Here is a 243,793-nt window from a genome sequence, read left to right on the forward strand (position 1 = left end):
TATTAGGCCTTGTTCACACTAGGGATGTTGCAGTACGTTTTTCACAATGCATTGTGCTGTGCGCTTTGCTAGGTACAGCTTTTTCCATTGATTCTAATGTACTATGTTCACATCTCTGCGCTTTGTTACTGTCCGTTTGAGAAACTTGGGGCTTGATTCACAAAGCAGTGCTAAGTGTTAGCACGCTTGTGAAAAGCCCCTACACGGCTTGGGCGTGATAATTAACACTCGCGCGCGCAAAACTTTGTGCACGCACGCGTGGTGTGCGCGAAACATCGCAACGCGGTGCAACTTTAACGACGCACCCGATGCCCTTCTAAGCGGTACGAGAATACTGGCCGCAGTTACATACCTCCCAACATTTGAAGATGTGAAAGAGGGACACTTAAGCCACGCCCCCTGTGTGGCCTTAAGCCACACCCCTGCTTTTGCAGGAGGGTGACAATGGGAGGAATGAGTTTGCGGTTGCGGAGGAGGGTGCCAGTGGGTGGGAGAGGGTGACACTGGGTGGAAAGAGGGGTGCCAGTGGGCGGGGGAGGAAGGTGCCAGTGGGTAGGAGGAGGGTGTTAGTGGAAAGTGGAGGGTGTCAGTGGGCAGGGAGGAGTGTGCCAGTGAGCAGGGAGGAGGGTGACACTGGGTGGGGAGGAGGGTACCAGTGGGTAGGAGGAGGGTGCCAGTGGGTAGGGAGGAGGGTACCTGTGGGTGGAAAGGAGGGTGCTACTGGGTGGGGGAAAAGGTGCCAGTAAGTAGGAGGAGGGTGTCAGTGGGTAGGAGGAGGTTGACACTGGGTGGGGAGGCAGTACCTGTGGGTGGAAAGGAGGGTGACACTGGGTGGGGGAGAAGGGTGTCAGTGGCTAGGAGGAGGGTGCCAGTCAGCAAAGAGGGTGCCAGTGGGTGGGGAGGAGGGTGCCAGTGGGTGGGGAGGAGAGGAGGGTGCTAGTGGGTAGGGGGAGTCGTCAGTGGAGGGGGGGGGAGAATGCCCGTGGGTGGGGAGGAAGGTGCCCCTGTGTGGGGAGGAGATTGCCCTGGGGGGAGAAGACAGAAAAAATAATCGAGGCGCCAGCCGTGCCAATAAGGGATGTGGGAGCCGGCTTTATTCCTCCCTCCCTTCCTCTGAATGCCCCCACCTGCTGTGAATGTGACCCCCCCCCCTGTAGGCAGTGTAAGCGGAGCAGTAGGTCCTCGTACCGCAATCCATGCGTACCGGCAACTAGTCTCTACTTCCTGAAACAGGAAGTAGAGACTAGTTGCCGGTGCGCATGGATCTGCGGTAAGAGGACCTACCGCTCTGCTCTGCTGCGCACACACTGCCTACAGGGAGGGACACATTCACAGCAGGTGGGGCATTCAGAGGAAGGGAGGGAGGAATAAAGCCGGCTCCCACATCCCTTATTGGCGCGGCTGGCGCCTCGATCATTTTTTTTTCTGTCTTCTCTACCCAGCTGGCCGGGACTTAAGGGGGGCTTCCCGGGATAGCGGGAGAGCCCCCCCAACTCGGGAGAATCCCGACCAATCCGGGACGGTTGGGGGGCATGCAGTTATAAATGGACGCGTGTGTTGCCGCAAAGCTCATGTCTAAGGGCAACGTTCAATGGTTGATAGCCGTATACTAAATGTTGATAGCCGGTATAATAGCCGTATACTAAATGTCTTTCATATTTTGTTACGCGTACCTACAAAGCACCGGGCCCCCCTGCAAAAAAAAAATAAATCTCCCCCCCCCCCCCCCTCCTTAAGGCCCGCTCGGGGACTTTTTAGGGGCAGGAGGGGTCGCAGCATAAGAGGAGAGCTGTGGCCGCAGATCGGTGGGGAGGGCGGAAATCCCCCCCCCCCCCCTTACTTCGGGCTCTCCTCTTAACACTCCCCTCCTGCAATCATTGGTGGTGCTCGTGGCAGCCGCGGCGGTGGCGGCAGGCAAGCTGAGCACATACTTCCTTCTGGCCGAAGGTCTCCTATCACTAAGTGCTTAATGGAACTTCCTGTGTAAACAGGAAGTTCTATGAAGCTCTTAGTGATCGGAGGCCAGAGGGAGGTATGTGCTCAGCTTGCCTGCTGCTGCCACGAGCACCACCAATGATTGCAGGAGGGGAGCGCTGAGAGGAGAGCCCGAGGTGAGGGAGGGGGGGGGAATTTCCCCTCTCCCCACCGATCTGCGGCCACAGCTCTCCTCTTATGCTGCGACACCTCCCGATACAACTTGAGCAGGTACATCAACGGCTAAAACATTCATTTCATCTTTCGGCTTGGAAATTTACAAAACTGACTTTGCCGAATCATAGCCGTTATAAAAAACGATAAATTCAGGCACGGCGCCGATTTGGAAGGTTAATCATAACGGTAACCAAGCTACAATGGGATGAACCTGCGCGTCCATTTCATCTTGCGGCTAAATAGCTGTTTTCGCCTTTATAAGGTCGCATGGGGTGTAGAGTTGGGCCGAACGGTTCGCCTGCGAACGGTTCCATGCGAACTTCCGTGGTTCGCGTTTGCGTCCCGCAGGCGAACCTTTGCGGAAGTTCGGTTCGCCCCATAATGCACCATGGAGGGTCAACTTTGACCCTCTACATCACAGTGAGCAGGCACAGTGTAGCCAATTAGGCTACACTAGCCCCTGGAGCCACTCCCCCCTACTAAAAGGCAGGCAGCGGCGACCATTACGGTCACTCGTGTGCCTGCATTAGTGAGAGTAGGGTGAGCTGCTGCACACTCTCTCTCATAGGGAAAGATTAGTTAGGCTTAGCTTGTCCCTGGCTGCATACCTGTTCTGTGAACCCACCACTGCATACCTGTACTGTGAACCCACCACTGCATACCTGTACTGTGAACCCACCACTGCATACCTGTACTGTGAACCCACCACTGCATACCTGTACTGTGAACCCACCACTGCATACCTGTACTGTGAACCCACCACTGCATACCTGTTCTGTGAACCCACCACTGCATACCTGTTCTGTGAACCCACCACTGCATACCTGTTCTGTGAACCCACCACTGCATACCTGTACTGTGAACCCACCACTGCATACCTGTACTGTGAACCCACCACTGCATACCTGTTCTGTGAACCCACCACTGCATACCTGTACTGTGAACCCACCACTGCATACCTGTTCTGTGAACCCACCACTGCATACCTGTTCTGTGAACCCACCACTGCATACCTGTACTGTGAACCCACCACTGCATACCTGTTCTGTGAACCCACCACTGCATACCTGTTCTGTGAACCCACCACTGCATACCTGTTCTGTGAACCCATCACTGCATACCTGTACTGTGAACCCACCACTGCATACCTGTTCTGTGAACCCGCCACTGCATACCTGTACTGTGAACCCGCCACTGCATACCTGTTCTGTGAACCCGCCACTGCATACCTGTACTGTGAACCCGCCACTGCATACCTGTACTGTGAACCCACCACTGCATACCTGTTCTGTGAACCCACCACTGCATACCTGTTCTGTGAACCCACCACTGCATACCTGTTCTGTGAACCCACCACTGCATACCTGTACTGTGAACCCACCACTGCATACCTGTTCTGTGAACCCACCACTGCATACCTGTTCTGTGAACCCACCACTGCATACCTGTTCTGTGAACCCACCACTGCATACCTGTTCTGTGAACCCGCCACTGCATACCTGTTCTGTGAACCCGCCACTGCATACCTGTTCTGTGAACCCGCCACTGCATACCTGTACTGTGAACCCGCCACTGCATACCTGTTCTGTGAACCCGCCACTGCATACCTGTACTGTGAACCCGCCACTGCATACCTGTACTGTGAACCCGCCACTGCATACCTGTTCTGTTCAGTGAACCCGCCACTGCATACCTGTTCTGTTCAGTGAACCCGCCACTGCATACCTGTTCTGTTCAGTGAACCCGCCACTGCATACCTGTTCTGTTCAGTGAACCCGCCACTGCATACCTGTTCTGTTCAGTGAACCCGCCACTGCATACCTGTTCTGTTCAGTGAACAGTTTGGTGTGTCAGTGTGAAGCAGTACCTTAATTACACTACCTGATTGATGTATACACATGCAAGATGTTTTAAAGCACTTTAGGCCTGTCATTTAGCATTCAATATGATTTCTGCCCTTAAAACGCTGCTTTGCGTCAAATCCAGATTTTTCCCGGGGACTTTTGGCATGTATCCCACTCCGCCATGCCCCCCTCCAGGTGTTAGACCCCTTGAAACATCTTTTCCATCACTTTTGTGGCCAGCATAATTTTTTTTTTTTTCAAAGTTCGCATCCCCATTGAAGTCTATTGCGGTTCGCGAACCTAAAATCGGAGGTTCGGCCCAACTCTAATGGGGTAAACCTTTAACGTCGCATCATGCACCATTAAAGTCGCACCCCATGCAACCTCATAAGGGCATCGGGTGTGTCGTTAAAGTCGCACCGCGATGCAATGTTTCGCACAAAACTTTGTGCAACGGACTTTGCGCGCGATCAGGTGTACACAGCGGTGCTAACCCAGTTAGTGCTATAGTTCTCACGCCTAAAAGTTTTTAGGCGTGCTAACTGGGTTTGCACCGCTTTGTGAATCAAGCCCATTGTGCTATGAAGCGCACAGCAATGCAAGTGAATGGGTGCGCTTTTTAGCGCATAGAAGTGCATAGCAATTTGCTTTGGACCCCTAATTTACAAAAAAAAAAACCTTGCAAATGAAAACAAATCTTTGACAACTGCTACATCAAATAATCAAAACATGCTGAGCAAAAACGCGTTCAAGTGCGTTTAAGCGCATGTAAAACCTATATGTATACTTAAAAAAAAGCACACCGCAATGCACTTAAACACATTATGAAACGCATATCAAAGCATGCATTTTTTATTATGCACCTAAATATTTTTCTGACTGCACCCAGTGTGAACGAGGCCTAGAGGATCAGCAGGACAGCCAGGTATTTGCCAGTAAGTTTAGGATTAATCCACCTGTTAAAAATGAGTGACAAGGGCTTCTGCTCTGTGTAGCTATTTATATGTGCAGGAAGATGGGAATTTCTAGGCAGTTCCGCCTCCAGAACACGTGCAGCTTCCAGACCTGCAGAGAAACGCAATTTAAACTGTCAGGAAGTGTTTGAAATGAAGCAGAGAACATGAAATCCTGAGCGGGGTGGTTCGGCCCGGATTCTGGTTTATAGCCTTGGAGCGGAGTATTGCTTTAATCTGTATTGTAAATCAGATCTCCTGACAAGACCCGATTATCTCGGCTGAAGAACGCACACGATCTCGTGGCCGGCCGCCAGCCATGCTTTATTATGTTTCCCGACACCCCCAGAAATAACACAACCACTCGCGTCACAACTCAGCATAGCTCAACTTCTAAATAAACTCAGCGAATTCCTCAGCGTTACCCGAGCGCACGGAGCACGGCATGGAGGCCTCCGCTCTTACAGGAGAAACAGCCAAGCCAGACACCAAGACATGCCATGGAGGCCTGCACTGCTCTTACAGGAGAAACAGCCAAGCCAGACACCAAGACACGCCATGGAGGCCTGCACTGCTCTTACAGGAGAAACAGCCAAGCCAGACACCAAGACATGCCACGGAGGCCTGCGCTCTTACAGGAGAAACAGCCAAGCCAGACACCAAGACATGCCACGGAGGCCTGCACTGCTCTTACAGGAGAAACAGCCAAGCCAGACACCAAGACACGCCACAGAGGCCTGCACTGCTCTTACAGGAGAAACAGCCAAGCCAGACACCAAGACATGCCACGGAGGCCTGCACTGCTCTTACAGGAGAAACAGCCAAGCCAGACACCAAGACATGCCACGGAGGCCTGCACTGCTCTTACAGGAGAAACAGCCAAGCCAGACACCAAGACATGCCGCGGAGGCCTGCACTGCTCTTACAGGAGAAACAGCCAAGCCAGACACCAAGACATGCCGCGGAGGCCTGCACTGCTCTTACAGGAGAAACAGCCAAGCCAGACACCAAGACATGCCGCGGAGGCCTGCACTGCTCTTACAGGAGAAACAGCCAAGCCAGACACCAAGACATGCCACGGAGGCCTGCACTGCTCTTACAGGAGAAACAGCCAAGCCAGACACCAAGACACGCCATGGAGGCCTGCACTGCTCTTACAGGAGAAACAGCCAAGCCAGACACCTGCACTGCTCTTACAGGAGAAACAGCCAAGCCAGACACCAAGACATGCCACGGAGGCCTGCACTGCTCTTACAGGAGAAACAGCCAAGCCAGACACCAAGACATGCCACGGAGGCCTGCACTGCTCTTACAGGAGAAACAGCCAAGCCAGACACCAAGACACGCCACGGAGGCCTGCACTGCTCTTACAGGAGAAACAGCCAAGCCAGACACCAAGACACGCCACGGAGGCCTGCGCTCTTACAGGAGAAACAGCCAAGCCAGACACCAAGACATGCCACGGAGGCCTGCACTGCTCTTACAGGAGAAACAGCCAAGCCAGACACCAAGACATGCCACGGAGGCCTGCACTGCTCTTACAGGAGAAACAGCCAAGCCAGACACCAAGACATGCCACGGAGGCCTGCACTGCTCTTACAGGAGAAACAGCCAAGCCAGACACCAAGACATGCCACGGAGGCCTGCACTGCTCTTACAGGAGAAACAGCCAAGCCAGACACCAAGACATGCCACGGAGGCCTGCACTGCTCTTACAGGAGAAACAGCCAAGCCAGACACCAAGACATGCCACGGAGGCCTGCACTGCTCTTACAGGAGAAACAGCCAAGCCAGACACCAAGACATGCCACGGAGGCCTGCACTGCTCTTACAGGAGAAACAGCCAAGCCAGACACCAAGACATGCCACGGAGGCCTGCACTGCTCTTACAGGAGAAACAGCCAAGCCAGACACCAAGACATGCCACGGAGGCCTGCACTGCTCTTACAGGAGAAACAGCCAAGCCAGACACCAAGACATGCCACGGAGGCCTGCACTGCTCTTACAGGAGAAACAGCCAAGCCAGACACCAAGACATGCCGCGGAGGCCTGCACTGCTCTTACAGGAGAAACAACCAAGCCAGACACCAAGACGTGCCGCGGAGGCCTGCACTGCTCTTACAGGAGAAACAGCCAAGCCAGACACCAAGACATGCCGCGGAGGCCTGCACTGCTCTTACAGGAGAAACAGCCAAGCCAGACACCAAGACATGCCACGGAGGCCTGCACTGCTCTTACAGGAGAAACAGCCAAGCCAGACACCAAGACATGCCACGGAGGCCTGCACTGCTCTTACAGGAGAAACAGCCAAGCCAGACACCAAGACATGCCACGGAGGCCTGCACTGCTCTTACAGGAGAAACAGCCAAGCCAGACACCAAGACATGCCACGGAGGCCTGCACTGCTCTTACAGGAGAAACAGCCAAGCCAGACACCAAGACCTGCCGCGGAGGCCTGCACTGCTCTTACAGGAGAAACAGCCAAGCCAGACACCAAGACATGCCACCGAGGCCTGCACTGCTCTTACAGGAGAAACAGCCAAGCCAGACACCAAGACATGCCGCGGAGGCCTGCACTGCTCTTACAGGAGAAACAGCCAAGCCAGACACCAAGACATGCCGCGGAGGCCTGCACTGCTCTTACAGGAGAAACAGCCAAGCCAGACACCAAGACATGCCACGGAGGCCTGCACTGCTCTTACAGGAGAAACAGCCAAGCCAGACACCAAGACATGCCACGGAGGCCTGCACTGCTCTTACAGGAGAAACTACTTCTCTATAGATGCTGAAGTGTGACTGCGGACAAGGCTGGGTGGGGGTAGAACCTCCTCTGGGGTATACAGTCACATGGTCCATTAATTCCAACCTATTCAACCAGGAGCATCATGAGACAACACCAGGCCCCATAGCAAATTTTTAGTCGACACATAAAAGTATTAGGCAGCCTTTGTGACGGCCCCCCCCCCACCCCCACTCTACATGCGTGCGCTCGCTCGCGCACACACATGTTTTGTTTGTTAGTCAGATGTCACCCTCAAGTATTAGGTAGCAAGAGGGGCCCTCTGTTACAAGTAGCCAAGGGTGTTCCCTAGTATTGGGTATCCAAAGGTGCCCCAGTATTGGGTATCAGAGGTTTTCCCAGTACTAGGTAGTCAGAGGTTCCCCCATTATTAGGTAGCTAGAGGTTCCCCCAGTGTTGGGTAGCCAGAGGCTCCCCCATTATTAGGTAGCCTGAGGTTCCCCCAGTGTTGGGTAGCCAGAGGCTCCCCCATTATTAGGTAGCCTGAGGTTCCCCCAGTATAAGTTAGCCAGAGGTGCCCCCCAGTATTAGGTAGCCAGAGGTTCCCCCATTATTGGGTAGCCAGAGGTGCCCCCAGTGTTGGGTAGCCAGAGGTTCCCCCATTATTGTGTAGCCAGAGGTGCCCCCAGTGTTGGGTAGCCAGAGGTGCCCCCAGTGTTGGGTAGCCAGAGGTTCCCCCATTATTAGGTAGCCAGAGGTGCCCCCAGTGTTGGGTAGCCAGAGGTTCCCCCATTATTAGGTAGCCAGAGGTGCCCCCAGTGTTGGGTAGCCAGAGGTGCCCCCAGTGTTGGGTAGCCAGAGGTGCCCCCAGTGTTGGGTAGCCAGAGGTGCCCCCAGTGTTGGGTAGCCAGAGGTGCCCCCAGTGTTGGGTAGCCAGAGGTTCCCCCATTATTAGGTAGCCAGAGGTGCCCCCAGTGTTGGGTAGCCAGAGGTGCCCCCAGTGTTGGGTAGCCAGAGGTGCCCCCAGTGTTGGGTAGCCAGAGGTGCCCCCAGTGTTGGGTAGCCAGAGGTGCCCCCAGTGTTGGGTAGCCAGAGGTTCCCCCATTATTAGGTAGCCAGAGGTGCCCCCAGTGTTGGGTAGCCAGAGGTGCCCCCAGTGTTGGGTAGCCAGAGGTGCCCCCAGTGTTGGGTAGCCAGAGGTTCTACCATTATTAGGAAGCCAGAGGTGCCCCCAGTATTGGATATTCAGAGGTTGGCCTCAGTATTAAGTAGCCAGAGGTCAGTATTAGGTAACACCTCCCCCCCCCCTAATGTTTGTAGCCAAAGGTCATCCCCTGCAGATTGGTGAGCAGGGTGGATAAGTAAAACCCACCTTTCTCTCTCTCTACAAGCATCGTCTCCATGGCACCAGCGGCATCTCTCCTCATGTTACCTGCCGCTACGTGCTGGAGGGTCACATGAGGAGAAATGCTGCTGGAGCCTGAGAGGAAGGTAGGTCGGCCTTGTCAGAGGGGTGCTGAGTGGGCATCTCTTCTATCTGTGGCAGTTTGGAGCTGTGATTATTCCAGGGGCTTCACATCCTAATGGAATACTCAGGACAAAGTGACCAGCAGGGCCATTTCTTGGGCAGTGCGGGCAGCTCTGGGCGCAGACCGGCAAGTAGAAGAGGGGGGCGCAGGCAAAAGGACATAACCGCTAGGGAGCTGGTGTGGTGACGTGCAGTGCAGCCAAATCTCCTGGGCTGCCTACGTCAGATGTCAAGTCATCATCACGTCACCACCGCATGAAGACACCTGATGTTCTTTAGCGGTACTGCAGGCTGTCAGTGCGCGGCGCCCATGGAGGAGTCGGCTTTCTGGGCTCTCTTCGCCTGTGTGGTTTCCTGGTCCCTGCTTTCTCCTGGATGAACGGCTGGTCACTAGTAAGTAGGAAGATCTACTTGTGACCTGTGGCTGTGTGACTGTCCCTAAAGAGTAAGGGTTCGCGAGTCCACGGGGTGGGGGAAGGGGGCACAATTTTTACACCCTCGCCTTGGTGAAATTTAGCCTAGAAACTGCCCTGGTGACCAGTGAGGGGTCTGATTTGGTGACAGATGTCTCTCTGTGTGTACACTGCTGTTGTCATGCACAGCTGATCATTCCCCTTAGTACAGCTGATCGCCGTGCATGTGAGGAGGATTTCAGGGTGACTTGTTGGCGGTGGCGAGCGTCTCCAAGCGTCTGTCCCTTTATGGCGGCCGAGCAGTCACATGTCACACCCTGACACAGATAGCGATTAGATATAATATACAGCCGCTCCTGCGTCACCCTCCATATGAACTGTACAAATTCCACAGATTCCCCTGTCATTGTCACCCGCGGAAGGGGGAGGGGACGACGGGACATGAGGGTGAGGTCACCCGGCATTCTAGAAGGATTATTGTCACTTTCACATACTTTGTATCCTTTGTATGATGATATGGTAACACAGACATATGACACCAGTCATCATTTATTGGCTGCTGAGTGTACAGTCAGTATCCGGGCTGAACAACCTGCGAGCTGAAAGTCAGTTACAGGACAGGCTACAGCGCCATGGAATAGGAGGCTGCTATATACATCTATAATAATAAAGAACAGGAAGAGAATAGAATTGCCCCAATTCCAAGCTTCAGTCTTGCATGTAAATATAATGCAAATTTTATCAACTATTAGCATCTGACTGTCCCTCTCTATCAGAAATCTGTGTTGTTGTTACTAATTAAAATATCTAACAAACATATTTCACATATTAAAAACCACCAACGTGGCTGCGACATGACAAAACGTTTAGTGGCAACTTTGGCATTATAATATCACCGTGGCGGGTTTGTTTAAGTGTCAGAAAATGTGAGCTATTGTAACGATCTTTGTCAGCACACAGAGAGAATCTGATTATTGATGATCTGCAGAATCATCAACAAAATACAGATGTATACCTGATTATGGATGATCTGCAGAATCACCAATAATACAAGTATGACTAATCTCTGGACACCTAATGATGTGTAAGTGTTTGGTGTAACTGTAGGCTATCTCCCATGAGGCGGGAGACACAGGCAGCTCGGCCAGGAACCACCTGAGGGGCAGGTGGCCCTCGGCTGTGCAGGAACTATCTACTTGAGAGAGGGAACTGAGAGAACCTGGCAACCAGTGAATCACCGTGATACTTGGTGATCAGATAGTAGACTGTACTGCAGAGGAGTAGAGGCCACTGGCTGCTAGCAGGCTGGACTCTCTGAGGAGCAGGAGTCCTAACAGCTTACTGACACTTGGTGGAATAGTGTCACAACTAGTACAGATAGACTGAGCACTCAAGGGATGAGTGACAGCCTGGAGAGTCGGGCAGGCCAGGTCGGCAACACACGAGCAGATAAGGTACAGAGACAGAAGGCTGATTCGGTAACCAGGGACAGGCAAGGTTGGCAACAGGTAATCAGATATGCGTAGGTACCGAATCGGAAAGCAAGAGCGAGGTCGACAGAGCAAATAGTCATAACAGATATAAAGCACAGTCCTAGATGTGTGAGGTCCTTAGTCTCGACACCCAGGAACTAGTGTAGAGAATAACTCAGCAATGACACAGTGATCCTAAGCTTGGGTGTGAGGTCCTTGGTCTCAACACCCCGGAACTGGTTTCAAGTATAACACAGCAGTAATCTGGCTAAGTGTGAATTCCCAGGTCCACCTGGTTCTAACACACTGTGGGATCTGACAGGTCTGAGTGCTCACACGTAAGTATTCGCAACGGCAGACAACCAGAGACTGACCAGCAAGATCTATATATATACTGCAGCGCTCCTCCACGCCGCCCTGCGCCACTCAGCTAATCAGTAAGCGCGCTGGGATCAGCTGATCGACCTGATCAGCTGATCGCTCTCCTACTGGCATAAAGGGCTTGCCTTCTAGCGCGCGCGTAGCTCTCCATCTGTGTGCACTAGAAGGCCCAGGCAAACCAGACGCATGCTGCTGTGCATAAACCGCCGGTCTGAATGCGGAGACAGCCACCCCGCTGCCAGACCGCGCGGTAGCATCTCTGCAATCCATTACAGCTATACATACATACATACATACATACATACATACATACATACATGTGAGATATACACACATGGGATGTTATACATACATGTGAGATATACACTACATCCATGGGATGATATAAATACATATGAGATACACGCATATGGGATGATTTACATACATGGAATGCTATACATACCTGAGATATACATACATGAGAGATATACATACATGGGGTGATATACGTTTGAGATATCCTTCTAAAAAAATTAGCATATTGTGATAAAGTTCATTATTTTCTGTAATGTACTGATAAACATTAGACTTTCATATATTTTAGATTAATTACACTACAACTAAAGTAGTTCAAGCCTTTTATTGTTTTAATATTGATGATTTTGGCATACAGCTCATGAAAATTCAAAATTCCTATCTCAAAAAAATAGCATATTTCATCTGACCAATAAAAGAAAAATGTTTTTAAAACAAAAAGTCAACCTTCAAATAATTATGTTCAGTTATGCACTCAATACTTGGTCGGGAATCCTTTTGCAGAAATGACTGCTTCAATGCGGCGTGGCATGGAGGCAATCAGCCTGTGGCACTGATCAGGTGTTATGGAGACCCAGGATGCTTCGATAGCGGCCTTAAGCTCATCCAGAGTGTTGGGTCTTGCGTCTCTCAACTTTCTCTTCGCAATACACAGATTCTCTATGGGGTTCAGGTCAGGAGAGTTGGCAGGCCAACTGAGCACAGTAATACCATGGCCAGTAAACCATTTACCAGTGGTTTTGGCACTGTGAACAGGTACCAGGTCGTGCTGAAAAATGAAATCTTCATCTCCATAAAGCTTTTCAGCAGATGGAAGCATGAAGTGCTCCAAAATCTCCTGATGGCTAGCTGCATTGACCCTGCCCTTGATGAAACACAGTGGACCAACACCAGCAGCTTACATGGCACCCCAGACCATCACTGACTGTGGGTACTTGACACTGGACTTCAGGCATTTTGGCATTTCCCTCTCCCCAGTCTTCCTCCAGACTCTGGCACCTTGATTTCCGAATGACATTCAAAAGTTGCTTTCATCCTTCTCTGTAGCCCAGGTCAGGCGCTTCTGCCTTTCTGGTTCAAAAGTGGCTTGACCTGGGGAATGTGGCACCTGTAGTCCATTTCCTGCACACGCCTGTACACGGTGGCTCTGGATGTTTCTACTCCAGACTCAGTCCACTGCTTACGCATGTCCCCCAAGGTCTGGAATCGGTCCTTCTCCACAATCTTCCTCAGGGTCCGGTCACCTCTTCTCGTTGTGCAGCGTTTTCTGACACACTTTTTCCTTCCCACAGACTTCCCACTGAGGTGCCTTGATACATCACTCTGGGAACAGCCTATTCGTTCAGAAATGTCTTTCTGTGTCTTACCCTCTTGCTTGAGGGTGTCAATGATGGCCTTCTGGACAGCAGTCAGGTCGGCAGTATTACCCATGAATGCGGTTTTGAGTAATGATTCAGGCTGGGAGTTTTTAAAAGCCTCAGGAATCTTTTGCAGGTGTTTAGAGTTAATTAGTTGATTCAGATGATTAGGTTAATAGCTCGTTTAGAGAACCTTTTCATGATATGCACATTTTTTGAGATAGGAATTTGGGGTTTTCATGAGCTGTATGCCAAAACCATCAATATTAAAACAATAAAAGTCTTGAACTACTTCAGTTGTGTGTAATGAATCTAAAATATATGAAAGTATGTTTATCAGTACATTACAGAAAATAATGAACTTTATCACAATATGCACATTTTTTGAGAAGGACCTGTACATACATGGGGCGATATACGTATGAGATATACATACAGTGGCTTTCAAAAGTATTCGGCCCTGTGATGAAACGCGGAAAAGCCGCTGCCTCTCAAGGTGAGGCGGCTGTTTCCGCGTCCAGCAGGGCGTCACAACGCGGAAAAAACGCCGCATGCCGCATAGGCAGAGCTGCGGAATCCGCATTGGTAGCGGCGGAATCCACATTAGAGGCGGCTCCCGCACTCAGTTCACTGGATACATTGCAAAACAGTACTGGTGTGGCTGGGACTGATAGTCCACCTAGATTCAGAGTGACACGCGCGCGTGCACAGAGGCAGAGCTTAAATAACAGCCAGAAGGGAGTCAGCTGACCAGGCGGGTCAGCTGACATTTTCCACTTCTCTCATTGGTCCAGCAATTAGGGAGGTCCTGGAGAGGTCCTTGTGTATGTATACTGCTGGCTGTTCACTTGTTCCTTGTCTGGCGTTGCGAGCGCGTACGTGGGAGCACCCAGATCCGTAGGCAGATCCGCAAGTGTGTGTGTAGTACCGTACTACTGCTGAACCGCCCGCTGCCCGGCCTCCCTCAACGCGTCACTCTCCGGACTCCTCCTCCTCAGTCACTCACTTCACAGTGCCGCCCACTGCCAGCCACCCACTACCACCGGACCGGTACTTCCTGAAACTTTTGTATGGGGAAGCGGGCAGAGGGGGGGAGCGCTAGCGGAGGGGGTGGGGGAAATTCCCCCCCCCCCGCGATCGGGGCATGCTCCCCCCTTATGCCTGCGACCCCATAGGGCCCCCAAAAGCGGGATGTTCGGGGAGTTCGGGGTTCGGCCCGAACATGCCGAACATTGCGGCCATGTTCGGCGAACTTTCCCGAACCCGAACATCCAGGTGTTCGCCCAACACTAGTCCAGAGTCACCATGGGCCTCTTGACTGCATTTCTGATCAGCGCTCTCCTTGTTCGGCCTGTGAGTTTAGGTGGACGGCCTTGTCTTGGTAGGTTTACAGTTGTGCCATACTCCTTCCATTTCTGAATGATTGCTTTAACAGTGCTCCGTGGGATGTTCAAGGCTTTGGAAATCTTTTTGTAGCCTAAGCCTGCTTTAAATTTCTCAAAAACTTGATCCCTGACCTGTCTTGTGTGTTCTTTGGACTTCACGGTGTTGTTGCTCCCAATATTCTCTTAGACAACCTCTGAGGCCCTCACAGAGCAGCTGTATGTGTACTGACATTAGATTACACACAGGTGCACTCTATTTAGTCATTAGCACTCATCAGGCAATGTCTATAGGCAACTGAATGCACTCAGATCAAAGGGGGCCGAATAATTCTGCACACACCACTTTGCAGTTATTTATTTGTAAAAAATGTTTGGGACCATGTATAATTTTCGTTCCACTTCTCATGTGTACACCACTTTGTATTGGTCTTTCATGTGGAATTCCAATGAAATTGATTCATGTTTGTGGGAGTAATGTGACAAAATGTGGAAAACTTCAAGGGGGCCGAATACTTTTGCAAGCCACTGTACATGGGGTGATATACGTATGAGATATACATACATGGGGTGATAGACGTATGAGATATACATACATGGGATGATGTACATACATGGGGTGATATACATGTGAGATACACATACATGGGGTGATATGCATGTGAGGTATACATACATGGGATAATGTACATACATGGGGTGATATACATGTAAGATATACATACATGGGATAATGTACATACATGGGGTGATATACATGTAAGATATACATACATGTGGTGATGTACATACATGGGGTGATATACATGTGAGATACACATACATGGGATGATGTACATACATGGGGTGATATGCATGTGAGGTATACATACATGGGATAATGTACATACATGGGGTGATATACATGTAAGATATACATACATGGGATAATGTACATACATGGGGTGATATACATGTAAGATATACATACATGGGGTGATGTACATACATGGGGTGATATACATACATGGGGTGATGTACATACATGGGGTGATATACATGTAAGATATACATACATACATGGGATGATGTACATACATGGGGTGATATACATGTAAGATATACATACATACATGGGATGATGTACATACATGGGGTGATATACATGTAAGATATACATACATGGGGTGATGTACATACATGGGGTGATATACATGTAAGATATACATACATACATACATGGGATGATGTACATACATGGGGTGATATGCATGTGAGGTATACATACATGGGATAATGTACATACATGGGGTGATATACATGTAAGATATACATACATGGGGTGATATACATGTAAGATATACATACATACATGGGATGATGTACATACATGGGGTGGTATACATGTGAGATATACATACATGGGATGATGTACATACATGGGGTGATATGCATGTGAGGTATACATACATGGGATAATGTACATACATGGGGTGATATATGTGTGAGATTTAGGAGGCTTAGGAGGCACCGTCCCTCAACCATTGCAGAGTAGTCACAAATGGAGCATGATAGAGAGTTTACTACTCACCTCTCAGCTCTGGGCTTTCTCTATAGCCACACTGCAGCGCCCCCTCTCTATGACTCCTCCTGCGGCATCTCACATTACATGACACCGCTGGAGGAAGTCATTAGGGATGAACTGCAGAATTCTGATTTCCCATCGGAAATCGCCTTTTTGCGGCGTAAATCAGTATGCAGATATCAGAGTGGGGAAGTTGGAATTCTGCGGAATATCGCATTACTGGAACGCGGACATTTTAGGCCAACCTCAAGACTCGGAGGACTTGGCCAATCACAAGACTGGGCCATTCAAAGAATTTTCACGGAAATCGGAAAGAGACTCATTGGAATGCAGAATTCCATCGGAAGTGAAATCAGCATTTCCGACTCCCTAGAAGCCACGTGCCCTGGAAGAAGTGATCATCTCTCTGCTCCTTCCAACCCCAGATCCACAGGTCCTAACGAGCCCAGATAAAGCACATCACAGCCAAGAGCAAAGAGGACTATGTGAAGGAGTGACTTAAAGCAATCACAGAAGCTAAAACCAGTCCGTACAGAGAGAATATAAACTGGCCTCATACCTGGAAAAGCTCCAAAACTCTCGGGAGGAAAATCCTCAGTGCCTACAGTGTGAGTGGTGCTCACAACCTGGAAATCGAGTCTGGGAGACACCGACAGATGTACAAACCCAGAGAAGAGAGACTATGCAATCACTGTAAGCAGAAGACCCTCGAGGACGAGAATCACTTCCTGCTGCCCTGCCCCAAATATACTGCAACCAGGGAAACCTTCAAGAAATTGATGGAAGTATTTCCAGACTTTTACACATTAGAGGATGAGAAAAAAACTCTACATTCTACTAGGAGAAGAGGAATACACAGTGACAATCGCTGCACTCTGTCACAGCATGCCACAGACTGAGAGGAGGAATCCATAGTGACAATTGCTGCACACTGTCACAGCATGCCACAGATTGAGAAGAGGAATCCACAGTGACAATTGCTGCACACTATGGGCTTGATTCACTAAGACAAATAGCATGCCTTATCAAAGTTAGCACGCCTTATCAAACTTAACACGCCTCATCAGAGTAGCATAGCGAACTTATGCCTGCTAATTGGCAATGATGAGAGCTCCACTAGTCCTCCCCTGAGCCCCTGCGAGTTCGAAGTGCTCACTATGCTACTCTGATAAGGCATGCTAACTTTGATAAGGCGTGCTAACTTTGATAAGGCGTGCTAACTTTGATAAGGCATGCTATTTGTCTTAAGTGAATCATGCCCAATGTCACAGTATACCACAGACTGAGAGGAGAAATCCAATCACTGCACACTGTCACAGCATGCCACAGGCTGAGAGGAGAAATCCAATCGCTGCACACTATGTCACAGCATGCCACAGACAGAGAGGAGTAACTGCTAATCTACTGTACCCCTACCCCACCCCCTTCCATGCCCTCCATTTCCCGCTGCTTTGGCAATGCCTGTATGAATCTTGGTCATGCCAATAAAGCTATCTTTGATTTGAGAGGGATTACCGCAACACAGCAGAAAAGAGGTCCCGGGCCCAGCACACTATACGCACAACTCTGCATATTGGGGGGAGCTACCTAATAATGGGGGCACATCAGCAGGTTCGGGGGGGGGGGGGGGGGTATAGGGGTATTGGTTTTCACTTTCTCCCCACAAGTTTGGGGTTTGCTCGGAGTGCCCCTTTCACTCCTGGAACATGGTAGCTTTACTCTGGATCATGTCTCCGCTGTTGCCCCAGCTTCCTGTCTGTGGGTTTTTATTGGCCTCGGGGCATTCAGTTACTCCCCTCATTGTGACGTTCCTTTCCTGCTATAGAGAGAAGTGAATGTATTAATTGTCTTCTGGCCGCCTCTTCCTTCCGATGGGCTTTGATGCCATTGTGTGTGGTATGAGTGGGCATGGCTGGCATCCCGCGTGCCGGGGCCTGGTAGTGATATCCTCACACACACACCTGTTTGCGTTAGTCGTGTCACACGCCCATTGTGAGCGAGTCACTGGCCGATTATCACATCCACATTCCTGCAGTTTCCTCATTCCTCCCTGATGTCTGTCTCACTGCTCATTGTCTTCCCGGCAACCGGTTACCTGGCAACCATCACCAAGGCTGCACAGCGCTGTGGGAAATAAGGAGTTATACTAGAGGGAATATTCACAAAGCATTGCCCAGGGCAGCTGTCACATGATGCCATTGTCTGATATTCATTCCTGTGTCAAACTTTGCAGTCATTCTTTAGTTGAAGTAACATAAAAGCCAAACTCTAATATGAGTCGACTTCTTTGAGTCTCCCTTTAAAACTGGAAAATTAGTTCTGTTAAGTATAAATATAATTATTTCCCCCAACCTGGCCATGTGCCCCCCAGAACTATTTCCCCCAGCCTAGCCATGCATTGTACCCCAATATTTCTTCCCCAGCCTGGCCATGTCCCCCCACAAATATTTCTTCCAGCCTGGCCATGTCCAACCACAATTATTTCCCCCAGCCTGGCCATGTGCAACCACAATTATTTCTTCCAGCCTGGCCATGTCCAACCACAATTATTTCCCCCAGCCTGGCCATGTCCAACCACAATTATTTCCCCCAGCCTGGCCATGTCCAACCACAATTTGTAATGATCGCTGCTGCAGCAGCTATTCCTGGAAGTAGTAGTGCTGCAGCTCAGGCAGTTCTGATCTCTTTCCATGCAAGCTGCATAGCTTTGTCTGCCTTTCCCTGCTGTCAGCTTGTGACTGATTATCATTCACCTGTGTGGAAATCTGCATGTCTGCTCCCATTGGATGATCTCAGTATAAAGATCTGCTTCCTGCAGGGTTTCCTTGGGTTTTCATAGCTTCAGTTTAAGCCTGTCTTGCTGTCGCTTCAGCCCCCGATCGTGTTTCTTGTTCTAAAGATACTTTGCTGGTTTTGCATCATATATTGGTTCATTGCCAATATATATGCATACCAGCACGTTTATTATTTTCCTTGTATTCGTGTTACGTTGATACATCAGTGTCGCTGATATATACGTACACGAACTGTTTATTTCCTGTGTTCAGTTAGTCAGTTTTCCAGCACGTTTTGGTAGTTTGCGCGTACCGTGAACACCCGTGCTGAGCTAGTTATCCTGTTCCTGGTCCTGTTTGTGGATTGCGTTCATCTCTGCGAAGAGATAACGAATCCTTCTGAATCCTGTTCTGTTACTGTTTGTGGATTGCGTTCATCTCTGCGAAGAGATAGCGAATCCTTCTGAGTCCTGTTCCCTGTATTACTCCAGTCCTAGTCAGCGTTCCTGCTTATGTCATATATCGGTTCATTGCCGATATATACATATGTTAGTCAGACCTTACAAATAGTTTCATTGATAGCTGTAATTGTAATACGCTAGGAAAACATACTTATTGTATATTTATCTGTGTTACGTTCATCTATCTTGATCCTGCTATTTCCTGACTATCCTGTCCTGTCTTTGTGAGGCACGCCATCGCCGCAACGCATTGGCTGCCTCATTCCAGTCTGTCTGGTTTTGGACGCTTGCTGTCGCTAAGTAGCCGCTAGCTAGCAAGCGTTCATTCTGTCTACCTGTCCTGATCTCCTCAGTTCTGGTTTATGCGCTCAGCGCTACTTTGCGCTGAGACGTTATAACGAAAGCATTGTTTGTGGCTGTCAGATCTGCACCGGCTCTGTGCGCCACAATCTCCTATTGGAGTCAGTCCTCCCCTCCACTATACTAGGGATAGCCTGTTTCTTTGTGCTAGTGTGTGTACCTCCTCCACGTCAGCTCATGCGTTGCATGCTGACTGTGGAGAATACACCACCAAGCCTTACACAATTATTTCCCCCAGCCTGGCCATGTCCAACCACAATTATTTCCTCCAGCCTGGCCATGTCCCCCCACAATTATTTCTTCCAGCCTGGCCATGTCCAACCACAATTATTTCCCCCAGCCTGGCCATGTCCAACCACAATTATTTCCCCCAGCCTGGCCATGTCCAACCACAATTATTTCTTCCAGCCTGGCCATGTCCAACCACAATTATTTCCCCCAGCCTGGCCATGTCCAACCACAATTATTTCCCCCAGCCTGGCCATGTCCAACCACAATTATTTCCTCCAGCCTGGCCATGTCCCCCCACAATTATTTCTTCCAGCCTGGCCATGTCCAACCACAATTATTTCCCCCAGCCTGGCCATGTCCAACCACAATTATTTCCCCCAGCCTGGCCATGTCCAACCACAATTATTTCCCCCAGCCTGGCCATGTCCAACCACAATTATTTCCTCCAGCCTGGCCATGTCCCCCCACAATTATTTCTTCCAGCCTGGCCATGTCCAACCACAATTATTTCCCCCAGCCTGGCCATGTCCAACCACAATTATTTCCCCCAGCCTGGCCATGTCCAACCACAATTATTTCCCCCAGCCTGGCCATGTCCCCCCACAATTATTTCTTCCAGCCTGGCCATGTCCAACCACAATTATTTCCCCCAGCCTGGCCATGTCCAACCACAATTATTTCTTCCAGCCTGGCCATGTCCAACCACAATTATTTCCCCCAGCCTGGCCATGTCCAACCACAATTATTTCCCCAGCCTGGCCATGTCCAACCACAATTATTTCCCCCAGCCTGGCCATGTCCAAACACAATTATTTCCCCCAGCCTGGCCATGTCCAACCACAATTATTTCCCCCAGCCTGGCCATGTCCAACCACAATTATTTCCCCCAGCCTGGCCATGTCCAACCACAATTATTTCCTCCAGCCTGGCCATGTCCCTCCACAATTATTTCTTCCAGCCTGGCCATGTCCAACCACAATTATTTCCCCCAGCCTGGCCATGTCCAACCACAATTATTTCCCCCAGCCTGGCCATGTGCAAACACAATTATTTCCCCCAGCCTGGCCATGTCCAACCACAATTATTTCCCCCAGCCTGGCCATGTCCAACCACAATTATTTCCCCCAGCCTGGCCATGTCCTCCCACAATTTCCCCCAGCCTGGCCATGTCCCCCCACAATTATTTCCCCCAACCTTACCATGTCCCCCCACAAGTATCCCCCCCGCCTTACCATGTCCCCCCACAAGTATCACCCCCCCCCCGCCCCACCATGTTCCGCCAGCACTGACGGTGCCCGATAAATAGGTATTCTGAATTGGCCAACAATGATTTTTGGCAGATATTTTGAGGGGGGAGGTGAGCTGGTTTAGGTATCGATAGAGGTCTGGTTCAAGTGCACATGGGGTTGGGTTTGACAATAGTAAATTATCGGTAGGTATTATCTATATTCTCCAATTGTATTACCTGTTGCCCAGTGTAGAATATTGGTAAATCTATTGGCATGGTGCCCGTTTTAGATATACGCAGAATGGGACCCGTACTCATATGTGTGCATTACATTAAATACTCTGTTATAGGGATCCAGAAGCAGCCCTCGGCGCAGCAGTAAAGAATGACAGGTCCTCTTTAATCGGGGAAAGTTCAGCACATTCCACAGAACAATAGGTGAAAAATCAGCTGACTGCGGTTACATTCCTGCTCACTACAAAGCATGTCAGTGTTACCAGCAGGAAGTGATGCCATTGGACTGTATACTCCACCCCTTCCCCCCCCCCCCACCTGCCCCTGTCTGCCCTTACACTGACCGCTGCTCACACTGACCCTACACTGCTGCTCGCGCTGACTGCTGCTCAGACTGACCGCTGCTCACACTGACCCTACACTGCTGCTCACACTGACCCCTACCACTGACTGCTGCTCACACTGACCCCTCACACTGACCGCTGCTCACACTGACTGCTGCTCACACTGACCCTACACTGACTGCTGCTCACACTGACCCTACACCGACTGCTGCTCACACTGACTGCTGCTCACACTGACCCCTCACACTGACCTCTGCTCACACTGACCCCTCACACTGACCGCTGCTCACGCTGACTGCTGCTCACACTGACCCCTCACACTGACCGCTGCTCACGCTGACTGCTGCTCACACTGACCCCTCACACTGACTGCTGCTCACACTGACCCCTCACACTGACTACTGCTCACGCTGACCCGTCACACTGACTGCTGCTCACACTGACCCCTCACACTGACTGCTGCTCACACTGACCCCTCACACTGACTGCTGCTCACACTGACCCCTACCACTGACTGCTGCTCACACTGACCCCTCACACTGACCCTACACTGACTGCTGCTCACACTGACTGCTGCTCACACTGACCCCTCACACTGACTGCTGCTCACACTGACCCCTCACACTGACTGCTGCTCACACTGACCCCTCACACTGACTGCTGCTCACACTGACCCCTCACACTGACTGCTGCTCACACTGACTGCTGCTCACACTGACTGCTGCTCACATTGACTGCTGCTCACACTGACTGCTGCTCACGCTGACCCCTCACACTGACTGCTGCTCACGCTGACCCCTCACACTGACTGCTGCTCACGCTGACCCCTCACACTGACTGCTGCTCACACTGACCCCTCACACTGCTGCTCACACTGACCCCTCACACTGACTGCTGCTCACACTGACCCCTCACACTGACTGCTGCTCACACTGACCTCTCACACTGACTGCTGCTCACACTGACTGCTGCTAACACTGACCCCTCACACTGACTGCTGCTCACACTGACCCCTCACACTGACTGCTGCTCACACTGACCCCTCACACTGACTGCTGCTCACACTGACCCCTCACACTGACTGCTGCTCACACTGACCCCTCACACTGACTGCTGCTCACACTGACCCCTCACACTGACTGCTGCTCACACTGACCCCTCACACTGACTGCTGCTCACACTGACTGCTGCTCACGCTGACCCCTCACACTGACTGCTGCTCATACTGACCCCTCACACTGACTGCTCACACTGACTGCTGCTCACACTGACCCCTCACACTGACTGCTGCTCACACTGACCCCTCACACTGGCTGCTGCTCACACTGACCCCTCACACTGGCTGCTGCTCACACTGACCCCTCACACTGACTGCTGCTCACACTGACCCCTCACACTGACTGCTGCTCACACTGACCCCTCACACTGACTGCTGCTCACACTGACTGCTGCTCACACTGAACCCTCACACTGACTGCTGCTCACACTGACTGCTGCTTTACACTGATTGCTGCTCACACTGACCCCTCACACTGACTGCTGCTCACACTGACCCCTCACACTGACTGCTGCTCACACTGACTGCTGCTCACACTGACCCCTCACACTGACTGCTGCTCACACTGACCCCTCACACTGACTGCTGCTCACACTGACTGCTGCTCACACTGACCCCTGCTCACTGACTGCTGCTCACACTGACTGCTGCTCACACTGACTGCTGCTCATACTGACTGCTGCTCACACTGACTGCTGCTCACACTGACCCCTCACACTGACTGCTGCTCACACTGACCCCTCACAATGACTGCTGCTCACACTGACCCCTCACACTGACTGCTGCTCACACTGACTGCTGCTCACACTGACCCCTCACACTGACTGCTGCTCACGCTGACTGCTGCTCACACTGACCCCTCACACTGACTGCTGCTCACACTGACTGCTGCTCACGCTGACCTCTCACCCTTACCACTGCTTACACTGACCCTACACTGACTGCTGCTCACACTGACCCCTCACACTGACTGCTGCTCACACTGACCCCTCACACTGACTGCTGCTCACACTGACTCCTCACACTGACCTCTCACCCTTACCACTGCTTACACTGACCCTACACTGACTGCTGCTCACACTGACCCCTCACACTGACTGCTGCTCACGCTGACCCCTCAAACTGACTGCCGCTCACGCTGACCACTCACACTGACTGCCGCTCACGCTGACTGCTGCTCACACTGACCCCTCACACTGACCTCTCACCCTTACCACTGCTTACACTGACCCTACACTGACTGCTGCTCACACTGACCCCTCACACTGACTGCTGCTCACACTGACCCCTCACACTGACTGCTGCTCACACTGACCCCTCACACTGACTGCTGCTCACACTGACTGCTGCTCACACTGAACCCTCACACTGACTGCTGCTCACACTGACTGCTGCTCACACTGACTGCTGCTCACACTGACCCCTCACACTGACTGCTGCTCACACTGACTGCTGCTCACACTGACTGCTGCTCACACTGACTGCTGCGCACACTGACCCCTCACACTGACTGCTGCTCACACTGACCCCTCACACTAACTGCTGCTCACACTGACCCCTCACACTGACTGCTGCTCACACTGACCCCTCACACTGACTGCTGCTCACGCTGACCCCTCACACTGACTGCTGCTCACGCTGACCCCTCACACTGACTGCTGCTCACGCTGACTGCTGCTCACGCTGACCCCTCACACGGACTGCTGTTCACGCTGACTGCTGCTCACACGGACTGCTGCTCATGCTGACCGCTGCTCACACTGACTGCCGCTCACGCTGACCCCTCACTCTGACCTCTCACCCTTACCACTGCTTACACTGACCCTACACTGACTGCTGCTCACACTGACTGCTGCTCACGCTGACTGCTGCTCACACTGACCCCTCATGCTGACTGCTGCTCACACTGACCCCTCACACTGACTGCTGCTCACACTGACCCCTCACACTGACTGCTGCTCACACTGACCCCTCACACTGACTGCTGCTCACACTGACCCCTTACACTGACTGCTGCTCACACTGACCCCTTACACTGACTGCTGCTCACACTGACCCCTTACACTGACTGCTGCTCATACTGACCCCTCACACTGACTGCTGCTCACACTGACCGCTGCTCATGCTGACCGCTGCTCACACTGACGGCCGCTCACGCTGACCCCTCACACTGACCTCTCACCCTTACCACTGCTTACACTGACCCTACACTGACTGCTGCTCACACTGACCCCTCACACTGACTGCTGCTCACACTGACCCCTCACACTGACTGCTGCTCATGCTGACTGCTGCTCACACTGACTGCTGCTCCCGCTGACCCCTCACACTGACTGCTGCTCCCGCTGACCCCTCACACTGACTGCTGCTCCCGCTGACCCCTCACACTGACTGCTGCTCACGCTGACCCCTCACACTGACTGCTGCTCACGCTGACCCCTCACACTGACTGCTGCTCACGCTGACCCCTCACACTGACTGCTGCTCACGCTGACCCCTCACACTGACTGCTGCTCACGCTGACCCCTCACACTGACTGCTGCTCACGCTGACCCCTCACACTGACTGCTGCTCACGCTGACCCCTCACACTGACTGCTGCTCACGCTGACCCCTCACACTGACTGCTGCTCACGCTGACCCCTCACACTGACTGCTGCTCACGCTGACCCCTCACACTGACTGCTGCTCACGCTGACCCCTCACACTGACTGCTGCTCGCGCCGACTGCTGCTCGCGCCGACTGCTGCTCGCGCCGACTGCTGCTCACGCCGACTGCTGCTCACGCCGACTGCTGCTCACGCCGACCGCCGCTCACGCTGACCCCTCACCCTTACCACTGCTTACACTGACCCTACACTGACTGCTGCTCACACTGACCCCTCACACTGACTGCTGCTCACGCTGACTGCTGCTCACACTGACCCCTGACACTGACTGCTGCTCACACTGCTTTAGCATGATTAAACATTCGATTATACAAAATGTCTAATGGACTCTAAATTAAAGTGGATTTAAACATTTGTGACTGATATTGCGATTGGTATTAAGTGTTAAAAACATATCGAAAAAGATTGATCCTCAGCTTTGATCTTTGAGATGTACCAGAGATAAAAAAAAAATTATACATACTTGGGGGTTCCTCCAGCCCCATCCGCTCCGATCGCTCCCATGCCGCCATCCTCCGCTGCCTGCAGCTACAAGAACCGGGTCCTATCACTGCCGTCAGCTGGATCTAGCCAGCGTAAGAGAAGTGCGCTGTTTGCGTATCTCTCCAGCAGCCGCTAGAGAGATACGTAGAGGGCGCACTTCTCCTGCGTAGGATGGCTCTGATGACGTCAGTGACGTATGGAGCTGGAGGAAGCCCCAGGTATGTATATATTTTTTTATTTATTTGATCTGAGTCCCTTTAAGGTGCCCATACATTACACGGATTGGCGGCCAATCAACCATCCGATTTGGGAAATATTATCGAATTGGATGAAAATCGGTGCTGCCAAGAGCATGCTCGTTCGACAATGCAGCTAATTTCAGGCCGAAATAGATCGCATATATCGATCCAACATACTGCAAGATGTCGGCGATATCGGGACAAGCGACAAACATGATGAAACTCCTGACTCCTGTTCCCCAGCGTATAAATTTACCCCCGTGTGTATTTATACATTACTGTGTCACCCACCGCACAACGCCCATCCGTCAGGACATGTATCGTATAAATCACTTCAGCCTTCAGTGTTGTTTTACCTTATGCATCCAAGCAACTTTCACAACAAAATGATCTAGATCTTGTTTTTTTCCGTCATCAATAAGGCATTCTTAGGGTAGTACATTATACTAAGGATTATTTTATTCTAAATGCATTTTAACAGAAAAATTAAGAAAAAAAATGGAAAAAATTCACAATTTCTCAGTTTCGGCCACTATAGTTTTAAAATCCTACATGCTACCATTATTAAAGCCCACGTGTTTTATTAGTCCATTTTTCCAGGATATTACACCGTTTAAATTACGTCCCAATCACAATATATGTCCGTCACTATTTACAAGCCCATAATTTAAAAAGTAACAGTAATATACCTTCTTGACATACATATTAAAAAGTTCAGTCCCTAAGGTAACTATTTATGTATTTTTTTCAATTGTGTATTTTTTTTTTTATTTTTTTTTTTTTTGCAAAAAAAAAAAATTGGGTAACAATTGGGGAGTGTAGGAGGTAAGAGGCTCATTTTAAATGTAAAAAAAAAGTTTGTACATGTAATTCTACTATTTGGCCACAAGATGTCCTCACACATATCTTCCGTATATCGTGATATTACTGCACAAAATGGAAGTAGTGCGTGGATGTGGAAGCATGGGCTTTGTGAAAGACGGAGCCGCCTCGTAGACATCGTCCGTATTTCATACGGGAACTTAGATCAATGAATGGGAACTGTGTTCCCATTCATTGATCTCCGGGCTAACGGGCGGCGGCGGGAGAGCGCCTGGGGACACACGCTATCGGCCGCAGCGATGAGCGGCAGCAGGGGAGCAGGGGCAGCATTTTAGAAGTTGCAGCTTTGTCCAAAATGCTAAAGTAGTTAATGAACACACAGGGGCACATTTATACATTAGGGGGGACAGCGGCAAGGGGGCAGATGCGGTTGATTCCCAAGAGATTTTTTTATCCAGAAATCGGTCAGGAATCGGCCTGGGGTGTGTGGGCAGCCGACAGGTCTCTCTGTAATCAGATTCAATCATAGAGAGATTTGTCTTGTTTAGTTGGTTGCAAAATAATTAATCATATGGAACATAATAAAAAATGGAGTGATAATTATATAGTGTGTGGCCGGCTTTACATCAGGACATACAGTGGGACTGGGATGCGAAAGTTTGGGCAACCTTGTTAATCTTCATGATTTTCCTGTATAAATGGTTGGTTGTTACAATAAAAAATATCAGTTAAATATATCATTTAGGAGACACACACAGTGATATTTGAGAAGTGAAATGAAGTTTATTGGATTTACAGAAAGTGTGTAATAATTGTTTAAATAAAATTAAGCAGGTGCATACATTTGGGCACTGTTGTCATTTTATTGATTCCAAAACCTTTAGAACTAATTATTGGAACTCAAAATGGCTTCGTAACCTAGGTGACCCCTGACCTACATACACAGGGGAATCCAATTATGAGAAAAAGTATTTAAGGGGGTCAATTGTAAGTTTCCTTTTAATTTTCTCTGAAGAGTAGCAACATGGGGGTCTCAAAACAACTCTCAAATGACCTGAAGACAAACCTTGTTCACCATCATGGTTTAGGGCAGAACTCAATAGACGGAGGGCCGAAACTCAAATAGACGGAGGGTCGAAATGTAAAACTTAGACCAAGTCGAGGGCCAACAGTCATATTTACCCCCCCCCCCCCCTTCCCCATTTGGAATGATCGCACAGACCTGACAGTGTACCGCATGTTATAGCTATGGTGTGACAAAAAAAACACCCCCAGTATAGGTAGGTAGCCAGGTACAGCTGACCCTGTGTAGGAAGCCAGGTATAGGTGCCCCCAGTGTAGGTTATTCTGGCATAGGTGCCCCATGTATAGGTTAGCCAGGTAGGTACTCCTAATATAGGTAGACAGACATAGGTGCATGCAGTATAGGTTAGCTAGGTAAGGGCCCTAGTATAGGTTTGCTAGGTAGGTGCCCCCAGTATCAGTTAGCAAGGTAGGTGCAACCAGTATAGGTTAGTCAGGCATAGGTGCCCCCAGTATAGGTTAGCTAAGTTAGAGTGACCAGACGTCCCGGATTGCCCGGGACACGTCCCGGATTCGGGGTCCGCTGTCCCAGGCTTAATGAGGTCCCGGGAAACGTCCCGCTTTCAGCAGCGGGACGTCCCGGCCTCGGGACTCTGGCCACTCTCTCCTCAATGAACTGGCAGCGGCGTCTATAGACGCCGTGCCAGTTCATTGCCTGCAGCCCCGCTCCAGCCTCCTCTTCGGGTGTCTGTTTCCGACACCGGCAGGCGAGCAGGGCTACGGCAAGATGGCTGCCGAAGCCCTGTACTGGAGACCTATTTGTGTCACTAGTACAGGGCTTCGGGCGCCATCTTGCCGTAGCCCTGTCAGCGCGGGAGAGAAGAGCAGGAGGAGGAAGACGGTCCCGGGACGGAGCAGCGCGCCAGAGGCCGGACACTTCTGCCAGGTGAGTAAATGCTTTCTTTTCCAGGTGAAATGTTTGCCCGCATTGTTTCTTTTCCAGGTGAAATGTTTGCCCGCATTGTTTCTTTTCCAGGTGAAATGTTTGCCCGCATTGTTTCTTTTCCAGGTGAAATGTTTGCCCGCATTGTTTCTTTTCCAGGTGAAATGTTTGCCCGCATTGTTTCTTTTCCAGGTGAAATGTTTGCCCGCATTGTTTCTTTTCCAGGTGAAATGTTTGCCCGCATTGTTTCTTTTCCAGGTGAAATGTTTGCCCGCATTGTTTCTTTTCTGGTGAAATGTTTGCCCGCATTGTTTCTTTTCCAGGTGAAATGTTTGCCCGCATTGTTTCTTTTCTGGTGAAATGTTTGCCCGCATTGTTTCTTTTCCAGGTGAAATGTTTGCCCGCATTGTTTCTTTTCTGGTGAAATGTTTGGCCGCAGTGCGTTTCTTTTCTGGTGAAATGTTTGCCCGCAGTGCGTTTCTTTTCTGGTGAAATGTTTGGCCGCAGTGCGTTTCTTTTCTGGTGAAATGTTTGCCCGCAGTGCGTTTATTTTGTACTGACATGTTGCCCGCATTGCGTTTATTTTGTACTGACATGTTTGCCCGCATTGCATTTATTTTATACTGACATGTTGCCTATTGCGTTTATTTTCTGGTGTCCGGGGTAACTGTTACTGCATTTATTATTTAATGGTCATAGATGGCTATGTTTGCTGCTTTGTGGTTACGGTATACTATTAGCATCACACAGTTTCTGCACACCCATGATACAAAGTCTCATTTGTCCACATCATGGCGTAAACACTGCTTTCTTATGCCTCGCTGTTACATCATTACGTTAGCTCCGCCCATACAATGTCATGGCCACGCCCATTTTTTCGGCGCGGCCCCCCTCCCCCAGTCTTCGCCGCTGCGTGCTCCTCACTCCTTCCCACTTTTCGCCGCGGCGCGCTTTATCACCAATACAAGGAGGGAGGGCAGCACAAACTTACTGTGGGAAGGGGCGGAGCCTGGAGCATGGCCGCGGGCCAAAATCAATGTTAATCAGGAAAGCACTTGCGGGCCAAGTTTTCTGGTGCTGCAGGCCAAATTTGGCCCGCGGGCCAGAGTTTGACACATGTGGTTTAGGGGAATAATACAAAAAGCTGTCTCAGAGATTTCAGCTGTCTGTTTCCACAGTTAGGAACATATTGAGGAGATGGAAGACCACAGGCTCAGTTCAAGTTAAGGCTCGAAGTGGCAGACCAAGAAAAATCTCAGATAAACAGAAGCAACGAATGGTGAGAACAGTCAGTCAACCCACAGACCAGCACCAAAGACCTACACCATCATCTTGCTGCAGATGAAGTCACTGTGTATCGTCAGTAGTGCTCATTCGGATTCCGGATATCCACAGAAATCCCGATAGATATCTGCGGATAGTTGGCTGGCAATGTGGATATCTGCGGAAATCCCAATTGAGATACTGTATGATGTCCAGGACGTCATTGAGCCAATCAGAGGGCTCGTAGCAGATGCCCTAGCAACCAATCACAGAGGGGAACACTGGCCAGCCCCACCTGACCTCATTGAGCCAATCGGAGGGCTCAGAGCCTAAGCCCTAGCACACAATCACAGAAAGGAACCAGGGCCAGCCCCCCAGTATAATGAGGGCTGCCATGATGAGAAATATTGTCCTAGCTTGTAAATGCTAACTGAGAGACATGCTCCAGTGCTGCTGGCCTAGCAAGTGCTGTATACAGTGATAATCATAAAGCTGTTCAGTGATTAAGCCCTTCACTATCACTACACTATTGTTGTATTGTTAATTAGCTTGATTTAATTGTGTGACAGTCAGAGTGTGTGCTGCAGGGCTGCTGCAGCTGCTATGTGTCTGTGTGTGTGCTGTGCACAGACCAGGCCAGCTGCTGCCTGCTGGCCAGCTATTAGCCTTAGCTAGCTACAGTATAGGTTAGGTTAGGGATTAGGGAATAGGATTACTGTGTTATTGTGTAGTTAGTACTGTAGTACTGCAGTCAGTGCTTGTAGATGTTAGAGTAAATAGTACTACTGTGTTAGCTTACTACAGAACTGCTGTGCTGCTGAGCAGTGACAGTTAGTGTCTTCTCCTCTGCTGTCTGACTGGCACTTGGCAGGTGGCACTTGGCACGTGCCAAGTGCCACTGCCAAGTGCCACGTCCGGCATGCTCCTGGCAGACGTTACACCTGCTGCTGCTGCATTGCCCTGCTCCTGCTGCCTGTGCAGCTCCCACCGCCAGGGTGCCACAGGCCACTGATACCACCTATATATATAACCCAAAACACAATTGCTGTGTAATTTTTTGGAGGTGTCTTGGCTGAAAACTGCCATGTCCCAGTTGTGCGGTTGGACTTTGGACACAATGTGGGCTGCACGACCGCTGTCTGGAACCTAGGCCTGATGGTAATTGACAGCCATAATTTTTTTTTTTGGGGGGGGGGGGGGGGGAATTTTAAGTCCCCACATCTTCAATGAGTGTTTTCCCTAAAAACGTTTTTACAGCAATTTAAAGGCCACTTCCGGTTTTTCTATCCAGATATCCAAATTTGCCAAGATACCCCAGATACTGTGTTCGGATATCCGATTCGTACTGGAAAATTTTGAACTCTGATATCCGACCCGGACGGATATCTGGGGATCCGGATGCGGATCCAATCCGGATTTTGAAAAGTGGTATCCGAGCACCCATGTGCATCCTTCAACCATTCTGCATGCTTTACACAAGGAGATGATGTATGCGAGAGTGATGCAGAGGAAGCCTTTTCTCCGCCCACAGCACAAACAGAGCCGCTTGAGGTATGCTAAAGCACATTTGGACAAGCCAGCATAATTTTGGAATAAGGTGCTGTGGACTGCTGAAAATAAATTGAGTTATTTGGGCATAACATGGGGCGTTATGCATGGAGGAAAAACACAGCATTCCACGAAAAACACCTGCTTCCTACAGTAAAATATGGTGGTGGTTCCATCATGCTGTGGGGCTGCGTGGCCAGTGCAGGGACTGGGAATCTTGTCAGGAGTTGAGGGACGCATGGATTCCGCTCAGTATCAGCAGATTCTGGAGACCAATGTCCAGGAATCTGTGACAAAGCTGAGGCTGCACCTGGGCTGCATCTTTCAACAAGACAACTACCCTAAACACTGCTCAAAATCCACTAAGGTATTCATGCAGAGGAACAAGTACAGTGTTCTGGAATGGCCTTCTCAGTCCCCAGACCTGAATATAATTGAAAATCTGTGGTGTGGGTTAAAGAGGAATGGTCCAAAATACCTTTAACCAGAATCCAGACTCTCATTGGAACCTACAGGAAGCGTTTAGAAGCTGTAATTTCTGCAAAAGGCAGATCTACTAAATACTGATTTCATTTCTTTATGCACATGGCTAATTTTATTTAAACAATTATTGCACACTTTCTGTAAATCCAATAAACTTCATTTCACTTCTCAAATATCACTATGTGTGTCTCCTATATGATATATTTAACTGACATTTTTTATCGTAACAACCAACGATTTATACAGGAAAATCATGACGATTAACAAGGTTGCCCAAACTTTCGCCATCCCACGTATATACTGTACAGAGCTGAGATGTGACCATATGGCAGACGTAGAATAAACACGCAGGACTCAGGATCCCGCCCCCTGGCCGTTGCCTCATCCCCTGTTTGGGTTTACACTCTGAGACGTAACAGATTACATTTGTAAATTCATTTGTTTAGATAAATCCCCCAATCTTGCGAGGAAACGTCTGTAGGATAAACAGAGGTAAACATCCGCTGGTCGCTCTGTGTTGGGACGGGGTGATGTCACTGGTTAGTCAGATCCGGGAACATGTCGTATGGATTGTATATCCCAGGACCAAGTCACATCTGTGGCCTCAGACGCAGGGCCAGAGATTGCTTGCGGGAATTGAGTCTGTCGAGTCATGAAATATAACGTCACAGACCGGACACATAACATTTCATCAGATGCCTCCAGGCAACCCGATCTGTCCAACTGCATCAGCTGCATCTGTGGGGGGAGGGGTGAAATATACCATCAATTTATGGGGCATTCCAGGAGGTGATAGGCCTGAGACACACTGTGAGCACTTACTGAGCGCTTTTCTGACCATCAGCGCTGTCTGAGCATTTTTTTAACCACTGGAGGACCGCAGTGTTAAACCATTCCCCCCCCCCCCCCCCCCCCCAAGGACCAGTCCATTTTTAGCAAAATAGGCAACTGCAGCTTTAAGGCCTTGCTGCAGGGCTGCACAACTCAGCACACAAGTGCCCCCCCTTCCCTTTTCTCCCCACCGACAGAGCTTTCTGTTGTTGGGCTCTGATCGCTCCCCCAATGGTTTTTTTTTTTTTTGGTTACAAATATTTTTATAATAATAATGCCTATTTATTTCCCCCCCCTTCCCCCCCCCCCCCCCCCCCGCTCGGCCTATGACAACCGACCACTTCTGAGCCTCTGGAGGGGACAGCCGTTTCACACGGCTGTCACGTGTGGAAGGCTGATGATGGAGCGGAAGCTCATGACGGAGCGGGGCTACGCCATTCTACGCGCATCGGCGCGTGCGATCCCCCGCAAACTCTGCCCCAAGGACTGGCGCTGCGTGCACGCCCATCGGGGTGACGCAGTTGCCAAAAGTTAAAAACCTCTCCTATTGACATTAAAATCGTGGTAAAATCGCTGCAATCACCATCGTCAATGTATAACGTCACATTTCTAACTGAAGGTCCCGTTCACAGTGAGGCGTTGCGATGCAACATAACGGACACAATGTAACGCACAACCTCACACTCCAATATAGAACCTACGCAACGATCACAGTGCAGCGGGTGCCGTAGAATGGCGTGCAGCATCCAAATGCATGGCATGCACTGTGCTATCGCAAAATGTGCACGTTAACAGTGACAGTAAAGCACACTTTTCATTAACTGTATGTGACGCAAGGCGCATATAACGGGCAGTGACACTTTTCCATTCCATCGCGTTTATTCTTTTACAGGGACCGCAATGCCCACTGTGAACATAGCCTAAACCTATTCAACAATTTGTGTCCTTAAAGGACAAATGAAGTGAAAGTGATATGGAGGCGGCCATATTTATTTCCTTTTAAACAATATTAGTTGCCTGGCATCTCTGTCTTGCCAGATCTGACAATCATGCCAAAAATACCTGATCTGCTGCATGCTTGTTCAGGGTCTATGGCTAAAAGTATTAGAGGCAGAGGTTCAGCAGTGCTGCCAGGCAACTGGTATTGCTTAACTGCTTGCCGATCACGTCGCGCCGGTGGGCGTGACCGCAGCAGCAGCCCCAGGACCGACTAACGCCGATCAGCGTAAGGTCCTTGGGGCTCGCAGTGCAGGAGATTGCGCGCACATCTCCTGTTGGTAAGCGGAGTGGAGCTCCGCTTTCAGTCTCCAATCGGCGATCTGGAGACTGTTAGACGGCGAAACCGCCATCCAATTGCCTTGAACAACACTGCGATCTGCAGCAGCGATGTACTGGGGACAGCCCAGGGGCGTAGCAATAGGGGTTGCAGAGGTAGCAACTGTATTGGGGCCCTTGGGCCAGTGGGGCCCCGAAGGGCCCTCCCTCAACTACAGTATTAGCTCTCTATTTGTCCTGTGTTCATAATAATCACTTCTATAGATACTTTGATTAGTGGTAATCATTAACAAACCGCCTGTTCGCCTTTTCTCCCCTGATGACGCAAGACTGCGAAACCGGTCGGGAAGGTAACAGGCGGCACCATTGTCTATTGATCTACTATTGACCATTACATGCGCGCTAATCTTCCAGGGTTCCCTGTTTATGGGCCCCGTATGTGAGTTATTATTTTTATATCTACTGCCTTTTAAAGAGATTTTATCTAGATAAACGGGTTACGCTTAGATATTGCCGTTTTTGTTTTCCTATATAAATTCCTGAAAATTTACCTCCATACGGATGTCGACTGGATCCTCACGACGTCTGATGTTTCCTGGACGTTATCTGTGACCTGAGCCATTTTACAACCTTATAATGTGGGTTGTTGGGAGCTGGTAAGCCTTTTATAGTTTTGATGTTTGGCGGATACCTACCTCTGAGCATTTGATATATTGTGGTGAAGAATTTACCATTCCCTACATATGGCTTTCTAAACCTGCGCTGACCTTTGATGTATGCCTAATCATTAACAAACTGTTCCCCATCCCCTTCTTTCACCTCTGACACTGTAGTCGCCATTGGCAGGTTTTGGCTGGCTGCGGGGAGGGGGAAAAAAATTATCGACAGCTTCAACAGCATAGCTAAATTTGTGGCGTAATAGCTAGTGGTGGCGCATGGCAGCAGCGTATAATTCTGTGGACCCTGGCGGTGGGAACACAGACAGCAGGAGGTTAAATACAGCAGCAGGAGGAGGAGTGACGTGTGGCAGCAGGCGATGTATGGGCCATGGCACCTAGTGTTGGTACCACGGCTATAATAAACACCATACAGCAGGAGGTTCCAGACAGCAGTCGTGAAGCCCACATTGTGTCCAATACACAACTGGGACAGCACAGTTTTCAACCCAGACACCTCAGAATATTTGTTTTCCACAAAAAAATGTAGCTATTGTAGTGGCGTAATAGCTAGAGGCACATGGCAGCAGCACATAATTCTGTGGACCCTGGTGGTGGGAACACAGAGCAGGAGGTTAAATACAACAGGAGGAGGAGTAGTGACGTGTGGCAGCAGGAAATGTAACAGGGCATGGCACCTAGTGGTGGTACCACAGCACCTACAAAAAAACCAGGCCACATTAGCAGGGGACTGAAGGTTGATGTTGTGAAAAAATAATTCCCAGGCACCTCATGTCCTCCTCTCGCCAACAGGTGCCTGGAACGTGCCTTCAATCCAGGCCTGTTTGATCTTCAATAATCGTGGAATAGTCTGTCCACGCGACCGGCCGCACTGAAGCACCTCTCGGTAGAGTTGGGCCGAACCTCCGATTTTAGGTTCGCGAAGCGGGTTCGCGAACTTTCGCGGAACGTTCGGTTCGCGTTAAAGTTCGCGAACCGCAATAGACTTCAATGGGGATGCGAACTTTGAAAAAAAAAATTATGCTGGCCACAAAAGTGATGGAAAAGATGTTTCAAGGGGTCTAACACCTGGAGGGGGCATGGCGGAGTGGGATACATGCCAAAAGTCCCCGGGAAAAATCTGGATTTGACGCAAAGCAGCGTTTTAAGGGCAGAAATCACATTGAATGCTAAATGACAGGCCTAAAGTGCTTTAAAACATCTTGCATGTGTATACATCAATCAGGTAGTGTATTTAAGGTACTGCTTCACACTGACACACCAAACTCACCGTGTAACGCACCGCAAACAGCTGTTTGTGTAGTGCCGGCCGTGCTGGACTGGTGCGCACCATGGCGAGAGTGCAGGTTTTGGTGGCTTTACAGCCCATATGGTCGCCTGGCTGATGTAGCTGAATGACAGAACAGTGACTGTCCAGCTGATCAAATTTGGTCTGACCACAATGAAGCAACGACTTTATTATCTTTTGTGTGCCCCCCGAGACACTCATCTAGGCGCCGGTCATTGCTTCATTGCGTGCACTCACGTAGGTAGGTGGGTTAACTTAACTGCACAGGTATGCGCACTGATGCGGTGGGTTCACTGAACAGAACAGGTATACAGTGGCGGGTTCACAGAACAGGTATGCAGTGGCGGGTTCACTGAACAGAACAGGTATGCAGTAGCGGGTCCACTGAACAGAACAGGTATACAGTGGCGGGTTCACTGAACAGAACAGGTATACAGTGGCAGGTTCACTGAACACAACCGGTATGCAGTGGCGGGTTCACTGAATAGTACAGGTATACAGTGGCGGGTTCACAGAACAGGTATGCAGTGGCAGGTTCACTGAACAGAACAGGTATACAGTGGCGGGTTCACTGAACACAACAGGTATGCAGTGGTGGGTTCACTGAACACAACAGGTATGCAGTGGCGGGTTCACTGAACAGGTATACAGTGGCGGGTTCACTGAACAGAACAGGTATACAGTGGCAGGTTCACTGAACAGAACAGGTATGCAGTGGTGGGTTCACAGAACACGTATGCAGTGGCGGGTTCACTGAACAGGTATGCAGTGGCAGGTTCACTGAACACAACAGGTATGCAGTGGCGGGTTCACTGAACAGGTATACAGTGGCGGGTTCACTGAACAGAACAGGTATACAGTGGCAGGTTCTCTGAACACAACAGGTATGCAGTGGCGTGTTCACTGAACAGGTATACAGTGGCGGGTTCACTGAACAGAACAGGTATACAGTGGCAGGTTCACTGAACAGAACAGGTATGCAGTGGTGGGTTCACAGAACACGTATGCAGTGGCGGGTTCACTGAACAGGTATGCAGTGGCAGGTTCACTGAACAGGTATACAGTGGCGGGTTCACTGAACAGAACAGGTATACAGTGGCAGGTTCTCTGAACACAACAGGTATGCAGTGGCGGGTTCACTGAACAGTACAGGTATACAGTGGCGGGTTCACAGAACAGGTATGCAGTGGCAGGTTCACTGAACAGAACAGGTATGCAGTGGCGGGTTCACTGAACACAACAGGTATACAGTGGCGGGTTCACTGAACAGAACAGGTATGCAGTGGCGGGTTCACTGAACAGAACAGGTATACAGTGGCGGGTTCACTGAACACAACAGGTATGCAGTGGCGGGTTCACTGAACAGGTATACAGTGGCGGGTTCACTGAACAGAACAGGTATACAGTAGCGGGTCCACTGAACAGAACAAGTATGCAGTGGCGGGTTCACTGAACAGTACAGTTATACAGTGGCGGGTTCACAGAACAGGTATGCAGTGGCAGGTTCACTGAACAGAACAGGTATGCAGTGGCGGGTTCACTGAACAGAACAGGTATACAGTAGCGGGTCCACTGAACAGAACCGGTATGCAGTGGCGGGTTCACTGAACAGTACAGGTATGCAGTGGCGGGTTCACTGAACAGTACAGGTATACAGTGGCGGGTTCACAGAACAGGTATACAGTGGCGGGTTCACTGAATAGAACAGGTATACAGTGGCGGGTCCACTGAACAGAACAGGTATGCAGTGGCGGGTTCACAGAACAGGTATGCAGTGGCAGGTTCACTGAACACAACAGGTATGCAGTGGCAGGTTCACTGAACACAACAGGTATACAGTGGCGGGTCCACTGAACAGAACAGGTATGCAGTGGCAGGTTCACTGAACACAACAGGTATGCAGTGGTGGGTGTGCAGGTTTTGGTGGCTTTACAGCCCATATGGTCGCCTGGCTGATGTAGCTGAATGACAGAACAGTGACTGTCCAGCTGATCAAATTTGGTCTGACCACAATGAAGCAACGACCTTATTATCTTTTGTGTGCCCCCCGAGACACTCATCTAGGCGCCGGTCATTGCTTCATTGCGTGCACTCACGTAGGTAGGTGGGTTAACTTAACTGCACAGGTATGCGCACTGATGCGGTGGGTTCACTGAACAGAACAGGTATACAGTGGCGGGTTCACAGAACAGGTATGCAGTGGCGGGTTCACTGAACAGAACAGGTATGCAGTAGCGGGTCCACTGAACAGAACAGGTATACAGTGGTGGGTTCACTGAACACAACAGGTATGCAGTGGCGGGTTCACTGAACAGGTATACAGTGGCGGGTTCACTGAACAGAACAGGTATACAGTGGCAGGTTCACTGAACAGAACAGGTATGCAGTGGTGGGTTCACAGAACACGTATGCAGTGGCGGGTTCACTGAACAGGTATGCAGTGGCAGGTTCACTGAACACAACAGGTATGCAGTGGCGGGTTCACTGAACAGGTATACAGTGGCGGGTTCACTGAACAGAACAGGTATACAGTGGAAGGTTCTCTGAACACAACAGGTATGCAGTGGCGGGTTCACTGAACAGGTATACAGTGGCGGGTTCACTGAACAGAACAGGTATACAGTGGCAGGTTCACTGAACAGAACAGGTATGCAGTGCTGGGTTCACAGAACACGTATGCAGTGGCGGGTTCACTGAACAGGTATGCAGTGGCAGGTTCACTGAACACAACAGGTATGCAGTGGCAGGTTCACTGAACAGGTATACAGTGGCGGGTTCACTGAACAGAACAGGTATACAGTGGCAGGTTCTCTGAACACAACAGGTATGCAGTGGCGGGTTCACTGAACAGTACAGGTATACAGTGGCGGGTTCACAGAACAGGTATGCAGTGGCAGGTTCACTGAACAGAACAGGTATGCAGTGGCGGGTTCACTGAACACAACAGGTATACAGTGGCGGGTTCACTGAACAGAACAGGTATACAGTGGCGGGTTCACTGAACACAACAGGTATGCAGTGGCGGGTTCACTGAACAGGTATACAGTGGCGGGTTCACTGAACAGAACCGGTATACAGTAGCGGGTCCACTGAACAGAACAAGTATGCAGTGGCGGGTTCACTGAACAGTACAGTTATACAGTGGCGGGTTCACTGAACAGAACACGTATGCAGTGGCGGGTTCACTGAACAGAACAGGTATACAGTAGCGGGTCCACTGAACAGAACAAGTATGCAGTGGCGGGTTCACTGAACAGTACAGGTATGCAGTGGCGGGTTCACTGAACAGTACAGGTATACAGTGGCGGGTTCACAGAACAGGTATACAGTGGCGGGTTCACTGAATAGAACAGGTATACAGTGGCGGGTCCACTGAACAGAACAGGTATGCAGTGGCGGGTTCACAGAACAGGTATGCAGTGGCAGGTTCACTGAACACAACAGGTATGCAGTGGCAGGTTCACTGAACACAACAGGTATACAGTGGCGGGTCCACTGAACAGAACAGGTATGCAGTGGCAGGTTCACTGAACACAACAGGTATGCAGTGGTGGGTTCACTGAACAGGTATGCAGTGGTGGGTTCACTGAACAGGTATGCAGTGGCGGGTTCACTGAACAGGTATGCAGTGGCGGGTTCACTGAACAGGTATGCAGTGGCGGGTTAACTGAACAGGTATGCAGTGGCGGGTTCACTGAACAGGTATGCAGTGGCGGGTTCACTGAACAGGTATGCAGTGGCGGGTTCACTGAACAGGTATGCAGTGGCGGGTTCACTGAACAGGTATGCAGTGGTGGGTTCACTGAACAGGTATGCAGTGGTGGGTTCACTGAACAGGTATGCAGTGGTGGGTTCACTGAACAGGTATGCAGTGGTGGGTTCACTGAACAGGTATGCAGTGGTGGGTTCACTGAACAGGTATGCAGTGGTGGGTTCACTGAACAGGTATGCAGTGGTGGGTTCACAGTACAGGTATGCAGTGGTGGGTTCACAGGACAGGTATGCAGCCAGGAACAAGCTAAGCCTAACTAATCTTTCCCTATGAGAGACAGTCTGCAGCAGCTCGCCCTACTCTCACTAATGCAGGCACACGAGTGACCGTAATGGCCGCCGCTGCCTGCCTTATATAAGGGGGGTGGGGCTCCAGGGGCTAGTGTAGCCTAATTGGCTACACTGGGTCTGCTGACTGTGATGTAGAGGGTCAAAGTTGACCCTCCATGTGCATTATGGGGCGAACTGAACGCGAACCACGGAAGTTCACATGGAACCGTTCGCAGGCGAACCGTTCGGCCCAACTCTACCTCTCGGACAGCACACTGGAAGAGGGGGGCAAGACAGGACTTCCAGGGTGTACTGCACCAGCTCACTCCAGATCTGCAAGCGCTCGACCCAGTACTCCAAGGGGTCCACAGGCTCCTCGCCGGTATCAAGCCCGCTGAAGGACCCCATGTAGTCGGCCACCATCCGGGTCAGGCGCTGGCTGTGACTTTGAGAGGAGGATGCTGCTGCACGCACCTCCTCTCTCGGCTGCTCTACCGTCATGTAGAGTGCCTTAGTCAATGACAGCAGGTCTCCTGATGGCGCCTGATGCTGCTGGCTGCAGGCACTGGCTGCTGTGCTGGCTGGACAGGGACAGAGTGGGTGGAAGGCTGGGGGAAGGCTTCCTCCAATCGCTGAACAAGGGTCTGCTGCAACTCCCTTGTTCACTGCTCAGTGTCTCCAGTAGGCAGGAACTGAGCCACCCTTCCCCTTCAGCTGTGGGTCCAGGATCATGCTGATGCATGTGTCCTCCCGAGCTCTCATCTGCTTAACCCTGGGGTGTGTGCGCACGCACCGCAGCATGTGCGCTGCCATGGGGAACAGGGTGGTCCGTCCAGCAGAGACATCAGGGTCAGTGGCCACAACGCTGTCCTCCCCTGGCCCCTGAGCCTCTTCCTCCTCTCTCCACCCTCGCACTACTGCAGCTGCGCTCCGCTGTTCCCCCTCAACATCAACGTTCAAGACCTCCAACTCCTCCTTCTCCAACAACTCAAAATCCTGCGCAGGCAAGTGGACTGCGTAGGCGGCTGCTGTTCCAGCTGGATCATGGCCTCCTCTCCCACATCCAGCAGATCACACAGTGCCCTGTCCAGCAGACAAACAAAGGGGACCCACTGGCAGAGGGATGCCCGTTCCTGGCTCACCAGGTTGGTTCCCTGCAGGAAGGGAGCCAACACCAAGCAGACCTGCTGCATTTGTCCCCACTGTGCGTTTGAGAGGAGCTGGAGTTTGGTGGTGCCGGCAAGAGTGGCCTCAATGATGTGGCGGTTGACAGCCCTCCTATGCTCAAACAGCTGCTCCAACATCGTCAGAATCAGAATCAGATTTATTTCGCCAAATACAGCAAGCGCCATATTCGGAATTTTTTGTGGTACACATGGCATCGACATAGTACAGATTGACAAGAAGCACAACACAGACAATTTACAATTGACAGGAACTGGGTCATAGGTTAGTGTTAAACCTGCCGTACAGGAGCAGCCCAAGAATAGTAATAGGAGCAGTCCAATAATAGTAATAATAATAGTAGTAGTAATAATGATGGTGGTGATGGTGGCCCCAGTGCAGACCCTAGGCAGTTGAGAGCTGACTGAGAGACACCACTAGGGCATGCCAGTAGGCGAGCCCGGTGGGGGGAGGTTGGAGTTAAGCAGCTGAACCGCTTGGGGGAAGAAGGTGTTCATCCGTCTGGTGGTTTTGCATGGTATAGACCTGTAGTGGCGACTCAATGGGAGGAGCTTGAAGTAGCGACTTCCTGGGTGGGAGGGGTCACGGGAGATCACAGTGGCCCTCTTCCTCATCCTAGCGGAGTGGAGGAGATCAAGAGGTGGAAGAGGGGACCCGATGATTCTCTCTGCATCAGCTATGACTCTCTGCAACTTGTGTTTGTCGCTGGCCGTTGCGGCCGCGTACCAGACAATGACTGAGGAGCAGAGGATGGATTCTATAGTGGCAGTATAGAAGCTGGTCAGCAGTTCCCTGGGCATGCCAAATCTCTTCAGTTGGCACAGGAAGAACAACCTCTGCTGCGATTTCTTCTTCTGCCAGGGTGGAGTTCCAGCGAGTTGGCACATCAATGACAAGCCGGTGTTGTGGCAGGCCCTTGCGCTGCTGCATGCCGGCCAGATTTGCTGCGGCAGCGGCGGAAAGTGCGCACAATTTTCTGAGCCGCTTCCAACAGATTGTCCATCCCCTGGTACGTGCACCACCAGGTTCAGGACATGGGCCAAGCAGGGGACGTGGGTCAAGTGTCCCCTGGTGATAGCAGCCAGTAGGTTGGCCGCATTGTCGGACACCACCAATCCGACTCTGAGACCTCTGGGGGTCAGACACATCTTGTCCTGCTCCCTCAGGTAGCGGAGCATGTTGGCTGTGAGACTGTTCTTCCCCAGGCTGACCATCTCCAGCAGCGCTTGGCAGTGACTTTCTGTGCTGCTGATGCTGGATAAGCAGGAGGGTGGGATGCTGATGCTGCCGCTGAAGGCTGTGCAGTGGCTGTCTGGCTCTGACCACTGCCTGTGCCACTGTCCTTCAGCTTCAGAAACTCACAGTAGTCCTCAAAATGCTTGGTCTCCAAGTGGGTCTGCAAGCACGAGTTACCCAACTTGTTCAGATCGTGACCTCTGCTCAGGCTGGCACCGCAACTGTGGCAAATGGCACGGGTCTTATCGTCAATGCACACAGTGAAGTACCGCCAGACTGGGGATTTCAACTTGCCCTTCAAGCTTGAGGGCTGAGTAGTTTGCCTTTGAAAGAGTTGTTTTATTTTTTCTCCCTTTGCTTGGAGGAGCTTTGGTGTTGGTGGTGGTAGCGGCTGAAGCAGCAGGCTGTGGCTCCTGCCTTCCACGCCCTGTGCCGGCCACCATGCTGCTGCCGCGCCTCTGTGCCTGAGACGCCTCCCCCTCCGATGACGAGCTGCCTTCACCCAACTGTGGAGGTGACACATAGGGGCGGTCGTGCACCTCCTCATCATTATCCCCAAGTATCTCCTCTGAGCCCCCAACCAACTCTTCTGCCCCAACATCCCCTGCATCAGGCCCCTCCTCCTCCTCAGAAAATTGTGGTTGTTCTGCGCTAAAAACAAACTCCTCCACCTCAAACTCCTCCTCCTTGCATGTCCCCATCATCTCCTCCTCAAACTCTGCAACAACCTCCATCAAAGCGGGCTCCCTGGCGTGAAGAGCGAGCTCAGTGAGGGCAGAGTGGTCGCTTGGGTCGACGTGACCTCAATCGGTGGTGGAGGGCGGCTGCTGCTGCGGACCAGAGTGCACGTGGTGGCACTGGTCTCGCTTGCGCTGGAGGTCTGGCTGGAAACTGTTGCTTGCTGCTCCGCCATCATCTCCACGACAGCCTGTGCCTGACTCTACACAATGGGCTGGGGGTGACAACCCGTCTCAAAGAGGGACGCAACACGCTGCTGTTGCGCCTCTGCTCCCTCCTCCACAACTCTGTGGTCAGTGGCTGGCGGTGGACCAGTCACAGACCTGCTGGTGCTGGCAGTGGCTGCAGCAATGGCGCTGCCTCTCCTGGTGCAGTAATATAGAAATACAATAAGGAAAAAAAAAAAAAAAAATATATATATATATATATATATATATATATATATATATATATATATATATATATATATATATATATATATATATATATATATATATATATATATATATATATTTATTATTATTATTAATTTTTTTTTTTTTTTTTTTAAATAGTAGTAGTACTACTAGTAGTAGTGTAGTCTACAGTAGTCGATAACTAGCAAGTGTGACAGTCTGCGTCCGTGTGTGACAGACTTTTATGGTCACTGTCTAATCAATAGGGTCAGGCAGATGACAGTCACAGATCACAACGGATGCTGGCCTGTAAAGTAACTAACACAGTAGTGAAGCTGCGGCCTGCGGCAATAAATAAACTGATAGACTAGCAGTACAAATTAAGTAAACTAGTATGTAGCACAACTACTACTAACTATAATCCCTAACCTACCTACAGCTAGTACGCTAAGGCTTCCTAGGCTAGCAAGCCCTAGCCTGCACACAGACCTAACACTAGCCTAGCACAGTATACAGTATATACACTACACTACACTAGCTGACTGAACTATAACACGCAAATCACTATCTATAAATCAATATAATATATGTGTAGAGAATGTGTTTATGAAGCAAAATGCTGGGTAAACAGTGAGAAATGCACTTGCTCTAAGACGCAGCAGCACTGGAGATGCTCTTAGTACCACAAGTCACAAGCAAGGACGGGCTACTTAAGGTGGCCGCCGCCTTATATAGAGGAGGGGAGGGCCAGGCTCCCCTCCTCTGATTGGTTGCTAGGGCCTTGGCTGGGGGCCTTCTGATTGGCCCGATGACGTCATCCCCTAGATACCGCAATCCGAATTCGTGATCACGGCTTAACACCCATGATCACGGCCGAATTCGAGCGTGACTATCCGGATACATTCTAATTTGGAATCGGTATCGATATCCGAATTCGAGTCTGGATTCATTAAAAACTACCCGTAATCACCGGTAAATTGGAATTCAAGAGCACTGGCGAGCAACCCTGGTGGTGTGTAATATTCTTTATTTTGTTCTCACTACCCACCTCCACCATTGGCCAAGTCATCTCCTCACTGGGCCTCAAATATCCCCTACAGTGGCTTGCAAAAGTATTCGGCCCCCTTGAACTTTTCCACATTTTGTCACATTACTGCCACAAACATGATTCAATTTAATCTGAATTCCACGTGAAAGACCAACACAAAGTGGTGTACACGTGAGAAGTGAAAAGAAAATCATACATTATTCCAAACATTTTTTACAAATCAATAACTGCAAAGTGGGGTGTGCGTAATTATTCGGCCCCCTGAGTCAGTACTTTGCAGAACCACCTTTTGCTGCAATTACAGCTGCCAGTCTTTTAGGGTATGTCTCTACCAGCTTTGCACATCTAGAGACTGAAATCCTTGCCCATTCTTCTTTGCAAAACAGCTCCAGCTCAGTCAGATTAGATGGATAGCGTTTGTGAACAGCAGTTTTCAGATCTTGCCACAGATTCTCGATTGGATTTAGATCTGGACTTTGACTGGGCCATTCTAACACATGGATAGGTTTTGTTTAACCACTTCAGGACCACAGTCTTTCTACCCCTTAAAGGGATACTGTAGGGGGGTCGGGGGAAAATGAGCTGAACTTACCCGGGGCTTCTAATGGTCCCCCGCAGACATCCTGTGTTGGCGCAGCCACTCCCCAATGCTCCGGCCCCGCCTCCGGTTCACTTCTGGAATTTCTGACTTTAAAGTCAGAAAACCAACGAGCCTGCGTTGCCGTGTCCTCGCTCCCGCTGATGTCACCAGGAGTGTACTGCGCAGACACAGACCATACTGGGCCTGCGCTGTGCGCTCTTGATGACATCAGCGGGATCGAGGACACGGCAACGCAGGCGCAGTGGTTTTCTGACTTTAAAGTCAGAAATTCCAGAAGTGAACCGGAGGCGGGGCCAGAGCATCGGTGAGCGGCTGCGAGGGCACAGGATGTCTGCGGGGGACCATTAGAAGCCCCGGGTAAGTTCAGCTCATTTTTCCCCGACCCCCCTACAGTATCCCTTTAAGGACCAGGCACTTTTTTTCCATTCAGACCACTGCAGCTTTCACGGTTTATTGCTCGGTCATACAACCTACCACCTAAATGAATTTTACCTCCTTTTCTTGTCACTAATACAGCTTTCTTTTGCTGCTATTTGATTGCTGCTGCGAGTTTTAGTTTTTATTATATTCATCAAAAAAGACATGAATTTTGGCAAAAAAAATGACTTTTTTAACTTGCTGTGCTGACATTTTTCAAATAAAGTAAAATTTCCTATACATTTGAGCGCGAAAGTTATTCTGCTACATGTCTTTGATAAAAAAAAAACCATTCAGTGTATATTTATTGGATTGGGTAAAAGTTATAGCATTTACAAACTATGGTGCCAAAAGTGAATTTTCCCATTTTCAAGCACCTCTGACTTTTCTGCGTACCTGTCAGGTTTCATGAGGGGCTAAAATTCCAGGATAGTACAAATACCGCCCAAATGACCCCATTTTGGAAAGAAGACATCCCAAAGTATTCAGTGAGAGGCATGGTGAGTTCATAGAAGATTTTATTTTTTGTCACAAGTTAGCGGAAAATGACACTTTCTGACAAAAAAAAAGAAAAAAAAAAAGTTTCCATTTCTTCTAACTTGCGACAAAAAAAAATGAAACCTGCCACGGACTCACTATGCTCCTCTCTGAATACCTTGAAGTGTCTACTTTCCAAAATGGGGTCATTTGTGGGGTGTGTTCACTGTCCTGGCATTTTGGAGGGTGCCTAATTGTAAGCACCCCTGTAAAGCCTAAAGATGCTCATTGGACTTTTGGCCCCTTAGCGCAGTTAGACTGCAAAAAAGTGCCACACATGTGGTATTGCCTTACTCAGGAGAAGTAGTACAATGTGTTTTGGGGTGTATTTTTACACATACCCATGCTGGGTGGGAGAAATATCTCCGTAAATGACAATTGTTTTATTTTTTTTACACACAATTGTCTATTTATAGAGATATTTCTCCCACTCAGCATGGGTATGTGGAAAAATACACCCCAAAACACATTATACTACTTCTCCTGAGTACGGCGATACCACATGTGTGGCACTTTTTTGCACCCTAACTGCGCTAAGGGGCCCAAAGTTCAATGAGTACCTTTAGGATTTCACAGGTCATTTTGAGAAATTTCGTTTCAAGACTACTCCTCACGCTTTAGGGCCCCTAAAATGCCAGGACAGTATAGGAACCCCACAAATTACCCCATTTTAGAAAGAAGACACCCCAAGGTATTCCGTTAGGAGGATGGTGAGTTCATAGATTTTTTTTTTTTGTCACAAGTTAGCGGAAATTGATTTTAATTGTTTTTTTTCACAAAGTGTCATTTTCCGCTAACTTGTGACAAAAAATAAAATCTTCTATGAACTCACCATACTCCTAACGGAATACCTTGGGGTGTCTTCTTCCTAAAATGGGGTCATTTGTGGGGTACTATACTGCCCTGGCATTTTAGGGGCCCTAAACCGTGAGTAGTCTTGAAACCAAATGTCGCAAAATGACCTGTGAAATCCTAAAGGTACTCATTGGACTTTGGGCCTCTTAGCGCACTTAGGGTGCAAAAAAGTGCCACACATGTGGTACCGCCGTACTCAGGAGAAGTAGTATAATGTGTTTTGGGGTGTATTTTTACACATACCCATGCTGGGTGGGAGAAATATCTGTGTAAATGACACATTTTTGATTTTTTTTACACACAATTGTCCATTTACAGAGAGATTTCTCCCACCCAGCATGGGTATGTGTAAAAATACACCACAAAACACACTATACTACTTCTCCTGAGTATGGCGATACCACATGTGTGACACTTTTTTGCAGCCTAGGTGCGCTAAGGGGCCCAACGTCCTATTCACAGGTCATTTTGAGGCATTTGTTTTCTAGACTACTCCTCACGGTTTAGGGCCCCTAAAATGCAAGGGCAGTATAGGAACCCCACAAGTGACCCCATTTTAGAAAGAAGACACCCCAAGGTATTCCGTTAGGGGTATGGTGAGTTCATAGAAGATTTTATTTTTTGTCACAAGTTAGTGAAAAATGACACTTTGTGAAAAAAACAATAAAAATCCAATTTCCGCTAACTTTTGACAAAAAATAAAATCTTCTATGAACTCATCATACACCTAACAGAATACCTTGGGGTGTCTTCTTTCTAAAATGGGGTCACTTGTGGGGTTCCTATACTGCCCTGGCATTTTACGGGCCCAAAACTGTGAGTAGTCTGGAAACCAAATTTCTCAAAATGACTGATCAGGGGTATAAGCATCTGCAAATTTTGATGACAGGTGGTCTATGAGGGGGCAAATTTTGTGGAACCGGTCATAAGCAGGGTGGCCTCTTAGATGACAGGATGTTTTGGGCCTGATCTGATGGATAGGAGTGCTAGGGGGGGTGACAGGAGGTGATTGATGGGTGTCTCAAGGTGTGATTAGAGGGGGGAAATAGATGCAAGCAATGCACTAGCGAGGTGATCAGGGCTGGGGTCTGAGGACGTTCTGAGGTGTGGGCGGGTGATTGTGTGCCCGCAAGGGGCAGATTAGGGTCTAATCTAATGGGTAACCGTGACAGGTGGTGATAGGGGGTGATTGATGGGTAATTAGTGGGTGTTTAGAGGAGAGAAGAGATGTAAACACTGCACTTGGGAGGTGATCTGATGTCGGATCTGCGGGCGATCTATTGGTGTGGGTGGGTGATCAGATTGCCCGCAAGGGGCAGGTTAGGGGCTGATTGATGGGTGGCAGTGACAGGGGGTGATTGATGGGTGGCAGTGACAGGGGGTGATTGATAGGTGATTGACAGGTGATCAGTGGGTTATTACAGGGAATAACAGATGTAAATATTGCACTGGCGAATTTGATAAAAGGGGGTCTGAGGGCAATCTGAGCGTGTGGGCGGGTGATTGGGTGCCCGCAAGGGGCAGATTAGGGTCTAATCTGATGGGTAACAGTGACAGGTGGTGATAGGGGGTGATTGATGGGTGATTGATGGGTAATTAGTGGGTGTTTAGAGGAGAGAACAGATGTAAACACTGCACTTGGGAGGTGATCTGATGTCGGATCTGCGGGCGATCTATTGGTGTGGGTGAGTGATCAGATTGCCCGCAAGGGGCAGGTTAGGGGCTGATTGATGGGTAGCAGTGACAGGGGGTGATTGACGGGTGATTGACGGGTGATTGACGGGTGATTGACGGGTGATTGACGGGTGATTGACGGGTGATTGACGGGTGATTGACGGGTGATTGACAGGTGATTGACAGGTGATCAGGGGGGATAGATGCATACAGTACACGGGGGGGGGGGGGGGGTCTGGGGAGAATCTGAGGGGTGGGGGGTGATCAGGAGGGGGCAGTGGGCAGGGGGGGGGATAAAAAAAAAATAGCGTTGACAGATAGTGACAGGGAGTGATTGATGGGTGATTAGGGGGGTGACTGGGTGCAAACAGTGGTCTGGGGGGTGGGCAGGGGGGGGTCTGAGGGGTGCTGTGGGCGATCAGGGGGCAGGGGGGGGAAATCAGTGTGCTTTGGTGCAGACTAGGGTGGCTGCAGCCTGCCCTGGTGGTCCCTCGGACACTGGGACCACCAGGGCAGGAGGCAGCCAGTATAATAGGCTTTGTATACATTACAAAGCCTATTATACTATGTACATGCGGCGATCCGGGTGCTAGTAACCCGCCGGCGCTTCCGAACGGCCGGCGGGTTACTACGAGCGGTGGGCGGAGCCAGTCCCCGGCGGCTGATCGCGTCACGAATGACGCGATCGCCGCATAGCCACTCCCGCAGCCGCCCCCGCCGATGGGCGTATTGCGGTCGTTTGGGCCCAGTCTTTGCCGCCGCCCATCGGCTGGGGGCGGTCCTCAAGTGGTTAAGCGAATCTAGAAGAAAATGAAGCGCTCCATCGTGCATTACCAAAGTATAATTTAATCGCAAATTAAAAGTTCTACTTACAAGATGTAGAATAACAGTTCGCTTATCAGCGGTACAGTCCACCGCTACACTCGCATGCAGATTGGCACCAACACGCTGTGGCCAGCAGAGCGTCCTCCGATACCCGGGGAAGCTGTCTCGCAGTGGGTGCGGGCGTGGCTGTTGGTTAGCGTGCGTATGGCATCATTACGCGTTTCGACGCTCCGCACCCAGGCTATGCATATACATAGGTTAGGACTTAGTTAGTGTTAGGCCCCTCCCATGGAGGATTGACTTCTTTGCAGTGGGAGGGACGAGTACTTAATAGGTTGCATGCAAGCTGTTAATGGAAACCAACATCCTCCTCCAGTGGTAGACAGGTCATGTGTATGCTCGGTGTGTATTATATCCCACAGGTGGGGCTTGCACTCTTTTGCAGGTAGGCACTAGTCTGTTTTTAAGTAGCGCTGTTAATTTCCTTGCCATGTACTAATTTAATTCATTTTTGGTCAGCTGCTCCCACTTAACAGCTTTGCTTTTGGTGTATATGCAGAGCTTCCGTTTGGGTTCAAGGTGCGTTTGCAGTTTCTGGGGGGGGGCTCAGCGCACCTCTGATTCGAGGCCATTCGGAGGCGGCCTGGTGATGCACTGATCCACCTTTTGCGCAGGGCCCATTCACACTGGGGATCCCAAAACGCTAGCGTTTAGTGACAGTGACTTATTTGCGTTTTTTGCATATTTTTTACGTTGGGATTTTTGAGCGATCATCATTCACATATTTTTAACATTTCGATCGCTCTAAAATCACTATACTTTAAAAGAATCATCAGGCTAAAAATAAAAAATCAGCTTTACTCACCTGGGGCCCCTTGCAGCCGACTGTCTCACGCTGTCACCTCCGCTCTCTGCCGCAGTCCCGGCTCCCCGCACCCTGTTCAGGCCGACCTCGAGGTCGTCCTTACTGCACCTGCGTGAAGTGCCGCTGTCACTCAATGAGGAGTGGTCAGCCTGGGACAGTCGGCCCAAGTGAGTAAAGCTGATTTTTTTATTTTTAGCCTGATGATTCCTTAAGGCTGGTTTCACAGTGGGACGTTACAGGCGCACGTTAGAGCAGCCAGTAACGCACCCCAACGCGAATCAATGAAAAATCAATGGGCTGTTCACAGTGCCCACGTTGCGTTACATTGTAACGCAGCACGTCTACATAACGTACTGCATGCGTTAGACGGTTTGCACATGCTCAGTAGGGGTTGTCTTTTTCATTTTATAGGTGGAGAGGAGGCGGGGAGAGGCCGCTACGTAGCCAGGCACATGGCTACTTATTTTTCACTGCACTTGCAGTGGTTACATCCTGGAGCGGCCGCGGATTGGCTGGCAGGACCACGTGGTGCGGAGAGCTCCGCTCACGTGGTCTCCGCAGTGCCTCCGACAGAGCAGGCGCACTAAGAGCTGCTTGAAACGCGGCTCTTGGTAGCGTCCTGCTCCAACACCACCAGGCGTTGCGTTAGGGGCACGTTATGCGACCATAACGTCCCCTAAAACGCAACTTCCCACTGTGAAACCAGCCTTAAGGGTCCACTCACAGTGGGGCGATTTGCAGACGTTTGCCGCCAATCGCTGAAACGCTGGCGATTGCTAGATCTTCAAAAAGTGTAATTAAAAGTATGTGGCTGCGATCTCACTGCAGCGATCTCCGGCAATTACCAGTAAACAAAAACGCGGCTCATGCAGGGATTTTAGAGCGATCATGATTTAAATGTTTTTTTAAAAAAAAAGCGAATCGCGATCATTCAAAAATCGTGAAATTGTCCAGTAAAAAATAAGCAAAAAAAAGTGAAAAAAACCCAATCGCAAAACACTAGCGATTTTTAGCGTTTTGCCTCCCCCAGTGTGAATAGAACTGAACGCTTTTCAAACACGAACGATCGCCGATCGCACACCAATCGCCCTAAGGCCCCTTTTCCACTAGCAATCGCTAGTATTCGCGCTGAACGCTAGCGATTGCGATTCAGCAAAAGTACAAAATCTCGCATAGACTTCACGACATTTGCAATTGTGATTTTGCTATGCACTGCATAGCAAAATCGCGGCAATAATCGCTTCACCGCGCGTTCGCGATTAAGTAAAAAACGAATCGCGGTAGTGGAAATGACCTGCCGCGATTCCTATGTTAAAAAGCAAACCGTAGCGATTTGAAAATCACTAGCGGTTTGCGATTCAGCAATCGCAAACGCTATAGTGGAAAAGGGCCCTTAGGGGCTATAGTAGTTGAGCTTGTGTTTGGCGCTTTGTAGCTGATGAGCTGACATCGCATGAGGACGAGTCAGAGGAGGTGAGCGGGGAACCTTCGCTGCCCAGAGCTGTGACTTCTAGAAATAGGTTTTGTCTGGATTTGGGCTGATGTGATTGGATGATGGGATATTTGGGAGACTGATACCCCTGCAGGCTATCTGGTGAATCACACACACACACAGGGGGGCCGTATCCCGAGCTCCCTCCTGCGTTCCCCCTGCGGCGGGGCGGCTGTGTGTGTTCAGTGGGGTGAGTCACACGCGTCTCCATAGTTGTATTTTCCCGTGTTTTGGAGTTATGAGTCACCCGGCAAGCAGCTGCCGTCCGCCCTGCCTCATTATTTACAGCAAAATCAAAGCTGCGAGCAAGAGAAGCACCCACCGCCAAACACAGCTTTATGGCCTGTAAATGCTTTATTACCCGTGACTTCTCCCACCTGAACTCAATCTAGTGACCAACCGGGCAAACCTTGGCATTTAGGGCTGTTTGCAGCCTTTTTTCCACTCCAGGCAAGAGGTCCTGTGTCACCAACCCCCCCCCCCCCCCCCCCCCCAAAAAAAAAACCTTGTGCACACTAAAGAATATGAACCATGTGCTGTATAGGGTGGATGCTTAAAGGATACCCGAGGTGACATGATGAGATAGACATGGGCATGTACAGTGCCTAGCACACAAATACTGTAACTATGTTGTGTTCCTTTTTTTTTCTTTCTCTGCCTGAAAGAGTTAAACATCAGGTACAGCGTCGGATTTACCAAAAGGCACTGTAGGCACGTGCCTACAGGCGCCTGATGTTGGAAAGGCGGCTCACTCCCCTCCCAAAGCACCTCCCTCCTTCCCTATGCAGAGTCCTGATCAGTGTTGATTAGAGGTTACTCACCCAGCTGATGAGATCTCCCTTCAGTCAGGGGCATCTCTAGCTACCTAATACTTGGGAGCACCTCTAGCTTTTTAATATTGAGGGTAGTTCTGGCTACCTAACACTAAGGGGCACCTGTAGCTACCTATGACAGGCAAGGGACGTAAGGGAGAAGTGACAGCTCACTGGTGCAGTTTGGTGGGGGGTTTGTAGGTTCATGGAGGGCGGAGTCTAGGGTGCCAGGACATCTGTGCCTATAGGCTCCTGTGATGTAAATCCAGGCCTGATCAGGACTGGGTCAGACTACACTGTGACCCTCACTGTTAGCAATAAAATATACATATCTGGGGCTCCTTCCAGCCACCTCCGGCCTGATCGCTCCCTCTCTGTCCTCTTCCCTCTCAGCGCTCACCTGCAATTGGCCCCGGAAAGACCTCTGGTCCAGGGCCAACTGCGCATGCGCGGCCTGGCTGTGCGTACGCTCTTGCCACATTAGCGCAGCCTGGAGCGTTCTGGGCCTGTGTAGTATTACTGCACAGGAGTAGAATGCTCCCAGCGATTGGAGTGAGACAGGGGAGTGCGCCTTAGTGGACCGCACATGCGCCAACTGGTTCCAACTGACGGATTTTTTGGGGCCAGTTGCAGGCGAACGGAGAGGAAGAAGAGGACGGCATGGGAGTGGTCAGGCTGGAGGAAGCCCCAGGTATGTATATTTTATTGCAGGGGCCCCATCTCAGGTACACTTTAAGGCAGGTATGTCAAACCGGTCCTACGAGGGACGAAATCCTCACACATTTTTGATACAGCTCAAATGAATTGATGGGCCTGAATCAGGAAAGGTTGTGGTCCATCAGGTAGAACACATTCCTTTCTTTCTCAGTCCATCCTAAACACTGGCATGGATCTGGCCCTCAAGGCCTGGAGTTTGACACAAGGTGAGTATTCAGCTCACAAGATGTGCAGTAAAATCAGCTGGTTTCTGCTTTGCGAAATGCGGTAACGCTTAGCGATTTCAAGCCCTAGCTGTGAATACGGTGGTCGCTGAGAAAGAATGCGTCGGTCACCATTCAGCAGCCTCTCCTCCGTCTCTCCTGCGCACGGCGAGGAAAATGAGCCTTTAATTGTTTCCCGTAGGTGTTGAGGCTGACAAATGTTTATCCAGGATGTGGTTTGGCCTCTTCCTGGAGTTCGGGGAATGTTCAGCTTACCGGCAGAGGCTGAATCACAAAGCCGGATCTGTCTGCCAAGCCGGCCGTGGAGCGGCACGGAATGTGCCCGACCACAAGTGGCATATTTGTGGCATTGTGACATTCCAGAGCCCCGCCTCCCCGCTGTACACACGGCTGCCATGGTAGGAATGCAGGAGACCCCACTGCCTGTGCTGGGGGGGGGGGTGTAACATAACCCTCATCATCTCCATAAGCTGAGAGGAATATGGTGAAGGTCTTCCCTATACAGTGTATCTGCAGCCATAAAAGTGAGACTGTACAGCCTTCAGTGTGGTCAATAACTCGTTATTTCTGCTTCAGTGTACTGAGGTGGCTGGTACACTACTGATTAAGGCCCCGTTCACACTTGCGGTTTTGTAAAAACCGGAACGGATGTCCGGACCGCACCGGATCCGGACCGGACCTGATCTGTACGGTTCCTATCCGGATCCGTTCCGGATCCGGTCCGTTTGCATCCGTTTTCCGTGCGGTATGAACACTGTTGCGGTCCGGATCCGTTTGAGATAACAAGCTGTATAATAATACCTGGGGTCTGGGAGGTCGGCAGAAGCTCTGGGGTTGTTGTAGGGCCTCACCTCCTCGTTATCAAACGTATCGGACATGTTGCTGCCAAGGAGCTCCAGCGTGAGGTCGCTGCTGCTCCACTCTGTGGGCGCTGGGCCCATGTGTCCCCGTCCAGGATGGCTGCTGTAGCATGGAGGAAGCATGGGAGGTGGGGTGGAGCGTCCGTTTTTTACGGCCAGTGTGTTGTGCGCTCTCCGGTTCTCATTGGTTTGTATTGGCCGGATGCAACAGTCCGGAGTCGGACCAAAAAATAGCGCATGTTGGATCTTACGCCGGAGTCCGGATCCGGTCCGGCTCCGGTCCGGGCCGGAACGGACGCATAGACTTTCATTGCTGTGCCGTACGTCCGTTCCGTCCGTTCCGCATGCGGTCCGGCTCCTGCACGGCGATTCCGGACGGCGACCGCCAATGTGAACCAGGCCTAAGGGGTAGCATCAGCCGCTTGAGTTATACTGGATTTCACACAAGAGAACAATCCCCCCTTTCCCTGCCCCTCACACCACGCTGTCACTCTTCCCAGGGGCAGTTGTAGCTACTACGGGGCTCTGGGGCAAAAATAACTTGTGGGGGCCCCCTGATGCCCCCCTTCCAACCAAATTGCTCTCAGGGCACCTGAGCCGGCTGCCAGACCCGTTCCAATACCCCCCCCCCCCCCCCCCCCCCATCAAGCAATAGCATTAGGTGTCCATCATGGTAAATCCGGCCCTGGGAATCCCATTATTCACCTCCTCCTTTTCCTATACAGAGCAGACACACAACATTCTCCGCTCTCATGCGTCACCGTGGCTGGAGGAGAGTAGGGGCACTTTGGGGGGGGGGGCCCACAGGATCTGGGGCCCTGGGGAAATTGCCCCCTTTGACTTTATGGAAGCACCAGCCTTGACTCTTCCTCCAGAGGCAAAAGACAAAAATTTATGAAAATATCAATTGACAAAAAAAATGATGTACAGTATATAGTTTTACAAATCAATATAGCAAAGACTCTGAAACCAATGATAGGCAGATAGCAGTAAAGACGGGCACATAATGCCAACAGGCAGATATTAATGACCTCCCCTCACAAAACTACACTGAGGACACAGCATAATAATGCACAGAATGTTAGGCTAGCCATACATCTAACAATGATAGGCAGATTTGACCAGGAGACATTATACATTACCTGTCCTGTGTCGCATACTGCACAGTGCCCATCCGTCTTCAGAATCCCCCGCTCTTCTGTTAGAGGTCTACCAGCTGCTGGCATATAGCACCTGTGTGTGTGACACGCGCGCCAGGTTGGAGTCATGTAGACCGCTAATGGAAGAGTAGGGGATTCCGAAGACGGATGGACACCGCGTGGTGGGTGACACAGGACATCATATAATCACAAAATGCACAAACACACACTGTAGTCACTTCCTGTCTGAGTCAGGACTGAGTCAGCCACTTACATACCTGATATTTAACTCTTTCAGGCAGAGAAAGAAAAAAAGGAACATGGCATAGTTATTTGTGTGCTAGGCACTGTACATTCCCATGTCTATCTCATTATGCCACATTTCAGTTGTGGTATCCTTTAAGCGTATCTGAGATAAAAAACTAACTATAACAAGTAACTAAGTTGTTTATATATCTTATCTAAAGTTTAGAAAGTTTACACAGCAAATCTAGCTGAAAACAGCTTTAACAGAATATGATTATTTCTTCCTGTGATACAATGACAGCAGCCATGTTGTTTGTAAACATTACACAGAGGCAGGCTTATCTGCACCATGAGCAAAAAAAACCTAATCCTCCCTCCTCCCCTCTGCCTCTGTAATCTCTGGCTAGTAATAACTCCCCCTCCTCCTGCCTAGACAGAGCTCCCATGAGCCCTTGCTACTGTCTGAAAGTGCCTTGGCTCTCTGAAAACCTGTGGGCGTGGCTTGTTTAGTTGATAGGGAATTAGAGTATTAAAACAAAAACAAAAAAGTATTTGGCTTGAGGAATGCCCTATAAACAATAGGAAAGGAACACAATTATGCAATGAGTAAAAGTTCATTTCAGATCCACTTTAATCTCATCACCTGAGTTAGGCCAAAAATAACTAAAGCTTGCCATCCAAACATAGATTTTGATCACCCAAATGGGCCTAACCAGCCGGCCATCATACCCCCTTTGTGCTCCCCCCCCCCAACATACAGGCGATGTGCAGGGGTGACTATGAGCTCGATTTACGCATAGTAGTAATTTTACAGCGGAACTCTGAATTATGATGTGAAAATCATATTGTGAAATGTCAGACCATTGTGAAAATAATTTTGTGTGTAATTATGATGCATAATTTTACCAAAATATAACGTTCTTATCACCACGGTCTTTACTGCATTTATGCAAAAATGTGGTTTCTCATATGTGAAAGTTTGTTTTCGGATGCCCAAAGGCGTATCTACAGGGGTGCAGGTATGGCTTGTGCCATGGGCGCCTCTTACTAGGGGCGGTGCTCTGTAGCATCCCTTGTATTATCTCAATACAGATTCTAGTTATTATCTGGACAACATTCTGCTGCCTGGTTAAATCTTTTGGGTGACAAGTTGCCTAACTGGTATTTTGGGGGATATGCATAGACTGACCTATTGCGATACTCTATTATAGGTCATGCTTCACTTCAACTTGGACACAACCAATTCAACCCAGTCAACCAGGCCCGGTCTGCCCATGATACCAAGTGAGGCGACTTTCTCAGGTGGCAGAAGTCTGGGGACAGCACCAGGCAGAAACAGGAAGTGAAGAGAGTGCCTGGCCAACCTATACTGGGGGCGACTGTACCTGGCTAACCTATACTGGGGGCAAGTGTACCTAGCTACCAACACTGGGGGCACCTATACCTGGCCTGGGTGTTCTTTGGGGGGCTCAGTGCAGCTTTAACATGCAGCGCAAATTGTCAGTCAGCTGCTGTGCAATCATTCCAGTTGGGGGGGGGGGGGGGGTGTACCTAAATTACGTGAAATCTACATTTCCCATGAAATCACAATTTGGATCAGAATCCTAATTGCGAAAATTATGTGAAAATACTGAAAATGTATTGTAACAAACCCTGGTGATGTATAAGTGACGCAGCCCACAGCAACGCATCCTTGGATACAGATACAAACACTGGTGACATGAGGGCGCAGAGCCTTCACCGTGAACTTATCCAGCATGGCCGCACCTCTATTATACCTGATGAAAGTCTGCCGGCCGCTCAGGCTGGGATTGGTCGGTTGAATCACCCCCTTATCACTCGGTGACCAAACACTGATCACAGGACATCCAGGCTCAGCTGGTCAATCATTGACCAAACCGTTTAAAGTCTATTCCTGGCACAGGAATGCCGGATGTGATCTTATCAATGGGGGGAAAGTTCAAGCAGGTGGTAATTCAGGCTTGTTAAACTGCCGCCCGCTTTCATCTCATTCTTGACATTCTACCTGCTCAGCTGTTGTGTGAGCAATGCTGCTGTCAGGACAGGTCACGCCTCGTCACCCTCCTCAACCAAACCTCCCCCATCCAACGGCATCTTCTAATGTAAAACACCATCTGAACATTTCCTCTCCCACCTGAGCATGGACCCTACAACAACCCTCAAACCCCCTGCCTACTTCTTTACAAGTGTCCCCAACTCTGAGGGGTCACATAATCCCCCTACCCTCCAAGTGGTACTGATGCTTTTGCACCCTCAGACTCTGGCACCGGGCAAAGGCCATGCCTCTCTGTTATGAGTAACAATGAGATGGATGGGATGGCTGGCCAGTCGTACCCCTCCCAAAGCTTCCGAACCCCCATGCCGCAACCCAGTGCCATCAACCATGCTACATTATAGTATATCTCGTCATATTTGCCAACCCTAACACAACAAAACCATATTGCCTCCCATCCACCAACCCCATCACATTGTAGTCTTAACTCCTCCCATCCCCCCACATCATAGCCATATTTCCTCCCATCCACGTTATAGCCTTAACTTCTCCCATCCAGCAACTCTGCCATGTCACAGCCATATCTCCTCCCCTCCACCAACCCTGCCACAATATAGCCGTAACTCCTCCTATCCACCAATCCCACCACATCATAGCCATATTTCCTCCCATCTAGGGGGGTTAGTGGATCTCCTCCTCTCCACCAACACCATGTCATAGCCATATCTCTTCCTATCCACCAAATCTGCCACGTCATAGCCATATCTCTTCCTATCCACCAATCCTGTCACATCATAGTCATATTTTCTCCCATTCACCCAAGTGGGAGAGGTGGTGAGTGGTTGTAACATGTCTATTCAGTGAGGCACCTTGTGGTAACTTCTCCTCTACATGGACAATGCTGCCTCCCACAAGCCAGATGTTGCCATGGTCAGGAGCGTAGCAATAGGGGGTGCCGAGGCAGCAACCGCATCGGGGGCCTTGGGCCAGAGGGGCCCCGAAGAGCCCTCCCTCAACCGCAGTATTAGCTCTCTATTGGACCTGTGCTCATAATAATCACTTCTATAGATACTTTGAATAGTATTAATCATCAACAAACTGCTCCCCATCCCCTTCTTGCACCTCTGACACTGTAGTTGCCATTGGCAGGTTTTGGTGCACCGTATCAATTGTTATGTATAGAGTGCTTGGGGGGGACCCCATTGTAAAACTTGCATCGGGGCCCACATCTCCTTAGCTAAGCCACTGTCAGGAGCATAGAGAGCTGAATGGGTAAGCTGGAGAAGCATTGTCCTCCAGCCTGTCCATCTAGCTCTCTATGGTACGAGGGGTTAGTGATGTCACCGTGGTGCTGGAAGAGAGGGTAGATGGGTTGGCGGAAGCTCCAGGAGTCCAGGATGAAAAGAAGAGAGAGGGGTTAAGAGGTGATCAGGTCCAACATTATGGTTTGGTGGGAAAACTCATGTTTAAGTCAGGATTTATGGGTTGTACGAGCCCCTGAACCTGCAAATGCTAGCAGTTCACCCTATCAGGTTCACCAGGTGACCCGCACTGCGCCAAATTCACCCAATACAAGCGACCAACCAGGGGGAAACACAATCCTCTACAGAGAGTCATCGGACGTGACGGTCCATCTGTCACCAGCCAGTGGGAACCACAATCAGCTGCAACCAGGCAAGAGATTCACATTTCAGAGACAAATATACAAACTATTCAAATTCCTCCAAGACCAACTAGAAATGTTAGCAGGTGATTTGCACACGACATGAAATGCTTGAAGCTCACAGCGGTTATGTGCGGAGTCTAAACCCCCTGGGGGGGTTATTATCATTCTCATGGTATGAAGCTGTGTCGGCTAATGTCTCCTCATCTTGTTCTATTGTGTCTCGTGAAAGTAATTATACCGACGATGATATTGAGACAGATGTAGGTCAGAGTGTAACACAGGATTAGATATCAGTAATTGGTGGTTACCTTAGATCAAATCTATATATACATATCTGTGCGGGATCTCCCTTAGCCATGGTTATAAATATTACAGGTCTGAGTGTTGTGCGAGTGAGTGAGCTGTGTGTGTGTGCGCGCGTTTGTGCGTGTGTGTAGTGTGTGTGTGTATATATAGTGTGTGTGTGTGTGTGTGTGTGTGTGTGTGTATATATATAGTGTGTGTGTGTGTGTGTGCATAGTGTGTGTGTGTGTGTGTGTGTGTGTGTGTGTGTGTGTGTGTGTGTGTGTGTGTGTGCGCGAGTGAGCAGAGTGTGTGTGGGGTGATTCCTGCTGTTCCTGAGACCCTCATGGTTTTTAATATGGATTTTCATTTTCTGATTATTTGGTACTTGCCAATGGAGTTACACACCTCTCAACTTTTTGAGATGAGGGACACTTAAAGAGGAACTCCAGTGAAAATAATGTAATAAAGTGCTTCATTTTTACAATAATTATGTATAAATGATTTAGTCAGTGTTGACTCCTTGTAAAATCTTTTATATCCCTGATTTACATTCTGACATTTATCACATAGGGACATTGTTACTGCTGGCAGGTGATGTCAGTGGAAGGAGATGCTTCTTGCTTTTTTGGCAGTTGGAAACAGCTGTAAATAGCTATTTGCCACAATGCAACAAGGTTCACAGACAGGAAACTGCCAGGAGTACCACGGTCCTCATTTACTTGTGGGAGGGGTTTCACCACAATATCAGCCATACAGACCCCCTGATGGTCTGTTTGTGAAAAGGAATAGATTTCTCATGTAAAAAAGGGTATCAGCTACTGATTGGGATGAAGTTCAATTCTTGGTCATGGTTTCTCTTTAGGCCACACCCCTGGCACACCCCTATTCATGCATACCATTAAGATTTCATAAGAAAAATATGTTTTAGAATTCAAATCTTACTGGTCCTTTCTATGCTGGGTTATTTTCCTTCATACTAACATTTAAAAATAATAAATATATCAATTTAAAGGATGGGGATAAAGTTTGAAGTCAAGTAAACATTTCTCAGTAGATAAAATACATATATGTACACAGATCTGTACATGAGTCCTGAAAGAGGGACAAATGAGGAAGAAAGAGGGACAGAGGGATTGAATTCTCAAAGAGGGACTGTCCCTCCAAAACAGGGACAGTTGGGAGCTATGGAGTTAATTTACAATCAAGTTTGTATTGCTTCCTTTTGGATTTGTGAGGCCTGTAATCAGGGCCGGTTGTAGACTTCTAGCTGCCTGAGGCAAACTTGTGAGGATTCCCCCCCCCCCCCCCCCCCCCCAATTTGGAATAATCGCACATCACCCGACAATTTACTCTGCTTCAATTAATGTTCTCACATGACATGCTGCGGCTCAACACAAGGGCTTCAATTCACTAAGCTTATCTCCTGTCTTTAATAACGTTTCTAGAGTGATCACCATGGTGATGAGGCGTGTCGTATTCAGGAAACATTTTACCTCAGGCAAACCTAAAGTTAAAGGGAAGGTTCAGGGTGGCTGTTAAAAAAATAAAAATGCCCATCCACTTACCTGGGGCTTCCTCCAGCCCGTGGCAGCCAGGACGTGCCCTCGGCGCCGCTCCGAAGGCTCCCGGTCCCCTCCGGTGGCCGACCCGACCTGGCCAGGCCGGCTGCCAGGTCGGGCTCTTCTGCGTTTCAAAATGCGCCTCACGGGGGCGCGCTGACGTCATCGGACGTCCTCCGGGCTATACTGCGCAGGCGCAGTAGTTCTGCGCCTGCGCAATACAGCCCGGAGGACGTCCGATGACGTCAGCGCTCCCCCGTGAGGCGCATTTTGAAACGCAGAAGAGCCCGACCTGGCAGCCGGCCTGGCCAGGTCGGGTCGGCCACCGGAGGGGACCGGGAGCCTGCGGAGCGGTGCCGAGGGCACGTCCTGGCTGCCACGGGCTGGAGGAAGCCCCAGGTAAGTGGATGGGCATTTTTATTTTTTTAACAGCCACCCTGAACCTTCCCTTTAACTCTTCTATCTTTAAGTTAACTCTTCAATCCTTAAAATAACTCCAGAGTTAAAGACAGGCTGTTTATTAACTGCGTGTGAAAATAACTACAGAGGGGGTAACTTAACTACAGAGGAGGTAAATGAACTACAGAGGAGGTAACTTAAGGAATGAAGAGATAAGATAACTCTCTTACTGTGTGGTGGTACGTTTTCTCTTGCCTTATTATCTCCAGCATGATATTAGTGAATTGAGGCCATGCTGGAGATAAGGCAAGAGATATCTTACCTCCACACAGTGAGAGAGTTATCGTATCTCTTCATTCCTTAAGTGAACTCCTCTGTAGTTAATTTGCGTACATCAAAAAGGGCGTTGGGGGAAAAAAGGGTGCATGGTGTAAACGATAAGCAGTATTATCGTTTTATAAAAATATTGTGTAGAATTTTGTTTACAAATAGTGTTTTAAGAATTTATAAATCGTTAAATAATGTGTATGAAATCAGCAATTCTTAAAACGTTAATCTTCCCTGTTTCTAAAGTGAAACTTATAATTACGTTTGTTAAAAACCGTCCCTGTACCTATCCCTAACCCCTAGACCCCCTGGTGGTGCCTAAACCTAAGACCCCCCTGTTGGTACCTAAACCTAAGACCCCCCTGGTGGTGCCTAAACCTAAGACCCCCCTGGTGGTGCCTAAACCTAAGACCCCCTATGGATAATAATGTTTTACAAACATTAATAAATAAAAAATTTAAATAAAAAAATGTAAATCATTTTTTTGGGTGGATAATAATGTTTTAGAAATGTTTTACAAATAGTGATTTAGTATCTTTATAAACGTTATTCGTCACAGGCTCATTTTGTAAAGTTAAATCATCACAAGCACAGTTATAAAACCTTAATCTCCGGGCGCCGTTTGTAAAACGTTAATAATCTCCGGCGCCTTTTTTTCCCCTGTTAGGCGCCCATTAAACGATATTTCTAATGGGAGTGAATGGGGCGCCCTTTTTGTCCACTTGTCTCATGCACCCAAATCTCCTGCTTCCAGTTAATTTACCTCCTCTGTAGTTATTTTCACACGCAGTTAATGAACAGCCTGTCTTTAACTCTGGAGTTATTTTAAGGATTGAAGCGTTAACTTAAAGACAGAAGAGTTAACTTTAGGTTTGCCTGAGGTAAAATGTTTCCTGAATACTACATGCCTTATCACCATGATAACAACTATAGTAACGTTATTAAAGACAGGAGATAAGCTTAGTGAACTGAGGCCAATCACACTGGCTGCCTGTAAGTCTCGTTCTTTGTACTCTGACTACATGCTGTTGGTGTAAACACAGTACAAAAATGCTGCCCCTGTAATCTCTGCCGCCTGATGCAAATGTTTCACCTTGCCTCATGAGAGAACCGGCCCTGGCTGCAATAGCTTTTTTTTCTTGCTTGGTTTTATGGTTAGAAAAGGGGGCAGTTTCCCGGGACATCGTTCTACTCTGTAAGCCAATTAGGTGGGGTGAAGGAGATACCTGGACTCATACGTAGAGGCTATGTACTTACTGCAGGCAATAGTCTCTCTATACTAACCTCACTATGCAGTGCCAGGCCGAGGGCTCTATAAACATCCTGGTAATTATGAAAAAGCAGCATTGTATGCTGAGGATACATGGTGTTAAAGGCCCTCTCCCCTCTTAAAGGACAACTGAAGCGAGAGGGATATGGAGTCTGCCATATTTATTTCCTTTTAAGCAATACAAGTTGCCTGGCTGTCCTTTTAGCCATAGCCCCTGAACAAGCATTCAGGTGTCTCTGACATTATTGTCAGCTCTGACAAGATTAGCTGCATGCTTGTTTCTGGTGTGATCCAGACACTACTGCAGCCAAACAGACCAGCAGGGCTGCCAGGCAACTGGTATTGTTTAAAAGGAAGTAAATATGGCCTCTATATTCTTCTCACTTCAGTTGTCCGTTAAGGGATGATTATTCCAGTCTGACACAAATCACCTCTTCCACTGCACTTTACAACCAGTATTATTCCAAAAGGAGAATGTCATGAACTATGGCCCAATTGCTCACAACTGAGTGGAGTAGAATTATTATTATTATTATTTATATAGTACCACCATCTTCTGCAGCACTGTGCAGAGTATATTGTCTTGTCACTAACTGTCCCCCAGAGGGGCTCACAATCTAATCCCTACCATAGTCATGTGTGTATTGTGTAGTGTATGTATTGTAGTCTAGGGCCAATTTAGGGGGAAGCCAATTAGCTTATCTCTATGTTTTTGGTACATGGGAGGAAGCCGGAGTGCCCAGAGGAAACCCACACAGACCCGGGGAGACCATACAAACTCCATGCAGATAGTGCCCTGGCTGGGATTCGAACTATGGACCCAGCGCTGCAAGGCAATAGTGCTGCCCATTATACTGCTGGGCTCATTGAGTCATTACTGAAATGTGGAAATCAAGGAAAGTCTTCGTTAGAATCCCTACTTGAGTTATCTCATCGAATTTACTCCCAGTCCTACAATATCTCTTCATATTCTTAATCTGTACAGATGGCCAATCAGAAATTGGTGTAAACTCCCAGCATTCCCCGGGCCGTGGGTTCCCGACCCGCAGACTCTCGGAGGACCTCCACATCACAAATTCTAGCAGGACGCCATGTTGGTGTCAGACTGACATTTACCTCCAGACAGTCACTAATGAAAACTGAATTGGCTGGAAAAGGAAGAGAAACTGAGGGGAATGCCGGCCGGGTGAAGCATGTGCAGAAATGGAAACAGAAAGTCTTGTCAGGTAAGTAAATAAAATACATTTGCGTTTTCATGCAGAGCTTTGCAGAGCAGCTATTAGACAATGGTGGCTGTGTGTTGCGTTATATGTTTACACTGTTATACAAGCTGTACACTGACTGCTTTACATTGTATCACAGTGTCACATTTGCAGTGCTGTCCCATGAGAATATGTCATACAATATTACACTGTTATACAAGCTGTACACTGACTGCTTTACATTGTATCACAGTGTCACATTTGCAGTGTTGTCCCATGAGAATATGTCATACAATATTACACTGTTATACAAGCTGTACACTGACTGCTTTACATTGTATCACAGTTTCACATTTTCAGTGCTGTCCCATGAGAATATGTCATACAATATTACACTGTTATACAAGCTGTACACTGACTGCTTTACATTGTATCACAGTGTCACATCTGCAGTGCTGTCCCATGAGAAGGCATCATACAATATTACACTGTTATACAAGCTGTACACTGACTGCTTTACATTGCATCACAGTGTCACATTTGCAGTGTTGTCCCATGAGAAGATATCATACAATATTACACTGTTATACAAGCTGTACACTGACTGCTTTACATTGCATCACAGTGTCACATTTGCAGTGTTGTCCCATGAGAAGATATCATACAATATTACACTGTTATACAAGCTGTACACTGACTGCTTTACATTGTATCACAGCGTCACATTTGCAGTGCTGTCCCATGAGAATATGTCATACAATATTACACTGTTATACAAGCTGTACACTGACTGCTTTACATTGTATCACAGTGTCACATTTGCAGTGTTGTCCCATGAGAATATGTCATACAATATTACACTGTTATACAAGCTGTACACTGACTGCTTTACATTGTATCACAGTTTCACATTTTCAGTGCTGTCCCATGAGAATATGTCATACAATATTACACTGTTATACAAGCTGTACACTGACTGCTTTACATTGTATCACAGTGTCACATCTGCAGTGCTGTCCCATGAGAAGGCATCATACAATATTACACTGTTATACAAGCTGTACACTGACTGCTTTACATTGCATCACAGTGTCACATTTGCAGTGTTGTCCCATGAGAAGATATCATACAATATTACACTGTTATACAAGCTGTACACTGACTGCTTTACATTGCATCACAGTGTCACATTTGCAGTGTTGTCCCATGAGAAGATATCATACAATATTACACTGTTATACAAGCTGTACACTGACTGCTTTACATTGTATCACAGCGTCACATCTGCAGTGTTGTCCCATGAGAAGATATCATACAATATTTACACTGTTATACAAGCTGTACACGGACTGCTTTACATTGTATCACAGCGTCACATCTGCAGTGCTGTCCCATGAGAAGATATCATACAATATTACACTGTTATACAAGCTGTACACTGACTGCTTTACATTACTGTTATACAAGCTGTACACTGACTGCTTTACATTGTATCACAGTGTCACATTTGCAGTGTTGTCCCATGAGAATATGTCATACAATATTACACTGTTATACAAGCTGTACACTGACTGCTTTACATTGTATCACAGTGTCACATTTTCAGTGCTGTCCCATGAGAATATGTCATACAATATTACACTGTTATACAAGCTGTACACTGACTGCTTTACATTGTATCACAGTGTCACATCTGCAGTGCTGTCCCATGAGAATATGTCATACAATATTACACTGTTATACAAGCTGTACACTGACTGCTTTACATTGTATCACAGTGTAACATCTGCAGTGCTGTCCCATGAGAATATGTCATACAATATTACACTGTTATACAAGCTGTACACTGACTGCTTTACATTGTATCACAGTGTCACATCTGCAGTGCTGTCCCATGAGAAGGCATCATACAATATTACACTTTTATACAAGCTGTACACTGACTGATTTACAATGTATCACAGTGTCACATTTGCAGTGTTGTCCCATGAGAAGATATCATACAATATTACACTGTTATACAAGCTGTACACTGACTGCTTTACATTGCATCACAGTGTCACATTTGCAGTGTTGTCCCATGAGAAGATATCATACAATATTACACTGTTATACAAGCTGTACACTGACTGCTTTACATTGTATCACAGTGTCACATTTGCAGTGTTGTCCCATGAGAAGATATCATACAATATTACACTGTTATACAAGCTGTACACTGACTGCTTTACATTGTATCACAGCGTCACATCTGCAGTGCTGTCCCATGAGAAAATATCATACAATATTACACTGTTATACAAGCTGTACACTGACTGCTTTACATTGTATCACAGTGTCACATTTGCAGTGTTGTACCATGAGAAGGTATAATAAAATACTTACACAAATATCACAGATGTTCTGACTTTTGCAAGATGATGTATAAATACACCAGAGAGCAATATATGAAAGCTTGGCAGATGAGATTTTAGTCCGTAGGCTTGTGCAAAGGCCCATTATCCAAACCTGGGGACAAAAAGCTCATCTGCCATCTCGCCTTCCTTTGAATCAACTGGGATATGTTACGGTGCAGGACAGTGTTGTACCATATGGGGAATATAGGAGTGGAAGACAATGGTAGAAGATAATGGTGGAAATTAATAGTTGAAGATAATGATTGGAATTAATGGGGGAAATTAATGATGGAAGATAATGATGGAAATTAATAGTTGAAGATAATGATGGAAATTAATGGGGGAAATTAATGATGGAAGATAATGATGGAAATTAATAGTTGAAGATAATGATGGAAATTAATGGGGGAAATTAGATAACGGTGGAAGATTTGGCCCCTTTTTTTGTGAGCAGCTGAAGGCAGTGAATTCGCCGCCTGTCCGCTGTTCCCGTCCACTGGCCTGGCGCTTGCTAGCGACTGGCACAGGTGGTGGACAGGCAGCCCCCATTTAGCTGCATGGGAGCAAATCTCAGACACCGCATGAGACGATTTTTCACCGCTGGGTAACACTGCAGCATGTCAGATTTCACATGTTACTAAACCCTGCCATTCGGCTGTATACAATTGCAGCTGAATGGCACTTGTGGTCGGCAGCAGGGAGGCTGAGGTGCTTGAGCAAAGAGGCCTAATGGTGGGAGATCATGGAGGAAGATAATGGTGGGAGATCATGGTGGAAGATAATGGTGGGAGATCATGGAGGAAGATAATGGTGGGAGATCATGGTGGAAGATAATGGTGGGAGATCATGGTGGAAGATAATGGTGGGAGATCATGGTGGAAGATAATGGTGGGAGATCATGGAGGAAGATAATGGTGGGAGATCATGGTGGAAGATAATGGTGGGTGATCATGGTGGAAGATAATGGTGGGAGATCATGTTGAAAGATCATAGTGGAAGATAATGATGGGAGATCATGGTGGGAGATAATGGTGGGAGATAATGGTGGGAGATAATGGTGGGAGATAATGGTGGGAGATAATGGTGGGAGATAATGGTGGGAGATCATGGTGGGAGATCATGGTGGGAGATCATGGTGGGAGATCATGGTGGGAGATCATGGTGGAAGATAATGGTGGGAGATCATGTTGAAAGATCATAGTGGAAGATGATGATGGGAGATAATGGTGGGAGATAATGGTGGGAGATCATGGTGGAATATCATGATGGAGGATCATAGTGTAAGATAATGGTGGAAGAGATCATGGTGGAAGATCATAGGGCTTTATAAACCAGTAATAACAGGAAAGTTTGGGGTAAAAATGCCATATCCTGTTGTATTTTATGAAGGTCCCTGGAAACTTTCTGTATTTTGGTCTCCTCAGAATTGAATCCTTGGTTGCTATTTAACAGAATACAGTATTGGTCATTCTAGTCAGTGTTCCTTTATGTTGACACACGATTGTTTATGGCTGGGAAGTTCAGATGACTTGAGGAGGATTTTATGGTGGTTTCTGAGCTGGTTGAAGTCATTTCTTGTGTTTACTTTGTGGTGTCACCTCCGGGACACACCTCACCCAGAAATGAGATACCAGCCCGTCCTGCAGTCCTGTGTGACAAACTCTACTGGGTGCAAACCTAACATTAAAGGAGAACTCTACCTATCACCATATGGAGGTAGATAGAGTTGTGAGATGTTCTCTTCCCCACAGGCCTTCTCCATGGATTCTTCTCTGAATATTCCACCATATGGAGTCAGGCATGTCCAGGTCTCTCCTGTTTGGGTGAGACTCCTTGGTGTTTTCTAAATCCATAATAAAAACACTAACATATTCTGATACGCTGTACAAAGTAAGAAACAAACATGGGGTACAAAATAACACAGACAATGATATACACCAATATACAAAATACAGAATTGCTACAAAATGCAGAATCGGTAATAACAGTGACAGAATTAATATGAATAAATGTGTAACAAAATCCCAAAAAGTGTTAGCGTTAAGCTGAGTACTCACCTAGCGACAGAGCAAGATGGATCCCAGCACGTCCCACGACAGGGAGCACCCCGTTATCGATTTTCCTGGTGGCAGGTGTACACGACGGGCGCCAGCGAGAGTTCAAGCGATCGATCCACTGCAATGGTCGTTGTCCCTGGGCGACACTAAGCGTCGTTTGCGTAATTTCACGCCTGTACCCATGTCGCGAGATCATGGAAACGAGCACTCGTAGCTCAAAAGAAAACCAATGGTTGTCGAAAAAATTGCGTAGTGGGTACATTTGTAAGGCTGGGTACACACCCATACAATTCCCTGACTGAAATTGTCAGAAATATCCCATTGTTCGATAATTTCCAGCATGTCCAATCTGCTTCTGATTAATTTTAAGAGCAGTACTGCACAAAATCGATCGCTTTCTCGTTCGTTAGCAGATCGGACATGTTGGTTGTATGGTAATTATTGAAATTTCCCATTGATTTGATGGAAAAACTGCATTGTGTGTACCATGCATAACACAAAATATATTGAGGTGTTTATTCTGCCACTCTTGCGTAAATGACACAGCGGTAGCTGAATGTAAAAGCTGTCGTACAGCAGTACTATGGGGGACACTACACTGAGTGTAGCATTGCAATGGTGGACACTGTAGTGGGGGATCCGGGAACACATTGTACGAGCGTATGCACAGAGGGGAGGGGAGGGAGGTTCAGGGGCAAGACAGCTGCACAAGTATCTGAAAAGAGAGTCAGCTGCCACTGAAGTGGCAAGTGAGGTGGTGCCCAGGATAGCTAATTGCGCTCCAGGTGAGTGCCTGGAATGCCTTTCCTAAAAACAGCCCTGATGAGCAGAACACTGTTGGGGAGTTACTGGAATGGTGGAACAAGCGTTTGGGGTCACCAAGAAGCCATGACATCCTGGTGAAAGGGGGTTGTGACTTACTGACTTCAGCCACGCCCACATCTGACCACACCCAGGGGTGCCTAGACAACATTTTCAGAAGACACGAAGAGCGCCATGGACTGGAAGAATTGGGAATCACGGGCTTCATGTATTTTCATTGCTGTCATTAAAAGTCATCGTTCAATCACACTTCAGGTTCAGTTACCGTTCCAATCTCCATAATGGAGTAACTGTTATCTGAGCCAATAAAGCGAGTTTTACTGCTCCTGCCATCCACATTACAGGCCGGAAATTAGCTACTCCAAATAGGAGAGCAAACAGCAGCGATGAATGGATGACTGATAACTGCATTGGTTACACGCTGTACTCGCTGTTCTCTATAAACACCTCCTGAAAAGCACCTTGAGATAGCCAGGAATTAAGTTTAATTAACGCAAACTACACAATGTTATCAGTATCCCCTCTGTGTTATTTCCGCTGATATGCTGCATATCTCCCCTTCAATCGAGTGTTCCAAATCCCAGCCATGACATTCATCAGGTGACAGGTAGGATGTTGGCATTCTGGCGGCCATTTTGTTCTGTTTCCTGTTTATCTTTTCCCTCATCTTATAATGAGATTATAGAAGAGAGGCTAGCCCAATCTCTCTCCTAGACAGCCAGAACTCCACTAAAGAGGCATAGTCCTTGCATGTGAACTTCTGTAGTGGTATTTGGTGGTCTTTGCCCCCTCCCATGGAAATGTGCCGTGAAGAAGGAGGAGAATGCACCGGCCGGAGATATATGATTCTCCAGCTACTTCTGATTCACGCTGCCCCCCCCCCTCATGAGGCAGGGTAAATAAGGGGGATATTTGTGAGTCACAACAGGATCTGGGGCCCTGGTTAATTGTCCAGTTTGCCCTCAAGTGTGGACCTTGAGTACTGGGGATGTCAGCTTTCTGATTGGTGAAGGTGATGCTCATTCAGTCTTGTGCAGGAAGAGGAGAGTTACAGGGGCACCACTGGGTTTTGGTTTTGCTGAGCACGGCGCTCAGTGCCGATGTTGCAATACACTGCGCTGGACACATAAGGGTAATTTGGGATCCTAGCGATTGCCGAATTACACCTCCCTCTGAGTTGCGACAACTCGGAGGGGGAATAGTATTTTACGCCGCCGGCCTGGGAATTTGAGCGGCAGCAAGGTGAGCTGTCATTCGGCTCACCCTGTGCCCAGCCGGTGACGTACGCATACATACACATGCTCAGTGGCAACTTTAAAAGAATTGCGGTACCTCAAATATGTCCGCAACCACACCTCCTACACTCCCTAAATTTTAGGGCAGCACGATCAGACACAGCAGCGGCCGATCAGAAGCTGGACTGTGCGACAAGCGCCCACTTCACCTGTCCGTGGAAGACAACACTTTATACATCAATAATAATAATCAGGGCCAGATTTGTACTCTTTACCGCCCAAGGCCACTGTCACCAGCCGCACCCCTTGAGTGTAGGTAGCGAGATGACCCCTCCCCTTTTCCCTCTAATATGGGTAGCCTGATGCCCCTTCCCTCCAGTATAGGAAGGCAGATGACCCTTCTCCCCTTTCCCTCCAGTTTAGGTAGCCTGATGACCTCTCCCCCTCAAGTATAGATAGCTAGATGACTCCCTTAATCCCTCCCTTGCCCACTCCCACCTTTCAGCTCGCCTCCACACCGCAGTAGCCATCAGTGTCACCTCTCTGTCTCCAGGACAGAAGCTTCCTTTTCCCCTCTTCTCCATCAACCACTGCTTTACATCTGTCCCTCCAACCAGCATCTCTCACTTGTGGCTTGCCGGCATGTTACCAGCGAGTCAGAGGGGAAGAGGAAGCTTCTACGCTGGAGATGAGCGGTGATGTGAGCGACTGGCGGCTGCTATTCCACATCCTTCACTTGTAACTCTGCAATGCTGCCCAAGTCCATAGTCGCCGGCCACAACACCAACGTGCAGAGAGAGCAGGGTGGTCGCTGCACAGGCGGCTGGCAGCAGAGTACCGCGGTCAGGCGCTCACCTGATCTCCCTGCACTGCAGCATTTACAAATGCTGCACCAGTTTAGCCTGCTGCTTTGGTGCCCTTGCTCCTGTGGTGCCCTAGGCCATGGCCTAGGTGGCCTTATCCTGAATACGGCCCTGATCACATCAGGCATTCTCCGGTGACCTCAAGGCGATATAAAGTGAATCAGCCCCTTATATGTCCCGCTGTGCTCCGCAGGAGAGACATGGAGGCACGCAGGAGTTTTACAAGATGAGATCTGATGAGTCACTCTCTGAAGATTCACAACAAACATCCCCAAAAAGGCCACGGCTGCAGCGCAGACTGTGACACACTGCTGTTTATGTCTTACAGCGGCGGGGGGCTATAAACCCCCTGATGTAATACAAACCGTCATCCCAGACCGAATTGGGAAACTCTGTCTCCAGCTGTGTGTGACGTAAGTTGTGCAATCAGGTGAGATTTCCTCTGTAACTCCAATCTTTCATCCCACCTTACAAGGATCAGAGGTTGCAGCAAATGACAGTTTTCCTACCAATACCTGGAATGGGGTCACATGATCAGCGGCCACGCCTGCAACCGGGTGTTAAGTAAGGTGTGTGTGTGTGTGTCCTTCCGACCCCCCACACGCCTCCTCCTGCCCCGCCCTGCTCTCACTGGCCGCGGTGCTCATTGGATGGCACCCATCCGGTGAATAGGCATGTGTAAAGACATACAGAGAGCATCCATTCACCCTGGACATTCCACCTTGGGTAACTCCACCGCTAATATAGGGAGGTCCTTCCCAGTATTAGTATAGTGTTCCTAATAAAGGGAGACTCTACCCAGTATTAGGATAGTGTTCCTAATAAAGAGAGACCCTGTCCAGTATTAGTATAGTGTTGCTTATAAAGGGAGGCCCTACCCAGTATCAGTATAGTGTTTCTAATAAAGAGAGACCCTGTCCAGTATCAGTATAGTGTTTCTAATAAAGAGAGACCCTACCCAGTATCAGTATAGTGTTCCTAATAAAGGGAGACCCTGCCCAGTATTAGTACAGTGTTCCTAATAAAGGGAGGCCCTGCCCAGTATTGGTATAGTGTTCCTAATAAAGGGAGGTCCTACCCAGTATTAGTATAGTGTTCCTAATAAAGGGAGGCCCTACCCAGTATTAGTAAGGTGTTCCTAATAAAGGGAGGCCCTACCCAGTATTAGTATAGTGTTCCTAATAATGGGAGGCCCTGCCAAAGTATTAGTATAGTGTTCCTAATAAAGGGAGGCCCTGCCCAGTATTAGTATAGTGTTCCTAATAAAGGGAGATCCTGTCCAGTATTAGTATAGTGTTCCTAATAAAGGGAAACCCTACCCAGTATTAGTATAGTGTTCCTAATAAAGGGAGGCCCTACCCAGTATTAGTATAGTGTTCCTAATAAAGGGAGGCCCTACCCAGTATTAGTGTAGTGTTCCTAATAAAGGGAGGCCCTACCCAGTATTAGTATAGTGTTCCTAATAAAGAGAGACCCTGTCCAGTATTAGTATAAAGTTCCTAATAAAGGGAGACCCTACCCAGTATTACTATAGTGTTCCTAATTAAGGGATACCCTACCCAGTATTAGTATAGTGTTCCCAATAAAGGGAGGCCCTACCCAGTATTAGTATAGTGTTCCTAATAAAGGGAGACCCTACCCAGTATAAGTATAGCATTCCTAATAAAGGGAGACCCTGCCCAGTATTAGTATAGTGTTCCTAATAAAGGGAGACCCTACCCAGTATTAGTATAGTGTTCCTAATAAAGGGAGGCCCTACCCAGTATTAGTATAGTGTTCCTAATAAAGGGAGACCCTACCCAGTATTAGTATATAGTGTTCCTAATAAAGGGAGGCCCTACCCAGTATTAGTATAGTGTTCCTAATAAAGGGAGGCCCTACCCAGTATTAGTATAGTGTTCCTAATAAAGGGGGGGTCCTGCCTAGTATTAGTATAGTGGTCCTAATAAAGGGAGACCCAGTGTCGGCGCCCCCCCTAAAATTTACAAGCACCCCTAAAGCGCCCCCCGCCCCAGTGTGAACTGACTTTCGGTGTCTAATAGACCCTGTGTCAGTTCACCGGCAGCAGCAGCCCGAAGTGGGGTATTAGAATAGTGTTTCTTATAAAGGGAGGCCCTACCCAGTATTAGTATAGTGTTCCTAATAAAGGGAGTCTCTACCCAATATTAGTATAGTGTTCCTAATAAAGGGAGACCCTACCCAGTATTAGTATAGTGTTCCTAATAAAGGGAGACCCTACCCAGTATTAGTATAGTGTTCCTAATAAAGGGAGACCCTACCCAGTATTAGTATAGTGTTCCCAATAAAGGGAGGCCCTACCCAGTATTAGTATAGTGTTCCTAATAAAGGGAGACCCTGCCCAGTATTAGTATAGTATTCCTAATAAAGGGAGACCCTACCCAGTATTAGTATAGTGTTCCCAATAAAGGGAGGCCCTACCCAGTATTAGTATAATATCCCTAATAAAGGGAGGCCCTACTCAGTATTAGTATAGTGTTCCTAATAAAGAGAGACCCTACCCAGTATTAGTATAGAGTTCCTAATAAAGGGAGACCCTACCCAGTATTAGTATAGTGTTCCTAATAAAGGGAGACCCTACCCAGTATTGGTATAGTATCCCTAATAAAGGGAGACCCTACCCAGTATTAGTATAGTGTTCCTAATAAAGGGAGACCCTACCCAGTATTAGTATAGCATTCCTAATAAAGGGAGACCCTACCCAGTATTAGTATAGTGTTCCTAATAAAGGGAGACCCTACCCAGTATTGGTATAGTATCCCTAATAAAGGGAGACCCAGTGGCTGCGCCAGGGGGGTGCTTTGGGTACTGACGCACACCCTAAAATTCTCCAAGCACCCCTCAGCGTGAACTGACTTTCGGCGTCTAATAGACCCTGTGTCAGTTCACCGGCAGCAGCAGCCCGCAGCTCCGGCAGCGGCAAAGCAGGGCTACTGTAAAATGGCGTCTGAAGCCCTGCTCTGGAGACTTCGAGTCTCTGGTCAAGTCTGCCACATGATTGAAGTGTTTTCTGGTCAAATCTGCCACATGATTTTGTTTTCTGGTCAAGTCTGCAACATGATTGCACATATTTTCTGGTCAAATCTGCCACATGATTGCACGTATTTTCTGGTCAAATCTGCCGACATGATTGAATTATTTTCTGGTCAAATCTGCCGACATGATTGAACGTGTTTTCTGATCAAATCTGCTGACATGATTGAACGTGTTTTCTGTCAAATCTGCCACATGATTGAACGTGTTTTCTGGTTAAATATGCCACATGATTGAACGTGTTTCCTGGTCAAATCTGCCACATGATTGCACGTATTTTCTGGTCAAATCTGGCACATGATTGCACATATTTTCTGGTCAAATCTGCCACATGATTGCATGTATTTTCTGGTCAAATCTGCCACATGATTGCACGTATTTTCTGGTCAAATCTGCCACATGATTGAACGTATTTTCTGATCAAATCTGCTGACATGATTGAACGTGTTTTCTGTCAAATCTGCCACATGGTTGAACGTGTTTTCTGGTCAAATATGCCACTTGATTGAACGTATTTTCTGGTCAAATCTGGCACATGATTGCACATATTTTCTGGTCAAATCTGGCACATGATTGCATGTATTTTCTGGTCAAATCTGCCACATGATTGCACGTATTTTCTGGTCAAATCTGCCACATGATTGCACGTATTTTCTGATCAAATCTGCTGACATGATTGAACGTGTTTTCTGGTCAAATCTGCCACATGATTGTAGTGTTTTCTAGTCAAATCTGCCACATGATTGACTGTGTTTTCTGGTCAAATCTGCCACATGATTGACTGTGTTTTCTGGTCAAATCTGCCACATGATTGAATGTATTTTCCGGTCAAATCTGCCGACTAGATTGAACGTATTTTATGGTCAAATCTGCCACATGGTTGAATGTATTTTATGGTCAAATCTGCCACATGGTTAAATGTATTTTTTGGGCAAATCTGCCACATGGTTGAACGTATTTTCTGGGCAAATCTGCTCACACTGAACAAGCATGCAGCAGGTCAGGGGTTTCTGACAATATTTTCAGAACTAACAAGATTAGCTGCATGCTTGTTTCTGGTGTAATTCAGTTCACTACTGCAGCCAAATAGATCAGAAGGGCTACCAGGCAACTAGTATTGTTTAAAAGGAAATAAATATGGCAGCCTCCATATCACTCTCACCTCGGGTTCACTTTAAATTACAGTTAGCTCCGCCCACATATTGTCATGGCCATTTTTTTGCCCCCAGTATTTCTAATAAAGGGAGACCCTACCCAGTGTTAGTATAGTGTTCCTAATAAAGGGAGATCCTACCCTGTATTAGTATAGTGTTCCTAATAAAGGGAGACCCTACCCAGTATTAGTATAGTGTTCCTAATATAAAGGGAGGCCCTGCCCAGTATTTGTGTAGTGTTTATGCCCCCTCCCCCTTATTACAAGCATCAGTGTATATTGCTCAGTCTGGTGGTTGGACTTGCAGGAATGTTAATGGCAGATCAGTGAGAGGTGACTTTAATTAGGCTTGATTACAGAGGAGTAGCAGCAGAACACAGCCTGCTCACACTCTTTCTAGTTTAATGACATGATTAATGAGGGGCGGGGCTCAGGTGTTCTGCGGTGACGGCTGTGGGAACCTCGCTGAGATGGGTCCTGGGAATCAGCCACATAAAACGACTGACCTCTTTATTATGGAGGAGATTCACCTCCGCTGTTAAACCTAATAGATTGCCTTAATTATAACTTGTCTGCTGAACCGCCGCTGGTTTTACTGAAGGTCAGACATGGATGTAAAGAGATTCCCGGCACTGAGTAATAATAAATGTGGGTATGTGTGGCTGTCTGGCCGACCCCTCTGGTGTTCCGGAGTGACTGAGCAGCAGAGGTGAGGGGGATTCTGGGTAATGCAGCTAAGTGTAATACAGTCATAGTAATAATAAATGTGGGTATGTCTGGCCGACCCCTTTGTTCGGAAGCGACATAGCAGCAGCGATGTGGGGGGTTCTGGGTAATGCAGCTGAGTGTAATACAGTCATAGTAATAGTAATAATTCTTATTATTGATGTAAAAAGCACCAACATACAGTGGAGGAAATAATTATTTGACCCCTCACTGATTTTGTAAGTTTGTCCAATGACAAAGAAATGAAAAGTCTCAGAACAGTATCATTTCAATGGTAGGTTTATTTTAACAGTGGCAGATAGCACATCAAAAGGAAAATCGAAAAAATAACCTTAAATAAAAGATAGCAACTGATTTGCATTTCATTGAGTGACATAAGTTTTTGAACCCTCTAACAATAAAAGACTTAATACTTAGTGGAAAAACCCTTGTTTGCAAGCACAAAGTCTTTTATTGTTAGAGGGTTCAAAAACTTATTTCACTCAATGAAATGCAAATCAGTTGCTATCTTTTATTTAAGGTTATTTTTTCGATTTTCCTTTAGATGTGCTATCTGCCACTGTTAAAATAAACCTACCATTGAAATGATACTGTTCTGAGACTTTTCATTTCTTTGTCATTGGACAAACTTACAAAATCAGTGAGGGGTCAAATAATTATTTCCTCCACTGTATTCCGTGGCGCTGTACAAAGTAAGAAACAAACATGGGGTACATAATAATATAGACAACTGTTTACACCAATGTACAAAATACAGAACTGGGACAAAATACAGAATTGATAATTACAGTGATAAAAGTAACACGGTGAATAAAATGTATAACAAATTCCGAGACACCAAAGGGTGGGAGAGCCCTGCCCTTGCAAGCTTACAATCTAAGGAATGGGGGGAACAAGAGGTGGGGTTGTATACAATAATCATACCTAGAGGCAGTATGTTTTAGGAGTGACCTACCTTAGGGAAAATGGCTTAAAGGGAACCTTAAGTCTGAGAAAAAAATGACTTTTACTCACCTGGGGCTCCCCTCAGCCTCCTGCAGCAGAACGGTGCCCTCGCCGTGTCCCTCCGGTACACCTGGACTTGCCGGCGGCCACTTCCGGTTTGGCCATCACCGGCCGACAGGCTGGGAACGCGGCTGATTATCCGTGTCCCCGGCCGCAATAGCGCCCTCTATAATGCTATTCCGGCCGGGGACGCGGCTAATCAGCCGCGTTCCCAGCCTGTCGGCCGGTGACGGCCAAACTGGAAGTGGCCGCCGGCGAGTCCAGGTGTATCGGAGGGACACGGCGAGGGCAACGTTCTGCTGCAAGAGGCTGAGGGGAGCCTCGGGTGAGTAAAAGTCATTTTTTTTCTCAGACTTAAGTATCCCTTTAGGCCTGGAACTGAAATCAGCAAACGCGAAACGCAACTGCTAGCGGTTTGTAAGTGGATTCATTCGCGTTTTCGGTCGCGTTTTGCAACATTGTATTTTTTTGCTCAGCGGTTGCGTAGCGTGTTGCGTTTTTATCCTGATTGGTCCTGTGAATTATTTTTCATTTTGTTACAGTGTGCTGAACCGTAAAACGCTAGCAAAACCGCTCAGTTTAGGTTTTGCTGAGCGTTTTCGCTAGCGTTTCAATACTTTACATTGAAGCGCTAACGCTCCCAAAATGCTGCACGTCCTGCGTTTGCGTTCCTGGGAAACGCAAACGCTCCTGTGGAAGTTGCCCCATCCATTAACATTAGCCCAGCGTTTTGGCAAAGTGCTAGCGTATCGCAGCTCTGCCAAAACCCTGCCAAAAGCGCTCCTGTGGGTTCCAGCCCTTAAGGTAGATCGTATGCTTGTTGGAAAAGGTGAGTCTTGAAGGAGTGTTTAAAGATATGAAAGGTTGGAAAGTGATGGATGTGTTGTGGAAGGGCATTCCAGAGGAGGGGTGAAGCATGTGGAAAATTTTGTGTACGTGAATGCGAGGAGGCAATTGTAGAGGAGGACAAAAGAAAGTCATGGGTAATGAATGTGGGTATGTGTGACTGACCCCTCTGGGCTGGGGGGGGGGGGGGTTCTAGGAGACTTTGCTGGGTATTAACCACTTCCGGATTCTCGGTACGTATATACACGCCCCTGAATCCAGAAGTGTATACCATGGAAACGGCCGCTCGTATGAGCGGCCGTTCCATGTCAGTTCCCGGAGGGTGTCTCCGTGAACACCCTGCGAGCCGATCGGCGGCTCGCAGGGTAAATGTAAACACACGGGGAAGATCTTCCCCGGTGTTTACATGTATACGGCGCTGCTGCGCAGCAGCGCCGTAGAGGAGATCGGCGATCCCCGGCCTCTGATTGGCTGGGGACCGCCGGCACCTGATAGGCTAAAGCCTATCCCATCAGGCGCAGGACGGATTTCCGTCCTGCGCCGCTCACAGGGGGAGGGAGAGGGAGGGAAGGGGAAGGAGGCCAGGAAGCGCTGCGGAGGGGGGCTTTGAAGAGCCCCCCCCCGCAAGCGCAAGCAGCCGGCGGCGATCAGACCCCCCCAGCAGGACATCCCCCTAGTGGGGAAAAAAGGGGGGAAGTCTGATCGCCCTGGCTGCTAGCTGATCTGTGCTGTGGGCTGGAGAGCCCACGCTGCACAGATCAGCATAAAATGTCATGGTGTGGAAGTGGTTAAACAGTTATAGTGATACAGTACTTTTGAAATATTGTGAGTATAATCTCCCTATTTGGGAGAGCTGTCTTCACTGCTCCTGCCCCCCCCCCCCCCCACCCCCCACCTTGTGGTGTGGCTTGCAGGGCATGGTCCCGGGCGGTGAGAGCGCCTGGGTCTCCGCCTGTTTTTCACACCTCTGTGTTGTATTTTTGAAACCCCGAAGGTAAGTTGGCTTCCAAGTCACATATCACTGGTAGGGCCCCTTTCGACTCTGGAGGGACCTCATCACTGGTGAAAGGGTCTAGTACTGAATGCCTTTGCATGCAAACTATTTTGGAACTCATTCTCCATCAGTGTAACTAAATGCAAATGTTGTGCAAATAAGTGTAACTAAATGTTAGTTATTTTTATCATTACTAGAGTTCCACAAGTTATAGGAAGTTGAGGGTCTCCCTTTAGTTTAGAGGAGATGGTGGGGTCAGTTCAGCCCATGCATATTAATTTGGTACTGCAGCATGAATGCAGGTACTGTGCCTTAAATTTGCTTTCCAGCTCCTGCAGACTATTTATATATAATATGAGACTTCAATCTCATTCAGCATTTAGTTTGTCTAAGGTCTGCCTGAAGGATCATGGGACATGTAGTTCAGTTTCTGATCCCGAATTAGATTATTCATGTATAGAACCTTTTCCTAGTGCGTCCCAGGCCTTTCTGCGTGTTAGAACTGCAGCTAGTGGCTTTCATTTGCTAGTACAGCTTCCACTTCTTGAGTTAGCATGTTTCTGTGCATTTGGAGAATTGCAACTAGTGGCTTATATTTGCTAGCTCAGCATCCACTTCCTCATGTCAGCGGGGTTTTATGTGTTAGGAGAATTAGAGCGAAGTGACTTTGATTTTCTAACACAATTTCCACTTCCTGAGTTAGCGGGGTTTTGCGCATTAGGAGAATTGGAGCTAGTGGCTTTTATTTGCTAGCACAGCTTCCACTGTTGAATTTTCTGCTCATCTATCAATCACATCTTGGAATGACCTGATTGATGTCTCTGTTGGAAGCATTTCTTCAGCCTTAACAAAAACACAGCTCACATTATCGTTACAACTAGATCTTGTTTTTACTTTAAAGGGGAACTTCAGATAAATATATAATAATCTCAAACAGATTATATTATGTGCCCTCAGTACCTTCCTGCAGGGGACGTAAAATACAGATTGCCATTTCTGCTCGTTAGACTGGGGGACTTGCCACATCCTTATTCGGTAGGGTCATTGGGTTGCTTACAGAACTTGCCCTGGTCTACGGAGCAGACTGCAAGCCCCTTTGAAGGCAATTCATGTGAAGAACATGGATTACATGGATTAGGCACACAGCTTCCCCCTGCCATATGGTGGACACTGAGGAGGATCTGACGGACGGGTATGTGGTCTGGGTGTCGGTGGTGGAACAGATATGGCAGCGTTGAAGACAAAGATGGTGGATCAGCAGTGAGTGGGAGATGTTGACCGTGAGAGCTCAGTATTGGCATTGATAGGGAGGCTGAGGAAATGGGTGGGGATGATCAGAGGGAGGTTAGGGTTAGGCATCTGTCCGGAATGGGGTACATGTATACGGACTGGGATTAGGGAGGGTTTCGGCATTTGAAAATAGGGAGGCTTTGGTCAGGGGACAAGAACGGGGTTGTCATTATGGAAGGTTTATGGTGTTACGGTTGACGGAGTGCTGGAAACAGCAATATGAGCTGAAACCAGTGCCAACACCAAATCTAAAGTCTGGTTCATACCTTAAATTTTGATTGGCTAACGATCGGCCAGTTTTACCACCTCCTCCATGTAGAATGAGATTTTACCCTCACTATTTGTTCATTGAATTCAACATCTGTTGGCTCTCATTCTACATGGAGGTGGTACAACTGGCCAATCAAATAATATGTGTGCACCAGGTTTAACGTTCCCCTCTGAGGGAACAATCCATCAATTGAGCCTGTAAGGCTTGGTTCCCACTTGAGTGGGATCACGTGTGGCCAGCGGGAGGGGGCAGTGTGGTGTCCGCTTTGTTGCTCCGCTGTGGGGCGGCTGCAGCCAGGGCAGATGTGCTCCCCATAGGCTAACTATATGGTGAAGTCATCTGCCTGCCCGGGATTATTGCGGACTGCACAGAAGTGTATGGATCGAACATGCTGCAAGATGTCGAACTGCCGTCGTGGTTGATCGGATGTGCGGTGGTAACGGCGAGCGATATTGAGTCAAATACTGAACGCGACAAAAGCTCTGTCCCCCCAATGTAAAATGTGCCCCCCTTGTTGCCCAGCGCAAAATACTTGACCTGTCCGTGTCCGCCACTGGCTCTGGGCTCCATCCGCAATCTGCATACACGCGCCCTATGTGGTTGCAGGGGTGATGCGGACACGTGTGACGTCACACATGCGCCCACGTATATGCCGGCACGTGGGGCACATGAATTGCAGCTGGAGACTGGGTGGGGGGTGGGGGGGCACTCAGGGAAACGTTTTACATTAGGGAGGATAACATGCGGTGGGGACTTGTGGTGGGTGGTGCTGGTTGATGCAACGTCACATGCTGAAATCGATCGTGAATCTGCCTTGGGTGTATGGGCAACCATGGCTGCATTTGTAGTATTTACCACCCAAGGCCACTGTCAGCAGCTGCGCCCCTTCAGTATAGGTAGCCAGATGACACTTCCTCCTCCCTCCAGTATAAGTAGCCCGTTGTCCCTTCCCTCCAGTATAGGTAGCCAGATGACCCTTCCAGTTTAGATAGACTGATGACCCCCCCTTTCCTCCAGTATAGGTATCCTGATAATCCCTTCCCCACCTTCCCTCTACTATAAGAAGCCATATGTCCCTCACCCCCTTTTGTATAGATAGCCTGATGACCCCCCCCCTCCATTATAGGCAGCCAGGTGACCCTTCCCGCCCACCTAGTATAGACTGCTGCCCAGCCGTCCTTGATCCTGTGGTGCCCTAGGCCATGGCCTAGGTGGCCTTGGCTTAAATCCGGGCCCTGTGGACAACCAACAGATCTCTTTCTAATCAGATTCAATTAGAGAGAGATCTGTCTCTTGGCCAATCTGCCCATCATTGCTAGATGTATGTCCACCTTAAGTGGCTGCAGAAAACGTCTGTGATAATTTACATTCAGGCTTGGCCCTTGCTGGGAATGGCAGAGGACCTAATTGGCCAATAGAAGCCTATGAATGAAGGAGTGATAAGCTGTGTCAGAGGCTTTCATCAGACAAGGTCGTCTATTGTGCGAGCAGGCTTCCTTATCGCAGCCGTGAGTCACCGTCCTGCGCCGCAGTGAAGGTTATTCACCTGTTTGCCAGATGGGAACGGCCACAGGTACACTTATTACACGTCTATATACTGTCATACCTCAGCAGTGACCTCACAACCACAAAAAGGGAAATGGCATTTCTTGTTTGAGGCATCATTCAAGTCTAAATCACAGGGGTGACTTTTATGGACATTTTTTCAGTGAATTGCACTAATAAATTCCTGTGTACTTAAAGGGAACCGGAGGTGAGAGGCATATGGAGGCTGCCATATTTATTTCCTTTTAAAGTGTACCTGAGATGGGGCAGGAGAAAAAATGTATACATAAATTATATATGCTTAGCGCAGAGTCCAAAAACAAAAGAGGAGTCTTCAACTAAGGATAAAAGCAGGCAAATCTCCACCACAATAAATATTGGGTTCACGGCACAGCTCTGCAATCATGGATACCCAAAAAAGGAAAGAGGCTTACCAGCTGGTGACAACCCACATTATAAGGTTGTATCAACGCTTTGGTAGGACATCAGGAAGCAACAGTCTGTCCAGGATCCACCAATTCAGCAATGATTCCTCTCACGAATGGATATCAGTAAACATCATAAAAAACAAACAAACGGCAACTCTAAGTGTAAACCGTTTAATATAGAGTTTTCATAGTAAAAACAGCTTAAAAATAGCATAAAAATAGCATAAAAACAAAACTTACATACGGGGCCCATGCAATGGGAACCCCGAGAAAGTTGCACGCGTGTATGGGTCAGCAGTAAAGGACAGTATGAAGGTGCCGCCTGTCTCCTTCCCTTCATACTGTCCTTTTACTGCTGACCCATACACGCGTGCAACTTTCTCGGGGTTCCCATTGCATGGGCCCCGTATGTAAGTTTTGTTTTTATGCTATTTTTAAGCTGTTTTTACTATGAAAACTCTATATTAAACGGTTTACACTTAGAGTTGCCGTTTGTTTGTTTTTTATGATGTTTACTGATATCCATTCGTGAGAGGAATCATTGCTGAATTGGTGGATCCTGGACAGACTGTTGCTTCCTGATGTCCTACCAAAGCCTTGATACAACCTTATAATGCGGGTTGTCACCAGCTGGTAAGCCTCTTTCCTTTTTTGGGTATCCATGATTGCAGAGCTGTGCCGTGAACCCAATATTTATTGTGGTGGAGATTTGAATGCTTTTATCCTTTGTTGAAGACTCGTCTTTTGTTTTTGGACTCTGCGCTGAGCATATATAATTTATCTGTTTGTGAACTCTGGACATCGTTCTTCTCTCAGCAGCGGCCACTTTGTTTCCTTGGCGCTGATATACATATGCAAAAAAATGTATACATACCTGGGGCTTCCTCCAGCCCCCTCTGGCCTGATTGTTCCCTTGCCGTCCTCCGCCGCATGCTGGATCTTCCTCAGATCAGCCCCGGTAAGTCATACATTCGGGGCTAGTCAGTATAGGCGCGGTCTGACTGAGAGCGTTTTGCTCCTGTGCAGTAGTACTGCCCAGGCACAAAATGCTCCCGGTGAGAGGAGCACCATGGGGGTGTGGCCCAGCCACACATGCGCAGTACGTAGGACTGGAGGACTTACCAGGGCCGATGTCGGAAGATCCAGGAGGCAGCAGAGGACAGCAAGGGAGCGGTCAGCCTGAATGGGGCTGAAGGAAGCCCCAGGTATGTATACATTTTTCTCCTGCCCCATCCCAGGTTTCCTTTAAAAAATACCAGTTGCTTGGCATTTCTCCTAATCCTCTGTCTATAATAGTTGTAGCCATAGACCCTGAACAAGCATGCAGTAGATCAGGTACTCTGACTGATCTACTGACTGAAAACCAGGGTTTTGACTCAGACACTATTTATGCCAAAAGATTACCAGGGCTGCCAGGCAACTGGTATTACAAGGAAATAAATATGGCAGCCTCCATATCCCTCTCCCCTTGGGTTCCCTTTAATCATGGATGATTGCTGGAGAGGTGTGAGCTTGCCATGGTTTCGGTACGGCACACTGCTGCATGTATTAAGACATTATGGAAGACGGGATGGTGGGATGGTGACCGCCTGCAATGAATGCGGTTACGCGCCTCCGTTATTTCATAAATCCCACTACAAATATGTAATTCTGGATCTGCAAATCCAAGAAGATGTGACCAGAGATGGTTAACGAGATGCTGATAATTTTGGGTTGCATGAAAAAATGTATGCAAATTGTACCCAACTTGGAACCGGGCCAATGCAATGTGCTGACTGATTATTTCAATTGGCTCCATAAACTATGCGTGAAGGTCAGAATTATTTGCTTCCTATTGACCTTCTCTGGGGAGTAATTTGGGCAAAAAGCAGGTAATTGCTAAAAAAAAGTTGGCCTATTGGCCCCCAGGACGGCATCACATGGGCAATGTTCCCTCACTAGCGATGTGTTGGGTGAATTCAGTGACTGGTTGTCAACTGTGCCTCAGCTTGCAGTGGCTCAACTTCCTTCCTGTTCTTCCCCGTGGTCCAAGACAGGGGTGGAGTCAGGGGCCTACAGCAAGGCTCTACAGGTCTGGTCTACAGTCGAGTTTCTGCAGATCTGGTCTACAGTGGGGCCCTACAAGTTTGGTCTACTGGGAAGTTCTAAAGGCCTGGTCTACATCAGGGTCCCACATGTATGGTCTACAGGTCTGGTCTACAGTCGGGTTTCTACAGGTCTTGTCTACAGTCGAGTTTCTACAGGTCTGGTCTACAGCAGTCTCCTAAATGTTTGATCTACAGCGGGTTTCTATAGGTCTGGTCTACAGTCGGCTTTCTACTGGTCTGGTCTACAGTCAGGTTTCTACAGGTCTGGTTTAAAGTCATGTTTCTAGGGGTCTGGTCTACAGTTGGAATTCTGCAGGTCTTGTCTTCAGCAGGGTTTCTACAGGTCTGGTCTACAGTCAGGTCTCTACATGTTTGGTCTAAAGTCGGTTTCCTACATGTCTGATCTACAGCCAGATTTCTAGACCTTGGTCTACTAGGAAGAGTCTTGATCACATGCACTCCCTTGCATTGGTATTACACTATGAAGGAATAAAACCTCAAACACACTTAAAAGGACTGTTGCCTGGCAGTGATCAGTGCTTGATCCGTTTGGTGACAGTTTGGGGCTGAGGCTGGGTGGGAAAAGTAGAAGAACAATGCCCTTGGCCTGTGCTCGGTTGAGACCATCTGCCACTGCCAGGCTGATCACTGTGTGAAGCACCACGGGTGTTCATGGGCTGCTGTACACACACTAGATTCTTGGCAGAAAAGGCTATGCTTGCCACAGGGGTGATGGAGCAGTACCACACTGGACACGCTTTCTATGGGGGGAGGGAGGAGTTAGAGATTGTTATACTCGCCCCACTTTTCTATGGGGGGGGGGGGGAATGCTTGCTGTAAGGGAAGAGTGCATCAAGCCTAGTTTGTATAGGTCTATATTTACATAACCTTAATCCACTCTCCCTCAGGTTGGAGCTTGGTGTCGCCCCCTCTGCTGGTGACACCTGGTGCTGTCCGCACCTACTGTGACGCCACTGGGCTACAGGTTAGCCTGGATTCCCAATCCCCAGAGTAGTTTGCAAATAAATCAGTATTATGATGTGTACAGATAAACTGAAAGCTAATGAATGGCAAAGGTTCGGACACACTAGCCCTAAAAGTGGTTTATTTCGAATAAAGTTTCTATAGAGGTAATAGAAGTTCTGCCTCTGAGGGCCGCACAGGACTAGGAGGACATCGGAGTCTGGAATGAGACAACACAAGGAGGACCACCGACCGAGGTTTATATAGGACAGGCGGCCATCATTTGTGTGACCTGCCAGCTCCTCCCCTTAAACATCTACACTGGGAACACGGTTCCTAACCGCCATGTTTGAAGGTTCCCTGCGCTTTTCTCTGCGCGTCCGTCTCTCATTCAGCTGGTGCACAGAAGACTAGGGCGTGGGACCAGACCTGGCCCTGAGTCAATGGATTTTTCTCTGTTCAGTGAACGCCCAGAATATTGAGATCTTCAGGGCGGTTTTGAAGTTTCCAGTATAGATCAGATTTCATCTGGGAGCTGAGCGAGGCGTGGGTGGAACGTTTATTTACAGAAGTGAAAGAAATTCCTCAGCCAGGACATGTCCTTACATGTGCAGAGCCCGTGTCCCCTATACGCCCGCGTCACACAGGGCCCCATTGTTAGGCCTAGACTCCTATTGGGGGAGGGGGGCTGCTAAATGGCGCAGATATTACTAATAAAGCAAAGAGTCATCTGATCTCTTCCATACCTTATTTATCCAGACGTAACGCTGCTCACCTTCACAACGCCGGGTGCGGGGGCGGAATGTATATCTGTGCATTAACTGCCTGCGGCCCCGGCGGTGATTACGGCTCCCATCTGAAAAGACTCAATTGTGGAAATAAAAGGGCAACTGACATCAATAAAAGAGCTATGAGGGCGACGCTGCAAATGCTGAAACTCGGGGTGCAGAATGCAAATCTCTGGCTCCGCTATACGGATCAGGCTGGAAACACACTAGGCGTTGCATGAGGTTGCAATTTGCTGCATATGCGTTTGTGCGCTTTAATTAAGTAAGTTTGCATTTCGCACATGTGTTTTGCTTGCGTTTTGATGCGTTTGCATTTTGCACATATGAATTGCAAGTACGTTTTTGTGCGTTTTTATATGCATTTTTCATATGCGTTTTATGCTCATCCCTCGGAAGTCAACAGGAAGTGGAAACTTGGGTTTAAAAAAAAAAAAAAAAAAACAACACATAAAAGCAGCAAAAATGCAATAAAACGATATACATCTGCGTCACCATTGACATACATTATGTGGATTTTGGAAAAACATGCAGCAAGTTCAGCATTTTCAAAACCGCACACTGCAGAGCACAAACCAATGCGTTTTTTTCATGCTGCCCTTTGACTTAGATTATGTGCGTTAACGCTAGCATTTTACACAACGCTAGCATTTCTGCCTAGTGTGTTCCTACCCTCATACATAGTCCCCCGCCCATTACTGGCCTGAAAATTAAAGTGAACCCGAGGTGAGAGTTATATGGAGGCTGCCATATTTATTTCCTTTTAAGCAATACCAGTTGCCTGGCTGTCCTGCTGATCCTCTGCCTCTAATACCTTCAGCCATAGACCCTGAACAAGCATGCAGCAGATCAGGTGTTTCTGACATTATTGTCAGATCTGGCAAGATTAGCTGCATGCTTGTTTCTGGTGTTATTCAGATACTACTGCACAGAAATAGACCAGCAGGGCTGCCAGGTAACTGGTATTGTTTAAAAGGAAACAAATATGGCAGCCATATCCCTCTCACCCTTAAAGAATCACCTCAAAGCTGTCACAATTTCAAACTCAAGTCCTAGAAAAGAATATTTTAGTTTTGGAAAATGCAGAAAAAGCCTAGAAGCCCTTTTAGGTTTTATTGCTGTCTGTGTGCCCGCTGGATAAGCGTTCCCTCCCTCACTTCCTGTTGCTGAGCCCATGGCGCTGGCATAAACCCTAATGGTCCGAGAGGCCAGGATTAAGTTGCTGTGCTGGGCGATGAGCGCCATCTGGTTACTATGTGGTGCGACCGAACGGCAATGTTTGTTACCGCCTGTGTCAGTGGTTGCTAGGACAACTGACACATGCCATGTATAGCCCACACAGATGTAAATGAAAGGGCAGATGCCCCCCCCCCCCCCAGTGTCCATCCTGAGGGTCTCCATCTCCCTGTAAGTGTCCAGCACATCCTGGGGGGAGCACATAACATGAGACACGCCTCTGTGATCTGCTCGGGTGAAAGAGGCGGGGACTCCTATGCAATCGATGCTAGCGGACTCGATTGCAAGATCTGATTTTTTTATTCAGTCTGTGAACTCAGGACAAAAAAAAAGAAAAATATTAAAAACAAAAGCTTAGAGACAGCGGGGAATGTTGTGTCATGTGACAGGCGGTGTGCGGCGGAGGTGTCACTGCAACCAGCAGGTCTCCAGCAGCCGCTCTGCGCCGGTTTAGATCTGTTTGGCTTTGGCATGTGTCTGGGTGTGTCCTGGGAACAATAGAGGAAGCATGTCGGGATTCCTCACTGCCTGACAACGCCGCTGCCTCTGTGCCCGATACACAGGCTACACAGAGCAGCATCATCCACCTGGCAACCTAGGCAGGTACCTGGGGCCTAGTGGGTGTCAAGGGGCCTACCAGCCACCTTGTGTGACCTCACGCTACTTCAGCTTACCAAAGAGTCCACAGATGGGGGGGAGAGCAAATCTTCTACCTTGCCTATTACATCTTAATGCATCTCTGAGGCTACATACACTGCCAATATAACCCCACATGCCCAGACGCTGTTCATACACTGCTACAGGCCCAGCCATGGGGGTAATCATGAAATACTTGTTTCTGACACCCCCAGACCTCAGCAGGAAGCACCTCATCTTCACCAGCAGCACCCTACATAATCCAGCCTCATCTGGGTCATATCACATCCTAGTCAGGGAACTGTGTGAATTAGCATTAACCCCTTCCTGACCCCTAACTTTTCATTGCTCCCAGTATTAATCCCTTCCTGACTACTAACCGTTGCCACATCCCTCAGCATTAACCCCTTGCTGACCCTTAACTCTATTAACCCCTTCCTGACTTAACCATTAGGCTCCTTACACACTCTGCTGGATGTGTTGCACTGCACATTATTCTTCAGCCGCACCGCAGTATTGCTGAAAGGTCCCATCTCACTGTGTGGCCCTACAGTAAAGCATACAGTGAAGCATACAGTGTGGCCGTACAGTGAAGCATACAGTGCAACCATACAGTGAAGCATACAGTGCGGCCATACAGTGAAGCATACAGTGTGGCCATACAGTGAAGCATACAGTGTGGCCGTACAGTGAAGCATACAGTGCCGCCATACAGTGAAGCATACAGTGTGGCCGTACAGTGAAGCATACAGTGTGGCCGTACAGTGAAGCATACAGTGCGGCCGTACAGTGAAGCATACAGTGCGGCCGTACAGTGAAGCATACAGTGCGGCCGTACAGTGAAGCATACAGTGCGGCCCTACAGTGAAGCATACAGTGCAGCCCTACAGTGAGGCATACAGTGCGGTCCTACGGTGAAGCATACAGTGCAGCCGTACAGTGAGGCATACAGTACAGCCGTACAGTGAGGCATACAGTGCGGCCGTACAGTGAAGCATACAGTGCAGCCGTACAGTGAGGCATACAGTGCAGCCGTACAGTGAGGCATACACTGCAGCCGTACAGTGAGGCATACAGTGCGGCCGTACAGTGAAGCATACAGTGCAGCCGTACAGTGAGGCATACAGTGCGGCCGTACAGTGAAGCATACAGTGCAGCCGTACAGTGAGGCATACAGTGCAGCCGTACAGTGAGGCATACACTGCGGCCGTACAGTGAAGCATACAGTGCAGCCCTACAGTGAGGCATACACTGCGGCCGTACAGTGAAGCATACAGTGCAGCCCTACAGTGAGGCATACAGTGCGGCCGTACAGTGAAGCATACAGTGCAGCCCTACAGTGAGGCATACAGTGCGGCCGTACAGTGAGGCATACAGTGTGGCCCTACAGTGAGGCATACAGTGCGGCCGTACAGTGAAGCATACAGTGCAGCCGTACAGTGAGGCATACAGTGCAGCCGTACAGTGAGGCATACAGTGCGGCCGTACAGTGAAGCATACAGTGCAGCTGTACAGTGAGGCATACAGTGCGGCCGTACAGTGAGGCATACAGTGCAGCCGTACAGTGAGGCATACAGTGCAGCCCTACAGTGAAGCATACACTGCGGCCGTACAGCAAAGCATACAGTGCAGCCGTACAGTGAGGCATACAGTGCGGCCGTACAGTGAGGCATACAGTGCAGCCGTACAGTGAGGCATACAGTGCAGCCGTACAGTGAGGCATACAGTGCGGCCGTACAGTGAGGCATACAGTGCAGCCGTACAGTGAGGCATACAGTGCAGCCCTACAGTGAAGCATACACTGCGGCCGTACAGCAAAGCATACAGTACCATTGAAGCATGCTGCACTGCCCATGTAAGTGCACACGTCGTACTGTAAGTCGGCCGGTACCCGCCGTGCTGCGATCAGTGTGAGAGCCCCATGGGACTATCATCGCTTCTCTGAGGAGGGGGGGGGGGGGGTGTGCGACAGTTTTATGCGACACAACGGCAAAGCGTGAAAAAACCCTTATCTCCAATATTAACCCCTTCCTGACTACTAATCCTCTAACCCCTTCCTCCAACATTAACCCTTTCCTGACTACGAGTCCTAACCCCTTCCTCCAGCATTAACCCTTTCCAGACTACTAATCCTCTAACCCCTTCCTCCAGCATTAACCCTTTCCTGATTACTAATCCTAACTCCTTCCTCCAGCATTAACCCTTTCCTGACTACTAATCTTAACTCCTTCCTCCAGCATTAACCCTTTCCTGACTACTAATCCTAACTCCTTCCTCCAGAATTAACGCTTTCCTGACTAGTAATCCTAACTCATTCCTCCAGATTTAACCCTTTCCTGATTTTGAATCCTAACCCCTTCCTCCAGCATTAACCCTTTCCTGACTAGTAATTATATCCCCTTCCTCCAGCATTAACCCTTTCCTGACTACTAATCCTAACCCCTTCCTCCAGCATTAACCCTTTCCTGACTACTATTCCTAACCCCTTCCTCCAGCATTAACCCTTTCCTGACTACTAATCCTAACCCCTTCCTCCAGCATTAACCTTTTCCTGACTACTAATCCTAACCCCTTCCTCCAGCATTAACCCTTTCCTGACTACTAATCCTAACTCCTTCCTCCAGCATTAACCCTTTCCTGACTACTAATCCTAACTCCTTCCTACAGCATTAACCCTTTCCTGACTACTAATCATAACCCCTTCCCCCAGCATTAACCCTTTCCTGACTACTAATCCTAACCCCTTCCTCCAGCATTAACCCTTTCCTGACTACTAATCCTAACCCCTTCCCTCAGCATTAACCCTTTTCTGACTACTAATCCTAACCCCTTCCCCAGCATTAACCCTTTCCTGACTAGTAATCATAACCCCCTCCTCCAGCATTAACCCTTTCCTGACTAGAAATCCTAACCCCTTCCTCCAGCATTAACCCTTTACTCTATTACTCCAGTGTTATCCCCTCCCTGATCCCAACTTTAACCAATTCCTCCTCAGAGGTAACCCCTTTCTTACCCCTAACTCTATCACTCTCAGAATTAACCCCTTCCCGAATCCAAACTTAACCACCTTTCCTTTAGAATTAACCCCTTCCTGTCCCCTAATCCTACCCCCCCCGACCCCCCACCCAAACCTCGACTCTTGTTACTATCCCCTCCTATGTTGCGCACTACATGTCCCAGGATGGGTCCTATATAAATTCTGCACCCAGGAGGTAAAATAAACAGTTCTGTAAATGCTGTTTATTACTCATTTTGGCATTTTTATTGCTTGTTCAGGCTGATTCATTTCCAAAAAGACACAGAATATTTCCCCGTCTTGCATCAGAATGTGAGTTTGAATATTAATTGCATTCACTTCAGCTGTCTGTAATGCCGGGATTAACGGCAAACATCACTTCAGCTTGCTTATCTTATTCTTATGCTTAGAAAACACAGCCGGGCCACAGCAGGCAGCTGGAGGTCGCTGAGGAGGAGCGGAGGAGTCAGGATCCACTGCAGCACATTAGCAAACTTTGCATGCATAATTAATTGAGAATAATATTCCAAATGAAATGGACGAGTATATAGAATAAAGCTATGCCAGGATTGTGACGGTGACACACATTCCTCGCTGGTCGCTGTTTCCCTTTTCAGACCGGTTTATACGTGTAAAATATTATTGTTATTTTTATCCACTCTGGTAAAGCGGCAGTCAGACAGTGAAGTGACTTTTCCCCGATCTGCAGAAAACCTGCTGGAACCGTACAGAACTAGTCCTATACCGGGAGACAGCTGGAGCACAAGTGACACAGCACACGTGTGACAACCTTACATGCTGAGAGAGCGGCAGTATCTCACAGAAGTGAGTGCACCCCTAAGTGAAGAATGTCAAAACTCTTCCCAAACTGTCAGCATTGTGTGTGCCCACTGCCCACAGTTATGTTTCAGCCCTGCCTGAACTCTCTCGGGTATGGAGGTCACTAGAGCTTTACAGGCTGCCACTGGAATCTCCACTCCTCTATGACGATGAAGCTGGTGGATGTTAGAGACCTTGTGCTCAGGGCCGGGCAAAGGCGAGAGAGGTTCCAGCCACAGGGTGCAGTGTAGGAAGGGGCACAGGGCCAGGCCGAGGCAGAGGTGAGAGAGGCTCCAGCCTCAGGGTGCAGTGTAGGAGGGGGCACAGGGCCAGGCCGAGGCAGAGGTGAGAGAGGCTCCAGCCTCAGGGCACAGTGTAGGAGGGGGCACAGGGCAGGGCCGAGGCAGTGGTGAGAGAGGCTCCAGCCTCAGGGCGCAGTGTAGGAGGGGGCACAGGACCGGGCCGAGGCAGAGGTGAGAGAGGCTCCAGCCTCAGGGTGCAGTGTAGGAGGGGCACAGACAGGGCCAGGCCGAGGTGAGAGAGGATCCAGCCTCAGGGCACAGTGTAGGAGGGGGCACAGGGCCGGGCCGAGGCAGAGAGAGGCTCCAGCCTCAGGGTGCAATGTAGGATGGGGCACAGGGCCAGGCTGAGTCAGTGGTGAGAGAGGCTCCAGCCTCAGGATGCAGTCTAGGAGGGGGCACAGGACTGGGCCGAGGCAGAGGTGAGAGAGGCTCCAGCCGCAGGGCACAGTGTAGGAAGGGACACAGGGCCGGGCCGAGGCAGAGGTGAGAGAGGCTCCAGCCTCAGGGTGCAGTGTAGGAGGGGGCACAGGGCCGGGCCGAGGCAGAGGTGAGAGAGGCTCCAGCCGCAGGGCACAGTGTAGGAGGGGGACACAGGGCCGGGCCGAGGCAGAGGTGAGAGAGGCTCCAGCCTCAGGGTGCAGTGTAGGAAGGGGCACAGGGCCGAGGCAGAGGTGAGAGAGGCTCCAGCCTCAGGGTGCAGTGTAGGAGGGGACACAGGGCCAGGCCGAGGCAGAGGGGAGAGAGGCTCCAGCCTCAGGGTGCAGTGTAGGATGGGGCACAGGGCTGGGCCGAGGCAGTGGCGAGAGAGGCTCCAGCCTCAGGGCACAGTGTAGGAAAGGGCACAGGGCCGGGCTGAGGCAGAGGTGAGAGAGGCTCCAGCCGCAGGGCACAGTGTAGGAGGGGGCACAGGGCCGGGCCGAGGCAGAGGTGAGAGAGGCTCCAGCCTCGGGGCGCAGTGTAGGAGGGGGCACAGGGCCGGGCCAAGGCAGTGATGAGAAAGGCTTCAGCCTCAGGGCATAGTGTAGGAGGGTGCACAGGACCAGGCCGAGGCAGTGGTGAGAGAGGCTCCACCCTCAGGGTGCAGTGTAGGAGGGGGCACAGGGTGGGGCTGAGGCAGTGGTGATAAAGGCTCCAGCCTCAGGGCGCAGTGTAGGAGGGGGCACAGGGGGGGGGGCTGAGGCAGTGGTGAGAAAGGCTCCAGCCTCAGGGCGCAGTGTAGGAGGGGGCACAGGACCAGGCCGAGGCAGTGGTGAGAGAGGCTCCACCCTCAGGGTGCAGTGTAGGAGGGGGCACAGGGTGGGGCTGAGGCAGTGGTGAGAAAGGCTCCAGCCTCAGGGAGCAGTGTAGGAGGGGGCACAGGGTGGGGCTGAGGCAGTGGTGAGAAAGGCTCCAGCCTCAGGGTGCAGTGTAGGAGGGGGCACAGGACCAGGCCGAGGCAGTGGTGAGAGAGGCTCCAGCCTCAGGGCGCAGTGTAGGAGTGGGCACAGGGTGGGGCTGAGGCAGTGGTGAGAAAGGCTCCAGCCTCAGGGCGCAGTGTAGGAGGGGGCACAAGGTGGGGCTGAGGCAGTGGTGAGAAAGGCTCCAGCCTCAGGGCGCAGTGTAGGAGGGGGCACAGGACCAGGCCGAGGCAGTGGTGAGAGAGGCTCCACCCTCAGGGTGCAGTGTAGGAGGGGGCACAGGGTGGAGCTGAGGCAGTGGTGAGAAAGGCTCCAGCCTCAGGGCGCAGTGTAGGAGGGGGCACAGGGCAGGGCCGAGGCAGTGGTGAGAGAGGCTCCAGCCTCAGGGCGCAGTGTAGGAGGGGGCACAGGACCAGGCCGAGGCAGTGGTGAGAGAGGCTCCAGCCTCAGGGCGCAGTGTAGGAGGGGGCACAGGGCAGGGCCGAGGCAGTGGTGAGAGAGACTCCAGCCTCAGGGCGCAGTGTAGGAGGGGGCACAGGACCAGGCCGAGGCAGTGGTGAGAGAGGCTCCACCCTCAGGGTGCAGTGTAGGAGGGGGCACAGGGTGGGGCTGAGGCAGTGGTGATAAAGGCTCCAGCCTCAGGGCGCAGTGTAGGAGGGGGCACGGGGGGGGGCTGAGGCAGTGGTGAGAAAGGCTCCAGCCTCAGGGCGCAGTGTAGGAGGGGGCACAGGACCAGGCCGAGGCAGTGGTGAGAGAGGCTCCACCCTCAGGGTGCAGTGTAGGAGGGGGCACAGGGTGGGGCTGAGGCAGTGGTGAGAAAGGCTCCAGCCTCAGGGAGCAGTGTAGGAGGGGGCACAGGGTGGGGCTGAGGCAGTGGTGAGAAAGGCTCCAGCCTCAGGGTGCAGTGTAGGAGGGGGCACAGGACCAGGCCGAGGCAGTGGTGAGAGAGGCTCCAGCCTCAGGGCGCAGTGTAGGAGTGGGCACAGGGTGGGGCTGAGGCAGTGGTGAGAAAGGCTCCAGCCTCAGGGCGCAGTGTAGGAGGGGGCACAGGACCAGGCCGAGGCAGTGGTGAGAGGCTCCACCCTCAGGGTGCAGTGTAGGAGGGGGCACAGGGTGGGGCTGAGGCAGTGGTGAGAAAGGCTCCAGCCTCAGGGCGCAGTGTAGGAGGGGGCACAAGGTGGGGCTGAGGCAGTGGTGAGAAAGGCTCCAGCCTCAGGGCGCAGTGTAGGAGGGGGCACAGGACCAGGCCGAGGCAGTGGTGAGAGAGGCTCCACCCTCAGGGTGCAGTGTAGGAGGGGGCACAGGGTGGAGCTGAGGCAGTGGTGAGAAAGGCTCCAGCCTCAGGGTGCAGTGTTGGAGGGGGCACAGGGCAGGGCCGAGGCAGTGGTGAGAGAGGCTCCAGCCTCAGGGCGCAGTGTAGGAGGGGGCACAGGACCAGGCCGAGGCAGTGGTGAGAGAGGCTCCAGCCTCAGGGCGCAGTGTAGGAGGGGGCACAGGGCAGGGCCGAGGCAGTGGTGAGAGAGGCTCCAGCCTCAGGGCGCAGTGTAGGAGGGGGCACAGGGCAGGGCCGAGGCAGTGGTGAGAGAGGCTCCACCCTCAGGGTGCAGTGTAGGAGGGGGCACAGGGTGGGGCTGAGGCAGTGGTGAGAAAGGCTCCAGCCTCAGGGCACAGTGTAGGAGGGGGCACAGGGCAGGGCCGAGGCAGTGGTGAGAGAGGCTCCAGCCTCAGGGCACAGTGTAGGAGGGGGCGCACAACTCACTCAGCTATCATTCCCCTATTATGTTTGAAACGGAGAGAAATAAGAAAAGGATATACATGGCAGTGACTGCAAGCCAGACAACTAGAGATCAAGGGGTTTGGATCCCCTGGGGCGCCTCTTAGTCTAAGAGCAATCAGTGTGTGACGGCTGGGGTGAGAAGGATGGAGATCCGCATTTTGGTGTCTCAGCCTTGGGTGCTGGAGGACCTTGTCCCGGCTCTGCTGTTGCTCATCCACCTTATGTTTTAGGATGTCCCATAGATGCTCAGTAGGGTTTAGCATGGCTAATTCAAGCCCCAATGGGGCCCGGGGCCAAGATAACCTGGAGCCCCCTACCCCCATCAAATTTTGCTCCCCAGCATTGCCAGGCCCTCCCCATGCTGCCAAGTGTCTCTCCGACTGCTCCCCAGGTGGCAAGCAAAGATAGAGCAGCGCTCCAGGACACGAGTTATAATCTTTACACAAATCATGCAGGGGTCCTAGGGGGGACCAGGTAGCCCTGGGGGGTCCTGGGGCACTTGCCCCCTTTGCCTGACTGACCCTGGAGTTTAGGTCTGGAGATATGCTTGGCCGTCCAGTACCTTTGCCCTCAGCTTCTTTAGCAAGGCAGTGGTCATCTTGGAGGTGTGTTTGGGGTCGTCATGTTGGAATTCTGCCCTGTGGCCCAGTTTCTGAAGGGTGGTGATCATGCTCTGCTTCAGTATGTCACAGTACATTGGCATTCACTCACAAAACTGGATAAAACCTTTAAAATTTGCTTGGAGGAAGTGGTGGACTTACCTCCATAAAGCAGACACGAAAGACTGTCTGAAAAGTAGCAATCACATTTATTATATGGTACCCCAAAAGTGCAACGCGTTTCGCAGGCCGAGCCCGCTTCATCAGGCAATAAAGTGGGGACAAAACAGAATTCCAGCAGTAGCAGGTGTAGCGCCTCACCTGCTACTGCTGGAATTCTGTTTTGTCCCCACTTTATTGCCTGATGAAGCGGGCTCGGCCTGCGAAACGCGTTGCACTTTTGGGGTACCATATAATAAATGTGATTGCTACTTCTCAGACAGTCTTTCGTGTCTGCTTTATGGAGGTAAGTCCACCACTTCCTCCAAGCAAATTTTAAAGGTTTTATCCACTTTTATTCTGCTGGCGCCTCTGTTCTCCTACTGCAAAATCGTGTCCACCCCTGGTGGAGGGGTGATCTACCCCTTTTTCTCATCTACAGAGAGCGACTTCTTAGCCCTGAGTGAGGACAGGTCTAATCTCCTCACCTGCTTATACAGTGGTTGCCTGTGTGGTAACCCACGTTTGTGAGTATATTCTTCTCACTGATTTGCCTTACTTCGTTTATGTTTTAACATACTACACTATATTGGGCTCTCGGTTTCTCTATATTTTATCTCCCTACAAGACTCACAAAACTGTAGCTCCCCAGTGCCAGCAGCACTCATGCAGCCCCAAACCATGACACTCCCACCACCATGCTTCACTGTAGGCAAGACACACTGGGTTTTGTACTCCTAACCTGGTTGCCGCCACACACGTTTGACAGCATCTGAACCAAATAAGTGTATCTTGGTCTTATCAGACCACAGGACACCTCCACAGTTGCAATAATACACGTCCTTAGTCTGCTTGTCTTCAGCAAACTGTAGGCTTTTTGTGCATCATCTTTACAAGAGTCTGCCTTCAGGGATGACAGCCTTGCAGGCCAGTTTGATGCACTTTGTGGCATATGGTCTGAGCACAGGCTGACCTCTCACTCTTTCAACCTCTGTAGCAATGTATTTGCAAACGACAACCTCTGGATATGACACTGAGCATGTGCACTCATCTTCTTTGGTCGACCATGGTGGGGCCTGTTCTAAGTGGAACCTGTCCTGTTAAATCACTATATGGTCTTGGCCACCATGCTGAAGCTCAGTTTCAGGATTGAGCTTCCAGTGACCAGTATGAGAGAGTGTGAGAGGGATAACATCAAATATACCTACTCCCCATTCACACCTGACCTGAGACTTTGTAACAATAATGAAAAGGGCCGCAATGAATAATAATAGGCCCTACATGGGACTGTGGTAACCTGAGTTAAAGTATAGTGGGGCTATTTGATTTTCCCTCTGTGAGGTGGCTAAGATCCTGATTGGCTAATGAGTTACTGCATAAAGGTGGTGTGTTGATCTACGTGCTGGTCGCTACAGGTGTGTGAAGAAATCTGCCAGGTGTTGCTGGGGTCAAACATTGTTGCAACAACCAATGGCAGCTAGGTAAGGTGTATATAAGTAGGGTCTGTCAGCAGGTTAGCTGCCTTTGTTCCAGAAGTGGTCTGGGCGAGCTCCCCTCCCGCCACTCCCGGATGATCAAGAAGACTTCGTCGTGGTCAAATCTTTATTGGTCAAATGTCACGCTAAAGGTGGCCACACACGATACAATAAAATGATCCGATTTTACGGCAATTCAATAAAAACGATTGGATCTCCCGGAAAAATCGAAAAAGCTTTTTTTTCATTCGACTGAAAAATCCGATCGGATTTCCTGTTTTCTTCGATTTTTATCGATCCGGAATGCCAGATATTTTTCTTCAATCTTTTTAAAGATTGTATGGTGTGTGTTAGATTGTCAACTTATTAATATACGCACCCATTTTGTCAGAGTTTCCAATCATTTTTATCATAATTGGGGAAAAAATTGAACATAGGTGTGTGTAACATTTCAAAAATTTGAGCAATGTACCAATCAGTCAGAAAAATTGATTGCAATTCTTAAATTGAACAGATATTTAAAAAATTGTATGGTGTGTGGCCACCTTTAGAAGGTGTGGATGAGTTTTTCATGTTGGGGTCCTTCTGGAGTTGTTTCAGTTTGAGGTGGTCCGAACCGTAGTGGTGGATCATATGATGGGTTGTTTTTTTTGTATGTTTAAATTTAATAAAGTTATCTTGTATTGAGTTTTATGGACCTCAACTAATTTAACAAAGTTTATCCGATAAAGATGGCCACGGCCTTAAAAACGCCAGCCTGGGGTATCAATGTGTCCTTTATTTATTATTTTATTTAGTTCTTAAGTTCATTATCTAAGCATGTGCTGCCTGCAGTTCCATGAGTCACATGACCCCAGGGAGGAAAAACATCTAATTGGGAAGAATGTTCACATTGTTCACTGAGGGGTGTCCTCACTTTTGTTGCCAGCGGTTTAGACATTTATGGTTGTATGTTGAGTTCGATGGGAGAGCAAAATTTAACCTGCTATACAAGCTGTACACTGGCTACTTTACATTGTCTGTGGATGGGAATCTGGATGGATCCCCTGGTAGTGCGATCAGGCAACCTGATTAGTCAGCTCTTGGAATCCACTGTATAAAAATAGAGAAAAAGAAGAGCGCTCTTCGTTTTCTTTACTTTACATTGTATAACAGTGTCATATCTTCAGTGCCGTCCCATGAGAAGAGATGTGAGAGGTGTACTGACTCTTGTGAGATACTGTATGTGACACATGACAAGCCACACAACCATCGGAGTGGACACCACACTGTCCCCTCCCGCTGGCCGCACGTGATCTGGCGTAGGTGGGAACCGAGCCTAACACAGTGCTGTGCAGTATATAAAAGATGGCGTGTACTGTATAGAGACTCTGGACCATACATGTCAAACTCTTTCCCGTGGGCCAAATCCTGCCCTCCGAGCCACCAGATTTGTCCCCCAGGTGGTTTCCCCACTTTGCCTTATGTTTGGCCCACTCTAGACCACCAGAGAAGCCATATTAGATGGTAAGCCCTAGACCACCAGGGAATCCAAAAGGGGAGGGGGAAATCACTAGTTACCAGGGAACTGTATAGAAGAGGGGGGGGGGGGGGGCACTAAACACCAGGGAACTGTATAGGGGAAGGAGAGGGCCACTAGCCACCAAGAAACTTTATAGGGTAGGGATGGAGTACCATTAAAAACCAGGGAACTGTATAGATGAGGAAGGGAGGACCAGTAAACACCAGGGAACTGTATAGGGGAAGGAGAGGACCACTAGCCACCAGGAAACTTTATAGGGTAGGGATGGAGTACCATTAAACACCAGGGAACTGTATAGACGAGGAAGGAAGGACCAGTAAACACCAGGTAACTCTATAGGGGAGGGAGGAGGGCTACTAGACACCAGGGAAAGGTATAGGGGAAGGAGAGATGCACTAGATACCAAGGAACTCTATACGGAATAGAGGAGGTTACTAGACACCATGAAACTTAGGGAGAGAGGTGGCCATTAGACATTGAGGTCGGCCCACGACTTGGTCCTAGAGCTCAATTTTGGCCCACTTTGTATTTCAGTTTGACACCCCTGCACTAGACGAAGAGGTCGGTGAAACACCTCGAAATGTGAAGACTATTCGGTCTCAATAGGTTTGGGATCTAAAGCTGTCGAACATATACACAGGTGAAGCTCGTAAAATTAGAATATCGTGGAAAAGTCAATTTATTTCAGTAATTCAACTTAAAAGGTGAAACTAATACAGCAGAGTCCCCAGCATCCTGCACCAGCGGGCATTGCCTGATGACAGATACATGTGCTTGCTGGCTGCTTGAGCAACCGGACTAAAAAAGCACAAACCTCCCCCAAATACTCACCGAGCCTCCAGCGATATCTGGCAGCCTTCCTCTTGCTCCTAACAGCTTACCCCGTGCATGGAAGCCGATGTGTCACCTGACACCCCCCATCAAATGACATAATAACACGCTGAGAGCCATGCATGGACCTCGGTAGCCACTAGGAGCCCGTTGGGAGCAAGAGGGAGGCTGCAAGATGTTACTGGAGACTCGGTAAGCATTTAAAAGGCTGCAAACACCCCAAAAACAAAGTCCCTGTTGTCCCCTCAGGCATGCTGGTTAGTTGAGTTCTGGATAATGAGGACTTTGCTGTATATGAAATAGACTCACTACATGCAAAGCGAGATATTTCAAGCCTTTATTTGTTATAATGCTGATGATTATGGCTTACAGCTTATGAACCCCCCCCCCCCCCCCAAAAAAAAAAATCTCAGCCCATTAGAATAGTGTGAAAATGTTCAATATTTTAGACTCTAACCAGCTAATTCATCCAAAACACCTACAAAAAGTTCCTAGTTCATACATTAGCTTCACCTTTTAGGCCCTGTTCACATCTAAAATCGAAATCGCTGACGCCTGTGATTTTCGATTTCGTGGGCGATTTTTTTTTTTCTCCTCCCAGCGCTCGGGTGGGTGCTGCGTTTTTTGTAAAGCGCTTTTTATAAGCGCTTTTTCAGAGCGATTGCATTTTTTCCACTCCCTGACGCAAGTCAGGAAGTAAACTCTTTGACCTGGAAAAGAATAAACACAATCGCTGCACAAAGCAATTTTGTGAGCATTTTGCAGTTTTCCTATACCTTCCATTGAGGCAAAATCGCCTGAAAAATGGTACAGGCACCGCTTTGCTGAGCGGATCGGAAACGAACCGCTCAGATGTGAACTCTCTCATAGGGAATCATTGCACAAGCGTTTTGAGGACGATTTTGAAAATCGCCTGTGCTTGAAAAAAAGAGCAAAAAACGCCCTTAGTTCGAAAGAGCCCTTAAAGAGACACTGAAGCGAAAAAAAATATATGATGTAATGAATTGGTTGTGTAGTACGGATAATTACTAGAACATTAGTAGCAAAGAAAATTTTCTCATATTTTTATTTTCAGTCATATAGTTGTTTTTTTATTACATAACATTGCATCATTCTCTGATATTTACACACTACTCAGTATTCTAAATGAGTTTACAGAGCAGCAGTGAACTTTTGAACCCTTCTCTGCAGAAAAAAAAGAAAATACAATGACTGACAGTTGAGATAACAAGCTTCAGAAGACAGAGCTCTCTGCGACTTTAAAAGTTGTGGAGCTAAATGGCTCTTTGGCATAGATGACAACTGGAGTTTCTAAAAGAGAGTCTGAAGCGAGAATAAATCTCGCTTCAGACCTCATAAATAGCAGGGGCACGTGTGCCCCTGCTAAACCGCCGCTATCCCGTGGCTTAACGGGGGTCCCTTCACCCCCAAATCCCCCTCGATACACCCGGGGAGCGCTTCCTGGTTGGGGCAGGGCTAGCCGCCGCAGCCCTGCCCCACGCGTGTCTGTCAGCGCGTATCTCCGCCTCTCCCCCGCCCCTCTCAGTCTTCCTTCACTGAGAGGGGCGGGGGAGAGGCGGCGATGCGCCGCTGACAGACGCGACTGGAGGCAGGGCTGCAGCCGTTAGCCCTGCCTCCAGGAAGCAATAAATCACGACCAAATCTGCGACCAAGTGTCGCAGTGGTCGTTTTGGGGGTGAAGGGACCCCCGTTAAGCCGCGCTATAGCGGCGGTTTAGCAGGGACACGCATGCCCCTGCTATTTATGAGCTCTGAAGCGAGATTTATTCTCGCTTCAGAGTCTCTTTAACTCTTCCTGTACTGGAAACAATATTCGACTTATGTCTCTGCATCTAAAGTTTTATTTATTAGCTGTACTACACATACAAATAATTATATCTTTTTTTTCACTTCAGTTGTCTTGAATTGCTGAAATAAATGGACTTTTGCACAATATTCTAATTTTTTGAGTTTCGCCTGCATAAACCTCCATAAAAAAAAACCAACTAAACACTCCACACCGCTGTCTGATCATCTCATCATAGCACACAGGCGTGTGTAGCAGAACCTGCCAGCGGTAAAGTGTTTGGTTCAGCTTGGTTGGGGGAGCTTGTGGTGGTCTATTTGTCAGCAAGTTGTCATGAGGCTTCAGAAGTTACTCAGTGGACTTCCTCTTCCTTGCCTGGTTCTAGTTATGAATGAAAGCTCAAGGCAGAGGGTGTGACTCTCCAGGACACTGGAGGAGATCAGTGACTAAGCGCTGGGAGGATCTGCATTCTTCACCCCGTCACTGAGGGTTGGCCAGCTCTGGCGTGAGAAGTGACATAAATTCTAACATAGCTGCTCATTCTTCTCATTCACACACCTAGCCACAGAGTCAGGCACAGCCTCAGGGTTCCTGCAGATCAAGCTCCTGCTGCCACCACCGCTGTGGACCTTACACCCAGTGATTGCACTCAACAGGTAGCCCACCAGAGAATGATCATGCAAACCTCAGATGTGATCATGGAAGGAGAACTGGAGAAGAGGAGCGACAATTTCCTACAGTTCTGGAGGAAAAAGCTTTGTGTCTTGACCAGAGACAGCCTCAGCATGTTCACTGATGGCCAGAAGAAAAGCAAGTGCAAAGAGCTCAAGTTCCAGTCCATCAAAAAGCTGGACTGCGTGGAGAGGACAGGCAAATACATCTACTTCACCATTGTCACCACGGACAACAAGGAGATAGATTTCCGCTGCCCGAACGAAAGCAGCTGGAACGCCGTTATCACCATGGCTCTGATCGACTTCCAGAACAAGAAGGCCATCCAGTCCTTCAGGTCGCGACAGAACAGCGAGAGGCGGGTGACACCATGTGTGCCTTCGGCTTAATGGATTCTGAAGAATTGCCCCAACCAAACAGGTGAGAACAAATGAAACTAGCCAAACTACACAACCCATATCTCTCAAATGTACCATCTTCCCTAAATAGACAACCCATATCTCTCAATTGTACCATCTTCCCAAACTACACAACCCATATCTCTCAAATGTACCATCTTCCCAATATAGACAACCCATATCTCTCAATTGTACCATCTTCCCAAACTACACAACCCATATCTCTCAAATGTACCATCTTCCCAATATAGACAACCCATATCTCTCAATTGTACCATCTTTTTAAACTAGACAACCCATATCTCTTAATTTTATCATCTTTTGAATCTACACATCCCATATCTCTCTGTCTTGTTTAACAGCAGAGAACCCTTATCTAACCTATAACAAATGGTTCTGTAAGGTCAGAGAACTTTAGAAATGCACTCTACATCTGCTACCTGTTCGATACCAGCACAGGTAAAGATCGTCTCCCCCCCACCCCCCCACACTTTACCCCTTCCGCCCCACTTTACCTCTCCCGCTTCTTCATATCTGCTGTGGGATTACATGTCCTGACATGCCTCACCGGGATATATGCTAGATCTTCCGAGAAAAAGTCTCACCAACACTATGATTGGGGCTTACTCCCTAAGGAGACAATTTAACCATTGACTACTCTTTACACCCAAAGAGGGCTTAAAATATTGTTTTTTTTCCCAATATTCCTGGAAGTAGAATGAACACGTGATATATTTAAATGTGAATCTGACCTGGAGTATTTTATATTACTTACACGACTTGTCCCATTGATTCTTAAGAATATAGAAATGGCCACAATTTTTCATCAAGTCTAGCTTCAGCTGGTGGAGAAACTTCATCATCTAAAATCCCTACAGCTTTTCTCTTACCGGGTTTTTGTAATTCTTGTGAGGAATTTAGTTGGACATGGTGGGTAGAAATCAGCGTTGTGCAATTTATTACCTCCATAACTGGCTTTCTATGATATCTAAATGTCTCGTGACTCATTCTAACAGAAAGTCATTGAAAATAATTGTAATTCTGCCCTGATTCTGCTGATAAGAGTGAGGTTCCTCTTCGGAGCATGTGATTTTCTGTTGAGTCAGAGCTATGAGGAAGTGAGGACCTTAGAGAGCGCACATGTCTCAGGAACAAAGACTTTAGTCTTACCTGTCCCCTCGCCCTCAGGGAGGCCATGTGCGTCTAATGTCAATGGAGACGTCTATGCCTTATTTGTATATGTTACTTTGTTATATAGGATGGTGACGTGTTCCATACAATAGACAATTCTCATCACATGCTAACCCTCAGAGGGGCTCTAATGTCCCCTGATAGTCTGGGGCGAATCTGGGAGAAAACTAATTAAGGTGGCCACTGGCCATACATATAGCGATGATGGGCAGATTCGACCATGAGACAAATCTCTGATCGAATCTTATTAGAGAGACATCTGTTGGCTGCCCATACACCGCAAGCCGATTTCCTGATCGATTTCTGTATGAAATCTCGGGAATCGGGATAGTCTGCCACCTCACCGCTGTCCCACCAGTGTATAAATCTGCCCCCGTGTGTGCATTTATACATTACCTGTCCTGTGTCGCCCACTGTGGCGTTCCCATCTGTCTTCAGAATCCTTTGCTCTTCTATTAGCAGTATACACACCGCCGGCGTATAGTTGTGTGACGTTATACATTCGCCATGCCGGCGGCGTGTATACTGCTAATGGAAGACCAGAGGATTTCAAAGGCAGCGTCGGGGGTTTTGTCACGTTTGTCGCTCGTCCCGATATCGCTCACTGTTACCACCACACACCCGATCAACCATGACGGCCCGGCATCTTGCAGCATGTCCGAAACTGGTTGCATCGTCGATCGGTGGTGCCGATTTTCATTTGATTCGATAATAATTATGTAACTAAAAGTTATATCAAGTAAAATAAATGAATTTTATTTGGGCTTGTTGACTGGTCACCATATAGGAAGCTTAGATCCAGGGTTAAGCCTAATACAATCCAATTTTGATTGGCCAGTAACTTTCCAATCTTACCACTTCGATGTAGTATGAGAGCTTACCTTCACAATCTGTCCAAGGTATTCAAAATCTGTTGGCCATCATACTGCATGGAGGTGGTAAAATCGGTTGCTGATTGGCCAATCAAAATTGAAGGTCTGTACTGGGCTTTAGGCTTTCGGATATGACTTTTTGACCACGCCACTGTCAATTTTAGAAAAAGCGTAAATGGTTTTTTAACATAAATAATAAATGATTTTGTCTTTTCTTTTCGAAGGGCCCAGTTTTTATGGACCAAACGCCGACGTGTGCGGCCAGAGAGAGGCTCCGAAAAGGGAATTGACTGCCTAAAAAAGGACATAGAAAGTTGAAAGAGAACTGTTTGAGCTCCACGCGCAGGAGAGTGACCCGCGGAGCTGATGCTTGATCGACGAAGGAAGATTGATGGTTTCCGCCTAGTGTTATTTATCAGTGGAAAAAGGCAATACGCGATACCGACCGGACTGATCGGGGATAATTTATTGTACACTTCGCTGCATATTTGTATTTATTATGATGGCTTTACTTCCTTAATATATATTTTTATTCCATCAACCAGTACGTTCCGATAAAATATAATTTTAAGTGTTAACTTATTCTATTAAAATTTTTATAGAAAATTTCCCATTTTTTTTACATTCATTCATTTCATGTTAGGAATCGATGTCAGTTTGGTAAAAGGTTACTGAGGCGAATTGTGGTACAAACTGCCAGTTGCCTGCAGCAACCAGAAGCATTCTCTGTTCCCGGAGCCAGTATGGCACTGGTTGCCATGGGTAACAGAATTTACACTAAAAACAACAAACCTGGAAGTTTGTAAAACTCCCCCGAGAACTTTCTTGTCTGTTTTTTTCAGCCTCAGAAATATCCATGCAGTTTAGCTAAGTACACACATAAGATAGAAGTCTTTGGAAAATGAAAGCTCAAAGACCAATTTTATCACCTTCCATGTAGCATTAGGGCTCTTTCACATCTGAGCTAGTTTTGGACGTTTTGACGCAATGTCGATAGTTTGCGTTTTCTAAGGTAAAATTAAAGTCTATGGACTTTAATTTTACCTTGGAAAACTCAAACTATCGACATTGCGTCAAAACGTCCAAAACTAGCTCAGATGTGAAAGAGCCCTAATTTTGTGTGTTGCGTTTTGACGCTCCCCGGAACTTTAAATCGTCCGACGCTTGCGTTACAATATAAATCAATGTAAAACGCAAGCTCCGAGAACAGCATGCGTTTTTAAAAAGTTTCAACGCACGCAGTTACAGTTGATAGTGAAGGAATAATAACTTCACCTGCGTTTTCCAATGTGCTGTAACGGATTGAAAATGCATGAAAAACGCAAACAGCAAAATGCATGCTTTTAGCTTTTCCAAACGCAACCCCAAGAGCAGACCTACAATCTATTCTCAAGATGAGTACACCTATCAGATAAAAATCTTTGCAAACTGAGGAATTTATCCATCACATAGGTTTGTCAGGGAGGTTTGAAAGTCTGATCTTTCTAAAGATGCTGTACACATGCAAAGGATCAGTTCCTGCAAAATGCTTTCATAGTCTATATCTGCAAAAGATCAGTTCCTGCAAAAAATCAGTTCCTGCTAAATGCTTTCATAGTCTATGATATCTGCAGATCTTATACACACCTTAAGGCCTCTTTCACAGTAGGACGTTGCGTTTTGATGCAACGTTACAGTCGCGACGCAAATTACAACGCATTGCCCTCAAAAAGTTGCAACGCAACTTAATGCCCCATTATGGTCGCATACAGTAGGGCATACAAGCAACGAAAAGTCAGTTTCCAAGTCATTACTAAGCATGTGCAAACAGTCCAACGCAGCTAATAACGTGTATAACGCACAGCATGCAGCACTTTCACTTAACGTGCAGCGTCAGTCACCAACGCAACGTGTGCACTGTGAATGGTTCATTGATTTTTCATTGCAGTGAGTTATTCTGCGTTAAATGTTGTTTTAACATGCGACTTTAACGTCGCACTGTGAAAGAGGCCTAATGGACATTCATCTGCAGATCAGATCCATGAATGCGTTTTGCTGGTGATGTTTTGCATGTGTGCAGCATCTTAAAGGTGCGTACACATGCACTATCGTGTGTGTGTGTGTACGCCGGGGGGATCAGTCAAAAACAGTCTTATTAATCTGCCGACAGGCTGTACTCACGTCCTACTGTCGGCAGAACGACCGCGCCGTGGGAGGGTCTGACGGACCCATCGTTACAATAATGCGTGTGTACGCACCTTTGGAAAGATCAGCCGTTCAAACCTCCCTGCCAAACCTGTGCGACAGATAAATTCCTCAGTTTGCAAAGATTTTTATTTGATGGGTGTACTCAGCTTGAGAATAGACTGTGTAGAGTATGGCTCTCATACTAAATCGAAGGTGGTAAAATTGGTCTGTGACCTTTCATTTTCCAAAGACTTTTATCTCATGTGTGTACTTAGCTTTTTATTGAGAAACTTTTTTTGTTGTTGTATTTAATTCAGTAAAGCCTACTACACACTTTCAAATAGGATTGGCCAAACACTGACCAATTCTACCACCTTCATGTAGTAGGAGGTTCAACATATAATTGAATGCTAAGAGCACTGCAGATTGTGTAGGTAGGCCTCATGCTATATGGAGGTGGTAAACTTGGTCAGCGATTGGCCAATCATTATTGAAAGTGTGTACTAGGCTTAACACTTCTTCAGGTCTGATAAGGGATGGACATCTGTGGGTATTTTATAATTATAAATGAATATACGAGTCTAGAAAACTGAGACTTTTAGGCAGATGTTAATTGGTTAAGTGTCCAGGCGAAGATGCGTGCTGATAACTAAATATCTGGCTAAAATAACTAAAGCAGCATTATGTGTTGATGAACAGTGGTGCACAAGACCCCCTCCCTGTTTAGGATTGGTTGTTACAGTTTGGCATAGGTGATCTCTTCCATTCTTGTGTGCAGCCTCTTTCTTGCTGTCAGGAGTACCGCAAGGGAGGGGTCTCCGGATTTCTTGTCCTCGGGGGAGGGGTTAATGAAAACAGGAAGAGAGGGGAGTTTCCTCCTGAAGGGATATAGACTGCAATACTAATACTGCAGAATAGAAACTGTCTGAATGTTTAGCAGGTTTTCATTGATGTCAGAACAGAAATCCAGGGGAATTCTTTGAAGTAAGGGCCATAGAGAACAGTAAGAACTAGATACTTCTAACACTTCCCTTCTGGTGATTGTGTAACCAGTGTGTGATTGGTGGATGTTCATCACAGCCAATCAGCTCTCTGGCTGACGTGCCACTGAATTCTAAGTATGATTTGGCAGCAGCAGGAAAATGTATTGATGATGTTATTCCATTATTAAATAAACCAATGAATGTATAGCAAATATCAGCCACTAATGAGGACCCCCAACTCCCAGGAAATCCCCCAAAGGCCTAAAACCCACTCGCAAAAATGAGCGATGTTGCTCCTTAAAGCAGACCTGAACTCTTGCACAGGACAACAGAGAAATGCACCCTGTATGTATTTAGAGAGTTTAGCCTGTCTAATTCTTCCTCATTTGTGACTAATCACAAGTTGTATTTTGATCTCTCAGCTGTGTCAGCTGGCTGCCTTGGCAGAGCAGCTAATTGTCAACACAGGATGTTAACCCTATGTCTGCTTCCATGAAAGTAGGAAGTAGACACACTGCAGATTTATTGCTGGATTTGTATCAACTGTAAAAAAAAGTTTTTATTTAAAGGTTATTATGCTGTTGCTTATCTTGTAGGGTTTTAGAGAAGAAGTATTGAGTTCAGGTCCGCTTTAAAAACTGAGCAATCTCAGGGAAAGGGATTTTGGGCCCTGCTTTAGTGAGGCCCTAACACAATTCGCTAATTAGATTCATTTTGCAGTTTGCAAATACCTTCTGTTAATATGCTGTCACTAGCGGTGCTAGTGGGAGGAGCTGATACTCCTAGCAAATGTCAGATAGATAAAAGACCCACTTCCCATGATCCTTAGCAGCTTTGGAGTTTACAGAGACCTGAAGAATGGCCTCAGGTCCATCCGTAAGGCCTGTTTCAGTTGGTCAGCTGGGGGAGGGGAATTCACTGCCTGTCAGCTGCTCTAATGCACTGGCCAGGCGCTTGGCTTGCTAGCACTCGGTACCAGCGGTGGACACCTCCCCCCCCCCCCCCCCCCCATGGAGTTACATCTGCCGCCTGGAAACACCATTGTGTGTCAAGCGCTGACACGTGTGGAGGAACAAACGCTGCCATCTGTCTGCTACAACTTGCACCAGAGTGGGGTTCTTGGCAGACGAGGACGAGACCCCGAACTACCCCACAATAGCGCAGCTCAGCCTCCCGTCTAAAAGGGGCCTTCATCTACCGATTTCCAATCTGACAACAGAAATAGTAAATCGAATTGGCTGCCCGGCGTTGTCACAGCAACACAGGAAGTTCAGCCTGTCAGAGGCAGACCAGAGTCCAGAACATTACTGCCGCTGCTTCCGAAATCATCCGGAGGTGATAAGCCTGCACAGTACATGCTGTAATGCATTCCTGAGGGAATTCCCATTTCAGCCCCGCGCTTCTCTTAAAGAGAACCTGTAACAAAAAAAAACCCTCTGGGGGATACTTACCTCGGGAGGGGGAAGAATAAACCTCCCGCAACAAGCTTGACAACCGGTGATGTATTTACCTCTCCGGCGATCCTGTGCAGGCGCACTAGCGGCTCTTCGTTTGGGCTAGGTGGAAATAGTCAAGCCCGATTGTATCTGCTCTACTGCACAGGCGCAAAACACTCGCGTCTGCGCAGTAGAGCGGATACGATCGGGTTCGGCTATTTCCCCCTTAACCTGAACGGAGAGATGCTTGTGCACCTGCGCAGGATCGCGGTAGGTAAATATTTACCTCGCCGCACTTCAGGGGGTCCCGGCACTTGAACAGAGGGATGGAGGACAGGGAAGCCTTGTTAGTACCCAGAGGCTTCACCCTCCCGAAGGTAAGTATGCCCCAGGGGGGTTTTAACATTACAGATTCTCTTCAAAGGCCCCTACCCACCACATGATTTTCCCGATGATTTTTCCGACGGCCAACAAAACGTGACGGGTGGTCATTTGCACGATCTCGTGATGTGGGTACAGGCTCGCAATCACGTGAACGATGTTTAGAGACAGATGCTGATAACGACCGCCCCGTCACGGCGGATTGGATCTTTACGATCACCGAGGACTTCACTTCGTGCAAAGTACTGAGATCGCTTGACTTTCCCTTCGCTTTGTGCCGTCTGTACTGTCACATGACGTCGCAAGCAGGAAGAGGAAACGAGCGTCGTGTGGCGAGTGTTCAGCATTTTACATTCTCTGTTTATACAGATAAGATGAGATTGTAAAGTTTTGGGGGGAGAGTAATGAGGATTCTATACTAGTAGTGCTGACAGAAGTCCCATTTGGCAGATTTTATGCTCAGTTATGTTGCCCCCTGCTGGGGAGGTCAGTCCAGGGATCTGACGCCTCCTATGAGGGATGATGGGAGTGTCACTGACTGTGTCACTTGTTCCCTTTCTGAAACTTAGTGTAGCTGCTTTAAAGGGCAATAGAGGTGAGAAGAATATGGAGGCTGCCATATTTATTTCCTGTTAAACAATACCAGTTGCCTGGCAGCCCTGCTGGGTCTATTTGGCTGCAGTAGTGTCTGAATCACACCAGAAACAAGCATGCAGCTAATCTTGTCAGATCTGACAATAATTTCAGAATCACCTGATCTGCTGCATGCTTGTTCAGGGTCTATGGCTACAAGTATTAGAGACAGAGGCTCAGCAGAGCTGCCAGGCAACTGATATTGTTTAACCACTTCAGGACTCAGCCTTTACCCCCCCTTAAGGACCAGCGCTGATTTCGCTGATCTGTGCTGGGTGGGCTTTACAGCCCCCAGCACAGATCAAATACCAGGCAGAGCGACCAGATCGCTCCCCTTTTTTCCCCACTAGGGGGATGATGTGCTGGGGGGTTTGATCACTCCTGCCTGCGTGTGGCTGGCAGGGGGGGCACCTCAAAGCCCCCACCACAACAGGATTCCCCCTCTCCCTCTCCTCCCTCCCTGCCCCGGAGATCGGAGGCTGCACAGGAACGGATCTGTCCTGTGCAGCCTCTAACAGGCTCCTGCCTGTCATGTGACAGCGATCCCCGGCCGCTGATTGGCCGGGGATCGCTGATCTAGTACAACGCTGCTACTGTTAGCAGCGGTGTACAAATGTAAACAAAGCAGATTATTTCCGCTTGTGTTTACATTTAGCCTGCGAGCTGCGATCGGCAGCCCGCAGGCTATTCACGGAGCCCCTCGCCGTGAATTGACAGGAAGCAGCCGCTCGCGCGAGCAGCTGTTTCCTGATTAATTAGCCTGCAGACGGCGACGCAGATGTGCGTCGCTGGTCCTGCAGCTGCCACTTTGCCGACGCGCGTTATGAGTGTGCAGTCGGCAAGTGGTTAAGGAAATAAATATGGCAGCCTCCATATTCTTCTCACTTCAGTTGTCCTTTCAGCTTTCACGGCTGCATACAGTGCAGTGCTATCGGCCATTGGTCTATTGCTGCTCCTGTTCTGCCCACCATTGAAAAGATTTCACATTCGGTCTATTCAAGCATTTTGATTGATCTTTGCAAAAATGGATTAACATTATGAACAGGGGTGATTGGATACCACTTTTTAAAATCTGGGTAGGATCCGGATACCCAGATACCCGATCCTGGTAGGATATCCGAGTTTAAAATTTTCCAATCCGGATCCGAATCGGATATCCGACCTTAGTACCTGGGGTATCCGGCCGGATTCGGATATCTGGATAGAAGAACCGGAAGTGCCCTTTAAATTGCTTTAAAAAGGGTTTTTAGGGTAAATGAGGCATGTACCATCATTATTTTGTAAAGGGGAACACTAATTGATGATGTGGGGTTTTCAAATCCCCCCCCACCCAAAAAAAATGGCTGTCAATTAACATCAGGCTTAGGTTCCAGACAGAGGTCGTGCAGCCTACATTGTGTCCAAAGTTCAACGTGCCAAGTGCGAAGTGCCACGTGCAAACAAACAAGTGTGAAGTGCCACCCCACGTGCAAACATGTGCAAAGTGCCACGTGCAAACAAACAAGTGCTATGTGCAAAGTGCCATGTGCGAAGTGCCACATGCAAAGTGCCATGTGCAAAGTGCCAAGTGAGAAGTGCCACATGCAAACATGTGCAAAGTGCCACGTGCAAATACGTGCAAAGTGCCACATGCACACACGTGCAAAGTGCCACGTACAAAGTGTGAAGTGCCACATGCAAACACGTGCAAAGTGCCACGTACAAAGTGCGAAGTGCCATGTGCAAAGACATGCAAAGTGCCACATGCAAACACGTGCAAAGTGCCACGTACAAAGTGTGAAGCGCCACGTGCAAAGTGCCACGTGCAAAGTGGCACGTGGCACTTTGCCTGTGGCACTTTGCATGTGGCTCTTTGCATGTGGCACTTTTCACTTTGCACGTGTTTGCACGTGGCACTTTGCACGTTGCACTTTGTACTTTGCACGTGGCACTTTGCACGTGTTTGCACGTGGCACTTTGCACTTTGCATGTGGCACTTTGTACGTGTTTGCACGTGGCACTTTGCACGTGGCACTTTGCACATGGCCCTTTGCACGTGGCACTTTGCACGTGTTTGCATGTGGCACTTTGCACTTTGCATGTGGCACTTTGCACGTATTTGCACGTGGCACTTGGCACTTTGCACGTATTTGCACGTGGCACTTGGCACGTGTTTGCACGTGGCACTTTGCACGTGTTTGCACGTGACACTTTGCACGTGTTTGCACGTGACACTTGGCACTTTGCACGTGTTTGCACGTGACACTTGGCACTTTGCACGTGTTTGCACGTGGCACTTTGCACTTGGCACTTTGCACGTGGCACTTTGTACGTGTTTGCACGTGGCACTTGACACTTTGCACGTGGCACTTTGCACGTGTTTGCACTTGGCACTTTGCACATGTTTGCACTTTGCACTTTGCATGTGGCACTTTGCACTTTGCACGTGGCATTTTGCACGTGTTTGCACTTGGCACTTTGCATGTGGCACTTTGCACGTGTTTGCACGTGGCACTTTGCACGTGTTCCTATTCCCTAATCCCTAACCTAAACTAAACTGTAGCTAGCTAATGCTAATAGCTGGCCAGCAGGCAGCAGCTGGCCTGGTCTGTGCACAGCACACACACAGACACATAGCAGCTGCAGCAGCCCTGCAGCACACACTCTGACTGTCTGTCACATAATGAAATCAAGCTAATTAATGATTTAACAATACTGTAGTGATAGTGAAGGGGTTAATCACTGAACAGCTTAGGTTTATCACTGTGTACAGCCCTTTGTAGGCCAGCAGCACTGGAGCATGTGCCACGTGCAAAGTGCCACGTGCAAAGTGCCAAATGTAAAGTGCAAAGTGTGAAGTGCCACGTGCAAACACGTGCAAAGTGCCACGTTCAAACACTTGCGAAGTGCCACGTGCAAAGTGCCACGTGCAAACACATGCACAGTGCCACGTTCAAAGTGGCATGTGGCATTTGCACGTGGCACTTTTCACTTTGCATGTGGTTGCACTTTGCACATGGCACTTTGCACGTTTCACTTTGCACGTGGCACTTTGCTCTTCGCACGTGTTTGCACATGGCACGTGGAACTTTGCACGTATTTGCATGTGGCACTTCGCACTGTGCATTAGGCACTTTGCACGGCTTTGCACATGGCACTTTGCACTTGGCACGTGTTTGCACGTGGCACTTTGCATGTGGCACTTTGCACTTGGCATTTTGCACGTGTTTGCACATGGCACTTCGCACTGTGCATTAGGCACTTTGCACGTGTTTGCACATGGCACTTTGCACTTGGCACGTGTTTGCATGTGGTACTTTGCACTTTGCATGTGGCACTTTGCACGTGTTTGCACGTGGCACTTACACTTGGCCCGTGTTTGCACGTGGCACTTCGCACTTTGCATTAGGCACTTTGCACGTGTTTGCACGTGGCACTTTGCACATGGCACTTTGCACGTGTTCCTATTCCCTAATCCCTAACCTAAACTAAACTGTAGCTAGCTAAGGCTAATAGCTGGCCAGCAGACAGCAGCTGGCCTGGTCTGTGCACAGCACACACACAGACACATAGCAGCTGCAGCAGCACAGCAGCACACACTCTGACTGTCTGTCACATAATGAAATCAAGTTAATTAACGATTTAACAATACTGTAGTGATAGTGAAGGGTTTAATCACTGAACAGCTTATCACTGTGTACAGCCCTTCCTAGACTAGCAGCACTGCAGCACACACTCTAACTGCCACACTATGACATCAATCAAGCTAATTAACGATTTAACAATACTGTAGTGATAGTGGAAGGGTTAATCACTGAACAGCTTAGGTTTATCACTGTGTACAGCCCTTTGTAGGCCAGCAGCACTGGAGCATGTCTCTCGGTGAGCATTCAGCAAGCTAGGACGAACTGTCTCATCATGGCAGCCCTCCTTATTATACAGGGGCTGGCCAGTGTTCCTTTCTGTGATTGGGTGCCAGGGTGTAGGCTGGGAGCCCTCTGATTCGCTCAATGAGGTCAGGTGGGGCTGGCCAGGGTTCTCCTCTGTGATTGGTTGCTGGGGCTTCTGCTGGGAGCCCTCTGATTGGCTCCCAGGACGTCCTGGAGCTCTGACAGTATTTCAACGGTCAGATATCCACGGTATCCACGGATATCCGCAGATAGCTATCCGGATTTGCCCAGGTATCCGGAATCTGGATCAGAGGTCGGATAGCTGAAAAAAGATCGGCTATCCGGGTTACCCGGATACCCGGAATCCGGATGAGCACCCATGATTATGAATAATATGTCATGTCAGAGCATGAATCTCTAAGAATCGACCAGGATAATCTATAAACAGTGTTTGATACTGTTAACCAGGACCTTACACATACCTACTGTATTCTTTCATCTATAAGTATAAAGGGCCTCGCTCTCTCCTGGATAGATATCTTCCTATTTCTCTGGAAGGTCTTTCACATCCCCCCATCCTTTATCTGTGGGAGTACCTCAAGGCTCTGTCCATGTACATGCACGGTCTTGGCAACTTAATCCACTCATTTAAGTTTCAATACCACTTGCATGCGGACGACGTGTTCCTCACTGTTTGTCTGCTATATCCTCTCGCTTCTTAAAACTTAATATGAATAAAACAGAACTAAAACATTGTGTTATTTTGTTCTCCATGTTTATTTCTTACCTTGTACAGCGCCACAGATTATGTTGGTGCTTTATAAATCAATAATAATAATAAATGTATGGCTACCTTTATACTGACATTGGTTATTGGCAGGAGAGGCGTGAAAACTGATATCTTTATAGATTGCTGAACTTTCACCTCCAATTGATAATAATTGGTCCTGCAGCATGTATGAAAAGCAGTGATTGGAGGAATAATAATCAGAGTATACACCATAAATCCCAACACAATAATCTCTTAAATCTAGACAGTATTACGCACGAAATATCATAAGATGTAATAAATGTGGTGTGCGCACTTTGTGAATGGTAAGGAAGAGTATAGAGCATAAAGCATAGCGTGTTAGGAGATCAGGCGGGCGTGTACACGACGGGATTACATGAGGAGATAAGAATCTGCAATGATGTCATTGTTACAAAGGTTAAACAAGAAGGGAATTTCCTGCAGTACAGCGATTGGGGACAGCGAATTTATTATCTGAAAAGTAGCGAGATGTAAGGGAAGCGCAGCATTTCAAGGAAAACGCAAGTCATGGAGGCAGAGCGCTGGTACTGAGGCACAACATAAGTCATGCTGGTTCCGGGAACTACAGGAGAAGCATCTAAAACTCTAAAATAGTGATGGTAAACCTTATAGAGACCCAAAACCCCACTTATTTCTCACAACATGGCAATTTAACCTGAATACTGATGTGTAGGTAGCCAGAAGTACTCCCTTCCAGTATAGGTAGAATCCCCAGTAAAGATAGCACGAGGGGCACAGTAGAGGAAGAGCACAGTATAGGAAGCTAGAAGGAGCCCACAGTATAAGTAGCAAAAGGGGCCCCCAGTATAAGTACCCCCCCCAGTATAAGTAACGAGAGGCCTCCAGTATAGGTACCCCCGGTATAGGTAGCAAGAGGGGCACCCAGTATAAGTAACTCCCCCTCCCCAGTATAAGTAGAAAGAGGGGGCAATCAGTATAGGTCAGTATAGGTAGCTTCCCCCCAGTAAAGGTAGAAAGAGGGAGCCCCAGTACAGGCAGCCAGATTTGATGCCCACGTATGCAGATTAGTGAGTGGAGCTTAGAAGTGACATATACCTCTTTGGGCTCCATTAAACATCTATCTTCTCCATGTGTCCTCTCTCTTCTGGTACATGTCTCACCTATACCTGGTTTCCTATACTAGGAGCACATATACCTGGCTACCTATCCTGTAGGCATCTATACTTGTCTACCTATACTGGGGGCACCTATACCTGGTTACCTATATTGGGGGCACCTGTACCTGGAAAACCTATACTGGGGGCACCTATACCTGGCTACCTATATTGGGGGCACCTGTACCTGGCTACCAATACTGGGGACACCTATACCTGGCTAACCTATACTGGGGGCAACTATACCTGGCTATCTATACTGGGGGCACCTATACCTGGATAACCTATACTGGGGGCACCTATACCTGGCTACCTATATTGGGGGCACCTGTACCTGGATAACCTATACTGGGGGCACCTATACCTGGCTACCTATATTGGGGGCACCTGTACCTTGCTACCAATACTGGGGACACCTATACCTGGCTAACCTATACTGGGGGCAACTATACCTGGCTATCTATACTGGGGGCACCTATACCTGGATAACCTATACTGGGGACACTATACCTGAATACCTATACTGGAGGCATCTATACCTGGCAACCTTTACTGAGGGCACCTATACCTGGCTACCTAAATTGGGGGCACCTACACCTGGCTAACCTATACTTGGAGCAACTATACCTGGATAACCTATACTGGGGGTACCTATACCTGGATACCTATACTGGAGGCATCTATACCTGGATTCCTACATTGAGGGCACCTATACTTGGCTACCTATACTAGGGGCACCTATACCTGGCTAGCTATGCTGGGGGGCAACCATACCTGGCTAACTATACAGGGGAACCTATACCTGCTTCCTATATGGGGGGCACGTATACCTGGCTTCCTACCTATACTGAGGGTGTTGTTGTTTTTTCCGGTCGCACCACAACAATAACGCGTGGTGCTAATTGTCGGGTCCTGTGCGATCATTCCAAATCGGTGTGATGAATATCCTCAAAAGTTTGCATCTAGCAGCAAAAAGCATGGAGCCGGCCCTGTTCCAGGGGGCCCGCTGGAAAACCCCTTGTCGCTGGATCCCTACACCACTGGCTGGGGCAACAGTGCACATGCCCACTGGGAGGGTTCTGAGTGCCCACTCTGCCCCACATGCCCTAGGCACGCCGCACTGCTCTGTATCTTCCCTGATTTATCTGCAAGCAGCAGCAGTGTGTGGCAGAGGCTCTGCATAGCTTGTACTGTCACCGGCAACACAAAGCTCATCGCTCAGCAGTGACATCATCAGTATTACACAATACTGCTGAAATCTGCTGCAATACTGCAATGCAGACTGGTAAGATAAGTAAATGATTGATATTTTATCTAATCTGCCACTACTCTTTAACCAGTTGAGAACCACAGATTTAAGGTGGCCATACACTGGTCGATTTGCCATCAGATTAGACCAACAGACAGATCCCTATCTGATCGAATCTGATCAGAGAGGGATCGTATGGCTACCTTTACTGCAAACAGATTGTGAACCGATTTCAGCCTGAAACCGATCACAATCTGTTGTGGTGGTGGTGGTGCTGCTGCTGCCGCCGCTTCCCCCCCCCCCCCCCCCCCGCATACATTACCTGCTCCGCCAGCGCGACTCCCGGGTCTCTCTCCGCTCTTCTTCTCCGCTCTGGTCTCCGGCTCCAGCATGCTTCACTTCTTCCTGCCCGGCAGGAAGTTTAAACAGTAGAGCGCCCTCTACTGTTTAAACTTCCTGCCGGTCAGGAATAAGTGAAGGCATGCCGGAGACCAGAGCGGAGACGAGCGGGGGCAGTCGCGCCGGCGGACCAGGTAATGTATGCGGGCTCTATTGCGTCGGTCGTCGGGCACTCGAACGCCGCTAGCGACGCGCTCTTTACCTGCGGGCGATCGACGGTAATTTTCCGCACGGCGCGGTCGAACGAAATAAATCGAAATTCGGCGAGTAGCGCGAACGATTGGCAGCAGATTCGATCCCAGTGATCGAATCTGCTGTCGAAACGGCGGTAAATCGGGCCAGTGTATGGCCAGCTTTACACCCTCCCTAGTGACCAGGCGATTTTTCACAATTCAGCACTCTGTAGCTTCAACAGTATATTGCTCAGTCATACAACTTAGCACCCAATTGACTCTTACCTCCTTTTCTTGTCACTAGGAGGACTTTCTTTTGGTGGTCTCTGACCACTGCTGCGATCGTTAGTTTTTTTTATTTTTTATTTAAAGAGCCCTTTTTTTTAATAAAAAAATTGCTGTAGTTCCCCCTCCCACCCCCTAAATTGGCCCTGGACGGCGGTCCACCCACTTCCTCTTCTCTCATAGGCACTCTCCTCTCAAAGGCTTCACCCTATGAGAGGGATTTAATTGTGATCCGCTCGAAGGGACAGCTAAGTGTCCCCTGTACAGTGCTGTATTCGATCACTGCTCTGTACAGATGTAAAGAAAGAGGTTTTTTTTTCCATTGATAGCCTGCCAGCCGCGATCACAGGCTGGCAGGCTGACTGATCACAGAGCACCGATCAGTGTCTCTGCAGGGAACGATTGCACACGCGCGCGTTCCCTGCTAAACCTTGCCTCCAGGACCTGCCGCCAATCGGCGTTAGGCAGTCCTGGGGCTGCCAATCCGGGGGTTAAGTGTATGGGCTGCTTTCGTGCCAAATAAACACCTGTTCTGGCTCTGATTTAAGGTGCCCATACATCAGACAATGTATTGGCAGATCAACCAAAGAGACAGATGTCTCTCTGATAGAATCTGATTGGAGAGAAATCTGTTTGCCTGCCCATAAACCAGCAGATCGATTCCCAAGAGAGTTCAGCATGAAAGCTAGGCCTGTGTTCTTGTTCCTCACTTGCTGTGAAAGCACCCCAAACAGCCCTTTTGAGGGCTAGCACATCGGGCTCCTGTGGTTTCTCTGTGTGTGACACTCCACAGACCATTGACACCCAGAGCTGTGTGCACACTACTGCAGTTGCCTCATTAAGTTTAGACACAGAACCACTCCAGCACATTATTATTTCATGCAGGGGCGTAACTAGACATCACTGGGCCCCCCTGCAAAACTTTGGATGGGACCAATCCCCCCCCCCTGCGAAACTTTGGATGGGGCCCCCACCCCCCTCGCTTTCTGCACAGGAAAACTGAGGACCAATGTGTTTTCCCCATGCAGATAAAAACACTTAGGGCCCGTTTCCACTATAGCGTTGCGGAATCGCCGGCGAATCACCGCAGGCAAATCGCATGCGGGTGCGATTCCGCATGCGTTTTTTGCCACGATTTCGCATGCGATTTCGCATAGGTAAGGCTGTATGCGAATTTAACCATGTCACTGCCTGTGTAAATTAACATTAATACCTATGCGAAATCGCATGCGAAATCGCGGCAAAAAACGCATGGGGAAAACGCATGCGATTTCCCTATTAAACACATTGCGTGCGATTCGCCTGCATTCCACACGCAGGCGAATTCTGAGGGCCCTACCCTGCAGATTTTTTCTGCACAGAAAATGTGCGGGGAAACGCACAAGTGGAAACAGTCCCATCCACTTGTACTGACTGTGCGAATCCGCATGCGGGCAACGCATGCGGATTCGCGATAGTGGAAACGGGCCCTTAGACTTAAAGGGATACTGTAGGGGGGGTCGGGGGAAAATGAGTTGAACTTACCCGGGGCTTCTAACGGTCCCCCGCAGACATCCTGTGTTGGCGCAGCCACTCCCCAATGCTCCGGCCCCGCCTCCGGCTTACTTCTGGAACTTCAGACTTTAAAGTCTGAAAACCACTGCGCCTGCGTTGCCGTGTCCTCGATCCCGCTGATGTCACCAAGAGCGCACAGCGCAGGCCCAGTATGGTCTGTGTCTGCGCAGTACACTCCTGGTGACATCAGCGGGAGCGAGGACACGGCAACGCAGGCGCAGTGGTTTTCTGACTTTAAAGTCTGAAATTCCAGAATTGAATTGGAGGCGGGGCCGGAGCATCGGTGAGTGGCTGCGCCAACACAGGATGTCAACGGGGGACCGTTAGAAGTCCCGGGTAAGTTCAACTCATTTTCCCCCGACCCCCCTACAGTATCCCTTTAAAGGAAATGTCAGGCAATCTATGCTACCCCCAGATCTACTTACCCGGGGCTTCCTCCAGCCCCTTGCAGCCGACAAGTCCCTCGTTGCAGCTCTGCTCCCAGTACATACACACACGTCTGTATTATTTTACTACATGAGAGCACATGCTATATGGAGGAACAACAATGACATGCTGAACTTAAGATATAATATTCATTGAAACTTTGGCAAAACATTCAGAATGTCACTGATTGATACTCTTATTAGGGGATCTGGGACTCAGTGAGACAACAAGCTCTCAATGAAGCAGCAGTAATGGCCCATACTCACGTGCTACAATTGTCGCCGCAACACGCGCGCGTCGTGAATATGCGGCGTTGCACGGGCGCGCACCCCGAACTGTCGCTCGTCGCTGATGTCGCCAGGCGATTGAACCGTTCCGCCGCATCTGTCGCTAGTCCGCGTAAGTATGCGGACTAGCGACAGCAACCTCTATCCACAACACGGAGCTTCCGGCGGCGGGGGAAGAGCGTCGGCGACAGCTTCCGTCGCTCAGCTGATCCCTCTTCCGCGTGTGTATGCGGAGGGAGCTGGCGACGAGCTGTTGCTGGCCTGTCGCGCACACGCTCACGTGTGCTGGCGACAGGCCACTTTTGTCCCTCGTGAGTATGGGCCATAAGGCATCAATCTCCACTCTGCTGTGTTGTAAAAGTAATTAGAGGCCATAAGGTCATTAGCCCTGTGTGTGATAATAATCTAGGAATCCTTTCAGAGTGAAAAGGAAAAAGTCTACAACTTTTTTTCAAAATGTGACTCCGTTCTTTGTTAGGTTGTACATGCAGTCATCAGTTCTTTGCAGCAGTGAGAGACAAATGTTTTTTTACGAACCCTAGGGAGCAGGAACAGTGTACAAATTCCTTCCTGCGTGAGTCCTTATCTGTGTGGTTGACACATGCAGTCAATATAACAATGGTGCGAGAGCAGAATACGTTTTTTTCTCTCGGTGCCCTTATCTGTCAGTCTCTCAAACTTTTCCCCCCACGGGCCCCCTGTGGCTTCTGGGCCCCCCTGCTAAGGCATCCCTTGCAGGGTCTATTGTTACGCCCCTGATTTCACGGTATTCTGATAGTACTATTGCATTTCTCTGTGTGAGACACTCCACAGCCCACTGACACCCAGAGCTGTACATAATGTGATTTCTGCCCTGTAGGGATTAAAACCCGACTTTGCGTCACCTACGTAATGTTTGGTGAGACTTTTGCCATGGATCCCCCTCCGGCATGCCCTTGTCCAGGTGTTAGACCCCTTGAAACAACTTTCCCATCACTTTTGTGGCCAGAAACAGAATTGTAGGTTAAAAACTAAGCCTGCACATTGAAGTCTATGGCGGTTCGCCAGCTTCGCCTGTACGCGAACATTTGCAGAAGTTCGCGTTTGCTGTTCGCGAACGGAAAATTATATGTTTGCGACATCTCTGACGGTCACCAAGAAGAGGCAAAGGAAGGGTAGTGAATATTAAAGGGACCGAGCACTTGTTAAAAATGAAATAGTGACTTACCTGGGGCTTCCTCCAGCCCACCGTAGGCCGCAATGTCCCCCGGCGTCCTCCTGGAGCCTCTCCCGGACCCGGCTGGCGACTCCGTTATGGGACGATTTCAGTTTAAAGTCATCAGGCCTGCTTCCTGCTTTGCAGATATTTGTAATCACGCTGGCCGGCTACGTGTCAGGCGTGAGAGTCCTGTGCATGCACGGTTCAATATTAGAGAACCTTGCATGCGCAGGACTCTCACGTCGGTGTGATGACTCGCAGCCGGCCGGCGTGATTATGCATATCGGTACAGTGGGAAGCAGGCCTGACGACATTAGGCCGAAATCGTCTCATAATGGAGCCGTCAACCGGGACCGGGAGAGGAGCCAGGAGAACGCTGGGGAACCTTGCGGCCTACGGTGGGCTGGAGGAAGCCCCAGGTAAGTCACTATTTCATTTTTAACAAGTGCTCAGGGTCCCTTTAAGGGGCCCCATCAAATTTTTTCTGGGGGGCCCCCATGACTTGTAGTTATGCCCCGCCCACACAGCTCACATGAATAGGGTGCCGATCTGCGAATATGGGTTACAGTGCCCCGCCCACTGCGATCTTCTCACAGCCTCCGGGCCGCCAGTAATTCCAGTAATGAGCTGGGAAAATTCTTCATCCAAAAGTTACAGATGGAATCCAAATATTCATTTGTTTATTAAAATAATCAACATTTGTTACTTTATTTCTTAAAAATGTTTTTTTTTAAATAAGTGTGATTTTTTTTTTTTTTTTTACAAAAATTCAAAAAATTATTAATTACAAATTTTTTTTACCGTGAATTTAAATCCTGAGAACATGATAGATCATGAATTTCACTACTATTGTCTTTGTGTTCGCGCATTTTACTATGGAACCGCGAGAATGTCAAGAAACCGATCATCTGACATCGGAACTTGTATAGGAATAAACAGAGCACTGTGCACATTTAATGGTAGCAGCGTCAGTAATGTGGAGCCCCGCCCATCTGCAATTCATATCAGTGGGAAGGAGCCAATACGGAGATCTCAAAGTTGGGTGGAGCTGTCCCGTTTTCTGGCACTCGCAGTTTCTCCCTATGTCATGTCCGCTTCTCCACCTTCCGACTGTTGTGCCGGTTTATAAGGTACATTAGTAAGCCCAGACTAACGGTGACATTGAAGAGGCCAAACGCAGGCACGCCGTAGTGTTTGTACAGATATCCCCCAATAGTCGGGCCCAGTGTGCGCGTGAAGGGCTGGACAGATGCGCAGATCCCCAACATGGTACCTGGAAGACAGAAACAGGGAATACGTTTTAGCAAATAAGCCAAGTAACGTAGCGCACATTGCGTACATAGCACAACTTTCATTATGTACACAACACGCGTTACGCTATGTTTTCATCTATCAGTGTCTATCCAAATTTAAAATGAATGCTGTGTTACTTTCCTCCAGTTCTGCATGGGTGGAGTCAGTGTCTGTAGGCGGGGCTGTGGTGGGCTGGGGTGGGATTTACATTCTGTCAAGATGGATACTTCCCCAACAAGATTGATACAATGAGTAACCGTTTCAGCGTGCCACCCTATTCAGCAGTCCAACCCCCACATCCAAACCTTAAAGGCCTGAGCCCACTAATGCATTTGTATCCTCCTCTGTCCTCTTTTCAGCAGCATCTGTAACATCAATCTGTTGCTATAAGGGTGGACACAACTGTGTTAGGGGGCTCAGGCCCTTACAGTCTCACTCACTCTCACTGATGCGCCCCAAGCTTCCCTGCTTACCGGTAATTTAAGGGACCCCTATGGTTGCGGGCAAAAATTATTGTGTTTGCGTTATTTTTGTTTTGTTTTGGTTTTTTTGCTGCGGGAGTGAACCTCCGGACTAAAAATTGACTCAGCAGCACTGAAAAGGCTTGGTGTTTCTTTAACAGTTTCACAGCATCAGAACTGTTTCTCTTTTACAAGCCTCATTTTTAGCTGCACAGAAGAAAACTGCCTTTTTTCCCCTGATGCTGTGCAAAGCATGATGGGATTTCTGATTTTGTTGTTCTCGTTCTGCTGTTTTGGTGCAATTTTTTTTTTTACATTTTGAATTTGACATTTGAAGCCTAGCACATGCAGCTGGGAGGGGTTATCAGGACACAGGACAGTTGGAACTGTGTCTCCTGCTCCCTGTCACCTCCTTTCAACCAAAAAGATAGCAAAGATGGCAGCCCCCATGACAAAGATGGCAGCCCCCATGAATCACAAACATTTGCCTGTTCTTTTAAAACAGGGTGGGTAAGAGATTATATTACCTATCTATTCTAATTAACATACCTAATATAAATTGATGACAGTATGTTTGTTTAGGCTGAAGTTCCCCTTTAAGGTTATCTGTGGGGGTAGGAAGATTAAGGTTTGGCGTCGTGGGTGGGAGGATTAAGGTTGGGAGGTTGGTTAAAGTGGAATATAACCCTGCATTTCAACTTTGCTCTAAAACATTATTTACAGCATATTATATGCAACCAGCATTTTTTTTTACTAGACCAGCATTGGAAGGGTTACACACAGAGTTTTAAAGTTCCTGGAGATTTCTGCAGACGCATCCGAAGCTGAAATAGATACATTTTGTTTACATAAATGTATCTGAGTGTTGAATGTTGCACACTTTGGCTGTCCTCCAGCTCAGTCAGAGAGAGTGAGTCACATTCAACACTTAGATACATTTATGTAAACAAAATGTATCTATTTCAGCTTCAGATGCGTCTGCAGAAATTTCCAGGAACTTTAAAACTCTGTGTAACCCTTCCAATGCTGGTCTAGTAAAAAAAAAAAATGCTGGTTGCATATAATATGCTGTAAATAATGTTTTAGAGCAAAGTTGAAATGCAGGGTTATATTCCGCTTTGTTTAGGCATTAGTAGTGGGATGGTTCAGCGTTATTTTATATTTTACTATTGTTTTTTTTTTTCCCACTTTATTAGTGTAATATCAGAAAAATTTACAGATATTCCACTATTGGCTGTTCTGGGTGCTCAAATTTCGGGGTGCCCTTTTTTTTTTACATATGTGGCTCCTCCCCCTATTGTCTTCACTCCCCTACTCTCTAGATTGTAAGCTCACAAGGATAGTCCTCCCTCTACTGTCTCCACCCCACTACCCTCTAGAGCATACATGGGCAAACTTGGCCCTCCAGCTGTTACGGAACTACAAGTCCCACAATGCATTTGCCTTTATGAGTCATGACTGTGGCTGTCAGACTCCTGCAATGCATTGTGGGACTTGTAGTTCCTTAAAGCGGATCCGAGATGAAAAACTAACTATAACAAGTAACTTGTCTATATATCTTATCTAAAGTTTAGATAGTTTACACAGCAAATCTAGCTGCAAACAGCTTTAATAGAATAAGAATATTTCTTCCTGTGATACAATGACAGCAGACATGTTGTTTGAAAACATTACACAGAGGCAGGCTTATCTGTATCTTGAGCAAAGAAAACTAATCCCCCCTCCTCCTCCTCTCTGCCTCTGAAATCTCTGGCTAGTAATACCTCCCCCTTCTCCTGCCCAGACTGAGCTCCCATGAGCCCTTGCTACTGTCTGAAAGTGCCTTGGCTCTCTGAAAACCTGTGGGAGTGGTTTATTTAGTTTATAGGAAATTAGAGCATTAAAACAAAAACAAAAAAGTATTTGGCTTGAGGAATGCCCTATAAACAATAGGAAAGGAACACAATTATGCAATGAGTAAAAGTTCATCTCGGATCCACTTTAACAGCTGGAGGGCCAAGTTTGCCCATGCCTGCTCTAGACCATACATGTCAAACTCCGGCCCGTGGGCCAAATCTGGCCCTCGGAGCCATCAGATTTGGCCTTCAGGTGGTTTCCCCACTTTGTTATGTTTGGCCCACGCTAGACCACCAGAGAAGCTATATTGGATGGTAAGCCCTAGATCGCCAGTGAAGCCATAAGGGGAGGGGGACGGAATCAGATACCAGGGAACTGTATAGGAGAGGGAGGAGGATACTAGACACCAGGGAACTCTATAGAGAATGGAGGGGGCAGACACCAGGGAACTCTATAAGGGAAAGAGGTGACCACTAGACATTGAGGTCGGCCCGCGACTTAGTCTCAGAGCTCAATTTCGGCCCACTTTGTATCTGAGTTTCATACCCCTGCTCTAGACTGTAAGTGGTAGGCTTCTCCCCACAAGGCCAGCCTCCTCCTCAGTGTCTCCACCCCGCCCCTACCCATAGACTGTAAGCTCACAAGGTCAGGTTCCTAGCCCTACTGGTTATTGTCTGTAGTATTCATTCTATGACATGACTGTGAGCCTTTATTTCTGCATGTTATCATGTATTTTTGTGTACTTGAGGTGATTGTACTGTATATGAACTAGGTATGGATTTATGGACCCCCATCATCCCCTATTTGGTACACCACACGGAAGACGGTGGTGATATATAAATAAATATAGCAACACAGTATATCCTATTACTGAATCATAAAACGTAACTTTTAATAAACTATTAAAAAGAAAAGAGTGAGAGGCGCTGAGTGTCGTTTGTTTTGCTAGATGCTGTAACTCCTTTTTCTATTGCCTGAGGAAGCGGGCGCTGACCCGTGAAACGCGTTGCTTTGTTTTATCTGGAGTTCGTTAATAAATAGACTGAATGTACAGTCGTGTTGTGTCTGCTTGGAGGAGGTAAGTCCACCACTGCCTCCTCTAATTACCAAATTTTGGCTTTTAAGCTCCTTTAAAACCCCTTTTATCCTTTTGGAGCCTCTGTTCTCTCTTATATAAAAAGAAAAGTCTTTTGGCTGATTTTTTTTATCATATAAACGTGCAAGTGATGCAGGGCCTGCTATTTCAGTACTGGATAAAGACCATTATCCCAGGTACCACATAACAAGTTACATATAAAATTACACAACCCCCAAACAACCCGACATGTTTCACTTCTAAATGAAGCTTTTTCAAGGGAAAAAGTGCTAAGACAGTTTAGACGGTACACGATTACACAGTAGAAAACGCACCGTGTATGCCCAGCATTAGGGACCTGGGATAATGGTCTTTATGCAGACCAGTACGTACTGAAATGGCAGGCCCTGCATCACTTGCAAGTTTATATGATAAAAAATCAGCCGAAACACTTTTCTTTTCTTTTTAATAGTTTATTAAAAGTTAAGTTTTACGATTCAGTAATAGGATATATTGAGTTGCTATATTTATGACTCAGGTTCTGTGATTTATATAAATAAATATGTCAGAAACACTTTCCTACAATATTTCATTTTTTAAAGGTAAGAGTGTGCAGAGATGCCAGTTCCTGCTTTATTGTAGTGGCATTAACCACCCTGGCGTTCTGATTAAATCGCCAGGGTGGCTGCGGGAGGGTTTTTTTTGAAAAAAAAAAAAACTATTTCATGCAGCCAACTGAAAGTTGGCTGCATGAAAGCCCACTAGAGGGCGCTCCGGAGGCGTTCTTCCGATCGCCTCCGGCGCCCAGAATAAACAAGGAAGGCCGCAATGAGCGGCCTTCCTTGTTTTGCTTACATCGTCGCCATAGCGACGAGCGGAGTGACGTCATGGACGTCAGCCGACGTCCTGACGTCTGCCGCCTCCGATCCAGCCCTTAGCGCTGGCCGGAACTTTTTGTTCCGGCTATGCTGGGCTCAGGCAGGTGGGGGGACCCTCTTTCGCCGCTGCTCGCGGCGGATCGCCGCAGAGCGGCGGCGATCAGGCAGCACACGCGGCTGGCAAAGTGCCGGCTGCGTGTGCTGCTCTTTATTTGATGCAAATCGGCCCAGCAGGGCCTGAGCGGCAGCCTCCGGCGGTGATGGACGAGCTGAGCTCGTCCATACCGCCCGGCTGGTTAAAGGAAACCCAATATGAGACGGATATGGAGGCTGACATGTTTACTTCCTTTTAAAGGGGAACTGAAGAGAGAGGTATATGGAGGCTGTCATGTTTATTTCCTTTTAATCAATACCAGTTACCTGGCGGCCCTGCTGGTCTATTTCTCTGCAGTAGTATCTGATTAAAACCAGAAACAAGCATGCAGCTAGTCTTGTCAGATCAGACTTATAAGTCTGAACCACTGAAACACCTGATTTGCTGCATGCTTGTTTAGGGGCTATGGCTAATAGTATTAGAGGCAGAGGATCAGCAGGGCTGCCAGGCAACTGGTATTGTCTAAAAGGAAATAAACATGACAGCCTCCATATACCTCTCTCTTCAGTCCGCCTTTAAAGCGGTATCGTCACCATACAAATCAAATTTCAACAGCAACTGGTCTGAGTGTATTAAGTGATAAAGATGCTAATCCTGCATTCAAAACTTTTTCTACTGTTATGAATTGGAGTTATCACATACTTAAGGAGCACTGGCCCTTTAGTAGTCGTGCCAAAGAATTGCATGCTGGGGGTTCTTTTTATCTATAATCTATTCCTCCTCTTCCCTTTATTTCCCTGCCAGCTTCTTATTTGAAACCTAATCCCCTACTCACTTGTGTTTACAAGCAAGGCTGAGTAAAAGTAAAGGGCAGAAATGACATCACGAGTTAGGCTTAACTGTGGGCAAAAGACATGGCCCCCACCAGGAACAGAATTCTCGTCATTTACTATATAACATTCACTGAAATCAAAATGTGGACAGTATAATACATGTGTTATGTAAGTAGATCAAGTATTTATCTACTTATATATGTGTTTTTTTCCCTGGCATAGTATGGCTGATCCTACTGCTTTAAAGAGAATCTGTAACAAAAAACAATCCCCTGGGGGTACTCACCTCAGTAGGTGGAAGCCTCCAGATCCTATCGAGGCTTCCCCCATCCTCCTGTGTCCCACAGCGGTCTCGCTCTAGCCCTCCGAACAGCGGGGATGTAAATATTTACCTTCCTGGCTCCAGCACAGGCGTTGTAGTGGCTCTCCAAACTGAAATAGGTGGAAATAGCCGATCGCTGTCGGTCCGCTCTACTGCACCGGCACAAGTCTCCTGCACCTGCGCAGTAGAGCGGACCCGACACAGATTGGCTATTTCCGCCTATCTCCGTGCTGAGAGACGCAACAGCGCCCCCGCTGGAGCCAGGGAAAGTAAATATAGCAAGCCTTGTCAGGCTTGTCAAGCGAGGAATGCTGGGGACTTCGGTGCAGCCAGCACTGGACTGCCTGCAGCTACAGGGATGGGGGAAGCCTCATTGGGACCCTGAGGCTTCCCCCTCCTAAGGCGAGTACCCCCCAGGGGACTTTTTTTTAGTACACAGACTCTTTAAAGAGACTCCGTAACAAAAATTGCATCCTGTTTTTTATCATCCTACAAGTTCCAAAAGCTATTCTAATGTGTTCTGGCTTACTGCAGCACTTTCTGCTATCACAGTCTCTGTAATAAATCAATGTATCTTTCCCCTGTCAGACTTGTCGGCCTGTGTCTGGAAGGCTGCCAAGTTCTTCAGTGTTGTGGTTCTGCTATGAACTCCCCCTTCCAGGCCCCTCTATGCACACTGCCTGTGTATTATTTAGATTAGAGCAGCTTCTCTCTTCTCTCTTATCTTTTACAAGCTGGATAAATCGTCCTCTGAGCTGGCTGGGCTTTCACATACTGAAGAATTACAGACAAGGGCAAAGCTGTTTGCAGGAAGAAACAAGCGGCCTGAAACTTCAGTGCATGAGAACAGGGGGAAAGAAACACACAAATGATCTCTTGAGATTCAAAAGGAAGGGTGTATACAGCCTGCTTGTGTATGGATGTATTTTCTATGTGTGGACATACTGTACATCAACCTACTTCCTGTTTTGGTGGCCATTTTGTTTGTTTATACACAAACTTTTTAAAACTGTTTTTAACCACTTTTAATGCTGCGAGGAGCGACGAAATTGTGACAGAGGGTAATAGGAGATGTCCCCTAACGCACTGGTATGTTTACTTTTGTGCGATTTTAACAATACAGATTCTCTTTAAGCAATACCAGTTGCCTGGCTGTCCAGATGATCCTCTGCCTCTAACACCTTCAGCCATAGACCCTGAACAAGCATGCAGTAGATCAAACATGCAGCAGAACATTATTTTTAGATCTGAAAGATTAGCTTCATGCATGTTTCTGGTGTTATTCAGACAAATAGATCAGCAGGGCTGCCAGGCAACTGGTATTGTATAAAAGGAAATAAATATGACAGCCTCCATGTATCTCTCACTCCAGTTGTCCTTTCTCTCATAGTTCATCCACAGATATGGCCTGTAGTCTGTGTGTACAATGCTGCCTCCTCTCCCTGCAGGTGGCCGGTGGAAGTCGCTGCGGGCCCCGTGTATGAGGAGGCGGAGAGATCTAACACACCCACGTAGAGTAACATAACCCTGCAGCGGAATGGCAGAAAGTATGTCATTCATTTACTGGGCTTTGTGCCGGGTAATCAGATCCGCTTCAGATCCATTAAGGCGGGTGAAGCGGCGATAATATCGTGCAGGGAGCAATCACCAGAGATTGTATGAATGAAGAGCACAGCGGGGGGGGGGGGGGGGGGGTACTGCTGCGGCAGAACCGCTCGCCATGCAATGGCCCGCTTCACTCTCCATACATCGCCTTAAAGTTAGTGGACCTGAACTCAGAACTTCCTCTCTGCTGTAAAAGATAAGCAACAGCATAATAAGCTTTAAAGAAAAAACATTTCTTTGTTACAGCTGATACAAATCCTGTAAGAAATCTGCAGTGTCTACTTCCTGCTTTCATGGAAGCAGTCATAGGGTTAACATCCTGGGCTTGATTCATAAAGCGGTGCTAACTATTAGCACGCTTGTGAAAAGCCCCTTATCACGCCAAAAAATGCTTAGGGCACGCTAATTAGCAAAGTCCTGTGCGCACGAAACGTTGCCTTTAAGGGCGCATTGAGTGCGACCTTAACGTCGCAGTATGCCGCATTAAGGTCGCACCCAATATGCCCTTACAGGCGCATCGTTTGCGCCGTTTTGTCGCACCGCGATGCGACATTTCGCGCGCACCGGACTTTGCGGGTGCAAAGTTTTGCGCGCGGCCTGATTCACCTTTCTGAATGCTAACTACTTAGCACCCTAGTTAGCACGTCCAAAGCCTTTTAGGCGTGCTAACTAGGTTAGCACCGAATAGTGAATCAGGCCCCCTGTGTTTACAAATGAGGCTATCTGCCAACTCTGCCAGGGTAATCATGTGACACAGGGGAGAGATCAAATTACAACTTGTGATTAGTCACAGATTAAGGGGGGACTTAGACAGGCTAAACTCTAAATATATAGAGGGTATATAATCACAAGTTGTAATTTGATCTCTCAGCGGTGTCATCTGGCTGTCTCAGCAGAACAGCTAATGTTTAAACACAGGCTGTAAACAATACGTCTGCTTCCATGAAAGCAGGACGTAGACACACTGCAGATTTATCACAGGATTTGTATCAGCTGTAACAAAGAAATGTTTTTCTGTAAATGTTGTTATGCTGTTGCTTATCTTTTAGAGTAGAGAGGCAGTTCTGAGTTCAGGGCCACTTTAACGTGTTATTTAGAACAAGCTGCGTCATTCAAAGCAAATGACCGATCTGGCAGACGGAGTTCTTTCAGATTCGTGTAAATTGAGAACGTTTTCTATACCTACCGGTTTCGGCGGAGGGGACGGCCTTCGTCAGGATGCTGTCGGTGATGGTTCCGGAGACGCTCAGGGCGAAGATTAACAGAGGGACAATGAAGCAGAAATGGAGAACGTTCGTCATCAGCACCTACACAGAGAGATACAAGTGGGGGAATCAGATCTTATGTGCAGACCACACATGATGCAATCGTTAAAACAATCTAACTATCAGAACGATCTAAAGCTAACCTGTTACCAGTCACTTGTACACACAAAGGGTCAGTCGTTCCATCAGGCAATTGTTATCTCCCAATTATCCTGATCAATTCTCTTATCTGCCTGTTACCTGTCTTCCTGTCACTTATTTCCCTGTCACTTTTCTGTGTCACCTACTGCCTGTCACTTATCTGTGTCATATACTGCCTGTAGGCTCGTACACACGTCGGATTTATCCAAACGACCGGTCGTTTGTACGTTTGAACGTCCGGTCATTTGGACGTCAAATCGGGGCGTGTGTGCGGTCGGTCGTTCAGCTGATAAGACTGGATTTCAAAGATTTGCCAAGCGGATCGTTTAAATCCAGTCTTATCAGCTGAACGACCGACCACACACACGCCCCGATTTGACGTCCAAATGACCGGACGTTCAAACGTACAAACGACCGGTCGTTTGGATAAATCCGACGTGTGTATGTACCTTGTCACTTATCTGTGTCACCAACTGCCTGTCACTTATCTGTGTCACCTACTGCCTATCACTTAACTGCATCACCTACTGCCTGTCACTTATCTGCATCACCTACTGCCTGTCACTTATCTGCATCACCTACTGCCTGTCACTTATCTGCATCACCTACTGCCTGTCACTTATCTGCATCACCTACTGCCTGTCACTTATCTGTGTCACCTACTGCCTATCACTTAACTGCATCACCTACTGCCTGTCACTTATCTGCATCACCTACTGCCTGTCACTTATCTGCATCACCTACTGCCTGTCACTTATCTGCATCACCTACTGCCTATCACTTATCTGTGTCACCTACTTCCTGTCACTTATCTGCATCACCTACTGCCTGTCACTTATCTGTGTCACCTACTGCCTGTCAATTATCTGCATCACCTACTGCCTGTCCCTTATCTGCATCACCTACTGCCTGTCACTTATCTGTGTCACCTACTGCCTGTCACTTATCTGGGTCACCTACTGCCTGTCAATTATCTGCGTCACCTACTGCCTGTCACTTATCTGTGTCACCTACTGCCTGTACTTATCTGTGTCACCTTATTGCCTGTCACTTATCTGTGTCACCTACTGCCTGTCACTTATTTGCATCACCTACTGCCTGTCACGTATCTGCTTGTCACTTATCTGTGTCACCAACTGCCTGTCACTTATATGCCTGTCACTTATCTGCATCACCTACTCCCTGTCACTTATCTGTGTCACCTATTGCCTGTCACTTATTTGTGTCTCCTACTGCCTGTCACTTATTTTTGAACCTTACTGCCTGTCACTTATCTTTGTCACCTTACTGCCTGTCACTTATCTGTGTCACCTTACTGCCTGTCACTTATTGGTGTCACCTTACTGCCTGTCCCTTATCTTTGTCACCTTACTGACGGTCACTTATCTGTGCCACCTTACTGCCTGTCACTCATCTGTGTCACCTTATTGCCTGTCACTTATCTGTGCCACCTTACTGCCTGTCACTCATCTGTGTCACCTTATTGCCTGTCACTTATCTGTGCCACCTTACTGCCTGTCACTCATCTGTGTCACCTTATTGCCTGTCACTTATCTGTGTCACCTTACTTCCTGTAACTTATTTGTGTCACCTACTGCCTGTCACTTATCTTTTTCACCTTACTGCCTGTCATTTATCTGTTTAAACAGCCTTCCCCTGTGGAAAATACCTCAGGGTGAACTCTACTTTTTAGGGACCTGTGCACCAGTTTTGAATTAATTGTTGTCATTTATCTGTGTCACCGTACTGCCTGTCACTTATTTGTGTCACCTACTGCCTGTCACCTATCTGTGTCACCTTACTGCCTGTCACTTATTTGTGTCACCTACTGCCTGTCACCTATCTGTGTCACCGTACTGCCTGTCACTTATTTGTGTTACCTAATGCCTGCCAATTATCTGTGTCAACTTACTGCCTGTCACTTATCTGCCTGACACATGCTGCCTGAAGGCGGCCATTGCTGGAGTCTGCTGATTTCTAGTCACACCCCTGGCTGCTGGATGTCACAGTGGCCATACTGTGAGAGATACTGTCTTATGTCAGTGGCTGGAGAAGTGACACCGGAGGACTCTGATATGTCCCACAGTTCATGTCTTTTCTCGACTTCTCTCCAACAGAGACTTACTAAATACAAACAACAGACGAGGAGGAATCTTTGCCCTCTCTGTGTTTATGTTGGGGACGTTTTTATGGCGGATATTCCTCTCTGCGTCTTGTGTGGGATAACAGTAAAGGAAGGGCAGGTCGTCGCATGCTATGTTGGCGAACGTAGGCGAATAATATGCTGTATAAACAGCTCGGAAAGACACAAGGCACTTATTGGGACAAAGACATGGGAGAATGTACAACAGAAAAACTTTATTTGCTCAGTCTTCGGCCCATCGACTGATCCCTTGAAGACGGGCGGCGTGTTGCCATTGCGGTTCCGCTATTTGCACTTTAAAGCCCTCCACATCAATGCGATGCTTCGAGACGAACTTATACCAACAATACAGGATGTTATTTCTGAGAGAGAGCGATGTATGGCGATAGATGTGAAGGTATAATTAGTAACCTTTACAATCTGAACAAAATAAACAAACGCTCGTCTACACGAAACAGCTGACGATCTCTGGGCTGGACTGCAAAGAGTGATTGCATCAGATGTTTTCTAAGAGGCATTATTGCTGCAGCAATCTCCATAGCGGGGGGACAGGAGAGCTGAGGTCCGGCCGCCCCGAATCTGCTCAGCGCACTTTAGGCCTTGTTTCTACTATGTGACGCCAGTGGATATGTGTTATAGATAAGACACAGAGCATTTATATTGCGCTTTTCTCCTGGAGGACTCAAAGCGCCAGAGCTGCAGCCACTAGGGCGCGCTCTATAGGCAGTAGCAGTGTTAGGGAGTCTTGCCCTAGGACTCCTTACTGAATAGGTGCAGGCTTGCTGGAAGAGCCAAGATTTAGGGCCAGTGCACACCAAAAAGCGCTAGTGTAATTGCAAACGCTCAGCGCTTTTTGAAGTGATTTTTCTAAGCGATTCTAGGCATGTGCTGTAACTGAACGCTTGGAAAATTGCTCTGATCTAGCACTTTTCAGAGCGATTTTCTACTTTGCTATACTTAATATTGAGGCTGAATCTCCTCAGAAATGAGCATAAATGCTGCATTTGGATATACTCATTATAAGCGCTTTTGTTTGTCCAAAGTGTGGCCAAAAATTTACGTTTACATTAGTCCCAAAATACATTGATTATTCACAACTCAGCTAAAAAGCAGGTTTTATTTCCCTGAAAGTTTTGTTGGATTTAAAACAACTTTTTTTCAAACTTAAACTCAGACCCCAATAAAAGTTTGAAGTTCAATATTTTCTCACATGTTACCAGGACAAGCGGGAGAGAAACAGTGATAAAATAGGCAGTGAATTCTTACCAGTCCCAGTCCGACGACCATGGAGACCGCCATGCTAAGTATCAGCACCGCATCATCTCTGAACCAGCGGGTGAGACGACCGACCATCAATCCCTGAACCACCTAAAACACAGGACAGGGTAAAGGGATCTGATCGATAAGACAAGAGACTCGCAGTATAAACTATTCCCACCGTCCCAGCATAGCAACCAACTGTCCTTCTCTTTCCCAATGAGGGACTGCCTCCCAATGAGGGACCAGCCCAGTCCCCCTGTCCCTCTTTCTCCTTCATTTGTCCCTCTTTCAGGACCGATGTACAGATCTGTGTACATACATGTTATTTTTCTACTGAAAAATGTGTTTAATCGACTCTAAGGGCTGGAACCCACTACAAGTCGCAAATCGCTATCGCAATCGCTAGCATTTTTGAATTAGCGTTTTGTAAGCGATTGTATGAACGTGTTCCGTTGATTTTGGTAGCGATTTTAAAACAACAAACAACATTTGTAAAGCGCTTTTCTCCTGGAATTTGTCACATCCATTTACATTGGCAGAGCGTTTAGGGAAATCGCTAGCGATTTAAAGCGACCACTAAACACTCCAAAAAAAAAAAACGTTCTAGTGGGTTCCAGCCCTAAACTTTATTCCCATCCATTAATTGATATAGTTCTTATTTTCAAATGTTAATATGAAGGAATACGAACTAGGATAGAAAGGAGCAGTTTGGTTTAAATAATAAAACAGAATATTTTTCTTATAAAAACTTTATGGTATGCGTGACTAGGGGGTGTGCCAGAGGCGTGGCTAGGGGTGTGGTGGGGGCATGGCTTAAAGAGAATCTGTACTCTAAAATGTTTACAGCAAAAAGCATACCATTCTATTCATTATGTTCTCCTGGGCCCTTCTGTGCTGTTTCTGCCACTCTCTGCTGCAAACCTGGCTTGTAATTAACAGTTTTAGGCAGTGTTTACAAACAAACTAACCAGCTTGTGATAGGCTCACACAAGCAGAGTGTGTGAGACATACAGAGCCTGCAGGGGGCCTGAAGAGGGTGTGTATCGCTTCTATCCAATCACAAGCAGCCCTGCACATTCCACACATTCAAGCCTTAGCCCGACAGAGCGGACAGAAGGAAACAGATTAGATCATATAACAGAGATAACACAGCCACTGTGCAATTAGGAAAGGCTGCAGTAAGCCAGAGCACATTAGAACAGGCAAAGGAACTTATAGGATAGAAGAACTAAGGCTGAACATTTTGTTACAGAGTCTCTTTAAGGCTCAACACACACCATACAATCTTGGTTGTTCAATCTTACCACTTTCATGTAGTATAAGAGCTTATCCAATCAATCATTCAAGGTATTTTCAATGTGTTGGCCCTTATACTACATAGATTTGGTAGATCTGTACAACCAAGATTGTATGGTGTGTGTTGAGCTTAAGTGTCCCATCTCAAAAAGTTGGGAGGTATGTTCCCAGAACGTCCGGATCCAGAGTAACATGTGTGGGAAACCTAAATCCAATCATCTGCAAATCACGTAAACCCTATGCTTAACTAAAGACAGTAAAAACCCAACATAGCGCATACTGAAACCGATTATTGTTCTTTGAAAACTATATGAAAAGAAGCTTCAGCTTACAAACTAATCGCCACCCTACTCTAATGTCTCAACCATAGTATTATTATGTATTTGTTAGCACTGACATCTTCTGCAGCACATTACAGAGTACATAGTGATGTCACTGACTGTCCTCAGAGGAGCTCACAATCTAATCCTACCATAGTCATAGTCTGGTGCCCTACCATATTATTATTATTATTATTACTACCGTACATCCTCGAATAAAAGTCAACCTCATGTATAAGTCGACTCTAATATTTGACCCTCTTAAGCTGGAATTTTTTATCGACTCAAGTATAAGTCTACCAAGTAAAGTTAATGGCTGCACTTGGGAACCAGGAGCCATTAACAGCTGCACTTGGAGGAGGGGTTAATGACTGCACTGCATACAGTATTGCAGCCATTAACCCCTCCTGTCCCTTAAGTAACTCCTCCAGCCCTCCAAGTGTAGCAATTATTCACCCCCTTCCATAAGCCAAGTATTTTCCCCCCGCCCCTTTGCCTGTTAATTGCTGTGGGCAGGACTTTCAGACCTGTTTTCTTGGCATTTCCTTTATCAAGAAAGCGTCACTTACCACTGGGTAAATTGCTGCCAATGGGAATATCACTAATAGCTCACACATTGGGCTTGATTCACTAAACCGTGATAACTCAAATTTCACACTTTATCAAAGATCACACCTTATGAAAAGATATCACACCTTACCAAAGATATCACACCTTATCAAAGTTAACATGCCTTATCAGAGTAGCATAACGAGCGCTACGAACGTATGCCTGCTAATTGGCAATGGCACTCATCCTGCCCTGAGCCCCTGCGGGTTCGTAGCGCTCGCTATGCTACTCTGATAAGGCGTGTTAACTTTGATAAGGTGTGATATCTTTGGTAAGGTGTGATATCTTTTCATAAGGTGTGATATCTTTGATAAGGTGTGATTTTTGAGTTATCACGGTTTAGTGAATCAAGCCCCTTACTCGGTGTGCTCAGTGTTTGATGTGACTCGTGTGTAAGTCGACACCTATATTTTTATTTAAAGGATACCACAGCCCAAAGGCTGTGGTAAAATCAAAGTTGCAATGTGGAGGGAAAGAAAGATACATACTTACCGCTTCCCTCGTTCCCTGCCGATGGGTCCCGCTCATCTGTTACAGCTCCCGGTACCGACCCGACTCTCCTGACCCTTCACCCGGACATACTGTGCTGCGCATGCGCAGTATGTCACTATACTCTTCGCTTCTGCCGTCGCATCGTGACGGCAGAAGTACGGACACTCCCCCGCCTCCTCCTCTCCCAGCGTGTGCGCTCCAATCTAAAGCTAGCGTGACTTGCTAGCTGGAGTTCGCACTGGGACAATCGATGTGGAGAGAGCGGAGGGGGGAATAAGTTAAAAAAAACACACACTGCCGGCTGGAGGGAGCGAGTGAGTGGGCGGGCGAGTGGGCGGGCAGGCAGCGAGTGGGCGACGAGCAGGCAGCGGCAGTACAGCCCAAGCATTCTGTACATAGATGCAATGACATCTATGGTACAGCAAGAAAATTATCCCCACATTTATCTCTGCATATGTGCATGTATATACATGTGTGTATATACATGTATAAACACATGTATATACATGCACATATGCAGAGATACATGCACATATGCAGAGATAAATGTGGGGATAATTTTCTTGCTGTACCATAGATGTCATTGCATCTATGTACAGAATGCTTGGGCTGTACTGCCGCTGCCTGCTCGCCGCCCACTCGCTGCCTGCCCGCCCACTCGCCCGCTCCCTCCAGCCGGCAGTGTGTTTTTTTTTAACTTATTCCCCCCTCCGCTCTCTCCACATCGATTGTCCCAGTGCGAACTCCAGCTAGCATGTCACGCTAGCTTTAGATTGGAGCGCACACGCTGGGAGAGGAGGAGGCGGGGGAGTGTCCGTACTTCTGCCGTCACGATGCGACGGCAGAAGCGAAGAGTATAGTGACATACTGCGCATGCGCAGCACAGTATGTCCGGGTGAAGGGTCAGGAGAGTCGGGTCGGTACCGGGAGCTGTAACAGATGAGCGGGACCCATCGGCAGGGAATGAGGGAAGCGGTAAGTATGTATCTTTCTTTCCCTCCACATTGCAACTTTGATTTTACCACAGCCTTTGGGCTGTGGTATCCTTTAATGAGTCAGATCTAAGTTTCTAGACTTATAGTCGAATATTTATACAGCACTGTCACATTCTGCAGCACTTTACAGAGTACATACTCTTGTCACTGACTGTCCTCAGAGAAGCTCACAGTCTAATCCTACCATAGTCATAGTGAAATGTACTACAATATCACCATTATGTATTTATATAGCACTGACCTCTTCTGCAGCACTTTACAGAGTACATAGTCATGTCATCGACTGTCCTCAGAGGAGCTTACACTCTAATCCCTACCATAGTCATAGACTTATGTCCTACCATATTATTATTATGTATTTATTTTGCACTGACATCTTCTGCAGCACTGTACAGAGTACACAGTCATGTCACTGACTGTCCTCAGAGGATGTCACAGTCTGATTCTCTCACAGTCATAATATGGACAGTAACTGTTTTGCCTGACTGAACTATAACCCTGAAATGTTACTCTGTTCCCAGGGCCTCCCTATAGCAGAGTGTGAGAAGAAAGCCCAGATAGATCTCTGCACAGAGCTGAATCCCCAGACAATGATGCCGGGGAGACCCGCCCGCCTGACATGTACAGACTCATTATGAACCTGCTGAGCACTGCGGGGAAGTGAGATCCGTGTGTCATGCCACCCATGAGAATTGACAATAGGCCCCTCCCGTGTCACACAGGCCGGGAGAAAGCCCTGGAGACATACAAAGCCGGTGTGGTGAGCCAACAACACGCAAAGGCAAGACCGCATTCCTGAGAGACCGCATGGCTTGTTTCCGAATAGCACGGCCAGAGCACGCCCAGAGCACGGATACCACTGATGTACAGAGAGCCGGACCACCACAGGACACGGGACCACCACAGGGCACAGGACCACCACAGGACACAGGACCACCACAGGACACGGGACCACCACACATCATCCAATAATAATGACACATTTTAGTATGATTTCTGTAAAAGTAGCAACATCAGTTAACCCTTTGCACACTCACAAGAAAAAGCTCTCAAGCACATCAAAACCACTACTATCTTTACAGCTGAGTTTAAAGAGGAACTCCGGTGAAAATAATGTAATAAAAAAAGTGCTTCATTTTTACAATAATTGTGTATAAATGATTTAGTCAGTGTTTGCCCATTGTAAAACCTTTCCTCTCCCTGATTTACATTCTGACATTTATCACATGGTGACATTTTTACTGCTGGCAGGTGATGCCAGTGGAAGGAGATGCTGCTTGCTTTTTTGGCGGTTGGAAACAGCTGTAATCAGCTATTTCCCACAATGCAACGAGTTTCACAGACACACTGTGGGAGGGGTTTCACCACAGTATCAGCCGTACAGACTCCCCTGATGATCCGTTTGTGAAAAGGAATAGATTCCTCATGTAAAAAGGGGGTATCAGCTACTGATTGGGACGAAGTTCACTTCTTGGTTAGGGTTTCTTTTTAAAGTGGACCTGAACTCAGAACTTCCTCTCTGCTCTAAAATATAAGCAACAGCATAATAACTTAAAAAACACATTTCTTTGTTACAGATGATACAAATCCTGTAATAATCTGCATTGTCTACTTCCTGCTTTCATGGAAGCAGACATGAGGTTAACATCCTGTGGTTTCCAATTACTTGTCTGCCGTGGCAGTCAGCTGACACAGCTAAGGGTTCAAATTCCAACATGTGCTTAGTCACAGATGAGGGGGATTAGAGGCTAAACTTTCTAAATACATACAAGGTGCATTTCTCTACGTTTTCTTTATGTCCTGTGCAAGAGTCCAGGCCCACTTTACAGCCGCAGCCTTGGTTACAAAAATAAATTATTTTGAGTAGTCACATACACCATGCAGAGGCCCCTGTATTTATGTGTCCTAACTTTGGCCCTGGAACATGCATAGTTCAAGCATGCAAGCATTCATTGCATGAAACCTATCTATGGATTAGGAGCACATATCCTGACATCCTCTCCTGGGACAGATAGTGCATCAGACTAAACTCACAAGAGAGCTAACAAAATACATTCATGTGTACCATGCACTCACCAGCATAAGCTGTGTGCATACTGACAATTATTATTTAGTATTTATATAGCTCCAACATCTTCTGCAGCGTTGTATAGAGTATATTGTCGTGTCACTAACTATCCCTCAGAGGGGCTCACAATCTAATCCCTACCATAGTCATATGTCTGTGTATGTATTGTGTATGTACTGTAGTCTAGGACCAATTTAGGGGGAAGCCAATTAACTTATCTGTGTGTTTTGGGATGTTGGAGGAAACCAGACAATGGTCACAGGGAAATAGGGAGAGCCAGGGCCGGATTTAAGCGAAGGCTACATAGGCCATGGCCTAGGGCACCACAGGATTAAGGCTGGTGGGCAGCAGGCTATACTAGGGAGAAGGGAAGGGTCATCTGGCTACCTATACTGGAGGGAGGGGGCAATCAGGCTATCTATATGGAAAGAAGGAGTGGGGAGGGTCATCTGACTTTTTATACTAGAGGGAAGGGGGAGGGGTCATCATGCTATCTATGTGGGAAGAGGGGGGAGGATCATCTGGCTTCTTATACTATAGGGAAAGGGAGAGGGGTCATCAGGCTATCTATATGGAAAGGGGAGGGGGGTAATCTGGCTTCTTATACTAGAGACAAGGGGGAGGGGTCATCAGGCGATCTATACTGAAGCGGAGGCGGATGCTGACAGTGGCCTTGGGGGGTAAAGAGTACAAATCTGGCCCTGGGGAGAGCACTGGATTAAACCCAGGCCACAAGGGTCACTTACAAGAAAGAACACATAAATCCAGGCTCATCGCCTCAAGTTAGGACATTTCAATAAGTTATAAGGAAGGTGCTAAAAGGGGTGTGGTCAACAAAACAACAAATTAAGTTAACCCTTTGCACACTCACATGCTAATGCTTTCCTGCAAACCAATCCAATGGATGTATTTTGTTAGCGCCCCTGAGGGATTCGTTTGATGCATCCAGGAGAAGACGGCAGGATACGTGCTCCTAATATTTTGATAGTTTGATGCACTGAATGCTTGCACTATACATGTTACAGGGCCAGAGTTAGGACTCATACGCATTCTGGGGAGCCTGCGCATGGCGTATGTGACTATGCATGAGAATGTATTTTTTTTTAACTAAGGCCGGGTTTCCACTGCTGCGAATCCAGGCCTATTCCCAGCCCACGAATTCGGATGGATTACAGCAGCCTACAGAAGTCTATGAGAGCCATCCGAATTCGTGGTGGAGGAAAAATCTGAGGCCCTGCAGCATAATTTTGTGCGTAGCTGTCCGAATCCCATAGCCGTGCATAGCGCGGCTAGAGGGATTCGGCTGCGAGAGGCAGCAGCTGTGCCGGCATCGCGTCTCGCAAGACGCATGCCGCCGCACAAATGGAAACCTAGCCTAAAGGTGGCCATACACTGGTCGATGTGCCATTAGATCGACCAGCTGACAGATCCCTATCTGATCGAATCTGATCAGATAGGGATCGTATGGCTGCCTTTACTGCAAACAGATTGTGAATCGATTTCAGCCTGAAACCGATCACAATCTGTTCAGCTGCTCCTGCCGCCTGTCCCCCCCCCCCCCCCCCGTATACATTACCTGAGGCTGGCTCCCGGGCATCTTCTCCGCACTGCACCGCACCGCTGTTCTTGCTCCATCCCGGCGCTTCCTGTGTTACTCCGTGACCAGGAAGTTCAAATAGAGCGCCCTCTATTTCAACTTCCTGGTCACCGGAGTGACACAGGAAGTATAAGCGTACACTGGGACATGCGGAAATGCGGTGCAGCGAGGAGAAGAGGACCCCGGAGCCAGCTTCAGGTAATGTATACATGCTCGGATCGGGCCCGAATCGTACGCCGCAAGCGACGCGCTCCTACCGCCGGGCGATCGAGGGTAATTTCCCGCACGGCGCGATCGACGGTCCGATCCGATTTCGGGAGGGAATCGGATCGGCGGGTGCGTTTAGCGCAAGCGATTGGCAGCAGATCCGATCCCAGGATCGGATCTGCTGTCGAAACGGCCGTGAATCGAGCCAGTGTATGGCCTGCTTAAGACTTTTTAACTCAGCTGAATGGATAGCAGTGGTGCTTGGATGTTTGATTTGCATAAAAACATTTCCAAGTGAGTGTGCAAAGGGTTAATTGATTTTGCTATTTTGTTGGCCACACCCCTTTGGCACCTCCACTACTCCTTATTTAAAAGGAAGGTCCGCGCTGAAAAAAAAAAAAAAACTCCACTTACCCAGGGCTTCTTCCAGCCCCTGCCAGTCGATCGGTGCTCCTCTCACTCCCGGTGTCCTGCCCTGAAGTAGCCGACCTCGCCAGGTTTCCGGGTCGGCTTCATGTGCGCTTCACGGCGCGGGTCACGTGGTGTATGTGACGTCATCGGGTCTCTACTGCGCAGGCGCAGAACGGCTGCAGGCGCAGAACGGCTGCAGGGGCAGAACGGCTGCAGGGGCAGAAGCTCCAGGTAAGTGAATCTCAGTTTTTTTCTTTTTTTTTTGAACAAGCTTCAGGTCCACTTTAAGGGCTCGTTCACACCGAGGGCATTTTTGCCCTTTTTCAAGCAACGGCGATTTTGAAAATCACCCTAAAAAGCTTGTGCAATGATTCCCTATGAGAGTGTTCTCATCTTAGCGGTTCGTTTCCGATCCGCTCACCAAAGCGCCACATGTACCATGTTCTAAGCGTTTTTGGTCAACAGAAGGTACAGGGAAATTGCAAAGCGCTTGAAAAAGCGCTTTGTATAGCGATTTCCCGAGCACTTTTATGAATAAATACATTGTATTTATTCATTTTTGTGTCAAAGAGTTCACTTCCTGACCTGCGTCAGGAAGTGAAAAAACCCAGAAAAAAAAGCGCTTTAAAAAACCGCAGCGCCCATCCAAGCTCCGGGAGGGGTAACAAAAAAATCACCCACAAAGTCTCAAATCGCTGGTGTCAGATGTGAACAAAGCCTTAGGGCCCTTTTCCCCTAAGGCTACTTACACACCAAGACGTTGCGTTTTAGGGGACGTTATGGTCGCATAACGTGCCCCTAACGCAACGCATGGTGGTGTTGAAGTTGGACGTCAGATTGAGCTGCGTTATGCAGCTCTCAAAGCAGCTGCTCCAGGATAGTCATAGGAAGTCCGGATCTTTTTTAAGGATTCGGATCATTTGAATCAGATCATTGAAAAGATCCGGATCTTTGAAACGAATAATTTGAATCATTTTACTAGGGAAGCAGACTAAGTGAAATGACTAGCAGGACAGGACTTTCCCTGCACTGTATATTCTGTATGTTCCTGTTTCTTAAAGACAGACATCCACTGTGAACCAAATCTTTCATTGTGTTGATCCGGATGATTCGACTCATAAAAAAGATCCAGGTGAAATGAACGATTCGTTCATAATCCGGACAACACTACAGTCCCACCACAAGTCTCTGCAGTGCAGTGAATATTAATTAGCCATGTGGCTGGCCTGAGGAGGAGGGGAGACCTCCTCCTCCAACATTACTGAGCATGTGCAAACAGTCTAACGTGGCTTAGCCCAGTATAACGTACAGCATGCAGCACTTTGTTTTTAACATGCTGCGTTACAATGTAACGCAACGTGTTATAACTGTGAACAGCACAATTGATTTTACAGCGCTGTGAGTTAGGCTGCGTTACTGGCTGCTGTAACGTGGGACTTTAACGTCCCACTGTGAAACCAGCCTAAATTAGTTGCTCTCAGTTATAACTGAAAGGACAACTGATTTTCAAAGTAATGCCTATATTTTCCAATGGCTCAGTTCCCACTATACGCGTTTTAAGTGAAATCTTTTTCACAATGCACTGCTATGGAAAAAACGTGCACCAACGCGTATTAACACATACTAACGCACACTAATGCGTACCAACTGATTAAGTGTAAAAGGGCTCTTGGGGCCCTTTTACACTTAATCAGTTGGTATGCGCTAGTGTGCGTTAGTGCGCATTGGTACGCGTTTTTTCCATAGCAGTGCATTGGGAAGAAGATTTCAGTTAAAACGCGTTAAGTGTGAAAGGTGCCATAGGTAAACATGGGCATTACTTTTAAAATCAGTTTTCTTTCAGTTATAACTGAGAGCAACTGATTAAAGAGACACTGAAGCGAAAAAAAAATATGATATAGTGAATTGGTTGTGTACTATGAATAATTTCTAGAAGATTAGCAGCAAAGAAAATATTCTCATACTTTTATTTTCAGGTATATAGGGTTTTTTCTAACATTGCATCACTCTATAATATGTACAGATTACACAACACTCAGCATTCAAAATGAGTCTTTCAGAGCAGTCTGTGAAGTAATGAACTCTCCTCTAGCAGAGGAAAAGAAAACAGTTCAATTACAGTTGAGATAATAAAAGTCAGATAACAGCCCTCTCCACGACTAATGGCCCGTACTCACGGGCTGCAGAAGTGGCCTGTCGCCAGCACACGTGAGCGTGCTAGCGACAGGCCGGCGACAGCTTCTCTCCAGGTCCCTCCGCGTACACACGCGGAAGAGGGACCAGCGGCGAGATGGAATCTGTCGCCGACGTTCCTCCTCCCCCCGCTGGAAGCTCCATTTACCTCTATGGAGGTTGCTGTCGCTAGTCCGCGTACTCACGCGGACTAGCGACAGTTGCGGCGGAGGTGCGGCGGCGACTGTCGCCATGCGATTGAAACTTTCAATCGCATGGGGACAAGAGCGACGGGCGACAGTTCGGGGTGCGCGCGCGTGCAACGGCCCATACTCACGGGCGACCTGTCGCCGCAACACGCGCGCGCCGCGTGTTGCGGCGACAAAAGTCCCTCGTGAGTATGGGCCATAACTTAGTCGGAGAGCTTAATGGCTTGTTTGCATAGAGATAACAACTGGAGTTTCTCAACTCTTCCTGTACTGGAAACAATTACACTGATGTATCTGATCTTAATGTTTTATTTCTTAGCTGTACTACACATACAAATCATAATATCATCATTTTTTTTTCGCTTAAAGGGCCCTCAGTCTTCTTTTATTCTTATTTTTTAATCAGCATTATATGAAACTACCAGCAGTTAAACTCATAATAAATGGCTGATGGGACTTGCTCTACATGGATCTTGTGCTCAAAAGCAATTTTAGGAAGCTACGGATAATTTTTTTTGCAAGAGGTCACATGTACATGGACTTTTGAGTCTCTGGACTGAATAGTGCACTATTTGTGTTTTTTTCTGCCCAGTACATTTTTTGAAACTCAGCACTTTATTCCTTATGAAGGGACTATTTGATTCATGTTGTGGGCAAGTGTGACTGTGATGTATGGTGTTTCTTGATTGCTCATTTTAAAGGGAAGGTTCAGGGAAACGTTTAAAAAAATAAAAATCCATATCCACTTACCTGGGGCTTCCTCCAGCCCGTGGCAGGCAGGAGGTGCCCTCGCCGCCGCTCCAGAGGCTTCCGGTCGTCTTCGGTGGCCGACCCGACCTGGCCTGGCCGGCTGCCAGGTCGGGCTCTTCTGCGCTCCAAGGACGGGCTCTTCTGCGTCCCACGCGGGCGCGCTGACGTCATCGGACGTCCTCCGGGCTTTACTGCGCAGGCGCAGAACTACCGCGCCCACGCAGTACAGCCCGGCGGACGTCCGATGACGTCAGCGCGCCCGCGTGGGACGCAGAAGAGACCGTCCTTGGAGCGCAGAAGAGCCCGACCTGGCAGCCGGCCTGGCCAGGTCGGGTCGGCCACCGAAGACGACCGGAAGCCTCTGGAGCGGCGGCGAGGGCACCTCCTGCCTGCCACGGGCTAGAGGAAGCCCCAGGTAAGTGGATATGGATTTTTATTTTTTTAAGCGTTTCCCTGAACCTTCCCTTTAAGGCACATGGAATTTTACCCTTAATTGTTTTGGAGTTTTTTTTTTGCTCTATTTATTCACAATTTGTAGCTTATTAGTGCAATAAAAATTCTCTTTTGAGTGCAGATATACTGGTTTGGGGTCCAGTTTGTTTAAATATGAGAAGAGGGACAACACTAGACACCAGGGAAATTTATAGGAAAGAAAAGGGGGACACTAAACACCAGGGAACTGTAAAGGGGAGGGAGGACCACTAAACATCAGACTGTATAGAGGATGTAGGGGGCTATTAGACACCAGGAAACTTAATAAGGGAGAGAGGTGGCCACTAGATATTGAAGTCGGCCCGTGACTTGGTCCCAGAGCTCAATTTCGACCCACTTTATATTTGGCTTTGCCACCCCTGGTACAGGGGAAGTTCAGCTTCCATCAGACATCTATGCCTGTATCTCAGCGACACAACCTATTTCGTGTTCTGCAAGAAATGGTGGATGTGAGTTCAGAGGATACAGATGACCGATCTGTGCTGTAGAGCTTTTCTTACCTCTTGATCTTGCCGGTGTCATTTGAAAAGAAGAAAAAAGACAGAGGAATCTTAGGAATTCCAGCTAAAATCTCAAAAACACAAGAAGAGGTCACATTCCTCACATGATACACAAGTCACCCGGTCTGTATACACGCCTGGGGGCAAACGTCCCTCCTGAGACAAGACTGGCCTTTCACACTCCTGATCCTTGCCCTGCAAGAGTGGCGTAGCTAAGGAGCTGTGGGCCCCGATGCAAGTTTTACATTGGGGCCCCCCAAGCACTCTATACATAACAATTGAAAGGGCGCACCAAAACCTGCCAATGGCAACTACAGTGTCAGAGGTGCAAGAAGGGGATGGGGAATAGTTTGTTAATGATTACCACTATTCAAAGTAGAAGTGATTATTACCAGCACAGGACCAATAGAGAGCTAATACTGCAGTTGAGAGAGGGCCCTTCGGGGCCCCACTGGCCCAAGGGCCCTGATGCAGTCGCTACCTCTGCACCCCCTATTGCTACGCCGTTGCCTGCAACAGGAACACCCATAGTGTTCCTAATAAAGGGAGGCTCTACCCAGTATTAGTATAGTGTTCCTAATAAAGGGAGACCCTACCCAGTATTAGTATAGTGTTCCTAATAAAGGGAGACCCTACCCAGTATTAGTATAGTGTTCCTAATAAAGCGAGACCCTACCCAGTATTAGTATAGTGTTCCTAATAAGAGAAGGCACTACCCAGTATTAGTATAGTGTTCCTAATAAGTGAGACCCTACCCAGTATTAGTATAGTGTTCCTAATAAGTGAGACCCTACCCAGTATTAGTATAGCGTTCCTAATAAGAGAAGGTCCTGCACAGTATTATTATAGTGTTCCAAAGAAAGGGAGAGCCTGCCCAGCATTAGCATAGTGTTCTTAATAAAGGGAGGCTCTACCCAGTATTAGTATAGTGTTCCTAATAAAGGGAGACCCTGCCCAGTATTAGTATAGTGTTCTTAATAAAGGGAGGCCCTGCCCAGTATTAGTATAATGTTCCTAATAAAGGGAGGCCCTGCCCAGTATTAGTATAGTGTTCTTAATAAAGGGAGGCCCTGCCCAGTATTAGTATAATGTTCCTAATAAAGGGAGGCCCTGCCCAGTATTAGTATAGTGTTCTTAATAAAGGGAGGCCCTACCCAGTATTAGTGTAGTGTTCCTAATAAAGGGAGGCCCTGCCCAGTATTAGTATAATGTTCCTAATAAAGGGAGACCCTGCCCAGTATTAGTATAATGTTCCTAATAAAGGGAGGCCCTACCCAGTATTAGTATAGTGTTCCAAATAAAGGGTGACCCTACCCAGTATTAGTATAGTGTTCCTAATAAAGAGAGACCCTACCCAGTATTAGTACAGTGATCCTAATAAAGGGAGGTCCTACTTAGTATTAGTATAGTGTTCCTAGTAAGAGAAGGCCCTGCACAGTATTAGTATAGTGTTCCTAATAAAGGGAGGCTCTACCCAGTATTAGTATAGTGTTCCAAATAAAGGGAGGCCCTGCCCAGTATTAGTATAGTGTTCCTAATAAAGGGAGGCTCTACCCAGTATTAGTATAGTGTTCCTAATAAAGGGAGACCCTACCCAGTATTAGTATAGTGTTCCTAATAAAGGGAGGCCCTACCCAGTATTAGTATAGTGTTCCTAATAAAGGGAGGCTCTAACCAGTATTAGTATAGTGTTCCTAATAAAGGGAGGCCCTGCCCAGTATTAGTATAGTGTTTCTAATAAAGGGAGACCCTACCCTAGAGTGACCAGACGTCCCGGATTGCCTGGGACGCGTCCCGGATTCGGGGTCCGCTGTCCCAGGCTGCATGAGGTCCCGGGAAACGTCCCGCTTTCAGCAGCGGGACGTCCCGGCCTCGGGACTCTGGCCACTCTATCTTCATGAACTGGCAGCGGCGTCTATAGACGCCGTGCCAGTTCATTGCCCGCAGCCCCGCTCCAGCCTCCTTACTGTCTTCCGGTGTCTGTTCCAACACCGGCAGGCGAGCAGGGCTACGGCAAGATGGCTGCCGAAGCCCTGTACTGGAGACTATTTGTGTCTCCAGTACAGGGCTTCGGGCGCCATCTTGCCGTATCCCTGTCAGCGCGGGAGACAAGAGCAGGAGGAAGGTGGTCCCATGAGCAGCGCGCCAGAGGCCGGAGACTTCTGCCAGGTGAGTAAATGCTTTCTTTTCCAGGTGAAATGTTTGCCTGCATTGCGTTTCTTTTCTGGTGAAATGTTTGCCCGCATTGCGTTTTTTTTTCTGGTGAAATGTTTGCCTGCATTGCGTTTCTTTTTTGGTGAAATATTTGCCCGCATTGCGTTTTTTTTTTCTGGTGAAATGTTTGCCCGCATTGCGTTTACTTTCTATTGAAATGTTTGCCCGCATTGCGTTTCTTTTCTGGGGAAATGTTTGCCGGCATTGCGTTTCTTTTCTGGGGAAATGTTTGCCCGCATTGCGTTAATTTTCTGGTGAAATGTTTGCCCGCATTGTGTTAATTTTCTGGTGAAATGTTTGCCCGCTTTGCGTTAATTTTCTGGTGAAATATTTGCCTGCATTGCGTTAATTTTCTGGTGAAATGTTTGCCCGTATTGCGTTTATTTTGTACTGACATGTTGCCCGCATTGCGTTTATTTTGTACTGACATGTTTGCTTGCATTGCGTTTATTTTGTACTGACATGTTGCCCGCATTGCGTTTATTTTGTACTGACATGCTTGCCCGCATTGCGTTTATTTTGTACTGACATGTTTGCCCGCATTGTGTTTATTTTGTACTGACATGTTGCCCGCATTGCATTTATTTTATACTGACATGTTGCCCGCATTGAGTTTATTTTGTGCCGACATGTTGCCCATTGCGTTTATTTTCTGGTGTCCGGGGTAACTGTTACTGCATTTATTATTTAATGGTCATAGATGGCTGTTTGCTGCTTTGTGGTTACGGTATACTATTAGCATCACACAGTTTCTGCACACCCATGATGCAAAGTCTCGTTTGTCCACATCATGGTGTAAACACTGCTTTCTTATGACACGCTGTTACATCATTACGTTAGCTCCGCACATACAATGTCATGGCCACGCCCATTTTTCGCCACGGAGCGCGCAGCCCTCCCCCCCCCCCGGTCTTCATCGTTGCGCGCTCCTCAGTCCTCCCCACTTTTTGCCCCTGCCGCCCCCCCCCCCCCTCCCCGCACCCCCCCTCCCTGTCCCAGGTTGGACCCACAAAAATCTGGTCACTCTACCTACCCAGTATTAGTATAGTGTTCCTAATAAGAGAAGGCCCTGCCCAGTATTAGTATAGTGTTCCTAATAAGAGAAGGCCCTGCACAGTATTAGTATAGTGTTCCAAATAAAGGGAGACCCTACCCAGCATTAGTATAGTGTTCCTAATTCCTATGTGATGCTTTGCCCAGTGTAAGTATAGTATATGGGTTACATAGATACATAGTTTGGTTGAAAAAAAAACATCCGTCCATCAAGTCCAACCAGGACAAAAAAAAATTACAAAAAAGAATAGATAAAATTAATTAAAAAAGAAAACCCCATTCTGAACCCGCACATATGCCATTTGATCCAGGAGAACGCAAAAAACCTTACAAGGCCTGTGCCAATTAGCCTTTAAAGGGAAAAATTCCTTCCCGACTCCAGATAGCATGTATTCCCTTCAATGCAAGGAAAGCATCCAAGCCCCCTTTAAATGCAGATAACTACTTCCTGAGCTTGGTGTAATTGCCTTCTTAAAACAGAAGGAAATTTGCAATAATTCAGTTATAAGTGAACATTTGTGGTTACCCACAATGCCCTACTGAATATGCAAATTATCCCTTTTTATCCCAAGCCCTATTTCATACAGCCTTATCAATCCCTGCCATGTACTGATGAGGACCAAAAGTCCGAAACAGGCTGTCTACATGTGGGTTTGATATGGCTGTGTAAAACTTAAAGCTATAGGCTTGCTATAAACCAGCGGCTCTGGATGCTTGCTTGGCTTCACAAGGGCAAAAAGGGATAATTTGCATATTCAGTAGCAGTGCATTGTGGGTAACCACAAATGTTCACTTATAACTGAATTATTGCAAATTTCCTTCTGTTTTAAGAAGGCAATTACACCAAGCTTTGCTTTTTTAGTAGGAGGGCTTTTTGGTTCCTTTTATCCCCCTATACATTCCTAGTAGTTTGGGTCACCCTGAGCTGCTTGGTTACTCTACTTCCTGAGGTAAGGTGTTCCAGATTTTACACACACAGCATGCAGACTTCCTGCATGCTGTGAACCTTTTATGTATGTGTGTCTTCTTTTTTTTAAGCTATGTATTGTGCCAAATCCAATTCGGGCAAAACCCAGTTATGCTTGGCGAAAATAAACTATTCTGATTCTGATTTTAACCACTCTCATTGTGAAGGACCCCTTTCTAAATAGATGGCAAACACTTTTTTCCTTCATACGCAAATCAACCCCAGGGACAAAAAGCTCATCTGCCAAGCTTTTGTATTGCACTCTGATGTATTTATACATGTTAACCAGGTGGCCTCTCAGTCACCTTTTTTCCAAGCTAAATAAGCCCAGTTTGCCCAACCTTTCCTGGTAAGTTAGATCTTCCATCCCTCTGATTATTTTAGTTGCCCGTTTTTGTACCCATTCCAGAAGGTCAATGTCCTTTCTATTGTGTGGCCCCCAAAACTGTATCCCGTACTCCAGATGTGGCCTCACAAGTGATTTATACAGAGGGAGTAGTATACAAGCATCTCAAGATCTTATTTCCTTTTTATGCATCCCAGAATTTTATTTGCTTTAGCTACCACTGCTTGGCATTGTATATGATTACCTAACTTGTTATCAACCAGTATTCCTAAGTCCTTCTCCAAGTCAAATGTTCCCAGCTGTTTGCCATTTATCTAATATGATGATCTACCATTGGTACATCCAAGGTGCATGACTTTACATTTATCAACATTACATTTCATCTGCTGAGTGCCTGCCCATATGGCAATGTTGTCAAGGTTCTATTGTAATATGTCTTAGTGTTGGTAATTCTGCATAATTTTGTAAATTTGCAAAGATGGCTACATTACTCTGTATTCCGTCTACTAGATCATTAATAAATAAATTGAAAGGAATTGGACCAAGTACTGACCCCTGTGGTATTTCGCTGCTAACAGTTTCCCATTTTGAGTATGTTCTGTTAGTTTACCACCACTCTTTGGGAGACATTTATCAAGAGTCTTTGAGACAAAATGTTGGTAGGTGTTTAGAAGTCCATGAAAAACTATCTCAGACATCTTAAGAAATAACTAGGTAGTGCAGTTTCCTTCTAAAACTATTGTAAAATAGGAGGTTAGGAAGGCCTTTCAGACAGGTAGTATGCCCCCAGTGTAGGTAGTATGCCCCAGTATGCCCCCAGTGTAGGTAGTATGCCCCCAGTGTAGGTAGTATGCCCCCAGTGTAGGTAGTATGCCCCCAGTGTAGGTAGTATGCCCCAAGTATGCCCCCAGTGTAGGTAGTATACCCCCAGTGTAGGTAGTATGCCCCCAGTGTAGGTAGTTTGCCTCAGTATGCCCCCAGTGTAGGTAGTATGCCCCCAGTGTAGGTAGTATGCCCCCAGTGTAGGTAGTATGCCCCAGTGTGCCCCCAGTGTAGGTAGTATGCCCCCAGTGTAGGTAGTACTCCCCCAGTATGCCCACAGTGTAGGTAGTTTGCCCCAGTATGCCGCCAGTGTAGGTAGTATGCCCCCAGTGTAGGTAGTATGCCCCAGTATGCCCCCAGTGTAGGTAGTATACCCCCAGTGTAGGTAGTATGCCCCCAGTGTAGGTAGTTTGCCTTTGTATGCCCCCAGTGTAGGTAGTATGCCCCCAGTGTAGGTAGTATGCCCCCAGTGTAGGTAGTTTGCCCCAGTATGCCCCCAGTGTAGGTAGTATGCCCCCAGTGTAGGTAGTACGCCCCCAGTATGCCCACAGTGCAGGTAGTTTGCCCCAGTATGCCGCCAGTGTAGGTAGTTTGCCCCAGTATGCCCCCAGTGTAGGTAGTTTGCCCCAGTATGCCCCCAGTGTAGGTATTTTGCACCAGTATGCCCCCAGGCAATCCCCCTCCTCCTGCGGCAGCGGGTCGGGCAGAGACTGACTCACCTGACATCCAACTCCAGCGCCGACTTCACTCTTCTCTCCCCACCTCCGCTCCATCTGTAGTTAGAGCAGGGCTACAAGAAAATGGACGCCAATTGTCCGCATTTGTGGACATCGGCGACCATGTTCTTGTAGTCCTGCTCTTACTACAGACGGAGAGGACACAGGGAGAGACAGCAGGGCGGCAAGGGGCGACAGGGCGCATGCGCCCTTGAGAGCATGGCGCCCTGAGCGACCGCTCAGGTCGCTCATAGCAAAGGCCGGCCCTGCAGTAGAGTGGCCCGACAGTGATCGGCTATTTCCGCCTATCTCCGAGCGGAGAGCCGATACTGCGCTGGAGCCGGGAAAGTAAATATTTACAACCCCGCTGTTCGTGGAGCTTTATCACCGCTGCCATGGGACCGAGGAGGACGGGGGAAGCCTCAATAGGATCCGGAGGCTTCCCCCACCCGAAGGTGAGTACCCCCCAGGGGAGGTTTTTTTGTTACAGGTTTTCTTTAAAGAGACACTTAAGTCATAAAAAAAAAGAGTTCCCTCAGCCCCCTGCAGCTGATCGGTGCCCTCGCCGTGTCTCTCTGATCCTCCCGTCCCCGCTGGCAACCACTTCAGGGTGCAATAGCAGCATAGGGGGCCATATTGTGGCTGGGAACGTGAAGAATCACTCGCGTTCCCATGCCTGTCGGGTCCTGACGGCGAAACCGGAAGTGGTCGAGGATCAGAGAGACACGGCGAGGGCACCGATCAACTGCAGGGGGCTGAGGGAAGCCCCAGGTGAGTAAAACTCTTTTTTTTATGACTTAAGGTTCACTTTAAGAAAAAAAATGCTTTGATAAATCTGGCCCTTTGCCTTCTATCCCTTAAAGTGACCGTGAGATGGGGCCACAGGGATAAAATATACATACATGGGGCTTCCTCCAGCCCCCTCCAGCCTGATCGCTCCCACACCGTCCTCTTCTGACTATACATTTTTCTGCAATTGGCCCTGGAAAGTCCTCCGGTCCAGGGCCAACTGTGCGTGGCCTTGCCACGAGTGTGCTCCCGCCACCTTCACATCGCCTGGAGTGACCTGCGCAGGCACAGAACGACGGGAGCCAGACGGAGGAGCACACCTGGCAGGATTGCGCATGCGCCAAGTGGAGGATTTTCCGGGGCCAGTTGAGGGCGAAGGAACAGGCGACTGTGGACGACGAGGGAGCGATCAGGCCAGGTATTTATACATTTTTTAAGGGTCCCTATCTCAGGATACACTTTAACCAGTTCTCTATCCACACACACATTTTCCCCTAGCCCCCATTGATAAATGTTTGGTGTGTTAGTATTTGGTAACGTAATGGAATACTATGATGTAGGTCACAGATAGTCACCTTGCTATGATGATAATCACCGCCTCTCATCTCTCGTTTACCATTAAACACGTCTGGAAATGATATCTGTGTGCGATCTGTTTGTGTTGTATAGGAAAGTGGCGCTGTGTACACTTCCGCTATTCACAGCCTTTCCGTGTTGAATGTCCAAACACGGGATGGTTTAAAGTCAACAGAGACTTTTCTCATTTATCTCCAGTTTGTTATTCATGAAGTAGCAACACAAACACCGGACCAGAGATCAAAAAGACCAAAATAGACCATTGTGACTCAGGAGTATGGCAAACACTAGGCAGGCCACACACACACCCTCTTCCCGACTTAGTCAATGGAGATTGGAGGGATCGGATCTGGCAGAACTTTCTTGTTTCCTGCAAACTGTATCCATAAATGTTTGGACAACTAAAAGGGATTAAGATACGGAGACATTACATCAGTGATTGTGGGTGATAAACTGGATGCTGGTGTTGTGCTTATCGAGTATAGGGACAAGGAACAATTATTATTTTTTATTATTATTATTTAGTATTTATAAAGTGCAAACCTCTTCCGCAGCGCTGTACAAATTATATTGTCTTGTCACTAACTGTTCCTCAGAGGGGCTCACAATCTACTCCCAACCGTAGTCATATGTCTGTGTATGTATTGTATAGTGTTTGTATCGTGGTCTAGGGCTTATTTAGGGGGAAGCCAATTAACTTATCTGTATATTTTTGGGATGTGAGAGAAAACCAGACTGCCGGGAGGAAACCCACACAGGTACGGGAAGAACATACAAACTCTGTGCAGATAGTGCCCCAGCTGGGATTTGAACCAGCGACCCAGCGCTGCAAGGCGAGAGCGCTAACCACTACGCCCAACAATCTCTAAAGGTGCCCATATATCTACCAATTTGGTGGCTGATCGACTATCCGATTCGATAGTCATTACTGAATTGGCTGAAAATTGTTGCCACTATAAGCTTGCCTGATCGATGATGCGCCCAATTTCAGGCCAAAATTGGTAACCTGTATCAATTACTGATCAGACATGCTGCAAGATGTTGGGTCGACACGCTCGATCGGGTGTGCGGTGGTAACGGCGTCCAATAATCGTGAACGCGGCCGCTGCCTCCCCCCAGTGTACACGTGCCCTCCCTGCCCCTCTGTAATACACGAATGGTGACTTAAAGAGCAAATCTACTGCAAGTGAAAGTAAGTGTCATGGACACTACCGCTCTATGTTATGAATTCTATTTACTCACCCATTCTGCCCACACTACGCCATATAAGGCAAAGGCCCCGCCCCCATTGTGATATAACGCCATGGCATTTTTTTCTGAAAGCTCGGTTACCTCCCCCACAGCCCAGCCTCCAGCTCTGTAGCCACGCCCCCAGCTCTGTGGCCGCAGCACAATCAAACAAGATTTCCTCTCTCCTCCACAAAGGAGAATGTTGTATGATTACACAGCGACCAGAGAGTTGGAGGTTGGGTTGTGGGGGAGGTAGCCCAGCCTTCAATAAAACCGCCATGGTATTATATAGTGATGGGGGCGGGGCCTTTGCCTTATATGGTGTAGTGTGGGCTGACTTTGGGAATTGTTTACAAAAAACATTTTCAGCAAAAAGTAACCACTAACCTGATACAATAACACCACATAGACTTTTCCTTTCAATTGTATCTTCCAACATAGAAATTTTCTCACAGTTTTCAATATTACCTCCATTACATCTAATAGCCTGGCTGGCATGACATGTAATCAAAAAACTGCAGCTGTTGGGCTGCCTGACACCAAACTACAGCCTGCAGAGCTGCTTATAGAGCAGGTCAGAAACTTCCCATAGCCCTGTATACACGTTCTGAGGTGTTGATATATTCAAGCAGTGGGAGGAGCCTGAGTTGTCTGCACCTCCCCATACCTGACCTGGCATGCCCCAATAGGTGGAGAAAGAGCCACCTGCACAGCTGGGGGATGTTGTTGGACACTCCCAGTCAGCTGATCTGAAAATGTTTTGTAAACAGGCAAACCGGTCACATAAGCAGGGAACTCCCAGTTCAGCTTCCATCAGTCTTTGCTCCTGTATCTCAGACACAAATTACATTTCATATTACTAAAAAAAAAATCCCTAAACTCATTGTGGAGTAACTTACCAGCTGCGTTATTCCAAAATACGACATTAAGTACCCGGCGGTGGCAGCGTTCAGTCCGAAGAAGTCTACGGAGATGATGGGGAACATCAACATGAAGACCCCTGTGAAGACGGAGCAGTAGAATGAAGAGACCACCGTTTCCATGGAAACCGAGAAAATCTGAGAAAGTTTATGGCTAGGGATGGTTAATGGGATGCAAATCATTTCGAGTTGATGCAGCATTATAGCATTATACAAATTTTGTATGCAAATGTATGCAGCTCAAATATGAACCAATCAAATCCTGCTGAGGTGAAATGTAATCAGTGCGTTTTCAAGTTGCATAAATTTGCGTACGAAATTTGCACAATCCTGCATAATCTCAAAATTATTTGCATCTCACTGACCATCCCCATTTATACAGTGACATCCGACCATTGCTGGGAACTCCACTTCCTTCACTTTAGATTTGCACACGGATAGCCAACATTGGGGCTCATTTACTAAACAGAGCATGCAGCACTCGGCAATCATACCAGTGTGAACGCAAGCAGCGCAGAGTGCATTGTGTGCAGGGGCGTAACTATAATTAATAGGGCCCTCCTGCGAAAATGATAGCATGGGCCCCCTTAGTCCCCAAAGCTCATGCGGGTCATGTGATCAGGAGAGAGTGTTTTGCTGCGAAGCAGCTTCTGGAAGCAGGACAAATTGACACCCACCCCCGCTACACGCTATTCTGCATGGTGGGAGGAGGTGGCAGGGGCGTTTTTTGTGAGCAAATGGGGAGGTGTTATTGTTAATTAGCTGCACTTGCGATGGGGGAGAGGGTGGAGGATGGCACCCTAAGCCTCTGGGCCCCCCTGCATTGGCAGAGGTTGCAGGGGTGACTGTTACGCCCTTGACTGTGTGCGTAACACAGCTTGGGGTATAGCTGCTATTGTGTGTAACACGCTACTTGCATAAACGCCAGGAGAATGCCACCACTGTTTAGTGAGTACACCCCATTATTTATATCACCTTGCCTCCCTTGTTTTTTATCTGCATACAAAACACGGCCGATCCCCAGTGTTCCTGATGTAAATAAATATGGGTGTATAAATATAATAATAAAAAGAATTGTAAAGCTCTGATTTATCTTTGTAGCATTCTTTTGTGAAACATGGAATTTTTGCTTTAAAAGTGGCTCCAGATCCAAAATGCAAATAAAGTACAATTCTCAATTTGTGCTGGAATAAATAAATACATGGGAAACACCAGCATCCCTAGATAAAGGTGGCCCTAGGATATAAGAAGATGGCCAATTCCGTGAGATGCAGCACAGTGGCCAAGACCATACAGGTGTGTGTGCGTGTGTGCGTGCGTGTGTGAGCTTATCAGTAATTGGACCATAAGCCACACATTGCATGAAATTGGTCTGCATGGCTGTTGTCCCAGAAGGAACCCTCTTCTACAGGTGATGCACAAGTAAGCCTACAAACAGTTTGCTGAAGACAAGCAGACTAATCCTGGGAATACACGGTTCGTTTTTGCCTTCGTTTAAACCTTCGATTCGTTCGGTAAACGAATCGAGTGTTGAAAACGTATGTGAAAATAGTCATAATCTCATTATAGTTTCGATTAATAGACCCCAAAAACGAACGACTAGTGATCGAACATGTTTGATATTATCTCTCTTTATCCATCTAATCGAGCCATTGGTAGGCTTGATGGCTGTTCAGATCGATTATATATTCGTTTATGCTAGTCCGTCCCTGTAAAAAGGGATTTTCGTTTCGTTTCTTTGCAGCCTTCGATCATTGGAAAAACGAAACCATCAGAATCGAAAAAAAAAAACGAAACCGTGGGTGGTGATATTAACCATATGACCGATTATTTCGGGATCGAAAAGGACAAAAGGCACAATCGAAACGAAGGTTTAAACGAAGGCAAAAATAGAACCGTGTATTCCCAGCATAAGGACATGGATTTCTGGAACCTTGTCCTGTGGTCTGATGAGACCAAGATAAACATATTAGGTTCACATGTTGTCAAGCTTGTGTGGTGGCAACCAAGTGAGGTGTACAAAGACCAGTGTGTCTTGCCTACAGTGAAGCAAGGTGGTGGGAGTGTCATGGTTTGGGGCTGCATGAGTGCTGCCTACACTGGGGATCTACAGTTCATTGAGGGAGCCATGAATGCCAGCATGTACTGTGACATAGTGAAGCAGAGCATGATCCCCACCCTTTGGAAACTGCGCTGCAGGGCAGTATTCCAACATAACAACACACCTCCAAGATGACCACTGCCTTGCTAAAGAAGCTGAGGGTAAAGGTGCAGGGCTGACCAGGCATGTCTTCAGAACTAAACTATAATGAGCATCTGTGGGGCATCATCAAACAGGAGGTGGAAGAGTGCAAGGCCTCTAACATCCACCAGCTTCATCATGGAGGAGTGGAAGAGGATTCCAGTGGCAGCTTGTGAAGCTCTAGTGACCTCCATGCCCAAGAAAGTTAAAGAGAACCTGAGCTGGTGATTGAAAGAAAAAATATACATACCTGGGGCTTCCTCCAGCCCCCTCCAGCCTGATCGCTCCGTCGTAGTCCTTAGTTTCCTCCAGGTTCTTCTGCTATTGGCCCTGGAAAGTCCTCCTGTCTGGAGCAAACTGCGTATGCGCATCCAGGCCACACATGTGCGTCCAGTACCACTGCGCAGACTCAGAACAAGGGAGCGGGCGTGGCCAGACTGCACCTGCGCCGACTGGACGGCTTACCGGGGGCAGTTGCGGACGAGCCAGGCGGCGACTGAGGAGCGATCAGGCTGGAGAGGGCTGAAGGAAGGCCCAGGTAAGTATATTTTTTCTTTCAATCACCATCTCAGGTACACTTTAAGGCAGTGCTGGGAAATAATGGTGGGAACACAAAATATTCACACTTTGGCCAAAATTGTAACACTCTTCACGTAGGGGTGTACTTACTTTTGTTGCCAAGCGGTTTAGACATTAATGGCTGTGTGTTGAGCTATTTTGATGGCACAGCAGATTTACTGTTATACACGCTGTACACTGACGACTTTACATTTTATCACAGTGTCCTATCCAGGGGCATTACTAATAGGGAGCTGCACCTGTGATCACAGGGGGCCCAGAGCTGTGGGGGGGGGGGGGGGGGGGGGGGGGGCGACTACAAACCTTCCCTTCCTCTGTTACAGGGGACTATACTTCAGATTCTGTGTTTTTGTGGTTACACATGAGTGTGAAGAGCATGATGACCACTCTTCTTTAATGACCCCTGTGAGATGGGCCCCAAGGCCATGAAGGCCATCAAAGGGTGATAAGGGAAAGGGTGTGATCATGGGGGGGGCCTCATCAAAGTTTTGCTCGGGGACCCACAAATTGTAGTTACACCACTGGTCATATCGTCAGTGTTGTCCCCATTAAAACAGGAGCACAGACTAACCAGCAAGCTCATGGTGACCCAGAACTCATTGGGGTGTGTAAGGGACTACAATGGTCCTAAAAGCCCCCTTACTAAGCCCCCTTACAATGGTTAATTTGCATATATTCAGCAGTGATGCACTGGGAGACATCTCGAGCTCACTCCAACCTGAATTATCACAAATTCTTTCTGTTTTAGGAAAGCAAACTTTTGTAAAACATAGGAGAAATGTCCTAACTTGTGTGAGATACTGTATGAATGACATTTCGGTGATACTCTACTATAGAACGGTAGGTTGAGCAAGACTTCAGTAATTACCGAGTGGGAATCCGGACAGGACTTTGACCATGAAGACGGGCAGGACGTCAGGATAGCGCATGAGTCGGGACATCTGGGAGAAGCTGAAGATGCCGGTAGACTTGGCATTACCTGGAAGACATGGCGGGGGAGGCAGGTAGAGTGGGTGTAATTCTCAGACAGGTATAATGTGGCCCTGGGGCCGCCGACATGTCGGAACCCATCCTCACCAAGTTCTGCGCCCGGCTTGTCTGGTGATATTTTTGTCCTCACCGGTATGTAAATCTGCACTATGACACAACACATGAGGCTGGCAGCCAGGGAAATGTACGAGGGTGTGTAGAGTCTGCAAACACAGAGACACAACATCATTATTAGCAAGAAATAGGTCATCTGAACGTGACTCACCTGAATATACCACCTGCATGGGAGCCCAGCATCCAGCCCGCCTGACCCTACCACCTGCACAGGGGCGGAGCATCCAGCCTGCCTGACCCTACCACCTGCACAGGGGCGGAGCATCCAGCCCGCCTGATCCTACCACCTGCACAGGGGAGGAGCATCCAGCTCGCCCGACCATACCACCTGCACAGGGGCGGAGCATCCAGCCTGCCTGACCCTAACACCTGCACAGGGGCGGAGCATCCCGCCCGCCTGATCCTATCACCTGCACAGGGGCCCAGCATCCAGCCCGTCTGATCCTACCACCTGTACAGGGCGGAGCATCCAGCTAGCCTGACCATACCACCTGCACAGGGGCCCAGCATCCAGCCCGCTTGATCCTACCACCTGCACAGGGGCGAAGCGTCCAGCCCGCCTGATCCTACCACCGGCACTGGAGCCCAGCATCCAGCCCGCCTGACCCTACCACCTGCACTGGAGCCCAGCATCCAGCCCGCCTGACCCTACCACCTGCACTAGAGCCCAGCATCCAGGCCGCCTGACTCTACCACCTACACAGGGACGGAGCATCCAGCTCGCCCGACCATACCACCTGCACAGGAGCCCAGCATCTAGCCCGCCTGACTCTACCACCTACACAGGGCGGAGCATCCAGCTAGCCTGACCATACCACCTGCACAGGAGCCCAGCATCCAGCCCGCTTGATCCTACCACTTGCACAGGGGCGAAGCGTCCAGCCCGCCTGATCCTACCACCGGCACTAGAGCCCAGCATCCAGCCCGCCTGACCTTACCAACTGCACTGGAGCCCAGCATCCAGCCTGCCTGACCCTACCAACTGCACTGGAGCCCAGCATCCAGCCCGCCTGACCCTACCAACTGCACTGGAGCCCAGCATCCAGCCTGCCTGACCCTACCACCTGCACAAGGGAGGAGCATCTAGCTCGCCCGTCCATACCACCTGCACAGGAGCCCAGCATCCAGCCCGCCTGACTCTACCACCTGCTCAGGGGCGGAGCATCCAGCTCACCCGACCATACCACCTGCACAGGAGCCCAGCATCCAGCCCGCCTGACTCTACCACCTGCACAAGGGCGGAGCATCCAGCCCGCCTGACCATACCACCTGCACAGGAGCCCAGCTTCTAGCCCACCTGATTGTACCAACTGCACAAGGGCAGAGCATTTAGCCCGCCTGATCCTACCACCTGCACAAGGAGAGAGCATGCAGCTCACCTGACCATACCACCTGCACAGGAAGAGGAAGCATCCAGCCTGCCTGATCCTACCACCGACACAGGGGCAGAGTATCCAGCCAGCCTGACATTACCACCTGCACAGGAGCCCAGCATTCAGCCTGCCTGATTCTACCACCTGCACAGGGGTGGAGCGTCCAGCCCGCCTGACCCTACCACCTGCACAGGAGCCCAGCATCCAGCCCCCCTGATTCTACCACCTGCAGGGAAGCTTGGCATCCAACCCGCCTGACCCTACCACCGGCACAGGGGCGGAGCATTCAGCCTGCCTGACCCTACCATCTTCACAGGGGCCAAGCATCCAGCCTGCCTGATCATACCACCTGCACATGGGCAGAGCATCCATACTGCCTGACCCAACCAACCAGCCTGCACAGGAGCCCAGCATCCAACGCCAACATGATGCTGAATGCTTTATGATGTCACTACCTGATGCTTTGGCAATGCTGAATGCCTGTCTTATTTTACCCTATTCAAATAATTGACCCCCTACTCAGGCCCGGTCCGCCCATGATGCCAAGTGAGGTGACTTCCTCAGGTGGCAGAAGTCTGGGGGCAGCACCAGGCAGAAACAGGAAGTGAAGAAAGTGCCTGGCCAACCTATACTGGGGGCAACTGTACCTGGCCAACCTATACTGGGGGCAACTATACCTGGCCAACCTATACTTGGGGCAAATGTACCTGGCTAACCTATACTGGGGCAAATGTACCTAGCCAACCTATACTGGGGGCAACTGTACCTGGCTAACCTACACTGGGGGCACCTAAAACTGGCTACCTACCTAGACTGAAGGTGTTTTTGGGGGGCTCACCGCACCTATAACATGCGGTGCAAATTGTTGGGTGCTGTGCGATCATTCCAATTGGGGGGGGGAGCACATCTTCACAAGTTTGCCTCTGACAGGCCGCTACCAGTGCCAAAGTACCTCGGACCAATTAGGCCTGGGGCCCGCTAGCAGTGCTTTGCTAATTGCCAGCGATCGGCAAGTGCTGCAGAAGCACTGCTAGCGGGCCCCAGGCCTAATTGGGGTGGTTCCACTTACAGTGTTGCAGTCACGGAGCAATTGCAAAGCTCTGCATGCAGCATTTTGTGAGTGATCCCAGAGCGATCGCATTACTGGCTATTGAGCTAAAATAAGATCGGTATGGGAATTCCTCGGTTCTGGAATCACTTGTAATTTGAGATCCCCTAAAAAGCACCGCCAGTGGGCCCCAGGCCTTACTGTCACTGGGTAATATAAACAACTTCTGAGGTCAGCGCTGCCATGGGTCACAGTTCCCCGGGCAATCTCTCTGGCCCCTCCTCTGAAGATCGCCCAGAGTCATGTGACTGGCAGTGTAGGAACAAGATCACGTGATGCAGAGTAACCAATGAAGTGGCCATGATTTACCAGGGATTCCTGCCACATCACAACGGGGAGATCAGCTGGAGAGCTTGCGACTGGCTTGTGAGCATTGTGATTGGTCCGCTGCGCTGAGGTCAGACAGGTGGTCCCTGTGATGTCAGTAACAGACCAAAGTAAAGCTGGCCATACACTATTCAAGTATCCCACGATTTTGCTGTCAATCGATATTACCATCCAAATAACAATTATTTTACGACCGACTAAAGACCAACATTATAGATCAATATTTTGATAAATTTTAGCCCTTAACCACTTCATGCAAAATGATTTTATAAACGTCCTACTACTAGTGCAAATAGGACGTTTATATAAACGTACATTCTTGCTGAAGTGCATGTGCACGCATGGAGAAGAAGGGCGCTAGCATTTTAACTCTTTACCCTTTGGCATGAAGCGATTAAGCTCCCTGGCGGTAATTCCGAGTGTAGCTTGGCCTAGCCTTTGGGAGCTCAGTGAGTAGGGTGCAGCGCCCACTCACCTCCCGGGGGATCCAGACGTTGGTAGCCATTCTACTTTCTGTTCTCCAAGGGTCTGAATCACTTTGGTAAGATTGCAAATATTTAGATCTACTTCAACTTATAGCCAATTAGATGTTTTGTCAAACCAAATTTCGAATTGAGTGAAAAAAAAATGGCGTAGTGTATTGCTTCCTTAACCCCTTGCCGACCGCCCCATGCCATTTGGCGTGAACGCAGCGGCAGCCCCAGGACCACTCCATGCCGATTGGCCTGAATGGCTCTGGGCGGGGATTGCAGGAGAGCGCTGACGCGTGCGCATCTCCGCTCTGATGACGGAGCTCTGCTCCGCCTTCACTCTCCCAGAGACGATCGGACAGTGTTAGATGGTGAAACCGGCGTCTATTAACAGTGTACATGGCTGCGATCTACAGCTGGGGACGCACGGCTGTTCCCCCTGGGAGGCACAAAAGCCGATTGGTGTGATAAGATGACGGAGGGAGAGTGGGTTAAGAAATTAATTTAAAAAAAAGTAAAATTTAATAAAAAATAATACAATAAATATTTATAATAAATAAATAAACAATCCTGGGAGCAATCTGACCTCACCAACAGAAAGTTCTGTTGGTGGGGAGAAAAGGGGGGCGGAGAATCACTTCTGTGCTGAGAGTTGGACAGCCCTGCAGCAAGGCCTTAAAGCTGCAGTGGCCCAATTAGGAGAAATTGGTTTGGTCACTAGGGGGGTTTAACACCGCGGTCCTCAAATGGTTAAAAAGCAGATACAGTGATATCGTTATTAATACGAGGAAGAAACATCTGTAAACTTGTCACGTCACCGCCTTGTATCCGCATACGTCTAAATACGACAGTATCGCCTGCAATCTCGATGTATGAATGTATTCACCGCCGAAATTCCTGATGGAGACGCAAGTTCAGTGCCAGTTCACGATATTATTATTTATATAGCGCCAACATCTTCCCCAATCTAATCCCTACCATAGTAATATCTCTATGTATGTATCATAGTCTGGCCAGTTAACTTATCTGTAGGTTTTTGGGATATAGTAGGAAACCGGAGTGCCCAGAGGAAACCCACGCAGACCCAGGCAGAACATACAAACTCTGTGCAGATAGTGCCCTGGCTGGGATTCAAACCAGGGACCCAGCGCTGCAAGGCAAGAGCGCTAACCACTACGCCACCGTGCTGGGATACCCAGACTTCTTTCGCATTCTTGTCACTAATTTCTCTGCAGCTAAAATGTGTTGTGAGGAAAACCACAGATGACAGACGGAAGTGAGACAGATGGCAAGGAACAAAAAATTGGGTAAACGTTGTCATGAGGGTCACCAGATCTACAGACACATTTAAGGCCTCGGACCCCCTCTGTGAGGGAGGAAGTTATCTATTATTGAGCGGTGATAATTACTGCTGGTCCCCAGGGCAAAAGCTATGAATCTGATGGAGGGATTTCCCCAGCACCCCCCCTCCCTCCCTTTCACAGATCTTCTGACAGAGGCCTCACCCCACAAGGCCCTCTACAGGGAACAAAGCAGCCCTTGTGGCGGCCATCTTGTTCAGGCGTGACTGGGGAAGTCAGAAAGGACGCACTGTGCGTCTACAGATTGGCTTCCTGACTGAATTACACATTTACTGTAACGGAGAGAAAAGACTGGTGGCCTGTGAAATCTCAAGAGTGACAGCGAGGACACTGGCGTCTTTCTGACCATTATAAGATCACTGGCACAAATATGCCGGCGTACTGCTGCCCTTGTCCTCATTCATACAGCAGCTATACAAAAACATTCTCAGTATTAGACTGTAAAAATTGCTAAAAAAAATACCAATATCCACACCTGAGAGCTCCTGATCTGTAAGCACTAGCAGGGTTAGCTTCTGTTATGCCGAGAAGAAATGGCTGATAAATGTCTTGTCAGGTGGAAGGAAATGGGGGTCAGCAGGCCTGCTGGCAGATTAGGAGCTGTCAGATATTGAAAACGTGGCATTGGGCATATGTATATTGGCAGTGGTGTAATTAGAAGGGAAACTGCACAGGGGGGCCCCGAGCTGTGGGGCCCCCCAACTATTAACCTTCCCTTCCTTCTATACAGGGAACTAGACATGACCACACTTGTTTTATGACCCTTGTGAGATTGGCCTTAAAGAGAACCTGAACTGCAAATAAAAAGTCAAAATAACCATACACAGGTCATACTTACCTCCTGTGTAGTCTACTCCTCAATCTCTTTCTCCTCTCCTGTGTCCCACTGTCCACTATGATCAATGGAATTCTCCGTCCTCCATTTCAGAAATTGTCATTACCTCATAACAACTTCCTGATCAGCACACTGTTAAACTGTAATATCACCGACTTGAGCCATAGGGAAACATGGACATTACCTTGCACATTCAGTTGTAACTGACAGCTGCTGCTATATAACTGACAGCAACTGGTATATTTCAGTTATGACAAAATATTGTCAGAACTGGAAGGGATCACTGTAAGAAGAAAATGGTGAGCCTCTGAGAGGAAATGACAATTTAGGTAAGTATGTAATATTCATTTGCAGCTACGTCATGTTTATTTTAAATAACTTTCCTCGCTTCAGGTTCCCTTTAAGGCTGTGAAGTGCACCAAAGGGAGGCAAGGGAAGCAGTGGCTAAGCAATAGGGGTTGCGGAGGTCTCGACCGCACTGGGACCCTTGGGCCAGAGGGGCCCCATAGGTCCCTCCCTCAACTGCAGTACTAGCTGTTTATTTGTCCTGCTCTTATAATGATCACTTCTATAAATGCTTTGAATGATAATAACCACAAACAAGCCTTTCCCCACCCCCTTCTTGCACCTCTGACACTGTGGTTATCCTTGGCAGGTCTTGGTGTGCCGTATCAGTTGATATGTATAGAACTGGGGGGAGGGGGGGGGGGCATGTCAAATTTGCACCGGGGCCCATAACTCCTTAGCTATGCCACTGAAGGGAAAAGGTGTAAATATTACGAGGGTCCCATCAAAGTTTTGCTGGGGTACCCCATGTATTGTAGTTATGCTGCTGCATATTGGGGGCTTTGTTCTGCTACTTCATGAATGTCTCGTCAACGGGAGCAGGAAGTCAACATTTGTGCTATGGTGGTCCTTTAAAAATGACATGTTAATACAAGGCATGCAGTCCATGTCCACCTAGAACTGATGTCCTTCAGCCCAGCAAGACCTTAGGAATTTAGGCCATGGACTTTCTTTATTCTCCTCCAGCCTAGAAGAGAGTACCGGTAATTCAATGTTTTCCAGTCTCCAGCAGTAAATGTACACTTTGAGTAATGGATATGGCAAGACTTATGGAGTTCAGCTTTCACATATTGTTGGTACACCAAAATACATTGAGATTATTGCGGATTACTTTATGTTGACAGGGACAGTGGTAGGTACAGTTCTTGCTGCAGAGTGACACCTTAAAGTAATGGTCCAAGGTATTTGGAAAAAAAAGATCCACTTATCCGGGCTTCCTCCAGCCCGTGCCAGCCGTCCTGTGCCCTCGCCGCAGCTCTGGAGGCTCCCGGTCTTCTCAGCTGCAGAACCCGACCTCACCAGATCAGGTTCCGGGTCGGCCTCTTCTGCGCTCCGCAGCGCGGGTCACGTGGTCCCTGCGACATCATCAAGACGGTACTGCGCAGTAGTAGTAGTTCTGCGCCTGCGCAGTACCGCCCTGATGAAGTCGCAAGGACCACGTGACCCGCGCTGTGGAGTGCAGAAGACGTCAACCCAGAACCCGAGCTGGCGAGTTTGGGTTCTGCAGCGGAGAAGACCGGGAGTCTCCAGAGCTGCAGCGAGGGCAAAGGACGGCTGCCACGGGCTGGAGGAAGCCCCAGGTAAGTGGATCTTTTTTTCAAATACCTTGGATGTTTCCTTTAATGTTTATTGGTGGTGGAAGGCCTCTGGGTGGTAGGGTGTCAATTAACTACATACTGAACAGCCTGCAATTTCCCATCGGATGAGACATGTGTCAATCTGATGTCCCACATACCTGCATGGCTTGCCTTCTGACCCATTCATTTCTGTGTCCAGAACTGGGCAGCTGAATCAAGGCTTAAACCTATGGGCGGACTTACCATGAAGCCACCTGTATCACTTGATTTAAGGAGGCAAAATCTAGGGGGCGGCATTTGGACAAACAGTTTGGACCACCTGGCACCTGCCACCTCTCTGCTCTCCCGCCCGCCTTCCTGGCACACAAGCTACCAGCCTCCTCCACGCATTCCCGTCCTCATTCGACGGGTAGCACCTGCCGTGACCAATCAGGAGGACACATCCTCCAAAGATTGCTTCAGGCAGCAGAAAGTCTAGAACTGGCCTTGCCTAAACCTTCCACTGCAGCATACTCTACGGCTGATCTATGACCAAAACAAAACATGGGGGTAGGCTTGGTTGGATGTATTGGGGTGGCCAATGCTGGGTGTATGGCCGGATTTCAGCCAAGGCCACAATGGCCATGGCCTAGGGTGAAAGGAAAGCAAGAGGAGGGCTGTGGGCAGCAGTAGCAGTTAGTCTGCAACACAATTTGCACATAGCGGTGGGCGGTTACCAACAGCCGGATCTGGCACTCAGGGATGATGGGGCAGCAAACGGGCACTTACAGTGATCTCTGAGCTGCCTGTTTCTCACCGAATGTGCCCAAGGAGCTTACAATCTAATCCTTGCTATCATGTCACTAACTGTCCTCAGAGGTGCTTACAATCTTATCCCTGCCGTCACTTCACTAACGGTCCTCAGACGAGCCTAACTCTACTATAAACGACTTGTAATTCTCTCCTATTGACTGATGATTGGTGTTATAATTTATGTAGGCCTCAGTTATTTGGACTGAGTTTTAGGTAAAAGGCTTGTTCTCAGAGTATACCTTTAAGTAGAGTTTCTCGCAGAAGAGATGATGCAAGCAGATACTGAGAAGATGTTCCTAGTACAAGGTCTTAGGCCTACACTGCCCCAGACAGATAGACTACGGGAACAATCAACATAGGCAATATTTACCAAACATAACATTCTTGTATGTAAGGCAAAGAAGTACTTGGAATATTAATTGAGTAGGTGTGTGTCATTACCCTACGAGGGATCTGAACCAAATATAGGTTTAGGGGGATGGTTCAGATGATGACACAGTTAACTCTTTCCTGGTCAGTATTAAGGTTCATGACGGGCCAACGGAGGGCACTCTTACTTTCACGCTCTCTATCTACTGACTGGAACCCTAATTACTTTCCTTTATTTATGTAATCTGATATAACGTATGCTGTATATATTAGATAGGCCTCCGGGCTTGGTAGTTAGATGTAACGTAGTATAGATAGAAGATAACCTGATTACCCTTCACCAGGAAGGTAATCAAGAAGCCGCCCGTAACGCAGAAGAATCTGCTTTGCTAAGATGTAACAAACTGTATCTGTATATCTGTTTACTGAATAAACACTTTGGAATTTGGAAGATGCCTAAAGAAGTTCTATCTCCTATGCTGTTTGTTGTGATGAGAGTCGTGTTTGCAGCTCTTACTAATGAGTTGCTGGTGCCGGAATAAAGGTGTGTTGTGAAACGTATAGTTTCTTACAATTGGTGATGAATATACCAAGAATATTTTATTCCAAACGTAATACTCTCCAGTTTTGAGATGCCAGTTCTGCTGAGAACACACTGAGCTGATGGACGTCCAGCTTGCAGGCAGAAGAAACACAATGAGGCGTGAAGGTGAGGGCTCAGTTACCGTGTGTGACATCATCAGACCTGTATCCTGAATGTCAGAAAAGTCTTCATTCCCAAGAGGAACCCAGATGATGTAATAAGTGCAACTCTCTGGACTATCGGTGATTGTGCAACGCATGACCCAATGATGGTGACCTCACTGAATGCCTGATGTTGGTAGTCACATGTCTGCTATTAGTGACCTGATAGCCTGCATATGAAAGGGTCAGGTCATAGTTCAGATTTGGTGAAAGGGATGAATGACTCTACTGGCAGTTTCTGTTCATTGGAGACTTCTCACTGTGTCACAGGTTTTGTCTTCCTCTATGTAGAACTAGAAATTCAACAATCAGCTGATGTCCAATAGTTCACTTCTAAAACCATAACTGAATGACTTTTCTGTTGCCTTCCTCAATCTCAGCCCAAACACAGATACCACCTACCACCAGCGTGACCACCGATATGCAGTCACTCTTCAGTGCCCTCTACTGTTCTGCCAACAAGAAGGCAAGCCCAGAGGCCATGGTGTGGTAGTCACTTGCAGCAAGGTCTCCTGCTGCCCACCAGGGCTGTGGAGTCGGTACAAAAATCTTCCGACTCCAACTCCGACTCCTCAGTTTATGAAACCACCGACTCCAACTCCGACTCCGGGTACCCAAAATGGCTCCGACTCCTCGACTCCGACTCCTTAGTCTAATACTTACCAAGGCTGTGGATTTTGTACAAAATTATCCGACTCCGGCTCCTCAGTTTATTAAATCTCCGACTCCAACTCCGACTCCGGGTTCCCAAAATTGCTCCGACTCCACAGCCCTGCTGCCCACTGACCCTTGCCAGATGCTCGGGTGTACAATTGGGGCATCTCTGCTGTGAATCTAGTGTGTGTACAGCATTCTCCAAAGCATCACCAAGAGGTCCAGAGTGCCAGATCGTCTCAGCCGAGAGCCCCGGAAGCCACTCCATTGTCCACCGCACCATTGTCCAGGCTTCAACCATCATAGCAACAGAAGACATTGCCCTGAACTTTCACTCGAGAGATCGGGGGCCCAATCCCTGCCAACCACATACTTCATGCGTGTTATTACTTCATACCACAGACCCAGAAGCAGTATGCAGACCAGGAGCTCTGACCAGTCTGAACACATGCTGGTTCCAGGTGTGAATCAGACATTACTGAAGCCAGAAGGATCCTCAGGACTTCCAGGGAACCCACAAGCCCGAATGCAGCCCAGCCAATCACATGGTGCTGATAGAAGTTGTGTTGATGGGCAGATCTCAGCCTCCTACGTCGCACATCAAACACGCGTGACATAAAGAGACAAAGAGACCCTCATATGCCGGATCCAGCGGGGTCAGGTCTCAGTACAGAGCCAGGCTCTGTTCTATAGAATCCCCTCCTTATGTCAGGAAAAATCTCTGGAATTATGGAACAGCTGCCACTAATTTACTCTGCTAAATAATCTATTATAGGAAGAGCAGAAAATCCCAGAGGCCACCAGCATGTTAGGACACTACAACCCCCAGCATGTCAGGATACTACAACCCCCAACATGTCAGGACACTACAACACCCAGCATGTCAGGAGTCCTGACTCAGGACACTAAAACACTCTGCATGTCAGGATACTACAACAAAGAGCATGTCGGAATACTGCAACCCCCAGCATGACAGGATACTACAACCCCGAGCATGTCAGGACACTAAAACACCTTGCATGTCAGGATACTACAACAACCAGCATGCCGGAATACTACAACCCGAAGCATGACAGGATACTACAACCCCGAGCATGACAGGACACTAAAACACCCTGCATATCAGGACACTACAACACCTAGCATGTCGGAATACTACAACACCCAGCATGTCAGGACACTACAACCCCCAGCATGTCAGGATACTACAACACCCAGCATGTCAGGACACTACAACCCCCAGCATGTCAGGATACTACAACACCCAGCATGTCAGGATACTACAACATCCAGCATGTCAGGAGACTACAACCCCCAGCATGACAGGACACTACAACACCTAGCATGTCGGAATACTACAACACCCAGCATGTCAGAATACTGCAACACCCAGCATGTCAGAATACTGCAACACCCAGCATGTCAGGATACTACAACACCCAGCATGTCAGGATACTACAACACCCAGCATGTCAGGACACTACAATCCCCAGGATGTCAGAATACTACAACACTCAGCATGCCAGAGTACTACAACCCCCAGCATGTCAGAGTACTACAACACGCAGCATGTCAGGACACTACAATACCCTGCATGTCAGAATACTACAACACCCAGCATGTCAGGATACTACAACACCCAGCATGTCAGGACACTACAATCCCCAGGATGTCAGAATACTACAACACTCAGCATGCCAGAGTACTACAACCCCCAGCATGTCAGAGTACTACAACACGCAGCATGTCAGGACACTACAATACCCTGCATGTCAGAATACTACAACACCCAGCATGTCAGGATACTACAACACCCAGCATGTCAGGATACTACAACCCCCAGCATGTCAGGAGACTACAATCCCCAGGCATGTCAGAATACTACAACACCCAGCATTTCAGGATACTACAACCCCCAGCATGTCAGAAGGCTACAAACCTCAGCATGTCAGGAAACGAGAACCCCCAGCATGTCAGAATACTACAACACCCAGCATGTCAGAATACTACAACCCTCAACATGTCAGGAAACTACAACCTCCAGCATGTAAGGATACTACAACACCCAGCATGTCAGAATTCTACAACCCTTAGCATGTGAGGATGCTACAACACCCAGCATGTCCAGACACTACATCCCAAAGGATAGGTGAGGGGATGTTAGTGTTAGGGACAGGAGAGGGGAGGTTAGTGTTAGGGACAGGTGAGGGAAGGTTAGTGTTAGGGATAGTTGAGGAGGGAGGTTAGTGTTAAGGATAGTTGAGGAGGGAGGCTAGTGTTAGGGATAGGTGTTAGGGATAGGTTAAGGAAGGGTTAGGAATAGGCGAGGGAGGTTAGTGTTAGGGATAGGTGAGGGGAGGTTAGTGTTAGGGATAGGTGAGGAGGGAAGGTTAGTGTTAGGGATTGGTGAAGGAAGGTTAGTGTTAGGGATAGGTGAGGGAGGTTAGTGTTAGGAGTAGGTGAGGGGAGGTTAGTGTTAGAGAATGGTGAGGGAAGGTTAGTGTTAGGGTCAGGTTAGGGGAGGTTAGTGTTATGGATAGGTGAGGAGGGAAGCAGGGCCGGCCCGCTCATGAGGCGGGGTGAAACTTTTGCCTCAGGCGGCAAATTTTCAGGGGCGGCATCCGCCCGTCCGTGCGGGGAGCCGGCCGCCGAGCTGGAGGGGTAGCTGGCAGGACGGGGGCATTGGGCCTAGCGGTGGGGAGGGGGGGTCGGACCTGGAGGGAAGGTTAGTGTTAGGGACAGGTGTAGGAAGGTTAGTGTTAGGGATAGGTGAGGAGGGAAGGTTAGTGTTAGGGATTGGTGAGGAGGAAAGGTTAGTGTTAGGGATTGGTGAAGGAAGGTTAGTGTTAGGGATAGGTGAGGGAGATTAGTGTTAGGAGTAGGTGAGGGGAGGTTAGTGTTAGAGAATGGTGAGGGAAGGTTAGTGTTAGGGATAGGTGAGGAGGGAAGGTTAGTGTTAGGGATAGGTGAGGAAGGTTAGTGTTAGGGTCAGGTTAGGGGAGGTTAGTGTTATGGATAGGTTATGGGAGGTTATTGTTAGGACAGGTGAGAGGGAAGGTTAGAAATAGAGATAGGGGAGGGGGGAATGTTAGTGATAGAGATAGGTGAGGGGAGGTAAGTGTTAAGTGTTACCCCTAACACTATCCTTCCCTCACCTATCCCTAACACTAACCTTCCTTCACCTATCCCTAACAGTAACCTTCCCTCCTCACCTAACCTTCCCTCTTCACCTATCCCTAACACTATACTTCGCTCACCTGTTACTAACACAAAGCTCATCTCTCACCTATGCCTAACACTAACCTCCGCTCACCTATCCCTAACACTAACATCCCATCACCTATCCCTAACACTAACCTCCTCACCTATCCCTAACACTAACCTCCCCTCACCTATCCCTAACACTAACCTTCTCACCTATCCCTAACACTATCCTCCGCTCACCTATCCCTAACACTAACATCCCATCACCTATCCCTAACACTAACCTTCCCTCACCTATCCCTAACACTTACCTCCTCACCTATCCCTAACACTAACCTCCGCTCACCTATCCCTAACACTAACATCCCATCACCTATCCCTAACACTAACCTCCCTCACCTATGCCTAACACTAACCTTCCCCCACCTGTCCCTAACACTAACCTCCCCTCCCCTTTCCTTAACAATTACCTTCCCTCACCTTTCCCTAACACTAACATCCCCTCACCTTTCCTTAACACTAACCTTCTCTCCTCACCTATCCCTAACACTAACCTTCCCTCACCTGTCCCTAACACTATCTTCCTCACCTAACACTAACCTTCCCTTACCTGTCCCTAACACTATCTTCCTCACCTAATACTACCATCCTCACCTATCTCTAAAACTAACCTTCCCTCACCTATCTCTAAAACACTAACCTTCCCCCACTATTCTCTGTCACTGATTTTGGGTAAGCCAATGTAATGGGATTTGGCCTGTGGCGTGGACGGGTCCCTTGGGGTTCATCTTGTAGATCGGCAATGTGGGCAGACGGGTGACTGACATTCTTCCTCCATGACATAAGGAAATATTCTCTGCCAGAAGAGGATGAAAATGTAACATTGTGGGCTGCAGAATAATGACGCCTCTCATCGCTGCTGCTGAATTAAACACCAATAACAAGGCCTCTCTGTAGCCTCTATATAAAGTATGTAAACAAGACGTCGCCGGGCAGGAGAGCTGACTGTGACTGTCCGCAGCTGTAGGGGAACTCTGAGAAAGGCTGCATCCAAAGTTGTGGGGGAACTCTGAGAAAGGCTGCATCCAAAGCTGTGGGGGAACCCTAGAGAAAGGCTGTGTCCGCAGCTGTGGGGGAACTCCGGAGAAAGGCTGCGTCCGAACCTGTGGGGGAACTCCAGAGAAAGGCTGCGTCTGCACCTGTGGAGGAACTAGAGAGAAAGGCTGTGTGCGAAGCTGTGGGGGAACTCTGAGAAAGGCTGCATCAAAGCTGTGGGGGAACTCTAGAGAAAGGCTGTGTCCGCAGCTGTAGGGGAACTCCAGAGAAAAGGTGCCTCCGAAGCTGTGGGGGAACGCTGAGAAAGGCTGCATCCAAAGCTGTGGGGGAACTCTGAGAAAGGCTGCATCCAAAGCTGTGGGGGAACTCTGAGAAAGGCTGCATCCAAAGCTGTGGGGGAACTCTGAGAAAGGCTGCATCCAAAGCTGTGGGGGAACTCTGAGAAAGGCTGCATCCAAAACTGTGGGGGAACTCTGAGAAAGGCTGCATCCAAAACTGTGGGGGAACTCTGAGAAAGGCTGCATCCAAAACTGTGGGGGAACTCTGAGAAAGGCTGCGTCCGAAGCTGTGGGGGAACTCCAGAGAAAGGCTGCATCCAAAGCTGTGGGGGAACTCTAGAGAAAGGCTGTGTCCGCAGCTGTTTAGGGAACTCCAGAAAAGGGCTGCGTCTAAAGCTGTGGGGGAACTCTGAGAAAGGCTGCGTCCGAAGCTGTGGGGGAACTCTGGAGAAAGGCTGTGTCTGAAGCTGTGGGGGAACTCCAGAGAAAGGCTGCATACGCTGCTGTGGGGGAACTCCGGAGAAAGGCCACATACACAGCTGTGGGGGACCTCTGGAGAAAAGAGGAATACATGCATCTCTATGGAACGGCTGTGAGATGCTGCAGCTGGTATGAATAAGGAAGTACGTTGGCAGCACTAATAAAGAGATTAAAGAAAACTCTTTATTTAATAATAAACCTTTCACCCCCTCCCCCTTCCTTAGGGAGGTCAGTAACTGCTTCCCCCATCCCTTAGCAATAAGTGCCCAGGGGGCAGTGGCATAGCTGAGGAGCTTGGGGCCCCAATGCGAGTTTTACATGGGCCCCAACTACTCTATTGATGAGTAGCGCTGTGTAATATGTTAGCGCTTTACAAATAAATAAATATTAAGTCCCAAAACCTACCCAAAAATGGGCAGCTGCAGTGTCATTGAGGTGTAATCAGAGTAGGGAAACAGTTAAAGGACACCTGAAGTGAGGGATATGGAGCCTGCCATATTTATTTCCTGTTAAACAATACCAGTTGCCTGGCAGCCCTGCTGATCTATTTGGCTGCAGTAGTGTATGAATCACACCAGAAACAAGCATGCAGCTAATCCTATCAGATCTGACAATAACGTCACAGTCACCTGATCTGCTGTATGCTTGTTCAGGGGCTATGGCTAAAAGTGTTAGAGGCAGAGGATCAGCAGGACAGCCAGGCAACTGGTATTGCTTAAAAGGAAATAAATATGGCAGCCTCCATCTCGAACTCGCTTCAGTTGTCCTTTAAGGATTACCACTATGCAATGCACATATGGAGGTGTTCATTACATTAAGGAGGACCCTAATCAGCCTCTCTTCTTTGACCAGTGGCCCCGATGCAGTCGCAACCGCTGCATGCACCCCTATTGCAAAGCCACTGCAAGGGGGAAGGGGTAAATAAGACACTAAATGGAAAAAGGAGAGGAGGAGAGGATCGGCACTGCAAGTGAGTTTATTTCCAAAGGTAGGCGCTTTGCAGACATATACATCAAATGCAATCAAGATGCAATCAAAATTGACATACTGGTGCATTGAAGTTGTGCTCTGACGGTGGGTGCTGGGCATTAAAATCCTGACGGCCATTCAGCCTCCGTAGAAGCGCACATGTGTGCGAAACGGCCATCAGGCTTTTAGTGCCCAGCACCCACCGTCAGAGCACAACTTTAATGCACCAGTATGTCAATTTTGATTGCATCTTGATTGCATTTGATGTTTATGTCTGCAAAGCGCCTACCTTTGGAAATAAACTCAATGGCAGTGGCGATCCTCTCCTCTCCATAGGCTCCTGATGCATGTCACGTGACACGGAGGGACTCTGTTGAGGGAACAGGATGGGGCGCTGGAGAAGGTAGTTTAGCTCTGCTGTTGCTGCTCCGCTTTCCTCATAGGGGGAGAGAGAGTGGTGTGCCCCCTTAGTCCCCACCCACAACCTGGGGGAGGGGAGGGCTATAGTTATGCCCTTGCTGACAAGAAGTGTTGCTTGCGGATTTTTGTCATAGTCATTATTTTTTCACAATATTTTTAAAGAAAACGAATATAAGAAAATAGAAAAAGCTGCAAATTTTCAAACGAAAAATTATAAAAATATACAAAAAATCCCAAATGTATTGCAAAAAAAAGAAATCGCAAAAAACGTGGAAAATCACAAACTTCTTTCAGAATTATTTTCGAGGCATTTTTGTCCAAAAGTCGAATTTTACATTATTTTAATGTGAAAAGAATGTTGGTATTTTCGCTCATCACTACTGACAAGACACTACACTCCAACCAATCACTGGCCACTCCACACTTTGTGGCCAAACCTCACCTCGCCCAACACCTGTGATCCATACTCCCGACCCCACATTATTATAAGAGGATGTGTGATATTCTGGTCTCTAGGAGAGAAGTCATGGTCATATCTATCCACTAGGCTCCTCACCTTTGCCTCCCCTTGGGTGTTCACTCCAGGACCTGGGGCCCGTGACCAGCCTCCACTTCCTCCAGCGGCTGCAGATCCTCCATGGTGAGTCCCATAGCTTGAACTGGACCCCTCCATCTGTCCTTGCTCTGCCAGCTTCATACCATCTTGACCCTGCTCTGCCCCTGCCTGCTCCATACCATCTGCCTGCTCCTTACTACCTACTGTGCCATTCATGCTGTGCTGTGCGGGGCTGCCTGCCATACCATCCCTCTGTGCTGTCTGTCCCTCTAAACATACCGTGCCTTATACTGAGCTGTGCTGCCTACTCCTCTCCATCTATCCTGGCCATATGCTGTGCTGTGCTAACCGTTGCTACCCGCTCCATACTATCTACTCGGGCCACACGCTGCGCTGGACTGTCCGCTCAATACCACCTACCTGGGCCATCTACTGTGTTGTGCCGCCTGCCCTTTTCCACCCACTGGGCAGCTCCATATCCACCCTTGTGCAACATTCTGTGCTGCCCGCTTCATACCATCCCTTTGAGCCGCAACACTGTCCACCTGTGCCATACTCTGTGTTGTGCGGCCCGCAAAACACTACCTACTTGTGCCCTGCACTACGCTAAATGGGCTCGAAACGGCCACAACATACTGCGACCCTATCCAGAGAGGCCCTCCTTGAATGGGAACCCCCAGACAGCCCCAAGCCACCATGGGGCTCCCCCCTGTGGGATGCTGTCTCCGCCCACATCAAATACCTAGTCTCCAAGTGGGCACCGAACAAATGCCGCCACAGAGGGAGGAGGGCTGGGGCCCTGGTCCGACTCAAGAGGAAAGGACTACGCTCCCCCGTCCCTGCCATCCTACTCACAAATGTCTGCTCACTTCCCAACAAACTGGATGAGCTACTGCTCCTACTTGGTAGCAACCCCCAGTTCAGCAAGAACACCCCTGTTTTCTGCTTCACTGAGACCTGGCTGAGCGATAGCATACCCGACGACTCTCTACACGTACCAGGCTACAACCTCCTAAGAGCAGACCGTGACGTAGCCCTCTCAGGGAAAACGAGAGGTGGGGGCATCTGCTTCTACATCAACACCTCCTGGTGCTCCAACATCACCACCCTCAACGGGACCTGCACCCCAGATGTTGAGTTCCTGGCCATAATCTGCAGGCCTCAATACTCCCCCAGGGAGTTCTCCTCCCTGGTCCTCGTCAGGGTCTACATCCCACCAGACGCATGCTCCATGACTGCACTGCGAGTCCTCAGTGACCACATCTCGTGGTGGGAGACATCCCACCCTGAGGCTCTGATTATCATCCTGGGTGACTTTAACAAGGCAAACCTACGACAGGAGTTACCCCGCTACAAGCAGCACATAACCTGCCCTACCAGAAACTGTAACACCCTGGACCACTGCTACACGGTCCACAAGAACGCATACAAGGCCACCCAAGGAGCCCCTTTGGGAAACTCTGACCACAACATAATCCATCTGATCCCCACCTATCGGCGGCTACTGGAGACCTCAAAGCCCTCCGTCAAAACTAGTGTTGGGCGAACAGTGTTCGCCACTGTTCGGGTTCTGCAGAACATCACCCTGTTCGGGTGATGTTCGGGTTCGGCCGAACACCTGATGGTGTTCGGCCAAACTGTTCGGCCACATGGCCGAACTAAGAGCGCATGGCCGAACGTTACCCGAACGTTCGGCTAGCGCTGTGATTGGCCGAACGGGTCACGTGTAGTGTTGGGCGAACATCTAGATGTTCGGGTTCGGGCCGAACATGGCCGAACTCCGAACATAATGGAAGTCAATGGGGACCCGAACTTTCGTGCTTTGTAAAGCCTCCTTACATGCTACATACCCCAAATTTACAGGGTATGTGCACCTTGGGAGTGGGTACAAGAGGAAAAAATTTTTTAGCAAAAAGAGCTTATAGTTTTTGAGAAAATCGATTTTAAAGTTTCAAAGGGAAAACTGTCTTTTAAATGCGGGAAATGTCTGTTTTCTTTGCACAGGTAACATGCTTTTTGTCGGCATGCAGTCATAAATGTAATACATATAAGAGGTTCCAGGAAAAGGGACCGGTAACGCTAACCCAGCAGCAGCACACGTGATGGAACAAGAGGAGGGTGGCGCAGGAGGAGAAGGCCACGCTTTGTGACACAACAACCCAGGCCTTGCATGAGGACAAGAAGCGTGCGGATAGCAATTTGCATTTTGTCGCCATGCAGTCATAAATGTAATACAGATGAGAGGTTCAATAAACAGGGACCGGAAACGCTAACCCATCACAGATGTTCATTGTTCATGTTACTTGGTTGGGGTCCGGGAGTGTTGCGTAGTCGTTTCCAATCCAGGATTGATTCATTTTAATTTGAGTCAGACGGTCTGCATTTTCTGTGGAGAGGCGGATACGCCGCCGATCTGTGACGATGCCTCCGGCAGCACTGAAACAGCGTTCCGACATAACGCTGGCTGCCGGGCAAGCCAGCACCTCTATTGCGTACATTGCCAGTTTGTGCCAGGTGTCTAGCTTCGATACCCAATAGTTGAAGGGTGCAGATGGATTGTTCAACACAGCTACGCCATCTGACATGTAGTCCTTGACCATCTTCTCCAGGCGATCGGTGTTGGAGGTGGATCTGCACGCTTGCTGTTCTGTGTGCTGCTGCATGGGTGTCAGAAAATTTTCCCACTCCAAGGACACTGCCGATACCATTCCCTTTTGGGCACTAGCTGCGGCTTGTGTTGTTTGCTGCCCTCCTGGTCGTCCTGGGTTTGCGGAAGTCAGTCTTTCGGCGTACAACTGGCTAGAGGAGGGGGAGGATGTCAATCTCCTCTCTAAAGTCTCCACAAGGGCCTGCTGGTATTCTTCCATTTTGACCTGTCTGGCTCTTTCTTCAAGCAGTTTTGGAACATTGTGTTTGTACCGTGGATCCAGAAGGGTATAAACCCAGTAATTGGTGTTGTCCAGAATGCGCACAATGCGTGGGTCGCGTTCAATGCAGTCCTAGGCCGAAGAGGTCATAGCCTAGGGTCACAAAACCTGTTTATTGGGCAATTTCAATGGTGGCGAGTCTGACGTACATAAATCGCAGCAATGGCCGTTAGCAACGTCTGAATCTCACGAAATGTCTCATGCAGGTAGAAGACATATTGTTAGACTTGGATTCCAAAGATGGGGTCCCTACATCTCTGCAAACCAGAGTTACAGGGGTCCAAAATTGGTAAAAATCCCCCATAGGATTTCATTGGCTCCCTATTTCACTTTCCAAAATCTCACATCTTTTCAAAGGGCAATGGCTCAGCAGTACCAAATTTTCTAGCATTGTAGGGACCCTTAGGGGGAACATGACTGGTGAGTTTCGGGCCCCTAGGCCGAAGAGGTCATAGCCTAGGGTCACAAAAACCTGTTTATTGGGGCTATTTCAATGGTAGTGATGGTGACGTACATAAATCACAGCAATGGCCGTTAGCAAAGTCTGAATCTCACGAAATGTCTCATGCAGGTAGAAGACATATTGTTAGACTTGGATTCCAAAGATGGGGTCCCTACATCTCTGCAAACCAGAGTTACAGGGGTCCAAAATTGGTAAAATCCCCCATAGGATTTCATTGGCTCCCTATTTCACTTTCCAAAATCTCACATCTTTTCAAAGGGCAATGGCTCAGCAGTACCAAATTTTCTAGCATTGTAGGGACCCTTAGGGGGAACATGACTGGTGAGTTTCGGGCCCCTAGGCCGAAGAGGTCATAGCCTAGGGTCACAAAAACCTGTTTATTGGGGCTATTTCAATGGTAGTGATGGTGACGTACATAAATCGCAGCAATGGCCGTTAGCAAAGTCTGAATCTCACGAAATGTGTCATGCAGGTAGAAGACATATTGTTAGACTTGGATTCCAAAGATGGGGTCCCTACATCTCTGCAAACCAGAGTTACAGGGGTCCAAAATTGGTAAAATCCCCCATAGGATTTCATTGGCTCCCTATTTCACTTTCCAAAATCTCACATCTTTTCAAAGGGCAATGGCTCAGCAGTACCAAATTTTCTAGCATTGTAGGGACCCTTAGGGGGAACATGACTGGTGAGTTTCGGGCCCCTAGGCCGAAGAGGTCATAGCCTAGGGTCACAAAAACCTGTTTATTGGGGCTATTTCAATGGTAGTGATGGTGGCGTACATAAATCTCAGCCATGGCCGTTAGCAACTTCTGAATCTCACGAAATGTCTCATGCAGGTAGAAGACATATTGTTAGACTTAGATTCCAAAGATGGGGTCCCTACATCTCTGCAAACCAGAGTTACAGGGGTCCAAAATTGGTAAAATCCCCCATAGGCTTTCATTGGGCCTCCTATTTACCGTTCCAAAATCTCACACCATTTCAAAGGGCAATGGCTCAGCAGTGGCAAAACTCACCAGTCATGATCCCCCTAAGGGTCCCTACAATGCTAGAAAATTTGGTACTGCTGAGCCATTGCCCTTTGAAAAGATGTGAGATTTTGGAAAGTGAAATAGGGAGCCAATGAAATCCTATGGAGGATTTTACCAATTTTGGACCCCTGTAACTCTGGTTTGCAGAAATGTAGGGACCCCATCTTTGGAATCCAAGTCTAACAATATGTCTTCTACCTGCATGAGACATTTCGTGAGATTCAGACTTTGCTAACGGCCATTGCTGCGATTTATGTACGTCACCATCACTACCATTGAAATAGCCCCAATAAACAGGTTTTTGTGACCCTAGGCTATGACCTCTTCGGCCTAGGGGCCCGAAACTCACCAGTCATGTTCCCCCTAAGGGTCCCTACAATGCTAGAAAATTTGGTACTGCTGAGCCATTGCCCTTTGAAAAGATGTGAGATTTTGGAAAGTGAAATAGGGAGCCAATGAAATCCTATGGGGGATTTTACCAATTTTGGACCCCTGTAACTCTGGTTTGCAGAGATGTAGGGACCCCATCTTTGGAATCCAAGTCTAACAATATGTCTTCTACCTGCATGAGACATTTCGTGAGATTCAAACTTTGCTAACAGCCATTGCTGCGATTTATGTACGCCACCATCACTACCATTGAAATAGCCCAAATAAACAGGTTTTTGTGACCCTAGGCTATGACCTCTTCGGCCTAGGGGCCCGAAACTCACCAGTCATGTTACCCCTAAGGGTCCCTACAATGCTAGAAAATTTGCCACTGCTGAGTAATTGCCCTTTGAAAAGATGTGAGATTTTGGAACTGTAAATAGGAGGCCCAATGAAAGCCTATGGGGGATTTTACCAAATTTGGAGCCCTGTAACTCTGGTTTGCAGAGATGTTGGGAACCCATCTTTGGAGCCCAAGTCTAACAATATGTCTTCTACCTGCATGAGACATTTCGTGAGATTCAGACGTTGCTAACGGCCATTGCTGCGATTTATGTACGTCAGACTCGCCACCATTGAAATTGCCCAATAAACAGGTTTTGTGACCCTAGGCTATGACCTCTTCGGCCTAGGACTGCATTGAACGCGACCCACGCATTGTGCGCATTCTGGACAACACCAATTACTGGGTTTATACCCTTCTGGATCCACGGTACAAACACAATGTTCCAAAACTGCTTGAAGAAAGAGCCAGACAGGTCAAAATGGAAGAACACCAGCAGGCCCTTGTGGAGACTTTAGAGAGGAGATTGACATCCTCCCCCTCCTCTAGCCAGTTGTACGCCGACAGACTGACTTCCGCAAACCCAGGACGACCAGGAGGGCAGCAAACAACACAAGCCGCAGCTAGTGCCCAAAAGGGAATGGGATCGGCAGTGTCCTTGGAGTGGGAAAATTTTCTGACACCCATGCAGCAGCACACAGAACAGCAAGCGTGCAGATCCACCTCCAACACCGATCGCCTGGAGAAGATGGTCAAGGACTACATGTCAGATGGCGTAGCTGTGTTGAACAATCCATCTGCACCCTTCAACTATTGGGTATCGAAGCTAGACACCTGGCACAAACTGGCAATGTACGCAATAGAGGTGCTGGCTTGCCCGGCAGCCAGCGTTATGTCGGAACGCTGTTTCAGTGCTGCCGGAGGCATCGTCACAGATCGGCGGCGTATCCGCCTCTCCACAGAAAATGCAGACCGTCTGACTCAAATTAAAATGAATCAATCCTGGATTGGAAACGACTACGCAACACTCCCGGACCCCAACCAAGTAACATGAACAATGAACATCTGTGATGGGTTAGCGTTTCCGGTCCCTGTTTATTGAACCTCTCATCTGTATTACATTTATGACTGCATGGCGACAAAATGCAAATTGCTATCCGCACGCTTCTTGTCCTCATGCAAGGCCTGGGTTGTTGTGTCACAAAGCGTGGCCTTCTCCTCCTGCGCCACCCTCCTCTTGTTCCATCACGTGTGCTGCTGCTGGGTTAGCGTTACCGGTCCCTTTTCCTGGAACCTCTTATATGTATTACATTTATGACTGCATGCCGACAAAAAGCATGTTACCTGTGCAAAGAAAACAGACATTTCCCGCATTTAAAAGACAGTTTTCCCTTTGAAACTTTAAAATCGATTTTCTCAAAAACTATAAGCTCTTTTTGCTAAAAAAATTTTTCCTCTTGTACCCACTCCCAAGGTGCACATACCCTGTAAATTTGGGGTATGTAGCATGTAAGGAGGCTTTACAAAGCACGAAAGTTCGGGTCCCCATTGACTTCCATTATGTTCGGAGTTCGGGTCGAACACCCGAACATCGCGGCCATGTTCGGCCTGTTCGGCCCGAACCCGAACATCTAGATGTTCGCCCAACACTAGTCAAAACCATAAAAAAATGGACAGCAGAAGCAAAACTGGAACTCCAAGCCTGTTTTGAAACCACCGACTGGACGACCCTGAAGGCACCCTCCCTTGATGAATGGGCCGAGAATGTCACCTCCTACATCAGCTTCTGTGAAGAAGCGTGTATCCCATCCAAGACCTTCAGGATCTTCCCTAATAACAAGCCTTGGTTTAACGATAAGCTCCGCCGACTCCGGAAACGCAAAGAGCAAGCGCACAGGTCTGGCTCCCCTGAGGAATACAGAGAGGCCAGGAATGCCCTAAAAAGAGAACTGCGATCAGCAAAGAGGGCCTACTCCGATAAGCTGGGGCTCTACCTCAAATCAAACAATACACGGGAGGTATGGAAGGGCCTGAGAGCAGCCACGAACTTCAAACCCGCACCTCAACCTGCGACCCCGAGCCTTCGACTGGCGGAGGAACTCAATGAGTTCTACTGCAGGTTCGAGCAACTTCCAAACCTGCACGTAGACCAAACAACCACGACCAAGGGGTCCCCCCCCTTGGGTGAGCTCAGCGCCCTGGCTCCTGTTGCTGTCCAGGAATTAGAGGTACTCCGGCACCTCCGCAAGCTGAATCCCAGGAAGTCTTCTGGACCGGATGGAGTTTCATCGATCTGCCTGAGAACCTGTGCTGATCAGTTAGCCCCTGTGCTCACCTCCTTATTTGAGCAGTCACTATCAGATGGTGCAGTCCCCTCCTGTTTAAAGCGGTCCGCAATTGTACCAGTCCCCAAAAAATGCGGCAGCACGGAGCACAACAACTTCCGACCAGTGGCCCTAACTTCCAACATCATGAAGCTCCTTGAGCGGCTGGTCCTTGCCCACCTGAAGAGGTACACGGACGCTCACCTCGACCAGCTCCAATTTGCGTACAGGGCAAACAGATCCGTTGAGGACGCCATCAACGCTTGCCTGGCATACATCATTGTGCACCTAGAAAACCCTGCCTCCTACGCAAGGATCCTGTTCCTGGATTTTAGCTCAGCGTTCAACACCATCTGCCCAGACATCCTGCTCTCCAATCTGGTGCAGCTCGGAGTAGACCCCACCCTTCGAGCATGGATTAAGGACTTCCTGACAAACAGAACGTAACAGGTGAAGCTCGGCAACTGCTACTCCAGCATTAGAACCACCAATACAGGGGCTCCACAAGGCTGTGTACTGTCACCACTACTGTTCTCCCTCTATACCAACAATTGCATATCATCCGTGGACTCTGTGAAGGTCATCAAATTTGCAGATGACACCACTATCATCGGCCTAATTGGTAGCAACGGAGAGCAGGAGTACCGCAGCGAAGTCGAGATAATCTGTAACTGATGCAGAGACAACAACCTAGTACTCAACGCTGCAAAGACTGTGGAACTAGTTGTAGACTTCAGGAGGAACCCTCCCCCCCTCCCACCAGTCCTCATTGGGGGTACCGAAGTCTCGAGGGTGACATCCGTGCGGTTCCTCGGCACGACTCTCACCAACAACCTGAAGTGGGGGCAGAACACCTCCAAAATTCAGAAGAAATCTCAGCAGAGATTGTTCTTCCTGCGCCAACTGAAGAGATTTGGCATGCCCAGGGAACTACTGACCAGCTTCTATACTGCCACTATAGAATCCATCCTCTGCTCCTCAGTCATTGTCTGGTACGCGGGCGCAACGGCCAGGGATAAACACAAACTGCAGAGAGTCATAGCTGATGCAGAGAGAATCATCGGGTCTCCTCTTCCACCTCTTGATCTTCTCCACTCCGCTAGGATGATGAAGAGGGCCTCTGTGATATCTCGTGATCCCTCCCACCCAGGCAATCGCTACTTCAAGCTCCTCCCACTGGGCCGACGCTACAGGACTATAGCATGCAAAACCACTAGACGGAAGAACACCTTCTTCCCCCAAGCGGTTCGGCTGCTGAACACCAACCTCCCCCTGCCAGGCCCGCCTACCGGCATGCCCTAGCGGAGGGCCACCACCACCATCATTATTATTATTAACTAACAATTTATTTGGTCTGCTCCTGCACGGCTGACCCAGGACTGTCATGTATACCATTACTGCTGTTCTAAAAATTTTCTGTGTTGTGCGTCTTGTTCTCCTTTACTATGTCTATGTCTATGCCATGTGTACCACAAATAATTCCGAATACAGTCATTGCTGTACTTGGCGAAATAAATATGATTCTGATTCTGATAAATATGATTCTGATCTGGGAGAACTCATGGAGAAGCATGTGATCAGTATGGTCAGGTGACAGATATGTAAGTCTCTGATTTGCTAGTTATGATATGTGCTAAAGCAGGATGTGGAGTAGGCACTGGGGGCAACTATACTACTTATACTGGGGTAACTATACTACTTATACTGGGGCAACTATGCTACCTATACTGGGGTAACTATACTACTTATACTGGGGCAACTATGCTACCTATACTGGGGTAACTATACTACTTATACTGGGGCAACTATACTACCTATACTGGGGTAACTATACTACTTATACTGGGGAAACGATAGTACCTATTCTGGGGCAACTATACGACCTATACTGGGGAAACTATACTACCTATTCTGGGGCAACTATACTACCTATATTGGGGCAACTATACTACCTATTCTGGGGAAACTATACTACTTATACTGGTGCAACTATACTACCTATTCTGGGGCAACTATACTACCTATACTGGGGCAACTATACTACCTATTCTGGGGCAACTATACTACCTATACTGGGGCAGCTATACTACCTATACTGGGGAAACTATACTACCTATTCTGGGGCAACTATACTACCTATACTGGGGCAACTATACTACCTATTCTGGGGCAACTATACTACCTATACTGGGGCAACTATACTACCTATTCTGGGGCAACTATACTACCTATACTGGTGCAACTATACTACCTATACTGGGGAAACTATGCTACCTATTCTGGGGCAACTATACTACCTATACGGTGGCAACTATACTACCTATACTGGGGGCAACTATACTAGCTACCTATACTGGGGAAACAATACTACCTATACTGGAGCAACTATACTACCTATACTGGGGCAACTATACTACCTATACTGGGGCAAATATACCACCTATACTGGGGGCAACATTACTAGCTACCGGTACTGGAGCAACTATACCACCTATACTGGGGCAATTATACTACCTATACTGGGGCAACTATATTAGCTACCTATACTGGGGCAACTATACTACCTATACTGGGGCAAATATACCACCTATACTGGGGGCAAGATTACTAGCTACCGGTACTGGAGCAACTATACCACCTATACTGGGGCAATTATACTACCTATACTGGGACAACTATACCAATACTGGGGTAACTATACTACCTATACTGGAGCAACTATACTAGCTACCTATACTGCAGCAACTATACTACCTATACTGGGGCAACTATACTACCTATACTGTGGCAACTATACTATCTATACTGGGGGAAACTATATTAGCTACCTATACTGGGGAAACAATACTACCTATACTGGGGGCAACTATACTAGCTACCTCTGCTGGAGCAACTATACTATCTATACTGGGGCAACTATACTACCTATACTGCGGCAACTATATTAGCTACCTATACTGCAGCAACTATACTACCTATACTGGGGCAACTATACTACCTATACTGTGGCAACTATACTATCTATACTGGGGGAAACTATATTAGCTACCTATACTGAGGCAACTATACTACCTATACTGGAGCAACTATACTAGCTACCTATACTGCAGCAACTATACTACCTATACTGGGGCAACTATACTACCTATACTGTGGCAACTATACTATCTATACTGGGGGAAACTATATTAGCTACCTATACTGGGGAAACAATACTACCTATACTGGGGGCAACTATACTAGCTACCTCTGCTGGAGCAACTATACTATCTATACTGGGGCAACTATACTACCTATACTGCGGCAACTATATTAGCTACCTATTCTTGGCAACTATACTATCTATACTGGGGGCAACTATATTAGCTACCTACTGTATACTGGGGCAACTATACTACCTATACTGGGGCAACTACACTAGCTACCTATACTGGGTCAACTATACTGGAGGCAACTATGCTAGCTACCTATACTGGCGCAACTAAACTACCTATACTGGGGGCAACTATACTAGATACCTATACTGGGACAACTATACTGGCTACCTATAAAGGGGTAACAATATTGGCTACCTATACTGGGACAACTATACTGGATACCTATAAAGGGGCAACAATATTGGCTACTTATACTGGGACAACTATTCTGGCTACATGTAAAGAGGCAACAATATTGGCTACCTATACTGGGGGCAACTATACTAGCTGCCTATACTAGGGCAGCTATACTGGCTACCTATACTGGAGTCAACTATACCTGTCTATCCTATACAGAGGGCACGTATACCTGCCTACCTACCTACATATACTGAGGGTGAACATTTTCTGGTGCTGTGTGCAGTGGCGGCGCCACACTGGGGCTTACCCAGGCTTAAGCTCCAGCTGTCAACCTCTTAGCCCCCCTTAAAGCCACCCCCACGGCGGGCCGTGGCTGCGCGGTTCAGAACGTCAGAACTTGGAAGGAGGAGGAGGAAGAGGGCTGGCCTGTCAGACGTCCCTGCCTGTAATTATACTGACAGGTGCAGCCAGGCACAGTCAGAGCAGCCCGCAAGGGAAGGGGACATTCGGGGCAGTTAAATTTGAGTCACGTCACGTGACGACGTCCGTCACGTGACACTCACGTAGTGTGCAGCGCGCTCAGTCTCTCCTTCGCCTGGCTCGCACGGCTTCAGAGAGAAGCTTGCCACTGTCGCTCCGTCCAACCAACAGCCGTTGTATGTGGCAGCAGCAGCACCGGGGACTCAGTGCAGCCAGCCACACCAGACCAGACCAGACTGTGTCACTACTAGTGACTCAAGGTGGGTTACCGTGGGGTAGGCAGCCAACCTTTTTTTTTTGGGGGGGGGGGGGGCATGGGATGTGATGCTGATGTGACATGTGAGCCTGGGGCTCCCAGACCCAGACCACCACCAGCCAGGCCTGAGCCTCCCTCTCTCTCTCTGTCTCCCCTCTACTCCCCAACCCACCCCTCACCACCACCAGCCAGGCCTGAGCCTGAGGCTCCCAGACCCAGACCACCACCAGCTAGGCCTGACTCCCTCCCCCTCTCTCTCTGTCTCCCCTCTACTCCCCAACCCACCTCTCACCACCACCAGCCAGGCCTGAGCCTGGGGCCTCCCTCTTTCTCTCTCTCTCTCTCTCTCTCTCTCTCTCTCTCTCTCTCTCTCTCTCTCTGTCTCCCCTCTACTCCCCAACCCACCCCTCACCACCCAGGCCTGAGCCTGGGGCTCCCAGACCCAGCCCACCACCAGCCAGGCCTGAGCCTGGGGCCTCCCTCCCTCCCTCTCTGTCTCCCCTCTACTCCCCAACCCACCCCTCACCACCACCAGCCAGGCCTGAGCTGGGGGCCTCCCTCTCTCTCTCTCTGTCTCCCCTCTACTACCCAACCCACCCCTCACCACCACCAGCCAGGCCTGAGCCTGGGGCTCCCAGACCCAGCCCACCACCAGCCAGGCATGAGCCTGGGGCCTCCCTCCCTCTCTCTCTCTGTCTCCCCTCTACTCCCCAACCCACCCCACACCACCACCAGCCAGGCCTGAGCCTGGGGCCTCCAGCACACCACCAGGCAGGCCAGAGCTGCCCTGGGGCCCCCATCCCACCACTACCACCACCAGCAAGGCCTGAGCCTGGGGCCTCCAGCCCACCACCAGGCAAGCCAGAGCTGCGCTGGGGCCCCCAGCCCACCACCACCAGCCAGGTCTCAGGCCTCCAGACCACCACCAGCCAGGCCTGAGGTGCCCTGGGGCCCCCAGCCCACCATCACTAGCCTGACTACATATACTGGGGACAGCTATACGCCTGGCTACATATACTGGGGACACTGGCTGTCTGTCATTATGTGCATTAACTGGTGAAACGCTGTCTCTCATTACATGCATTTACTGGGGAAACGCTGTCTGTCATTATGTGCATTAACTGGTGAAAAGCTGTCTCTTATGTGCATTTAATGGGGAAACTCTGTCTGTCATTACGTACATTAACTGGCGAAAAGCTTTCTCTTATGTGCATTTACTGCAGAAACGCTGTCTGTCATTACGTGCATTTACTGGTGAAAAGCTGTCTCTTATGTGCATTTAATGGGGAAACGCTGTCTGTTATTACATGCATTTACTGGTGAAAAGCTGTCTGTCATTACGTGCATTTACTGGTGAAAAGCTGTCTGTCATTACGTGCATTTACTGGTGAAAAGCTGTCTCTTATGTGCATTTACTGGTGAAAGGCTGTCTGTCATTACGTGCGTTAGCTGGTGAAAAGCTGTCTCTTATGTGCATTTACTGGTGAAAAGCTGTCTCTTATGGGCATTAACTGGTGAAAGGCTGTCTGTCATTATGTGCATTAACTGGTGAAAAGCTGTCTCTTATGTGCATTTACTGGGAAATGCTGTCTGTCATTATGTGCATGAACTGGTGAAAAGTTGTCCCTTATGTGCATTTACTGTGGAAACGCAGTCTGTCATTATGTGCATTAACTGGTGAAAAGCTGTCTCTTATGTGCATTTAATGGGGAAACTGTCTGTCATTATGTGCATTAACTGGTGAAAAGCAGGCTCTTATGTGCATTTACTGCAGAAACGCAGTCTGTCATTATGTGCATTAACTGGTGAAAAGCTGTCTCTTATGTGCATTTAATGGGGAAACGCTAACTGTCATTACATGCATTAACTGCTGAAAAGCTGATTCTTATGTGCATTTACTGGTGAAAGGCTACCTGTCATTATGTGCGTTTACTTCATTTTTTTTTCCATGTAACTACGTTAGCTGGTACAACTACATTACAGTTAGCCCCGCCCACATGACATCATGACCACGCCCAATTTTTTGCCGCGGCGCGCGAAGCAAATCCCCCCCCCCCAAGCCCGGCCTGCCAGCCCTCGTGCCCCCTTTGAGCCCCCCCCAAAAATCTGAAGCTGGAGCCGCCACTGGCTGTGTGATCATTCCAAAAAAGGGGAGAGGCTGGGGGAATGCATCCTCATAAGTTTGCCTCAGGCAGCAAAATGTCTAGCACTGGCCCTGCATGCCAGTCTCCAGGAGGGGCCAGGAGGAAAGATGAGGTGTGACATGCTGGTTTCTAGAAAGGGACAGGAGGGAAGATGAATGAAGCCAGCAGACAATTTTCCATCTGAATCACCAGGAAGAAAAGATTTTATCACTTAGCTGTTGTCTGTTTCGTTTCCAAGGCAATAATTGTTTCCATTGTTACTTGTCATCAGACATATAAAAACGGGTTATGCAAAGAAATTACTCAATGCAAGAATTACAGACTGAATTCGTCATCAGTACCGACACAACCAAACTACCCATCTCCAATTAATTATAACCAACCGTAGCTATTGCACACGGCTTCATATTTATAGATAACTCAGTGCCTCATTACAGATAAACTGTTATTATCCGTAACACCTCTCGTCTTGTATATTGTCTGTGTAGTGATAGTGAGAATGCATAAATGTCTGGCAAGGGTAGGAGAGTCTTGCAGGAAGAGGAATCCAGTGACTGGGCAGCTTGTGAAAAGTCTTGCACATGAGGGAGAGTGGCCATATGACTGCAGAAAATGAGGAGAGTGTCGGATGCAAAGCTAGCATTGCTTCAATCGACAGATTACTATGAAAATCTGATTAAGATCCAGTGGTGCAAGGAAGTAAAATGATCAATACTCTCATACCACTTTAATATTGCAGATGTCATCTAAATACCATCTTAATGCCAATATGCAAAAACAACGTAAATGCATGCAAATACACAAATGAGGCCTGTGTATACACGGATTAGTAATGTGTGAAAATCGGAGTATCTTCTCCTCCTAATCACATTCACAAAAGAGACAACAGACATCAGATTACATTCCCAAAGAGAAAAAAAACCCCATCTGAATCGGTAGATCCCATTGCATTAAAGAGTCTGAAGCCATAAAAAATACCTTTTTTTACTTGCCAGTTTTCTTAAGCAATAAGATCATAGCTGATATGCTGCATCCCCACGGCACAACAAGATATTTATACCGCCAAAATCCAGGGGCAAAATTTCATGACTTTCCAGATCGTGGATTTTGCTGCCCGGGGGAGGCAGAGATTTGTGCATTAGCTCTGCCTCTAGTCGCGTCAATCTCCACCGATCTCCACCTCCCCCCCGCCCCTCTCTGTGAAAGAAGACAGAGGGGCGGGGAGAGACGTGTGATCAGCGGGGATTGACGCGAGCAGAGGCAGAGCTACTGCGCAAAGCTCTGCTTCTATCAGGAAGGAGCCCTGAATTTTGCCCCGGGGATTTCAGGGGTATAAATACATCAATCTGCCACAGGAATGTGGCATGTCAGCTATGATCGTATTGCTTAAGATAAATGACCAATAAAAAGAGGTATTTTTTTTAGCTTCAGACTCTCTTTAATGTCTGCCTCCTCCAGATCTCGTCCAGACCGCTCTTGTCTCCTGTCACCAGCACCGCCATGCTGCACCCGCACAAACACGGCAGCCAGGACAGTGTCTAGGCTACATTGCACCAGGACGAGAGTGTTAAAATCTGGATTCTAACACCCCCCCCCCCCCCCCCTCAGACGTTGAATGAAGTCAGCCAGAGGACGCCCAGGAGGAGTCAAGGAAAATGATTGCACTGTTCTTCGTTCTTCTTCCATTCGGCTGCACCGCGCATCACTGGCTCTCTACCGCCTACTGGTTATGTCCTTCTGTTTGCGCCCCCCTAATCCTGCTTGCTGATCTGCAGCCAGGGCGGGCGCCTGCCCGCACTGCCCAAGAAACGGCACCGCCTTGAAGAGGAGCATAACCGCGATGTTACTTCCAACAAGCCCTTGTTAGACTTATATCCCTGGAAAAACACATATATAAGTAGATAAATACTTGATCTACTTACATTACGCATGTGTTGTACTGTCCACGTTTTGATTTCAGTGAATTTTATATAGTAAATAAAGAGAACACTGTTCAAGGTGTTTTCCATCTTTATTGCCTCTGACTGAAGCCATTTATTTCCTCACTTACTCTTTTTTTTTTCTCCTAGAAACTGCACTGTCATATCTAGCTTGCTTTGTAAACACACGTGAGCTCAGCATAGATCATATTTCAGCAGCTTTTCCCTTCTCAACCTCCTGTCACACTGAACTGCCCTCAGCCAATCACTGAGGAGCAGTAATGTGGAAGGGGAGATAGCAAGCTTCCCTCTCCCCAGCAATGTACCAGAATAGAGCCAGGCTGACTGAGATGAGGTTCATTACAGCAGAAACCTTTATGATTATATTTGAATGCTTGCAATGCAGGGTAAGGTTGCAGGCTGCGTAATAAACACAGAGCAGTGGGTAAATGGAATTTTAGTTTGTGGTTGACAATCCCGCTTTAAAGTGGATCCGAGATAAACTTTTACTCATCGCATAATTGTGTTCCTTTCATATAGTTTATAGGGCATTCCTCACGCTAAATACTTTTTTTGTTTTGTTTTAATACTTTAATTCCCTATAAACTAAACAAGCCTCGCCCACAGCTTTTCAGAGAGCCTTGGCACTCAGTCCCAGGTAGCAGGGGCTTATGGGAGCTCAGTTTGGGCAGGAGGAGGAGGAGGTTACTAGCCATTGATTACAGAGGCAGAGGGGAGGAGGAGAGGGAACTGAATTTACACACAGGCAAGCTGATAGCATCTCCAGCTCTCAGCCTGTGAGAATGTGACAAACAGAACATGGCTGCCCTCATATCACAGCAATAAATAATCAACGTTTAAAGCTGTTTGCAGCTAGATTTGCTGTGTAAACTATCTAAACTTTAGATAAGATATATAAACAAGTTACTTGTTATAGTTAGTTTTAAATCTCAGATCCGCTTTAAGAATAATCTACGAAAAACTGAAGAACGGGTTTAATGATGTAACGTCTGAACTCTGCTGCAGACAAACACGCAGACATTAAACTGTGAATCTCGCCTGCAACCTCCGTAATAGAGGCTATCACCTATCGGAAATGATGCTGGAAATACAGGAGCGCTTTACTGTATTATCGAATCGTTTTTCTGATTTGTGCATCTCTTTAGCAGAATCTCACCCAAATCTGGACGCCAAGAATCCTCCCAGCGACGATCCGATGATGATCCCCACGCCAAAGCAGAGCCCCAACTTCCCCAGGGAGCCGGCTCGTTCCTCGGGGGTGGACTGGTCAGTGATGATCATCTGAGCCCCTGGGAGGCGGGACAAGATGGAGGCGTTACTCAGGCAACCATTCCTCACATCACTTCTAGTGCAAGGAAGACAATCGGTATATCACATGTACAAAATATCATGGATATCACATCATGGAGGCAGGAAGCATTCCTGAAATAGTCTACACACTGTCACAATAAGACCCCAAAGTGCTACATTTCTAAAGGTGCATACACACATCCAATATTGATTGGCCAATCACTGACCAATTTTACAACCTCCATGTAGCATGAGGGCCAACAGACTTTGAATGCTATGAACAGCTTGTGTAGGTAAGTTCTCATACTACATGAAGGTGGTAAAATTAGCCCCTGTGTAACTCTCTAGTAAGGCCACATCTGGAATATGGAATTCAGTTCTGGGCACCACATTACAGGAAAGATATTGAAGTTTTAGAGCAGGTGCAGAGACGAGCAACAAAATTGATACGTGGGATGAAAGGTCTCGCTTACCAAGAAAGGTTAGATAAACTGGGTTTATTTAGTCTAGAGAAAAGACGCCTTAGAGGGGATCTAATTAACATGTATAAATACATCAGAGGGCAATATAATAGCTTGGCGGATGAGCTTTTTGTCCCTAGGCCTTCTCAAAGGACTAGAGGACATGATCTGCGCATGGAGGAAAAACGTTTTAGCCATTTATTTAGGAAAGGTTTCTTTACAGTAAGAGTGATTAAGATGTGGAATGCATTGCCACAGGAAGTAGTTATGGCAAACTATATCAGCATGTAAAGGGGGCTTAAATGCTTTCCTTGTGTTGAAAGACATCCATGCCTACAATTACAATGATGTTGATCCAGGGATTTTATCTGATTGCCATCTGTAGTGGGGAAGGAATTTTTTTCCCTTTTGGGGCTAATTGGACCATGCCTTGTAAGGGTTTTCGCCTTCCTCTGGATCAACAGGGATATGTGAGGGAGCAGGCTGGTGTTGTACTTTATACTGGTTGAACTCGATGGACGTATGTCTTTTTTCAACCAAAATAACTATGTAACTATGATTGGCCAATCAAAGTTGGATGTGTGTACCAGGCTTTACTTCTATATCAGCCGCCCCGTGACGATCCAATTTTACCTTCCAATTGACCTTGCGAACTGATAAATGCGATCAGAAGGAAACTATCAGGCCCATACACTGAATAAAAATGATAACCAATCAATTCATTTCAGATAGAATCCATCTGAAAAATGAATCAATGATCCGATCATTTGATGTTGATTGGCACTGCTAACAGTATACAATATAATCCAATTGATCGATCGATGATAGAAAGCAAAATTGCATAGTTTGGCCAGCTTAAAGCTCACCTGTACTGAGAGGGATAGGGAGGCTGCCATATTTATTTCCTTATAAACAATGCTGATTGCCTGGCTGTCCTGCTGCTCCTCTGCCTCTAATAGTTTTAGCCATAGACCCTGAACAAGCTTGCAGATCAGGTGCTCTGACTGAGGTGTGACTGGATTAGCTGCATGCTTGTTTCAGGTGTGTGATTCAGATACTACTGATGCCAGGAAGATTAGCAGGACAGCCAGGCAACTGGTATTGTTAAAAAGGAAATAAATATGGCAGCCTTCATATCACTCTCGCTTCAGGTGGTGTGTGTGTGTGCTTTTTCTTCCCAAGTAGTGTATTATCTATAGTTATCCAGGGTACAAAACTTTGCTGCAATACTGCCATCTAGAGGAAGTTACTGATACTACACACTACATGAAAAAAAGGAAAACCGCCGAAACATTGAGGCAGGGAACACACTTGTCTGTTTTCGTGCGCGTTTTCTGCACAGAAAAACTGAGAACTCATGTTAATCAATGTGCTAGTCCACACTTAATATGTTGTTCGCGCGCAGAAAAAAAACTGACATTCTGCATCCTGATTCTGCACATTTTGTTAGTTTTCTCTATCAACTACATCAGCTGCTGTGAAAAAAACGTGCGCGTTTTCCTGCATAGAAACACACTTGGTGTGCAGAAAAAGTATGCAGGAAAACGCGCACGTTTTTTTCACAGCAGCTGATGTAGTTGATAGAGAAAACTAACAAAATGTGCAGAATCAGGATGCAGAATGTCAGTTTTTTTTCTGCGCGCGAACAACATATTAAGTGTGGACTAGCACATTGATTAACATGAGTTCTCAGTTTTTCTGTGCAGAAAACGCGCACGAAAACAGACAAGTGTGTTCCCTGCCTGATTGTTTTGTGTGTTGAAACTTGAAAGGATACCTTAGCATTCCTAAATTTTAAAAACGGGTATGGGGGGCAGTCATGTGTAGCAGGCAGTCCTCATGCCCACTGCTCCCCCTGTTCTCCTCCATCGCCTCTGTTATAATGTAAAGGCTGCTCACAGCTACTTTCGGTTCAGCCAGGGTCGGTGAGCAGTGTGCAGGCGCTGCCCGGCGCTGCGCATCCTTGATTACATGCCTATGGCCAGGAGCGCTCTGCGCATGTACGCTATGTATTTGTGATGTCAGGGTTTAGAGCTTCTAGTAAGCAGGGGCTTAACAAACACAGACACACAGAACATTTATATTGTGCTTTTCTCCTGGCGGACTCAAAGCGCCAGAACTGCAGCCACTAGTGCGCGCTCTATAGGCAGTAGCAGTGTTAGGGAGACTTGCCCAAGGTCTCCTACTGAATAGGTGCTGGCTTACTGAACAGGCAGAGCCTAGCTTCGAAACCAGGTCTCCTGTGTTAGAGGCAGAGCCCTTAACCACTACACTATCCAGCCACTCCTGTAACAATCACCCCTACAGTGGATGCAACTACGGGGGGGCCTGGGGGGAGCCCGGCAGCTCTGAAGACCGCACAGGGCCATTTTTATGGGCGGGCATGGCACAGTGCAGGAGGGAGGAGCTGCAGGTACACATGGTTACATTGCCCCCCCCCCCCTTTCAGCGCTCCCTCCTTCAGAAATTCACTCTTCAAAAAATCACTCTACTTCCTGATTAGTGGAAGTGGGGTGTGGGGCGGAGACAGAGAAGGCCGGCGGCGTGTGAACCTCCAGCGCATGGAACGCAGAAGAGGTGAAGGGGTAGTCGGGGCCCCCTTTTCCGTGGCTGCTCCCCTATCCAGACCACTTATACTTAACTACCTATATTGGGGGCAACTATACCAGACTACCTATACTGGGGTAACTATACCGGGGGGAACTATGCCTTGCTATCTATACTGAGGGCATTTATATCTGGCTACCTATACTGAGGCACCTATACCTGGCTATCTATACTGGGCGCACCTATACTTGGCTACCTATACTGGAGGCACCTATACTGGGGGCACCTATACCTGGCTACCTATATTGCTGGAACCTATATCAGGCTACCTATACTGGGGACACCTACAGCTTGCTACCTATTCTCGGGGCACCTATAGCTTGCTACCTATATGGGGGAACGGGCACCTATGCCTGGCTACCTACAGTGTAACATCTGGATTGTGTGTGTGTGCGGCTGTGCGCACAGAAGATATAATGAGAGGGGGGCGCCCAGAGGCGGGGGGTGATATACAGTACCTGGCAGGCCGTGCATGAAGATAGACGGCAGGCGGGACAGGAACAGGAGGGGGATATTCGTGGTAAACGCCAGGAGGAGGTAATAGACGGACGCAGACAGGCAGGAGAGCGTCAGTGCGGCCCGGGCGCCATATTGATCTGAAAACCTGCAGGACACAAAACACACAATCATCATAATTCATGATATTTTTGTGTTAAGTTAACCACTTATGGTCTTAACACCCCTTAAAGTGAACCTCCGGACTAAAAATCTACTCAGCAGAACTGAAAAGCTTGGTGTTTCTTTAAAGAGAACCCGAGGTGGGGTTCTAACAATGCAATGCACATACAGAGGCTAGGTCTGCCTATACAGCCCAACCTCTGTTGCTATTTCAATCCCCCCTAACTTCCCCCTGCACTCTGCAATCAGCTATAAATCACAGCCGCGCTGTGTGGGCTGTGTTTACATCTGTCTTGTCAGTCTGCTGCTCCCCCCACCTCCTGCAGACTTCCTGTCCCACCCGCCTCCCTTTCCTCCAATCAGCAGTGAGAGAAGGGACGCGGACAGGGTCCGGAGCTATGCAGGAGGCGGAGGGAGCGGCAGACTGCCAGGACAGATGTAAACACAGCCCTCTCTGACACGCTGTGTGTCAGCAGCGCGGCTGTTATTTATAGCTGATTACAGAGTGCAGGGGGAAGTTAGGAGGAATTGAAATAGCAACAGAGGTTGGGCTGTATAGGCAGACCAAGCCTTTGTATGTGGATTGCATTGTTAGAACCCCGCCTCGGGTTCTCTTCAACAGTTTCACAGCATCAGAACTTTGTTTTTCTTACCAAAGCATCATTTTTAGCTGCATTTTTAGCTAAGCTCCTCCCCATCAAAGAAAACTGCCCGGGCTTTTTTCCCTGATGCTGTGCAAAGCATGATGGTATTTCCTATGTTGTTATTCATGTTGCCTAGCAAATGGGAGGAGTGATCAGCACACAGGACAGTTGGAACTGTGTCTCATGCTCCCTGTCACCTCCTTTCAACCAAAAAGATGGCTGCCCTCATGGAATCAAACATTTGCCTGTTCTTTTAAAACAAGGTGGGTAAGAGATTATTTTATCTATCTATTTTAATTAACATAACTAATATAACTTAATGAGAGTATGTTTGTTTAGGCTGAAGTTCATCTTTAAGGACCAGACACTTTTTTTTTCCATTCAGACCACTGCAGCTTTAACGGTTTATTGCTCGGTCATACAGCCTGCCACCTAAATGAATTTTACCTCCTTTTCTTGTCACTAATACATCGTTCTTTTGGTGCTATTTGATTGCTGCTGTGATTTTTAGTTTTTATTATATTCATCAAAAAAGACATGAATTTTGTCAAAAAAATGATTTTTTTAACTTTCTGTGCTGACAGTTTTCAAATAAAGTAAAATTTCTATATACATTTTTGTCCAAATTTATTGTGCTACAAGTCTTTGATAAAAAAAAAAATCCAATAAGTGTATATTTATTGGTTTGGGTAAAAAGTTATAGCGTTTACAAACTATGGTGCAAAAAGTGAATTTTCCCATTTTAAAGCATCTCTGACTTTTCTGAGCACCTGTCATGTTTCATGAGGTGCTAAAATTCCAGGATAGTATAAATACCCCCCAAATGACCCCATTTAGGAAAGAAGACATCCCAAAGTATTCACTGAGAGGCATGGTGAGTTCATAGAAGATTTTATTTTTTGGCACAAGTTAGCGGAAAATGACACTTTGCGACAAGAAAAAAAAAAAATTCCATTTCTTCTAACTTGTGACAAAAAAAAAATGAAATCTGCCACATACTCACCATGCTCCTCTCTGAATACCTTGAAGTGTCTACTTTCCAAAATGGGGTCATTTGTGGGGTGTGTTTACTGTCCTGGTATTTTGGGGGGTGCTATGAAGATAACATGCTCTATGACTAATGCTGGGGATACACGGTACGTTTCTGTACCGTGTATCGGCCAGCTGATAATATTCATGTGGCCCGATCATGCCGCTCGACCCTCACCCGCTCAATCCCCGCCGGTGGACAGTGGCAGGGAATCGAGCGGTGATAAGGAAGCGGCGGCGGGGATGAGCGGCAATCGATCCGCACGCACAGACGAGTGGGGATGCGACGGCATCGAGCTGCTGGCTCGATCCGGTGCATAAAACGAGCTGTGTATGCCCGGCATAATGCTGGGGATACACAGTACGTTTCTGTACCGTGTATCGACCAGCTGATCCGGCCATCTGATAACATTCAGCTGGCCCGATCAAGCCGCATGACCCGCGCCCGCTCCATTCCCCCTGGCGGACAATGTCAGGGAATCGAGCGGTGATAAGGAAGGTACATAGCAAGGAAATGAACAGCGCTACTTAAAAAGAGTGCAAGCCCCACTTGTGGGATATAATACACTCCGAGCATACACATGGCCTGTCTACCACTGGAGGAGGATGTTAGTTTCCTGTAACAGCTTGCATGCAACCTATTAAGTACTCGTCCCTCCCACTGCGAAGAAGTCGATCCTCCATGGGAGGGGCCTAACACTAACTAAATCCTAACTTATGTATATGCATAGCCTGGGTGCGGCTAATCAAATAAAATCGAAAATTGAAAATTGCGCAAAAGGTGGATCAGCGCAACACCAGGCCGCCTCCGAATGGCCTCCAATCAGAGGTGCGCTGAGCCACCACAGAAACTACAAACGCACCTTGAACCCAAACAGAAGCTCTGCATATACACCAAAAGCATGGCTGTTAAGTGGGAGCAGCTGACCAAAAACGAAATAAATTAGTACATAGCAAGGAAATGAACAGCGCTACTTAAAACCAGATGAGTGCCTACCTGCAAAAGAGTGATAAGGAAGGGCCGGCGGGGACGAGCGGAAATCTATCCACACGCACGGACGAGTGGGGATGCACCAGCATAGAGCCACTGGCTCGATCCGGCGCATAAAACGAGCAGTGTATGCTCCGAATAAGGGTATTATTTTACCAGGAATTTGGGCATTGGAAGTTATTGGAAGGTCTTTGATTTCTAGTCCGAATGAGTTGTTCCATTCAATAAAAATAATTATAATAACTGTAATCTAACACATGCAAGTGTCTGTCCAGGAATCCAGGGAACTTTGCCTTTGTACTGTCTATTACAGCCTTGTCCTGTGTGGGAAAAGCTAAAGGTCAGTCCAGGCTAAGCCATCCAGGACAGTATCTGTCACTCTGTGAATGATTGACAGAGCTCCGCCCAGTGGCCGGGGACTGTATGACAGAGGTGACTGTCCAGCCGACCAGCTCCCACCTCTGCTGCATAAACAAACATTATACAGCATTTCAGTGCTGTTACATTATTTACTATCAGGCTGTAATCTCCAGCACAATCTTACATCACCCTACAGATATAAGCTTTATAAAGCAAATTACCAGCATGTGACTTATTATACTGCTGAATATAACTCAGCAGCTGCGCTGCACAGAAACGACAAAAGGCTTCACCACAGTAAAGAGAATAAACTTTATTAAAAGACACACAGGTTAGCAGCTTATACTGTACATAGGGGAAGTTAGCAGAGATTAGTACACACTGCAGCTAGTTTACTATCAGTACAGGCATAGAGTAGCAGATTATACTATACATACTGGAGGTAGCAGAGATCATCAGCACATGCTGCAGCTGGGTTACTATCAGTACATGCACAGAGTAACAGCTCATACAGTACATACCAGGGGCAGCAGAGACGCACTGCAGCTAGTTTACTATCAGTACAGGCACGTACACACGCACTACGTAAACCAACGACGGGTCCGTCAGACCCTCCCGCTGGGCGGACTTTCAGCAGACAGTAGTGTGTGTGTACGCACTGTCGGCGGACTGATAAGGTTGTTCGATCGTTCAGGAACAGCCTTATCAGTCCGCAGACAGTGCATACACACACACTACTGTCTGCTGAAAGTCCGCCCAGCGGGAGGGTCTGACGGACCCGTCATTGGCTTCCGTAGTGCGTGTGTACGCACTTTTACAGCTTATACTGTACATACTGGAGGTAGCAGAGATCAGCACACTCTGCAGCTACTTTACTATCAGTATAGGCACAGATTAACAGCTTTTACAGTACATACTGAAGGCAGCAGAGATCAGCATACACTGCAGCTAGATTACTATCAGCACAGGCACAGAGTAACAGCTTATACTGTACATACTGGAGGTAGCAGAGATCAGCACACGCTGCAGCTAGTTTACTATCAATACAGGGCAGAGACAGCTTATACTGTAAATACTAGAGGCAACAGAATTCTACGCATGCTGCAGCTAATTTACTATCAGTACAGTACTATAAGCAACAGCTTATACTGTACATACTGGAGGCAGCAGAAATCAGCACACTCTGCAGCTAGTTTACTATCAGTACAGGCACAGAGTAACAGCTTACACTGTACATACTGGTAGCAGCAGGAATTGTTACAAGCTGCAGCTAGTTTACTATCAGCATGGGTACATAGTAACTGTTTATCTTGTACCTATTAGAGCAGTCATTCCCAACCCGTGTGCCACAACACATTCATGTGTCGCAGCAGCATGCCAGCATCGGGTATGTGTCGCCACTCGCCGCCCGCTCTGTCTATCCCCACTTCTCCCAGCCTCTGCTCCGTCTGTAATTAGAGCAGTGCTACAAGAAAATGGCCGCCGATGTCCACAAATTTTGTGGACATCGGTGGCCATTTTCTTGTAACTATCTAACTACGGATGGAGAGGAGGCGGGGAGTGAAGGGCCTGTGACGGAGGAGGGGGGCGCCGGGTACCCGCATAGAGGAATCGGCCGCCAGCTGAAAAGGATACACGAGCGGCAGCTATGGGAATAGAGGGGGAAGCAGGCTGGCCACCTACCTGCATTAACTATAATGGAGGAAACTATACTATACTTCCTACAATGGGGCAACTATACTACCCCTACTGGCCCACCTATACTACCCATACTGGGGCAGCTATATTACCTATACAGGGCAGCTATACTATCTATGCAGGGGCAGCTATACTACCTATACCGAGAAACTATACTACCTATACTGGGGCAGCTATACTACCTATACCGAGAAACTATACTACTTATACTGGGGCAGCTATACTAACTATACTGGGGCAGCTATACTACCTATACTGAGGCAGCTATACTACCTATACAGGGCAGCTATACTACCTATACAGGGCAGCTATACTACCTATACAGGGCAGCTATACTACCTATACAGGGCAGCTATACTACCTATACTGGGGCAGCTATACTACCTATACCGCGAAACTATACTACTTATACTGGGGCAGCTATACTAACTATACTGGGGCAGCTATACTACCTATACTGAGGCAGCTATACTACCTATACAGGGCAGCTATACTACCTATACAGGGCAGCTATACTACCTATACAGGGCAGCTATACTACCTATACAGGGCAGCTATACTACTTATACTGGGGCAGCTATACTAACTATACTGGGGCAGCTATACTACCTATACAGGGCAGCTATACTACATATACTGGGGCAGCTATACTGCAGAGCTATACTACCTATACAGGGCAGCTATACTACCTATACTGGGGAGCTATACTACTTATACTGGGGCAGCTATACTACCTGTACTGGGGAGCTATACTACTTATACTGGGGCAGCTATACTACCTATACTAGGGTGCAATACTACTTATACTGGGGCAGCTATACTACCTATACTCGGGAGCTATACTACTTATACTGGGGCAGGTATACTACCTATACTGGGGCAGCTATACTACCTATACTGGGGAGCTATAGTACTTATACTGGGGCAGCTATATTGCCTACACTTGGGAGCTATACTACCTATACTGGAGAGCTATACTACTTATATTGGGGCAGCTATACTACCTATACTGGGGAGTTATACTACTTATACTGGGGCAGCTATACTACCTATACTGGGGCAGCTATACTACCTATACTGGGGCAGCTATACTACCTATACTGGGGCAGCTATACTACCTATCCAGGGCAGTTATACTACCTATCCAGGGCAGCTATACTACCTATACTGGGGAGTTATACTACTTACAGTATACTGGGGCAGCTATACTACCTATACTGGGGCAGCTATACTACCTATACTGGGGCAGCTATACTACCTATCCAGGGCAGCTATACTACCTATCCAGGGCAGCTATACTACCTATACTGTGGCAGCTATACTACCTATACTGTGGCAGCTATACTACCAATACTGTGGCAGCTATACTACCTATACTGGGGAGCTATACTACCAATACTGTGGCAGCTATACTACCTATACTGTGGCAGCTATACTACCTATACTGGGGAGCTATACTACCTATACTGTGGCAGCTATACTACCTATACTGGGGAGCTATACTACCTATACTGGGGAGCTATACTACCAATACTGTGGCAGCTATACTACCTATACTGGGGAGCTATACTACCTATACTGTGGCAGCTATACTACCTATACTGGGGAGCTATACTACCTATACTGGGGCAGCTATACTACCCATACTGGGGCAGCTATACTACCTATACACATGTTATGTGTCACGGAGATCTGAGCGCTTGGCGTGATGTGTCATGACTTTAAAAAGGTTGGGAACCACTGATCTATGGGATCCAGAGACTTTCCTCTACATAGGTGAGTATTATTTATTATTATTTAGTTTTTATGCAGCGCAGTACAAAGTATATTGTCTTGTTACTTAACTGTCCGTCAGTGGAGCTCACACTTGAATCCCTGCCGTAGTCATGTCTATGTATGGATCGTGTATTGTATGTATCATTGTTTAAGGGCAATTTAGGGGAGGCCAATCAAGGTATATGTATGTTTTTGGGATGTGGGAGGAAACTGGAGTGCCGGGAGGAAACCCACGCAGACACAGAGAGAACATACAAACGCCTTGCAGATAGTGCCCTGGCTGGGAGATGAACCGGGGACCCAGCGCTGCAAGGCAAGAGTGCTGACCACTACACCACCGTGCTATCGAACCCTTCCCCCCCCCCCCCCCCCCCTTCCCCATGTGTCAGGTCTGCTGGAAGGAAAACACGCAGGATAATGGATAATTCATCCCCACAACCTTCAGCCAAGTCCTGCAGTTCAGCGGCAGTGAAATCTGGCGGATGCCCCAGAACGTGGGACACTTTGCTCACATGGCACACGCCCAATCACTTGCGGCCACTGGTCTTAGATGACCTGAGGTGACAGAAATAATCATGTGACACACACGGTACATCCAAATTCAGGGGCTTACTATCTGGGTGCATTTACTAATGGTATATTTCATCTTTTAACACAAATAAGATTTAATGATATATATTTCAGCGTTGGGAGATCTTCCAGCAAAATTACTTCTGTTTGAATGCAAATTATATTCAGCCTGGAAATGGGCCAATCAGAATTGATTGGGCGGAGGGGGTCTTACCTGCCAAAAATGGGTCCTCCCACCAGCTGAAGGATTCCAAATACTGTTTGTAGGTAGCCAAAGCCCACTGTGTCCAGACTGAGGGTCTTCGCCAGATACTGAAATACGAGAGGACGGATGAAGGAGGTTAGTCGTGACGAAAGACAGAAACTTCACCTAATAAGGAGGTGGGGGACTCGTACTTCATATGAGATGTCTCTTATCTGACCAACCAATCGGTTGTCAGATGATCTCTCCTCACCCCCACCAAATACAATCAGCTCCTGTCTATGGGCAGCTAAATCTGAAATTCACTCATCATTTATCCATTTATTATAAACACGTATCAGGATGGTCATGCTGCCCCTACCCTGTGAAATGCCTTGCCAAACTTAAAGAGAATCTGTAACCAAGAATTGAACTTCATCCCAGTCAGTAGCTGATACCCCCAAACAGATCATCAGAGGGGTCTGTATGGCTGATATTGTGGAGGAACCCCTCCCACAGTGTGATGTCAGGACCATGGTCTTGATAGTTTCCTGTCTGTGAACCTAGCTAGCTACATTGTGGGAAATAACAGCTGTTTACAGCTGTTTCTAACTGCCAAAAAAGCAAGCAGCTTCTCCTTCCAGTGATATCACCTGCCAGCAGTAAAAATGTCATGATGTGATAAATGTCAGAATGTATATCAGGGAGAGGAAAGATTTTACAATGGGCAAACACTGACTTAATCATTTATACATAGATCAGGAATAATCATTGCCTGTTTTCCACAGTGGCACAAACTAAGAGTGACTCAGCAGAAAATTGTGACTTGACTGAGAAGGCTGGACTGTTATAATTATCCTAACATTTGTATAGTGCTTTTCTTTTGTTGGGCTCAAAGCACTAAAGGGTGTGCGTTTAAAGCGGGGTGTATCTAGGTAATATAGTGCCTATGGCAAAGACTGATATGGCACCCCCCCCCACCACCCACCACCACCACCCACCACCACCACCACCGGTCACACCACCTTGCCCCATAATAACAGCTACTTTTCTTGCAATAATACTATACAAGTATAGGTAGCCCCCAGGTTGCTAGTGCTGCTCTCCACAGCTGTTTTTAATGATCACGAGGTCGGACTCCGAATTCGTGATCCCCTCTCGATCACGGATTCAGTTCCGAATGCATGTGATTGTGGTCCAAATCTGGCTCGTGATCACGGATTTAGCCGTGATCATGGCCGTGATGATCACCTGAAAACCTGCCGACTTTATCGGTTAATAGCAAAGCCTCCTTACATGCTAGAAACACCAATTTTGCCGGATATGTTAAATAGAACAGTGGGGAAACATTTTTTTCAAAAAGACCTTATAGTTTTTGAGAAAATCGATATTAAAGTTTCAAAGGAAAATGGTATACATTTAAGTGCGGTAAATGACAGTTCATGTATTTACCGCATTTACATGTATACTTTTTGCCTTTAAAACTTCCTTTGAAATTTTAAAAATCGATTTTCTCAAAAACTATAAGGTCTTTTTGATAAAAAAAATGTTCCCACTGTTCTTCTTAACGTATCCGGCAAATTTGGTGTTTATATCATGTAAGGGGGCTTTGCTATTAACCGCTAAAGTCGGCGGGTTTTGGCGGGTTTTTAATCACCAAGGGCTGGTGCACACCAAAGCGGTTCTGGAGCGTTTTTTAAAACGCTTGCAGGGGAAAAACCACTTGGCTAATGAAAGTGAATGGGATGGTGCACACCAAAGCGGTTCGTTTTTCCCACAAACACAAACTCGGGGGCTGCAGCATTTTTAGATTTCAGAGGCGTTTCTGCCTCAATGTTAGCCACTTCAGCCTACAGTGCTGTTCACGTTATGCATCCGAGCAACTTTCACCTCCCATTCATTCGCCAATGACTTTATAACTACTTATCACAATTCATTGATTCATATCTTGTTTTTCTGCCACTAATTAGGCTTTCTTTGGGTGGTACATTTTGCTAAGAATTATTTTTTTCTAAATCCATTTTAACAGGAAGATTAAGAAAGAAATGGAAAAAAATGCATTATTTCATATCATTGAAATTAATACATGCTACCGTAATTAAAACTCATGTATTTTATTTGCCCATCTGTCCCGGTTATTACACCGTTTAAATAATGTCCTTATCACAATTTATGGCGCCGATATTTTATTTAGAAATTAAGGTGCATTTTTTCAATCTGCGTCTATCACTATTTACAAGCCAATAGTTTGAAAAAATGTAATAATATAGTCTCTTGACATGCATATTTAAAATGTTCAGATCCTTAGATAACTATTTATGTTGTTGGTTTTTTTTTTTATTGTAATTTTTTTTTTATTAAAAAATCTATTTGGGTAATTTTTGGTGTGGGAGGTAAACAGCTGATTTTAAATGTAATATAATGTAATTATTTAACAAAAAAATGTATGTGGGTGTGGTTTACTATTTGTCCACAAGATGGCCACAGTCAAAAAGTCCTAGAAGCGAACGATCTTCCTTCCAGGAACTAGAAAGAGGACTGGAAACTTTATATTTTATGCAGAAAGGCCGCCGCCTCGGATGAGAGACCGTCGGTTTTTCTGCGGGGGACTTAGATCGATGAATGGGAAATATATTCCCATCCATTGATCGGGGGGCTAAGGGGCTAACGGCAGGCAGCGGGAGCGTGCGCGCGCCTCAGGCAGCAGGAGCAGCACAGTCTATCTGGACAGATATATCCATCCACTTAAGTGGTTAAAGTATAGGAAAGTGGAAAACCGATCTGAAAAACGCTAGATCAGAGCGGTTTTCCAGGCGTTTTTGTTACAGAAGTTGTTCAGTAACAGCTTTACTGTAACAGTATTTGAAATCTGCTACACAAAAACGCTCCAAAACCGCTAGGTATGTTTAGATAACATCTCTAAACATGCCTAGAAACGCTGTGAAATCTGCTTCAAAATCCTCTAGCGTTTTGAGGATCTGCTAGTATAGGCTGACCATGCGTCCTCTTTTGCCCGGACAGGTCCACTTTTTCAGACCTGCCCGGGCTGTCCTACCGGATTTCTGAAATGTTCGGTGAAGTAAAGAGAGCCGAAGACACTTGCAGAGATCCATTGGGCTGCGATGAGCCGAACACTGTGAGCCAGCGACAGAAGAACCGCTTGCAGAGATCCACTGAGGCTGAGATGAGCCGAATACTGCAAGCCCAAGCAGCAGAAGAACCGCTTGCAGAGAATCTCTGCAAACGGTTCTTCTGCCATGGGCTCGCAGTATTCGACTCATCTCAGCCTCAGTGGATCTCTGCAAGCTGTTCTTCTGCAGGAGAAGTGAGCTAGGAAGTGCCGACAGCTAGGGGAGGAGGCGGAAACAAGCCAGCGGCAATAACACACAGGCTGTGTGTGAAAGCAAGTCATCGGAATGCCGGGGATAAGATAAGGAAACCTCAGATGGGAGGGGGAGAAGAAAGGTGGACAGCCTGACACAGGACAGAGAGAGGAGGCTGAGATTGGAGGGGGGAGAGGTGAGCTGACAATAGAGGGAGAAGCAGAGTGCAGCCTCAGCCACTACTAGTGTTCTGCATGCTGTGCACTGTGTAGAAACCTCCAAGCCCTTGCCAGCCACAGTACTTCAACACAAGCTGGACACTTGTTAGACACCCTGTATACATGCTTGTTATATGCTATTCAACCTGTAATGTCTTTAAAAAAAAAAGTCCTCTTGTCTCCTGTTGCAGCCAAGTTTTATTCTCGCAAGTCGATGTCCCTGGCCATGCGCATCTACGTTCGTGTTCCCTTCGCCATGAGTGTCCTGCGCGGGTGCAGTGCAAGGTTTTCTCGTACTGTGCAGGATGCTCTTGGTGATGGGAGTGCGAATGAGGATGTTTGTGTGGTCAGGGGCAGTGGACAATGACTTGCAAGTCCGCAAGAACAAAACTTAGCTGCGGCGGGGGACTGGTGGATCGTTCAGAGACGGTGTGTGCCCACGGAGGCTGCAGGGGGCTGGCAGAAGCTCCAGGTAAGTGAAACTTTTTTTAAAGACATTACAGGTTTCCTTTAAAGGAATTCTGAGATGTTTAATAGTTTTGTTTTCATACTTACCTGGGGCTTCCACCAGCTCCATGAGGTGCGTGGACTCCCTTGCCTTCCTCTCCAGCCACTCTGTTATCTTATTATCCCCTCCAATAATCTGTCCAGTCGCACTCTTTGCGTTGGTGACTTGGTCAGAGGAGAACAAGGGAGGTATATTTAGGCAGCCGCACGCAGCATGGGGGAAAGAGCATTTTGTGGGGAAATGTGCTGCCAATCTCATTGCATTTGTGGGGAAATGTGCTGCCAATCTCATAGCATTTGTGGGGAAATGTGCTGCCAATCTCATAGCATTTGTGGGGAAATGTGCTGCCAATCTCATTGCATTTGTGAGGAAATGTGCTGCCAATCTCATTGCATTTGTGGGGAAATGTGCTGCCAATCTCATTGCATTTGTGGGGAAATGTGCTGCCAATAAGATTGCATTAGTGGGGAAATCTGCTGCCAATCTTATTGCATTTTGTGGGGAAATATTCTGCGAATCTGATTGCATTTTGTGGTCGGCCGGCCTCCGCCATGCGCCATGTGGTCTGGAAAAAAAAACCGACCCTCCATGCCTGCGAAGTTGGACAGCACACTGCTAAGGTCTTGTATATTTGGCCCCACCCATGACCACGCCCACATGCTGTTGTGATCGTCCTCTTTTTTGGAAATCAAAATATGGTCACCCTATGCTAGTAGCTAGAATAAGCGGATCCGAGATGAAAAACTAATTATAACAAGTAACTTGTCTATGTATCTTATCTTAAGTTTAGATGGTTTACACAGCAAATATAGCTATAAACAGCTTCAACAGAATATTATTGTTTCTTCCTGTGATACAATGAGAGCGGCCATGTTGTTTGTCATCATTACAGACAGGCAAAGCTGATCTGCATATCCAGCCTCCAGCCTGTGAAACTCCACACCCCTTTCCTCCCCTCTCCACCCCCTTGCCTCTGAAATCTCTGCATGGTCAGTGTGTGCTGGGGGTGTAATTTGAGGAAAGTAGCTAAATTTACAGCAACACAACCTGTGGAAGGAGAGGCATAACTGCACAGATACATTCAAGGAAAGAGTCAAATCCTTGTAATCCAACCTAATTTTTCATTTATAAAATTATATTTTTTATTGTAACCAGATAAAAGTATTACTCTGCAGTGACAATTATTTCTTGCTTATTTGTAATTTTTGGTATGGTGGCAGCAGGTTTTTTCAGAAGCAGTCCAGAAGCAGAGCTAGGAGTGATTTGTAATTGTTGCACCCAGTTATCTGACGCATTCGGTATAAAGGTGCCCATACAAGTATAGATTGCCACCCACTGTGGCAAACAGATCAATGTCTCTGATCTGAATGTTCTGAATATTCATTGCTCTGTTTGATTCAGTATAAGACCTGGTCCACACTAGGTCCGGAAACGTATCCGTGGCTGCGTTTTTCAAACCTGATGAAAAACAGAGTCCCGGATACTAATGTTGATCATAGCAGCCAGCCTCACCCAAGAAAAAAACGGATCCGTCTGCGTTTGCGGGGATCCGTTTTCAAAACCTGAATGGAAGGTCCGGATCTGCTGCATTTTCACGCAACGGATCAGGACCACGGATACACGCAGGGGTAGTGAAATGCAATGAGAAAACGCATCTCCAGCTCCACAGGCAAAAAACGGATGTGAAAACGGTTAGCCTGAGCTTTATGATTGGCCCAAAAAAATCCTCCCACTCCTTCCTAATGATGGAGACGTTTTCTGTCAGGGAAAAACTGAACGGAAACTGATGCAAAACTGATGCACTTTCCTCAGTTTGCAGTCCGGTGGGTACTTCCCCTAATCTTCCCCTGATCCGGACTGCAGTGTCCGTCCTGCAACTGTGTCTAGTGTGGACCTAGCCTAATGACGGATCGTATGTACCGACAATCTTTACAAAACTATAGTGTGTACAGACATCGGCCGACAACGATCGTTACAAGGGCCAATGCGCCTGTGTTGAATTCTGCCCAGCTTCAGTACTTACTTTGTAGAGCGGCCGTAAAGATTGTTACATTGCTCATTTCAATTAAACTTTGTTTTCAAGTTAACAATCATATATTTGTATTTATTGTAACTCCATGTCAGTGTTTTTTTTTTTAATATATATACTGTAAATATGTATGCAACATTTCCTTCTGATCGTTCTTTTCTGCGAGAACTATCGTTAAAATGTGTATGATGATCGCTGCATCCCATCGTTGCATACCAATCTTTCCAATATGGTTCGTCTGGTAACTATCGTTCTTTGCAAACGATAGTTATCGCAAGTGTGTACGAAGCATAATGCTATGGGCTGTCGATTTTTCGACTGTACAATCAATCACCAATCTTACCACTTATTTAGTATAAGACACTACCTCAGGGCCCATTCACACTTAGAAATTCAAAACGCCGGCGATTTTTGCCAGCATTTTGCAGGAGTGATTTGTCCGCAATTTCACGCGGAAAAATCACTGGACAGTGCAGTCATTTCTCCGCGATTGCGTTTAGCGCTTCTATAGCCCTGAAACGCGATCGCAGGGAAGTCGCCTGAAAATGCTGCAGGTGACGGGTTTGCGTTTTTGGGCGATTTGCGGCGATTAGCGCAAATCGCCCAAGTAAGAATGGGCCTATAGGGTTTAATTACAATATGCAATAAAATCAGACCTCATTACAGAGCGGCTGACCCCCTAAATGACTGACAGCAGTGGGCCCCTTAGCGCAACCGTCCCCACATAATATGCAATAAAATCAGACCTCATTACAGAGGGGCTGACCCCCCTAAATGACTGACAGCAGTGGGGCCCTTAGCGCAACTGTCCCCACGTAATATGTAATAATATCAGACCTCATTACAGAGCGACTGACCCCCTAAATGACTGACAGCAGTGGGCCCCTTAGCACAACCGTCCCCACATAATATGTAATAAAATCAGACCTCATTACAGAATGGCTGACCCCCTAAATGACTGACAGCAGTGGGCCCCTTAGCGCAACCGTCCCCACATAATATGTAATAAAATCAGACCTCATTACAGAATGGCTGACCCCCTAAATGACTGACAGCAGTGGGACCCTTAGCGCAACCGTCCCCACATAATATGTAATAATATCAGACCTCATTACAGAGCGACTGACCCCCTAAATGACTGACAGCAGTGGGCCCCTTAGCGCAACCGTCCCCACATAATATGTAATAAAATCAGACCTCATTACAGAATGGCTGACCCCCTAAATGACTGACAGCAGTGGGACCCTTAGCATAACCGTCCCCACACAATATGTAATACCATTCTACCTCATATCAGCGCAGGGTGGGGGAGAGAGAAAGACAGGGACACCAAGATGGAGAATAAGGGCCCTTTTCCACTAGCAGTCACTAGCGTTCACGCTGAACGCTAGCGATTGCTGAATCGCAATTCCGGCGATTTCCCGACGTTTACGGCCGCGATTTTGCTATGCACTGCATAGCAAAATCGTGGCAAATATCGCTCTGCCGCGCGTTCGCTTTCCCGTCAAAAACGAATCGCGGTAGTGGAAATGACCTACCGCGATTCCTATGTTAAAAAGCAAACCGTAGCGATTGTAAAATCGCTATCGGTTTGCGACTTCACGATTCGGCCAGCGCAAACGCGCTAGTGGAAAAGGGCCCTAAGAGAGGAAAGGGGAATTCAGGAGAGGGAAGAGGAGATAAAGAAGCAAACTGAACACAAGAGAAGTTAGAAAGAGAGGAAAGCTATGATGATGAAGATGAGTAAGCAGCAGCACAATCCAGCAACTAACAGGTTACATTTTTTGTGAATAAATCACCAGCTGCTTCCCCCTTCCTCTGCAGAAACATGCTGGCTGTCTGGGGGCTGGAGAGGTCATGAACTCTGTGAAGTGTCCGGGAGTCTGCAGCTCATGGAAGCCAGCTCTGATCTCTGTGCCTCCTGGTTGATGTTTACACTGGCCGGGCACATCTCTGCAGATCAGCACAGAGACTCCATGTAACCAGCGAGGCAAGCAGTGCCCTGTCACAGCGCTGTATAGTAGTGTTGTCCGGATCATGAACGATTCGGATCTTTGATCCGAATCTATTTTGTGAGTCGAATCATCCGAATCATCAAAATGAGTGATTCGGATCGCAAAAGGGGCGGGGGCAGGAGCGACATGCCCCCTCTCAGCGTGCTGCGGGGTCCTGGAAGCAGAGCTGAGATGGATCGCTCTGTTGGAGGGGAGGCACCTTGAGGGTGCCACTGCCAGATATGTGTAGAGCACACATACTGGCTGTAACGTGCTGCCCATTATAGGCTGTCTGTTCTGTAGTTGTGCACAGTGAACACATTGGTAGCTTTTGGCTCAGCTCAGCTCAGCTCAGTAACTTTGCAGGCACTGTGATTGCAGCGCAATATGATCCTCCTGCACTCGCTCTAAACAGCTGCACTTTACTTCTGGGAATGCTTTGGGGAATGCTATTTTTTCACTGTGCGACGTTTGCTTTCAAAGTACACAGATGAGCATATAGGTGAAATACATGTAAAGCATATGATTGCAGCATGTGGGTATTGTGTGCAAGCAAACATTTCTGCTCTCTGCTCGTCCCTCCTCCCTTCTCTGTCCACTCCCTGCCCTCTGTCCATCTTCTCCCCTTCTCTGTGTGTCCACCCCCCTCCCCTTCTCCTGTCCACAGCAGGGAAAGACCTGTCCTGCTATTCATTTCACCCCCGAATGCTTCGGTAGTAAAATGATCCGAGATTCGGATCAAAGATCCAGATCTTTTCAATGATCTGATTCGAATCATCCGGATCATTGAAAAGATCCGAACTTCCCATCTCTACTGTATAGTACACACACAGGAAGCATGCACGAAGCTCTTGTGTGTGAAGTATACAGAGCTGTGACAGCCAGAACTCTGCTCGCTTCCCTGATTACAGAGTCACCATGCTGATCTGTACATTAGCATATGGCCGAGCTGGCTGGTAACGCCCCTCCTCCTCCTCCTGCAGAAGCCTCCTCCTCTCCTGGCTGAGTTCCCAGATGCTCTTTCGGCACAGGACAGAACGCCGAGGCGCTGGCCAGACACTGGGGGAGGGGATACATCAGTTTCACTAAAAATTAGGTATCAAATAAATAAATAAAAATATTTTGGGGGGAAGAATGTCCAATAAAGTATATATAGGGGGCTAAAAATGAAGGCAGCAATATTTGGTCTCGGATCCACTTTAATTCATTTGAAACTTTAAAATCGATTTTCTCAAAAGGGATAAGGTCTTTTTGAAAACATTTTTTTTACTTTGTAGCCACTGATCACCTTTATAATCCATACAATTTTGGTGATTGTAGCATGGATGGGGGCTTTGCTGTTAATGTTAAATTCAAATCCATGATCACGGATTCTACATGCAATCACGGCTAAAATTCGGAGCTCCGATTAAAATCCAGATCACAATCATGGCATATACGGATTTTAATTCTGCCATTGCTGGATTTACTTGAATTCGTGATTGGGGGTATCCGAGGTTCACTGCAGGTTGCTAGAGTTAGCCCTACAAATATAAATAGGTTTAGATTGCCCTTCCAGTATATGTAGTTAGCAGGGCTGGATTTGTACTTCTTACCGCCCAAGGCCGACTATTACCAGCCGCCCCAACCGAAACCGTATCCTACTACCTCTTTCCACACACACACCCACGCAAAAAATTTTGGGCCGATGGTGTCCACTATTGGGGCTAGTGCCGAGGTCTCCATGGCAACGTGAAGTGAATCAATCATGTCACACGGGGGAACTGGTCAATCAAGCGATCTACAGGTGATGGGCGTGGTGGGAGCCTTCCACCACACACACATAGTCAAAAGTGGCTCACAATTGGACATTGGGTGGGGTCAGCAACACATAAAAGTGAGTCCTGTACCCACTGCTGTCTCCAGGGTAACAGCGCTGGCCAATCAATAATTAAGGAATGGGTACTGTGAGAGGCTGCCTTCTGTATTCTGTACTATTTGCTGGTGCTGCCCCTCGTCCTTTCATCCCCCACACCAAGTGTGTGAGACCCGGCCTTCTGTAACTGCCTGGAGCTGCTGCTATGTCATTGGACAAGGTCTGGCTTTTTGCTAGTCACACACTGTTCACAAACGTTTGGTTACTGGACTGCAGCTGCCTGTAGCACAGCACAGGCAGATGCCAGCTGGTACTAATAGTGCAGTTATCCTGACCACTTTCATTTGTTTGGACACTTGCAAATAATGCCCTGAAAATAATGCCCACTGTCTGCAGGCCGCCCCTTGTTTATCTGGTGCCCTAGGCCATGGCCTATGTGGCCTTGCCAGAAATCCGGCCATGGTAGTTAGTGTGTCTCTCCAGTATATGTAGCCTTCTTTAGCATAAGTGTGATAGGTGTTCCCCCAGTATAAGTATCCCCCCAATATAGGTTTTTGCAGGTGTCCCCCAGTATAAGTACCCCCCCCCCCCCCATGTATCCCGTCAGTATAGGTAATGAGAGGTGCCCTCCAGTAAAAGCAGGTAAAATGCTCGAGAGGCATCCCTGAGTATGGTGGTGGAGCATAAGGGAGGAGGGAGCAGCCGTGGCACCCATCGTGCTGTTGCGCCCATGGCACGAGCCATGCTTGCACCCCTCTAGATACGCCTCTGGTTTCAAGGCAGGCCTGAACACATACCTGACTTAAAGGGCCACTGAAGTGTGAGGGATAGGGAGGCTGCCATATTTATTTCCTTTTAATCAATGCATATTGCCTGGCTCTTCTGCTGCTCCTCTGCCTCTAATACACTCAGCCATAGACCCTGAACAAGCATACAGCAGATCAGGTGTTTTTGACATTATTGTCAGATCTGACAAGATTAGCTGCATGCTTGTTTCTGGTGTGATTCAGATATTAGTGCAGCCAAAATAGATCAGCAGGATGCCAGGCAACTGACAGCCTCCATATACTTCTAACTTCAGTTGTCCTTTAAAGTCAATGGGATGCATTTTTTTTAACCACTTCAGCCTTCAGTGTTTTTTCACCTTATGCATCCGAGCAACTTTCACCTCGCATTCATTCACCAATAACTTTATCACTGCTTATCACAACAAAATGATCTAGATCTTTTTTTTTTCCCCCACTATTTAGGCTTTCTTTAAAGAGAATCTGTATTGTTAAAATCGCACAAAAGTAAGCATACCAGTGCGTTAGGGGACATCTCCTATTACCCTCTGTCACAATTTCGCCGCTCCCCGCCGCATTAAAAGTGGTTAAAAACAGTTTTAAAAAGTTGTTTATAAACAAACAAAATGGCCACTAAAACAGGAAGTAGGTTGATGTACAGTATGTCCACACATACAAAATACATCCATACACAAGCAGGCTGTATACACCCTTCCTTTTGAATCTCAAGAGATCATTTGTGTGTTTCTTTCCCCCTGCATCTCTCATGCACTGAAGTTTCAGGCTGCTCTTTTCTTCCTGCAAACAGCTTTGCCCTTGTCTGAATTTCCTCAGTATGTGAAAGCCCAGCCAGCTCAGAGGACAATTTATCCAGCTTGTAAAAGATAAGAGAGCAGAGAGAAGCTGCACTAATCTAAATATCACACAGGCAGTGTGCAGAGAGGGGCCTGGAAGGGGGAGTTCATAGCAGAACCACAACACTGAAGAACTTGGCAGCCTTCCAGACACAGGCTGACAAGTCTGACAAGGGAAAGATACATTGATTTATTACAGATACTGTGATAGCAGAAAGTGCTGCAGGAAGCCAGAACACATTAGAATAGCTTTTTGAACATTTAGGATGATAAAAAACAGGATGCAATTTTTGTTACGGAGTCTCTTTAAGTGGTATATTTTGCTAAGAATTATTTTATTCTAAATGCATTTTAATGGTAATATTAAAGGGAAACTGAAGCAAGAATTATATGGAGGCTGCCATATTTATTTCCTTTTAAGCAATACCAGTTGTCTGGCAGTCCTAATGATCTATTTGACTGCAGTAGTGTCTGAATCATACCAGAAACCAGCATGCAGCTAATTTTGCCAGAAAATCTGATCTGCATGCTTGTTCAGGGACTATAGCTAAACGTATTAGAGGCAGAGGATCAGCAGGATACCCAGGCAACTGGTATTGTTTAAGAGGAAAGAAATATGGCAGCCTCCATATCCCCCTCACTTCAATTGTCCTTTAAGAAAAAAATTCATTTTTTCTCAGTTTTCAGCCATTATAGCTTTAAAATAATACATGCTACCATAATTAAAACCCATTTGTCCCGGTTATTACACCATTTAAATTACCTCCCTATCACAATGTATGGCGCCAATATTTTATTTGGAAATAAAGGTGCATTTTTTTCAGTTTTGCGTTCATAACTATTTACAAGCTCATAAGTTAAAAAATAATACCGTAGTAATATACCCTCAACACATGCATATTAAAAACCTTCAGACCCTAAGGTAACTATTTATGTTTTTTTTTTTTTAATTGTCATTTTTTTATTTTTTATTTTGTTATTAAAAGTTTTATTTGGGTATTTTTGGGAGACTGTGGCAAGTAAGGAGTTAATCATAAATGTAAGTGTGGGTATGTTTATTAAAAATGTATGTAGGTGTAATTTTACTATTTGGCCACAAGATGAACTGCAATCCCATTCATTGATCTACGGGCTAATGGGCAGCAACGAGAACACGCACGGGAGCGCGCGCAATCAGCTGGTCATTGTATACACAACTTGCCTCTGTGTCTTAATATGATTTGTCAAACCAACCTCGGGTTCTCTTTAAGTAGTTAAAGATTGGCGCTTTTACCTTTAAGTGACAGTTGATGATCTCTCCCCATGCCATTTCTCTGGAAGTACCAGTTCCCCCGAAATCACAAATTTGACCATTTCGGTCGAATAAGGAGGAGGAGGCCATGCTTATCTGAAAGGAGCTGCCTCTTCTCCGTCTTCCCCTTTCTCCGCTGACATTCTGACATTGATTCTCAGGGTTTTGTTTATTTTCAAAAGCACAATAGCAGTTGAACCATTCAACTGCCAAAAAAAGTGTGCAACGGGCAGGGAGGCTGACCAGCATCATTGTATAAATCATTTTCAGGGGGGGGTCTTTTTAACCACTTCAGCCTACAGCTTCGAAAATCTTATGCATCCGAGCAATGTTCACCTCCCATTGATTCGCTAATAACTTTATCGCTACTTATCAAAATTGATTTATCTATATCTCGTTTTTTCCGCCACTAATTAGGCTTTCTTTGGGTGGTACATTTTGCTAAGAATTATTTTTTTTTTAAATCCATCTTAACAGGAAAATTAAGATAGAAATGGAAAAAATTCATTATTTCTCAGTTTTTGGCCATTATAGTTTAAAATTAATACATGCTACAGTAATTAAAACCCATGTATTTTATGTGCCCATTTGTCCCGCTTATTACACCGTTTAAATTACGTCCCTATCACAATTTATGGCACCGATATTTTATTTAGAAATAAAGGTGCATTTTTTCAGTTTGCGTCCATCACTATTTACAAGCCTATAATTTTAAAAAATTTAATAAGATACTCTCTTGACATGTATATTTAAAAAGTTCAGACCCTTAGGTAACGATTTATGTAGTTTTTTTTTTATTGTAATTTAAAAAAAAAAATTTTTAATAAAAAAATGTATTTGGGTAATTTTGGTTTGTGAGGTAAATAGCTAATTTTAGATGCAATATAATGTATTTTTTTTATTTAATGGATGTATGTGGGTGCAGTTTACTATTTGTATTTCAAAGATTTTATTGAATTTTAAAGAATTTTAGATTGAGTACAGCACAACAGAAAGAAAAAAAGCTGACAATCAATCAACATGACATACAAATAGATAATGCACATCATAACAGTATAAACGGTAGAAGTTATGTGGACAGTTGTATGCAATTAACATGGGGGAGGCGTATGAAAGTTGAGAGTGCACCCCAGAGGGCTAAGCCCAGCTATCTGGGGTGTGCTGTAGGTCCATGGGGAGGAAGTCCTGGATTGTAACCAGGAGAGATTGGGACCTCTGGTGCCCATCGTCCAGCGATAGATGAGGCACCGGGGAAAGAGGTCGCAGATGTTGTCTCAGCAGGAGAAGAGAAACAAAACAAAACAAAAAACAAAAAAAAAAAAACAACAAAAAAAAAAGAACAAGTGGGAGATGGAGAGGGGGGAGGGGAGAAAGAGAAAGAGAGAGAAGGAAAGAAGGAAGTAGAGAAAAGAGGTGAAGGGGGAAGGTCCCGGCTCACAGTCTAGTTATCGAGGAACTCTCCATGTGTGGGTGTTCGAGCTGAATCCAGGGGTCCCAGATCTTCCCAAATTTTTTATGGGTGTCATTTAGTATACTAGATAGTTTCTCGTTAATCATGAAGGAATTGAGCCGAGATTTGACCTCGTTAATGTTGACCGAGGGTTTTTTCCAATTGGCAGCTATGGTCATGGAGGCTGCTGAGAAGACAAGAGAGGCTAGCTTGTTTTGGGAGGAGGTCAGTGACTCCACCTTTCCATGTAGAAGAGCCTGCCAGGGGTCTTTGGGAATGGAGATATGGAAGAGAGCTGAGAGCAACCTGTATACTTGGCACCAGAATCTCGTCAAGCGGGGGCAAGTCCACCAAATATGCATCATGTCGCCTAAAGTCCTACAGCCTCGGAAACAAAAGGGGTTGGCTGAGGGGAACACTTTGGCTATTCTTGCCGGTACTAAGTACCAGCGGGTCATGACTTTGTAGGCGGCCTCAACTGTGTGTAAATTAGAGGAACAACGGGGTATTGTACTCCAGATACCTAGCCAATCCTCCCTGTCCCTTGTGCCTGGGAGGTCTGCATCCCATTTAGTAAGATAAGAATGGGTGTGGGGGCGGTCAGGGCGAGTGAGAAAAGCATAAATAGTGGAAATTAGTCCTTTTGAGTTTGGGCGGTGTAAGCATATATTTTCATAGGGTGTAGTACCGTAGGGGGGGTCTTTATTCCGAATGAGAGATTGTATCCAGTGTTTTATTTGAAGATAACGGAAGAATTCTCTGGGAGGGGCTTGAAAACTTTCCTGTAGGGCAGGCCATGAGTATACTCCCCTAGGGGTAAGGAAGTGTGTGACTCGGCTAAGACCCTTTCCCTCCCACCATTCGAAGGCCGTCGGGTTGTCAAGACCTGGGGTAAAAAGAGGATTGTTGATAAGAGGTAATAGTGGAAGATGGGGAGAGAGGAGACCGGCCGCGTACCGGACAGAGTCCCAGACCTGAAGGCTGTGGAGCATGGGTGGGCTAAGAGATGGAGGCCGCATTCTCTGGGGTAGCCCGAGAAGGGTGCTCGGGAGTTGAGGGGCGCAATCAGGTATTTCGAGGAAGACCCACAGGGGGGTATCGTGGATTTGGTATAGGCGGGTTAGCTGCGTGATGGTTGCTGCTCGATAGTATGAGCAAATCTGTGGAACTCCGAGTCCTCCATCGAGTTTGTGAGCGTATAAAGTAGATTTATTGACTCGGGGATGCTTGTGGCCCCATATGAAGGATTGTATCCTGTGTTGAAAGATGCGCAGGTAATGATTAGGCACTTTAACTGGGAGGGTGCGAAAAAAATATAAAAGTTTGGGTAGAAAGGACATCTTGATTGAGTTTATTTTCCCCAACCAGGAGAGGGGAATAGAGGACCAACTGTCTGTGAGTGAAGATAAGGACTTTAGTAATGGGGGGTAATTAGCTGCGAATAGTGAGGCATAATTAGGGGTTAGGGTGATGCCTAGGTATGGCAGGGAGTGGACCCAAGTGAAAGGGCATGAGTCTTTTAGTTGGGTAGAGAGCTGTTGAGGCAATGAGACGCTTAGGGCCTTGGATTTAGCTATATTAATCTTTAGACCCGAGACCTGGGCAAACTGTGTAAAGGCGCGTAAAGCATTTGGGATAGATATATGGGGCTGTGTTAAAAATAAGAGGGTGTCGTCCGCAAACATTAGGAGTTTATGGTGAATACCCGCCCTTTCTACACCTTTAATGTCAATATTATCTCGCAAAAGGCATGCGAAAGGTTCCAGGGCCAGGATAAAGAGCAGGGGGGAGAGCGGGCAACCCTGCCGTGTGCCTCGTTTTATTGGGAAAGATTGTGAGCTGTGACCAGAGAAACGTACTGAGGCTGTGGGGGAGGAGTATAGACCACTAACCCAGTTCAGAAAGTGAGAGTCTAGGCCCCATCTATCTAGTGCTTGCTTCAGGTAATCCCATGAGAGGGTATCGAATGCTTTAAAAATGTCTAGTGATAAAGCTACACTCGGGATCTTACGGGAATGTAGATAATGGGCTAAAAGGATAGCCCGTCTGGTACCGTCCTCGGCCTGCCTACCTGGGACGAATCCCACTTGGTCTCGGTGGATCAGTTTTGGGAGGACTTTATTCAGACGTAGGGCTAATATTTTCCCAAGTAATTTAAGGTCGACGTTAATGAGCGATATAGGGCGAAATTGGTGTAGTGCATGGCAATCTTGCTCGACTTTGGGGATCATGGAGATGTGGGCTGTTAGCATAGAAGGAGGGGGGGATTTTTCCTCTCGCAGTTCATTATAGCAGGAAGTTAGGGTGGGAGCCAGTAAAGGGGCTAATTTTTTATAATATTGGGCAGAGAAGCCATCAGGGCCTGGGGTCTTATTGATCTTAAGAGTCTTAATGGCGGATAAAACTTCGGGGACGGTGATGGGGGCACTAAGGGTAGTGGTGGTGGACTGATCGAGTTTAGGGAGATTTACTTGATCTAGAAAGTTGGCGATCGTTGCGTCAGAAGTGGCAGGGGTATTAGTATATAAGTCAGAGAGGAATTTAGCAAATAAGTCTACTATTTTCCGAGGGTTAGCGGTTATTTGACCGGAGTTGTCATACACTCTTAGCATGGTAGGGTGTAGGGGTTTATTTTTAAGGCGTCGGGCTAAGGGGGCTAGGGGTTTGTTGGCATTATAATAGTAGTGATGTTTTCTCCAACGTAGTTGGCATTCAACGTTATCAGTAAGGAGTAGGTCTAGTTCGGTGCGAATTTTGTCTTTAATGAGCCTGTTAATACGAGAGGGGCGTTGCTTCCAGGTGCTCTCAGCGTCTTCCAGTTTAGAAGTCAGGTCAGCAATTTTCTGGTTGCGTTGGCGCTTAAGTAAGCTAGCCATTCCGATTAAAGTGCCCCTAATGGTGGCTTTATGGGCCTCCCATAAGGTCAAAGAGGAAGATACCGAGCCAGTATTGTCGGTGAAAAATTCCTCGATCCTCTCCTTAAGTTGGTTGGTTAGCTCTTCCTTAGAAAGCATGGAGTCATTGAGGCGCCAGTGGAATTCTCTGGTGATTGGGAGTGAGAATGAGCAGCAGATTGAGATTGGTGAGTGGTCAGACCATGGGGTGGTGTGTATTTTGGCAGCTGGAGCTAAATGTAAGTATTTCTGCTGGACAAATATGTGGTCTATGCGACTGAAGCTGTCGTGGGCATTGGAGTAAAAGGTAAAGTCCTTGGTGGTGGGATAGAGTTCCCTCCAGACATCTACATAGCCATATCTGTCAAGCAATGACTTGATTTTGGAGCCATGCAAGTCTACTGTTTCAGAAGTAGAAGCAGAGGGAGCATTCCTCTGTCTGTCCATCTTAGGATTAAGGGTAGCGTTAGTGTCACCGGCTATAATTATTTGTCCAGAGCCATGTGATGTAAGGACTTGGAGGAAGTGAGAGTAAAAATTAGATTGGTGGGCGTTGGGGGCGTAGTAGGAGGCGAAAGTAATGTCTCTATCATAAAGTGAGCCCGTTAATATAAGGTATCTACCTGTTGGGTCCGCAATTTGTTTTGTGCAAATAAACGGGAAGTTTTTCCGGAAGGCAATAATGACACCTCTGACCTTGGTGCGGGCACAGGCGAAATACGCTGAGGGGAAATGTCTACTCAAGTACCTAGGGCTGGAGGATTGGTCTAGTCTAGTTTCCTGTAAACAGACCACATCTGCTTGACAGGCTTTGTAGTAAGTGAAAGCTTTAGAGCGTTTATGAGGGGATCCAAAGCCCTGGACATTGTGTGAAAATAATTTAAATGCGTGGGAGTTCATGGAGGGTTAAGATGATGGAGAACCTGAAAATGTGGGACTGCGGGCCGGGAGACCAAAAGAGAAGAGGAGAAGGACAAAGAGTAAAGAGAGAGTGAAAAGAGACAAGAAAAGGAGTGGAGGTCAATCCAGAGGAAAGAGGGCTCAGGAAGGACCTGGGGGAAATGACCAACAGTGTACCTGGAGGTCAAGGAGGTCTGAGAGTTTGACCAGACGTAGGCCAATATCAGAGCAAGCTCAATGAGAGCGGGGTTCCAGGTGAAGGGGAACCTAAAAGAGAACATTGGGGAAACGTGTGTTGACCGACTGCCCTGCTGGCTCAACAAAAGTATCGGACTGGTAGTAGACGCCCAGTGACTATGGTAAAGGGGGGGGGGGAAAAGGGGGGAAACTTTCTGTTAGCCAGCAGAAGAGTGGGTGCAGCTAAAAACTATAAATGATTGACCTTAACGGTCAGGTACATAAGCGGTGTATCATAATGACATTGCATAACGCAAGGTCGAAAATTTAAGGGCTTGATCACCTACTGGTTGTCGGCAAAAGGTTGGTAGATTATGTTATTTTGGTGGAGCGTAAAAAAGGTAGGCAAAAATTGTCAAAATTGGGGAGTGCAACCAGTAGCTGAGCAAGTGGTATACCTTATAAAGAGCTTATATACAAGAAAACAAAGACATGTTGTATACAGTCATCCATGTATGGGAACAGGAAGGGTAGGGGGGGGGGGAGGGGAGGGGGGAGAGAACGCAGAGTTATTACAATCATCTTATATTAATATTGGTGAGCTTAGCAGTAATAGTAATGTATACCTGAGATGTTGAGGGGCAATTGCTGGGACCTATTTCATTAGTAATAATAAGCATCCATACTATAAAAAATAAAGGACCATCTGGGCCCCGGAAGCCAAAATCCAGGAACACACGGTATCTTGAAAAGCAAGTACGTGTATGCATATTGTCTGTGTGATCTTATCAAAATTGATGCAATGGTGCCCTCTAGGGGAAAGCATAAAGTGTTGTACTAAGTGAGGGAGAATTTAAGAGGGGCAATGAGAAGGGCCTATGTGGAAAGTACAATACTCACTGTTCTGATAGAGATGTTAGGTAAGAGAGGGGCCCTGAACTGATGGGCTGCCGGGGCACAGATAGTCCGCTTGGTAGTATAGAACAGGCATTTCAGCTTAATCGAAGTCCTAATGTGTAGGGGGATACCAATGGGGGGAGGAGGTAGGGTAGGGAGGGAAAGGGGGTGCTCAGTGACGGAAGGCCACGCACGGTGGTCTAAAGGTATGGGCAGAGAGAGGATGGGTATGAGGGGAGGAAGAGGAGGGAATTACATCTTACACGTAGCTAGGGTGACTGTAATATAATGATAAACCACCTAAACGTAATTTATAGAAAGCAATAAAAAACAGTTATAAAACAGTTACCGTATATAAAAAAAAAAAAAACAAGTACTGGCCAGATGAGCCTGGCAATAAAGAAGTGCGTTGTCTCTGAGGTCCATAGTGTAGTGGAAGGAGCGCTCGATAAGATAGCCATGGCTGAGCCAGAGTCACAGAGCGCGGGAGGGTGGCAGTTAATGTAAGCAAGGCCATTTGTGGCGGTTAGAGGGTGCAGTTTACTATTTGGCCACAAGATGGCCACATTCAAATAATTCCTGGATGCGAACAATCGCGCATCCAGGAAGTATAAAGAGGCTGGGGAGACTCTGTACGGGCAGAAATACCGCGCTCTCTGATGAGAAAACTTCGGTATTTCGGCCGGGGACTTAGATCGGTGAATGGGAATTATATTCCTATTCACTGATCGGGGGGGGCAGCGGGAGCGCGCGCGGGAGCACGCTAGATCGCGCGCACCACACGGCTGCAGCAGCAGTGCCTATCTGGACGGATATATCCGTCCAGATAGGGCGAAGTGGATAAAGAATAAAAGCTTTCCTGAGAATCCCCCATGAAGAGATAAACTAGCCCAAAACCTGTCGGTTCTGTCAGATTTCTACTACCTACTGTAAGTGTCAGCAACATAGGAGAAAATAAATTTATAGCTCATTTTACTCTGTAGAAAATGTACTTCTTATTTGTATGCATTTACAAGTATTTTAAATTTTACGATTTTCGCAATAGTGGTCCTTTAAATACCACAACAATTTTTACCTTTCAGCGCTGCATCCTTTCATCTGCCAATAACTTGATCAGTACTTATCACACTGAAATGATCTATACATTGTTTTTTTCACCACCAATTAGGCTTTCTTTGGGTGGTACTTTTTGCTAAGAATTATTTTATTATAAATGCATTTTAATGGGAATAATAAGAAAAGATAATGGAAAAAAAATCATTATTTCTCAGTTTTTGGCCATTATAGTTTCAAAATAATAAATGCTACCGTAATTACAACTCTCACATTTTTTTGCCCATTTATCCCGGTTATTTCAACGTTTAAAATATTTCCTGTAGTACAATGTATGGTGCCAATATTTTATTTGGAAATAAAGGTGCATTTTTTTCAGTTTTGCATCCATCACTAATTACAAGCTTATAATTTAAAAAGTAACAGTAATATAGGCTCTTGATATACATATTAAAAAGGTTAATTCCCTGAGGTAACTATTTATTTTTTCAGTATAGAAACCTAGTTACATTCCCCTTCCTGCAGGAGCAATTAGCTGCAGATATCAGGAATAATCATTGCCTGTTTTCCACAGCGACACAAACTAAGAGTGACTGTAACGATTGTGGAATCGTCTCCGTGGTCAGCGCACCAGACGTGCGCTGAGGCGGCGGATTTCCTCCACAAGCGTATTATTGCGGACACCCAGGCTAGGTGCTATGCACCCGCAGAGGGAAATTCCTGTCGGCAGGTGGAGCTGTGGAGTGCAGAGGAACAGCTCCTCTGCCCTACCACACACGCCAGACAGGAATTGTACGAAGGGAAGAAACGCAATCGCAAGAGAAGCGATTGACAGTGAGCACAGAGACAGATTGTGTGTGTGTGCATAAAATTAGTCGCCAACCCGCGACTGTGCACACACCACAGCAGATAAGAAGCAGGAACGCGATCGCGAGAGGTGCGATCGCCAGACGTGACACAAGGTTACCAAGGCGGAGCACGAGAGTAGCAAAGGCACAGCAAATAATACAATAAGGAGATGCGGAAAACAACAAACGCTAGCTAACCGCGAACACCGCACTCATTCGCAACAGTGCACGAGGTTATGCGCGGTCTCCACGTGATAAGCACAATAGAGACAAGCACGCCTAACTAACCATTAACAGACAAACATGAAACAGAGGACACGAGCGCTTGCTTAACGGTTACCTCACCGAGCCTCCAGCAAGCGCAGCAGACAAGACAGACACACGAACACAGGGACAAGTGACAGAAGGATCCCCAGCGCTAGCGAAAAGTGGCTAGCGCGATCCCAGAAGACAGAACAGAAGGATCCCCAGCACTAGCGAAAAGTAGCTAGCACGATCCCAGGAGACAGAGTAGCAGAACAGAAGGATCCCCAGCGCTAGCGAAAAGTGGCTAGTGCGATCCCAGAAGACAGAACAGAAGGATCCCCAGCGCTAGCGAAAAGTAGCTAGCGCGATCCCAGGAGACAGAACAGAAGGATCCCCAGCGCTAGCGAAAAGTGGCTAGCACGATCCCAGAAGACAGAACAGAAGGATCCACAGCACTAGCGCAAAGAGACTAGTGCGATCCAGAGAAGATAATAACAGAACAGAAGGGCCTACCAGTAGCAACCGCTGCTCTGGTTAGCACCCCACAGACAGACAGAACAGGCAATACAAATAATACAATCCTAACTAGACTAGGGAATCTGCCTAGCGCAGTCCCACGAATAACTCTAAACTAATCTTCAACGAGAAGTAGCATGGCTGACACTCCAGCAGTGTCCATCAGGAACAGACCATGGAAGGGAAATGTCCAGCAAAGCATTCTGGGAGCAGAATGCTTTTATAGTGCCAGTCAGGGGTGAGCCTGGGGTGCCTGGCACCTGGGTGCAAGATTTTCTCTGGCGCCTATGGGAGTGGTTAAATTAACCGCGCCCAACCACATAACCACACCCATGTCCTTCCTAATCACACCCACACCTTCCACCTCTTTACGCATGCATGTGATACCCCATTCCTACCCCTCTTCCATGGGCTTGCTCCTGGCTGGCTTTGGCTTCCTGCGAGTCTGCTAGTCTCTGGACTGACTCAGGCTGAGAGGCTCTGCGAGTGCGACGCAGTCACACACTGCGTATTTATGGCTGCCTGCGGCCACCCTACTCTCACTCGCTGACGTCGGCTCCTCCCCCCTGCCAAGCCCAAGGTGGGCTGCCTGTATCTTTTCCGTTGCGCCACACAGCCTGCCAGTGTTGCCAACCTTTCACGTTATTTTTTACTGACAAATACCTAAAAATTTACTGACAAAAGATTTTTACTGACAAAAATTCCCCACTAAATGCACATAAGAGACAGCTTTTCCCCATGTAAATGCACATAACGAGAGACAGCTTTTCCCCATGTAAATGCACATAACGAGAGACAGCTTTTCCCCATGTAAATGCACATAACGAGAGACAGCTTTTCCCCATGTAAATGCACATAACGAGAGACTGCTTTTCCCCATGTAAATGCACATAACGAGAGACTGCTTTTCCCCAGCAAATGCACATAACGAGAGACTGCTTTTCCCCAGCAAATGCACATAACGAGAGACTGCTTTTCCCCAGCAAATGCACATAACGAGAGACTGCTTTTCACCAGCAAATGCACATAACGAGAGACTGCTTTTCACCAGCAAATGCACATAACGTGAGACTGCTTTTCACCAGCAAATGCACATAACAAGAGACTGCTTTTCACCAGCAAATGCACATAACAAGAGACTGCTTTTCACCAGCAAATGCACATAACAAGAGACTGCTTTTCACCAGCAAATGCACATAACAAGAGACTGCTTTTCACCAGCAAATGCACATAACAAGAGACTGCTTTTCACCAGCAAATGCACATAACAAGAGACTGCTTTTCACCAGCAAATGCACATAACAAGAGACTGCTTTTCACCAGCAAATGCACATAACAAGAGACTGCTTTTCACCAGCAAATGCACATAACAAGAGACTGCTTTTCACCAGCAAATGCACATAACAAGAGACTGCTTTTCACCAGCAAATGCACATAACAAGAGACTGCTTTTCACCAGCAAATGCACATAACAAGAGACTGCTTTTCACCAGCAAATGCACATAACAAGAGACTGCTTTTCACCAGCAAATGCACATAACAAGAGACTGCTTTTCACCAGCAAATGCACATAACGACAAACAGCCAGTGTCCCCGGGATAGGTAGCCAGGGGGTATATGTGCCCGGGATAGGTAGCCAGGGGGTATATGTGCCCGGGATAGGTAGCCAGGGGGTATATGTGCCCGGGATAGGTAGCCAGGGGGTATATGTGCCCGGGATAGGTAGCCAGGGGGTATATGTGCCCGGGATAGGTAGCCAGGGGGTATATGTGCCCAGGATAGGTAGCCAGGGGGTATATGTGCCCAGGATAGGTAGCCAGGGGGTATATGTGCCCAGGATAGGTAGCCAGGGGGTATATGTGCCCAGGATAGGTAGCCAGGGGGTATATGTGCCCAGGATAGGTAGCCAGGGGGTATATGTGCCCAGGATAGGTAGCCAGGGGGTATATGTGCCCAGGATAGGTAGCCAGGGGGTATATGTGCCCAGGATAGGTAGCCAGGGGGTATTATGTGCCCAGGATAGGTAGCCAGGGGGTATTATGTGCCCAGGATAGGTAGCCAGGGGGTATTATGTGCCCAGGATAGGTAGCCAGGGGGTATTATGTGCCCAGGATAGGTAGCCAGGGGGTATTATGTGCCCAGGATAGGTAGCCAGGGGGTATTATGTGCCCAGGATAGGTAGCCAGGGGGTATCATGTGCCCAGGATAGGTAGCCAGGGGGTATCATGTGCCCAGGATAGGTAGCCAGGGGGTAATATGTGCCCAGGATAGGTAGCCAGGGGGTAATATGTGCCCAGGTTAGGTAGCCAGAGGATAATATGTGCCCAGGATAGGTAGCCAGAGGGTAATATGTGCCCATGATAGGTAGCCAGAGGGTAATATGTGCCCAGGATAGGTAGCCAGGGGGTAATATGTGCCCAGGATAGGTAGCCAGGGGGTAAAATGTGCCCAGGATAGGTAGCCAGGGGGTAATATGTGCCCAGGATAGGTAGCCAGGGGGTAATATGTGCCCAGGATAGGTAGCCAGGGGGTAATATGTGCCCAGGATAGGTAGCCAGAGGGTAATATGTGCCCAGGATAGGTAGCCAGGGGGTAATATGTGCCCAGGATAGGTAGCCAGGGGGTATAGGGTCCCCGTTTAGGTAGTGACAGGAGCGCACCCAACCCTCCCCTCCCGCCGCTGCTGCCTCTGCCGCCGCCGCTCCCCCCTCACCTTGCAGCAGCTTCAGACCTCAATCAGCGGGCGACCCGACCAGTAAGAAGGCGCCAGGCGCACCCGCTCTATATGCGGAAGTGATGTCACTTCCGCATATCAGTGCGGCGTGCTAGGTCCTAGCGCCCGCCCGCCTGATCGAGGTCTGACGCGGCGCCGGCGGCTAGAGGGAAAGAGGGAGCGAGCGAGCGGCGGCCACAGGGGGAGAGCGGCGGCCGGGCGGCGCCTCTCAGAGGCAGGCGCCTGGGTGCCTTGCACCCGCAGCACCCGCCCAGGCTCGGCCCTGGTGCCAGTCATCAAAAGAAGGCAGGTAAGGGATTTGCATGACTAATGTATGCAAATTCCTCAGCAACACAAGCTGCAGAACTGACAGAAGGTCTCTCTTAATGAGACCTGCAGAATGCAGACGTGAACAGTGGTCAAAACGCTGCCTGTCTGCACAGGCAGCTGAGCAGATTCTCACAGTACCCCCCCTTCTAGGGTCGAATTCCAGACGACCCTCAAAACTGATATCTCCAAACCACTCTAACAGAAGACTCATGAAGGTCTGGGCAGCCCGACAAGGTCCAATTCCAGAGTCAGTCCACCCGAAACCGACCTCATCGGAAACAGAAGCCACCGAAACATGCCCATCAGTACTACCAGTCTCAGTATAACACCCATCAGGACTGTGAACGCCAGAGAAGAAGCCATCGACACCCTCCAGACAATACCCACCACCTTCCAAGGAGCGTCCGAAAATACCAAACCTGCCACAATACCTGTTCGAAGTGTCCCTTACAACACAAAAGCCACCGTTGATCTTATCCAGGGTACCAAGCAAAATTTCTCCCGGAATCTCCCAGAACCTTTTGAAGCTCCACAGAGATCTCAAGAGGGCAGAACAATCACCAAGCTCACATGGGGAATTACCAAGAACCCCCATGGAACCAATGACAATTCCGGACTCAGAATTACGAGGACACCCATCAAGATCAAGACTTTCAGGGACCACCTCTGGGCATGCAAGCAGGCAGGCTAAATCAGAGCATGTCTCCACCGAGGAAGCATCTGAGTACGCTGGTAACCGAGGCACACTTGGGCTTTCTGGGTCACAGAGCACACTGGGGTACACCAGCACAGGAGAAACCTCAGGACATGTTGGGGAACTGCCAACCTCAGAGTCCGTCACGACAAGACCAAAACCAGTACCGGGCAGAGAAACATCATGAGTGGAGGTCACAGGCACTGGACTTTCAAAAGAAGACTCGGACTCAAATTCAGAAATTTCTGTGACTGCAATATCATCATTGACTACACAGGCGTAAAGCTCCATCAGAGCTGAAAAGGTAGCCAGCAAGGCAGCAATGCCTACTGAAGTGGGAAACACCTCAGAAGGACTTGGGGGGCAGGAGACGTCTCCTACAAGTTCTGCACCCCTTGGGAGGAACTCGGAGATCTCCAGGAGGTCAGACAGGACCTCAGGAACATCCTTTTTCAAGTTTCCTAAGAAGGATTCTGGACTATCCATGTTACAGGGCAAAGCTTGAACTTTATTTTGTGAACCGGGCAGATGTCCTAGGGAAGGTTCCACCATAAACTGAGACTGAATTTCATCATCAGGACAGGGATACACAGAAATATCTAGTGAAACTAACTCTGGCCTTCTGAGTTTCGTTTCATTGCAGGGAAATTCCTCCATAGCAGTCAAACCAGACTGCAATTCCAAAATAGCAGAGAAACAGGTAACAATGGTTGCAATACCTAGACGAGCCTCTAGGGACACTGCAGGAGATTTTAAACAAGGTAATATTGACTCATCCAGATTACTGGGTGGAGAGTCAGTACTTCAGAATCAGACTCGCAAATGTCAATGCGAGTGGACATAATGTCTTTATTCATGATACAGGGCAGGCTCAGAGACATCTTCTCTGGACAGAGCAAAGGTGCTTCAGTATCAGGTTCACAAAACCAAAGTGCTGTCTCACTCTTAGACTCGGCTAACGATGTCGAATCCGAGGAGACAGAACGCAAAATTTGCGAATCCACAATCGCTTTAGGTTGCGAAACCGAACACTCCAAAGACAGGGATTCTGAGGTCTCCAGGCTGGATTGCTGGATCTCAGAAACGCCAGCTGACAATGTACCTTTACAAACGTCACCTGAATGACGTACACGTAATTCATTCAGAATAATTTTCCACATACAAATCAGCGGACTCACAAAGTCAAATTCACACCCCTTCTTTTCTCTTAAGGCGGATGCATAACTTATACATGCTCTCAAGACAGATTCACTTCTGGCAATGTAGTACTCACAAAACGACTCTGAATCGTTCTCCAATTCATACACCAACACTTCGAGCTGTTTTTTCTGGAACGGGGGCTCCCATTCACACCTGACTAGGTCTGAGCATTCATACTGAAGCATGTTAGGGGAAGTTGTGACAACAACATGAGGAATCATATTAATTTTACTCTTGAAACTCCATCGTTTGGGAATTTTCCCCATAGCGAGATCATAGATGGAGGATCTTAAAGTAGTACTGAGAGAAGAAGATCTGTTTTTACATGACAAGGGATCCCACAAATCATTGACAAACCTGACACACTCACGCCGATCACAATCGACAGGAACATCTGAGAAACCGGCATCAGATCGCACAGATTTAACCTCTAAACAAACGGGAGAAACTCCATCAGAATTCACGCAGGTGTCCACAGTCGAGGCACACCCATTCATTTCAGGTCGCACAGTGTCCAAACTCACTTGCTTTACCCCAGAAAGACAGGAATAATCATGTGACAATGGTGTCTCTTTATTGGAAATAATTGGTTGGTGTGTGTGCAATTTGTCCAAAATAGTCTGCCACACATAAATCACCAGATCCACATCACACTCATCACATTCATCAGAATTGATCAAAAGGTACATAGAGTCGAGACAATCATTCAGGTCATCCGCGCTCTTTGCGATATAAAAATCGCAAAAGGCTTTCCAATCGAAATCAAACTCTTCCAACAAGGCCCCAATCTCCCATGAGGCAAATGGCGGTTCAAACAACCCAGTATCTAGGTAATCTCCATATGGGTTGGGGTCAGGAATGAGGACAGACTTTTTAACTGCTTTAATGTAGTGTGCGATCCTACCTATAATAGGATCCACATATGCCTTTGCCTCAGGCAATGACATCTGAAACAAATCGAAGGTTCCCTCTGCCCTGGGAATTTTGGTTGGGCTGGACATTCTGTAACGATTGTGGAATAGTCTCCGTGGTCAGCGCACCAGACGTGCGCTGAGGCGGCGGATTTCCTCCACAAGCGTATTATTGCAGGCACCCAGGCTAGGTGCTATGCACCCGCAGAGGGAAATTCCTGTCGGCAGGTGGAGCTGTGGAGTGCAGAGGAACAGCTCCTCTGCCCTACCACACACGCCAGACAGGAATTGTACGAAGGGAAGAAACGCAATCGCAAGAGAAGCGATTGAGAGTGAGCACAGAGACAGATTGTGTGTGTGTGCATAAAATTAGTCGCCAACCCGCGACTGTGCACACACCACAGCAGATAAGAAGCAGGAACGCGATCGCGAGAGGTGCGATCGCCAGACGTGACACAAGGTTACAGCACGGCGGAGCACGAGAGTAGCAAAGGCACAGCAAATAATACAATAAGGAGATACGGAAAACAACAAACGCTAGCTAACCGCGAACACCGCACTCATTCACAACAGTGCACGCGGTTATGCGCGGTCTCCACGTGATAAGCACAATAGAGACAAACACGCCTAACTAACCATTAACAGACAAACATGAAACAGAGGACACGAGCGCTTGCTTAACGGTTACCTCACCGAGCCTCCAGCAAGCGCAGCAGACAAGACAGACACACGAACACAGGGACAAGCGACAGAAGGATCCCCAGCGCTAGCGAAAAGTGGCTAGCGCGATCCCAGAAGACAGAACAGAAGGATCCCCAGCGCTAGCGAAAAGTAGCTAGCGCGATCCCAGGAGACAGAACAGAAGGATCCCCAGCGCTAGCGAAAAGTGGCTAGCGCGATCCCAGAAGACAGAACAGAAGGATCCACAGCACTAGCGCAAAGAGACTAGTGCGATCCAGAGAAGATAATAACAGAACAGAAGGGCCTACCAGTAGCAACCGCTGCTCTGGTTAGCACCCCACAGACAGACAGAACAGGCAATACAAATAATACAATCCTAACTAGACTAGGGAATCTGCCTAGCGCAGTCCCACGAATAACTCTAAACTAATCTTCAACGAGAAGTAGCATGGCTGACACTCCAGCAGTGTCCATCAGGAACAGACCATGGAAGGGAAATGTCCAGCAAAGCATTCTGGGAGCAGAATGCTTTTATAGTGCCAGTCATCAAAAGAAGGCAGGTAAGAGATTTGCATGACTAATGTATGCAAATTCCTCAGCAACACAAGCTGCAGAACTGACAGAAGGTCTCTCTTAGGGCTGGTGCACACCAAAACCCGCTAGCAGATCCGCAAAATGCTAGCAGATTTTTAAACGCTTTTTTTTATTTTTCTATGGCGTTTTGCTAGCGTTTTGCGGATTGCTGCTGCGGTTTTCAGTATAGTAGATTTCATATATTGTTACAGTAAAGCTGTTACTGAACAGCTTCTGTAACAAAAACGCCTGCAAAACCGCTCTGAAGTGCCGTTTTTCAGAGCGGTTTGCGTTTTTCCTATACTTAACATTGAGGCAGAAACGCATCCGCAATCCAAAAAATGCCTCACCCAGGCATTTTTCGTTTCTGCAAAACGCCTGCCGCTCTGGTGTGCACCACCCCATTGAGATACATTGACCAAGCAGATCCGCAGCCGCAAGCGGATCTGAAAACGCCCAAAAAGCCGCTCGGTGTGCACCAGCCCTAAATGAGACCTGCAGAATGCAGACGTGAACAGTGGTCAAAACGCTGCCTGTCTGCACAGGCAGCTGAGCAGATTCTCACAGTGACTAAGCAGAAATTGTGACCTGGGAAGGCTGGACTGTTGTAATTATCCTAACATTTGTACAGTGACAGTGTTTTTTTTTTTTTTACCACTTCAGCCTTCAGTGTTTTTTTACCTTATGCATCCGAGCAACTTTCACCTCCCATTTATTCGCCAATAACTATATCACTACTTATCACAACAAAATGATCTATATCTTTTTTTTCCCCCACCATTTAGGCTTTCTTTGTGTGGTAGATCTTGCTAAGAATGAATTTATTTTTAAATGCATTTTAATGGGAATATTAAGAAAAAATAGAAAAAAAAATCATTATTTCTCAGTTTTCGACCATTATAGTTTTAAAATAATAATACATGCTACCATAATTAAAACCCACATATTTTATTTGCCCATTTGTCCCGGTTATTTCACCATTTCAATTATCTTCCTATCACAATGTATGGCGTCAATATTTTATTTGGAAATAAAGGTGCATTTTTTCAGTTTTGCGTCCATCACTATTTACAAGCTCATAATGGTAATATACCCTCTTGACATGCATATTAACTACTTAAGGACCATAGGCTTACAACCCCCTAGTGACCAGGCTATTTTTTACAAATTAGGCCACTGCAGCTTTAAGGGCTCACTGCAGGGCCGTACAACTCAGCACACTAGTGATTTCCACCCCCTTTTCTGCCCACCAACAGAGCTTTATTTTTCTGTTTGTTTATACATGTATATTTTTTAAAATACATTTTCTTATTTATTATTAATTCCACCCCGCCAGCCAATGACAGCAATCGGCATTCATAGGCTTCAGCCTATGACCGCGGATCGTTCCTAAGCCTACCAGGGGGACAGCCGTGTCACATGTGATCGCAGCGCTGTACTGTGTAAATAGATGGCGGTGTCGACGTCTAACAGTTTCCTAGTGGCGTTCGCCAAAAGGGAGGCTGATGACGGAGCGGAGCTCTGTCATTCAAGCAGAGATGCGTGCACATCAGCGAGCGCGATCCCCTGCAATCTCCGCCCCGGGACTTCGCGCCAATTGCCGGTGAGCGGTCCTGGGGCTGCCGCTGCGTTCACACCAATTGGCGTGGAACGGTCGGCAAGAAGTTAAAAAACGTTGGACCCTGAGGTAACTATTTTTTTTTATTGTAATTTTAATATCGATATATATATATATATATATATATATATATATATAGATAGATAGATAGATAGATAGATAGATAGATAGATAGATAGATAGATAGATAGAGAGGTCCTTCTCAAAAAATTAGCATATTGTGATAAAGTTCATTATTTTCTGTAATGTACTGATAAACATTATACTTTTATATATTTTAGATTCAAATACACACAACTGAAGTAGTTCAAGCCTTTTATTGTTTTAATATTGATGATTTTGGCATACAGCTCATGAAAACCCCAAATTCTTATCTTAAAAAATTAGCATATTTTATCCGACCAATAAAAGAAAAATGTATTTAAAACAAAAAAAGTCAACCCAAATAATTATGTTCAGTTATGCACTCAATACTTGGTCAGGAATCCTTTTGCAGAAATGACTGCTTCAATGCGGCGTGGCATGGAGGCAATCAGCCTGTGGCACTGCTCAGGTGTTATGGAGGCCCAGGATGCTTCGATAGTGGCCTTAAGCTCATCCGGAGTGTTGGGTCTTGCGTCTCTCAACTTTCTCTTCCCAATATCCCACAGATTCTCTATGGGGTTCAGGTCAGGAGAGTTGGCAGGCCAATTGAGCACAGTAATACCATGGTCAGTAAACCATTTACCAGTGGTTTTGGCACTGTGAGAAGGTGCCAGGTCGTGCTGAAAAATGAAATCTTCATCTCCATAAAGCTTTTCAGCAGATGGAAGCATGAAGGGCTCCAAAATCTCCTGATAGCTAGCTGCAGTGACCCTACCCTTGATAAAACACAGTGGACCAACACCAGCAGCTGACATGGCATCCCAGACCATCACTGACTGTGGGTACTTGACACTGGACTTCAGGCATTTTGGCATTTCTCTCTCCCCAGTCTTCCTCCAGACTCTGGCACCTTGATTTCCACATGACATGCAAAAGTTGCTTTCACCCGAAAAAAGTACTTTGGACCACTGAGCAACAGTCCAGTGCTGCTTCTCTATAGCCCAGGTCAGGCGCTTCTGCCGCTGTTTCTGGTTCAAAAGTGGCTTGACCTGGGGAATGCGGCACCTGTAGCCCATTTCCTGCACACACCTGTACACGGTGGCTCTGGATGTTTCTACTCCAGACTGAGTCCACTGCTTCCGCAGGTCCCCCAAGGTCTGGAATCGGTCCTTCTCCACAATCTTCCTCAGGGTCCGGTCACCTCTTCTCGTTGTGCAGCATTTTCTGCCACACTTTTTCCTTCCCACAGACTTCCCACTGAGGTGCCTTGATACAGAACTCTGGGAACAGCCTATTCGTTCAGAAATGTCTTTCTGTGTCTTACCCTCTTGCTTGAGGGTGTCAATGATGGCCTTCTGGACAGCAGTCAGGTCAGCAGTCTTACCCATGATTGCGGTTTTGAGTAATGAACCAGGCTGGGAGTTTTTAAAAGCCTCAGGAATCTTTTGCAGGTGTTTAGAGTTAATTAGTTGATTCAGGTGATTAGGTTAATAGCTCGTTTAGAGAACCTTTTCATGATAAGCTTATTTTTTGAGATAGGAATTTTGGGTTTTCATGAGCTGTATGCCAAAATCATCAATAGTAAAACAATAAAAGGCTTGAAATATGTTTATCAGTACATTACAGAAAAGAATGAACTTTATCACAATATACTAATTTTTTGAAAAGGACCTGTGTGTGTATATATATATATATATATATATATATATATATATATATATATATATATATATACACACATATACATATACACACACCCTATATGTATATATATATATATATATATATATATATATATATAAATATATATATATATATATATATATAAATATATATATATAAATATGTATATATATAAATATATATAAATATATATATATATATATATATATATATATATATATATATATATATATATATATATATATATATATATATATATATATATATATATATATATATATATATATATATATATATATATATATATATATATATATATATAAATATATATATATATATATATATATATATATATATATATATATATAAATATATATATATATATATATAAATATATATATATATAAATATATATATATATATATATATATATATATATATATATATATATATACATATACATATACATATACATACACACACCTGTATATACTCATAAAAAAAAAACCACATGGAGATCGCTTTTCTTTATTTTTTCTTCTGCCCTGTGCGACTCTTCAGGGCCACTTTAAATTTCCGCCCCATGACATCACGCCCCTGCTCTGATTGGCCGCCGGGTCCCTGGAGGAAGAGCGGGGCTATGGGGGTACCGGCGGCCAGCTAAAGACTCGGGAGATGCTGGAGTCCCGCTGTGCAGCAGCAAACGTGCGCAGGACTCCTAAACAGCAGGGAATTCCCTAGCCTGACCTGAGCTCGGGCTTACCTTTCGCAGCTCATTTTTCCTACCCCGAGCTCAGGTCGGGCTTACCGCCAGGGAGGCTACTACCTGTCTGTACCTGGCAGTAAAGTCAATTTGTATGCATTTTTCAGTTTTTAGTGGAGTTCCTATTGCTGTTTTAGTGGAGTTCCTATTCAAGCTGTGTAATAGAAAAGAATAGTAGAATAAAACTCCAAGGGCCTGATTCACAAAGCGGTGCTAACAGTTAGCACCCTGGTGAAAAGCCCTTTATCACGCCTAAACTCTGTTTAGGCATGATAAGTTTAGGTGTGATAAGTTTAGGCATGATAAGTTTAGGTGTGATAAGTTTTTAGGCGTGATAAGTTTAAGCACCAACTGGGTTAGCACCGCAGTGCACAGCTGATCAAAAGTTTTGCGCCAGCAAAGTCTGGTGCACTTCGCATAGAGTTTAATGGCGCTGCTTTGCGTGCGGGACTTTGCATGCGATCTAAACTTATCTAAACTTATCATGCCTAAACTTATCATGCCTAAACTTATCATGCCTAAACTTATCATGCCTAAACTGAGTTTAGGCATGATAAAAATGGTTATCACGCCTAAAGGCTCTAACTGGGTTAGCACCGCTTTGTGAATCGAGCCCAAAGTATTTACTGGATTTTTTTTTATACACACACACACACAATACACAATAACATTTGTAAAGCGCTTTTCTCCCATAGGACTCAAAGCGCATAGCTGTGTCTCAGATTAATACAGGGTTTCAGGCTGGGTTGTTATAGGGATGCTTATAAATATACTTTTCATAGGTTGCTACATAATCAAATACACCTTCCCCCCTCAAAAAATACATCTTTCAAAGACTATCCTAACTTATGGAAGACAATTAAAGACTACTATTATTTATTTACTGCATCCTTCCCGCTAAAATACCGCATGTTTTATCGCACTATTTGCCGCACGTTTTACTGCATGTTCAGAAATGCAGAAAAACCTTTCAGAATTGAAAAAAAAGAGAAAAATACTGCATGAGGTATGTTACCTACAAAAAAAAATATTTAGCTCACACAGCTACCAGAATTGAGGCCAAATTGTCCCGGTGTGAGCAGAGTCTCACTTTATGAGCTGCACTGGGTCACAGAGAGGAGGGGTCAGTGATTGCAGCAGTAATATGAGATCCGTACAGAACTCACCGGGGTGACAGCGAATTGCATGAAAAGGCAGGAGATGTCCAGCGCTGCCAGCAGGTAGGTGACACGAATGACATGCTGCTTGGAATCTGATGCCATGGCTGCCTGCGCTGTCTGCAGAGTCTTCCAAATATATCAGACCTCCAAATATATATTCCCCTTTCTTCAGTTCCTGAGTCTGCAGTGCAAAGTTCACAGCTAGTCCCGCCCTCTTGTGACAATGTGACAACCCTCAGTGTGACAATGACAATGAGCTGCCTTCTGCCGACTGTTTGCACTGCACTCCCTGTGACAATCCTTCCCAGCCAGCAGTGTGTTACATTGGGTACTTACGTATTATCCCGTCTGGAAAGTTAAGCAGCTTTTTGTTAAAGTTCTGTTTGCTCCCCCAGGAAGATCTGACCATTTTTGGAAAGCTGAGAGTCCCAGCTTTCTGTTGCACCGGGTCCGGGGTCGGTATGATGCTCAGTTACCAAGTTATGGGGTTTTGAAGGAGGGGTGTCTCCCAAACTTGGCTGCAGAAAGTGCAATTACAGAAGTACGGGACAAACCCGACATGATGATAATCAGCACACCAGGTAGCAGGCGCGGAGCTAGGGGGGGTCGGGGTAGGACAAGTGCCCCGGGGCGCCTGGTCCCCGAGGGCGCCCTCAGCCTGGCTGAGCTGCGGGGTTTTTTTTTTTTGCGGCGGAGGGGAGGGGAGCAGCGCAGAGAAGAGGGAGAGCTGTGCGGACGGTGGGGAAGGGGGGCCATATCCCCCTCCTTCCCTCACCTTAGGTGCTCTCTCTCTCCCTCGCTGTCCCCTCCAATGTCCGGGTGGCTGGCCTGGCAGCGGCGGGCGTAACTCACCTCCGTCTCGCTCCAGCGCCGGGCGGAAGTTCGAGTGCGCAGCCGCTGCTCTGGTCTGGACCAGACCAGAGTAGCGGCAGATCCATCCGGCGCTGCAACGAGACGGAGGTAAGTTCCGCCCGCCGCTGCCAGCCTGAGCCACCCGGACATTGGAGGGGACAGCGAGGAAGGGAGAGCAGCTCTTCTCTGCGCTGCTCCCCTCCTGCTGGGGGAGGGGGACACCTGACCTGGCTACCTACTCTGGGCACATAGACCCCTGCCTACATATACTGGACATATATCCCTGGCTACCTACTCTGGGCACATATACCCCTGGCTACCTACTCTGGGCACATATACCCCTGCCTACATATACTGGGCATATACCCCTGGCTACCTACTCTGGGCACATATACCCCTGGCTACCTACTCTGGGCACATATACCCCTGGCTACCTACTCTGGGCACATATACCCCTGGCTACCTACTCTGGGCACATATACCCCTGCCTACATATACTGGGCATATACCCCTGGCTACCTACTCTGGGCACATATACCCCTGGCTACCTACTCTGGGCACATATACCCCTGGCTACCTACTCTGGGCACATATACCCCTGGCTACCTACTCTGGGCACATATACCCCTGCCTACATATACTGGGCATATACCCCTGGCTACCTACTCTGGGCACATATACCCCTGGCTACCTACTCTGGGCACATATACCCCTGGCTACCTACTCTTGGCACATATACCCCTGCCTACATATACTGGGCATATACCCCTGGCTACCTACTCTGGGCACATATACCCCTGGCTACCTACTCTGGGCACATATACCCCTGGCTACCTACTCTGGGCACATATACCCCTGGCTACCTACTTTGGGCACATATACCCCTGCCTACATATACTGGGCATATACCCCTGGCTACCTACTCTGGGCACATATACCCCTGGCTACCTACTCTGGGCACATATACCCCTGGCTACCTACTCTGGGCACATATACCCCTGGCTACCTACTCTGGGCACATATACCCCTGCCTACATATACTGGGCATATACCCCTGGCTACCTACTCTGGGCACATATACCCCTGGCTACCTACTCTGGGCACATATACCCCTGGCTACCTACTCTGGGCACATATACCCCTGCCTACATATACTGGGCACATATACCCCTAACTACATATACTGGGTACATATACCCCTGGCTACATATACTGGGCATTTATACCCCTGGCTACATATACTGGGCACATATACCTCTGGCTACATATACTGGGGACACATACCCCTGCCTACATATACTGGGCACATATACCCCTGGCTACCTGTTCTGTGGACATCTCTACCCCTGGCTACCTGTTCTGGGGACATCTATACTGCTGGCCACCTATTCTGGGGACACCTATAGACCTGGGGCTACCTATTTTTGGGCAAGCATTGCTGTCAGATTGAGTGTATTTTGGGGAACTGCTGCCAGGTGAGAGGTGTCTACCATATTAAGGGGACATTCTGCCTATTTATGTGAAATGCTGTCTATTTATGTGCCTCATGACTGCTGAATTTGTCTTGTTGGGGGCCTCATGGTTACTGAATTTGTCTTGTTGGGGGCCTCATGATTTGTTGGGGGCCTCAAGATCGCTGAATTTGTCTTGTTAGGGGCCTCATGATTGCTGAATTTGTCTTGTTAGGGGCCTCATGATTGCTGAATTTGTCTTGTTGGGGGCCTCAGGATTGCTAAATTTGTCTTGTTGGGGGCCTCATGATTGCTGAGTTGGTCATGTTGGGGGCCTCATGTTTGCTCATGATTGCGGAATTTGTCTTGATGGGGGTGGGGGGCTTATGATTGCTGAATTTGGCTTGGAACATGCTGGAAGGTACATACTGAGGGAGGGTGGGTGAGCGTGAGCCTGCTAACCTCCATGTACATTTGAAGGGGCGTGACCAAATGTGGAGTACCCATAACCACGCCCACATTTGGTCA

General features: G+C 47.8%; 2 protein-coding genes across 3 annotated transcripts; one reads left to right on the top strand and one right to left on the bottom strand.

Moving 5' to 3' along the window:
- The first annotated feature begins 103,564 nt into the window (after window positions 1–103,564).
- PHLDA2 (pleckstrin homology like domain family A member 2) lies at window positions 103,565–106,778 on the top strand. Its single transcript, XM_068261502.1, has 2 exons — window positions 103,565–104,128; window positions 106,394–106,778. Exon 1 carries the CDS (start codon window positions 103,708–103,710, stop codon window positions 104,095–104,097), a length of 390 nt encoding a protein of 129 aa, XP_068117603.1. The 5' UTR covers window positions 103,565–103,707; the 3' UTR covers window positions 104,098–104,128; window positions 106,394–106,778.
- Window positions 106,779–124,055: 17,277 nt separating this feature from the next.
- SLC22A18 (solute carrier family 22 member 18) lies at window positions 124,056–241,141 on the bottom strand. 2 transcript variants are annotated; one of them, XM_068261233.1, is made up of 10 exons: window positions 240,969–241,141; window positions 206,748–206,845; window positions 199,306–199,451; window positions 195,646–195,778; window positions 161,990–162,105; window positions 161,781–161,891; window positions 158,071–158,171; window positions 136,347–136,448; window positions 132,718–132,838; window positions 124,056–124,407 (listed from the first exon to the last, which is right to left on the bottom strand). In XM_068261233.1, the coding sequence occupies exons 1-10, from the start codon at window positions 241,062–241,064 to the stop codon at window positions 124,220–124,222; spliced, it is 1,212 nt and encodes a 403-aa protein (XP_068117334.1). In that variant the 5' UTR covers window positions 241,065–241,141; the 3' UTR covers window positions 124,056–124,219. The 2 variants fall into 2 exon arrangements, with proteins under 2 accessions (XP_068117334.1, XP_068117333.1); XM_068261232.1 differs by lacking the exon at window positions 240,969–241,141 and adding an exon at window positions 219,554–219,693.
- Window positions 241,142–243,793: the final 2,652 nt, after the last annotated feature.

The sequence above is a fragment of the Hyperolius riggenbachi genome, chromosome 11 (genome assembly GCF_040937935.1).
Source record: "Hyperolius riggenbachi isolate aHypRig1 chromosome 11, aHypRig1.pri, whole genome shotgun sequence".
In the NCBI taxonomy this organism is placed as follows: Eukaryota; Metazoa; Chordata; class Amphibia; order Anura; family Hyperoliidae; genus Hyperolius; species Hyperolius riggenbachi.

Coding starts and splice junctions, on each gene's coding strand:
- SLC22A18 (XM_068261232.1), bottom strand. CDS start 219,661: ATGGCCTCCTCCTCCTTATTCGACCGAAATGGTCAAATTTGTGATTTC. Junction 199,452..206,747: donor GGAGGACCCATTTTTGGCAG/GTAAGACCCCCT, acceptor TGTGTCCTGCAG/GTTTTCAGATCAATATGGCG. Junction 124,408..132,717: donor CGTCCCCTCCGCCGAAACCG/GTAGGTATAGAA, acceptor TCTGTCTTCCAG/GTACCATGTTGGGGATCTGC.
- PHLDA2 (XM_068261502.1), top strand. CDS start 103,708: ATGATCATGCAAACCTCAGATGTGATCATGGAAGGAGAACTGGAGAAG.